At 38.3% G+C, this 261,323-nt stretch overlaps 1 protein-coding gene across 3 annotated transcripts; it reads right to left on the reverse strand.

Annotated features, from left to right (window-relative positions):
• Positions 1 to 9,043: 9,043 nt before the first annotated feature.
• On the reverse strand, positions 9,044 to 219,219 carry LOC306876402 (neural cell adhesion molecule 2-like). Of its 3 annotated transcripts, none has more exons than XM_079427528.1 (17): positions 218,979 to 219,200; positions 72,453 to 72,527; positions 66,013 to 66,219; positions 58,443 to 58,586; positions 57,894 to 58,028; positions 53,073 to 53,190; positions 50,484 to 50,644; positions 47,599 to 47,744; positions 42,397 to 42,547; positions 37,008 to 37,195; positions 35,378 to 35,474; positions 31,988 to 32,161; positions 31,216 to 31,335; positions 30,926 to 31,047; positions 25,436 to 25,610; positions 14,313 to 14,517; positions 9,044 to 10,803 (listed from the first exon to the last, which is right to left on the reverse strand). In XM_079427528.1, the coding sequence occupies exons 1-17, from the start codon at positions 219,028 to 219,030 to the stop codon at positions 10,692 to 10,694; spliced, it is 2,382 nt and encodes a 793-aa protein (XP_079283654.1). In that variant the 5' UTR covers positions 219,031 to 219,200; the 3' UTR covers positions 9,044 to 10,691. The 3 variants fall into 3 exon arrangements, with proteins under 3 accessions (XP_079283654.1, XP_079283653.1, XP_079283655.1); XM_079427527.1 differs by having other exon boundaries at positions 9,051 to 10,803; positions 14,313 to 14,520; positions 218,979 to 219,182; XM_079427529.1 differs by lacking the exons at positions 9,044 to 10,803; positions 14,313 to 14,517 and adding an exon at positions 20,990 to 22,772 and having other exon boundaries at positions 218,979 to 219,219.
• Between the last annotated feature and the right edge of the window lie 42,104 nt (positions 219,220 to 261,323).

Below are 261,323 nucleotides of genomic sequence, written 5' to 3' on the forward strand. Positions count from 1 at the left end.
CGCGGGGAATGCTAATGAAAGAACCCTCGCTGGAGAAGAGGGCCTTTTGGGAGAGAAGCACACGCAGAGGGAGGCTCTCGCATTGTGGGCAGTCAGCCCCCTCAAGAGGCCTCGCTCCCAAGCAAACCACACACAAGCTGTGTGTATCACCTGCACACAAAAAGCGTTTGCAGGGAGGAACACACTGCTTGTACTGCTTTGATTTGCTCTCGCTTTTTGGCATGTTTTTTTTTTGACAGACAGACAACACTAAATAAGACTCACAGAGACACAGAGCGCTAGCTGAATGACAGAAATCTGACCTCAAAAGACTACGGAGGGTAGTCCGGACTGCTGAGCGAATCATTGGTACAACCCTCCCCACTCTCCAAGAACTGTACTTATCCAGAGTGAGCAAAAGGGCTGGCAAAATCACTCTGGACCCCTCACATCCAGCACACTCCCTCTTTGAACTGTTACCGTCTGGTCGACGCTACAGAGCTCTGAGCACCAGAACGACCAGACACAGGAACAGTTTCTTCCCTCAGTCAATACATCTCATGAACACTCAATAAATAAACGTGGAACACACAACTATAATACATTATCCATTCACCACACTCACTTATTGTATTTTTATTTTTATCATTTCTAATTTGCACATACTTGACTTGTACATACACAGTCGCCTATATTATATATTATATATTGTGTATTTTTTTTTTTTTTTTTTATATTTTTTTTGCTGCTTTGTACATTGGTTATTGACTATTTCTTGTTATTCTGTTTTATTACCTGTGTCCTGTCCTGTTACTGTCTTTCTGTTGCACTGTGGAGCTTCTGTCACTACAACAAATTCCTTGTATGTGTAAACATACTTGGCCAATAAAGCTCATTCTGATTCTGATTCTGAAAGCTGACGCCAGTTTCACCGCACGTGCTTTTATACCAGCTGGCCATTACGTCACCTCACCTGTGACATCTTGCCCATCCTTTGGACAGATTTCACTTGTATTCAGAGCCGGTTACGTTGAAGGCATTCCCCCAAAGCGTCTCCAGACGCAGCTCGAGTTCCTGAAGAGGAATTTACTTTTCAAACTTTTAATAAAAGTAAATAGATACAAACAAACTAACAAATAAATAAAGTAGTAATAGAAGAACAACAAGAAGAAAATAAAAAATTTAAATAAATACTGATTGGTTTTAGTTACCTGAAAGGGCAGTCAACAGCATTGACCATGAAACATCTGACCACTGGATAGCATTATTGACCAACAAGAATAAAAAATAAATAAAAAAAAGTCTCTGCTGTTTAGATATTTTGTACTGAAAAGAACAAAAACACTCGATAATAATTAGGAAAATTATGTATTGCAATGCAGTCTGTTCTTGGTTCTCTTTGAATAAGTAATTTGCGATGCACACTTGACATTGTTCATAGAGCCCAGTGGGGTATTAAGCTGATGTATATATTTGTGTTCTTTCATTTGATCTAGCAGTCTGGTGGTGCTCTGTTCATGTACATGTACCCATGTATATTCATAAAGTCTGATATGCACCATAAGGTTATTATCCATAAATGTCAGCAGATAATTAATTAGTTCTTCTGGCTGCTCTCTGTGTCTCATTAGCAAAGCATGGACGACTAACTCCATTCATATTCATACCAAAAATATACAGACCTACTCTTTCTCTGTCAGAGTACAACCAGATTTCTGTGCTGACATTGATGCAAGGTCTAACATTTCTAGTGTGCTTGTTTTCCGTTTTTTAAAATTCAATTTCTACCTTTGCAACCCCTAAAGTGTGACTATTTGTGGGTCAAATGGTGTCTAGAGATTTGAATGTGTGAAGTGCTCTCAGAAATTCAACATTTACTCAACATTTCAGTAATCTTTGGTTCTGAAAAGAATCGAAGGGACCATTGGCAAATTCTCAGTGTTCAGCAAAGCCAAGTGCACACTACAACATGTATTGATGCTCTTCTAGCAATTGCACTTGTGAAACACACTCTAAGTGCTACAATAGATTCAGGCCAGTTGAAACCATTTTGAAATACGCCGGACCAATTAAAATGAAATAAAAACATACTTTTCGTATCTTTTACGTTTTCCTGTTGTGCAAATCAGTTCAAATGCAAGCTTTTTTACATATTGCTTAGTGACATGTTGTCAAAAATAATCTCTCCTGTTACTATAAGTGAGTGAAAATGTATGTCAAGATTGTCATTACAGTAGAGTGGGGGAAGAGAACAATCTTGTAATTGACAGCCTTCTTTTGTGATTAGTTTTGTATCATACACATCAACAGAAAAGAAAACAACAGTGATTAATTGATTGATTTAAGCTACCCTAGAGGCTTGCTCTATTAGGCCTACGTTAGGCCCTCTCATGTCTTCATTTCCTCAAACGCTGTTAAAAAATCCATTCATTAGTTTTGCATACTAGACCTTTTGATTTGAGCGAAGCAGTCCAGATGCAAGTAAATTTGTCTGACGGTTGCAAAATAGATAATTACATACATAAACAGGTGGACATGTGTTGACATAAATCTGATTGCTTATTCTGATTGAGAGGCAGAGGCTTTCATTATGGCTTCATTATTTCCTGCCCTTCATGTTGATGACATAACACTGAGCTTCTGAATGCATTAGCTCCTGCCGGACAGCTTACTTCAATCATACACTCCATTACTGATAACCCCAGGGCTTATGATTAACAGACACTTACTGACATTTAGAGAGTACCTACCAGGTCTCAATGAAGAGGATAACAGTGATTTAGGTGTTTTTCAAATGAAACACTTTTTCTTTGAGGCTTAACCCTTGGAATGAGAAGAAAATGTAACAGTGCTGCAAAGGTCTATGTCTCCCGTGCCTCTGGACTTCTTTAAATTATTAAAAAAAAATATATTTTTTTTTTTTACAAAGAAATTAATTATTTTATTCAGCAAGGATGCATTGAATTGATCAAGAGTGGCAGTAAAGACATTTGTAATGTTACAAATGATCTCTATTAAAAATTCTGTGCTTTTGAACGTCACAGAAGTATCACAAACAAAAGCAGCACAAATGTTTCTTGAGCACCAAATCATGATATTATAATGATTTCTGAAGGATCACATGACACTGAAGGAGTAATGACTGCTCAAAAATCAGCTTTGCCTTCACAGGAATAAATTACTTTTTATTTTCAAAGAGAAAACATTTATTTCAAATTAGAAATTATATTTCACAGTATTACTATTTTTAATTGAAGAGCATAAGAGGCTTCTTTTCTTACAAAAACATTAAAAAGTCATACCAATGCCAACTATTTTCAATGTTTTTTGAACAAGATCAAACACTAGCTGCAGACATTTAAAATAAGGTTCATCTACTTTTCTAGTCTGATATAAAACCAATTTTAAGAAAACAAATCTGGTTAGAGAATAGTCACTTTAATTTTACTTAAAGATACCATGCCAAATTATTGCATACACTGTATAAAAAAAGGAGTTGAGCAAACTTAAAAATTTAAGGCAACCAGCTTCAGCAGATTTCTGAGTTCTCTCAGCTTATTTGTTTTTTAGGAGATTTTTGAGTTCTCTCAACTCTTTGTTGTATAAACTTAAAACAACAAGTTGAAAATCTGCTAAAGCTGGTTGCCTTAAACATTTAAGTTCTCTCAACTTTTGATTTTTTACAGCATTGTAAAAAAAAAGAAAATAAAGTGGATAGATTAATAAAAAGTTTAAAGATTTTTGAGTTCTCAAAAATCTCCTAAAAAATAAGTTGAGAGTACTCAAAAATCTGCTGAAGCTGGAAGCCTAAATCAAATGTAATGCATGATTAGAAACAATAAACATGTTTACATATAGTTGAATTTTCTTATTTTGTATATACGATCTGATTTAATTCAAAATAAAGAGTATGTTACAAAAATGAAATGTAGCTCAATCAGTTTCTTGCAACAAACTTGCCTAAAAAAATCAGTACAACCAAGAAGCCATTTTTGTGTCCACACAGTATGTTTAGTTTGTTGAGCTAATGAATCAATTATTTTAATGATGATCAGAAGGTTAAAGAGTGAGAACTACAAAGACAGAGAGATGGATGAACACATAGAGAGAGAATGAGAGGAGCCTGTCCCATCTGTTTGAGAGAGCCGTGATCTGGCTCTGTCTGAGATGCTCATCCTCACAGCCTGTGAGGCATTAACCGCACGGAGCCCTTGACACGCCTCTCCATCTCTTTAATTATTAAGCATTTATCTCTGTATGTCCCTCAGGCATGCCTTATCGCAGGTGAGGAGGTGCACAGAGCAACCCATGGCATCATGGGAGATTCTGAGAACGGGCAGATTAGGAAGAAGGAGCACCTGCCAACAGGCTTACTGCAGGATTTGCTCAATGAAGTCTGCAAGGATTCCTGCAACGCTTCACATGTCCGCTGCTTTAAGAGTAAATTCAGGTGTGTGTGAATGCAAGTTTGCTTGAGTTCACGCACACATGCATGCTTTTATCGGAAAGGGCTCCTAAAGAATGACTCAAAATCTTTCAGGAAGTTGCACGCCCTTGCTTTATCTTAAGTGGGATACCTCAAATATGGTGGCTGACTTGTGTCATGCAGATTACACAAGGCCTTCTGTAGCCTTCACTTTTAGCCAGGGATTTGTTCGCAGAGCATGGCGCTCCAGTCTAGCATTCTGCATCAGAAGTTTCTATTAATATGAACATGCAAGCTTGTCTTTGTGAGTGTTTCTCAAAAAATGACTGTGAGGAAAATAAATCATGCATGCTTGTTTTTGTTTTTTTAGATACGTTACTCTTTCAATTCTGGGTGACAAATTAAGTTGAATATCCCCATAAATCTTTCCAAATGGATCAATTTCAAACCGAACAAACGCTGTGATCATAAACGGATTAAATCTGGCCATATAAACATGATTTATGTAGTCAGTAGGGGAGGAATACATTAAGTAAATGCTGGGTCAAGAAAGGTTATAGTTAAATCATATCATTCATATATTTGAATCACCTCTAATATGTAATAAAAATAGCAATATAGGTGATGTAGTAGCTTACACCCAGTAAAGCTCTCAAAGGTTTTATCATTATTGCTATCATCTGTCATTATGTTTAGTCATTCACACTGGGTCCCAATGATAGTAATAAGTCCTTTTGTCACAGTGCTGCAAAAACGAGACAAACAAATTGCTAGTTTTTTACATTGTGCTACATTTATGGCCTGCTTTGTCATTTAAATGCTAAAACGTTGCTTAAAATAACAATTGATTCAAAATGACAATTTTCTTAAATGCTTGTAAAAATCAATTATAAATGTAATTAGGCACAGGTATCCATTTGTTTCTTTTTAAGCTAATTACATTAGGCAAGAATGTAATTAGAGAAAAAGCAAACCCATTTAAAACAGCAGTAAAAGCAGAGCGAATGTTTGTAGCCGTATGGTATTTACTCAGCGCTATGTCCAGGCTGTTATCGAGAACTCCCTTAAGGCATGTCTGTGGTTGAAATACATTAACAACAGAAGCAATAACGACGGTTTCAGCTAAAGAGAAACACAATACAAATAAACATCGTAATCTAGCTCTAATTCCCTGGCTGCCACTGAGAGTGGAGGGAATAGGAGGGCAATATCTTGACAGTTGTCTTGAAATGAACCAAAACAATTGTAGGGAATGGTTGCTAATTCACTCTTTAAAAAGCTACAGGATCATTTGAGACCACAGAAGTTTTTAAAGCTCTCCAACTGATGCCATTTTGAGTCAATTGACTGCTGTCTGAAACGTTGAAAGATATTATATTTGGGCAATCAGTGTGAAGGTTTAAAGGGATAGTTCACCCAAAAATGAAAATTCTGTCATTAATTACTAATGTAACGACTTTTTTCAACAATTTCTTCTCTTTGCAAAAATATCTTAATTTGTGTTTTCCGAAGATGAACGAAGGTCTTGGAACGATATGAGAGTGAGTAATTATTGACAGAATTTTCATTTTTGGGTGAACCATCCCTTTGATAGTAAGTGAAAACAGATATATTCTATTATATCCTTTTAATAATTGTTATATCCTTGTGAAATTCATAACACTAAAATACAGGGCCCTACATTTTTTAATATGTGGTCAGGTTTGGATTGTAATAGTGTGGTTCTAAAATAGGGACAAAAGTTTGGTGCATTTCTCCATTTCTTTGTTATTCAAGATAAATTATGTAACCTTGAGGTGTATCTTATCAGAAATAAATCAGAATACCGAAAATCTGGGGGCAAATACTTTTTCACAGTACTGGGCGTACTACATACAAACTGCAACGGTTTTCTCTCATTGAAAATTTGCTAAAAAATTGCCATTAAAACTCTCCACGTGACATTAACACATTTCTACACACAAATGGCCTCCTTATTGGATTTTTGACTCCTTTGATGCCCATTGACTATTGTGTTAATAGTATAACAATTCATGAAGCACAGCTCACAAGACTGAATCTTTTTCAACACGGCAAATCATGACCAATTTGAACCTGTTGCAAAATCTACACGCACTCACATGAAACTCCCTATCACATGGATTCCTACTGAAATGATGTATTCTGCTCATTAAAATACACACAACAGCAATAAATACGATTCAATCTTAAGGCATGATTTCTTTATGGTATAAAATGTTAGTAACAAAGGTAAGCAACTGTCTCATTATCTACAGTGTTCACCCTGATTAGAGACCATGTGTGTTCAGTGGACAGCCAAGGCCAAGGACACTAATGCCCAGGTGAGTCTGTACTTGCTCTCCAGTACTTACATTTCAAGGTGCAGCACACAGCGGGAACCCCGAAGGAAACGTGGATGGTTTCTTTCAAATGTGGTCAGCCATTCTGGTTCTCCTTTTCCACAGGTCACCGGATCCAGGACAAGGACAGGAACCTTTAAGGACCATTGAATCTCAACTACATTCATTCCCCACACCACATATCCAGTGGCTGTGTTCCAAAACCTAGTGAGCATTCTTGCCGTCTAATACAGGCAATACTAACTGAAACAGACCCTCACAAATGACTTACTTAGGATGCTCTACACAACAGCAACTCATCAGTGCATCACAGCCCTTAAGACAAAATTTATAGGAGGTTCAACACTTGATTTCCATGTTGCTATGCATGCTAATTTGGTAATTTGTTAATTCAAATAAAGCTGAAATAAAATAAGATATAACTATTACACAAAAAACGGGGCCAATAAGTAAATATGTTTAAAGGAACACGCCACGTTTTTGAAAATAGGCTCATTTTCCAACTCCCCAAGAGTTAAACAGTTGAGTTTTACCGTTTTCGAATCCATTGAGCTGATCTCCGGGTCTGGCGGTAGCACTTTTAGCTGAGCTTAGCATAGATAATTGAATCTGATTAGACCGTTAGCATCTCGCTCAAAAATGACCAAAGAGTTTCGATATATTTCCTATTTAAAACTTGACTCTTCTGTAGTTACATCGTGTACTAAGACTGACGGAAAATGAAAAGTTGCGATTTTCTAGGCCGATATGGCTAGGAACTGTACTCTCATTCCAGTGTCATGAGAAATTAAGTCCCCCCCTCGAAATTGGGTCCGCTTAGGACCCCGAGTGATCCCATTGCATAAATAAATACATAAAAATATTAATGTAAAAATGTATGGCTTACTATATAGTGCATAATAGAACAAAATAAGTCATAATGAAACAAATTAAATGTAATTTCTTACACTTGATTAACCACTAATTAATAAATAAAGTAATATCCTATTAAGTGAAAAAAATTTAAATCATTAATTAGTTTTATTTATAAAATAAAACATTTGACATTTAACACCTAATTTATAACATAATTAAATAATTGTGAACACATGTAGGATAAGTGCAAATTCCTGTATAAAATAAGCTATGCAGCTAATCGGGTATCTGTATGATATGCTAGTACATAAGCTAACAAATACAGACATTAATTATAATTATAACGTAGTTTAAACAGCATTTATCATTACATGATTTTGTAGGAATTGTATTCAGGCACTAAAGAGAGTACCTATTAAAAGTAATTTGAGCCAATGGGATCGTTTGGGGTCCTAATCGGACCCGATTTCGAGGGGGGACTCGATTTCTCATGACAGTGGAGTAAAAATCAAGGAACTTTGCTGCCGTACCATGGGTGCAGCAGGCGCAATGATATGACGCAGTGCCCGAAAGTAGTCCCCAGCTAGGTAACTAGTCATAATATAGCTGGGGACTACTTTCAGGCACTGCGTCATATCATTGCGCCTGCTGCACCCACGGTACGGCAGCAAAGATCCTTGATTATTACGCCGGAATGAGAGTATAGTTCCTAGCCAGGCCTAGAAAATTGCAACTTTTAATTTTCATTATAAGTTGAAGTACTAAAATTAGATAGATACACAGACAGACAGACAGATAGACATATAGATAGATACATAGATAGATAGAATAGATAATAAAAATCAGTGTAAAAGCTAAACAGAAGCATTTAAAAAACAAAAACAAATAAAATTGACAAAAGCAAACAAAATGACTAAAATGATAATATGTTGTATTTTTTATTTTATAATAAATGAAAGTGTTATTTAGTAATATTTTTGATAATGAATGAATTAATATAAGTCATTCATTCATTCATTCATTCATTAATTGTAACTGTACAGCTACAATTATCATTTCCCTTCAGGTGTGTTTTTTTCCACTATTTATTATATTATTATATTTATTTATTATAATGCAATGAAGTGTAAATGCCCTGTAAAAAAAAAAAAACAGTATAGCAAATTCCTTCATATTAATACAGTACATTGTGCCTTTTTTATAAAGTCAAGGATGAATGCAATGCCTTAGAAGTTAGCCAAAAGATGTCCACCCTCTGCTGCCAATCTTTGTTTATAAGCAACTCACGAAGCCTGAAAATACTGGCTGTTGACAGCTTGCTAGGTTTTGGAATACAGCCTTTTCTTGTTACTATCATAGACTATGACAAGTGATCTGTAACACAAATACGTGCTATGCTTAAAAAAGCAGTCCAAATAACTTAAACTTTTATATTGGGACACTTTTATTTACAGAAGAAAAAGTACACTGGATTACAAGAATTCCACAAGTACAGTTGGGCTTATGGAGTGCTCCCTTTAGATTGCTGAAAAGAAATGGGCAACATTCCACAATGTTCTATTGCGCTGAATGTGGAGAGCCAGGTGGATATGAAATACAATGCTGAAATAATGCAAAAAAACTTTTTTTGAAGAAATTTGTTGGCCCAAACTAAAGTGAATGTGAACATGGATCTCAAGACTTATTACTCAAACTCTTACTGGTAAAATGAGCATGCTTCTAAGCAGTATGCCATTCCCATCCATATCATTGCAACACTAAGATCCTGATTACCTGCAGACCCCTCATATCTCATATAACCAAAGCTTTTTCTCTCAAATGATCCCAAAATGGCATAGATTTGATTTCCTAAAAAGCTAATTTTATAGCGATACCTCTGTAATGCATCTGAACCCAGCTTCCTGGGCATCTGCCCTTCTTTAGCTCTTGATATCTTTCTTTCAGTTGGACACAATATCTTTTTTGAAGCCAATTTTGATAAACATAATTCATAATCAGTTATGTGTGACATTAAGACCTGGAATGAATCATATTTTTTTTTTCGTTTTTGAAACATTCCAAAGAAATAACAAATATATTTACATTGGTGTACTTGAATAGGTATTTATAATGTTTTCCTTATATTCACGTAAAACCTGGCAACCTCTCTTTACATGTCACTCTCTTTCTACACTCCATGCTTGCTAGTACAAGCATCCAAACACCCCAAAGACAACACGTCCATGCTCAGATGCACCCACTTACAAACTTTCACACACTTCTAAAGGAAATGTACTCTTTTTTTGTTTTCCGAAATATCTTGACATGAAAGTATGACTCATACTATGCTCCTTTGACTCTGATGAAACAATAGCGTTTAAAACGAGGACATATTTTCATCCACAAAAACACTTGTAATCTATGAGAAATTCATCATTCAAGCCGAAGAGTTGGGCATGTGTCAGCACTCAATAACGGGACCACCCATGCACCATGTACTCAGTTTGAGGTCAAGTGTGGTTGATCCTCGCTTTACTACTGAGCATTCGGTAATTTCTTTGCATTTGGGTGAGACATATAGTGGCAAAAATGCTAGAAAATAAACATGTTACCCAAACAGTCACCCAAAACTACAACACGGACCGCAAAAAGAGGTGGGGGATTTCCACGCGTACTGCATTAAAAAGCGATGTTTGCGCAACCACACTGGAAAAGTGCAACAGCCGGATCCCAAAGAAAGAGGGAATGAGAGAGCAAGAGAAAACATGAAGCTTATGGTTTAAAAACCTCTTCAAGTAACAAAGAATCAGACTCAAAGCAACAGCAAAGCCTTGAAAAAAAATAAAAAAACGCCCAAAACAAGCAAGAACAAGCACAAATAAACAGGAGCCTGTTTGTTGAGCGGCAACCTCCGAAAAATGTTTCATAAAGCAGTTATCGCGTGGCCTCTTCTGATACCACGACGACGAGTCTCTAACAAAGGATCTTACAATTGGTTGGCGTGTTCTTGCTTGTATTCTCATTAGTTTGCTTGCTATTAGTCTCCAGGTGGCTCACTTTGCATGTTCTTTAAGAGGACAGCAGGGCCTCCATTACGCTTTACTGTCCTGTGTCATGTGTAGGCTGTTGTCACCGTGAACTTTGATTTCGATCGTGTCTGGTTTCAGCGTCTCCTTGCCGTTTTCCTCTTTTAGTGGCAATTTCCTGTGGAAAAAAGAGAAGAAAAGGCAGGTGCACAGTGGTCAGTTTGACAGGGCTGACAAAAACACATTTTCAATTAACACATGGATACTGTGGGTCCCCTGAGGCTAAAATTGAGACTTAGGGTGCTTTTTGCAGACCAGATTCCATTTGTCACCACAGGTCGGTTCATTTGGTTGGTTTTATGAACTTTTTGTACCACTGACATGCCTGAATAGGTGGCTTGGGCTCAGGTTTGAACTACACAAAACTACACAAAGACATTTTGAATGGTTTTAAAAATGCTCTCATATGCTCAAAAAGATTGTTTATTATATAAAAAAATTACAGTAAAACTAATATTCTGGAATATTATTACAACTTTGACTGTTTTCTATTTAAATATATATTTTAAAATGTAATTTATTCCCGTGATTGCAAATCAGAATTTTCAGCAGCCATTGCTTCAGTCTTCAAGGTCACATGATCCTTCAGAAATCATTCTAATTTGCTGATTTGCTGCTCAAAGAAGCATTTCTTCTTATCAATGTTGAAAATGGTTGCTCACCTGATACATTTTTTATATTTACATTTGAAATAGATTTTTTTGTAACAATGCAAACAATATCTACTGTTAATTTTGATCAATTTGATGCATCCTTGCTGAATAAAATTATAAATTTCTTTCAAGAAAAAAAATCTAACTGACCGAAATGCTAAAGTTTGAAAACAGTCTTATTTTACCCAGAAATTACAATTCTGTCATCATTTATCATGGACGAATGTTTCAACTGTTTACAGTTGAAGTCAGTGGGGTCCAGAACAATACTCAAACCCAACTAACTATTAATGTATAGTCTGACACACTGACACATTTTTCCAATATCTTGCTTTGTAATTCACAGAAAAAAACAATCAAAAACATACACGTTTGGAATGGCATGAAGTTGAGTAAATGTTGACAGAATTTTCATTATACGGTGACCTAAGCCTTTAATTGGGAATGACTGATCAGTACATGTTATTTCTAAGAAAAAAAGGCTTGTCTGCAATTTTTAACCAAAAAATTATAACTTTTATACATTCATACTCAGCTCACCTCACCAGCTATTTCAACTCCTACCCATCAAAGACTGGTTAACAACAATAACGTTTCTCACAATCCAACCAATTCTAAAAGAAAAAATAAAACCCTGTTTCTATCCCATTTTGATCAGGAATCACATTATTGAAGTAAAACGTATATTTTAAGTTAACTAATGTCACACTAGGTTTATAAATGTATGTTTTTCAGGGGTTATTTTTGTGATGTACAGTCGTGCATAATTATCATCACTCTAATAACATTATTAAAGTCTAGGCCGGTGCCTTTGGGTAAGTATAGAGTGCATATCAAATGAATAATAGTCTCTACAATAGTCTCTATGCTACAACATCAAAGCCATGCTGCTTGTTATCGGAGCTGAAGACAATCACAGCCCTTAAACTCTTTGAACTTTTAGCCAACTAAACTTGACAGGAGCGTTTCCAGCTGTGAAAGACCCAGACTGGCATTGCATAACTACAGATCAGTCAACCTGCAAACCAAAGGATAAAGTCTCCAGAGGAAATGTGTCAGGAGCCGTGAAGACACTAACCCCTGGAAAAAACACATAGTATACTCATCAAGCAATAAACCATAGATTGCATAAGTTAAATGAGTGATTCATAATCAACAAATTGATAAGACTTTGACGCACATGCTCCAGATATAAATGCTGATTAACTGCTACTGTACAACTGTTGCTCTGTCTGGCTAACTTGAGGACTTTGTATTGCAGGCTGTCTTGCTGGCAACTGTGGATGACAAACTGTTATAGCCAGTGTAAGGTTTACAGCTTATGACGTTAAAAATGTTACTTTTACGTTACTTAAAGGGGACCTATTATGCTCCTTTTTACAAGATGTAAAATAAGTCTCTGATATGAGTGTGTATGTGAAGTTTTAAATCAAAATACCCCACAGATTATTTTTTTATAACTTGTTAAAATTGCCACTTTTAGTGTATGAGCCAAACGCTTGTATTTGAGTATAGTGCTTTAATGCAAATGAGCTGGTGCTCCTGGAGAAGAGGGCGGAGCTTCAAGAGCTCAAGCTCACATTAGCAGTGCTAGCCTTTGCAAATAAACATTCCACGATTAGTACAAGCCTGTTATCATTACAGAAAACATACTCAATTTCAAAGTCAGTCATCTGATTATACTGTACATAATAAATTTGCGTTTATGAATTACACAGACGGGGAGGGGGATAAAAATAACAACATAGCTGGTCTCATGGTGCATGACATGCTATCACAAACTCTTTAAGACCCACTCGTGATTATGAGCTCAACAAACTCAAGCGATCGACTCACATTGCTTTCATTTGCAACTTTTAACCACCACATTCCTATTCATGATCATTCATGGGCAGCACCAGTGAAAACTGACAAGAGACAATGGTAGCTTTAGCATCATTAGCCTTACAGAGTGCGAAGAAGCTCTTTCAAAAGGGCAATTTAGAAAACAAACGCGTGGTACTTACTTTGTCTGGAGCTGACTTTCGCGCACAAAGTGTTGGTATTGAGCCGTACACGTATTGGGGACTTTACCGATTTTTTTCTGGGACATTTCCTTAGACAATGAAACTTGACCACAGTGTCCTCAGCGACTCAGATGGAGGGAGTTTATGTTTGTTAGTGCATCCCAAAACACAACACTTGAAAAGCCTCTTTGGCGCTGACATTGTATATCTCCAGCAGCTACAGCAAGTGATCAGTAATGCTGGAGGTGGATCACAGCTTCTCACTCAGGGCTGTGTCTATGCTTATAGGGCAGCGTCACAAATGGGCAGAACTTTTTCCTGAACAGAGGAAAAATCTGAAACAGCTCGTTCTGAGAGACTGTTTATGATTTTTTTATGTTATGAAAAAATGAGTGGGTGGATTTTTACCATTATAGTGTTACAACTGTGTTCAAACACATTATAAAAGTGGTTTTTGCATAATAGGTCCCCTTTAAGTAATGCATTACAATTATAAAAATGAATGAAGTTACACTATTACTTTCTATGGACACCTAAACGATATTCTAACCGATATCTGAGGCTATTACAAAAATGCTACTTCAGCTTTTCAACTCCAAAAAGTTAAAATTCATTTAATGTGTAACTTGCTGTTTCTTTGTAATTGTGTGTGGAATTGACAATAATGCAGTGAAAATGATTGCCAACTTTTTTTTTAACTTTAATTTTTTTTTATCTTAATATGCAATGACATATAGGCCATATACAGTATATTTAATTTCAATACTTGTATTCACATGGGAATTAAAGTCACAGGAAATCATGCACCTGTACATTTGAATTTTTTGTCATTTCTAAGGTAAAAAAAATCAACTTATTTAAAAATATAACAATTCAATAAATAATGCCTTGTTGCTTGTAAATGTATTTTGCTTTGGATAAAAGCGTATGTTAAATAAATGCATAACTGATGCAGAAGGGATACTCACAGGTAGGCAGCTTTGCCCTCCTCTAGCTCTTTGCTTTTGCCGCTTGTAGCTGTCTTTTTGCTGCAGAGCTTGCGGGTGATGCACATAAGCAGGCCGCACTGGCGAAGGAAGAAGCAGCTGATGTCCACTAGCACGAGCAGTAGCAGCAGGCCAGCTAACCCCAGCCCAACCACTGCGCCCAGGCCTAGGCCGCTGAACAGCGAATCTGCTGAGACAGGATGCACACATAACCATCAATCATGCACCTCAACAACACAACACTCTCTCTACAGTTATTTTTACATCTCAGAGATAAAAATTCAGAGTTCAATAGTGCAAAATAAAATAAAAATTAATTAAATTACATTAAATTAAATAGTCACTCGTGTAATTTATGTTTGCATTGAGTTTATCTTTTAGGTGATGCAACTTTGGTGACATTTTTAAACTCTAAAGATTTTGCATGAGGAAATGAGGCTGTCTGAGAAGCTATTCAGAAGAAAACATTCATTTTGAAGTAACATTCTGGGCAACGCTGCTGCTCGAAACACATCAATCACACATGCTGTTGAAAGTAGCATTGCCATTAGCAAAAGCATCCCAGAAGTCTGTGGTTTGATCTGGACACAGTGACAGGGTGAGAGTAAGAAAAGCGACATGTTAGATGGGAGGAAGACAATTACACTAAACAGAAGAGAAAACTGAGCAATTCAGAAGCTGTCTGGTTTTATTCACAGCAAAAATATTTTTAACATCACTGAATCCACCTAAAGACATTCATTTATATCAACAAAACTACTTTTATGGGTTAAATCAGGTAGAAATAGTTCTTTAAGGCATCAATTGCAGTGTAAAATAACTATAAAAACACTGAACTAAAACTAATAAATAAAAATATCAATGTATATAAAGACTAATTAAAATGACAACAATATGACTAAAACTTTAACAAAATTTACAGTGCAAATGGATTATATAAAAATAACATTTAATTGAAAATATTAACATAAATTAAAACTGTGTATACTGCTTAAATGACACCTCAACCAGGAATGTGCATTTCAAATTTTATGAACAACAATATCAACATTACAGAAGGAACTGTAACATTTATAACTGTCCTTATTTAAACCTACGATTATGACCTCAAAACTTCAGATTAGGAAGATCATTTGTCCATCATAATCTTTTGACCAATTTCAAATGTCTCCGCGCAATACCATATCAGTTCATACATGAACAAGCTGCTCTCAAAGACATCAGATTTATTGACCCTAGTATGGTTTCACTTTTGATGCATGACCACCTCCACAGTGACTTATCAGCCAACACATCTGTTTTTTCCCCATCTTGTGCCTTGCTCTCCCTGAGAAATGTATCCCCGCTCCTATAGCTGATTTGTTGTTGATTTATAACATCATTAGAAGCTCAATTTAGCATCTCGTTAATATCACTTATCCTGAAGTTCCACAAATGGGCGTGATCCATCCGCATCTGAGTTCAACACACTCAATTAATTAAGTACGAACGGTGATTGAGACTCAGCAATGAGAAGCAATAACTCAAGCTCGATTGATTGTGTCTGGACTGAAGGGAGGTCTGTGGGTGGGATCCCCAGCAGATGATTGACAGGGTAATGAAGCTTGTAATCATGTGTGGGGCTTAATGGCTGTGTCACACTGATACATGACTAAGTAGGGCTTAAACAGAACCACAGTTTTCTAGTTTGGAACGTTTTTACATGGAAAAACTTCCAGCTTGAAGTATAGGCAGCAGGAGCGTGTGAGACCCCGTTAATGCACTCTCTTCAAGGTTGAAGTACTGTATATCCCTCAGCCTTTGAGCTACACCACTTAATCATTCAAACATTTACGTCTGCATGTAATACTGAAAGCTGGAGACAGGAAGGAGTTTTAAAAATAGACTTCAGTCAAACCAGAGTAAATCTGTTATGAGGGGGTTTCAGATTACAGTAAAATACCATGGAAATTACACCCTTACATCGTGAACAGCCCAGAAAATGTTTGGCAAATGCATTTGATGTGCTATGACAAGAACAAGTAATGGCTCTTATTCAATGTGCTACAGTCATTACCGTAATAGTTTGATTATATTACATTTTCTCAAGTGTAATCAAAATGAAATGGTGTGCATACATACATACACACAAATCTATATATACTGTGTGGATGATGTGATTCCTGATGTATTCCTGATAACATACCTGCTGAAATATTTAAAAATGTGTATTGGGGTCTCTATGCCACTTTAAGTCAAAATGAAATCAAAATAGAACTTATTTCCTTCTATAATACCAGTTCTTGGTTTTATTGTGAATTATCGTTGTAGCTTATTCCAGCAAAAAATGCATGGTAATCTTTAATCACAATATAAAAACTTCAATTCTGAAATGACGTTCACCTCTGGGCTGACATTATCAGTCCCAACGTTTTGAACTCTTTGATATAGAAATCTTTTTTTCATGATTGAATCAACTTCTGATGGACAAAATAAATTCCCACCCTGCTTTTCTTTCATTTTAAATTTAGCTTGACTCAAAAATGCAATAATTTAAATAAGAAAATAGAGTTGCAAATGCACTTTCATGATAACTTAAATGTCACATTGGGACAGGGAGAAGTCCAGGGAATGCAAATCAGTCAAAGCAAATATCTTCTAAGGAAGCTTTAAGGCCAACAGACGCAGATCAATGCCGACAATCATTAGAGTACAGTACGTTCCTTCATAGACATTCCAAGACTCAACAGCTCATGCCGCAAAACCAAGCGCCAACCAATGGCAATAAACAGCGTCAGGGGTAACATACTCATCTGACCAAACCCGACAAATGTGTCTGTTGTCGTTAGCCAGTGCCGTGTGACTTTGCCTTAAGATAGTAAAATACTGTGGAAATGATGCCCTCGTGAAAAGCCAAGCAAATGTTTTGCCAAATGTATTAGATGTGCCATGAAAAAACATCAGTTTTTTGTTACAAGCTACTAAAACTCCCAAAGTACCCACTTAGCCCACCTAAAGTGGCACTTTTATAGCTTTCTGAGTTGTATTAAGTGAAAACATTGAGCTGACCAGTGACAGTTTGGACTTTTTTCTAATCAACCAATAAAGCCCAAAGAGCACTCCATAAAATGAGACAGTTTTCTTACCTTCAGGCTGAAAGGCTTCCTTCTAGAGTCCTGAGATAATTTAAAGCTTTGGCCATTATGGAAAAGGTCTCGAGTTTTAAGACTCCCCCTCCTCTTCTCCTCACCCTATGCTGGCCCCGGAACCCCTGCATTACCTACACTGAGGACACAAGCCAAGCATGACTCCATAATGATGGTTTAAAGACTCTGACGCTCATTAAGATGCTATGCTTGACGAGCAGAAGGGACCCTCTAGCCGTTAAACGATTAATAGACCGACTGCCATCAGGATAGCTATTATCAGCGGCAAAGATGTCTTTGCGCAGCATGAGGTTGGACCGATGGGTCAGAACGAATGAAATGGGTGTCAAGTGGCACCAATTAGACGTCACTTTTCCATACTTTTAATAGAATTCTCTATGACGCTTGTAGTGTATCAATGAAAATTAACATTATAGTAACCATTTCATTAGTTGGTTCCCTTTCAGTCGGTCACTTCAGTCGGTCACTCCATGTCACGTCGGGTGACCGACGAATTGGGATCTTGCTTAGAGAGACCAATCCACTACGAGTGTATCTAAAAGGCACATTGGCATGCGATTATTGCATCCAGCTGCCGCTGATCACAGCGTGAGTATAAGTAGGCAGCAGGTGCAGTGCATATTCAGCTTTTCGCTTCGGAGCAGAGCGGTTCATCGTTCTGCTCCTGACAAGCCTTTTGACTACGGTGTCTGCGAGTCAAGCACGCTCTCCGGAGGTCTCTCATGCTGGTATCACGGTGCTTCAGCGGCGGTGGTTCCTTCCTTTTCGAGTGGATTGCACACATCGGATTGCACTACCCTCTGATTGTGTTGCAAGCGACCATCTCCCCTGTGCGCTTCAGCACTTTAAAAGAGTAATTTCTCTGAAAGAGCATTCACGGGTGGAACGTCTTTTTAAAAATGCGTCTTTTTAAAGATGCCCTTCCACTTGTGCGTTTATGGATGTGGTCGTTACCTGGCGCCAGGTGATGGTCACGATCGCTGCCTCTCGTGTCTGGGCATTAAGCACACTGAGGCGGCCTTCGTGGACGAGTCATGCTCCCATTGCGGAGTTGCAGACCAGACTCCATTTCCTGCAAAGGGGTGGGGTGCCCGTGCCTTTGCCTAGATCTAGGGCTCTGGTGATGGTGAGGAATTCACCTCCGAGGAACACCCCTCCGAGGAACCAACCTCCGAGGGCTCCTCCTTCCGTCGGCACTTCGCAGTCTGTGGAGCTGCCGAGGGAGCAGGCTGGACCCTCTCGTGGGGTACCACTTGTATCCTTTAGTGCTCCCCCCGACGATCAGATGTCGATCGCTGCATCGTACGGTGAGACAGACCTTTCAGGAGATGATGATTCGGCACCGCTGCCGCCTTCCGGGTGGCGGGCGATGCCGGATTCGGATCCGGAAGTGGTGGCTATGCTTGCCCAGGCCGCCGAATGGGTAAGGCTCGAGTGGAAAACTCCACCGCGTCCCGAAGCCTCTAGGTTGGACGATTGGTTTCTCGGGGTGGCTCGCGCTGGTTCTCAGGGCCCCACCCTGATACCTTTCTTCCCGGAGGTGCATGATGAGCTCACTAGGTCGTGGACGGCACCTTTCACTGCCCGAAACAGCCCTGGTGGCTCGTCCTCCCACACCACCCTTGAAGGTGGGGCAGCGTGGGGGTATACGGAGATCCCGCCGGTGGAGCGGTCGTTTGCGATACAATTGTGTCCAAATACCGCTGCCACCTGGCATGGGAATCCATTGCTCCCCTCCCGGGCCTGTAGGTACTTGTCGGCCCAGACCGTAGGTACTTGTCGGCAGGTTCATCACGCCAAGGCACAGAAGGACCTGCACGAGGGTGGGCATGACCCAGAAGTTCTCAAAGAACGCTACGCTACAAGTGACGAAAGTCACTGCGCAGTCTCTGGGCCGTGCGATGTCCACTATGGTGGTCCAGGAATGCCATCTCTGGCTGTGTCTGGCTGACATGAGGGAGTCTGACAAGATGCGGTTCTTGAATGCCCCTGTGTCCCAGACCAGCCTTTTCAGCGATGCGGTGGAGAACTTTGCCCAGCAGTTCTCTGCTGCACAGAAGCAGACTGAGGCCATCAGGCACATCCTGCCCCGGCGTGCAGCTGCTGCCTCCACCCGGCCGCCGGCGGCGGCAGCGTCTCAGTCTACTCGTCGCCGAGGGCGGCCGCCTGCCCCTGCCTCCACTCCTGCGCAGCGGCAGCTGGATGCAATAATCGCATTCCAATGTGCATTGGCTCGTTTAGATACACTCGTAGTGGACTGGTCTCTCTAAGAGAGATCCCAATTCGTCGGTCACCCGATGTGACGTCTCCGTTCCCTCCTTCTGGGAACGACGGTTACATATGTAACCGAGACGTTATGTATAAAAACGACATAATTTCAAATGAATGTCATCATGAATTTCACATTCAAATGGAGGCTGCAAAAGAATTTTGCTGCTGATTGTTGTTCTGTTTGTTTCAATAAACACCTTTCTTTAATTTAAATTTTATTTTAACATAACAATTTTGATACAATAATGACATCACGTACTCACCCTCATGCAGTTTCAAACCTTTCTGCAAAATACAATTTTTTTTGAAGACATTTTTAAAAATTTCTGCAATGTTTTTCCTTTCTCTGTATTTGGAGACACATTGTTGCTTGTGTTATTTAAGGACATGTCTGATACCTTCTGATTTATAACTTCAAACACCTGGCTTTAGAATAAATGGCTGTACGCTGGCTAGCTGGATGGACTTCGCTTATTTCTCTTCTTGAAGCCAAAAAAGCTTATTTATGGTCAGTGTGATCAGCTGTAATCGACAGCAGTAAAACAACAGGTCCATTCTCATTTGCTGGAATCTTTTCCAGCTGGAACCGTCAACAAAGAGCCATTCTAAACTTACAAGAAGTCAAGCCACATTAGGACATATGGGCTTTAATGGACTTGGTTTTCAGACCTTTTCTTTTAACGAGAAGAATATTGAGGTTTTTGACATGCCCATAAATGAAACGCAATGTTCTATTGCTGTGTAATGAGAGAATAGAGAGGGCAGCACGTAGAGATGATCAAGATTAATAGTCTCCATTGACCTGACTTCCATTGATTTACGATTGTCTTAATTAGGTCAGGTATGCCTTGAGGGTATTAAAACCTCTCACCTTTTTAACAATGCACAATGATAAAAATGTATAATTCCCAACCGCAAAACATTATGGAATCCTAATTGTGATTCCATGCTGTGAACTTCAAAAATTATTGACTGACTGCAACTAAACACATTAAACCAAGGAATGTTTGTTACATTTTTTTCTACCTAGAAGCTCAATACCTTTTTTTACAAAAGGAGAACCCCCCCCAGCTGACAGAGATGATGAGGATCAGAGTCTGACATCTTACCTTATACAAACTTAAGACCAATCACTAATAACTGTTTTTACTGCTTCGGTTAAAAATAATGAACCTTTTCATTAGTAATTCTGCTAAATAGCGCTTCAGTATCGACAAAGACTTATTCAATATGTTTATCTTTCCTTTATTGCTTCACTAGTTGTGAAAGATAAGGATTCAGATAATTCAATACTTTTGCATTTTACCCTCTGTAAAAAAACAACAACTTTGAACACAAACTGCTTTATGTGTCAGTGTTCTACATTAAATGGTTCACTGATACAAGGATAAAGCATGATTAGTGTTTGGAATCTGAGTTAAGAGGCTGTAGTTATTGCATCAGAGTAAGCTGGTTTATTTGAGAAATACCAACAGATATCTATGCTTCTTTTGACATGAATTCAAATAGTTTCTTCAAACATGTTGTATGAGAAAAGCACAATTGTTATGCACTTCACATTTAATGGATCTTAAAATGTATACTTCTGATAACAGAAAATAGATTAACTCCATGTAACTGACTACAGCACACCACTCCATCAAATCAGGATTGCAATACTGCATCTGGAAAGTCAAGAAAAGTGATGCATGTCCATTCTACCATTTAAAGGTTTAAGGTCAGTATGAAATCAAATATAGGTGATCAAAAATACATTTATGTTGTTACAAAAAAATCTATTTAAAATGTATGCATTTTTTTTAAACATTCTACTCATTGAAGAATCTTAGAATATTAGAATGATTTCTGGAATAATGGCTGCTGAAATTTCAGCTTTGCCAAAACAGGAATAAATTACATTTTAAAATACATAAAACAGAAACAATTTTTTAAAATTGTAATAATATTTATCCATATAGCATAATTTTTTTTATTTTTGATCAAATAAACGCAGCCTTTTTAAATGTCTTACTGACCCAAAACTCTTGAACAGTAGTGTAGACCTCAGCTGATTTTAGTCCTGTACAATTACATGTAACATTGACCGTTAGCTTGATTCACTGTATACATATACTACATCCCCTTCATGGCAGCAACATTTCACACAAATGTTCATATTCACAGACTACGCACGATTCCAGTTACTCATGTTCTTCCTCATCAATACTGAGAATATACAATAAAGTAGCACGACAACATCTTTGCCAGAGGTGTAACCAGAGAATGAAAATTAATGTGCATTATATTTTGACTCACTGGGAGAGAGAAACCTTGTTTTATGTTTCTCATATTACGGGTAACAGAAAGTCGGCCTGTTTGATTTATGATACCAGTGTTTAAAAGTCATATCAATTTGAAATCCTACTTGACTCCATTTAATGAGTGCTGCGTTGTATTTCTCTGTGTGCGCATATCAGCAACATCATTAAATGCATTCTCTCAAGCGATGCAACTGCTGACATTTCCCATAGTCATAATAAACCAAAACAAAAGAGCCTGTGGATGCACAGAAGATGGAAAAGCCCCCACTCTGGTGGTTTATACTGTTCTTTGTAAACACCAGCAAAAAGGAACTCATTAAACATAAAACTTGGGGTCGGATTACTGTTACAGGTAGAGAACAAATTAGCCACTCAGTGTTTCCTTTTCCTTTGTTCTAAATAATGTGCAAGACCTTTATGGACAAAGAGGCCAGTTTTTGGCATGGAAGGTGGCCAGGATAGTGAGATCAGCTCACAAGCATGGACAATAACGCCACCAGAAGGGGCAATGAACATGGCTAACCATTGGCAAGCCATTGGTGGGGGCAAAAAAAAGTCCCTGGTTTAGTCTTTTGGGCTCATTCCAGGCAAGGTGAAGATGGAGCAATGTCAACACAGACACAAGCACAGCAACAGTGACAGAGAAGCTCCGAAGACGTTCACCGCATGGATGGGCTGCACAGGGGGGTGTCCATGTCCGGTTGGAGGGGGCTTGCAACACTGATCTGCAATGAGATGGAGGGGAGAGGGAATGGGAAGGAAGAGGGAAAGACATACAGTAGGTGTGTAGAGCCAGCACAGGATGGTTACGCACACAGAAGGTCACGCGAGAGAATGAAAAGCGGTTTATTCACAACACCATAGCGGTGGGTTAATAGAAAAGATGATTACAAGAGTGCAAATGAGATAAACAGATTATTTGGGTGCAGGTCAGGAAATAAACAGAGGTGAATGCGACAATAATGTTGACATATGAGCGAAGAGCAAGTGAGCAGTCCAAACCAGTGTCCGTTGTAAAGGTTTGTTTGATTGAAAAGATCGCAGGGTGTTTAAAGGCACACAGAAAGGGAAGTTTAGTGGCAGTTCATTGCAAAACAAAAAGCCCAGCGATTTGCGATGTGGACCAGAATGCGTTGCATAATTCATTAGGTGGGAATTGGAGAGCAGGATTGTTTAGAGTGAAACAACAAGACGAAGCACAACAGAATTATAAATAAGAGCGTGGGTCAGTGGGGATGAAGGGGTGCAGGTGGAGAAGGGAGAGAAAAAGGAAAGGATGAGGAGTTGGGAGAGAATATACAAATGACATCAAATTAACAAGGTAAGTCCAAGCTGCTGAGAAGCAGTGCTGTCAACACACACACACACACACACACAGATGTATACCTATGCATGCACTGACAATGCCTCTAAGAATATTTCATATATAATTGGACAAAGTTCAGACAAAATTTAAATATCATCTGTCAATATCATGGCATTTTTCAGGACAGGCATTTTGTCCCAATAGCACACTGCAAGGCACATTTTGTTTATCATATACTAAACAGATAAAATTAAATAAAATGACTGACTTGTTCTATCTATCTATCTATCTATCTATCTATCTATCTATCTATCTATCTATATCTATCTATCTATCTATCTATCTATCTATCTATCTATCTATCTATCTATCTATCTATCTATCTATCTATCTATCTATCTATCTATCTATCTATCTATCTATCTATCTATCTATCTATCTATCTATCTATCTATCTATCTATCTATCTATCGTGGCATTGTGAGGTAATTGTCCAAACCACTTTATGAAACAGCTTGCAGCTACACTTTTGTGTTTCTCAGTTGCATCCCCTAATATAAATCCACTCACGGACAGCTGCAATTTTGCTTGCTTCATTAAAACAAACATTGTTATTAGAGCAGATATGAACCTGGGACCCCATACACTCAAAGTGAAAAGCTTACTTACATCGACACCATTACGCATTTATCCTCTATTCAAAACATCTATCAAATACATTTACATTTATTCATTTAGCTGACGCTTTTATCCAAAGCGACTTACAATTGCTATATATGTCAGAGGTCGCACGCCTCTGGAGCAACAAGGGGTTAATTGTCTTGCTCAGGGACACATTGGTGTCTCACAGTGGATTCGAACCCGGGTCTCTCACACCAAAGGCATGTGTCTTATCCACTGTGCCATTACCACCCCATAAAAAAAAAAAAAAATCCAGGAATCAACAGTGACAGGAAGTTAGAAAATAGCAACGTACAAAAAAATAAAAAATAAAAAAATAAAAAAAATCCACAATTTACTGTAAAAGAAAACATTCATGACAAGTTTTTCCAGCATATTTGCACATTTAAGCCACCAGTACCATTAAACCACAATCACAATACCTTGACTCTTAAAATGGTCTTTTTCATGCATTTCCAAATCAATTTTCCCACCAGGTAGAAACATGTGCTCTTCTGATTACAGTAGATCATGTGGCGCCTATAATTTAGGTGTTATTTTAAGAGTACAACAAAAGAAAATTTCATGCTTTTAGCTGAAAAATTATCTTCTTCCTGAGTTCCTGCCCACAAAAGTACAGAGGTATTGAGAGTTGACAAGTAATTGACAGACTTCTTTAAAATGTTTTACCTTTATATTTGCATTAGAAAATAGTACCATTGTATTACTGATAGGGGAACTCGAATAACTTCTGTTGACCTGTTCTGCCTGTTTCTTTTGGTTGGTTGATCACCTTCATCAGCTATCAACCCTATTATGCCTCCAGCAAATTTCCCTTCATCCTTGGACCATTCAGAGACACCCATTGGCTACATAGTGCTTCTGATTGATTCTTGAATGTTTGTGATTTCATGGTGACCACAGGTCTGTTGGGACCAAGTAACCCAAATATTAAAAGCCTTCTCATGAAAGCATGACTTCAAAAGAGACCCAACTGCAAAATGCACATGGCCAATCAGCCAATCACAGTAACACAGAGGCACTAACTGTTAGACAGTTAAACATATAAAGATAATTGGTTTATTTTTGTAGTGGCAATTTTTTTCTCATCCATTTTTTCCTAAGGGAGATCCAGCTAATTTTTTCCATCCTCTGACAAATCGCTTCTGATTAGGACAGAGAAACAGTTACAGTGGGTTACCCTGCACGTTTGATTGTGAATGTGGAATACACAAGCTCTGTCAAGCATGAGTGGGTGGTAAGTGTGCTGAACTGTAGCAGGGCATATAATTATAATAGGAGACATATAATTTCAGCTATAGATATTGTGAGTGGGTGATGAAGTGCTGTAGGTAATCGGACTCAATATGTCATATGGAAAAGAGACAGAGTACTCTGCATGTTTTGTGGAAGTGCGTGTACCTGTGATATCAGGTTTCTGGGGCATGGAGAACTTCACAAAGGTGGGTTCAGACAGGCCTTTGACGTTGCGTGCGGTGATTTCCACCTCATACTGCGTATTCCACTGGAGTGGTTGCAGCAACACGAAATCATTCACACCTGGAACCAGTTTTGTCATCCACTGCTCTTCTTTATCCTGCAAAAGCCACAAGTGTTTTGTAAAATTTGCACAAGCATATGAGTATATGATATTAACATTTATATATTTGCTTTAGGGCACATTTGTGGTCACTGTACTTATAAATAAATAAGACATCTTGCTATTGTATGTCATTGCATATTGCAGGTCATTGAATAGTGGCTACATTCTACTCAGTGTAACAATCTTGAAGGATTTGGCAGAGAAAAGAGCAAATATTGGCTTTATACTTTGGGTATAACCATAATGTAATTATATATATATATATATATATATATAGCATATATCTCATATCTCATTCATATATATTCATATATATACTGTACATCCCTCACTCTCTCTCATTCTCATATATATATATATATATATATATATATATATATATATATATATATATATATATATATATATATGTATGTATATGGTTATACCCACAGAATAAAGCCAATACTTGCGCTCTCTCTCTCTCTCTTTCTCTCTCTAAAATATTAAATTATGGTTATACTCACAGTATAAAGCCAATACTTGCTCTTTTCTTAACCAAATTGTCAAATTGTCACACAAAGAGAGTGAATGACAGAATTGCAGATGAAAGTGGCCTGAGAGGCCATCTGCTTCTTTCTCCTTGGAGCAACAGATGAAAAAGAGATTATTTTCTCTGATCTTCAAACTTTTCCACACACTTAAACAGCTGAAACACTCTAACGCATCCATTATTCTCTTTGTGTCCCTGCCTGCAGAGCTTCTGAGCATGAGTGTGTGCGTAATATAAAATAATGTATGTTTGTGTGCGCCGTCTGTTCTGCCGGCTAAAATTTTGAAACTAAGCCCACACAAGCTGCCTTCAAAAAGTCATTGCTTTTATATTTTGACATTTTCAAAACGCCTCAGCTCTTTAAAGGCTAAATGGTTGAATGTGGCTTTCACATGTTGACAGTCCTTAGGCGAGCTGTCTCCCCAGGCTGTGACATCTCCATTTCCCCTGTTCTCACCTCCACATGCACAGGCGATCAGAGACAGAGCAAATGAGAGAGAGAGATATAAAAAGAGAAAAAAGGGAAGAGTACAAATAAGAGCAGGAAAAGATGCCAGCGGACCCTATTAAGGTTGAGGAGGAAGCGAGGTATCAGCAAACACAGTAAGACAGACAGAGATGAAGCAAATGAGGAGACGCTGTGGCCCAAAAGGGGAAAAACAAACAGAAGGATTGTGTGTGAGAGAGAGAATGCTGTGGTGAACGTGTAAACATGCTAGTGATAACCTCGATAACCTCATGACCTGTAAACAAACTTTTTGATTGTGAAATACAGTGTTACACAAGGCTTTTTAGAGTTCTGACACTTTATGGTCTCAACTCTTGCTCCTAGTTAGATCTACTCGAAGTCTTTTGTCTAATTTGATGCCATTAACAAATATTAGCTGAAAAAAGTTAAACTATATTCAAGGCTTTGGCAAATGGCATAAGGGTCTTTATCGGGATATTTTGCTGTTGTTTAAACGTCTGTAGTTAGACTCTATGTGACTGCCCAACCAGATAATAATATTACCAGTGTAATAATAAAAGTGTTCTTATGTGCACACAGATGAATTCTGAATGTTCTGAATGAAGTAAGAGTAATTGTAGCTATTAAATATAAAATAATAAATTAAATAATAAATTAAATGAAGAAAAAAAATAAAGAAAACAAAAAACTGCTTAATTTTTTTTTTTTTTTAAGATTTCCTTTTTGTAATTTTCGCCTTTATTACCAGTAGCCCCTCACTGCAGAACAAAGACCCAAGGGGCAGGGTTGGATCCACATCTAGGGGGTGGAGATGGTAGGTTTAGGGGTGGGAATGGGTGGGTTTAGGGATCAGGGGGTGGAGATGGGTAGGTTTAGGTATAAACACATTTTCCTGTTTATGAAACCTTTTGAGTCTCAAATACAAAAAAATGCTATTTTCTTGAAACTACATAAAAACCCTTGTCAGACCAACAAAATTACTGCAAACGTTGTCCCAACTAGTAAAACACAGTTGTCTGAACAAAGAATTTCGTACTGTTGAAATGTTAAGGCTTTGTGAGTTCCCAGCATGCATTGCAGCATAAATAAATTATGCAGTTACTGTTATAGTATTATTGTTTTACTGTTTGCGGATTTCATTTCATTCATTTCATTTTTTTGTTGTTTTATCATTATTGTTAGTTATTTGTTGTACTGTTGTAGAACTTGGTCAAAAACAAGAACACACACACAAGTCTATTAACAGGACTGCAACATTCCGGAGGAAGTTGCTCTTGGCACATATCTGTGGCCATAAAATTAATTAACGACCAGAACCGTGCTCAAGCATCCTGCTCTGCTCTCCTTAACGTCTCACGAGACCCCTAAAACAAAGGGGCATATGTGTGGAAAAATCTGGAATGTATTTAAAACAGGACTTCACAGTTGTTTCTTATCACTTAAGCATAATTCAACCAGAAACAGGACGAAGACCTTGGTGTCTGGAAAGGCTCCAGCACTGATCCCCCCTTGTCTCCTGACTATTAACGCATAAATTCAATGATTGTATCAACCAGGAGAGATGTTTTTATGTTGAAGTCTCACAGATACATGTCCAACGGGACACTCATGACCACCGGACAACTCTCCTCTCTCTGTTGCTGTGTGATTTTCAAGTCTTAAACTATTTGCCAAAGATTGCATGACCTATGCTCAAAATTGACCTAATCAATTCTGTATTACTGTGGCCATGGTAAATAAAACTGAATTGTTAAGAGATAACGTACTGATTTTAATGCTTGCTGGACAAGTCGTTAATGAGGTATCGTTAACAAGGTATAAGTTGGACGTTTTGATTAATATCGATTAATCATGTAAATATCAATATGGAATCTTAAGAATAGATTCCCCAAAAGCTAAATTAAAATAAGGGCTAATCCTTTACACTGTGATGTAAAGAGCTTATCTTTTTAACATTTGTTGATTGCCACCGTTCTTGAGGTTTGTGTGTCTAGTTTTGAGGCCTAGAGTATGTTCAATCGCTTATGTCTTTTTCCTGGATATCTTAGGCTTGTAAGTTGTTTTACAAACAAAGACAATGGTGTCTATTTATTAGACTACGCTATCCTTTAACGTTTGTCATTCATAAACAAACAAATTCAATAGTGTGGTGACTTTTTACACATTATTTTTTTCTTCCAGGAAACGGATAAAAATAAATGATCTTAACGACAGTAATTGTTGTTACACTTGCTGTGACAAGAATTTTTCTATTAGCAAAATAAGACAATCGGCATTCCATGAACAAACAAATTTACATCGGCTCAACAAAGTATCATTACTGAGCAGAACTAAAAAACTATTGTTGAGAGGACTCAAAAGTCTTACTGCATCAACTTGCCTTATTTTTTTTTTTTACATTTACTCAACTATTTATTTTTACAGTGTATGCATATGTACAGCTGACTCATGTAATCTGTTCCATGTTCATTAAAGGTGTCTGAATTGGTTTTGAGAGAGACACACTTGGCAGTGGATCTTGTTTCTCAGGATCTCTCAGACAAGAGCACAGCGTCTTTAGAGAACATCATATGTTTGAGAGTGATGAAAGGCTGTAAAGGAAAAGTTGTGCAGAAAGCCTCTATATGAGATGGTTTGGGCAGGTTTTATGGAAATGACTAACCTCGGCCATGTCGTCGTTCATTTAATTTAATAATCCAAATTCATTAACATTAGAACAAGGTTAAGAACAAATTCATGTGCGTACGCACATGCTGTGAATTAGGTGAATATTGTTTTATGAGAAGTTCTTCTGTGTGTACAAATATGAAATAATCCATGCAATTATTAGTAAATGAGATCCATAATTTGCCTTATTTCACAATTTAAGACACAAATTGTCCCAAGAGGGAGGTTTGTCAAGACCTGACCCCCCTCCCATAATCATTCCTCTCTCTTTCTCAAACAGCAGTTCCACAGAACACTTCAATGCCGTCATATACCTGACACACAACAGTTTAGACAATGAGCAAAAAGTCTCAAAACAGCAAAATATCTTGTGAAAGAATTAGTGAATCATGTTTTTACCCATGCTGCTGTGCGTGCTGGTGCATAAACAAGGGGCATGGGCTCAAACAAAGATGCTTTTTCACTGCTCATTACTGAAACCGTCGCCCACTCGCAATCTACATCTTTACTGGAATAACACCCTCTGCATTCCAGCTCAGTCTCACACCCTACACTCACAAACAAAAAAACCACAGGATCCCATTTAGTACTGCTTTTCTCCAGCTAGTTAATGACCAAGTACATTTCAATTTGTAAAATGCTGTTCTGTTAAACTCAACCAATCCCTCCAACAAGTGAAAGTCATGAATATATCAATGTGGTTGTAAAGGGATGATGTTCAGTAATCATATTCTCACAACAAACTTAGTTCATCCATGCACATCAAAAGAGTCACGCTGGGTATGTCTTGTTTTAGAGGATACTGTAATGCCTTTGTTATATATTTGGATCAATTTGACAGCTGGTTCATTGTAGAGCTGTGATGGCGTTTCCTTTTAAAAAAAATTACACTCAAATCCCATTAAACATATAGTACTGTTTAATTAATAAATATTTGATCTCATTTTATGTAAGGTCTCTAATTTATTTTGAATTTCCCGTAAAAAATGTTTTAAGGAATTTTACTAGCATCAGCTGATTTTGACGGATTCTTAATACTTTCTTTATATAAGATTTTTTTTAAGACTAAGATCTATAATATTCTTGGCATAAAAGTGTAATTCTGACCACATTCACTTCACATTTCTGATACTTTTCAATATTTTTCACAAAAATGTATAATTAATTAAATTATTAATTATTAAACTAAAAACAAGCACAATCAGTTTTGTTCAAAATGGGTCATTAAACATGAAAAAAATCTTATTTTTAAATCAATAATACAGTAAAAACAGTAATATTTTAATTATAAGTATTACAGTTTTAAATAACTTATATTTTGATAAATAAAAATGTATTTTTGTATTTATTACTCCAGTCTTCAGTGTTACATAACGCTTCAGAAATCATTCTAATATACTACATTCTATATATTCTAATATAATATTTGGCCCTCAAGTATAATTTCTTATTATCAGTGTTGAAAACAGTTGTGCTGCTTAATAATATTCTGGAAACTGTGATACGTTTTTTTTCAGGATTCTTTGATGAAAAGAACAGCATTCATTTGAAACAAAGTCTTGCTGAATAATAGTATTAATTTCTTATTAACTTCTTCTCGTACTTAGTCTTTTGAATGGTAGTTTAGCTCAGCTCACTTACTGTTTTGTATTTGACAATATACTCCAGGATGGGCATTCCTCCATCATCCTGCTTGACCAGACCCAGTCTGTATGCCTTTCCCACCCCTCGCTGACCCTGAACCGAAGGGGGACTCGGCTCTCCTGAATATCGAACAAAGTAAAAATAATGTATTAATGGTCCACATTCAAATTCATAACTGGTTACAAATGAACTCAATGGTCAGCAGCAACATACTACTGCAATAATGTAACAGCTAAAGGTTGTTTTTGGAAACCCATTATTTAAAGGTCAAAGCAGAGGGCACTCACGTATGGGCAGAGTTTGAAAGCTCTCTGTGCGGCTGAACTCCCCTTGACCTTTTCCGTTCACTGCGGCTACTCTCACCTCGTAGGTCGTGTTGGGTTCAAGGTTAGTGAGCAACACGATTGCTGACAAAAAAGAAGAGAGAATGATAAAGACAGAGAGAGATGGAAATGTTCGTAACAAACATACTAAGTCCCAACTGCTCTCTTAAATCATGTAATGTTTCAAATGATTGCTTTCTCCAGTCATACTCTTTTGAAATATTTCTTTACATTTTTTATGAAAATAAGAAATCAAGACTATACATTTAAAAAAAAGTAAGATATTTTTAAGTTATTAAATACATAATAAATATTTAGTAATCAACTGCTTTGAACACATCAGCAACATTGATTTTGAGTCATTCATTCATTTACTCCTCAAACGAGACTACCATTCAAAAGTTCGCGGTGGGTCTTTGATGTTTTTGAGGCTCTTATGCTCAACAAGGCTTCATTTATAAAAACAGTAAAATCATGAAATATTATCACAATTTAAAATAACTATTGTCTATTTTGATATATTTAAAATATAATTTATTTTGTGATGGTAAAGCTGAATTTTAAGCAGCCATTATGCCAGTCTCCAGTGTCACAAGATCGTTCAGAAAGCATTTTAATATGCTGATTTGGTGTTAAAGGAACATTTCTTATTATAACTACTGCTTCATCTATAACTTGTTTGGTGGTTTAACACAGGCATTGATAAAACCCAGCAGTGGACAACCTTTGTACTTACTCTGCGTCCCCTGTGATTTCACATCCTTCCAGTCCTGTGAGCTGATGTCTTTGTATTTGACCAGGTAGTGACTGATGGGTACACCGCCATGAGAGTCTGGCTTCGTGAAGGTAACTGTGGCCACGCGCTGCACCACAGAGTTCAGCCGAACAGAGTAAGGGTTTGAGGGAACATCTGTGACAGAGAAATTATGGGTCAGGGGAAGAGAGACTAACAAACAACTCCATTTATGTGCCGAGGCCACAGTTTCTGAGAGTATCAAAGGATCTGGTTGTGTGTCTTTCTGTGGGGTTGAAAACACAGTTATAGAGCTGCTTTCAGGGCCTTACAACCCAAGCTCTCTCAGCATGAGAGTTTTCAGTCCACAAACACAGTTAGCTAGAAATGACTGAATTATCTCACCATCTTATAAAAATAAATGTCAATGAAGGTTGAAAGATAAGTAAAGAGAATAAAAAATCAAATAAAGAGAATTAAGCCAAAACAGAACAAGTTACAGTGGTTTAAATATAACTAAAGGGTTTTACTTACAGCTTAAAATTCATGGTAAAATCATGGTAACACAGTGCCTCTTATGGCATTTTAATTTGTAAACCAATATGTTAAAATATAATAATCCCAATTAAATTAATATCACAGATGTACACATTATATACCAGTATATTTTCCAGTTAGAATTTAAACTAATTTGCTTCATATGAAAAAAAATCAAGCAAACACTATTGCCAAGAGCTAAATTCAGTTTAATTCAGAAATCAGAGCTGTCAATACAGAAGTATTTTGACTTAAATTTAAATTTAAGCTTGAAAACAAGCTTGAAAACAGCTTGAAACACCACAAAATGTGGAGAGCTCAAAGTTAACTCAATGTATAATCTTTTTTTTTTTTCATAATTTCTGCCGATTGTGTGAAACAAGCTTAAATCCATCCACATAATGGTTTTAAACAGGATAAAATGTGTAAAACGTAGAGCAATACACTATTACAGGGAGATGAAAACTTGACCAAACTAGCCAAAATCTGATAAACTAAAGCACTACATGCGTGGGATGCATACAGTTTTATGAATGACATCTGTTTGAATCGTTTCATCAGAAGTGGATTCAGTGCAGGCTTAATCATAACAGAAGCATCAAAATGATCTCACAGTCATCAGGTAACACAAATCATCACGTTGCCAATCTGATGGCAAAGCAAAAGTCAAAAGGGACTACGGATGAAATTTAGCCAGTGTTGGCTAAATCTGGTGCATTTTACATATTGTATGTGTTATTAATGTGCATTGTCCCTGAGTAAATAAATGAAAAGAAAAAAAAAGAAAAAAATGACACAAAAACACGTTGTACCCTGCTTGAACCTCTCATGCATGTCCTTTACAATAGGTGGCATGGATTTTCATCTTTCTTAGCCATTTTTCATGCTTGGTTCTCATGTGTTTTTGGTTTTTTTGCCTTGCCAAGCCAGAATACACAAACTGCTCTGAATAACAAGCATCTGAGAGTGGGAGAGCTGAGACCTCCGGTGGAGAGAGAAATAGTAAATGAAACAGGGAGAGGCAGCAGGAAGATAGAGAGAAACAAATTTGTGTGTGTAATAGAGGATCATGGATAATGGAGAGGAAGTGCCAGTGAGAAAGACAGTAGGACAGAGTGAGACATATGAAAGAAGACACGAGGATGGACAGAAAAGAGAAGTTGTGCCACAAAATCCACTTCCACTTTTGCCTGTCTGCTAGTATGAGATATAAAAGAGTATACAATAAGACAAGCACATTTACATGTGTTTTTATCGTGTTGTACACTTCAAGATGCAAACAATATAGTGGACACCAATCCATCAGAGTGATCTGCATTATATTTGAAGTCTACTGCCATAAGCTCTTCAAAGCTTGAGTAACTGAAAACACATTATTGCCAGCTGTTTGAAATCCAAGGCCCCGTTTACACTAGTGCATTTTCATTTTAAAACAGCGCTTTAGAATGAAAACGATCAACGTTTACACTGGCGTTTCCGCTGCGTTTCAGAAACGATCTCCGTTTACACTACACAACTGAAAACGCATGTCACATGACCATTCATGCAGGTACAACCATAGAAATGTATAGGTAGATTCCCTATTATTTAGATGGCGGATGCGTCTGCGTGCTTGGAGCGGTCAAATGGGGAATCTACCTATACATATCTATGGTACAACAATGAGCATGATGTTATTGTATGGTTGTCAAGGATACGCAGAGGGAATGTGGGCAGCAACGCCATCGTTTTCAAAAGTCTCCGTTTTGGTCCTTTTACACTGAAACGCAAGCCCAAAGTTTTCAATCTAAAACGGGGTCTGCAGCGTTTTCAAAAGTCTCTGTTTTCGACCTTAAAAACGCCGGAGTAGTGTAAATGATAGGCGTAACCGTAGCAAGAGTAATGCTTTTTAAAACGAAAACGCACTACTGTAAACGTGGGCCTAAGAGTGTTTACTTCCAGCACTGCCATGGTGTTCAGCCTGATACAAAAGTCATTATTATCTGCCAAAGAGCTCTGTGAGGAGATTGCATGTATGTGGACAGACTTTGACAAGAGCGAGACTGGTTGGGACTGTTAAAGTACCTAAAGTCCATTCAAGCCTTAAAGGTGAAGTGTGTAATTTCTGTGACACCAAGCGGAACTGAAATAATGATGGTTTCCTGAAAATTCCTTACACCCTATTTGCCAATACTCAGGCAAACAGATAGTCCCGTCCCAAAATCATGCCTTTGGTTGAGCTAGAAATTGACATTTTAGACCCCAGGGTCACAGTTTGGATTCTCAGCTGGTAAATAACACTACTTAGGCCTAAAAAGGCAGTTTTTTTTTCCATTGACGGCCATTTTTTCAAGCAACATTCAAATCATAGCTATTTTATTTATTTTATTAATCAAGGTGTTTTTCAAGTGATCGATTATTTGAGCTCTTAAAAGTGTTTGTCACTAGCTGCCATCTTCTACAGGTCAAGCAACTGCCATCGAGATGAATAGGAATACTAACGGATAACTTTCTCAATAGTAGGTTTGGAATGACCTCTATTTTCAAATGCTAAAAGCATGGTGAGCATTTGGGAATACTGCTTGAATCTGAAACTCTTTTTTTTTTTTCAATTTCGCTTAATTAAAGTCACAGAAATTGCACCCTTCACCTTAAAAGCTTGAAAGGATCATAGTGATATTAGAAATCTTAACTTGTGCCAAAGTGTTGACAGTCCTCCGGAGTTCCTATGAATGACCCATATTATTGTCTCTACATGTTAAACTGGAATAAAAGAAAGTATGTTAACAAACACCTTTAAAACCTTCACCTTTGTCACACAGCTACTGACAGATGCATTAATCATAAGGATAAGTTGAACCTGTGGTAAACACTCACCTGCCTGTGCTAGGATGAACTCCTGAAAGCGCATCCCGATGTTGTTTCTGGCTGTACAGTTGTAACGGCCAAAATCTCTGTCTGACATCGGGGTAACCTGAGGACCAAGGTTGTGTTAGCGTGAACATGCATACATTTTTCTTCCACATCTAATGTCAGTTATTGTTGTTATGTTGTTCATGTGTTCATTTGACACTAATCTTGGTTAGTAAACATAACTGCTGAGGACACATCTGTTTTCAGAGAAATCAAGTGTTGTTGAGTCTTGTCTAGCTCAGATGAGATCTAGGGCAAATCTGCTTGTACCACTATAAATAATCTTCTCTGCCCAGTGTGATCTGTATCACTGAAATACTATAATAGTTATTTTTAATATTTTGAAATAAAGTTTATTTTTTATATTTTAGTACTTTAAACAGTACTTTAAATGAAATGGAATACTTTAAAGAAAACTGGCTGAAATTGAACAAGCTCAAGTTTCTTTTATATATAGATTTTATTTCAGTTAATGTTTATATCAAGTAACTGTTTTTTTATGGTTTTAGTTTTATTTTTAGCTTTAGCAATCGATAAAAACCCTGCTCTGCTGACAATAATTAATTTCCACATCTGACTAGCTCACTACACCTGTATGTTTTAGCAAAAGATTTTCACAGATTTTGCATAAGAATCTAGTGCCAACCCAACACAGCACCACAACTGTTTATTGTACAAAAGTTAAAAAAGCAAGTGTAAAAAAATCAAGAGTTGCGAAAACATAAAAGTTTAAGGCAACCAGCTTTAGCAGATTTTTGAGTTTTCTCAACTTGTTTTTGTAGGAGATTTTTGAGTTCTCACAACTTTTTATTGTATAAACTGAAAACAACAAGTTGAGAAAACTCAAAAGTCTGCTGAAGCTGGTTGCCTTAAACTTTTTTGTTTTCTCAACTTTTGATTTTTTACAGTGTGTCCTTAAAAAAAAAAAAGATTAGAATTATCATGATCTGTCCAACTGCTGTACATACTGTACAAATTGGTTTTATAATACCGTAGATAGTTTTATTCATTTATATTTTTTATACAATAACATTTACTTATATTTAATTGTATCTTATTTAAATGGTATCTTTTTAGTACCTTTTATTCAGATTTTGTGGGCCTTTTAAACAAATCTGAAGGCAGCATTGACAGCAGATTAATAAAAACAAATCATTAAATTAAGATTAAAGTAAATTAAATAGATAAAAAAACAGAATACTGTAATTAAAATGTATATAAATATATTAATACATAATATTTTTCCTGAAAACAATGTGGTGAACATATTATGGTGTACTGAAGTTTTAGCAAAACTGTAATAAATTAATAAATTAAATTCATTACTATTAAGACATCAAATTTTTTAGAAAAATATATTTCCAATGATAAATAAATAATTTTACAATTTTAATAATTAAAATGTAACAAAGAGCAAGGTAATGTAATAAATACATTTTATTTTAAAATTACTCCTAACTACTTTAATTCAGTGGGCTAAGGTCTGGATATCATTAATGTCTATCGCTCCTGGCTCTCTTATCTAGATGAGCAAACACAAAAAAATCCAATAGAAACGAGAAAAATGTTAAAAACTGTGGGTGGATTACTGTACCTCAAGGAGTGATCTGCCAGGGGCACTGTGTACACGCATGTTTCCAGCACCCTCACTAGGGATGGTCAACTTTTCCCGTCTCCACAGCATTGTGGCCAGAGGGTTAGACATAACATCACAGCTAATGTTGACTGGGTTCCCTTCCCACGAGAAAAATATAGTATGGTTGGTCTGGAACTTTGGTGCATCTGTGAAAGAACAGTAAAGGAGTGCACAGTAATGGCACACCGAGCTCTTCTAACAGTCATCCATCAAAAACTCATTCAAGATTAGCTGCCCGAAGTTTAAATTAAATTCTAGCATGTACCAGGCAGGTAGGAGCTTCCACATACACGTTAACCAAACGCTTTATCATGGAGTTCTCTTTCACCTGTGTAAAATGGGCTCCTAATCAAACTCAATCTGAAGCATGGCCACTTCTCGCCGGTTGTCTGTAATTTTTCAAAACAACCTGCAAAAACTCAAACCCCCTCTTCCCCCACAATGCAGTGGGTGGTGGAAGATTTCATTTGGCAGCATGTTAGAGAGATGCAATGAGGCAGAGGGTGTGGGATAGAGAGTAGTGTGGTATTGGGAAATGCTGCATTATATGTGATTTCTCAGTCATACACACACACACAGTACATAGACACACAGCAACAGCACACTCACAATCACACCCATTTTTTCCATTAAAGAGATTGATGCAGCCCACAGTGTCACATCGGTGACGGATTGAGACTGAATGAATGGGTATATTAGCAACCCTGCTAGATGGTCCGTTCCACTGCACCCCATAATGAGATATATATCTACCCTGCTGCTGCTACTGATTCTAAGGATGCAGGATACAGAACTGTAATTTGAATTTGAATTTTGGGAAGAAGAATTAAAATTAAACAAAATTGTGTTTTTTTGTTATTATTATTATACATATAATTTTGAGTACAGATAATCAATAAATATTATAAATAAAAAAAATTAAATTGTATAAAATTAAAACATTAAATATATAGACAATAGTAATTCATTTAAGTTAAATCATATATATAGGAAAATTGTGATGGAAAAAAAACATTTTTAAAAGGAATATTTACCAGAAAAATAATTTACCAGAATTATTTATTTATTTATTTATTTATTATTTAGCATTATTATATATTTATATATATATATATATATATATATATATATATATATATATATATATATATATATATATATATATATATATATAAATAAAATTAATTAATTTATTTTGTTTTTCAGGAGTGTAAAGACAAAGGATGTCAGCCATGGCTGTTTCCGGTGGAAATAGGTTGAAGAGGCTTTCCTGCCAAATCAGTGTGGCAGCTGATGACAGCTCTAGCCATGGAAGAGAAGAGCAAGAAACATGCTGTTGGTAGGATGGATGGGAGAGGAGGCTGAGCGAGCTTCATGCTGGATATGGAGCAAGAGAGAGGAAGAAAGCTGGAAGCCATAAGCAGATGGGCAGTGACTTAGCCACCACTGCCAACCCACCAACTGGAGGGTGTTGTGGTAAGGGTCGAAACACTCAAGGAAGGTTGGAAACCACCTGATGACATCTGCTTATGGCTGAAAGCTATGGTTATATCCTTTACATAAAGGAGTAACCGAAGAAAGCGCCTAACGGGTGTATTTCACTATATATTATACATATACCTGAATTCAGGAAATGTTGGGACGTTTTTTAAATTTGAATGAAATGAAAACTAAAAGAATTTCAAATCACATGAGCCAATATTTTATTCACAATAGAACATAGATAACATAACAATTGTTTAAACTGAGACATTTTTCAATTTTATGCACAAAATGAGCTCATTTCAAATTTGATGCCTGCTACAGGTCTCAAAATAGTTGGGACGGGTGCATGTTTACCATGGTATAGCATCTCTTCTTCTTTTCTAAACAGTTTGAGGATGTCTGGTCATCGAGGTTATGAGTTTCTGGAGTTTTGGTGTTGGAATTTGGTCCCATTCTTGCCTGATATATGTTTCCAGCTGCTGAAGAGTTTGTTGTCGTCTTTGACATATTTTCTGTTTAATGATGCGCCAAATTTTCTTTATAGGTGAAAGATCTGGACTGCAGGCAGGCATTCAGCACCTGGACTCTTTTACTATGAAGCCATGCTGTTGTAATAGCTGTAGTATCTGGTTTTGCATTGTCCTGCTGAAATACCCAAGGCCTTCCCTGAAATAGATGTTTTCTGGAGGGGAGCATATGTTGCTCTAAAAACTTTATATACCTTTCAGCATTCATAGTGCCTTCCAAAACATGCAAGCTGCCCATACCGTATGCAATTATGCACCCCCATACCATCAGAGATGCTGGCTTTTGAACTGAACGCTGATAACACGCTGGAAGGTCTCCCTCCTCTTTAGCCCAGAGGACACGGCGTCTGTGATTTCCAACAAGAATGTCAAATTTGGTCTCGTCTGACCATAGAACACTTTTCCACTTTGAAACAGTCCATTTTAAATGAGCCTTGGCCCACAGGACATGACGGTGCTTCTGGACCATGTTCACATATGGCTTCCTTTTTGCATGAAAGAACTTTAGTTGGCATCTGCAGATGGCACGGCGGATTGTGTTTACTGACAGTGGTTTCTGGAAGTATTCCTGGGCCCATTTAGTAATGTCAATGACAGAATCATGCTGATGAGTGATGCAGTGTCATCTGAGGGCCCAAAGACCATGGGCATCCAACAAAGTTCTTTGGCCTTGTCTCTTATGCACAGAGATTTCTCCAGTTTCTCTGAATCTTTTGATGACGTTAAGCACTGTAGATGACAAGATTTGTACAGCATTTGCAATCTGACGTTGAGGGACGTTGTTTTTAAAGTACTCCACAATCTTTTTATGCACTCTTTCACAGATTGGAGAACCTCTAACCATCTTTATTTCTGAGAGACTCTGCACCTCTAAGACATTCCTTTTATAGCTAATTGTTACAGACCTGATGTTAGTTGCTAGATGTTCTCCCAGCTGAATCTTTTCAAAAGTTCTTGCTTTTTCAGCCCTTTGTTGCACCTGCGCCAACTTTAAGACCTGTAGCAGGCATTAAAATTGAAATGAGCTCATTTAGTGGATAAAAATGTAAAATTTCTCTGTTTAAACATTTGTTATGTTCTCTATGATTTATTATGAATAAAATATTGGCTCATGTGATTTGAAAGTCTTTTAGTTTTCATTTTATTCAAATTTAAAAAATGTCTCAACATTTCCGGAATTCGGGTTAATATATATATATATATATATATATATACAATTATCTGAAAAGAATGTGGTGGACAAATCATGGTAGTGTGTTAAAATCTTAGCAAAACTGAAAATCTTGATAAAAATAAAATCTTGACAGTATTGAACGATGTTTAGAAAAATAGTTTCAATTCTAAATAAATAACCAACCAACTTTTAGTGAATAAATATGGGACCCTGGACCACAAAAGCAGTCAAATTTTCATCCGAAAGCTGGATAAATAAGCTTTCCATTGATGTACCGTTTGTTAGGATAGGACATTATTTACCAGAGATACAACTATTTGGTGCAAAAAATCTAAATATTGAGAAAATCGCCTATAAAGTGGTCCAAATGAAGATCTTAGCATACTACTAATCAAATTAAGTTTTGATATGCAGGTGCATCTCAATAAATTAGAATGTCGTGGAAAAGTTCATTTATTTCAGTAATTCAACTCAAATTGTGAAACTCGTGTATTAAATAAATTCAATCTCAACTAATTAGAATACTTCATAAGACCAATAATAAAAAAAAAAACATTTTTGTGAATTGTTGGCCATCTGGGAAGTATGTTCATTTACTTTATATGTACTCAATACTTGGTAGGAGCTCCTTTTGCTTTAATTACTGCCTCAATTCGGCGTGGCATGGAGGTGATCAGTTTGTGGCACTGCTAGCAGCCCTCAGGTCATCTGCATTGTTGGGTCTGGTGTCTCTCATCTTCCTCTTGACAATACCCCATAGATTCTCTATGGGGTTCAGATCAGGCGAGTTTGCTGGTCAATCAAGCACAGTAACACTATGATCATTGAACCAGCTTTTGGTACCTTTGGCAATGTGGGCAGGTGCCAAGTCCTGCTGGAAAATGAAATCAGCATCTCCACAAAGCTTGTCAGCAGAAGGATGCATGAAGTGCTCTAAAATTTCCTGGTAGATGGCTGCATTGACTGTGGACTTCAGAAAAAAACAGTGGACCAAAACCAGCAGATGACATGGCAGCCCAAATCATCACTGACTGTGGAAACTTCACACTGGACTTCAAGCAACATGGATTTTGTGCCTCTCCACTCTTCCTACAGACTCTGGGACCTTGATTTCCAAATGAAATGCAAAATTGACTTTCATCTGAAAAGAGGACTTTGGGCCACTGAGCAACAGTCCAGTTCTTTTTCTCCTTAGCCCAGGTAAGATGCTTCTGACGTTGTCTCTGGTTCAGAAGTGGCTTGGTAGCCCTTTTCCTGAAGACATCTGAGCGTGGTGACTCTTGATGCACTGACTCCAGCTTCAGTCCACTGCTTGTGAAGCTCTCACGAGTGTTTGAATCAGCTTTGCTTGCCAGTATTCTCAAGCTTGCAGTCATCCCTGTTGCTTGTGCACCCTTTCCTACCCAAATTCTTCCTTCCAGTCAACTTTGCATTTAATATGCTTTGATACAGCACTCTGTAAACAGCCACACCTTTCAGGAATGACCCTCTGTGACTTACCCTCTTTGTGGAGGGCGTCAATGTTCATCTTCTGGATCATTGCCAAATCAGCAGTCTTCTCCATTATTGTGGTTTCAAATAACAAGAGATACCCGGAATTTATACTGTAGGGATGGTCATTAATTGAAACTCAAATGTAAATATTCTAATATTTTGAGATACTGATTTTTGACTTTCATGAGCTGTAAGCTCTAATCATCAAAATTAAACAAAACAAAAAAAACCTTTTCAAATGTTTTACTTTATATGCTATGAATCTAAAATATATGAAAGTTTCACTTTTTGAAATAACTTACAAGAAAAAAAAGAACTTTTTCACGACATTCTAATTTATTGAGATGCAACTATTTATGCTAGGAAATTTACAAAATATCAATACAATGAAATATCTTCATTGAACATTTACTTAATATCCTAACGATTTTTGGAATAAAAGAAAAATCAATAATTGTGACCCATACAATGTATTGTTGGCTATTGCTACAAATATACTCGTGCTACTTATGACTGGTTTTGTGGTCCAGGGTCACTATGCTTAACTAGTTCAACTTAATGATTATTTTTTTAATGAAATGCAATTCTTGAATTTTCCCTTTCCTGACACATAAATTCAAATCCCAATTCAGTTTACTGCAAAGTGTGACCAATTCAAACCACTCACACTCAATATCCAGGAACATGCTCTTCTGATGTCCACCGATCCTGCTGAGAGCCTCACAGTCAAAGCGTCCCCAGTCAGATAGCTTGACTCCAACAATAGTCAGCATGGATTCGCCATAACGGCCTCGCACCTCCACACGGCCATCTGGACTCTAAAAAACATCACACGCCTCACGTATTTGAAAAACAGATATACACGATAATCAGAGAGTCAAGGTTGTAGGATTAAGTATAAAATTGTGTAATAGCAAAATGTGGGGATTAAGGCATGACTCATGAGAACCGAGTTTTTAGAGGATTCATGGGAAGGAAGGGTGAAGATAGGCTTTTAACACACCTCAAGTGTTTCATCTGCTTTTCCCTCACATTTCTCACGGTAAATGAGTACAGAACCATTTCTAACTTCCCACACACTGTTGTCCGACTTGTAGCTTTGGGAGTTCAAATGTTCAACAGTGGTATTTCTTAACAGGTTAAACTCAAACGTAGTTCTTCCACAGGGTGCATATTCGTGTTAGTACTGCATCATGTCCTGATCCCATTACTCCTTCTAAATAAAGAACATAAAGCTATAAGACACAATTAAGGGATTTTATGAGAAAACCTGTGTTACATAAGAGATGTTATAGCCTATATGCTTGTATAAAACGCATATTGTGATACAATACAGTATTGTCATACAATGCTGCCAAAGAATATTAGATATAGTATAGTCTATTAGCATAACCGTAGGTGATATTGTGCATACAGGCTCTGTGCCAAAGCAAGCAGCCTATTCACACAGGATTTCAAGACATGATAAATATGCTACCAAGAATGTTTCAAAAGGTAGGAAGCGTAATTATACCGCCTTCAAAGATACCTTCTAGTCGACAAATTCTAAAGCAGCATGAAATTGCAATCCCAAGCTAAGTGCATAGAAAATCAATCCAAGATGGTTACTGTTAAAAAGTTTGGGGTTTGAAATGTTTTTTTTTTTTTTTTTTGGAAAGTATGAAAGAAACAAATGATTTTATTCCGCAAGGATGCATTGATCAAAGTGACAGTGAGGACATTTAAAGATTTCTGTTTCGAATAAATGCATTGTATTCATCAATCCTGAAAATAATGCTTTGTGATTTTCACAAAGATATTAAACAGCGCAACTACAGCTAATGTTTCCTGAGCACCAATTTGGCATATCAGAATGATTTCTGAAGATCATGTGACACTAAAGACTGGAGTAATGGATGTTGAAAAATCAGCTCTGCCATTACAGGAATAAATAACTGTTTTCTATTTTCTATACATTTAAAAATGTTATTTTTAAAAAGTAATATTTCACAATATTACTGTCTTTACTGTCAGTTTATTCAAATAAATGCAGCCTTGGTGAGCGTAAGAGACTTTTTCCATTAAAAGAAAAAAAAAATTATTCATTCCGACCCCAAATGTTTGAAAGATATATTTTAATGCTTAAAGTTTTACAATGTTAGCTAAGCATCATGCTAATGCCAACCTCATCTAAAATGACCAGAAATGTCCATTTGTGCGAAAACTGTATGCCTATGTAAAACACAAAAAAACCCCTCTATTTTACTACAGCTTCCAATACGTCAGGCTTTTTTGAATCACTGGCAAAACAAATGTAAATCCATGAAAGTATATGAAAGCCATAGATTTCAGCAAAATAGCTAGAAGCCAAAATAGATTATCATCACTGAGTACACTGTCGGTCCCTAAAGAACTACAAACAGTCCGAGACCCTTACAAACGTGGATCTCAGACTGTTTAACCATCTTAAAAGCAAACAAGTCGAGGAGCCATCACACAGACCTGTTTCGCAGACCACAACACTGCTCTGATGTAAATCGCTTCAGAGGGCAGTGGGAAAAACTGAAGAGTTGTTCACTGCATAATAAGCAGTAGAGGGATGGTGTCAGTTTTGATTAGTGAGAGTGAGCAGTAGTGTGGTTAATGAGAGGCAGTGCATGATGACAGTTTTGAGGCCTGTCTTCCTGTCTCAACACCCCGCTCATCATCCAAGCTGACCAAAATTGCCCTCAGTCAGTCACTAATCTCCATGCTCACGCTGACACATGTATCACAGCAGCTAGAGCCATTTCCTTGCTGCTCCCTGTTGAAAGAAACAGGTCACACCAGCTTAAAGGGATAATTCACCCCCAAAAATGAAAATTCTGTCGTTCCAAACCCGTATGACGTTCTTACTTCTATGGAACACAAAAGAAGAAATTCAGAACACTGACTTTATACGCAATTACAATGAAAGGCTTTCAAGGTTCAAAAAAGATGGAAAAGCATCATAAAAGCAACCCATATGATTTGTGCATCATATTTCAAGTCTTTTGAAGCCATGCAACAGCTCTGTGTGAGAAAAAGAGAAATTTAAGTCAGTATGGCAGATGGACTATTCTGACGATGCTTTTCATACTTTTATGGACCTTGACAGTGCAATTTACTATGCAGTCAATGGGACAGTCACAAGCCTCCCAGTTTTCATCCAAAATATCTTAAATTGTGTTCCGAGGACGAACAAAGCTTTAACGGCTTTGGAATGAAATGGGGGTAAGTGATTAATGTCAAAATTTTCATTTTAGGTTGGAGTATCCCGTGAGTTTGATTTGTGAACAAATCATTCAGACCAATTCATTCAAAAGACCTTATTCAAATGAACGATTATTTCAGGATCCAGACACTACTTTTTTCACAAATTTGCCAAACTCAACATTTCATTATGAAAACACCATGAAGAAATGGCTTTATGTTCCAGTGAATACATTAAATCTGGGTCTATTTGTCACAGTAATCTATCAAACTGCATCAGAAGACCAATCATTTGGACTACATTTGCGATAATTTTATGGTGCTTTTTGTCATCTGACAACCTCTCTTCTCATTCACTTTTATTACATTGAAAAGAGTGTCCCAGGATGATCTTTTGTGTTCCAGAAAAACAAAGAAAATCATTTTTAAGCGAACTATAAGACAGGAAAGCTGGTTTTTGGAACATGGTAGCTGTTTCTTGTTGGTTTAAAGGAGGAAAAACAAAAAAAAGACCCACCAGGGCTTTTTTTGGTGGCCCAGTCAATAAAAAAAAAAAAATGTATGTATTTATATAACATACTGTAGAATTCAAAAGTTTGGGTGTCAGATGTTTTTAAGAGGTGACTACTTTTACTTAGCAAGGATGCGTTAAAATATTCAAAAGTGACAGTAAAGACTTTTATATTGTTACAAAAATTAATTCAAATAAATGCTGTTCTTTTGAACTTTCCACAAAAATATGAAGCCGCATAACTGGTTTAAATATTGTAATAAGACATTGTAATAACATAAGACATTTTACACGCTGTAATAACATAATAATAAGAAATGTGTTTTGAGCACCAAATCAGCATATTAGAACAATTTCTGATGGATCATGTGACACTGAAGACTGTAGTAATGGCTGCTGCTAGAAAACTATATAAATATTTCAACCATATATTTTTTTAACGCACAAAACGTTTAATTTGTTTTTTCTGCATGTAGACATCAAGTGAGTCATATTACTCTAGGCTGTAAATTGCCCCCCATAGACTGTGCTAAAGTGCCAAGTGTCAAATCTCTCTCCGCACAGCTCTACCATTCAATTCGTTCCTAACAGTGAATAGTGTCCATTTTGAACTCTTACTTTAACCGTTCAGAGTAAAACGGAGGGGAGGGAAGAGGCTCCCAGATCAATTGTTTGCAACTTTTGAATTCAGAGCACAGGTTCGGTCCCGGCCCCTGTGTAATTGTAGTAGACTAACTCCCCTACCTTACCTCCACATCCCCACACCTCTGAAAGAGCAGCTTAAATCAAACTCATTTTGTTCATATTGAGTGGCGGCAAGCGTCGCTGCTCTACACCTCTTTGTATGAATCCTCTTTCATTTCCCAGCCATGCAGGCTATTCTAATCGCGATCCGAGCAGCTCTCGCTAGATTAACTGTGATGGGGAGTCTTTTTACAGTTCCTCCCTGGAGTCAGGCTCCGTTTGCCTCTATTGTTGACGCCAACAACCCACCTTTCACAGAATTCTAATGATCTTTGACAGTTTCTGTTCCCATCATCTTTCCCGCCTGGCCGCTGCAATCGCATTTGCCATTCTGCAAGCCACATTCGCATTCAGCACAGACACGAAGCATGCCGGTAGGAAATGCAGAGCATTATTGGAGCACAGAAAGCCTTCTTCAGCCTTCAACCGGTACACAGACTGAGCGTGCCACAGGACTGTGTCTCTGCGTGCTAGTCTATTATATCCTCTAATGTCCATGACTATTACAGTGGGTGTGAGCAAAGACCGAGCGTCACACATATCTGGCAGTTAATGTGCTGGTAAAATGCTGCACTGTTTAGTGACTGAGAGGAAATGGTGGTTGAAATAACCTGCAAATACCAGACATTGTGGAAAATATTTTTTTGAATTTGTAAATCTAACAAAGATATTTGGAGTACATTTGACAAGAAAGTACTATTTTAGTCTTTCTACTTCTAAATTTCATGTTTAATTCAGTGTGAATTTATTTTCATTGTGTAAGTGTTCTTGAAAGTAGTTGATGGTACACTATAAAAAAGTACAGATGTTTGTAACACTCAAAAAAGAAATATGTTGTTGCTGTCCCAAACTCATTACATCACATTAACGTTCATTATATGAAACAACAGACTACCATTCAAAAGTTCAGTGCCAGTAAAATGACAACAAAACAAAACAAAAAACAAATAAACAAACATTGAAAATGAAAAAAAAAAAAAATCAATTTTAAATAAATGCTATCCTTTTGAACTTTCTATTCATCAAATAATCCTGAAAACGGTGCATCATAGTTTTCATGATTTATAACATTAAGAAATCAGAATATTAGAATGATTTATGAAGGATCCAGACTGCTGAAAATTCAGCTTTGCCATCACATTACAATATATTAAGAAAGTTATTTTAAATAACTCTAATAATATTTAGCATTATAATATTATAATATTATATTATTTAATATAATATCCCACAATGTTATCAAGTAAATGCAGCCTTTGTGGGCAGAAAACATAAAAAAAAAAAAAAAAACTTAAAAAATTTAACTTAAAAAACAAACAAACATTAAAACATCTTACTGTGCCAAAAATTTTGGACAGATTATAAAAAACAACAACATTATTTACTGTAAGAATAATATTGTACCTTATCTCCATCTGAAAAGCTGTGTCCATCACTCGCTCTCCTCCAGGAGATTTCAGGCAAAGGTTCACCTTCAGCCTTGCAGGAGATCATAGCAGCGCTGCCTTCCACAGCTGTCACGTTCCTTAGCTTAGTAATGTGGGGCTGGACTGCAAGAGAGGGACAACAGAGGAATGTGACAAAGACAAAAGAGAAACATACAGAACTGGAAAAACATTCAAGCTTGCCTTTACACACAGCAAAAATCCAATAGCTGAGATGTAAGCATCTTTTCATTTTAGAATAAAGATGTAGAATGTGTCTCTATGAGCTTCTTATCATCTATAGAATATGCCTACCTACAAAAAAGATTTTTTTTTTTCCTCTGGACACTCTGAAACATAATCTACTACTCAATAAAGATTTCTCTTCCAGAGTACATATTGCACTTGGGTAACGATTCAGTAAATAGCAGACTGAACTTTGCATCAACAACATCATTCTGGTCTGACAATCAAAAATCCTTCATGGGCACGCAGCTGGAAGAGAAAACAACAGAATATTGGAGAAAGGTCAGCATTTTGCTGTCTGAGGTTCAGAAAAAGACACGGCACATTGACAAGCACAGCACATCTGTTGCTATCTGAATCTAACAGGCTCCCACTGGTAAATAAACATTAGTAAACTGCAGGGGTTGTGTGGCATAGGAATACTTAAGATTCTCATCATACATCTATGATAAGGCTTGTCTTGTGTAGCAACGCTCATTAGTAGGGTAACTGATGTACAACAGCGGCAGCCTTCAAGCAAAGAGGTGACACCATCGCAGCGTTTAACCTGATAAATATACATTAAAAAACGCTTTCCCGCAGAGTGCACAATAATAGCAGATAAATAAAAGAGAACAGCAGAACAGTGAGAGAAAAAATCTTATCAGCATAATCTCTTTCTCTTGCTATGTTGACATTAGGGATTAAGTCAACTAACAATTAATTTAAGAAATGAGCATAATCCTAACGATAAAGACTGATTTGCATTTAGATGTTCTTCAGGAACTACATGTTCATATCCATGCAAACAGATGCCTAAAATCCACATTTTAACATATTTGTCAACAGACAGCAAATGCAATGTCAAAGAGTTTCGTTTCACACTTTGAACAATAATCAGCATTTAAGAAGATTACTAAAATACTGCTGTGAAAAACCCACAAACATATCAGTAGACGGCAAAACGGTGCTGAGATAAAGCGTGATGAGGCAATATCCAGCTCTAGAACCTTGGGATGCCATTCATTAAAGCCAAAAACTAGTTTTATGAGCATGCAGGAAACGCAGAAGAAGCGTGCCTAGCTGAGTGGAAACCCAGCTTCCCTCTGTCTGTTAGCTGTCAGGGGTCATAAAGGAAAGTTACAACTCAGATTCCCACCACGCTTTGCAAAACAAAACTCTCATCCAATAACAGAGGCTCATTTAAATGAGTTGCTTTGATGAATACCCTTTGCTTGCACATGGGAAGGATTCTGATGACTACAGAATAAATCTCCATATATTTACATGAGCAGACAAGGTGCTATCTGAATAATCGGTGAAAATGATGGCAGCTTCATGAAAATCGAAATCGAAATTCCTTCCCATAAAGAATATGTCATCCATTCTCATGCAATTTAGGCCATCTGTTTATGGAAGAAAAGCATGTCGCATGGCCGGACTGGAAAAGTGAAGCACAGGGATGTACCTGTCAATCACCTCTCAAAAACATCAGGTGATCAGGTAAGATCAAGAGATACTAATATAAAATGTTTATATAGATGTATATAAATATACATCTATTTATTAAATGTAAATTCTATAATAATATACATTTAATTGATTTCAAATGTACACTACTATTCCAGTACAGGTGGTCAGTATTTTATTTTATTTATTTTAGAAATGAATACTATGACACATTAAATTGATAAAAAACGTTCTATTCATTTAAAAAAGTAACATAACGATTTTCAATATAATAAAAAGAAACTTTCTTGAACTTTCTTTTTTAAAGAATCATGTGACATTACAGGCTGCTGAAAAATTAGTTTTGGCTATAACAGGAATAAATTACATTTTAAACATCAAAATAGAAAACAATAACATAAAATAGTAATAACATTTGACAATATTACTGTTTTTACAATATTTTGATCAAATAAATCTGGCCTTGGTGAGCATAAGAGACTTCTTTTATAAACAGTAAAATAAAAAGTAAATAAATAGATCTTACAGGTGCCAAGCATATGAACGGTAGTGTATATTACAATTGTGTTTTATTTCTTATTGATTTTTTACTTTTAGAACTGTGCCTATGTGCTCTTAATGTATGTGCATATTTTAACACAAAAATATAAAATATAATGAGCTGATTTTTCATTCTTAGGGTTTTGCTGCACATGTAAACATACTCAATGACCCACAAACACAATTATCACCACATGACACAAAAAAAAAACTCAAAGGGAACAACAAACACAACATCACCAGTGCAAAATATGCAGTGAAATAGTAAACAATGCGGTTCTATTTAGCATGGATTATTCATGCTATTGTACATGTTGGTCACGTTACATCACAACAACAACAACTTCTGGGAGGTGTGCCACAGTGATGAAAAAAAAAAAAAAAAAGAATTAATAAATAAATAAAAGGACTTTTCTTTTGAAAAATTAGAACCTAATCCTGACAAATTCTGGCCTTTTCCTCTCATTATACACTAGTCTGTTGCTTGAGATGATTTTCAAATTATGTTAAGGTTTTAGATTCAAAATTTGAACAATAATTTGACAGGACAACAAGCGCGCTTAGTTTGACAGGTAACATCCTATTTAGTGGATGAAGAGTTACGTAACCCAATAAAAAAGGTGTTCTCACCAAAAACCTTGAGAAACAGTTCGTGCTCAACTTCTCCCGCCTTGTTAGAGGCTTTGCAGGTGTAGGAGCCCCCGTCGTCCTGCTGAATGTTTCGAACTGTGAGCGTCGTACCTCGAGCTCTCATTACATACCGCTCTGATTCCTGGAGCTGCACTCCCTTCCTGACAAAGCACACATATACAACACGTCAGCTGAACAAAGCCTAAATTTCCAACACTGTGGTATTATTCATATCGCAAGAAGAAAATCTCCCTGACCAGCCAATCAAAATTATTATACATAATGCAGACTTAGGAAGCAAAGAAATGCCAGGTGATGGGTTATTCATCATACATGGAGATATGACATTTCAAAATATTCTGTTACATTCAATATACATACAGTACCATATAGGTATGCCGTCGAGGTGGAGACAGAATAATGCAATATTTTTTGGAGAAGATTACAGCGCAGCTTCAGACTGTCATAATGTTAGGAAAGGAATGAACGGAAATGAAATCTATTTAAAGCAGAGAGACCTGTGTGGCTACAGGAAATGGGGAGAAGGGAATCAAATCATGGGCTCTCTGGCTATACAGACAGAGTCAACAGAGAGACACAAACAGAAGGATGATTCATTCCAGTCGCTGCTTACAACAAAATTGTTGAAATTGAGCAGATGTTTCTCAGCCAGAGGACTTTACAACACACTAATTGTAGTGACACTAATTGTACACAAGTCTGGTGCAAGCAAGTGCAGGGCTCAAGGGCACAATGCTCATAAAGCAGGCTTGTGACCGTAGCAACTTTCCAGTCTCCAGGTTGTCCCTTATTGGAATTAACTATATTATTAGGGGTGCACATACATTTTTCAGTCTGGTTCTCGTGAGGGCACCTGGAGATTAGGTTTGGTGCTCACACTGCAAAATGAACAAAATAAACAAAATAATAAACAGAGTGTGATAATACAATTACTGTATATTTTAAAATAAAAGTGAGCATTAAATAAAAATACAATTATTTTATATAGTACACTTAAAATACGTGTTTTCCTTTATTTGGATTTTATACGATTTTATTTTTATTTTATTTTATATTATATGAATTTTCATCGTTTTCAAACCTAAAACCAGCAAGCTTTTAATTTGGTGAGTTGCTGTGAGTAAAGTAATTAAATGTGCTGCATTTTTAGTGCTGTAATATTAACATCAATAAGGGTAAAATGTACATGTGACTGGTTAATTTTACCATTTTAAACACCCTTTTTACTACATTACATTTACATTATATTAATTCATTTAGCAGACACTTTTATCCAAAGCGACTTGAGGACAATAGAAGCAATCAAAACAAACAAAAGAGTAATAATATGGAAGTACTGTGACAAGTCTCAGTTAGCATAATGCAGTACACATAGCAAGGTTTTCTTTATACAATAAATAAAAAGAAAGCAAGCAGACAGAATATAGAAAGACCAGGGAACGCTAGTGTTAGAGGCACTTTTTTTAAAAATAACAAATTTTTCAATTTTTAGTGTGGTATATGATTTTCCAGGTAAATAAAAAAAAAGCTTTGTTTAAAGTAAATCCTTTTATGTCACTAGGCCATTTTGACTTTTGACAGGACACTTCTTCTTTTTTTTTTTTTTTTTTTTAGTGAACGCCTGCAACATTGCTCACCATTACAAAAAAACTTGGTTGGTTAGGCAGCATTAAGTATATTTAGATCTTTAACTCTTTACATGCATACGTTTATTTATAGCATTATTATTTATTTAATTTTGTTTTTACCAGAATACGCTTTACTTCCTTCACGGTCCTTTTTTTGGCACCAGCACATGCAAAATTAAATTAAACTATCAGGTTTTAGCAGACATAATGCAATTGGTGATGATTTTGTCATGTCCCAGTGTATCAGTGAGTGGTTTGGTTAGGCTCATTCATTAAAGGTCAACGTGTGAGAATGCTTGGCAGGGATCTCTTTCATCTCGCTCATTCCCATCCAAGCCGGAGGTAATTACAATGATTGAGAGCCTGTAATCAATGCATTGGGCTGCTGTCACTCAAAGCCCACGCATTAAAGATGGAATAAATGTGTCCATTCCCAGTCATCACAGCTCTTTCTTGGCTGTGTTACCTGGTTCCTGTTTCCCAGTTCCTGCTCCTCAGTTTTTGCATGACACCTCTTAACTCATCAAAACTCTTGATTTCCAAGGGGGAAAAAAAATCTGTTCTTGTATTTAATTTTTTTCATGAAAATCAGAAGGTGTGGTTAAATAATTAAATAAAGTTTTCAAAATGTTTTAGGGATACCAACCAACAATTTTTTATTTTAATATTATTTAATAATAATAAATACATATAAAATTAAATAATAAATATAAAATATAAATAACATTCAAATAATGTGATTTTCTGATTAATTTATATAATCAAACTTAAATACAAAAAGTAATTCAAAAACACTTTGTTATTTTAGCAACCCTTTAAGAATTAAATACACAAAAGTTGCCTTGTCTATACGGTATATAATTTGTTTTATTTCGATATAATTGAAAATAATCCATCCCTATGCTCTGATTTTGCGGTGATGGTGATAAATTTGTCATACCTGTGCCAGGTAACATCAGGTTCAGGTGAGCCGTAGGCCCGGCAGGTGAAGGTCACGGATTCTCCATAGTCCGCAGTGGCATTAAAGGACTGCTGCGGCACAGAGATGACTGGCGGAACTGTTGGAAAAATAAAAATATTATGTGGTGTTTCTGTCACCTCTGAATTATGCTATTACACAAACTTGTCATTTCTAATTTTTCAGTGTGAAATCTCTTGGACGTTTTCATGTTATTTCTCAAATGTTCTAGTCTCAGCAAATACTTATTCAAATGACATATTCATTCACAAGCATTTTCTCACTTCCTGGGAAATGCTGGTTGACAGCGTTTGGCACCCATTGAGCTAAATTAACGCTCAAATGCTGTTTTCATGAGATCCAAGATTCAAATTTCTCTGTACAAAGTCTGGTCACGCTGAAAAATTGCCAGTTTTAGAGTATATGACAACACAAATGCTGTATTATATTGTAATGTAGTGAGTTTTCATTTATATTCCAACACACACAGGCACAGCAGTAGATAGAGCTAACTCTTTATTCACTCACCTTCATCTCCAGTGCATACAGATCATCAACAACGTGATCGCACTCAAAATGCCTCCTCACAAGCCAGAAAAAGAATGAATAAATACTTCAGCCACCCTCTGTGTCTAAATCAATAAATCTTGAGCAGTCCACTTAATTATATAGTGAAAGGTCAATGGAGAAAGACCTCTGGGTCAAACAAGAAGTCAACCTGGATGCCCTCAAACAAATTTCCACTAAGAATCTCACAAAATAACTTGTTTTTTTCAGAGTTCATATTCACGAAAAAAGGTCGACTTATCTTTGTAAAGTGACTGTTTATAGCTGAAAGCATATGCGTGTGTCTATTAAAGCTTTATATGTGAACTCCAAGGTCAGGCAGATAGCGATTTTCATTGGCACAGTCTATTATGGGAATGTGCTACGATTTGAGTGAGAATTTTTATATTTCCATCTCTGCAGAGAACTGGAAGGTGATAAAGTAATTTCAGACTGAACCTAACCCAACTTTGACTCATTCAGAAATGATTCCGCCATGCCCTTCAGAATGAGGTAATTCACCTGAGAGGGAATGATGTTCAAATAGTTTTAATAATAGGCAGCAATGTTCTTCTGCAAACTTCCTACACCGATTTTTAAATACAGCATTTTTGTTCCGTTTTGCAATTTTCTGGTTTAGGGAATGGATGGAGTCATCCTGTCTGGAAAAAAAGCATCATTTTGAGTTGTGACTGGTTTAAAGACATAACACAATTTAATGGAGTGTGAGCCGGGGTAAAAAGATTAGATTAAATGGATGTTTTATTCATGGTCACTTTCAGCCTGACTTGGCAGTATATTAACACATCCCTCTCATCCTCTATTAGAAATCATAAACGCACACACTATTTGCTTTTCCCCCTGCACATTATGGGTCATTCATTAGGTACACCCAAACTGCTGAAAGCCAAGTTCAAATTAATGCCACGATTGTTTTGCCATTTGCCATTTGTCTTCAGTACATCAATGCCATGCATTACTCATGCAAGGGCACTTTAAAGCACAAATAAGTGTGTTTTGTTGATTAAATGACAGCCGAGGAGGTTCTGATGGGGATCATCATCATTACGGCTGGGGTTCAATCTCTCACCAGAGCAGCTCAGCAAGCGTTGTCCACTCTCCAGGGTTAAATAGTTCTAACCTTGGGGGCAGTCCTACAATTGAACTGCTGGTAATGAGGGTGTCTGTGTGAGTGGGCAGCTCAAAGATCACACCCAGGGCACTGCAGACTTGTCGGTTTTTATCTTTCCTCTGAATTTGATCTTACAAATGTACTATTTTTCATACTGTCATCATGCCGTTCCAAACCCGTATGACTATTTTCTTCTGTAAAACAAAAAGGAGAAATTCTGACTCTTTTCCATAAAATCAGAGTAAAAGTAGCATAAATCTGACCCATATGAATTGGAAACCATATCTGGCAACTATATAAATCTTCTGAAGTCAAGCAATAACTTTGTTTGAGAAAGAAATTGAAGTCAAAATTGAACATTGCTCATTCATTTCTAAATGTGCCAAAGAGAGCAAGTCATGATTGATTCATTCATGAATCAAGAATGATTTGCAGATAAATTATTCTTTTAAGTTATTTCCAAAGAATGCACAAAAACAATTCAGACTGATACGGTTCTTGAGTTTAACTCACTGACTATGAAGATGAAGCTCATCGGTGAATAACAACTTCTATTTGTTATTTTCACCCACAATTATATTGTATCACTTCATAAGACTTTGGATAAATGAGATGTGAAAAATGTGAAAAGTATGAACAACTTTTAAAATATTTTTTTGCAATCCTTCTGTCCTTAATGAAAAAACAGTGCATGAAAAAAATGTATTGCATGAAAAAGCAACCAACACAGTCTGCAGGATTACTCTTCTCTTTCTCAGTAGAAAGTCAGTCATTGGGTTGGAACAACATCAGAGTGATTAAATAATTACAGATTTTTAACTTCTCTATGAACTATCCCTGTGGAATTGTGGTAAGAGTCATGGAGGAAACACACACCACACACACACACACGCACACACACACACACACACACACACACACACACACACACACATGCACGCACGCACGCACACACACACGCGCGCGCACACACGCACGCACACGCACGCACACGCACACTGCACAGCACTGGGCTGTCATGCCCCGAAATGGTTCCAACAAGATTATCATTGACTTTCTTGCCAATCGATGCCTATTTTCCAAAGGCAGTAATCTAATTTAACCTATTCCCAGATACACATGCCCAACTGAAACAGCTCTGCTAATGTGAGACACAATTGGGCATTAAGACATCAAATCAGGACAGAAAACCATCTAACACAGACTGAACTGACCTTTATCATCAACAATTACACACTTTCAAAGGCTAGTAATTCAGCTACAAATAAAAAATGACAATAAAGCATTTATTCTGAAGTACAAAAATCTACCGGAGTAAAAACCACTCAGATCTCTTTAATATCTTAACTGTTCCTCTGAGGCAGAGATGCGATTGAATAGCATCTGTTGCTTACGTTTCCCGCTTCTCAATATTTTTTTCATGGGAATAAACAGTTATCTCACTGTCCTTTAGTGTTTCAGATGGGATCTCAACAACATCTCAGGAACATTAATATAACTTCAAACATGTCTGATAAATAGTCAATTACTGGACTTACACTTTTGTTCAAAAGTTTGGGTTCAGTAAGATGTTTTTTTTTTAATTAAAAATACTAATAATTTTATTCAGTAAGGGAGCAATACACTCTTATAAATAAAGGTGCTTAAAAGGTTCTTCACAGCGATGCCACAGAAGAACCATTTTTGGTTCCATAAAGAACCATTCAGTCAAAGGTTCTTTAAAGATCCATCTCTTTCTTACCTTTTTCTAATCTGAAGAACCTTCTTTTGAGAAACAGAAAGGTTCTTCAGATGTTAAAGGTTCTTTATGGAACCATTTAGACAAAAAAGGTTCTTCCATGGCATCGTGAAGCACCTTTCTTTTTAAAAGTGTAGATTGCTTGAAAGTGACAGTAAATAAATTAACATTTATTTATGTGATCTATATGGAATATATTTCAAATAAATGCTGTTCTTTGTTCTTTCACAGTTTCTACAAAAATATTAAGCAACACAACATTGATAATAATAATATAGCAAATTATGAATTCTGAACAATCATGTGACACTGAAGACTGGAGTAATGGCTGCTGAAATTAAGCTTTGCAATCAAAGGAATAAAGTAGATCGTAAAATATTTTCTTTTCTTTCATTTTACAATATTTTACAGTGTTTAACTGTATTTTCTCTCTCCAAGGCTGCATTTGTTTTTGTCTAATAAATGTATTACAGTATAATACACTTCTTTAAATATAAATGTTTTCCCCAAACTATTGTATGCCGTTCAAATGAATTTTACAAGAATGCCCTCATGTATTTATATTTTTACTTCTACTAAATAATTTTAAAAGAAATATTGGCAACAGTATTGACATGTCTATGCAACAATTGAGAATGAATCTAAGCTATGCAACAATTTCCAGTGCTGCTCATTTATGTAAACTAAATAAAACTCCTGCATAAGAAATAATGTCAGTTTTAATTTCATTTCTCTTCATATCTATATTCATATACACACATATCACGTAAGGGCCGGAGAAAACTAAGCTCTCTGCAGCCTAATGCACACATTAAAGCCATAAGATTACAGAGACACTCTTTAGTATGTATGGCCTAGGCATTTCAAAGTCATCTCAAAGTGTCCAGAGTTTTCAATCGACAACATGCATCCAGCAAAAGCGGCTAACTTTGAAAAGATCAAAACGTCTCCTAGAGGACAAAGACATATTAATTTTGTATTCCCTATCTAACACTTATCTGACCAGGGGTTTCAGAACAGCCCCGCAGAGTGGCATTTACTTTATGTCGGCCTCTGATATGTGTTGTCATGTCGGCTGGATTATCGGTCATGCCTCATTGAGCACCATGATTGGATCAGCAAGGAAAATATCAGAAGTAAACTAAACAGACACCCGTTCATGTTCGCTATCATTGCATTAGACAAGGACACGCAGACGGGGTGATGTCACTGTGCCGTTTCTTTCCCATCAGACGGCACAGGGCTAATGTCATTGAGATAACGCGATGCACGTGGGTTTCGTCTGAAAGATAGGGCTGGAACGACTTTATTTTTTAAAGGAACAGTTCACCAAAAAATGGAAATTACAAACATAATGTATTACTACTGGATCCATTCCCAAACTCACCATTAACCACCAGGATGATGTCCCGGAAGTCAATCTCTCCCCTAGCCTCGACTCTGGCCTCGCAGCGATACACTCCTTCATCTGCTTTAGTTACTCTCTGGACTTGCAAATTGTTGTTTTGTAGGAGCTGAAACTCTGGAGAACAAAATATTTGATGGCGTGTTAATGACAGGCAAATGTTGCCATCAAAGGAGCTATATTTATTGCTGGCTGAAATCACATTTACATAAAACACAGATATATTTAATATTTTTGTTTTTTACCAACTTGCTTGTTAACACTTGTCACCACTAAGTTGGGAAAGGAAATAATATTTTCAAATTCTTGCAGTGATCAAGGTCTTAAATCCTTTACAATAATTATACTTTAAGAATTCATTCATTTCTTTTTTTTTGATAATATTTTCTATTTCTCAAATCAGCTCCAGAGCAGCTTGAGCGCTACAATAATTTTCAACAATTAAAGTAACAATATGTATTTATCTCATTTATTTAGCTGCAAAGGTGTGCTTTACAATATAGTTGATAGGTGGTATGGCAGACTACTTACTCTCAGTGTCTTCAATGATCTCCACATTGTTGTAAAACCAGGAGACCACAGGAACGGGGGAGCTGGTGACATCACAGACCACTTCAGCCACGTCACCCTGTCGAAACTCCTGAGGAGACCTTACATCTCTGAACGTCAGCTTCTCTGTGGATCGAGGAGGAGAAAATGTTGTGAAATGCAACACTGAGAAAAATGATTTTGTGGTGAAGTAAATACTACATAAAACAAATGTAATTTCTACATTAAATAATTTAGTTCAGGCAATAATAAAAAAAAAAAAAAGTAAATTCTATAATATTACTCAATTTAAGCTTGCAGAAATTAAAGTTTGAACTTAGAAGTATAATTTACTTAGAATTGTTTGTTATGTTTACAGGGATTCTTTAAGTTATGGTCCCGTTTTTAATTAAATAATTAAAAAGGTAAACATTTTTGCTGTTTTAGAGTTGTATTTACACTATTTTATGGTTATTTTTGTTGTTAGGTTTAGTAACTTACTGCTTTCTGACATCTGGAGTTAATTTTCTATTCAAAAATGACCCATTCATACTCAAACACTATCCTCTGATTGTCACCGCCATTGTGTATGGTGTACCAAGTATTGAGGTCTCTGTGTTGATTTGGGTAATAATTATATTGAGTGGACATATTTGAAAAGGATGACAAGCTGTCTACTTGTTTACGTTCATGTTTGCAAGTGAACCACATGTTTTAATAGCATGTTATTTTCCAGTGCTACTTTAAGTAAATTTAATAGTGACTGAGTGAAATGTAGCAGTGCAGTAAGCAGACCAATAGTTGAAGATCTAAAATAAGTTAAAATGTTATTTTGGTTCAACTCAATTAATTATATTTTTAATATAAATGAGCTTAAATGTCAAGTTAACACAACTTGAAATTAATTAGTAGATTATATCATATTGCATGTTTTAAGTAAAGAATGTTGAGTGAACTCAAATATTTAAGTTCATATAACAAAGATTATCTTTGTTATTTTACTTAAAATAAACAAGTTGGGTTTACTTAAAAAGTATGATGCAAAAATGGTGCATATACATTTTAAGTAAATCGAACACATCAGTTTTACCAGTGTACTAATGTACACATTAGCATTCAAAAGTTTGGGATCAGTAAGACTTTTTAAAAAATAAATTAATACTTGTATTTAGCAAGGATGTATTAAATTGATCAAGTTACAGTAAATACACTTATAATGCAACAAAAGATTTCTATTTCAAATAAATGCTGTTCTTTAGAACTTTCTTTTCAGCAAAGAATCCTGAAAAAAATGCATCGCAGTTTCCACAAAAGCAGCACAACAGTTTTCAACATTGATAATAATAATAAATGTTTCTTGAGCCCCAAGTCTGCATTATTTCACAATAGTACAGTTTTTGAAATGGCATAAAAGCATAAGAGCAAAAAATATTACTAGATACTACACCGTAAAAAAAAAAAAAAAAAAGTTGAGCTAACTTCAAATTTTAAGGCAACCAGCTTCAGCAGATTCTTGAGTTCTCTCAACTTATTTTTGTAGGAGATTCTCAACTTTTTGTTGTATGAACTTAAAACAAGAAATTGAGAAAACTCAAAAATTACTGGAGATTACTGGATTACGTTTTACTAGAAAATACTAATTCAATTTTTTTTCTAAGTTTCAAGTTTAATTCATTGTTACTTGCCATTTTTTGTAATTGTCTGTAAAATTTACAAAAAATGTCTGATCGAAAATGGTTTCTACATCTTTATTTATTTTATTTTTTCTCTGTGAACATACTCTGACACTATGTCATGCTGCTTATGTAGGAGATTTCAGGTGGAGGTGACTTCAAATCTTCCTTGTGACCAGTGTTGGGAAGGTTACTTTGGAAATCTAACAGGTTACAAATTTTTATCTGTTAATCATTTCCAAAGATTTAAACCAGGCAGGGTTATCCTTACAGACTTACAGCAGTACTTAACATTTCTGTAACACAACATTACTAGACTTTCAAAATGCTTCATCACTTGAATCAATATTATAATAATTTAAATTTTAAAGCACAGCCACCACAAAATCAGACTTTAGCACTTCTTTTTACTTTGAGATTGTTCTGAGGTTAAATACAGATTTAATATAACAACAAGAAATAGTTTTTGAAATTAAATCTTTGCATAGCTATAACAGGAAATACTTTGGATTAGTTTTTTCTCAGTAACTATAATAGATTTGTTACATTTATTTTGTAAGTAAATTATGTAACACCATTACATACCATAAAATATCCAAAAATAAAATAAAACAAAACAAACAGATATGCCTGATTAAGTTGCATGCTGCTAAATTGTTCTGGATGGGGCTGTATGTTGGGTGGAAGTTGTACGGATTTAATTTGTAACACTTGAAATCCAAGCCGTATGAAGATGAAAAAAACAAACAAAAAAACATGAGGGCTTTGGAGAACTAGTTCAGACCCCCTCAGTGTGGAAACCAAAGAAAAATCAATGAAAAACAAGGGACATGTCAACATCTACGTCTGCTTGTCATAAATCAGGTGTGCTTTCACATCGTCTCTGATTATTCACAATTCACAGCCACATTCTGTCACACCAAAACCACATTTTGTTTGTGTGGGAAGCTGCTGTAAACATCTGCTACACCGCAGCATAAGAAAATGTGTCTTCAGAGGGCTGAATTAAAGATGCAGCACACCCTCATCAGCACAGCGGCTCTGCGTATTGATCTGTGAGTCATGTCTGTTTACACACGGCTCCCACTGCTCTAAGTACAACTTCTAATGGAACATAGGCAAATGCCAAGCTCGGAACAAAGTCAGCCACAGAGAAGCAAGACTGGGAAATATCTCCTGAAACTTTGCAATATCTACTAATTAAACACACTGAGGATTAAAATATCATTCTCATATATTAAAAAAAGAAAGAAAAGAAAGACAATCTGGTGAACATTTCATGTAGCCTTGTTTTACCTCTTTAAGCCTTTGAAGCCGGGCCCTTTAAAGAGAGAAATTTCCTCACCCTTGCACCTTTTCCTTACTTCTTCACTTTGTCTGTGCTTGGCATCTCTCATTTTCACACTCATTCTTTCTTAATTTTAGTCACATCTTCCCCATTAATTCAAGAGTTTAATAAAGGAATCAATTAAGGCATGTTTCCAAAAGGATTGGTTCACTCAAAGATTCAAATTCTGTCATTATTTTCTCACTCTCATGTTTTAAACTTTTATTTTCCTTAATACATTTATGAAAGATGTGGAAATGTCTGACTGAATTTGTGACCAAATTATTATTATTATTATTTTTAATAAGATCACAATTTTATTTAATTATTCAGTATTTTTGTATTTTTTCCCCAGTACAAACATTATTATATCAAGATGCATTCACTTGAGGAGCAAAATGATGTAAGATATTACATTTTGTTTTCAAAATTAAGTAAGTTTAAGCTAAAAAAAATGTACCTGTCAAAGGTGTAAGAAAAATAAACTTAATTCAAAAGGAAAACAATTTACTGTATATTTAATATAATATTATTTTATTAATATAATATTATTTCTAGAAATGTAATGTAGATATTTTTAGAAAAATAATTAATATAATGTGCCATTTTTGCAGAAAATCTAGTCAAAGCAGTTCTCAGGTATAAAGAGCTCGCTGGAAAATCACTGGATATTAGCATTCACTGAATTTCAGTCTCATATATACTAACTATAATATGGCTTCAAATGTCTTGGAATAGAGTGCACACTTATGGAGCAAATTATGATACTTTTATAGCACTTTTGCATGTTTTTTGCTCCTAATTCATTACATTTGCATAACCAAAACCACCACTTTCCTTAAAATTTCATTTCATTTCTTTTTTTTTTTTTTAAATTTGAAACTTTTTGTTCCACGCATTCATTTGACCACACCACAATACTCCCCCATCCAAGTCACCTTTTTTCTTCTCAATAATGTTGGTTCCCTCTCTGTCTTGTGGCGGCAACTGTCTAGCTGTTCGGGGAATTACATTTAGCTTTACATCAACAGATTTGTCAAACATCTTCAGATGGAACACGTCCATTTCCCCTGCATTGTGAAGCTCTCATTGAAAGCTTTTGGATGTCCTCTATTCACAGGGAAAATCAAAACAGCTATTTCAATGGCAGCATTTCCAATGGTGGAGGGGTTTTTGTGCTAACACACATAATGTCCTTAGCATTGTAATGGATTCCCACATAGTTGTGCCAAGATGTTGTTCCATTGTAATTTGCATCAATATACAGTAGTCTTGAATTGCTTTTATAGCCGGGACATGTAACAGCTTGCTTCCTTGTAATATGCTGAATAAATCTCAATGTAAATGTATGATCATTCGAGGTAAAAGGTTGCATCAAATATAATCTCCAAAGAGAACAAATGAGGACAGATGGAGGGTTACTGCATCGTTTTTTTTTTTTCTTCAGGTGCAATTTTATTTTTCTGATATCTTTGTATTGATTTCAGCCATGTCTGAAATTGGAATGATGTATGTTACCGGAGACAAACAAACTTTAGTGGAAATACATGAGTGTACCTTAGATGACAAGCTATTTCAAGACATTTCAAAACATACCAGTTTAAGAAAACAGGTGAACTGAAATGCGAACATCACTGTCAGAATTGTACTTCCACACATGAAAAGCCAGCTTGTTATTTTCTCTGTTTATTTGTAAAATAGAGCAAAAAAGACAATTATCTAGGTATCTCTGACTGGTCTCTCAGCACAGATGTGAGTCTGGGCTTTGACAGTGATTGGATGTTGAAAGGGACAACATCCCCACCGCTCAGAGACCGCAGGTGTGCCAGGAAGCCTGCTATCCCCTGGGTGGATTCTGTGTGCCGAGTGCCATGAGCAGCAGAGACAAAAGCTGCTTGCTTTTCATGCTGAAGAGCCCCACAGTGTGGAATCACAGGTGATTTAGGATCTACATTCTTAAAATTCTCTAAATGGTTCTGTCTCTAAGCACAATCAATTTATAGTAAACACTAACATGTAACAACAAAGTGAAAAGACTTGTTGTGTTCTAAAAAACAATTATTGATATTCTTTAAAATGAGAGAAATCACTGACATAATTTAGGCTACTTTCATCGACTGCAAAAAAAAGAAAAAAAAAGAAACCATTATAATTTGCAGTGTTAACTTATGAATTAAAAGAAAGACAAGAAATAAATCACATCAAGAACAATTATTTTTTTTCTTGTAATCAAGAAAAAAAATTACAAAATTACAAAATGAATGCTGAATGATGTTTGACAGTGAACACATCTCCACTGCATAAGCACATACAATCGCGGGTGTTTAAAGATTATAATCTTTAGACACCACACACTATGTGATTTTTCTGCCGACTGCAAACAGCAACTGAGCCCAACTGGAACAGACCCGGTCTGATTGGGCATGATCAGCTGCCAGTAATAAATTCCATTCATAATCGTCCTCACAATCGTGTAGTGTGTTCTCGTTATTATTATTAAAAGTAAAGTAAAGTAAAGTCGTGACGTATTGTCAAGTATGGTGACCCATACTCAAAATTGGTGCTCTGCGTTTAACCCATCCAAGTGCACACACACAGCAGTGAGTAGTGAACAAATGCGCACACACACACACACACACACACACACACACACACACACACACACACACACACGGAGCAGTGGGCAGCCATGCTGCGGCGCCCGGGGAGCAGTTGGGGGTTCGGTGCCTTGCTCAAGGGCACCTCAGTCGTGGTATTGAGGGTGGAGAGAGCGCTGTACATTCACTCCCCCCACCTACAATCCCTGCCGGCCGGGGACTCGAACCCGCAACCTTTCGATTACGAGTCCGACTCTCTAACCATTAGGCCACGACTTCCCCCAAATTATTATTAAATTATTATTATTATTATTATAGTTGTTGTTGTATTAAATTTAGTCCATTATGCTACATTAAGCATTTAGCTGTATGGGAGTGAAAGTTTGCATATTGTGTTCATGGCCGTCTGCTTGCCTTGTAGTACATTTAATAATAACTATACATCGAATTTTATCTTTTAATTGCACTTAGTGTATCTTAACACATTAAGCCATATTTTATGGTTTTCTGCGGGAATAAAACGCTTAACGAGAAACTTTGCGCATTGCGTTCATATTCTGCTGTTCTGTAACCACGGATTTGCGGGTCTTGTCTTTTTCTCCTATGATAACTTGCAGGACCCTGTTCGTTATTGTACTAAATTAGTTTTAATCGTTTAAGCACCACAGCGTCTTGTCTCCATTGGCAACACACACGATTCTTGTCGAATGCAAGTGACGTCGCCGGTAGCGGAGAGTGCAAGTGGCGATTGCAAGTGACAAGTGCAAGTGTAAAATGTTGAGCGATTCAAACAAAAAATAATCAATAAATAGAACAAAAGAAAAAAGACTGCAAGTGACGTCACTCGTGGAAGCACAAGTGTCTGAGAGTGCAAGTCTGAGGCTGTATCTGAAATCGCCCCCTATACCCTCAGATAGTGCACTATTTGAGGGGACAGCCATTTTAAGTGGTGTTCGAAAGGATAGTGGATGTTCTCGAGTGCACTCATTCAATCCCACAATGCACCGCAAAATCGAGTGTAATTGTAATTGTAAATTGACTACTAGGGTTTATATATAATTTCTGTGACAGAGTTCAAGATAAATCCTTCAATATTACTACTGGAGCTGCCTGTATCAAATGATTATTAAACAGCAAGCAAACTATGCAAAAGCGGCAGTCCTTCCGGTGCACTGTGTGTCCGAATTCACTCACTCGTTTTCATTCACTCCTTCAAGTGAACTGTATGAGTGGACTAATGTAGGGAATAGTGAATGAGGGTATAGGGGGCGATTTCGGATACAGCCTGAGTCTACAGCCAGACACTTCTCACCGGTTTACACTGAGAGGATTCACACCCCTTTGTTTGTAGTGTGGTCCTACAAAATATTCGTTTGAAGGGCAATATGGCCCTTAAATGTTGATTTAATTTAGTTAATAGAAGTTAATTGTTAAATAAAATTTATTTGTGAAATTATCTTTACAACATTTGCACACACAAGTGCCTCAAACTTTTCACAGTAGCTACTGTAGCTTTGTATGTAGTTTTCTTGAAGCGTCTTGGAGATGTTATACACAAATACTCAAAAATGGTTTTCTCCTGCTTGTTCATAGATAATTCAGATGATGCAACACAGTTCTTGATCTTGATTTTATTGCATTCAATTAGTTTTATTATTTTTGCACTTTACTTAATCCTAGTTATATTTTCGTTTTTAAAAGAGTCTAAACAAGGAAAGGCTCTGTAGAAAAAGCTTAATGTAATTCTGTGATTTAAATGTATATAAAATATTTTATGACTAAAAATAGATGAATTCATTAAAAGTCATTTTGTAAAAGTTCATTATGGGACATAATAATATTTTTGATATTTTATCCAAAGGCCCGTGTTAATTTCTGATCTCTTTTCATATGCATTTACACAAATTAAGTTATAAGGACCATGATGACAAAAAAAGGTGTTTGAGCAGATTTATTTGTTAGCGTTTGATACTCACGGTAGATTTCCAGCACCACGGTGGCCTCCTGTGTATGTCCCTGTGCGTCGTTGGCCTGGCACCGGTAGATGCCAGCATCTTCTATTTTGGCATTGTAGAGGGTGAGTCTGGAACGAACACCTTCATTGTGCAAGGCCACCCGCTGAGACGGGACCATCCGCTCCCCCTGCGGGTTATACCAGTCCAGACTCACAGGCTCCCCAATCACTAAACACACACAAAGAAAAAAATGTGGAGAACAACTTGACATAGTGTTATTATTTTTTTAGAAAGTATGTTCTAATCTAAAAGGAAACAAATGCTTTTATGGCCACGTTTCACTGCCATTCCATTTGGTGCTGCTAGTGGTGCAGAACTTCCCCTTTAAGGATATATCTTAGGCCTCTGGTAGCGGCATACACTCTCTCTTTGTCTCACAAACACACACACACTGCGATAAACAAAACCCGTCATGTGCTTTGCCCTGCAGAGAGTGGCTGGCCGAACCCACACTTGGTACCAAGGTGCTTGGCGCTGTAAATCCTGCTCTGCTGGAAGGTCATAAAAAGCATCAGCATGGTGCAGCACTTCTCTGCTCAAAGCATCAATCAACTGCACAACGGGGGCCTTCGGCTGCACTACGGGAGAGCGTGAAACTGCGGCTCTGGGCAGACGGGCAGGCCCGAGGATGCAGCCGGCCCCATGACGCAGCTCTGCCAAGGGAGAAACACTGAGAGCGGGCAGGGGGTTATCAGTGAAGGAGCAGAGCCTGATCCGAAGGACGTGAGGGGTTCAAGGAGAGGACGAGATGGCATAATCTCAGCCCGCTCGGCAGACGCTGGACCATGGAGGAGTTGCTGAAGGGGATAGGATGAGACGTTAGGGGTTGAAGGGCTCAGGGACAAAGCTTAGTGCACTTCACTGCTCACAAAAACAAACTTCACTGGATCTGCTGTTTCATATTCATTTGTCTTCACTTGTGAATGAAGTTTAGCTAAAGCTGCAGTCCGTAAGTTTTGCCTCTTTGTCGCAGTCTATGTTTGAAAACCTGGAATTGCAGTTACTTGCGAAATTATCTTGCTTGCGTGGGGTTGTACTCTGGCACAGCTCCAGCGTGGAGGAATCTAATGTTTTGAGGTGAATGTGTGGCTGTCAGTCACCGCACCGGTGTGGATATTTTCTGTACTTCGCAATCACAGATTAGTCTACATCTTGGAACATATAAGAATCTTCAGATATTGTCATCTGAACTAGCTGAGGAAAAAAGCATTACCAGAAATCGCGCTACCAATGGTGATTAAATCTAAAGATCGGTTAGCTCATTTTACAGCAAACCGTGCAAATTATTATTATTGTTATTCTTTATTCTCAAATGAACAACATCAGCATTGCGTGACTATGAGTATAGTGTGTATTAGCATGTAGATTTCAATTTCTGTACAGTTTAATCTAATTGTCATGCCATTCGAATTTCATAATAAGAAATTCTTTTAACCCAAAAAGCAAACTATGCTCCCTTCGAACTGGTTTTCTTTAAAATACAATTCTTGTGTAAACTCAGGCTATCTGTAATCAGAAGCACATTTAAAACGGGAATATAATTTAATTTCATTCACATGTGTTCCATAAACACATAATACTTTCTGGATTACAAACCACCATCAAAATGATACGTTTAATTATTCTAGCTGCTGTGAGAAAAGGCTATCACCTGCAAAATCCTCACATGCAATAGCCTAGTAGCCGGAAAAACGTCTTATGTTTACTGACGTGACGTAATGATGCAGTGCCATGCTCGAATTTCCTGTGAAAACCTAGCTGTACCACTCAAATTAGAAAACATTATTATAAGCAAACTGTTGTGAATCGAGCTAAAGTAAGGTGATAGTTTTGAACACTGGATGATTATGTACTTGCTCAAATATTGATTTCAGATCATTTTTAACCAAAAAAAGTTACGGACTGCAGCTTTAAGTTTGAGGAAGTGGTATGACATAGTGGTTAACGATCTGGGCTAACAGCCAAAAGATTGTAGGTTCAAGCTTTGCAAGGGGAGAGGGATCAATGAGCTATCAACACTGTGCCCTTGAGCGAGACCCTGCTTGTCCCAGTAATAAGAGTACTGTCAGTCACAGTTAGTGCTGCATGAAATTGTAAAAAAAATTACTTTGTTATATTTTGTTTTTTCTGCAACAATTTTCACTAGATGACTTGAAAAGCTATACTAATAATTATAGAATAATTAAGGTTATTTTGTTAGGGAGTGCATCTGAAAAAAGAAGACTTTTTACACTTTTGGAAAAAAAATATTCTAAAATGACTGCAGTGGTTTTATTACATCTGAATGAATAAATGAATAAAAAAAGAAAAAAGAAAAAAATACTTTTTGCACTTTTGGAAAGAATAAATCATTTTAGACTGATTAGGATGATTTTGTACAGAAGCCAATCTGCATTGAAAATAAAAATGAATTTTAAAAATTACTTATTGGATTTTTGGAAAGAATTAATAATTTTAGACTGATTAGGATGATTTCGTTGGTAACTGGAAAAAAGCTGAAAATGACTTTTTACTTTAATGCTTTAAAAAAAAAAAAACAACAACAACAACAAAAAATATGATTGTTATTATGATTATTACAATAATACAAATATAAAGAAAGTAAGAGATGTTTGGAATAATACTGTATTAGTACTGTAAAATAATAAAAAAAAAACAGGTAAAAAAAAAAAAACAACTATCATGAGCTACACGTGCAAATGAACAAAGTGCTGCATTTACTCTGAAATAGCAAGGTATATATTTAATAAAATCACAGTTTGCACAGTTTGACTAATGCTTTAAGCCATTTCTCAATATCAGTTTTATTTCGATAAGCCATGCAGCACTGTCATTATAGATAAAATAATCTGAAATAATGACCACTTACTAGCAAAGACGTGACTATATACTGTGACCCGGTTATATTTCGTAGTTCAGTTTACACTGAACATAGCTCTTTGCTCAAAATAGGCTGGCATTATATATAATAGGCTGGATTAAAGTGTAGGACAAGTCTTTTACAGTTATCCACCATTATGTGCTGTATTCACTCTTCTGGAGCAAACATGTAGCACCCAAATGAATCTGTCCTACTGAAGCCTAAAATAGAACTTCATAATTACATAAAACCAATACAGTTTCTCTTGCACTCCCCTGCATATCCCAAAGCTATTTTTGAAGGTGAGCATGCTAGTTTGCCCCAGCTAGTTGACCCGAAGGTCTGCGAAGCATGTGTGCACCTTCCATGTCACCAGATACATTCCAGGTGTGATAATCACCCGCAATCTGGCAGGCATCCAGCAGGGGTCAGCATGCATCACCCTGTTTAAAGCAAGCTGTCAGGTGGAGCCTGGAGCTCACACAGCAGAGCCCTGCAACCTGACTACAGCAGCTCAGCCATGTGGAAAAGAAAAACAACACCCAGTTTCACCATAAAACCTGCCCAACATAATCTACACCTGTGCACATGGATATCCATACATGTTTCCTCCAGCACACTATCCAAGCCATGTTTTACCAAATAAAAAGAACTGCACTTTTAGAGTTCATCCCACTCATTGATGTGAGCATAAGTATTGGGACAATTGAACATAAGGCAGACATAAAAGATTAAAAGCTATTATTTATTTGCAGATCCCTTGCGTACAATCACAGCAGTCTGTGACCCATAGACATCAACAGACTTTTGGTCTCATCCTTTGAAGTACTTTTCCCAGCCTTTAATGCAGCCAATTCCAATTGTTGTTTGTTTTGGGGAGTTTCTGCCTTTACTCTCCTCTTCAGCTGGTGAAATTCACGTTCAATCGGATTTGAATCTGGAGATTGACTTGGGCAATCTAAGACTTTCCATTTCTTTGCCCTTATAAATTCCTTGATTGAACTGGCAGGGTGTTTTGGGTCATTGTCCTGATAAAATATGAAGCACTTCCCAATGAATCTGGTGGCATTTTCTTGAATATTGGTAGGCAAGATGGTTTTGTTCCCTTCCAAATTCATTCTGCTACTGTCATCATACATTAAGTCATCAGTAAAGTTGAGCGGTCCTGTTCCAGAGACAGCCATGCATGCCCATGCCATGACACCACCTCCACCATGCTTTACAGATGAGGCTGTATGCTTAGGATAATTTGCAGTTCCCTTTTTTTCTCCACATTTTTCACTGCTTTCCCATTACTTAGATAAAGGTTCATCTTTGTCTCATCGGCCCATAAACACAGTTCCAAAACTCTTCTGGCTCACCTTTGTGCTCTTTTGCAAACTCTAATCTTGCCTTTCTATTTTTGGTGCTGGTCAGAGGTTTGCATCTTGCTGTGTAGCATCTGTAATTCTGTGTCAAAGTCTCCTGAGGACAGAAGATTGTCAGAGCATCACCCCAGCTTTCTGGAAGCTGTTGGTGATTTTACAGTCTTTTAGGGTTCATTTTCACAGCTTTTATTATTTGTCTGTCATCAACTACTGTTGTTTTCTCAGCCGATCTGGTAGTTGTTGGTTGCTGGTGTCGCTGGTGGTTTCCAAACTCTTGATTTCTCCATGCCCTTTGTTTTTGCTATACCTCTAATTGACTTCCTCTTTTCTTTTAGCATCCAAATTGCTTGCTTTTCTCTCAAAGTCAGCTCCCTCATCTTCATCCTGGTTTGTGTGCGTTATCATCGAATGCAAGATTCAGAATACAGAAGTAATGGATATAACTGATATGACACATTCCTTGCTTTTAATAACTGAAGAATGAATGCAACAGGACACAGCTGATCACTTAGAAAGACCTGTGAGGCAACTGTTCCAATACTTATGCTCACATCTGAACTTCTTAGCTGGTAAAACACCTATAAGTTGAATTACCTAATAATAAAATGTGACATTATGTAGTTTTGTCTCATATTCATCTTTTAATCATATTTGTAAATGTCTTGACTCCACAGCCAACAGAGCAATTTTGTCTTTACCGTTCCAATACTTTTGGATGGCACTGTATATACATTATTTATATATATATATACAGTGCCATTTTATTTTGATTACAAATAAAATAAAATACAATAAAAACAGAAATGAATGAATGAATGATGCATTTATATAGCGCCTTATTGTGTATTGCTGTACAACCAAAGCACTTTATAATCGGGGGGGGGGGGGGGGGGGGGGGGGGGGGGGGGGGGTCTCTCCTCAACTACCACCAGAAATATTGTGAAATATATGACCCTGGACCAAAAAACCAGTCATAAGGGTCAACTTTTTGAAATTGAGATTTATACATCATCTGAAAGCTGTCATCTATGGTTTGTTATGACAGGACAATATTTGGCCGAGATACAACTATTTGAAAATCTGGAATCTGAGGGTGCACAAACATCTAAATATTAAGAAAATGGCCTTTAAAGTTGTCCAAATGAAGCAATGCATATTACAAATCAAAAATGAAGTTTTGATTTGAAAATGAAGGGATTTTACAAAATATCTTCATTTGACATGATCTTTACTTAATATCCTAATGATTTTTGGCATTAAAGAAAAATAAGTTATCTATCCATCCATCCATGCTTGAGTTGTTTTGATGTACTAAAAGCAGTCGAATATGTCAAAGGTGCAAGATAAGTGTGAGACAAGAAATGCTATTTTATAGACCCAACATCATAGCTTCTAAGATGATGGTTTGCATCTAGTGGACATAGTTGGATACCTTAAATTGACACATATGTTGAATATGCATTATGATTGGTTGAGATAGAAGCATCCTGATTTGATTAGGATATAAATACTGAGTTAAGACATTTTTTCTTTGACGTACTCTGCACCCAGCATGAATGACTGTATGACTGTAGACCATTTTCTTGCAAAAAATAAATCTTCAAAAGACTTTTGTCTCATACCTTCATTGAAAAGGAAAATTGCCACAACACTATTACAAACTGTCAATATAATAAAATAATTAATGTGATTATTCTGACCAGTTCTTTAATTTCAGACCAGTCTGTAGAAAGCAGAATGAGACAACAAAAATATCAGATGTAATAACTGTGATAAACACAACATAATTGATAGCAGAGGTTAGCATGGTGATGTTGGCAGCTCTTAAAAATACATTTGGTAAAATTCCCTCAAAATAACCCATTACAGCCCCCTGCAGGTCCCTAGACTCCAGTTTGAAAATCCCTGATCTATTTTTTTTGTAAAACAATCAACATGAAAACAGCTGTCAGTCCAAGACAAAATATTCAAACATACTATACACATGCAATCCCACACTTTTCCCTGGTCATGAAGAAAGCCTTAGTCTTAGAATTCAATACTGTTTACAATGGGGGAAGTTATTTAAGCTGACCTAAATGAATGACTACTCAAGTCAGCACTACGTAAATTGTGTGCATTCATGCATCTATCTCATCAGAAACGTGACGAGGTGGTGCTGTCAAAAAACTGACCTGTGCATGTGAAAAACTTGGACTCTCCGACGCTCAGCTCCACCTTTTTTAGCGAGATTGACACCTGGAGGACACCTGGAAAACAAAGAAAAAGAGACAGAGAAAGATGAGAGAGAGGTAGCAATCAGGAATTCAGCACACGAACCGCAGGTACACCAAGAGTGCCTCACATGTTCCTGCCACAGAAATCACACCAAACCACAGGCAGCACAAAAAACTGTCTTTGCAAGCAGGAGAGATGAGAGGGTACAGGGAGACTTCTATAAGCCCCCTCCCAATCACTTCAATCATGCTAGCCAGCCTGGAACATCCAGCACCTACAAAAAAAGTGAGGAAAAGAAAAGGACACAAGACAGACAAAGCTTTGATCTGTCTTTCCTTTTTTTATATATATACGTGGACTGTTCTTGCATTGCATTTCAATCTCAGGGAGGAACCCACTAAGAATGAACTGCACCTACTTGTTGCATCATTTATTTGTATGCATTGTCCGTGTTATTTTAGCGTGCATTCGACTAATTTGAATACATGAACTCTAGCAGAATGTCCAAGCTCATCTTTTCCACTCAATGAAAGTGAATGGTTACCACCAGTGGTGTGCAGAAATGGCAATAACCGCATAATAATCTCTATCTTCTACAATAAAATAATATGTGAATTTGCATAGAACAAGATGTGGGTCAAAACTAAATGAAGTAACTTTATTCCATTTTTATTGTCTATAGCAAATATGGCTTGGATAATTCATAACCTAATTTGTAAAGTTATTTTATTTGTATTTTTTTACAATCTTTACATACATTTTTGACACATATATAATTTAAACACACATACACAAATTGGTTTTTATGACATTCTATAGACATAACGGTTTTGAATAAGTTAATACTTCATTGATACTGGCTTCAGAGACTCGCCGTTGCACTGCAGTTTTAAATATGTGGATTTTTACTTGTACTTTTTCTATTATTTGGTCAAAATTTGTATTCGTTCTGAAGTTATTATTAATCTCTTTCTGAATAAGTCATTCAACATTTGTCTTCCCTATAGTGACCTCGGGTGTCACACATCCACTTTTATTGTACTGTACTATAAGCAGCCTGAGCATGCTGAATAAGTCCTATTGTGTTGTGTGCATTAAAGAAATATGTTCATGCGAGTTTGGAACGACATGAGGTTGAGTTATTGGGGTGATTTGTTCCTTTAAAACTGCTCAGTACCAGATGAAATCACCATGTTCTTCTACCCACAGAGGCAATCATACGCAGAGGACAGTGGGAGGTCCAGGCTTCCTTGTTAAAAGTGGTCTGTGAATTTGTGGCTCAGGTAGAGGTGAGGGCAGCGGCTCGCATATGAATGAGAAAACGAATGCATGCCGGAGCTGGAGCATGAATGTGCCAGAAAGCATACAAACTCCATGAGCCTGAGGTCTTTCTCTTTACCCAAGAATGACCAACTCGAGTTCTTTTTATGATTTTCGCACATCGGCATGCAAGAGTCAAGAGCAAACTGGACACACGTACACACTCACGAATGCACAAAGAAACACACACTGATGGAGCTCATGGGGGAAGCACTGGCATCTGGCGTAATGATTAATTACAGCACAGTGGGGCTGGAGCTAGTCATCTGGATGGAGACAAGTCTGAGGGTATGTGAGCTGCTGCCCGTAGCAACCAGAATATAATTACTCCCCAAGACTACTTTAAAAAAAAAAAAGCCTTCTCATTACATTTTTTTTTTTCACTTATCGCACTGTTCAAACAATATTACATATTTGATGTCACGGGCTAATGAACGAAATGACACTCAATATAGTGTAGCACTGATTTGAAGATTTTATTACACTGTACAGTTTGAGTCGAATACTTTACTTTACCACCTGTAATCAAAGCTCCTATATCTCACATTCATAAAACATTAGTGAGGGAGGATGTTTCTTAAGCAGACTCGCACTCCTGGAACACATTTCCATGTGTTTGATTTCTCCTAAAGCAAAATTCACCTCCAGAAATTTTTGTCAAAGAAAATGTGTCACAGTGTGTCAAAGAAAATGCATAATTCATGAACATAAACATCGATATTGTAAATTTAGCAGACACATGTGTAACAGATAGACAAGTATACAAATGAGCCCCTAAAAAAAACAAACCAGCCAATAAATGGCAGAGGTAGATTATTTATATTTTCTTTTATTTTTGATTGAAGTTTTGAAGAAACATTTAATATATATACTGTATGCATACACTATATTATATATTATATATATTATTGTAAAAAATAAGTTCAGGATTATTTATTTATCAGGATCTTGATTAAAAAAATAAAACGTATTAATTTATTTTGGCAACTTAATTCAGCAAGTGCAAAAGAATTGATCAAAGGAATTTTGCTACTATAGCAACACTGTTATTTTAAATTAATGCTGTTTTGAGTAAATTTAAGTAAATGTTGGCATAACAAGAATAAATAAGTAAATAAATATAGATAAATATAGAATAAAAAAGAATAAATATAAATTAAAAAGAAAAGTTATTTAATCTGTAATAAAATTACAGCATTACTGTCACGGTGCACACACAAGGAGGATACAGGAACACGCAGACGAGGAGTAAACTCAAATAACAGTCTTTAATAAATCCAAACAAGGCAAGGCATGGTAGACACTGACAGGAACACTGGGGAGTAACGAGCAGACCAGACGACATGAAACTGAACAGGCAGGAACTTAAATACACAGGTTAATGACTAAAACACAGCTGAACAGAATAAACTAATAATCACATTAAACAAGGACAGGAAACAGACCAAATAAGGACACAAGAGGCGGGAACACATGACACACACAACAGAGAACTGACAATGACAGTATATATATATATATAATTTTTAACAATTGACACTAACAAATATATTCTCTCTCTGGTCATTCTGACATACTCTCACCTGCATGTTTTATCTCATGCTGAGATCTCCTAGTTTCAGTTCTGATAGTATGTGAGGTTATCTTTGACAACTTCCCTCGCAGCCAGAACTGGAACTAAATGTAATTAAAGCAATTAATTATTTCACACTCACACGAGAGTCGGGTCTCTGATTAAACCTAACTGCCTGTCAGCCAAATAATCTAATTAAACTGATATGAATCATCAGTCATTGGAGCAAAAATAGAGACCACCAGTTTTTTCACCAATTTACGAGTTGAGATAATGAAAAGAGAAACAAAAAGACACTATTGACAAATCAGACCACAAATAGAGAAGATCCAAACTTGTTTGGCATTAAGCATATCTATTCCAAGCTGTGGAACACAACAAGTGTGATGTGATGGTAGAGCGCAACTCTGTGAAACGGAAAACGGAAGAGCGCGGGAGTTGTAGAGATGAGGTGCCAAAGCAATTAGATGTGCAAATGGAGAGAGCCAGCCACAAATGTGCAGCCTGTGCCAAAATAAATAAGTAATGCCCCAAAATTTCAATATCTGCCAAAAAACAAAAATAAAAAATTAGTGAGACGCAGCATCAACAAACTTCTGTAATGATAACTAAAAGCCAGAATGCAAAGCGCATGGGTCCACCTAATAATATTTGTTCACGCGGGACCCCAGACCAATAAAAACAGTCTGAATTCAATGGATGCCTGAGGTGCATACATAACTCTCTGCTTTACTGTAATTCTGTGGTGTGTTTGTCATTCCGAACAAAACGCCTGTGTAGAAAAATGAGTTAGCACTAATTAAGCAGGCTGCAGTGCAGAGCCCCAAGGCTGAGCGGCTACACATCAGTCATTTAACAGTCCAGCGCTATTCTTCCTCACTGCTACTGCGACCATCAGATCTTTAGAATGAAATGGTCCAACTGAATCACAAGTAAGACTGACTGCACGTGATGCTGTTTAGCTAATGTACCGCAAGACAGACCCACACCCCTCTCAGTGATTATCATGAAAATGGTGGGGAGCTCACAAAATAATAATAATAATAATAATAATAAATTAATTTTATTTTATAATTAAAATAAAATATGAAAAAATATATAAAAATAACATATTTTTATATTTAAAGTAAGCTGGCAAAACATGGCTAATTTTGAACAGCTCTAAATAAAGAAAGGTGCTTTTTGACCCAAGAATTATGTAGTTTTGACAACTACCAGCAGGGGTAAAAATAAAGTACATTCACACTTGAAGAGTGCTTGAAAAAAAAGAAGTTACTTATGTGACACACACATACACACACACACACATTTGTTTTTGTGAAAAGTTGGTACATCCCATAGGCGTAATGGTTTTTATACTGTACAAACTGCTATTGCCCTACACCTAAACTTAGCCCTCACAGGAGACAGTGGATTTCAACTTTCCCCCCAAAAAACTCACTCTGTATGATTTATAAGTATTTTGAAAAGTGGGTACATGGGTCAATGTCCTGAAAAGTCACCGTCACCTTGTAATACCTGTGTCATACCTGTGTCATTATACAAATGTATGTCCTTATTTGTCACAAAAACACACACACACACACACACACACACACACACACACAAACAAACAACAAAAATAAAACCATACATTTACTTGTAAACTGACAGCAACACTGACTCACATGTGCAATCTTATTTTCACACCGTGTAGATAGAAATATATGTGGTTTGACATGTTGTCTTTCTTCAATGCAGGCCTCCCAATTTAAGGGGTTCCTCTTTAACCTCTCCTTCCACAGTCTGGACCTGTCCACCTTGCCTGAATGAACCGCTGGATGGTGTTGGGTATTTGCACAGCTCTTTCTCCCCTGAGATAAGACTGGATTCTACCTCAGAGCTAAATTAAGTGCTAGAGAGAGGATGGCTACATTGCTCCCTCTCTCCCCCCGTCTCTTTCTGTGCATTCCCGAAATGTCAGAGTAAATGACTACTGAGAGATCTCTTTCTGTCCCCTCTGCCTGCTTACATCTCTCTCAGAGGAAATAGAAATGACCAAGGTGTAAGATACTGATAACAGAAACACTATGCGCTACACATGGAAGCAAAGTTAGTGGTTTACAGAGACTAGATGTAGTTAGAACCTTTGGGATCAGTTCAAATCAAATCCTTCAGTGCAAACCGAACCCAAAAAATCACCTGGGGACGAGCGTTTTCCCAAAAGCGCTATCAAATTTGTTTCAAACCAGCTCTGAAAGTCGCCAAAATAGATTCGAGCTGCAAAGGAAAGGGTCAAGCTTTTGTGAAACTCTCATAAATAGAGGCAAAAGAGAATTGAACTTCTCTTCGAGGAACCTACTGGGGTTTGTAGGTTAAGATTTCATTGTGCAGAAATTGAATCAGACTCGCCGTCTAGTCCACGAGAATTTATTATCATGGCGGAATTGACTTGACACTGGCTGACCTGCTTAAATAAGGAAGATGAGAATGAGTTGAATTCAACTCTTCAGGCTGACAATGCAGTCAGCGCGCTTGCCGTACGGAGAGGGACAAGTCTTATCTGCAAGCCTTAACTTAGTGGCTGTGCTTGAATGCAGGACAGACACTCATACTGAAGCCAATCAAGTTCTGAATGCATGTAAAATCCTTCTCTTATGCGGAATGACCTGAACCCACGAAGAAGATGCTAACCATCCACAATGCAGATAGCTGTGACCAAATGTGCTTATTCAGACTAGATGACCTACCATTAACTTTAAATCCATGATTTTTTCTTTTTTTAAACTCGTCACAATTTTTTTTGCCACGCATCCTTTTACAAATGTTCTGCATTTAATGTGTTTACGATCCTGAGAGATTGCAGAAAGATGTCAGGCTATATTTACTTTCCTTCTGTATTGAATTCAGATTCAAATTAGATTATATGTGAAATACAGAGAGAGACATGTTGGAAATGTTAATTGTTTTCTTTCTACCCGCTGTCTGGGTCCTGCTGTGTTAATTAAATGCAGACATCACTTCTTTATGTGTCACGAGAGTTGCCTTTCTTCTTCGTGTGACATTAATCTGACAGAAGGGCAAACATGAGCAGAGCAAAGGGAGAAAACAAAATAACTCAGAATGATTTAAAGAGACCATTCAAAGCCAGTCCCAAAGGATCCCTTCAGACTGGACTGAAGCCTTTTATCAAGGTCCCAGTTAACTGGAGCCTGACCCTAAAGTTTGTGTGGCACATTTCAGCGTGAACTATTTTGTGAACTTGTCACAATGTAATGCTGGCTTTGCAAAAAGGTTATTTATTTAATTTTTTTTAAAGATAGGGAAGTTAACTATATTTCAACACGTAAACAAGAATTGTTAGTCATTTCACTTGTGAAGAGGCTAGTCAATCGTAAAAAGGTAATTTTGGCTCATTTTGGTTGGTAATTTACACAGAATTCCTAAAGGTACAAGCAGCAAAATCAAAGAAAGAGTGAAAAATAATCATATAAGATTTCAATAAGAGGGGAAAAAATTATGTACTACAAATGTTGTGTAGGTAAGAATATATATATATATATATATATATATATATATATACTAAAATGACTAAAACTACAACTGAAATAAAGTTAAATGGAAACAATTAAATGAACAAATAAAATGAGTAAAATTAATAAAACAAACTAAACTTAAAAAGAAAATATAAATATAAAAATTAAAAGCAAATTCTAAATATTTGGTATCACTTTACAATAAGGTTCCATTGGTTAACACTATACTGACACAGAAAAAAATAATTCTGAAATTAATCATGTTAATTTCAACCTTTACTAATACATTATTAGAAAACAAAGGTGCAACTGATAACATTATTGAATGGTCCTGAGCTGATATGAACAGAACAGTTGTTAATTCATTAACTAATGTTACTAAAATAATAAAAAACACTACATAGTATATAAATAATACTAAAAAAACACTGTATGGGTTTGGAAAGAATATAAAGGTATGTAAATGATGACAGTATTTTCATTGTTGGGTGTACTGTTCCTTTAACGTACACACAACATAATTCTGTGCCCCGTTTCCTTATTCTAGAGTTGAAGACAGATTGACTTAAGCTGTCTCCTCTGTAGTTGATGTCTCACACAGTCTTCAATACTGTCAATCAGTCTGTGCCAGGAGGACTGTGCTATTTGTCAGCCTCAAACAAACAGTGAGGAATGCTCACCACGCTTGTGTAGCACTGACACAAATAAATACATTTCTCTCTTCACTCTTCAATCTTCTTTCTCACACCCCACTGGCGGTCTATCACTTCAGCCCTCCTCAAAAATGAAACCTGTCACGCCGATACATTCCTTTATCCCCTTCAACTCGCTTACATGCCCGTACAGCAAAAGACCCCTCAAAGTCGTCCTCCTGCGATCTGCCTAGTGGCTAAATGATAAATATCCAAATGTGCCAGTGTTTTCCTTTTTGTAACGGTAATTGAACAGTTTGTAGAACATCAGAAAGGAAGGGATGTAAACACAGTGTGGCAGTGTGTCGGCACTCCCAAAAGATCCAGTGCTATGTCACACACTCCCCCTTGCTGGGACGCTGTCAGTAAATATTAATAAGCCACTACATCAACCGAGGGTGGTCCCCTGTCACCAGATTAGCATAATCAGTGCAGTTAAAATGGCCGCCCTCCTCCGAGCAGGGGAGGATAATGACGCTGATTGAGCACGCCCTCGCACGGGCTGTGATATATGGCAAAGTCACCGGATTCCGTGCCGTCGCCGTGTGATTTGTGGAGCGGGGACTCGCAGGGGATGAAGGAGGCCTCTCTGGGATTGAGCGGCGTGCCAATCATCTTGGACACTGATTAGATGGAACACAGACTGGTCCTGTGGCACAGGCTCAGGTTACGTGAAATGTTTGTTTTTGTCTACACTGATTGCCAGTTTGATTTCGGTACGAGCGGTCGGCCAATCAGAGGGGTGAACAACTTAGAACCCTGGGAAAGGCTAAGGAAGGGTCATCAAAAGAGACGAGATCATCATCATCCTCATGGAGAGGACTGACACAGTTTAATATGGAAAACCTGATTAGTGTGTTTATTCCTGTATTAATTAAGACTTGATATTTGAGAGTTCAACAGCTGATTTTTCCACTTATAAAATGCTTTAAGCATGCAAAGTCTGTTCTGTGATAAATTATAAATAATAAATATACTGCAAAAAGTTTATGGTAAGAAATTAACACTTCACATCAGCCAGGATGCATTAAACGCTGTTCTTTAGAACGATCTATTCATCAAAAAAAAAAAAAAAATCATTATTAAAGTAAATTAATAAATCATGGTTTCAGAAAAAAAATATCAAGCAGTACAACCGTTTTTAAAACTGATAATGATAAAATAAAATGAGCAGAAAAATCAGCATATTAGAATGATTTCTAAATGATCTTGTGACGCTGAAGACTGAAGTAACAGCTGCTGAAAATTTAGCTTTGCATCACAGGAATAAAATACATTTTAATATACTAATTTAAATAGTCATTTATTTATTATAATCTGCTTGACACAGCAACACTGGCTCAACCAATGGTGTGTATTTGTGGCAGGATAATCTGTACAACTAAAAAGTGGTAGATGGAGGGAGTTTTCTAAAATCCTGAATGCTATTATTTTTATGTCTGGTATTTCAGATATGACATATTTCACTTTTAAAAGAGCATTCAGAGAGAAAGCTATACACAACGAAAAAACAATTGGATGTTTCCTGTGACATGAACTGAGAAAAAGTTAAGCAGAACTGTACTTGAAGCGAAAATATGCAGCAACTTCCAACCGAAGTGCTGATACAGTTAATGACTGTAAGGAGTAATAAAAATTAAACAAGAAATCTGTGTTTCATTTTCTAACCAGTACTGGCAGAAGTTCCACTACTTTGCACACAGCGCTGCTTAGGCCCATTTAGATGCAGCGTATAACAGAAGAAACCCTCGTACTGTATTACTAGTCTGAAGCAGCAGGGGGGTGTTAAGATTTGATTACAGCATTCACACGCAGGGCCTCTTACTGGAAAACAGGTCAAATGGTGAGAGAAGGATTTTCTGTTTGCTGTTCTTGTATTTGCAGCAGTATTAGGCAACATAATGTGACTAGTCTCAAAACAACATCAACCAAATTGCTCATTCCCATTAATCACCATTACATTTTAATGAGTTATCTAGCATAAAAATGCCTTAAATATTATTCTTGACCCAAAGCACAAGAACAGCAAACTGTGAATAATGTGGTGAGGTGCAATTATGTTTGCAAGCTAAGGCTGTTATTAGATATTTTGACTTGATCTTCAACCCTAAAATAATTGGGATGCAACAACACAGGCACAAAACATGTCATGGGTTATTCAAATTTTTCCAGTAGGATAATGCGATTTTTAGTAAATGTGAAATAAAGGGTCTTACTAAGAAAATTTACTCATCTACTCGGATAGATTGATGAAGAAATATAACAACAGATAGAGACAATAATAAATGAATAGATTAATAGATATGGATAGATAGATAACAGGTAGCTTGATTAGATAGCTGTATGGATGAATGGATGGAGAGATAGAAACAGATTTCTTTAAGGACATCCTTAAGATTTTTAGAGGACATCCCAGACCCCATCTCAAGAGAACTGTATCAACATCTGAGTGTGATATGAAATAGAATATACACTGTTATCTTAGAGGCATAATTACCCTCTGCGAGCAGCTCACTACAGGAGTGACCCGGGCCATATGGAAAACACAAACTCATCTTCGACACTTTATTGACTCTGTGCTGCGGGGGCTGCATCCCTTTCCATAAAGGAAGGTGTTTGCTTGAGCGCAATATCTCCATCTGAAAACACCTGCCCAGCAACAGCAGCAGAGACCATGGAAACACTCGGCAGATATGTCTTCATCTTATTATAGAGCAGTGAGATATTGTGGTATTTATAGATGATGGAACTTCCTTAGTTATTCCTCGCTCTCTCCCTCCCTTTTTTTTATAACGGGACCAACCAGTGAGACTGTTGAAGTAGATGTTGCTCACTCTTTCCTCATAATCTTGAGGATTTAATATAATCCTCAACATCACCACCGACAGCTGAGTGGCTGTGTGCATAAAATTCTGTCTCTTCCCTGATTCTGCTTTTACTGGTTCCATCAGCGCTCTTTTCCGAGCTGTGAGTTAACTAAGCAGAAAATAGGAAAGACCAAACAAACAAAGCACAGTATGCTGCCAATCAAACCGCATGATCAAACAGGATCCGTGTAAGACTGCATCTTTGCGAGAAATGCAGGGATTTGGTGTCCCAGAAAATCGTAATGAAGTGGCGAGGTTGTCAAGAGACTACACTCAACAGCTGCCGCTTTTGTTATGATCCAACAAATCTGAGAAACATATGAATATTCAATTATATCATTCTTAATACAAGACACAATTAAGTGGAGTTCAATTTGCACGATGTGCTGAAATGGCTGAGAAAACAAGCAGTTATAAGTATAAAATCAAGGAGAGGAATAAAATTAAAAGCATGTACAGGTATTTCAAGGACAACATAACTATGATGAAACCTCACCAAATAAGGTAGAGTTTCACTGAAATACAGTGACAAAAAGACAAGCCAAAATTTAAGAGATGCTTACATTTGATGTGTATTAGTAACAGAGGTACTTTTTGGAGTTGTGACCAAGTGTAACCTGGCTAATTGAGATTTATACATCATCTGAAAGCTGAATAAATAAGCTTTCTATTGATGTATGCTTTGTTAGGATAGGATAATATTTGAAAATCTGGAATCTGAGGGTGCAAAAAAATCCAAATATTGAGAAAATAGCCTTTAAAGTAGTCCAAATGAAGTTCTTACCAATGCATATTACTAATCAAAAATTAAGTTTTAATATATTTACAGTAGGAAATTTACAAAATATCTTCATGGAACATGATCTTTACTTAATATCCTAATGATTTTTGGCATAAAAGAAAAATCGATAATTTTGACCCATGCAATGTATTGTTGGCTATTGCTACAAAAATAGCCATGCTATTTATGACTGGTTTGTGGTCCAGGGTCACATATTTCTTACACAAATACAACATCCATTTGCATTTTGTCAGCAGAGATGTAAAGTTCTAAACCCAAACTTGATTTTGTGCATCAAATTCACACAAATTCACTGTTTGTACACCGCAGGTTTATCAATAAACACTACGGCACACAACATGTTCACAAAATTAGGCCCAAAAAGGAAGTATAAAACTTCCTTAAAGGATAAAAATGTAACAAATTAATCACTGAAAACCATTCAAAAATAATGTTTAACATGGGCCCATAACAATCCCAGTAGGATTATAGCGGGATCAAATCTAAAATAATTAAATGTAAAGAATCCGATGAAAACTACAATACAATGTGCTTAACATCAAAATGAACAAAACATCAATGGAGCTTAGATTTGATGTACATCACTGCACTCTGTATTACTCTAGTACATTTAATATTCTTCTAGAACAAAGTTCAAAGAGAAATGATAAGCCATAAGAAATTAGATCAAATATAAGAGAAGAGAAGCAAACAATATAAAGATAGTAACACTGAAGAGCAGGACTAATCAAAGTGCAAAGAATGAAAAATGATAAGTGAAAGGAGATAAGAAAATGCTATTTTTTTATATATATTTGAGGGAACCAATTTAACGTGAATGTCCATGAGGTTATATACTGCATCTGATGGCTAAACTCTGTGTTTACCATGGGACTTGTTTAAACCACACAGGAAAACACTCTATGAGGCCAAATGTAGCATAATGGAGCAATGGGAAAGATAAATGTTCTTATGTTATTGCATCAATACACCCATCATGGCAATAAAATAAATGGTCTCTCAAATGACACTCTGTTGAAGTCTTGCTAGGCTCTGTTATTGTCAGACCTGCCTAAGTGTCACTTATCGTGCTAAAGAACTACTTGACAAAGTAATACGCCATACTGTTCCTCTCCTCCATGTAGGACTTGTGACGTTAAGCCATCAGTGTAACAGAATGTCTATTTAACCCCATATGTAACCCAGTGTGGCTCTGAATAACTGAAGAGTCTCACCACCTTAAATAGACTTTGAAGCTGTAAATGGATGCTTGGCTTGCAAGTAGCGTGTGCAGTTTTGGGCCAGTGTTCAGGACAAATGGTCAATCCATCAGGCTAATAGAGAGAGAGGAGACTGAAGGAGAGCTGGCTGCGGGTTTCTGACGGTGCTCCGGAACGCTGATGCACAGCAGCGTGTGACGCGTGAGGCTACATTCATCCATCTTCCCTCCATGCAGGGCCAGAAAATAGGAGCTTTCTAAATAATTTTCTGTCATGAGGATTCAGAGTAGCAGTATGCAGGCACTAAATTAAAGTGATGTATACAGTAACAAAACCGAAATCACAAGTGCTGAGAGCAAAGCGTTAACAAGTACAGTATATAATCAAGTGACATAAGTCCTATAGCTAAAACTGGAGTGCAATCTAAGGCCTCTACATTGGCCTCTACATTGTTATCAATCAACATCATCAATCAGTTTTCCGCCCGCTGGAGGATTATCAATGCCCTGTCCACCATTGTGTCATTATCTTTTTGCTTGGAAATCTTTGCCAATTATGAGTGACTTTTAGATATTTTAAAAAGAATAGAATACTTAGTGGATTTAAGGAACGTATGCTTATTTCAAACATTGTTAATTTGCAGATGTTCAGGGTATATTTATTTTCAATTATCAACGTAATGCATTTCATGATGTAATTTGCCTACTGCAATAATTAAATCATTAAATCAGTTACAGTGTGTAGTGTTGTAAAAGTAACTAAGAAAACAGATACTTATATATATATATATATATATATATATATATATATATATATATATATAAAACAATGATGCAAAAATAAATTAATAACAACAACAATTATTATTACTGATATTATGTTTGCATAATTGTTTTTGCTTTTAGTTGCTCTTTACGTGACTTCAGGCTTGTATTGTTATTTTTATTAGCATTCAAAAGTCTTTTCACATTTAATTATAAACAAAAATGCAATGCAACTTTGCAAAAATGCATATTATTATTGTTATTATTATTATTTTTGGATGGATGGATAACAACAACAACAAAAAACAACAACAACAACAACAACAACAACAACAACAATAATAATAATAATAAACACTTTATTTTAGGGTGGCATGGATATGTTACATGTATTTAGTATGGTAATAACAGTAACTGTATAATTACAGTAAATTATCTATAATTATGTATAATTAACTAACCCTAAACCAAACCATAACCCTAACCTTAACCCTACAGTAGATACATGTATTTAATTAATATTACTCATAATATTACTTACGGTAGTACTTATTTGAGTAATTACACTGTAACAACAACACAGTATAATAAAGTCTAATCATCATCATCATCATCATCATTACTATCCCTCCATCCCTCCAAAAATAATAAAAACAAATAATGATATTTATAATATTATTTAATTATAATGATTAAAATCTATCCATCCATCCATCTTGGTATTATATCCTGCATTAATTGATAACGTTATCCTCAATGCATATGGAGCTAATGCACACAGAAAAAATGTCCTGTGGATCACGAATAACAAATGAGTATCAAAACTGGAAGAGAGACAGCATCAGCCCCACCAAGAGCACTAAGATACCGTGACAGTTTCATTTCTCTGTTTTATTAACCGTTCCAGCCGCCCTCCCTGAGACGGATATTAGCAGTAAAACCTACGTTATCTCCTATACGACGCCTCCTCTTTTATTTACCATCTCTCAGTCCACAGTGTCTCAGGGGACGAGGCTGAGGCTGCACTGAATCATGAAGCAGACAGGCAGATCTTACTTCTGACACTTGTATCAACCCATCAGTCGGCCCAGAAGCATGGGAAGGCATGCACTGAAACAAAGCAGGAGTGAGTCACGGAGAGCTTCTTTAGCTCCTCACACCATCAGGTACAGCGTTCTGAAAGAAAAACTATTTATAAAACGGCCCATGGGAAATCGAATCGCACTCCGAACCTCTCTGGAACAGGTGTGGTGGTTTAATAAAGTGAGCGGGCACAAGAGAAAACGGAAGTCATGGATCAAATAGAACCAGTATTCCAGATGCATGAAAGACTAGGGTAATGCAGTGGCAACAGACCATATGTCAGTGGAAGTGAGGAGAGCGGGAAAAACCTATTCAACAACGTCCAAAATGCCAAGAGTGCCAAATGCCAAAAACTTGAATAGAGGTCGATAGATATGTTGGTTTTACAGATTAAATGCCAATGATAACAGCCAGAGAAAAGAGAAAAAGTAAATACATGGCACAATAAATAAATTCCTTTAAATACGCCATCATTTCTTACAGGACTGCTAAAGTTTCACCTATTCAATTCTTACACGTTCAAATTATGTTGTGTTCAGTTAGATAATTTAGTATGTTACAGTTTTTATGTTATTTTAATTGTGTGCTTTTAGAAGTACAGTTACATTTTTGGTTCAGTTAAATTATTACAATTTAAAGTAACTGTTTTCTGTTGATTCTGTTATGTAATTTTTTGTATACCTCTGTTGGCAAAGCTGAATTTTTAGCAGTCTTTAGAAATAATTCTAACATGCAGATTTAGGGCTCGGGACACATTTCTTATTATGCTGAAAACTTTGTCTTTTTCTGTTTTCTTCTTTTTTTTTTTTTTTTTTTTCAGGATTCTTTAATGAATAGAAAATTCCTAAGAACGGCAAAATAGAAATCTGATGTATCAATACATTTAATGCATCTTTGCATCCTTTAAAAAAAATAAAAATAAATAAATTTAATAAGAAAACATTTTCATGGTTAAAATCATTGTTGTTAAAAAAAAAAATCAACACTACTCAACACTGAGTTAAATTCAAAATTCTAAAATTTTCATTCAAAAATAAATCAAATGCTGGCCATTCCTCAACTTTGAGAAACAGCTCAACTGTTTCCCACAGTCCTGTGCAAGCTGGCCACTAACTAATCTTTATGCCACTGGACATGAACAGTTCGAGTATGACAGTATATTTCCTGCAATGATGTTTGGCTCATGCAAATATAATGCGTACACAGACCCAGTGACACTAGTGTAAACCCGCACACCCCTGTGGTTCTGCTGCAACATTCCCTAAACATTACACAAACATGTAGGTAAGCTACACAAATAAGCCAGCTGTGACAGAACATTAATACAATGCCTGGCAGGGGAATATAAAGCACCGTGAAAGAGTAATGTTGATAAGACGCCATGTTTATGGCATAATTACACCCCATAGTGTCCCTGGTTAATAATTATGAGCTGTAAAACCAACTATTCTCACCAATGTGTAATTAATAATGACAACAGACTCATTCCCTGTGGCAACCTATGTCCCTCTTCATCACTCTGAATTATGTGTCACGGCTTGTGGATGATTGTTTATGGAAAGCAAAAGTCTAAAACATACATGAATCAAACAGAGGGGACAGCGAGGGAAAAGTAAGCAAACTATGAAAGCCTGAAAAGGGAGGACGAAAGAATGAGGCATTGTTTTTAAAAAGCCAAAAAAAAAAAACAGATATTACTTCATGAGGAGATGAAAAGCTTCTTTTCTCTGTGGATCAGAGGATCTCTAAAATGCCAAGTTCATGCTCAACAATTGATAAAGTTTCAGGCGTTCACCTATACACAAATTGTATCCACTCTGCAAAAGTGCATGTATTTAAAAAAAACAAAACAAACACAAGCCTCTTGTGATAGCCCACAACACATCATGTTTAATTATTCATTCTAAACCGCCTACTTGGAGTTCTCCATGTGCATTTCTGAGCATCTCTGAATCTATGACATTCTCTGCGAGTCGTTTAGACTTCTGAACAGAAACCACCTTATTACAACCCAGACACTTACAACGAATAGGCAACTGGCAACTCAAACTACAGTGACTTTAAATGCCAGCATTTACTTGCTGAATTTCAAGCCGTTAACCTGTGCTGGCCTTCTGAGACTATACACTCTACCCAAAACGCATTGATCTCAGCTGGGATGGGATGTGCACTGCCAGTATTGAGAAATGGAAGAGAATAAATGAAAAGAGGTTTAATAATAACTGAATCGATTCTGAATTTAATGAAAATGTGCCTTATCAGCAGTGCCGTGCCAAGTCTGGGCTGCTACAATAAGCCCAGAGTTCTCTGTGGCTGTAATGTAGAGCATGCTAAAGAATGGCTGGTCATCTTAAAGGTGCATTCAGTCATTTTTGGCTAATTAAAAAGTTTTACACATAAAGAAATGAATAGAACTTAGGTGCTGAATAGCAATCAAGAATATGATTAAAATGAAATCACATGAGATGAAGACTCAAGTTGTACCAGTCTTCTTGAAAAAGCTATTTTATTCTTATGGGTGCCACTGAGTTAATGTACCATTTAGCCCACCGTGTCATGTAATAGACAGTTAAGCTCCGTTCACACCAAGAACGATAACTATAAAGATAAATATTAAGATAAATATATTAGCGTCCACATCAGCAGATGATATTGTCTGTTTATTCTAAGCACACACTCCTCTGCTGCTTTAACTTCTTGAGCTTGTTACAGCAGGATGGATTCTGATTGGGTGTCAATGTTTGTATCGTTCATCAGCTGGAAATAAAATCGTTCTGAAAGTGATTCCAACGATTTTTAATGATTTTTAGACGTATATCTTTATCGTTATCGTCCTTGGTGTGAACGGGTCTTTACAACTTAAAAAAAAAATAGCACAGCTACTACACTGCAAAATACTTCCAGGGAAAGAGCTCCTGGCTGATTGTTCATGTAATGCGCTAGCTAGACACACTAGCACTAATAAGCTAGCACACAAAAATATGTTAGAACTAAAGGTAAGAATGTATTTTGTATCAGTGTGGATGAAGAAAAAAATGAAAGCAAAACAAGCAGCTGTGGTGTGAAATAGTAAACATCCAGGCCAATAGGTGTCAGTATAAAAAGCAAACAACCTGTAGCCTAAAATTACAATTTGAGTCCAAAAACTCAACTAAAAGTTGCATGTGAGCTAAAGTTGCAGGTGAGCTCAAGTGTGACTGTACTGATTTTGTATGTGAGTCGCAAGGACATGATTTATGGTTTTGAGCTAAGCAACAAACAGTGATGGTTCTGGTATGAGTCACAGTTGCCGTGAGGCACAGGAGTCAAACTTCCTCTGAAATACACTGCAGTTGAACAGCTGCTGCAACAGGGTCCAAAACAAGTGAGAGTAAACTGTGGGGGAAAAAAACGGAAGTGTAAACTTTCACCGAAGACACTTGTCAAAAGGGCTGTCAGTTTAAAAAAACAGTGAAACTGTGTTTGTGGTGTTGTATTTTTACTGCTTTGTGCAAGTGGCAGTGAAATGCAATTCTACTGAGGTAAAAATGTTTTACATATGGCCTGGCCATTACCTACATTAAAAATTCACTGACGATTTTTGACAGTTTTCCACTCACACCAAGAACAATAACTTAATTAAATATACAAATATAAAAGGTAGATATGACACATCATTTCCACTAGCATCAGTCTTCCAGAAATTTGGTTGTCTTACTAATTGATGGTCAAGTTAACAAACTAAGACTGAAGGCACTGGAGATTCAGAGGCTAGGAAGTCATTAGCAAGGCCAGCTGAAAGTGGTTTAAATTACACATGCTCACATTACTGACTGGAATGATGTTTCTCTTTATCTACAAAGCATCTACACAGCATTTCCTCACAATCTCCTGGAGATCTTTACACCCCGAAGGGGTTTATGCAAACGAAGGGTGTTGATTACAATACACAAAAGCATTGAAAATTAACCCCCCGCTTTTTCTGTGGATTAAAGGAGCCATTTCACCAAAGGAATATAAATTTCTGAGAAAAAAGAAAGGAATTTCTTTGAGCCCTCTACAGAAATTCTTGCCACTGAGATCTGGTCAGATGAAAATATCAAGTGCTTATGAAGGCAACAGTGTCAGATCCATGGGCTGTAATTCCTCTGCTATTCTAACATGACTTTGAATGCTTATTTTGGTAATCTTAGTTTCTTGCCTTCCCTTGCTCGCTTTCTCCATTAGGGCTTGGATTATTGGCTGAATAATAGATCTCACTGCATAGTTAAGGCCAGCAAAAGGGTAAGAAGGTGAACGCAACCCTTGCGCTGACCCAGACACATCTTAATCTGGCCAGTTGCACTCTTTTAACCTCATCACACCGCTCAGCCTTCCCACACTCTCAGAATTGCAGGTTTACTTGCACTGTTATCTAGTAGTAATTGAAGGGTTTGACCCTGTGGTGAAGGAGACTGTGTAACTTTGTAGTGACAGTTTCTGGGCACTCGTTTATCATGGCTCCATTTAAACAAGAGTTTCCAGGCACTGAACTCTGAATGGCCAAGAAATTAACATTTACGGCATTAATAAATATGGTGTATGAGTTGTAGGGTGTGTTTACTTAAATGAATGTACCGGGTTCAATACAAGTTAAGCTCTATCGACAACATTTGTGGCACAATGTCGATAAGCACAGAAAAAAACATTTACACAGGATAGATTGGGAATGTTTACAAGGGTTACGTTCCACTCAAAGTAATTACACTGGAAACACACAACCAGAGGTTCATCCACCTAGAAAAGTAGTCCCGCTTCAGAAAAATATATACAGTATATACAGATATTCAAATATATACAGTATGTGTTTACGGAATAATTTAGGTTAATGTTAATTCATTAAATGGTTTAGTCAGTTCACCTTTATTTCTATAGTACTTTATACAATACATTGATTGCATTAAATACGAAAATGACCAAATCAATGATGCAAACTTCATCAAATATGAGACAAATCCAAATTCTGCTGTAAAGCAGCTCTAAAAAGACAACAGTGTCATTATTCAGCTTTAGTCAGTTCAATGTTGATTTAATTCAGTTCAATAACAGCGTTGATGTGTTGCAAAGTCCATGAATTATAAAATCAAATCAAATTAAGCTAAAACAGCTCTATGGAAGACAATAATATAATCATTCAGGTTAATTTGGTTGAAGTTTTGCTCTAATCTAAAAAAAAAAAAAAAATGGAAGCATCACATTTCTACTCCTAAACCCAGATCTGGAACAAGATATCTTCTATGGTAACAGACAAAATGCCAGTAGAGTTTAACTAAATAGAACCAGAACATTCCTTTAACCTCTACTAATGGAAAAATAAATAAATAAATAAATAAATGTTTTTGTTTAAATAAATTTTTATTTTTTAAATTCATATTCGATGAGAATTTCCAAACAGTGATGGCAGACTTGGTGTGTGACATGTCTTGAATTTTTTTAAAACGCAAAGCCTGGCTTATTCTGTTGGCTGCTAACTCTTTATACATGATGTTCAAGTCAAGGCACAACAAGACTTTAAGACATCTGGGGTCGTCATAAATAATGCAATTCTAAAATCCTAGAATGTTTCCACAAATGAGTTCTCTTTAATATTTCACGAGTTCACACTTACATATAATAAATAGAATAAAGTTTATGCGTATTTGACGTGCTGTCTGAGGGGAGGGCTCCTCAGTCTGCTGTGTATATATATATACACACACACTCCTCTTATCTTGTTAACTGGGTTGATTACTGATTGTTCTCCTCTCGTGTTAATTAGGTTAATTATCTGAATGTACTTCTCCCGAACTTTGTTAATAAACTTCATATCAGTTTGTTTTTCCTAAACTGCTATTGCATTTAACTGAAAATATAACAATCTTGAGTTTGTCTAATAAAAAAGTGTATTTACACTTATAAAATAATAAAACAATCTGTTCCTATTTACTAAATATAAGACATTTTAAGAAAAATTGTGAATACTTCACTATAAAATAAATGAGAGGTCCACTGAAGTCTGAGCTACACAGGAGCAATAAAACTACTTTACTCTGCAGAAAATGTCAGTGAAATCAATGTGAAAGTTATTTGATCCAGACTAAGACAGAGCTACAGGAAACCAAGTAACTTCCTCCTTCCCTCATGATACAAACACAAAGCTTTCCACAGTCTATAACAATTCAACTTGGGCACATGCTTTGGGAACTGTGTAGCAACCCATTCAACTTCTGAAAGATGCAGCTTTGAAGGACAGATGGACTTCCAATGAGCTTTACTAATCAGAGGCCAAGAGAAAGTGAGGCAGAGAGAGAGAGAGAGAGAGAGAGAGAGAGAGAGAGAGAGAGACTGGAGAGCGAGGCCTAGCAACAGATGGGTAATCTGCATACTCATCATCATGGCAGCCAGAGCTGGAGGAACATGCTCTCTTTGCTAATAGACAGGTTAATAAGTGTGTGTTTACTTGAATATGTCGATGACTGTGAGAAATGGACAGGCATGAAAGAAGTAGTGATGTCAATCGATTAAAATTTTTTATTTTGTTTATCACAGTCCTGGACTGTGATTAATCACGTTTAATCGCAAATTTAAAATACTAGGATTTACCTGTAAATGTGTTGAAATAAAGGAATGCATGACAAACTAGTTTAAGGAAACATAAAAGTAGCCCAAAAATATCTCTCGCGCACTGTTGCTCTCTCTCTCTCTCTCTCTCTCTTTCTCTCTCTCTCGGACACACTCGCTCTCTCTTGCACACTCTCTCGCACACTCTCTCGCTCTCTCTCTTCGTGTTCGCTTCACTTTCGTCTAGCCCGCCGCCTTATAATCACACAATCCCTGCGTCCCAATGTGCATACTATCCACCCTATCTGCCCTAAATAGTATTGAAAATTACTAATATCACATAGAATTTATATATATTTGGATAGCGTGCACATTGGGATGGAGGCAATGATTTCCTTCCGCGCTGCGATGACGGCAAGAAGTTGGGGTCAAACCTTATCAAACGATTAATTTGTGTAAAAAAAATATTAACGCGTTAAAATTTTTAGATTAATCACATGCGTTAACGCATTAACGTTGACAGCCCTAGAAAGAAGTACTGAAAAAGACACACTGAGAGAGAAGGGTGAGTATTTGCTCAAAAGAGAGGCTAAGAACCTCTGACATGGATCTATAAATGACTGCGCTTCTGTGTGGTAAGCGTGACTGTAATGAATGTGCAGTTGTATTGCACTCAACTGCCTGCATTTGTTATTCAGACAGCTACTGTAGTTATAGAACAATAAGCAGGATAAACAGAGGCATGCATTACTTTCTCATTCTATTAAAGGTAATTTGAAGGCGTGTGCCCGCACACACACAAAGGGCCACTGCTTAACCTTCCTAGAAGCACACACACACACACACATTTGTACTAAAGTACAGGGAAAGACCTTGAGTGTACGAGGAAAGAGAAGCTTCTGGTTCAGTTCTATACAGCTGTAGAGCGTCACCTGACGGCCATGATGAATAGAAGATTGAATATAACCAGGTCATGTGTTCATTGCGGGTTTGAATCCATCCTACTTCATGCCCTGATGTCTGTACTACATATTTTCCTCAACATGTATTGACGTCTCTCTGCTTTGTCAGTCAATAAAAAGCAAAAATCAAACGTTTTATGCCGGCTGAGCAGTGTAAAGACTCTGGAGGAGCTGCTACAGCAAGGCAGCTGATATGGCCAAGGAAAGATATTTGAACAGAACTCGATTCTAGGAAAATCACACCCAGTGCTATCCTGTAGACCTTTATAGCTCACCCAATTTACACATTTTCAAGTTGACAGAAATCTGTAAAAAATATCTTTTGGAATACTTGATTCAAATCGGTCAATTACAGTATTCAGTGCTATTCAGTACAGAACAATGACAACTTATACAGGTAATTCTGTATAGCTGACCTAGGAAACCTATCTCCCAAATGACTCCTTTCATGTTTCTCTGTGTTGTCACAAAAATGCAAGTCAGAATAGTTAATTGGCACCATTTTACATCTAAAAATGATCACAGTAGCAATCTTGCCCTGTGAGACTTTGGCATTACTTTTACGTAGAAGATACACTTTTTGAAAGATGGCTAGAGGCGAAGAGTCTCCAGTTACAGCAAGAAAATGAAAACATCACTCAGAAGAACAAAAAACCACAAGAGTCAAAGAGATGGATGAAAGAGAACTTTAAAATATATATTTTTTCACATAATGACTGGCTAACAGTCTATTATATTTCACATATTTTCCCTAGACTTATTTTAAGTTTTATCAGGCCAGTCCTCCATGTTTATTCAGTCACCAAACAACCCCAGTGACATAAACAAGCTAGTTAATGGGCTAATGCTAGGTCTCACAGAAAAGGCGGGACAGCTATCATTTCATTAACTCGTGCAATTGTTTTCCTCACACTGAGATTGGGTTATTATGGGCTTCCTTTTAGAATGCTGGCTATTCAATGTCAAGAACAGATTCAGATGCAAATATCAATATGGGATATTCTACCTCCGCCTCGCCTCCATTATCTCCCTTCACATTCATTTCTGTCCAAAAAGAGGGATTATTAATATACAGCTAATCTGAGTCTCCCAGTGTGAAATAAGCCTGGTCGTGCCTTTGCCAAGTTTACATGCCGATTGTGCTCCCCCGCCCCCGTGTCAAGATGCATTTGCATAAAATCCCATTTTTACTGATGCGCCCTAAACACGCCAAATCCATTCATTGCTGCTATTGCGATACCACAGCCTGTCAGAAGAACGGAGGGAGGGGAAAGGAGGAGAATGGAATCAGCTCGTTTTTTTTTTACCCCCATTTCACACCTCTACCACATCAGCATGTTCTGTAAACACAAACAATACTCTAAGGGGAAAAATACATTGCATGCAACTTAGAATAAGGTATGTGGGATGAGACAGAGCTTGTTTCTGTAATTTAAACAGTGTAGCATGGTGCCAACAATGCTAAAGTCATGGGTTTGATTCCCAGGGAATGGATGAAGTGATAAAACAAAGTATATCTTGATATGAAATCCTTTTTCATAAAATAATCTGTCAAATGCATAAATGGACAGAAAAAAATTCTCCTTTGTGTGGCACTGAAAATTAATAGCATATGGCACTGGAACAAAATAAGAGTGAATAAATAATGACAGAATTCTAATTTCTGAGTGAATTATTCCAGTGTGAGTGTGTTTGTGTGCAATCTGTGAGTCTCAAACTCGTCTGTGTGTCAGGTCTGGATGCTTCGATCATGGACTCTGGCGTATCTCTGATCACCAATCAGAAATCTCTGCTGCCAGTCTCACTAAGCAAAAGCCTGAGAAGAATACGCAATCATTCTCCTCACTGCATTTGATATTCCACTCCATGCAAGGGTGCCTTGTCTCTTGGCGTCTTTCTCGCCATGTCTATCTCTATCTTGCTCTCATTCTCTGCTTCATAAATAACACAACTAGTAAACTAGTAACTGATCCTGTGTAAATCTGTCATTACACCAAACGGATGTAAGCCATTTCTCTGGTTCTTGTGTGACCTTTATTTGTTACAAAGACCCAAACAACCTAGTTATTGTCACTAGTGTTACTTGCAAGTAGCTAGTTGTGCAAATTGGATTGTGCTTTGCACAAGGTTGCAATTAAGATATATGTTTTTGATTTCCTTAAAATGTTGGATTAAATAATACACTCTAAATATATACAGTATATGTCTTAATTTTCTCTGAACACAATATCACCACTTAAAAATGAGTGAAGTCAATTTTTTTTGCCACTCCACTTCTTCTAAATGTAATTAAATTTAAAACGATCAATTTATTGATACATTTTATCCCCATTTCTCTATTCATAATTTTTCAAACTAAATATTTTCTTGGGATTGTTATTTGAAATATTAAGTTATATAGTTTTTTTTTCTTCAAAATCACTTTCCATCTTGTTCATCTTTCAAATATCCCTTTAACAAACAAAATCCAGTTTATCATACTTTTAGCAAGTTCCATCATTTCTAGCATGAAAATAATGTTTAGCAATGGATTTGATGAATTCTGTCATGTCTCCTTTAAAACCTGTTCCACCCTGTTTGAAAAAAAAGTTTGGTATAATTTCATAATTTCAAAAGTTTATTAAAATAAATATAAAATTTATTTCAAGTTGACGTCCTTATGTTGATTAACTCTCAGTCTCTCTTCAAGTACAGGAAAACTTTAAATATTTTGTTCAGTCCTGCAGGGAATTCTGTTAATTTCCTTTCTATTGTGTAAAAAATAAAGCTATAATTAACAAAGTGCTTGAATTTGAGGAGACAATTTTTCCCCCTAAAAGTCTGCAAACCTTTTTATCGAAGATTTACTTATTTTGTGTTGGCAGGGACTATCCACAAGCCGACATACGTACGACATAAATATGGCCTTACGCTGCATGACGAAGTGTTTGAAATAAACATTGTGATAAACAGACTCACCTCATAGTGACAAAAATGAGATCAATGTTTCCATATTTCGTCATGTGTGGCTAGTTTCTACTTTTATAACTGCCCTATTTCTCGGCTGATGGAGATTTGTTGAGTGTGCATGCAGATTAATCACATTGAAGGAAAGCTCTCATTTGTCCTTCTGGCAGTGGCCTCATTGCATTTCTCTCTCTGGAGCACTTCTCTAAGCCTATTCGTCAGATAAATCACTGTAAATGTGCTGAGATGTGCCGTTACAGCTGTTTTGTTATCTCTCTTAACAACAATTATTGCTTAAATCCCTGAACAAAACCTGTCCAGAGGAAACAGCTTAATAAAGTTTGCTCCATTCTTTAGGAAATCATTGTCTGTTCCTGCTGTAAATCCACTTGATATATTGAATACAATTTCAGGTAATCTATCAGCGAGAGATGTGTGTCAGCATTCTTCAGCGCTACTTTTGTCTCCATAATAGCACTATTGTTTTGTTAACAGTGTTTACAGTCCTAAGGGAAGCCTTTATATGTTTATGTGCTTCACCTGCTCTCAGTTAAAGATGTACAGATACACGTACTTTACAATTAAAACAATACATAATTATTATTCTTATTACAGTACAGTTGGGGGTCTTAGAAATTAGTTTATTTTTCCTTCAGTTTAATCTCTGCTTGAGTTTAAAGATTTTAATTAAATAGCCTGCATGGATTTAAATAAAATACTACTCATAAATACAATTTCTTATATTTTTAGTTCATGTGACAAATATTTCTAGTTTATATAAATTGTCAACCCTTTTAAAATACATATTGACTTTTCACAAAACAATTAAATTAAAAAGTACAAACCCAACTGTGATAATACTGAACTATTACACCTAGACATAAAGAATAATGGATGGATGGATAGATGACAAGAGAGTTTCAGAGAGATGTCAAACTATGGCCAGAAAGAAGGGAACATTTTTTCGTACACCCTGAATTTCTTTACTTTCACATTGCTAATGGCCTCTCGAGAGAAAGTAGTAACCCTTTCTCCAGAATGTAACTTAAAGAAGAAGACAAAAATGTGCACTTGTTAGCCACCCTCTTAACCCATATCTCAGCGGCAGAGAGCAGATAAGATGCAGGGTCACGGCACAATCTCTCCCCAGCTTTATCAATGTTCTGCAGTGCTACTAATACAGTGCTTAACAAGAACATGTACCAAGGTTCACAAATAATAAATGATGGTTGTCACACTTTATGCATTATATATCACTGAAACAAATCACTTTGTGTTTTCATTAAAAGCTGTGAAGTCTATGATGTGCTCTGAATGCAGTTTGCCATTATGGAGTGACAGTGTGCCTCTTAACTAACTATAAGCATTGCTTTCTTGGATGACCAGCTTCACCAGTCACATTTTGGTGGCCTTGCTGGTCTACCACCTAGACCAGCATTAAAAACTAAACTTAAAAACCTACGAAAAAAACCCCTTGACAACAGGTATCCAGAGTTTTTGTGGAATCTAGTATGGTTTACAATTTGTATGAAAGTAATTTGGCTACATTTTTTAAAGTGAGCTATCTTGTTGATGTAGGACTTTAATTTGCCTGTAGCATTTCTTATTGTTGCTTGTCTCTTCTGAAATTACTTTCTGCAGGAAGCACAGCTCACATTCTTTGTCCATTAGTGACGTAAATGTCATGGTGTTACATTCTGGTAGTTCAACCAAAGGAACAGAAATTGTAAAAAAAAAGTAAAGTTTCCTGATTTGCTGTCTTTTTCTTCTTGTTACTTAGATACAGTATAGGAAAAATTCTGCTGCTAATGCTCAGTGTTATATATTGGTGATGCAAACGTACTACGCCAAATAATAATGTGAAATGAGACCTGCGGGGGCAGAGGGAGGGCGTTGGAATCTAACTCGGGTTTCAACCGAGCAATTGAGCCAAGAGCAAAAACACCAACGAGATTTCACATCCTCTGAAGATCCTGCAGCCCATCTGGATTGCATTCACTCACTCTGGCTCTTCCATATCACCTGCAAAGCACTCCGGCTCATTCTGGATAGGGTTAAGAGTTCAACACTCAAAGGATTTTGAGAAAACGGAGCACACTGGGAGTTTTGACCAGAGAATCCACTCCAAAAATCTCCCTGATTAGACAGCAGCTCAGTGACCCTGCCGCTCCTCTCCGAAATATGATTATTAGCGCACACTGCTCTTGCTTCATGACCTCTCCGCAATCCCTTTCAATCCCGGGGTCATGGAGACATCGAGCACAGGGAGCGTCCTGATGGGAAACATGACCTCTGTGATGCAGCAGCCCGGTCGAATCGACTCAACATGTGTATGATGAGAGCTCCCATTGTTCATGAAGTGTAAAATGGCCCAGGCCTTCTCAGGGCTCGAGGAAATGGTACTCATGCTGGCATTTAGATGGAACTGTTCAAATGGTAAGTGGGACAAGGCAGTTACTGCAGAGTCCAAATACCTCATAAACACTATCTCACTCACTCAGACGTATGTTTTAGAAAGTGAACTGTAGTATTCACATGAGTGATTTCAGACAGTGATTTTGGTAGATTTTAAAGTTTTTAAACCAAACATTTGTTGAAAGAAGCGAAAGCTCTTTGTTGTCTTTCAGAATAATACGTTGTACAAATTCAGAATCAAAGAATGGCCTTCCACACAAAGTTTAATCGGAATTTGAATGGGAGTGTCAGGAAGAGGCATTTAAAGAACTGGAATTAAACATATGCCATTCAAATGTTTGTGGTTGGTAAGATTTTGTTAAATGTTTTTGAAAGAAGTCTGCATTTATTTGTTAAATACAGTAAAAACAGTAATATAAACTGATTTGGTGCTCAATAAACACTTTTTATTACTATCAATTGAAACTGTGCTGCATTATATTTTTGTGAAAAATTGTATATATTTTTCAGGATTTTTCTGTAAATAGAAAGTAAAAAAAACAGCATTCATTCATTGTTTCATTCATTTATTCATATATTTTTATGCACTGTAGAATTAGAAGTTTTTTTTTGGTAACGGTGTAAATGTCTTTACTGAGCTAAATGGTTTAATGCGTTTGTCAAGTGGGCATTCAAAGCTTTCTTAACAAACTGCCAAGGATATTATAGTTTTGAATTTTTAAATAAGTTTTTATTTTAATATCGTTTTCAAATTTCCTATAATTTCAGTTTAGTTTTAATTCGTTTCATTAATGGCTTGGTCAGTTTTAGTTTAGTTTTTATTTTGTGAACACATTTCTATTTAGTTTTTATATATTTTAGTTTCAGTTTTAGTTTTAGTAATTATAGTTAATGGAACACTTCCAGTGTAGACCAAACCAAGACATTTAATTTCAGCAAAGTTGAATGTTTGCAGTTTACAGTTCACTCGTTCAAACCTCTTAATAATGAAAATAAAATAATTATTTATAATTCAACAAAAAACAAAAATATGCAACATATGTATGCAATTTATTAATTCATATTCATATTCATTCATATTAAAGACGTAATCTTGTTTAATATGCCAATAGTTTACAAACAACAAGCTAATTGTAATGGAACGGGTCTGACACAGATGGTAAGTGGAGTAACAAGGTGTTTATTTACAGCGTGCAATTGTGAATAGCAAACGTGAGGAGTCTTCGGATGTGGTGAGTGTCTCTTCGTGAGGTTTCAGGTGAGCGGGATGTCAATAGTAATCAGTCTTTCTGATCTTACAGATCCTGGGGGTTCGCCGCGGCTGAGCGGCTGAGAGATGCGGGGATCCGATCGAGCCAACGGAACAGACGAGGAAGAGGACTGGAATGGAGAAGACAGAAGGTAAGTAGGGACAGGTAAGTAATCGCAGGTAGTAATACTCAGCTTCGTAAGGTAGCAGAGATGGTCCATGTGGTAATCCGGAGATCGGACAACTGGTGACTTTGGTGACTGTGGTTATATGTGGTTGGTGATAATGAGGTGCAGGTGCCGGTGATTAAAATTCAGGTGAGGTGGATCGGGGTAACTGGCTCTGGGAGGAGCCTGGTCCTTCTGTTACACTAATCAAGGTTTCCAGAGTTAGACAGTATCAGGCAGTTGAGTTTTTATCAGAGTTGGAGCTAAATTCTGCTGGATTTGAGGAAACATATCCTGCATCCCAATGTGCATACTATCCACCCTCTCTGCCCTAAATAGTAGGCCTATTAAAAATGACTAATATCACATAGAATTTAGCATGGACAGTGTGCACACTGGGATGCAGGCATGTTCTTTGCAATCGTCATTGAAACTCTGTAAACTTAATTTTTTTGTCCATCTGTGTTTTCAATGCATGAATTTGTTGGATCTTTTGCACAGAATAGCCAGTTCATTTTCAGTTTCAGTTCATTTTTATTATACTTGCTTGCCTTCAAATTGCAATTCTGCATCCTGTCTACTGTATCTCAATTCAAATTTCAGGAATTAAATTAACTGGCTACAACCTTGGTGTTAAATAACAACTAATCTGTCTATGTACACTGCACAATGAAAGCAAAAATGACTCAAAATTCATGTGCATACGAACATCAAAAAGCAATCAAGAAAATCTGTGAATACCACAGTGTACCACAGTTCAGGTTTGATAAACTCTGACCTAAGACAATACAGTACAACCAACTTGCTGCTTACAAACAACCTGCATGGCTTGCAGTACTCCATGAACGTGGAGTAGACTAGTGGCTCCCAACCACATTCCTGGAGCCCCACCAATACTTCACATTTTGCTTGTCTCTTTGTCTGCCATACCTATTTCAGATCTTCCAGTTCCAGTGAGCTGATGACCTGATTCAGGTGAGTTTAATTAAGGAGACATGCAAAATGTTCAGAGTTGGCAATATATCATACTCCGACATCATATCCTGTTGCTTATATTCATAGCCTGATCCAAAGTAATTTTGTGACTCCAGCTTAACTCTCTTACAAGTGAAGTGTAGCCGCCTGGCAATACAATGAATATTAACCAATGAATGTCTTACCATGTGATACAGCATTTGGCTCAGACTGTGACGGGTCATTAAACACATGATTGGTTATAGCTTGAAGTTTATTTAATTTGCTGGCTTTAGTGAGATTAATATAAATATCAGGCTAGATTCAGCGAAGCAATAGGCGAGATAAATCTTAGCACCTTTGAATTAAAAAAAAGAAACAGAGAGAATTCAATTAGCGCATAGTCAGTTAGCCAATTTAGTTACAAATAAAAAACTATACTGTGACACTGTACAAGATGTACTGTGCTCTTTAGACAAGTTGGAACACTTCCATAAAATGTCCTAAATTTCTTAAAAAAAAACCACTATGAATTTCTCCTGAACTACAAGATGTTGAGCATTTAGGATATGCTTAAGTAAAAAGCTGTTAACGTGTACAGCAGGATGCATAATTATGGTACGATTGTCATGTTGGCTTGCTATTCTTGCCCTCCAGGGAGGTTATTTATTGTTCCAGAATGCAGTCTATTTATCACAGAAGAAAAGAGCGATAAGGCCGCATGCATGCACGGTATCCACGTACACGAAAGCATGACAAAATGTGACTGTAAAATGAGAGTTTGTTTGTAATTTTGCAGGTGGTTATGCTGATATAAACCCTTTGTCCAACCTGAAAGCCATAATTTGAACCATAAACATCTGCAATTTTGAACTACCTCTTTGTCGCCAGGGGACAAATGAAATGTTTTGGAAAAATCGCTTTTCACACCCACTAGAAGCTTGAGAAAAAGACAGGTGGTTTAATGTGCTTCCTAAAAAACATTAATACTCAGAGTTATCACGTCGATAACGCCGAGGACCAAAATACAAAACAACAATTTTCTCATTAAAGGTACCCTGTCTTTGGCTAGCTTTTCCTAAGATTTTATGTACTTAGACAAATTAGAGCCCCTAGATATGAATTAAAGCATTTCATTTCCCCCTCGTTGAAGCCACTGCCTTAATGGAGAAAATAAATTGAAAAAGCGATAAATTGAAACATATCCTAAATGGCATAAAGTAGCCCACCATGCAGTGTGCAAATGTATTATGCATAAACAGAGGTTTTTTTTATCATCACAATGAGAATCGTTGATCAAATTATGAATATTTCCTCTTCAACTATAGTTCATATTCTACAAAAATCATGTTTATCTGTCAGTAAAGCATGGAGTACAGTGGGTATACACACAACAAAATTGTTTGCAAATCAATATTTAATTTCAGTGGTAGACCGAATGCTTTGTCTTGATAGGGGGAATCGGGACTAAAATATCCTATTCCAACATATCCCAAGTGTTATTTGTTTATTTGGGCTCGAGACTGAAAGAAAGTGTACATCAGCAGTTTTTCGAAAACTCAAACTTATTATTAGGTAGGCACTATAAAAAAGTATACAAAAAAAAAGGCCATAAGCAACAAAACGAAAAATTGTGGGCAAAAGGCAGATCAGCAGTAAGAAAGGTGGGAAAGAAGAGTGTGAGAGAAAGAGAGAGAGCTCCAGTGGAGGTGTGACAGCAGACAGACAGGTTGATGGAGATTAGGCTGTCAGAGAGGCAGTCCGTCAGTGTAGCGTCACACACACCTCGCTGCTTCCTGACAGCTACACGTCTGTCCGTATGGGCCGCAGAACAGAACACTGTAATTTCCCTCTGCTTTCCCTTTTCCTCAAGGCTATTAAGCACCAAGGGCTTCCCATTTATGCTGGGTTTCCTATTGCTTTCTCTCTGTGCCTGCATCAAGACCATTTCCATTCAGACTGGTCTGCTTTGATGACATTAGCATTAGCATAGAAAATGAAATGTTTACCTGTAGGGGTAAACTCAGCTTTTTTTTTTTTCTTCTGGTGACAAACAAGATCCAATTTGTTTACTGCCACTTTGAAATGGGTGTTCTAGTATTTGCTCAAATTATGGCATTCAGTATTTGCCATTCTAGAATTGTGGTATGAATTACCCATGAGGTGGCAAGTCTAATTCTTCTAATTCTTTATTTGGCACATTTGATTGCTAGCACATTTCTTTTAAGAACAAAGCTTGCATCTCCAATCTAAAAGTCAAATTAAGATGACATCACTGGCATTACATAGCTTATACTCTATGTAACAATTATGGTTACAAAATTACAAAAATATTTAAACGTTGTAAAATAAATAATATATATGTACGAGACTAATACATCCACAGCATGCTGCTGTGAGCATGTAATAAATACTGCTGCTGCACATATAACATTTATGAAATAACCCCCACGTGAATTGCCCCGTAGCAGATCTGTAGGTGGAGCTGGGGAAGGTGGAGGGTTTCTGAAGCGCACTACAACTGCTACAGCAAACACTAGCCAAGTATTTGAATGTTGAGCAGCATGCTAAAGGCAACTCACATGCCGCAGTTTTCCATCTTGCAGGCTGTTTAGGAAAGCTTTAGTATAGGCACCTCAACTGACTTATTAAAATGTTAAGAAGCACATGGCTACACTGCCCATTTATAACATCCTTCCCTGTCATGTCATGAATCCCTGCAGCCATGATCCCTATAAAATGTACACAAACACTACTTTGAAATAAACTTCTGTTTACCGCCTGCTTTCCGTGGGCAGTAATAGTGCAACTTTAATTGCACCAGGCACATAGTAAATAAGACTATATTGTCTGAGTGGGTGTTCTTGGCCAGAATAATGTGGAATTTGAACCAGACCATATGCCAGTAGTTTAAAGTTTGCTTCTGTAAGAGTACACATTTCTAAACTAACAATCTAACTTGTTATGGACCAAAGCAGGATGGGTTTTCCCTTGAGCATTAATTCCTTCAAAGTTTTCTTTCTTACCCTTAATCGTGTTTTTCCATGCCAATGGCATATTGTATTTGTTCACTGGAGGTTTAGGCCTAACATCCTATAAAATCTCAATTTACTTCTTTAAGGCTAGGATAGACAGTTCTGCGCTACTCGTGTCACCTACCTGCTAAAAAAAAACAATAGAAGCCCAATGAAAACCATCACAGAAATTCCAATGGTTTCCATTAAAATACCATTATAAACCATTAGCTTTTTCCAGTAAAACCATTACAAAATTCCTTTTTGTAGTGTGTTTTGGGCAATTTTTCCAATAGGATTTTACATCCCACCAATAGAATCCATCACATACCAGTAGACACCATTATAGTTTCCATTAAAACCAATACAATTCCCATTATAACCATTAAATCCATTACATTTTCTATTGTGTTTTGGGCAGGGTTCTATTGTTTTTTTCAGCAGGTTAAGTACCAAAAAAAACAAAAAAACATTGCTTTCACACATTATGCCTCCCTCAACTCAACAATCGTGAACACAGCTCCAACAGGTCTACAAAAACATGAAGGCATGTCTCAATAGGTAAAAGCTACATTCAATAAAAGGTTCAACACCTTAAGAATACATTATCTCTGAGTTTAGCCTATCTGGCCTGATCCAGAGGCAGCCATGCATGCCCATGCCATGACACCACCTCCACCATGCTTTACAGATGAGGCTGTATGCTTGGGATCATATTGCAGTTCCCTTTTTTCCCTCCACATTTTTGCTTTCCCATCACTTAGATAAAGGTTCATCTTTGTCTCATCGGTCCATAAACACAGTTCCAAAACTCTTCTGACTCACCTTTGTGCTTTTTTGCAAACTCTAATCTTGCCTCTCTATTTTTGGTGCTGGTCAGAGGTTTGCATCTTGCTGTGTAGCATCTGTAATTCTGTGTCAAAGTCTCCTGAGGACAGTAGATTATCAGAGCATCACCCCAGCTTTCTGGAAGTTGTTGGTGATTTTACAGACACATCTTTTAGGGTTCATTTTCACAGCTTTTATGATTTGTCTGTCATCAACTACTGTTGTTTTCTCAGCCGATCAGGTAGTTGTTGGTTGCTGGTGTCGCTGGTGGTTTCCAAACTCTTGATTTCTCCATGCCCTTTGTTTTTGCTATAGCTCTAACTGACTTCCTCTTTTCTTTTAGCATCCAAATTGCTTGCTTTTCTCTCAAAGTCAGCTCCCTCATCTTCATCCTGGTTTGTGTGTCATCATTGAATGCAGGATTCAGAATGCAGAAGTAATGGATATAACTGATTCACATTCCCTGCTTTTAATATCTGAAGAATTAATGCAACAGGACACAGCTGATCACTTAGAAAGACCTGTGAGGCAACTGTTCCAATACTTATGCTCACATCAGATAGAGGGATGAAACTCTAAAAGTGCTTCTCAGCTGGTAAAACATCTGTGTTGAATCACCCAATAATAAAATGTGACTTTCTGTAATTATATCTCATATTCATCTTTTAATCATATTTGTAAATGTCTTCACTCCACAGCCAACAGAGACATTTTCTTTACTGTTCCAATACTTTTGTTTCTGTGAAAAAATGCCTACCCTACCTTTAGTTAAAACTAAAATATATGTAACTGTTACAAAAATGTCCATTAAAATACACTATGTATGTTTGACTAACCAACCTATTGGATTATGGACTTGAAAAATGGCTATTTCAATTCAAAATGTAGAGTAGATTGTTTTAGGGTATTGGGTGATACTGATCCCTCACATCATGGACAAACATGAGATTGATAACTCGCCGGAGTTAGCATTGTTCAGTGTTTTATGGTGTATATGTGGCCACGCCGGGTGTCTAGTAGTGGTTGATATACGGTAGTTATCACATCCTATCAGAACACAAGCTCTCCTCTCATCCCTCAGGCCCACAGAATCCTGCCTGCCGGACAGTTTACATCCCTCACCACACGCAGAGTTATGCCCAACCTGTCCTCCGACATTCTTCCTCCACTCATTCTCCCTCACCACAGATTTTCCTCTCTGTCATTCTGTCTCCTAATCTTCCTATTTCTTCTGCCCTTCTGGCCCGTCAGACTCTGGGCACTAGATCTTCTAAAGTCCAGGAACCCTTCTAAAGTCCAGAAAGTCATTTCACACATGGCCGGTGTGACGGAGGAACTTCACACCCTCCAGTCATCGCATTAATCTCAATTTGCATGCACTAAAAGTACTTTGCTAGCAACAGTACATACTTTTTAGTGTGTAGTAATAGAAAAATGTAAATGTCATATGACCGCATCTACCACAGACCCCTTTATTGCAAACAATTTGCATTTGTAATTGCTAGTATCTTGCTAAATAGGAAATATGCATGTTTTTAGCCATTTTAGGAGCCCTCCAAACAGAATAAGGTACTGGTAAAACATCTATAAATGTTAGTATAAATGAATTATTAGCAGTACTACATCACAGCCAGCAACGTAGACACTTTTCAAAAAATTGGAATGTACTTATCCAACTCTTTTATACTATATAGAAGGGATTATATGCAAATTGGGATTTAACCACCCTGGTTCTTCTTCCACTGGCCCACGTTCAGCTTCACAACAGCAATGTGTGCCTGAGAGGATGGAAGCGGAAATGCAATAACACTGGCACTAGTGGTGATGAGCTGCACCTGGTGCTTACTGCGCCACTGTTGCCATGAATCCATTACTGTGTCACTCGTTCAGGCCACCTGGTCCTGCATCCTTGGACCTTCTCCACCTATGAGAACCAGAGCCAGGTGCATACTTGATGATAATACAGTACACCTGAAACATTCTTCTCTCCTTCATTGAATATTTTAAGAACAACATTTACATGTCTGATTCAGAAAACGAACAACGGTGAACAAAATCTAGGATTTTATAGCAGACTTTACTACACTTTTTAGTAACCGAAAGGTGGTTTTGGGGAAAGTTACTTTTAAAAATGTAATTCATTTATACATTTCTACAAATTTTGCTAAGGAACTGGGCACCTCATAATCTATTCTTCATTTTATTCTTATCATTATTTTGGCCAAATGCACATCATACTAATGGTATAAAAAAGTTTTGCTGAAAAGTAAATAAGGATAAGACTAAAGAAAATTAAACAAAATGAGACCGTCAACACTGTTGGAAAAATATACAAACATTTTAGCAATAAAAATACCAATGACTTTCAAAAATCCAAAAATAAACATAAAATAAACAGTGGTAATGCTTTGTTCAAACACTACTGAAGTGATAGTTCTCCCAAAAATGATTATTTCATCACTTCAAATAAACCCTCATAAACAAAAAAAGTTCATTCAAAATAGTTTTCACAGACGTATAATTACGATTATGCAATGCAGTGGAAGTAGTGACCATTTTTTTTCTGCCGTATTGTAAAAAAAAAAAAAAAAAAATTAGGGTGGGGACGGGTTCTATCTATCAGTAATTGGTTGTATGGAGATGGAGTTTTTAAGTCAACTGTAAGAATTAGATGGGATTTATGCAGACTACATGGCTGAAGAAATCTAGCATACGTCACCACAAAGAGGCTAGTTGTTTCAACGGAAAATTGAGTAAAGACATTTTTGAATCGAAAAAATAAAGAAAGAAATAAACTTCTGTACGGATGAATTGTTCAATAAAATGCATTTAGAGAATAAAAAGCACGAGTCGGCATGAAATGTAAATTCACCCTGAGCTAGGCTGGCCTCCCTTGGCCTTCTTATAATACCTCAACCTCACACTTTGTGAACCACAGCAGTAGGCGCATTAAAAACCTGTATAAATTCTACCAAAATTCACTTTTTTTCTAAAATCCTTAATTATTTTTACAGCTTCATCTCAGCTGCAAATTATTTTCATGAGAATCATTAACGGACTGTGAGTCGGTTCAGCAGGGTGTAATCCTATTGTCTTGCGTGGTTGATAAATTAGACGAATTGAGCTGGTGTGATGCGTGCGGAGATCAGGCCTGGTTTAAAAGGGCATAGCCACAGGTGTAATTGTATTTCAGAGAACAGGAAATGAGCGCGATTATGGACCCCCAATTAAGCTACTGGGTCAGCAAGGGAGGGGATTCGAGTCTACGTGAAGGTTTAATTGCCTTGCAAGCTGATTTGGCAGCGCAGTCATTTAGCGGTAAATAATACAGGAGGTAAGTCAGCTATTAGACACTTTCATGTGGGAAGGTCAAAGAGCTGAATACCGCAGGGCACCTGTCTGCAAAACGAATCTCCAGGCTCACACACCCACCGACTTGCAACCACAACCCACCCGACCACCATCACCTGATCCATTATTTACTTTCTTCTCCACACGAGCCGACGAAAGCTGTAAATCCCGCTTGTGTCCTGTAACGTAACTAATGAGCTTGAACGAAAGGACCCTGTTGTCCTTTAAATGGAACTCGAACAGCTTCGAGTGTTTAATCATTCATTTGCACAGTAGCAGGATTTTAATCTGCATCACTTTGACTAATGATACACAAAACTAAATGAGATTGGCTGTGTGGTACACAGAGGCATCTCTATAATATGCAGATACATCTCTATAATGTGCATTCATCTAAACATGTAGATGGCGACGATGCCACTGGCCCACCTGCTATAATCAGTCAGCTCGAAAACACAACAGGGAGAATTGTGGGAATTTTGCATATAGTCAGTATCAAGCTAAGAGAGATAAAATTGCCGGGTCAGCAATTGCGCAGAGAGAGGGAGAAATGGATAGAAAAAAAGACAGAAGAGCATTCGAGAAATAGTAAGAGCTTTGGAGACTTTCTGTAAATTGCTTTTGCAAGAAATGTTCTCATTTGAATGGAAATTCAACATGAAATGGCATTCATGAGCCATTTTACATTGGAAATATGACATTTCTAAATGAAAATATAATTTAAATATTTATGTACAATATTGGTTTTTGATTATTTCCAATATAGAAAACTTTTTTGTTTAATTGGTGCATAAAATTTTTTATGCACCAATGAATCGAACAACAAACAAAAATGTGTTTACAGCAGAAATAAAACAGCTCACGTTGATTTTAAATGTAAACGTAGTTGCAGAAATACTCAGTGGCCTTTGTGATTTTAAGGTCATCAAAGGTCATGAAACAACAGTACAACTGAAACATGCTTACACTGGTACAAGTTTGATTTCACCGTCTGTGGCTAATGGAAGATAAATATGTTCTTTCTTTTATATATTATCTCAACAAGCCCTCTAGAGACAGAATTTTCCCCTCGGTTCAAACAAAGCTTTTATATTGAGGGAATAAAATGCAAATAATCTCACAATCACTGCATCAAGGTCTTTCTTTAATAACTTAGCACTTAAATCCAAAGTCCATTTGAAAGTTTACTCATTCTACATCTAGAGAACTTCCTCTCTCACCACTGTCAGAGCTGTAGAATCAATATGAAGACAATGTTGAGCTCAAATATCGACCGCACGTATTATTAGTTGTATACTACGAGACTAAATCAATTAATTGGTGAATTCATAACTGAAAATATCCACAAATAAGAACACAAGCATAAACTGTGTTGCAGAAAACAAATTCCATACATTTTAAAATGTATTAATTACAGGATTCTTCTTTTTTGTTCATTAGGCCATATGTATCTATGAAAAAATACTTATAGATATACTTAATAGAATCAAAAAATACCATGCATCCTAAATAGTTTATCATATAAAATATTAGATTCTTTCTAGCAATGTCTGTAAATGTCACTCAATAGAAATTATCGACAAATAGGGTTTGTTTTATGATTTGTTATCATAAAATGTATTATCTCAGTACCTGCTTGTGAGCCACAAACGATCATATAATCTTTCCAGCATCATTGAGTGCAAGAGAAATCCTCTTGTATCTGAACAGTGTTGCAATATCCACAGGAAATATTTCATTTTGGAGTCCAAGTCGAACCTCAAGTCAATTTATTTGCCATGTAAGTGCAAACTCGAGTTTGTGTTGTGCAGCTCAGTCTTAAGTTTCCATTTTTGCCCTGGACAAACAACACAGCTTGGTGTCACATCCTAATAGCAGCAGTGTGGGGTTTCTGTATCTTTAGATGGCTCCAAATAATTTATAAAACCACAAGCCAAATAGATCAATATTGTTGCTTTCAGTTTCTGCTCAGATCAGTTCTCTTCAGAGCCAGAACGAGTGAACATCGTCATCCGCAACTCTGAACGTCAGTCTCTCTCGGTCGGACTTCAGAGAATACAACGGAACAGTGCACCAAACAGATTAAAGGAGAAAAGAAGAAAAGAGAAATGCACTAAAAATGAGACCAACCAACAAGAGTTACTACACAGAGATGGACAAGACTAAAAATGTGGAAAATTTTAAAAAGTAGGACACACAGGATGAGTTTTCTTTCTCAGTAATCTCACAACCCAAATGGAAATGTAATATATGACATATATGTCCCTATATCAGTAGTGATGTTTTCATATATGTTACATATAAGGCAATATATTATTATCACATATAACCATATTCTGGATATATGTATGTATATGTTTATAACGTATGAAATTCCCATAGTAACATTTGTATATAAACCTATATTTAAAGTATGTATATGGTTAATGTTTATATGGTATTGCATGTTATGACCATATATGTTAACAATATAAAAATGGTATATTGTATTATATGATATGACCATATATGTTAACAATATATATCAACATTTTATATGGTACTATATGTTTTGACCATTTGTTAACAATATATATTGAATTTATATATGCAAGTTTATTAGCCATATATGCCTAAAATATACTGCTCACTGTAAATTATATAACAACATTACTTTTTGCCTAAATTATTCGTTGTTTCAATTCAGTTTTCTGGGGGAAAAGTAGAGATGAATGCGTAACGTTCAAAAAATTGCCAATAAGCCTCAATGATTGGATGAGGTACTTGTTGTAGAAAAAGGAATGTATAGAGTTATGTTTTTATTATAAAAACCTAAATTTTACTAATTTCGTACAGATGCAGTGATCCAGAAATTTCTTCACCGGGTGCCTCTTGGGGATGGCAATAAACCAAAAACTACCCAAGCTGTGGGAATACAAAACTGTAGACCTTTAGCTGAACCACTACAATTGGTTGATGTTCTGTTTCTTATGCCTGTTCGGTGTTTTGATCAGTTATATATGTGTCACAGAAGCAGCCGGACACAAGGGTAAGTGAAAACACAGTGACTTTTATTCAAAGGTAGTGCTGATATCGTGAGTCAGGTAACTGTTCTGATAATGTCCTTTTGCTTCACAGGTTAGAGGAGTGAGACTGATGAAGAGAACCGGAGCCCAGGAATGTCGACCACAACACAGGCGAGTCTGAGGACAGAGGAGACAGCGGGACGGAGAACAAGAGGTGAGTACAAGAGGTAGGTAAGCAGAGGGTATACTCATCAACTTGATGATCACTGGCGTAGAGTCCATGTAGTAGCAACGAGATCGGACAGTTTCTGTGACTGGGGTGAGTGCTTATGTAGTGTCCATGATTAGGGTGATGACGAGGTGCAGGTGCACGTGATTAATGACTGAAGGAGACCAGGTGAGGGCGTGTATCCGGATTGGAGAGAGGGAAGGACAGGCAGACTCGTGACATTACCTCCCCCTCCCGGAAGGTGCGTCCCGCACCGTAACAGTGACATCGGGGAGGGGGGGGGGCGGGCGTCCTGGAGGCCGGAACAAGGAGGAGAATAGGGAAGCCTCCAGGGCGGATCAGGGGCCTTGGGAGGCCATGGCAGGACTGGAGACTCGGGAGGCCATGGCGGAACTGGGGATTCGGGACGCCATGGCAGGGCTGGGAGTTCGGACGGCCATGGCGGATCGGGGTCCTTGGGCGGTCTTGGCGGATCGGGGTCCTTGGGCGGACTTGGCGGATCGGGGTCCTTGGGCGGCCTGGGCGGATCGGGGTCCTTGGGCGGCCTGGGCGGATCGGGGTCCTTGGGCGGCCTGGGCGGATCGGGGTCCTTGGGCGGCCTGGGCGGATCGGGGTCCTTCGTGGCCTTGGCCCTTGGCCTGGCCACACAGGCTGAGACTATATGGCCCCCCCCCAAAATTTCTTTGGGAAAGTTCCCCTCTGGCGGCCATATTGGAGGAGCGGGCGCATGAGGGCGCTCTGGAGGACCGGGCTCTTGGGGGCGCACGGGAGGAGCGGGCGCTTGAGGGCGCACGGGAGGAGCGGGCGCTTGAGGGCGCACGGGAGGAGCGGGCGCTTGAGGGCGCACGGGAGGAGCGGGCGCTTGAGGGCGCACGGGAGGAGCGGGCGCTTGAGGGCGCATGGGAGGCGCGGAGCTGGACGGAACCAGCGGAGACAAAGGAGAGCTGGACGGGACCAGCGTAGATGCAGGAGGGCGCTCTTGCAGCGCGGACTCTTGAGGGCGCTCTTGCAGCGCGGACACTTGAGGGCGCACGGGAGGCGCGAAGCTGGATAGAACCAGCGGAGACGAAGGAGAGCTGGACGGGACCAGCGGAGACGCAGGGGGGCGCTCTTGCAGCGCAGACACTTGAGGGCGCACTTGTAGCGCGGACATTTGAGGGCGCTCTTGCAGCGCGGACACTTGAGGGCGCTCTGGCAGTGTGGATTCAAAGGGGCGCTCTGGTAGCGCGGACATTAGAGGGCGCTCTTGCAGCGCAGACATTAACATTAGAGGGCGCACGGGAGGCGCGGGGATGGACGGGACCAGCGGGAACTCAGGTGGGCTGGACGGGACCAGCGGGAACTCAGGTGGGCTGGACGGGACCAGCGGGAACTCAGGTGGGCTGGACGGGACCAGCGGGAACTCAGGTGGGCTGGACGGGACCAGCGGGAACTCAGGTGGGCTGGACGGGACCAGCGGGAACTCAGGTGGGCTGGACGGGACCAGCGGGAACTCAGGTGGGCTGGACGGGACCAGCGGGAACTCAGGTGGGCTGGACGGGACCAGCGGGAACTCAGGTGGGCTGGACGGGACCAGCGGGAACTCAGGTGGGCTGGACGGGACCAGCGGGAACTCAGGTGGGCTGGACGGGACCAGCGGGAACTCAGGTGGGCTGGACGGGACCAGCGGGAACTCAGGTGGGCTGGACGGGACCAGCGGGAACTCAGGAGGGCTGGACGGGACCAGCGGGAACTCAGGAGGGCTGGACGGGACCAGCGGGAACTCAGGAGGGCTGGACGGGACCAGCGGGAACTCAGGAGGGCTGGACGGGACCAGCGGGAACTCAGGAGGGCTGGACGGGACCAGCGGGAACTCAGGAGGGCTGGACGGGACCAGCGGGAACTCAGGAGGGCTGGACGGGACCAGCGGGAACTCAGGAGGGCTGGCTCCGGATCAAATGTGGCATTCATCCTTTTAACTGTGTAAAGGTCCGATCTTCTGTCACAGAAGCAGCCGGACACAAGGGTAAGTGAAAACACAGTGACTTTTATTCAAAGGTAGTGCTGATATCGTGAGTCAGGTAACTGTTCTGATAATGTCCTTTTGCTTCACAGGTTAGAGGAGTGAGACTGATGAAGAGAACCGGAGCCCAGGAATGTCGACCACAACACAGGCGAGTCTGAGGACAGAGGAGACAGCGGGACGGAGAACAAGAGGTGAGTACAAGAGGTAGGTAAGCAGAGGGTATACTCATCAACTTGATGATCACTGGCGTAGAGTCCATGTAGTAGCAACGAGATCGGACAGTTTCTGTGACTGGGGTGAGTGCTTATGTAGTGTCCATGATTAGGGTGATGACGAGGTGCAGGTGCACGTGATTAATGACTGAAGGAGACCAGGTGAGGGCGTGTATCCGGATTGGAGAGAGGGAAGGACAGGCAGACTCGTGACAATATGTAATTGTTTCTTTTTTCTTTCTTTTTGATTGTGCAGCTCGATACGTTTTTTTTTCTTGTATTTAAATAAAGACTGTTTAAATAAATGTGTTACGTTTTGTAGCTTATTGCACCATTTTACATTTTAGGCTTAAGGCATGAAATGTGCAATGCACTGCAACTTTGTAGATATATACAACCTGTATAAAAAGATCATTTTAAAGATTAAAGATCACATATTAAAATATCAAATATATGAAACCACATATTTCAGAATTAAAAGATTGTCATATATAAGTGACACGTCACATATGTAAATAATTTGCTATGCATATATGTCTAATTTGTATATAACACATAATTTAAAAAGACATATCTCACATATATGAATAATTATATACATTCCATATATGGCAATAAATGTATTATACATACATAAACATATATTTTTGTATGGGTTAGACTTATATGTCAATATATGAAGTCCCATTTTCTAATAGGATTCATATATGAATAGGGCATATATAAAACATGTATTGCATATATGGGTATTTCGTATATATGCACATATATTACATTTCTGTTTGGGAATATAGCTAACAAACATATTTTACAGGATGTCCTGTTCGTGTAAATTACAGTTAAGTTTACACTCCCTTATTAAAAAGTCTGACAACCGCTTTCTAAGTTTCTATACCCTGAAATTTTCACAAGATTAAATTTTAAGAGCAGTTTCGGTGTTGCATGTTTCTAAAAACTGCAGTGGACAACAAGCACGTCAACAACTGTCACATCACTGACATACGTATGACACAAGTGTGCACTTCAGTGGGTTTTCTGTGCAGTCAGTGGCTAATGTTAGGGCTGCCAGTCTTTCTCGAGCTATGAAAAATGGCAGAATATTGTGCAATTTGACACAACTCCTGTCAAAATCTTGGTCTTTGTAATCCTTTATCAAAATATAATAACATTCCTTACATCTGTAATGACTTTTCTTTACAGCTGACATCACCAAAACCCTCTTATTTTTCAAGACCACCCCACCTGCCATAGAACCGGTTCCATTCAAAAGTGACCATCATCAAGAGCACTTGAAGGGTACTCTGTACTCTGAACGGCCCTTAAGACTTATGACACTGACAGTTTTATTTTCAATCAAAATATTACCTTGATAATGTGGCAGCAAAATTTATATTTATAGCTGTTAAGATACAGCCACAGTAAAAAAAAGAAAAGTACTGTTTTTAATTAAAATGTATTTTATATATACACATGTACATGCACATACACACACATTTTCTTTATGTAGTCATACACAAATGTGTATACATACACAAGTATATATGCATATATACAGCATTTATTTTAAAATATGTATATACTGTGGATAGACAGACAGACAGATAGATAGCCAGATATACAGATAGATAGACAGGTGTAATGTCTTTGAAAATCTCCGCAGAATAGAGCACTGCGCCATAATTTATAAAAACCTTCACTTTGTTGCAGAATAAGCTGCAATATGCCGATATTGTAATAATGATATTGTAATTTATGCCGATAGTCAAAAGTCTGGCCTGTTTTAATTATAGAACATAATTGAAGCTCTAAATCGATTTAATAGTGACACTAAATTACCATGCATGAAAATGTAGTAGTAAAGTCAGGATGATGGCTTTACAGAAGACCACCCCTAATGCTGCCTGCTTTAAAATTATGTGTACTTAATAGATTTTTTTAAAGTGTTATATCGCCTGCTATGCCCCTAGCATTGACTTCAGTTATTGTACAGGTGATATTCGAAAGTCAATTTAAGAGTCACATCTGTATACTGTACTGAATAAATATAATGACCTACACAGCGTTAAAGCTCTATGGTGTATTCATTAGGATGAAAAAGCCCTTGGACAGTCTCATAAGAAAGATGCCTAAGAAAAGGATGCTTTCTAAGTGTGTGTGTGGGTGTACGGGTTTGCATTTAAGCGATGAAATCTCTTTTTTCAGCTCAGGGTCATTTGAAGGCCAAAACTCTTCTTTTGATTCAGTCTCACTGATAATGCAACATCTCTCCATCTAAGCCCCTTTAAAAGAAATAGTTCAGCCAAAAAAAAAAATTAGCTGAAAATGATCCTCAGGCCATCCAATATGTAGATGAGTTTGTTTCATCATCGGAAGAGAAATTTAGCATTACATCACTTGTTCAACAACGGATCCTCTGCAGCGAATGGATGATGTTTTTATCAGATGTTTGAACTCGCATTCTGACGGCACCCATTCACTGCAGAGGATCCACTGGTGAGCAAGTGATGTAATGTAAATTTTTTTTCAAATCTGTTCTGGTGAAGAAAATCATCTACATCTTGGATGGCCTGAGGGTGAGTACAATTTTAGCAAATTTTCATTTTTAGGTGATGAGTCATGAATTAAGTCATGAATAGAGCACATTAAAAACACTAAAGTATCAACAAATACAAATATAAACAAAAAATTACGGCCAGTTCCTTTTGTAGGAAATGTGTTTACATTACACACATGTGCATAGTATTCTAACACAATGAATATACTAAAAAAAAATATATATATAAAAAGAAGCATGATGAATTGAATGAAAATAGTCTGCAATATACCCTTAAGAATATCCGCTTTGAGGTAACACATTGTCTGAATATACATTTCTGCTGCTCTAAGGATCCTCTGTGGTTTCTTTACCCAGTGGTACCATAGCTATGTGGTTTCACACCTCAGTAATGCTATGCTAATCCTCATACTGGCCTCCTAAAGCACTGCAGTGTTTGGGTGCATGGGAAATGGAACAGAAGAAATGGAGAGGAATAAAACTTGTAATCCAGTAACAGGATTAGGGACTGCGGAGAATCCAAACACACAGGAAGATGGAAGAGTGGGAGGCCTGACATTTGGCGCTATTAATGTTTAAAGAGCATTGCAGAAAATCCAGCGAGAAGCATGAAGCAGGCATAACCGATAGCATTTTTAGTGTGTTCCCAGCAAATATCCAAGGTCTATTTAAAACGTTCAGGCCAACGATGCATTCAGGGATGTTTAAAAATATGCTTTCAATTGTCCTTTGTGGTGTACATAGCTGGGTTATCATCTGTTTCAACAAAGGGCTGTTTGAAGTTCGAACCTCAGCACACTGGAGTATGACGAGTAATCAATAAAGGGATCTATGATTTGTGAATGGATTTGTTCTGCTATCCTCCTTTCCTCTGTTCTACTTGAGGTCAAAAATTAACACCTGCATAACATCAAATGAGAGTAAAAACTGGTTTTGGAAAGTAAATAAAATGTTACTTTACAAGCCTCAAATCCCATTGTAAATTGTCAATTTCGCAGCCTACTTGCACTCTTCTCATTTCTGACAGAAAATATCCATCAAAAAACAAATTTAGGTCAGAATCAATACTTGAATTCAATCATCACAGTTCTCACTCTGGCTTTAAGAGGGATCCAAACACCCTCTGAATACACACACCAAAGAGAACGCCTCTGAATAACTACTGTATGCCAAAGTAGATCGAAACTAGGCTTCCAACAACAAAAGCATGTTTCTGATTGTCCAAAGACAGAGAGCCAGCAGAATTAATCGTCACAAAAGCCAAAAGAATGTTATTACAGCAATATCACAAAGACGTGTCAACGAGCAGAAGTGCTGATATTATAGCTGTCACGCAAGGTATACTTGAACAGATCAGTTTGTCAAATTGTTACAGCATGTCAATAAAGATTGTCTGGAGAATTGCACATCAATATGACGTGCCAGAATATCACAGCTTAAAGCAGGTAAAGATGACACTCGAAATAACATGAAATACCAGGCAAAAAGAGGGCAGAATATATATTTGGCTTGCACATTGATTGCTTGACACAGTCTTGTGTGTTAAAGACTTTCAAATGCTTGTTGAGCTTTATTTGACATTTGCTGCTTCTCATATACCCATAAGTGATTTGCAACCTTCAACGGTGAGGAAATTCAATGGCTGTTGCCTTGTCTTAGTGCTTACGTGTCTAGAATGCATTCTGCACGGCAGATTGGCAAATGATGAAGTGGATGGATATATGATCACACCCACCTACCCACACACACACACACACACACACTCCTAACAACAGTGCTGGCATTTCAGTTGCACACAGCCTTGAGGATCTATTGATTTATACGAGTATATCTGCTTCCTTTGCTCTTTAGGATTAAACTGTGCTCACAACATTGGCTTTTGAGAGCCGTGTCGACCAGCAAGTGTGCATCGAAGTGTTAGACCGAACAAGACAACCATCACACACACCCACCCCGCATATGGCATTTGAAACTTGTGTGCCCGCTGAGTTGAGGGTAGGGAGGATAACAGAACCAGAGATGGATCTAGTGACAAGGACAAAAAAGTATATCCATTTACCACTTCTATTTATCATCCAGTGAGCCATGGAAACCCGCTGAGATTACAGACAGAGAAATCAGCGCACAGCTCAAAACAACACACATACACATACAGCACAGCAGGAGCACCGCGGGTCCTTCTGGTGAGGTGGAGCGAGCAACAGGCAGAGTTAAACAGGATGTAGAGGTGCGTCAATGTCAGCCACGTTGGCATCTGCATGCGAACGGATGGATGGGTGGTTATATGCGCTTGTTAACAAATGAAGAGGTTCTTGGTAGAAACAGTGGGGGTTAATTAGCCATCTCAGCCGATTGCTGATAAATTGATTTAGAGCATGAGTGAGTTTTAATCTGTTTCTCATGAAAAGCTTGAATTGTTTCATGGAGTGTTTAAAGGGTCATTTAGATAAAGGGTACAACTCAGTCAGGCAGTGCTTGGCTGAGAATACACTCACAGAAGAGAATAAATAACATAAGCCAGATTCTGACAGATGCAGAGGCAGGCAGGGAATGAAGAGAGCCACACACAGGTATGTTCATTCACACTGGTTGTTCTTTTCAGTATGAGTCTTTGATGAACTATGTACACAACTGGTTTGTGCCAAGGAGTTCTAATACTGTATGTCTAAAGAAAGCTGTCTGTTTACATTCTATTCATCTCACTGCAGCAAAGTAAATGAGCTAAATGCTGACTTTTTACAAATTGGGCATTTTTTAAACACATATTGCTTTACACACACAAGAATACATGTTTATGTGGCGCCACCAGCAGTTAAAATCTTCCCTAAAAATTTGAGATTCACTTGATTCATATTATTGTCATTGTTGCAAACAGTTTTGCTGCTTAATGTATACAGAAAAAAATATATATGCTGTTCTTTTGAATCCTGGAGGATTATATATATATATATATATATATATATATATATATAATTTATTTTTTTATTTTATTTTTTTATTTTTTTTGGAAACCTTCCTCCAGGATTCAAAAGAACATCATTTAGTCGACATGGGTTAACAACTTTTGATAAATTTAATGCCATTTATATTGTGCTTGTATAAATTTGTTAAAGATTTGCCGCTGTGCTCCACTATACCCTCATACACCTTATGTATTATGGAAGTTTACAATTCGCTGCAGCATCTCTATGTCCAACAGCTTCATATACTTAAAACCATGCTCCCCAGTACAATTCCAGCTGTTGATTTACAGTACATTTACTGTTCCCGCTCTGTTTCTTAACGCTCTGAGTCACTTCCCCACCGTCGGTCTTCCAGCCACTTCCTGGCCCACATCTAGTCCCCTAAGCCAGACACCTTATTTTTAAATCCCGCTCTCATCCCCTTCCCTACACTGCATCCTTGTTTATTCTGATATTCCAAAGAGAGTCACAAATGAGCTCCTGCATCGACAGGCCTCACCGGCCTTCAAAAGGCGCAGATAGAGATGAAGTCAATGATGCATCCCTCTTCACTAGCCGCATGCTGCGCCAGCAGTTCCCCCCCTCTGCAATATCTGTGGATTGAGAGACTCACACACTGAGCTCATGCCTCCCTCCAGCTTTAAGCATCTTAACAGCACATGAGCGGAGAGGATTAGATGTACAGAGCCTGATGGATGAACGGCTTCGCACGAGGCTCTGTGCGACGGGCTGTGGCCCACGGTGGTCCATCTGCTCAGAGAGGACAGGAATACACACACCAACACGTACACCTGTCAAGTACTCTGCAGAGTCCTAGGGAGTTATCATCGGTGGCGGTGTAGCGGCAAACATGACCTTGACGTAATGGCTTCGGGGAATTGATACATTAGAGCAGAGGAAAGTGATGTGCGTTCTTCTATTTTCTAATCTGCAGTAATGCAGCCTTGCGGCGGAAGAGAAGAAGAGTATACTGGAAAACTGAATGCATAAAGTCATAAATCAAAGAGATCAGGTCTCAAATACAAATGAGGGAGTGGCCATGTGTGAAAAAGAGGAGAGGTAGACGGCTAGTGATAAATGAGAAAAGGGTGGCGGGGAGATACAATGAGCTCACTGTAAAATGTATGAATGATGGAGTTAACAGAGTGAAACAGTTCAATGGGTTGTGAAAAAGAGAAGGTAGCCAAGAAGAACAGAAACAGAGGTCAGAGATTCAGGGAAAAAAAATCTGGACAAAGTCGGGCTAGACATTGTCAGTGTGACAATTCCAATTGTAACTGGTTGGGCTTCAGTTTATAGCAAAAAAAAAAAAAAAAAAAAAAAAAAACCTGAAACGGCAAGTTATTCAGATAATTTTTGTGATCAAATGATTCATTGAAAATGAATTGAAAATACAAATTGGATACCGATATATGAGAACGTATGTATTTCCTCAATTACAAGACCTTTTAAAAAAATAATAAAATTAATTAATATAATAATTTAATTAACATATTTTAACTTTTTTGTGGTAAGCAGATCACATTAAAACTGCCACATTAAAAGTAATAAAAATATATGAATTATTTTGAAAAGTTTAAAAAAAATATATCTTTCAAATATATGAAAACTATTTTATTGTGCATCGTTACCAATCAAGAATATGCCAAATTATGCAACAAACTATTCTTGAAACTACTCTTCAAATGTGTGCATTTAGGATTCATAAAATGCTAATTGCAATATTTGCTAAAGCTGTCAGCCATTTTTTTACACTGTCATTCCCATGAAAAAATGCCATTAAATACAATAAATCACTGGAGGTACAAATAACATTACGGGGGGAATTTTCTATACTTTCAGAATAAAAATGAAGTGGGTCTGGAATTGAGTAAATAAATACAGATTATCATTTTTGAGTGTGCTAATGCTTTAAATATTAACATAAACAGTTTAAAAATCCAAACCAGACTGAAATGATCTACAAAACAATGTTTGAATGCAGTCTGTACACCATGTTAAGTGGCCTGGCGTGAATTCATTCCAGAGGGTTAAGCCCTAATCTGAATGTTTGAAGAAATCAATCCACTCCTGCCTTGTAAGCACCATAAAAACCTCACAATTACAGCAAAAATCATTAAATATGCTATGAATTCATTCATTTGCATTAAGACCGTGAAATGTTCAGTGTACCAAACATATTTCACCATCACACTTCGTTCCTCATTTCCTCACTCCTCCCTCTAACCCTCGAGGGCACACTTAGCAGCTGGGGCTTGGCAGCCCTTCACTCACCCACACATGGACCCCACATCACCGCGGCCCATGCCAAGCTCACCCCCACCCGAGAGTGTCAAAAGCCAGCGCTCATCTCTCTCAACCTCTCTTGTCCAGGTCAGTGGTGCCACAGATGCACTTAAAAATCATAATCTGCTCTCTAACACAGTTAGATGCTCTCCGGACCACTTTCGGCACCAGCTGCACCAACACAGCGCTCTGCTATAAACAGTTCAGAGCTTCAAATATATTGTCTGTTTTCCCAAATAAGGCTGTCTCATTGCATTGGCTCAACCACCCACTTTGAGGGCAGTGGGTTGACTGAACGATTTTTGGATGACTTTGGCCTTTCATAACAACTTAACCACCCACACTACGCTATAGACTAAACACCTGCACAGGCTGGATGGTGAAAGCAAGGCTATTGCTAAGCATTTCTGCTCCCCTTAGAGGGCCACTCAAAAGGCAGCACTTTATAAAACAAAAATCGCTGATGGTTCGACGTGCGCAAAAAACTCTGCTCTGCTGATATGTCCTCAAAACAGTGGCTGAGGGCCTGCCTCTTCTAAGCAGGCACTACAAACTTGAACAAGGTCCAAAAGCAGTCGGCCCACTTCACACCAACGTGCTGACCCTGTTACCAGCCCTCACACAGGCATTCAGAAACTGGCAGAGTCAGAGCGGAACAGGCCTTTCCCCATCACTCACCTACACAGTAACCTGTCGCAGGGGTCGTTCCTCATAGCCAGACTTTCACTTAATCGTTTCCAATCTTCGCATGAGGATCAAGTTCTCCCTCAGGGCAATTATGCTGAAGCTGAAACGGTCTGGCATGAAAGTCCTTAGTGGAAAAGAAATCGGCCAAGGGATGGTGAAGAGCAGGGCGACTCGACTTTGGAAAGCTCTGGGGCCACAAAGAAGGACCACTTTAGCCTCAAGGGCCGCACAGCCAATTTATAGAGTCATTTTTTATATATTAAAGGCATAGTCAACCTAAAAATAAAAATTTGTCATTATTTACGATCATGTCATTCAAAACATGTGTGACTTGCTTTCTTCTGTGGAACACAATATAAAATGTCCAGAAAGGTTTTTCTAAAAAACTGTTCAATGAAAGGTTCTTTTGGGGAAGCCAAAAAACGGTTCTTCTATGGCCTTACTGTAAAAACTCCTTTTTTGGTGTCCAATATTGTTTTGGACCCCAATGACTTCCATTCTTTCAGTTTCACTCTTCATTGGTGTTCTGCAGAATAAAGTCAGTTGCACACATGTTTGGAATGAAACTAGGTAAATGATGACAAAATCTTCTCAGTAATTTTATATTATGGTAACAGTATAGTCAATTTAGAAAGAAATTCAACCCAGAAATGTATAGTGCATACTACATACACATGTAGTAATACTTATTTTTGAATAAACCAGCAAAATATGTGGTTCTTAGATAAAAGATACTGATTTCATTATTTTCTGTTTTATTTGGATAGGCTCATTCATACAAATGGTTCCATATCTGTCGGTCACTATGAGTTATGTCTTGATGACATTAGGGGATTCACTTGGGAGCCCCAATCACCTCCAGAGGTGGAAAGAGTACAAAAATATTCTACTCAAGTAAAAGTACCATTACATTAATGAAATTTTACTTAAGTACAAGTAAAAGTACCAGTCTAAAAATCTACTCAAGTAAAAGTAAAAAGTAGCTCATTTAAAATGTAATCAGAGTAAAAATGACTAAGTTACTTTTTAACAGTGGGAGGGAAGGCAAAACTGGGATAGGCCAAGGGTGTCAAACTCAGTTCCTGGAGGGCCATAGCCCCGCACAGTTTAGATATAACCCTAATTAAACACATCTGATTCAGCTAATCTAATCATTTAGGCTTATTTGAAAACTACATGGCATGTGTGTTGGAGCAGGGTTGGACCTAAACTCGGCAGGGCCGCGGCCCTCCAGGAACTGAGTTTGACACCCATTTGATAGGCCTATAAATCTCATACTAGTAGTTTTTAATTAAAGGAATCAGTGATTTAGAATAAGACATTTGGGCTGTTTCCAGGCAAATTAAATCAGTATCAACAAAATCCATCTTTGTAATGCAAAAGAAACACAGAAGCTTCATCTGAAGTGGCATTTGGATGTATTTACACACTGTTTAATGCAGGACATGAATGCATTTAACCTGCAGTGACAAATAATGTTTTGATATATAAGACATAAAATGTTGAAATTAAATGTGAAATTAAAACCACCTTGGAATTATTTTTGTTGACGAAATGGAGCAAAAGCAGGCAATATGGTGTCTAAAATGCAAGTCTCTTAATTAACTTATTGTTTTTTGAACTGTTGTAAAAAAAATATATGTATATATATATATATATATATATATATGTAATCATGCTGATTTTTGGAGAAAAAACAGCATTCTTTGTGTGATATTGATTTACTATATAAAATGACATAAATAGGGTGACCAGACGTCCCGAAAAATTCGGGACAGTCCCGAAATCTAAGCTGCTGTCCCGAATCCCGAATCCCGCTCTAATTGTCCCGAAAATTATACTGAAGCAAAATCTTAAATAGCTATTGTCTGATAAAAGGTTGAGTTATCCTGCAGCCTGGCAACCAGCCCCCGCCGGCTGCTCATTGGCTGTATATGTAGGCTACTTATATTAATAAAAACATGATTGGTTCAGTCACTTTCGTTTGAAATTCATTATCTTTATTATTCATTATTCATTACCCCCCCCCCCCCCCCCCCGTCCCGAATTTCAACCAATCTCATCTGGTCACCCTAGACATAAATATATACATTTTCTGTCCCTAAATCTTCAATTTTGAGATCATTCTAAATGCATTTTAACAGACTGAATCACGCAGTGAAAGAATGCACTCAAGCGCACGCACACTGGTCTAATCTAGACTTCACTGCACTCTGTAGGAGAGTTTTTGGCAAAATACTGTTCTATCAAATCGCACATAGTTAAAACAACAATTATGATATTATCGCAGACTATATATATCGCACACCCTGCACCACTGTCTTTTTGACTAATTTGTACAGAACCTCTTGCTAAACTGTCAAAGCTTCATTTTAACCACCAATGCAATGATGCAAGTATTTACCTCTAACTTACATACTTACGAAGGGTTGATGTCGAGATTTTACAAACTGCTAGTTTAGTCTCCCTAGGCAAACACTTACACTGCATAATAGAGCATAAATAGGGGTTCACTTCATTTCCTTCGAGTTCAACTTCATCTGAATACGACAGGGTTTGGTTTTCAGCTGGGTCTGCACCACTAACGCCTGTCTTGTCCGTCTGCGTCTTTCTTGTGATTTTAGAGCCAGTTTGTTCTCCTACCCATTATTTACTGCACCAGTTTCCAGGGAGCACTTTTTTTTTTTTACTCAGTAATTAATGTGTTTTAAAATGTAGCGAAGTACAATACTTCAAACAAAATATACTTAAGTAAAAGTAAAATTACAGATTTTACAAATTACTTTAAAAAGTAGAAGTACATAAAAAAGCTACTCAATTACAGTAACGCGAGTAAATGTAATTCATTACTTTCCACCTCTGATCACCTCTGATATTAAAAGAAAATGCCAATGAATATTGGGCAGTGGATTTTGCATACCTGAGCCACCCCCTGTGCATACAGGTATAAATAGGCGACCGGTGCATCCACTCATCCACTCAGCAACTTTCACAATTGTTTACAGAACAAGCAGGAACCCATTGTGCCTGTAGCTTTCTCTATCTGTTTTATCACGTGATAGAAAGTCTAAGGCCTTCTCAAGCCGTACGGCTGACCCATCTAATCTGCGGGCTATAATGCTTCAAACTAAGATTGCTGAGACACAAAATAATGCCATCAAGTTAGCATTTTTAAACATTCGCTCACTAAAAAATAAAGCATTTCTGATCAATGACTTAATAACCACAAACAACCGGGATTTTATGTTTCTAACCAAAACATGGCTAGAAGACAGCTGCAGTGCAACAGTCCTTAATGAAACAGCCCCTCCTAACTTTAATTTTATAAGTGTCTGCAGGACTGTTAGGAGAGGTGGAGGTGTAGCTACTCTTTTTAAAGATGTCTATCAATGCAAGCAAGTGTCATTTGGTCAGTACTTGTCTTTTGAATATCTAGGTATTGTGCTGAAAGGTGCTCCGCATATTCTGTTTATCATTATTTACAGGCCTCCAAAATACTCTCCAGCCTTTGTTGAAGATTTCACAGAACTGTTATCAATGATTTCCTCAGAGCTTGACTGTTTCGCTATTGCAGGGGATTTCAATATTCACATAAATAATGCAGAAATCAAAACTACTATTGAAATTATAACTGCTTTAAACACTTTTGACCTGATTCAGCATGTGCATGGACCCACACACAATCGTGGACACACTCTAGATTTACTCATCAGTAGAGGTCTAAACATTTCATCCATTGTTGTTAATAGAGCCCTGCACGGGCCTCAAATTTAGGCCCTAGCCCGGCCCTGGCCCGAGACACTCAGGCCCTAGCCCGGCCCAAGTCCGACATCTTATCAGAATTACCGGCCTGAGTCCGACTCGAGCCCGTCTTTTTTTTTTTCCTGAAAAAACTGTTTATACTACTGTTTCGGCTATTAAAATAGTTCAGTTTTGTGTGTAATGGCAAAATTATTATATTTCGTTTTGTTTTTTTATTAAGTTAATTTAGAAAAACGTTTGGAGCATTTTTGTTTGTTAAATAGCCTATAAGTTTTTGTTTTTATAAAGTAACGACCAAGCGGCCAGCTGCAGATAGTGAGCTGATCATAGCTTATGTTTGATCAATTTAGCCTTCTCATATCATCACGACTTGCCTAAAATAAAATCTATAGGTATACTAAAACAGTTCAAGTATATAACAATGTTTAAACGTTAAACCTGCCCTATAATAATAATGTGCGCTGGCCTATATCTAAGTTGTGCGGAGAGTGGAAGCTAAAGCGCTCTCTGCAGGACATGGAGGCACCAGCACAAACACTTGGATTTTTTTTCAGTGGAAACAAATTAAAATAACCTACGCTGTCATTATTATTATTATTTTTTTTTTTTTGATAAAGGTAAGAGTAATACATCATTCGGAACTGTAAAGGGTCTACTTGTATTTGTGTGCACTCACAATACCAACAAAAGGTAGTTCTTTTATAAAACAAAGAAAACAAACATGATGCGCTTTCTGCCGTCTTGAACAGGAGTGCTTCACAAAAATGAACCAAAGTTGAGCGAATACATGCCTCCCAGACATGATAAATATATCTATAGAAAGCTTTAAATTATTACTTAACGAAATAAAAAAATACGAAAACAAAAACTCTTTTTATTATAATTTTGATCATAATCAATAAAGATGCATTTCTCTCTAAAGGCGCGTCTAATGAGGAGACGGCGAGTCAGGATCAGCAACTTCATCCTTGCGACACAGATTCAGAAAACATTAATTTATTAGTAAATGATTAAAATATCTCCTTACCATTTCCCGCAGACACATTCATGGTTATGTTTGCTGGGGTTTTGCAGCAAGCTTTAGCCTATTGTGTGCATTTGAACACAGAACTACTCAGCTGCGCTGAAGTCACTTGCGTACCTGCTGCTGCGGGACACTAAACATATAGTCGCAGAACAGTCTCGTCTTGTTTCCACCAGCGCTGCAATCTTTTTCATCACTAATCGATAGATGTCTACAATATAAAAATAAGGAGAAACCCAAAACAGGCCCGAGGCCCGGCCCGCGTCTGAACTATGACGTGAAAATTGGCCCGAAGCACAGCCATAGAGGCGTAAAAAAGTCGGGGCCCGTCGGGTCCGGGCCGAAATGCAGGGCTCTAGTTATTAATGATGTAGCACTATCTGATGACTTCTGTATTTTCTTTGATATATTGATCTCTGTTACCACTGAATCTAGATTTGTCTCTATCAGAAAGATATGCATTAACGAGAACACTAATGTGCTATTTATGGAGGCTATATCTTCAACACCAAGCATTTCTGCAGACTCCGTTGATCTTCTCCTTGATTCCTTTAACTCAAAAGTTAACAATGTTATTGATGATATTGCCCCCGTGAAAATCTGCAGAAAGAATGGCAGACAAAAATCAACATGGAGAAAATCAACAGCAGTTCAGAGCATGAAAAGACAATGAAGAAAAGCTGAGCGGATGTGGTGGAAGACGAAACTTGAAATTCACTATAGCATCTATAAAAACAGCATTCATGCTTTCAATGCGGAACTAGCCACAGCTAGACAGACCTTCTTCTCAAACCTTATAAAAAGTAACTTAAACAACACTCACACTCTTTTTGCTACAGTTGAGAGACTAACAAACCCCCCAAATCAGATTCCCAGTGAAATGCTTTCCGACAGCAAATGCAATGAGTTTGCTTCCTTCTTTTCTGAGAAGATCAATAATATCAGAAAGGCGATTGGCACATCTTCTAGTTATGCAGAGGTCACACAGATTCGACCGCAATTTCAAAAATACATTTTAGCTACTTTGCCGCACGCAGTTGGAACCAGCTTCCAGAAGAGATCAGATGTGCTAAAACATTAGTCACATTTAAATCCAGACTCAAAACTCATCTGTTTAGCTGTGCATTTGTTGAATGAGCACTGTGCTACGTCCGAACTGCTTGCACTGTACTTTCATTTTATATAATTGTCCTTGTTTTTATTGTTGTGATTATTATTCCTTGTTTTTATTGCTGTGATAATAATTTTCTATTCTTAACTGTTTTAAATTCATTTTAAATCAATTTTATATCATTTTAAAAGTTTAAACCGAAGGCTAAATTAAGTGCTGTGATGGTAAAGAGAATGTGGGCAAAGAAAGACAAGTGTGTTGGTTAATCAGTTTAAAGTAGGACCTCTGAGTTCTATTAGTTTGGTTTCTGGTTGGGGACTGTCTGTAAGGGAGTGCGGGAGGGGGAGAGCGATGGACTCACTCAGATATGACAACCCTAACCCTAACCCTAACCCAGCAGAAGAAAACTGGTGTCATAATTTAGGTACACCTGTAAGTGTACGAGTGACCTTGCTTTGCAGCAGCCTAGACACCTAGATACTGGACATGACTGGAGAGTCATGAGTATAAACCTGGTTTCTGGTTAAATTGAGTGTGCAATGACAAAAAATACAGCTTAGCACATTCAGAATTGAATGTTTGTTTGGTTAGCAATGCTCTAACGACTGGATCTAATGCATTCACCTCTGAGAGTGTGATCTGAAAGTGATAAAGACACTGACTAAAATGTTGTAATCTAAGTAAAATTATCTCACAGATTTAAAATTGTCCCCCTGAGCCATAACCCATCTTTATCAGCCGCATTCCCTCCTGCTAGCAGGGTGTCAGCCAGATGCAATGAGCTGTGCGTAGATTTTCAACCTGGTAATAGAACAGCGGTAGCTGAAATGTTGGGCTGATGGCAACAAAAGGAACATAAATTATATATGTTCTATTTGGTGCCATCAGCCCAATATAGCATTTCAAGTAAAAATTAATTTTTGATATATGTTGTATGCAATTTGTCACCATATGCAGCTACTTCTGAATAGACTTTTTGCAGCAAAATAGTGTAGTTACAACATCTACCAGCAGGGGCAAACTGGACTAAGCTAACCAGAAAAAAACATTAACCTCTTAAACATGGTAACATGCAGTGATTCTTTAAGTGTTCTTCTTTATACCAACATCCATTGCTCACACAGTCTGTAATGTAATGTAATGAATTCATAGCGTAATATCTTTCATAATGTTTCACCAACCCCAGAAAAATCACCATTCACCAATGTTTTAGTCTGCCTTTACATGGACCCACATGGAGAGTTTTATACCAAAATACTCAAATGGATCTCTAATGCAGTCAGAGCTTTGCTCAAGTCGCCCAAGTAATTCATCCAACACTCCAGTTTTTCCCTCCGGAGTCTGTAATACGACTTTAATCACTTTAACTGCCATTTTATCGTAGGAAATCAAATTCGCTCGCCTTGTAGAAGAATCCCTCCTCTGTCTCTGTGAAATTAGGGAACAATCAAATCAAGCTCAAATGAATACTCAAGTAAGCCTTTTCCTCCTCCTCTAATGTCTTCATTAATTTACCATGAATGGCTCACTCACTTCCAAAAGACAATGAAGACAAACTAGGGAAAGACTTCAGTGAAGTGAGGATTGAAACGAGGACATAATGAGAGACAGAGCGATATGTATCAAATCGTGAAATGTCTTTCTTTCAAAGCCTCGGCAAAGAAATGTTGCAATGTCTCCCACAAAATCTTATGTTGTTTTAACACTGCTTAGTCTGAGCCAGAGTCTGGGTCTGAACCGCAGTCCTTTGCGTCATCAATGAGAGCACTATGAGTACTACCGCCAGCTGCTTACTTCTGTAACTAAGTAACAACTCTAGAGGAGAATATGCCAGTTTTCCAGATTCTCAGGTGTTTCTCCAAGGAAAAAGATCATTGACCTCATGTGTATTCTCTAAACTTTCAGAAGAGATCTTAACAATCACAAACTGCGCTTAGATTTGGCAAGATAGCAAAAGTTGATGTGAATGTTCAATATGAAACGCTTCTATCAACTTCTTCCAAGACCAAATGATTCATGCATTCATTTTCCTGAGTTACAAAAGAGTAAGAGTTAGAGTAACTAACTTTAGAAATAAAGTTTTCCTCTAGGCTGGGAGCAGCTTAGGTTAGGTTTGCGAGATGATTTTAAGGGGAGATAAGATGTTCTGTTCTTTTTAATAGAACGGAAAGCAATGTAATGAAAGCAGAGGGCTCACATTTGTCATGGATTTTCATCACATTAATCCTGAAAGCGAGTGTGCTTGTGCTGTATCAACAAGACATCCATCAGCATGTTTAAAAAGTGAAAAGAATCACCGTATAATGTCTATCACTGGAATGCAGTCCTTTGGTTTTCCGTCTGACTGAGTCTGCCTCTCTGTTGCCAGGCAGGTGACATGTTTGATTTGACCATAAACTGTGAAATGACTGCAAAGAAAGCCATATTCAAGATTCAAGAGAGTCAAGATTTTTTATTTGTCACATACACAATTATACAGAGTATAACCAGCAGTGAAATGTAGGTGTACCATATTCATGAGTCTGGAAACTTTAGGAAAATAAATATCATGTGCATATACTGGCTAGTAGCAGGATTTGATTCTTATTATCCACTAGCAAAAAAAAGTAATATGCAAGAAAAGTTTATACATTATAGAAATCAAAAATTTTAGCCAATTAAATTAAAAGAATAACATCTAAAGTATTTCCCAATTATACTCTGCTTGAAATTGAGGTACTTCAACAACATAAGAAATCAATTTATACAAATGTCACAAAAGTAACACATTTTCTGTGTTACTTGAATTGTGTTACTTGTAATTTTTAGTATTAGCTGTAAAGACCTTTACATTGTCACACACACAAAATCATATATATTATTAATAGTGCGGTCATACGATTAATCACATCCAAAACAAAAGTTTTTATTAATATATATAAAAAATTTGAGGATTTTAAATATATACATTTAAATTTACTGTATGTGTGTGTATTTATATATACATAATATATCTACACAGCACACATCATTAAATTACATTTTACAATATATTAAAAGATTAATTATTAATAGCAATAATATTTCACAGTATTACTGTTTAATGTATTTTTATTTAAATAAATGCAGCTTGGTGAGCATATAGACATATTTACAAAAAACAAACAAAAAGGAAAGGAATTACTTTTTTTTTTGGTTAACTATCCCTGTAGGAGCATGCATGTTACATGTTAATGTGAGCCAAATTGAAACCAATACATTTTTTGTTCAGTGCATTTTTTTAGCCTGGTATCAAAGCACCATCACTTTTGATATTTCTGCTTTGTATTAAGCAGAACACGCTGATTCCAGAGCATTCATTCACAAATGCAGGCAGCTGGGAGACATTTCCAACTCAGTTAGTGAAGCTCTAACAGGCCAAGCAGCCAGAGCATGTCAATGCCCAGCCAAAAGCCTCCACAACTTCCACGTAAAAGATTTTCCAACAAAATAGACCCCATTTCCTCAAAACAACTGCAGAATGAACTCTAAAATCGGCTCTAAAATTGTAAATCTTCAATTTATTTCAGTCTTCTCCATCCTAGCCTCTCTAATCAAACGCAAAGAATGCTTCACCCACTACAAATACCCCTTGCACCCGTTCTGCCGTATCTCTCTTTTCTGCTCCCTCTCTTCAACGAATTTACAGGCTGCACTCTGAAACTATTCATTGGCGGCTGAGGTCCTTGGATGTGTGGCGTCTAGTGTGGTCGGCGCTCTGTGTGCCTGATACGGGAGCACATAAGGGTGTGTGACTGTAGCAGGTCAGGCTGGAATGGTAATGACTGCATTATTCCCAGAGCTCTTCACACATGGAGGCCAAGTTTCCCATTTCAGCAGCCTGATGGGTAGTCAAAGGAGATGGCCACTTGGGCAGGGAGCATCTGTTCTGTGCCTGATCATCAACTCAACCACTGATGGGGGGGGGTGCGGAGGGAGGAAGGGGAGAGAGATACAGAAAAATACGGAGACAAACAACAAGGAACAAGCCCAGGGGAGAAGAAAAGGACCAGATCAAATCCGCCAAGCGGCGGGGGACGGCAGACACCCGTTGCATTCGTAGATCTGGCAGAAGTTCAACGTTCAGTCAGGTAGAGCAGAGGATGAACAATGGCGCGAGATTGCTATCACACTGAGACACAGTTTAAGATAAATGGTCTGTCAGATTAAGGCAAATCTCAATTGTGTCCCTGACAAAATTGTACATCCCTTGCCAGGTCTCAATGAGTGTGAACGTGCATAGGCATAGAAATCCTAGCCATGAGCTTCATTTGAATCACTTTCAAATTCACTTTCTGCTGTTGTGTGACCTCGGAAGTTTTCTTTCTTCTAACATGTTTGTGATGTTTTCTAAGGCAAGTATAGTGATATGAAGTACACTGCTGTTAAAAAGTTTGGGTTTGGTAGGAATTATTATTTAAATTTTTTAAAAACTAAGTTGTTTCTTATGCTCACCATGCATTTATTTAATTAAAATACAGTTAAATGTGTAATATTGTGAAATACTATTGCAATTAAATTTTTTTTTTTTTGTATTTTAATATATGAAGAGTTTATTTGCAAAAACAGATAACGACCTAGGTTACGTATGTAACCCAGGTTCCCTAAGGGAACGAGAGCTGCGTCGGAAGACGCTATGGGAACGCTCTCAGCGTCATTCCGCTCTGAATATCGTATGCAATCAGTCCAATAGAAAGGGCGAAGCGTCACGGGCGGGGTGACGTCACGACCAGGAAGTATATAAGCACGTGAGGCGGCGCCCGCGTTAGCTCCATGTCATGAAGCAAGCGCTGGCAGGGATGCCGGAAGTATGGCTGCGAGACGCAGCTCTCGTTCCCTTAGGGAACCTGGGTTACATACGTAACCTAGGTCGTTCCCTTTCAGGAACGTCGAGCTGCGTCGGAAGACGCTATGGGAACGCTATACCAACGCCTCCATACTGACAAGTCCCTGTCTGTGTCAGGACAAAAGGACAGAGGAGCCTGGAGTGGCTCGGAGATCAAGGTTGTAAAACCTCGCAAAGGTCAGGGGCGTGGACCATCCAACAGCGTCACAGATGTCCCGTATTAGGACACCTGCCCAAAGGGCCTTTGAGGCCGCCATACCTCTAGTTGAGTGCGCTCTGGCTCCCAACGGATGGGCAAGCCCAGAGGCCTCGTAAGCAAGATTAACAGCATCCACAATCCACCTACTAAGAGTGGGCTTCGTAGCAGGGAGACCCCCCTTAGGCGGACCATAGCATACCAGCAACTGGTCCGACTTTCTCCACAGGGCAGCTCTGTGGATGTACGTGCCCAGTGCTCACACTGGACACATACGGTTGTGCTTCTCCTGGCCGAAGGGAGGAGGACAGAGGCCTGGAGTACGACCGGCTGTGGTACGACCGTTAGAACCTTCGGTACGTACCCCATTTTTCAGGGGTAGAGAAAGACTTTCGCCGAACCGGGCACACAGTCAACATCGAAGGGGCCGCAGACAGGGCCTGAAGGTGATCACCCTCCTCAGAGAATGATGGCTAACCAGAAGACGGTCTTGGAGGTGAGGAGTCTATCTGTTATCTCCTCGACATGCTCAAAGGTGCTCACACCGAGCCTCGGAACCGCAGCCAGGTCCCACGTGGGGACGTGATCGTACAGGAGGCCTCAGCCTCCGCGCACCGGAGGAAACATGTAACTAGGGGGTATCTGCCCACTGCCACCGATAAGGGCGTGGTATGACAAATAGCTGCCACGTAGACCTTAGTAGTGGAGTGGGTTAACCCTGCGGAGAACCGGGCCTGCAGGGACTCCAGCACTGTACCAACTGGGCAGTTAACTGGGTCAAATTGGCGGTCTCCGCACCAGGAAGTGAAGAGTTTCCACTTCAGGCATACAGTTTCCTCGTAGAGGGAGCTCTGGATTGAAGGAGGGTCTCAACAACCTCAGTTGACAGACCGGAAGCTACGAGTTGCGCCCCCTCAGAGGCCATACCCACAGCTTCCATAGCTCCGGGCGGGGGTGCACCCCCCTGCCTGTGAGAGGAGATCTCTTCTGACAGGCACCGGCCACGGGGTGCCGTCGAGAAGAGCAATCAGGTCCGAGAACCATACTCGGCCCGGCCAGAACGGCGCTACTAGCAGTAGACTGACCGCGTCCCGGCGCACTCTCTCCAGAACTCCCGGGAGCAGAGCGATCGGGGGGAAGGCGTACAGACGCAGCCTCGGCCACGTCTGCACCATAGCATCCAGACCCAGCGGGGCTGGCGGAGCTAGAGAGAACCAGAGGGGACATTGCGCTGACTCTCGAGTGGCGAAGAGGTCCACCTGTGCCTGGCCAAAGACCTTCCAGATCTGCTTCACCACCTCTGGGTGAAGCATCCATTCCCCGGGCCTCAGCCCCTGCCTCGACAGAACGTCTGCTCCCACATTGAGATGCCCAGGGATGTGAATAGCTCTCAAGGATAGGAACTTGCCCTGGGCCCACACCAGGATCTGGTGCGCCAGCTTGTACAAGGGGCGCGACCTCAGACCTCCTTGGTGGTTGATATACGAGACTACTGCCGTGCTGTCGGTGCGCACCAGCACATGGCGGTCTCTTAGGTCCGGGAGGAAGTGCTTGATCGCACGGAACACAGCTAGGATCTCTAGCTGGTTGATATGCCACGATAGGTGGCGTCGACTCCACAGACCACGGGCAGGGTGGCCACTCATGACCGCACCCCAACCGGTGAGGGATGCGTCCGTCGCTAGCGAGACGCGGCGACACGGAGCTCCCAGCACCGGGCCCTGAACCAAGAACTGAGGATCTCTCCACATGTCTAAGGCACGGACACCACGGCGTGACACTTTGACAGCGCGGAGCGAGTCTCCCCTCAAGGAGACCCCTCTGTTCTTGAGCCACCACTGTAGGGGCCTCATGTACAGCAGGCCAGAAGGAATCACGCTGGACGCTGCTGCCATAAGCCCTAGCAGCCTCTGAAATTGCTTGACAGTGAATGGCTGGCCTTGACGCACTCTCCTGACTGCCGTGAGAATCGACTCGATCCGAGCAGGGGTCAAACATGCCTGCATCGTGGTCGAATCCCACACCACGCCTAGATAAGTGGTTCTCTGAACTGGAGACAGCACACTTTTCTTGGCGTTGAGTCTCAACCCCAACTCTCTCATGTGGGCGAGAACGACATCTCGATGCCGAACCGCCAACTGCTCTGTCTGAGCGAGAATCAACCAATCGTCAATGTAATTGAGTATGCGGATGCCCTGCAGTCGCAACGGGACCAGTGCCGCATCCACACACTTGGTGAAAGTGCGGGGTGAGAGTGCTAGGCCGAAAGGAAGAACCCGATACTGATACGCTTTGCCCCCGAAAGCGAACCTCAGGAACTTCCTGTGAGAGGGAAGGATGGATATATGGAAATAGGCATCTTTGAGATCTATCGAGACAAACCAGTCCTCGGACCTGATCTGAGATATAATCTGCCTGACTGTAAGCATCTTGAACTTCAGCTTTCTGACTGAGCGGTTCAGAGCTCGCAGATCCAATATGGGCCTCAGCCCCCCATCCTTCTTTGGAACAATGAAGTATCAGCTGTAGAAGCCGGCGCGAGTCTCGTGAGGAGGAACCAACTCGATGGCTTCCTTCCTTACTAAATTCTCGACTTCTTGTCCCAGAACCAGAGCCTGCTCGGGGCGGACCGTAGTCACGCAAACCCCGTTGAACGGCGGAGGTGGCCCATCGAACTGGATGGAATAACCATGCTCTACCGTCCGCAGGACCCAAAGAGACACATCTGGTAGCCGCTGCCTGGCCACTAGATGGTCTACTAAGGGAATCAGTCTCTCGAGACTGACCTCTGATGTTAAAGATATGGCCAGACCACTGTCTTGCTGCGGAAGTCCGGAGGAAGACGCGGTCTCTGGCGCTTGAGGCGAGGTTCTCAGGCCCGCAGTCACTACCGGCGGGGAATTCTGAGAAAAGCACTCGCTGGGACCTGCTGTGCCCTGGAGCTGCAGGGTTGACAGACAGATCCCCGGAGGACACCGAGGGGAGACGGTCACCGTGTGCCGCGGTGTAAGCTGCTCCACCCAGTGTAGGGGTCGTCCTCCGCAGTCCTGGGGCTCGCCCGTCAGGACCTCTGAACGAACCAGACCCTGCCAGGCAGGTCCCAAAGAGACGCATTCGGCAGCTCACTGCCCAATGGTCTACTAAGGGAATCAGGCTCTCGAAACTGACCTCTGGTGTCAGAGAAATGGCCAGACCGCTGTCTCGCTGCGGAGCTTCGGAGGGAGACGCGGTCTCTGGCAACTGAGGCGAGTTTCTCAGGCCCGCAGTCACTACCGGCGGGGAATTCTGAGAAAAAAACACTCGCTGGGACCTGCCGTGCCCTGGAACTGCAGGGTTGACAGACAAATCCCCGGAGAGCACCGAGGGGAGACGGTCACCGTGTGCCGCGGTGCAAGCCGCTCCACCCCAGTAGGGGTCGCTCTCCGCGGTCCTGGGGCTCGCCCGTCAGGACCTGCTGCGCGAGGAGCTGGTATGCGGAGGAGGCTGCGCCCGCCCAGCAGCCGCCTGAATTTCGAGAGCGCGCATACCATCTGCCCTCAAAGATTCCACCCGCGATCTCAACACCTCGGTGGAGATCGGGGGAAACTGAAGGCTCTTGTGGCTCCTCACACTGGGGCGAGAGAGGCGGCGAAACCTCGTCAACGCTCGTCACATCCCTTTTCCTCGGAGGACGCAGCGTCAAGCCCTCGTCTCGGGGGGAAGAGTACCGCTTCCGAACCGCGAGACGGGGCGCCAGATCTGGTGGATACGGGAGAAGATAGTTTCTTTTCTCTTCTCTTCTAAATGCCCGCCAGCCAGATCAGCCTTTTTTTCTACGAGCCCAACGAGCGCAGCCGCCGCTCTGCCTCGGCAGAGTGGGGCTGGCTTTATTTGTGCTTGTGCAACACTAGAGTTTACAACGCTCATCACCGTCTTTCTCTTCCACCTCCTCGGTAGGAAGACAAGCGGGGCGTCGAGCCCTCTCTCTGGGGAAGAGAACCGCTTCCGAGCACAGAGAGCGGGCGCTGGATTTGTTTTGATCCATTTGCGAGCCGCGCGAGCGCAGCCACCGCTCTATCTTTCTTTTGCACAAAAGCGGGGCCGACAGCGCGTGGAGAGCTCGCTTTCCTTCTATATAAATTGGGGCGACAGAGGCGGCGAAACCTCATCAACGCTCGTCACGTCAACCTCCTCGGAGGAAGACAGACGAAGCATTGAGCCCTCGTCTCGGGGGGAAGAGACCGCTTCCGAACCGCGAGACGGGGCGCCAGATCTGACGGATACGGGAGGAGATAGGGACATTCCCGTCTCACTCTCGTTCGCCAAATCAGCCTGTGAGTCCCACGAGCGCAGCCGCCGCTCTGCCTAGGCAAAAGCGGGGCCAGCACCACGCGGGGAGCTCACAAAGACTCTCTTCTCGAAGAGAGCCCTCCGAGTGCGGAGTGTGCGCAGCGAGAGCCGCTCACAATGCGGGCAGTCAGCTCCCTCGAGAGCCGCTGCCTCGCGCTCCGCACTCAGGTAGACCACGCACAGATCATGTGTGTCCCCGCTCATAATGCTTTTTTTTTTTTCATAACGCAGGCAGTGGACTAGCACACAATCTGAAACGCGATCTAGGATCGCCCCCTGTTTTGGTCTTGGCTTTAGGGATGTCTAATTTCTTTTCAGGACATACAACACTAAATAAGACTCACAAAACAGATATGGACTGACAACACACAGAGCGCTTGCTGAATGACAGAAAGCTAACGCGGGCGCCGCCTCACGTGCTTATATACTTCCTGGTCGTGACGTCACCCCGCCCGTGACGCTTCGCCCTTTCTATTGGACTGATTGCATACGATATTCAGAGCGGAATGACGCTGAGAGCGTTCCCATAGCGTCTTCCGACGCAGCTCGACGTTCCTGAAAGGGAACTCTGCTTTTTTAATTTTCAAAAATCATGATTTCACTCTTCGTATTTTAAAATATAATATATTCTTTTTTCTTTTTTTTGGCAAAACTGGATATTAAGTGATTTAAAAATATATATATATATATTTATATAAATACAGATTTTTCAGGATTCTTTAATGAATAGAAAGTTCAAAAGAACAGCATTTATTTTAAAATATATTTTCTGCAATAACTATCTATACTGTAATATTACTTAAAATATAAAAAAGTAAAACATAAATAAATAAATCTGACCTTACAATTTTGAACTGAAGCATATTTACAAGAACAGTAATTTGAAAATTATACAGCTGTAATATCACTCAATAAATTCATAAACAATGGCATATGATGCAAAACATGATCAATGTTTAATCACTGATTTCAACACATTCTTAATAATGCTTTCAACACTAATCACATTCATTTTTGCTAATTCACCAAAACCTAGTCTATGTTAGCCAGTTAGATAACGTTATCTTGGTGACAAATCAGAAACTTAGAATAAGTCACAGAAAACCAAACGTTTAAGTATGCAAAGAATAAAAACGGATGCCTAAGATCAATTAATGTAAAATGTTCACTGGCTCATTAATTGGCCTTGATAACTAGGTATATAAATGAAAAGAAAAGAAGTGGCATCATCCATCATTCCATACGTTTATCACAGCAGAAAACATTGGATTTAGCGTTCAGCTATAGCTTCCCTAGAACTTCTTCCTGCTGCTACACAAAAATCACCTCATCTTTGATTTCTTCCAGTGACTGTTCCCAACACCTGCCTTCTCTCTACTTGTTAGCCGTCTTTACTAATTTCATTTAGTTTTTCTCAGCTTTATACAGTGAGGCAAGCATAGACATGCATAAGCCTTTCAATATGCAAAGTTTAAAAAGCGATGGATTCAAAGCAGTGCAGCAGGGGCTTTCCTTCCCCAGCTCTGCAAACAGCAGCCATCACAAGTCAAGAGAGAATGTTAAAGTATGGATTAAGAAAGTGGGAGTGAAGTATGGAAATACAAATATCTTCCTTCACTCAAAAGCTTCCCAGTCTTAAGGCTAACGGTCAGGAGGCGTGTAGAAAATGTCAACATTGATTTGTTTTGAGAAAAGAAATGTCAGGAAGCCGTGCTGTCAGTGAAATAGAAATTTCCAAATGAGTTTGCCTAGTGAGGAAAGACTGTACACATCACTCTCACTCCACCGTTCAATTTCAGTCGGGCATCATGGGGAAGGATACATTTTTATTACGTTTAACTGACTGATTTCTCTGTACAATAAAAGACGCTTATCAATAAAAAAAGTTCAAAAAATAACATTTGAGAAAAACTAAAGTACTCAAATTCAATATGAAATATTGATTCTCGTCACTCTAGAATGGAGACCTTAATAGTCTCATCCGCTTGATATATTTCATGAAGACAGTGTATCTGCACAGAAGTGATTGCTTGTATCAATAGTGCCAACGCATCTGGCTCTCTACAGGATAATTCCAGAAACAGACTCGTTTTACTCAGATTCAACTTTGGTCCTAGGGAGATCATCATACTGTGATTATATTCCAGGAAATCCATGCAAAGACAGATTGTGTAGCCAAGGGGAAAAACTATGCCTCCATGATATTGACTCTTCTTTGAAATTCACTGACATGCAAGAAACCAGAACCCAAGAGCATCAAAGGCCAGCATCAAGCACCATTACAAGAGACAGTAAGACAACTTAAAAAAAAAAAGTCCTGAATTCATTGATGGGCTGCTTTCTTCGAACACCGTTTACTGGACATATTAGACCGGTTTTAACTGCAGTGACAGTTTTTTAATGAAGAGGATAGTGAGTGTGACCAGGTGCTGCTGATGTTGGCTACGCTCAGCACAAGGTTTAATTGGATCAGATCAAATGACGGGCTAAAATAAAAGCCTGGTTTAATTAGCCGCATGAGCCAGAGCAGTGCAGACTCTCTCATGTTTCATTAAAGTGAACCGAGCCCAGTAAACGACACATCAGTGCCAACCTGACCATTAGATTACACCTGGAAGAGAGAACACTAGAGGGTAACATCACACCATTACAAGGCTTTCACATATATAACTGTAGTATCAGGTTAACTACTGAGGTAGGAACCCTTTGCTGTTGTTTGTTTGAGGGGGGATATATAAAGCCGTGGGTTCAATGGACGTGCTGTGTGATCCTTGTGTTGAGCCTCCTATAGAGGTTATGGGGTACCTATAAACCACATAACATGGTGTCAGAAGCAAAAAATTGCATCTTAACGGACGTCTACAAATAGGAGATATCACAGGACGCCGGCAAGTTTTTTTTTTCTCTCTCTTCGACGATTACCGAAAGAGGGGGACAACGCTAATGCTAGCGAGCTCACAGACGGCAAAATGAATCAGTTTCAAGTTTCTCCACCAGACAAGTTCACATTCAAAGCCGAAGACTGGACGAAGTGGATTAAACGCTTCGACAGATTCCGCATCGCATCGGGATTGGAGACACAAGCGGACGAAAATCAAGTGAATGCACTGATTTACACAATGGGGGAGGAGGCGGAGGATATACTAGTTTCCCTGCACCTCAGCCCAGAGGAAGCGAGTGAGTACGACACAGTTAAGAGGAAGCTGGATGCTCACTTTGTAACACGCAGAAATGTGATCTTCGAGAGGGCAAAGTTTAACCAGAGGCAGCAAGAAATGGGCGAGTCGGCTGACAGCTTTCACACAGCGCTGCACTGCCTAGCGGAGCACTGCGGATACGGGGCTCTGCATGACGAAATGGTGAGAGATAGACTTGTTGTGGGTCTGAGAGATAAACGCTTGTCAGAACAGCTACAACTCGATCCTGAACTGACTCTAGAGAAAGCAATTAACAGAGCTCGACAAAGCGAGCAGGTAAAGAAGCAACAAGAAATGTTAAAAATGAACTTTAAAGCAGATATCGCCAACGCTCAACTTGACAGCATGCACGCGCGGCAGCGCAATAGCGCACGTTCAAAGCAACCCAAGCCGCAAAACAAACAAATAGATAAAACAAAGAAGGAAAGACAGGCACAATGTGGAAGATGTGGTGATTTAAGATGGCATAGCCTACAACAATGTCCAGCTAGGGGGGTAATATGCAATAACTGCAGAAAAAAAGGACATTACGCCAGAGTGTGCAAAACCAAAAGAATGTGTGAAATGCATGTAGCTACAGTGGTTGAGGACACGGGTGAAGAAGTTGCATTTCTGGGTTCACTGTCAACGGACGCAAATGGCAGCCCATGGATGACAGACATACATGTGGAGAATCTCAATGCACGCTTTAAAATTGACACTGGCGCAGACGTCACCGCTATACCCGAAATGCTGTATAACCAGGGCCAGTTCAGCAGGCTGGAGAGGCCAACGAGGGTTCTGCTGGGGCCAGGAGGGACTCGTCTGAATGTGAAGGGCAAGTTCACAGCCACTCTCAGTAAGAACAGTAAAAGTACTAAAGAGGAAATATACGTTGTGGAGGGGCTGTGCACACCACTGCTAGGTGGGCTTGCTGCAGTGGCACTGCAGTTGGTCGCCAGAATAAATAACATTAGCCTGGACTCCAAAGAGACAGTAAAAAGGGAGTTCCCAAAGCTTTTCTGTGGATTAGGAAAAATGGAGGGCGAGTACAACATAGTACTGAAACCAGGCGCTCAGCCTTTCTCCCTCTCAACTCCCAGGCGCATCTCCCTCCCACTCCTGCCAAAGGTTAGAGAGGAACTGGACCGTATGGAGCAGCAGGGAGTTATCTCAAAGGTGGAGGGGCCCACTGAATGGTGTGCGCCTATGGTGGTGGTGCCGAAACGCACGGGCAAGGTGAGAATATGCACCGATCTCACAGAGCTGAACAAATCAGTTATGAGAGAGAAGCACCCCCTCCCCTCAGTTGAACACACTTTAGGACAGCTTGCTGGGGCAAAAGTGTTTTCAAAGCTAGACGCCAACGCAGGCTTTTGGCAGATTCCACTGTCCAAGGAGTCAACTCTGCTAACCACTTTCATAACTCCGTTCGGGCGGTATTGTTACAATCGCCTGTGCTTTGGGATCTCATCAGCACCAGAACACTTCCAGAAACGCATGTCACGCATTCTGGAGGGCCTGGTGGGTGTTCTGTGTCAGATGGATGATGTGCTCATTTGGGGAGCCACACAGACGGAGCACGATGAGAGACTGTGGAGAGTACTGTCACGACTGCAAGAGGAGGGAGTGACGCTCAATGACAAGTGTGAGTTTTCTAAGAACAGGATAAAGTTCCTGGGGCAGGTTATTGAGGCATCAGGCGTCAGCGCTGATCCTGATAAAGTGAGTGCGGTAAAAGCCATGCCAGCACCCAGTAACGTCAGTGAGGTGAGACGCTTCCTGGGGATGACAAACCACCTGGGGAAGTTCCTGCCTCACTTGGCTGAGAGAACGCAACCACTCAGAGACCTGCTGAGAAAGTCCAGTATGTGGGCCTGGGGGCCGCAACAACAGCAGGCCTTTGATAACATCAAAGAAGAACTGACGACGCCCCCAGGGCTTGCATTGTATGACCCTAACGCTGAAACACTTGTCTCCGCTGACTCTTCCTCATATGGGATGGGCGCTGTTCTTCTCCAGCGTCAAACAGACACAGAGTGGAAACCTGTGGCGTATGCCTCGAGAGCCCTCAGCAGCACTGAGCAGCGATATGCCCAGATCGAGAAGGAGGCGCTAGCATCAACATGGGCCTGCGAGAGGTTCGCAGAGTTCCTCATTGGAAAGAGTTTTCACATCGAAACCGACCACAAGCCTCTGATTCCTCTACTAGGCTCAAAGAGCTTAGATGAACTTCCTCCACGCATACAGCGTCTGCGCATGAGACTAATGCGGTTTGCCTACACCATATCACATGTGGCTGGCAAAGACATCGCAACTGCGGATGTGCTGTCCCGAGCTCCTGTCAGTCACACTGCAGAAGGATTGCAGGAGGAGGAAATCAACCTCTATGTTGACTCTGTTGTTGCGAATCTCCCAGCTACAGAAAAGAGGTTAAGGGAAATTCAGAGACACCAGGACGACGACCCCACACTCCAGCACTTGAAGAAATTCTGTGTCGAAGGATGGCCAGATAAATTTTCCATTAACAGAGTGTTCCAGCCATATCTGCCATTTTCAGGTGAGCTCACTATCCAAGATGGTCTACTATTGTATGGCAGCAGGATAATCATCCCCACGTCACTCAGGGCAGACATCCTGTCCAAGCTGCACGAGGGCCATCTGGGAATAACAAAATGCAGAGAGCGAGCTAAGCAATCAGTGTGGTGGCCTGGGCTCAGCAGAGAGCTGACAAACATGATAGAGAAATGTGATGTGTGTAGCCGAGAGAGAGTAAATTTCAAAGAAACGATGATGCCTACTGAGTTCCCGACAAGACCATGGTCCACTGTAGGAGCAGATCTGTTCCAGATAGACAACAAACAATACCTAGTCATTGTGGACTATTTCTCCAGGTATTTTGAAGTAGCCAAACTGACATCCACAACATCTGGAGCTGTGATTGATCACTTCAAGTCTATTTTTGCACGTCATGGTATACCTGAAGTGGTCCGCTCAGACAACGGGCCACAGTTTGCATCCGAGATCTTCAGACAGTTAAGTAAAAAAAAAAGTAAAAGTCGTGACGTATTGTCAAGTATGGTGACCCATACTCGAAATTGGTGCTCTGCGTTTAACCCATCCAAGTGCACACACACAGCAGTGAGTAGTGAACAAATCCACACACACACACACACACACACCGTGAACACACACCCGGAGCAGTGGGCAGCCATGCTGCAGCGCCCGGGGAGCAATTGGGGGTTCGGTGCCTTGCTCAAGGGCACCTCAGTCGTGGTATTGAGGGTGGAGAGAGCGCTGGACATTCCCTCCCCCCACCTACAATTCCTGCCGGCCGGGGGCTCGAACTCGCAACCTTTCGATTACGAGTCCGACTCTCTAACCATTAGGCCACGACTTCCCCCAAAACCAATGTGGGGCAGTTCGCACAGGATTGGGGCTTTAGTCATGTGACATCCAGTCCCCATTTCCCTCAGAGCAATGGGGAGGCGGAGCGTGCTGTGAGGACAATCAAAAGTCTCCTCAAGAAATCCAGCGACCCTTATCTCGCCCTGATGGCCTACCGGGCTGCTCCCCTGGCGAATGGATACAGTCCCACTGAGCTTCTGATGGGAAGGAAAATAAGAACGCCAGTTCCTGTCATTCCATCCAAGCTCAACCCAGGGTGCGCAGACATGGACAACCTGAGAAGGACAGAACAAAGGTACAAACAAAAACTGCGACAGAATTATGACCGAAGACACAGAGCACGCGACATGCCATACCTTCACCCCGGTGATCACGTGTGGGTTAAGGATACAGTGGAAAGAGGCACTGTGGTGTCTGCTGCCGGCACGCCAAGGTCATACATCATTGAGACGCCCGGGGGCACTCTGCGAAGAAACAGATACCATCTTTCGCCAACCCCTGTGGCTCCTGGAAAACCTGCCAGCTCAACTGAGCCAGCACCAGAGAGCACGGTTCCTGACGCCATACACACTCCTGTCACACCAGGAGCACAGTGTGTAGCCAGTCAGCAGACTCCTGCGTGTGAGAGTCGTTTCCCAGCCCGAATAAGGAATCCTCCATCTTACTTGAAAGACTTTGTTTGTTCTTAGAAATGGCAGTTATGGGAGGGGGCAGGGAGAAGTTGATTGCTGCAAATTTATGTTGTTGATTAAGTGTTTACAGACGCACATGTTCAAAGTGCTTCATAGCTGAACAGTATAGCAAAAGTTGAGAACCATAATTGTGTGTTTCTACTGTTACTGATCTTGATCGCATCTTAATGATGGAATGGGTTATATTTTGCAGTATAAGAAGTAATCGGAAGAGCCTCTGTTACAGTTTAGAAATGCTCTTAATGTTTATTCCTGCATCTGCACAAAGATTATCCTTTGTCTAGAAAGGGGGATGTAGTATCAGGTTAACTACTGAGGTAGGAACCCTTTGCTGTTGTTTGTTTGAGGGGGGATATATAAAGCCGTGGGTTCAATGGACGTGCTGTGTGATCCTTGTGTTGAGCCTCCTATAGAGGTTATGGGGTACCTATAAACCACATAACAATAACATGCTGTAGTTGTTGCTGCCTGTAATGATCAGAACTCTAAGCGTGAAGCATCTGGTTCTTTTGATGTTCTGAATTTTGACATATCTAAAATATCTTTATTTGCAACATAATATTGCAATCCAAATAGTATCCCTGAGGAAAAAGTTGTTGCTTAGAAGTTGTACTTTCATAGATCAGGAAACTAAAAAGCAAATCAAAATGTGGAGTTTTGTGGTTTGTAGTCCATGTGTGTTAGCTCTGGGGTCATTTATATGCTAGTGTACTCCTAAAAGTTAGCAAAAGTTTACTTTTAGCGATAAACTCAGTAAAAATGCTTCACGCCTTGGAAAGTAGACAAGAGTAGGCCTAGACAGCTGCAGTGAAGAGAGGAGTGAAGTAACTGCAGAAAACATGGACAGTTCAGTCAGACACCAGTGAGATCAAAGACGAATATTGCATGACTCATACTTGTCTACTTGTGCTAATAGATCAAATGTAACATTACATTATGTTGCATTTATATAAAAATAGTAGTTATTACATTTCTCCCAACGATGTGTTTTGCTCATCTCAAACAAGTCTACTGATGACTCTTGTCCAAGCACATACTCTCTAAAATGAAAACGCCCCTCCCCCAAATGTCACCCGCCACCAACTAGCTAATAGCAAAGCATGGCTCATATGTACTGTACAGTAAACTAGAAAATAATTTCCTTAAGTATTTCTGAGTCATGTGTTTGTTATGTCACATATGTTAAGTTGGACTTGCTTTCCACTTAATGACCTCTATAAATAGATTAAATGTATTATGGATAATCTACATTACAGCTCATTGTTTCCACAATGTTTTAACACACCATTTCCAATGTAACAACTCAGCAAGTCATTTCTACGCTCGTAAACATGACTTCTCTAAGTGATTCATGTGTCAAGTGTACTTGAAGGGCACAAGAGTCAAGCTCTTTGATATTTCCAGCCCTAACTTTCTGATTCCACATCAACACAGGAAACAAACTGCACTAGTCAAGTGACTTCAAGAGGTTTTAATGGAGTTATGTTTCAGTTTGAAATGTTGATAATTCAGTTTAAGTGTTCTTAAATAAAAACAGACTCAATTAGCAGAGGAAGGAACATAGAGCTTTAACCTTCTGATAATTTGTTTTGGAAAAATCTCATGAGAAATGTTCAGGATCATGTGAATATAATGTGACTTTTGTTACGTTGGCTTATCAAAGCAGATATTTTAATACTATTGAGATCTCTTCTGAAGCTCATGAGGAGAAATGTTAGGTTACCTGAGAGAAATGGAGACACTGTTAAGCAAACATTCAACTAATTGGCACCCATGAGAATAATTTGAGATACTAAAGAAATCTCATTTGTCGTTTTTCTCTCCTATGGGGACATTTGTCAAACTTGATTACCTGGATTAGCGAAATGGCATGATTAGCAGGTATAATGATTCTGAAGTCCTTGCAGTAAGAGAGATAACGAGGAAGATGTTTTCTGGTTCCTTGGTTTACTGGACGTAGCAGGTGGTGAGGATGCCTGACTTCTCCTACTGAGCTAAATGAACAAACTCACACCAGGGAAAATGGCCCGAGGACCCTTATCAAACCCAGCAAAGCTTCCTCATAAACCTGGCCGAGAGTTACGCAGATAACAGCACTGCAAAATTCCTCTGGATTGTGAAAATGTAGCCAATGATAAAAAAAGTAGGAAAAGTCTTCTCTCGCCCTCAGTACAATATACTCTTAAAAGCATTCTTTGAACATTTTTAGAGGAAAACACATTCAGTATGGGTGAACTACACACCGAGACGAGACGATGAACTGTGTTTATCATTTTCAAAACACCTGTGAGTACTTCTGAGACACCTAAAGCCAACATAAACTGAGAAATATCAAGTCACACAAGGCTGTGCAAAGCACACACACACACACACTGCATATGGAATTAGTCCATAACAGCCTGGAATGCGTGACAGGCATCAATGTAAATACATACTGCTATGAAATTGCATTAAATGTCGTTGTGAAATATGCTGATGACACTATCACAATACCATCTGTTCTTTTAAATGCATATTGAATTCATAAAGATCAAAACAACAACACAGAGCTATTTTTTTACCACTGACACAATGTTTTTTTTTTTTTAAACTAAGGTGATGGAGGCTTCTGAAAATGGCAGTTATTTGCAGGTCTTTTAAGCAGCGTCTACCGTGCACATCAAAGACAATTACTCTATGGGCTTTTGTCATTCGTTCAGCTTTCACACATCAAGATATAGTTAAAATGAGACGAGAAAGCAGCAGGGATCCATTTATAGAAGCAATTTCTCATTGCGTTATGCTATAAGTGGGAAATGATTGTTCAAGAGCGGTGTTGAAAGAAGTGTCTTATACTGTAGGCCTTGAGTGCTCTTGTTATCCAGGTGGCTTTATATTTTAACAATACTCCATTCACACAACAACTCTTAAATGACTGATTGTATGGGCTTTTTATTTACTGTTTTTGAGTCATATTGGATTTTAAACAAATAGATAGAGCACTATAGATCCTAGTCAGGCTAGATGCCATATTTATTTTGACACAAATGAAAACTAAGAGGCTTTGAAGCATAGGAAAAAAAGTCTGTTCATTCAGTTGTACTGTCTTGAGGTACTAGGTCAAATGTAATTGACAGCTGGAGTAATGACTGTTGAAGATTTAGCTTTGCCACCATTTCAAATTATATTAAAAAAGTTATTTTGAATTGTAATAATATTTCACAATATAACTGTTTCACTGTATTTTTAATCTGTTTGCAGCCTTGGTGAGCATAAGAGATTTCTTTCAAAAACATAAAACATCTTTTAAACAATAATGTACTTTTAGGATTTTAATTGACAAAGACATCTGTGTACTTCTCCCACACAACCTTTAATAAAAAAATAAATAAAAAAAAAATTACAAAATAAATTACCTACAGTTTTTTGACTACCCCAGGTGTTCTTTGAGAAATCTAATTCTGTCAGGATAGGAATTTGTGCAATTATGGTATATCATTTTCACAAGACTTCTCACTGAGCTTTGTTAAATACTGTATCTACTGTATCTACTAAATACTGTAAAACTAAAGCTAAATTTGGACCTTCATTATGGATTTGGACATTTTTGCCTTACTTTTCTGGGTGAAATAAGAGCAAGCAAACCATTTGATGTACAATGTTCCTCATAATGGCTACTGAAATAGCATCATTCAATCGGAATTATTAATTGCTCCCTTAATTATCACAAAAATCTTGATTTTTTTTTTTTTTTCCAGCCACACGCACCCAGAACATGGAATCATAATGCCCACATCCAAACAACAAATGCTTTAGTTTCAGTGAAAACTACTTATAACCAAATCTTGTTCAAATCAGTACAGAAAATCACAAGCTAATCACTAATATTGTCTGAATAGTACTAGTGACCAATTTTTTGAAGAATGTTTTTGTCAATATAACGAAAGTCAATGTAGTCCAAAACAACATTTAAAAGCTTGTTAAATTATAAATATCCAAGTATATTCTTTTGTCTTTGTACAGGTTTGAAAATACATACAGTACACAGTAAACTTTCATTTTTGGGTGAACTATCCTTTTATCAATCACCATCAAGGCAAAAGGCTATTTCAAGGCTAATTTAGGTTCATTTTCATTCCAAAGACACCAGTGTTTTGAACACATAAATGTGATCTTAAAGCTAAAGCTTAAAAGGTAAATTCTGCGAGACGGCTAAGGTCCTGGAACATCCCTTCATGTACTTCCACCTCTCCTTCCCTTCATTCCTTTCTGTTCTCTCTCTTTCATTACAGCTCCAGAGCTGTCTTTCTGCCTGCATGGCTGTCATCCAGCCAAACTTATCTGTGCCCTCCTGCCTTGCCTGTCTCAGTGTATTCCCATTAGAGAGCCGCTTGAAGGGAGCATGGCAGGTATGAGTGCATCCAGCCTGCATGTCTCCTTTCTTCCTGTCTGTCTGTCTGTATGTCTGTCAGTCTGTCTGGGGACAACTCTAACCCCTCTTACAGCAACACATCAACGCAGACCTGCTTATCCGAAGGAGATTAATGCCACCATGGAGGCAGAGGAAAAGTAAACAGCATAACAGTGAGTGAGCCAATTATTTTCTGACATGGGGTGAAACTTTATTAAAGAAAAGCCAATTGGGAGTGGAAGTGCTAATTATGTGCTGCTCCCTCAGACCAAACCGTACCCCTGTTTGTGTGTTTGTTTACTAAAATACTCCACCTGAGAATATCACACAGATTTGTGCCTCCGTGAGGGACAGGGCAATGGGAAGGTAATGACATTTTCAGAATTTCTGTGTCAGTCAAAGAAGCTACAAGCAGAGAGGTGACATTTTTATACTTTCATCACAAAGGAACTACTCAAAGCTGGGTATCTCTCACCAGTGAACCTGGAGAAAGCAGAAAGCAGGAAGTGGAAAACCTGGACATTTTCACAACAATTGACTCTTACGTACCAAACCCTTGTAGTGTATCAAAAAACACGCAACTCAACCAGCGTAGTCCATTTGTAACTTGAAGTATACTGCATTTGCAAATGATTTACCAGTATGAATGTAAAAATATTACTCATACCAATAAAGCACGCTTAAGTTAAGAAATGAAATTGAGAGACTTGAGAGTCATTCAACCAAATTTATTTTCATCATAAGAAGTAAATTGACAATTAATAATAAAAACAAGATAGATAGCAACATTTTTCATTTTAAAAACACAAGTGCATCATAAGCCCAATTTAAATTCATGACACACATTTTCATAATGAACATATTTATCTGAACTGGGCACAGTAAACTGAGTAAAATAAATCTGAATTCATAATTCAATTTCATGTAACTTATTCTTTGAGGTTATATTGAAGCACTTACAATGGAAGTAAATGGGGTCTTTAAAGGATTTAAAAGCAGAAATGTAAAGTTTCCATTTTTTAAAAGCACATAAATTAATTCTTCTTTTACAACTTTAAGTGTTATTTGAGCTGTATATCTTTAAATCGTTTTTGTCGTCATTTTAGTGTATTAGTTATATTGTCATGGAAACAAAGTTGTAAAATAGGATATAACATTTACACAGAAAAGTTTGCAAAGTTATATTTTTTACACTAAAAACACATTCTGCATTCACCTCCACTTTAAGTGCCCCACTATAAACTCCATTTTATTTATTTATTTATGAAATGGAAGGACACTTTTTTTATTATTATTATTTTTTTATTATTTTTTACATTATGCCACAAATTAACCTGGAATATTTCTTCCACATTCACATTCCCAAACTAGTCCCATGCAAAGCATCCTGGGAACTAGAAATCCATTGAAAGTTACTTGATTTTGCCCTTTTTTAGAGAGCTCTTCTTCAAAAGAAATGTTGCATTCATGCTGTCATACTGGATATCTGGTATTCAGTACAACAAGACCATCCTATCTACAGGAAGTGCCCTTCAGCACATGGTCATATTTGTCTACACAACTCAAATCAACCAAAGCTCCTTGTCTCATTTTGATCTGTGTTGCAAGGACCTGAAAGTGCATGAGAATAAGAACTAGTCTTGCTGTAACACTGCCTCAACTTTCAGAGTGACTTCAACATCATATCCCGTTACAGTAAAAAGGCACGCACAGGTGCCGTGCTGTGATATTCATTCCCTTCCGATCTGAGACAGAGCTTGTTTTGAATGCCGCACACTTCCCTGCCTGTGTTGTGGGTACAGATATTGCGTGCGTGTTTCTCAGAGATGGCGAAGGGCAAAGCTAACAGCCTGTTCTGCTTGAGTCGCAGCAACAAACAGAGCTCCAATGACATGTGCACTGCGGGACCTGACACCCCCTGTGACCCGAGTCTGCACTCTGCATTACAGCTCACATCCACCACACCAACAACAACAAACATATGCGCTAAGATGTGCTAACCGAGATAGCCACTACTTCACAGGTTTGCTAATATAGCTTTCATGAATGTTACATGCACATACACATGCATGCACTTGCACAGAAACAAACAAGCATTTCCATATACTCTTAAAAATAAAGGTTGGAAAGGCTCCATGGAAGTCAAAAGTTCTTCTTGGAACCATCAATGCCAATAAAGAACCTATATTTTGAAGAGGGCACAGTGGGGTCCAAAAGTCTGAGATAACATAGAATTTTTCCCCCCTATGTAAACCTATTTAAGCATGTCAAGTTCTTAATTTTTTTAACTTTGTAACGATGTTGGTTTCATATTGTTTCTGTAAAATAGATGAATACACGTGAACACATCTTTACAATCATTATTTCCCAAAATGTAAACAAAACATTCAGAATTGTTTTACTGATAATATGTCTGTTAAAAAAAATGCAAAATAGAAGCATATTCAATAGAAGCATATGTTCTCAGTTTTTTAGACCCCACAGCTTCGGCACTGTTAGTAATAAACACAGAGTTAGTATTAACATGTGCTGCAATGTTCATTGGCATGCTAACAGAGCAGCGGTCATCATTTGTACGAGGCTGTTTAACGCGGAGAACTGATTAATGATTAACTGTGTGTGTGCGCGTTCCTCTGATCACATTCTGTAATGCACACATTTAATGCTTTGCTCCGAATCCTTATTAAATGTGTACAATTACAAAGGCATTAAATGGAATGAAATAAAGCAAGGAAGAGCTCATTAGTTTAAGAGCGTGTGATTGAAGAGAGCATAAAATAGAAATTATTCCTGAGTTTAAATCAGAAAGCTAATTAAAAACTCTAATGAGTGTTTTTGTAATTATGGAAGAATCTCTCTTTCTCACGCTCGCTCATTTTCTACCACTCAGACCCCACACCTCTCTTTCTCTCCCACCATCATTAGACAGAATTATTTAAAACTACAAGGTCGAGAATTCATCCTCATCTTTATCACAATCGTATCGTTTCATATGAAAACCAATTGTTAGAGAAAGTGAGTGCAATGGTGGAGAGAGGATTTCTATGAGACTCCATCTCCAGATAAATGAAACATGGCATAATGTAATAATATTTTCATTTAAATAAGAAACAGAGCAGCCAGATCATTCTCTCTTGTTCTGTGGGCAGGGAGAGAACGAGGGAAAGTGAGAGGAGATTGGAGCTGTCAGGGCCGAACGCCATGATTTGGAAGAACTATCAGCATGGTTGTGGCTGTCATATTTCTGCTTGACTGGTGAAGGACATGCACACACACACAGACGCACACAACACTAAAAAAGAGAGAGGTTGTCTATCTAGACATACAAGTAGTACAGTATTACCACTGGACAAAAATGATGAAAAGGAAAAGTGTAGCAGAATATGGAAAGAGAAATGTTCTTATAGACTAAGGGCTAAAGCAGCTCTACAATAACAACATACCATTGTAAACACAATTTCAGCCAACATATTATTATTGTTACTTCTGTGTAATTGTCCAATACATTTTTAAGATAATACTGGTTATCAACAGTCTTTCTAGAGAAATAGCAACTAAAGCAACTATGAAATTAAACAAGAAACTGTGGTTACCAAGGCACTCCACACTCCACTATTTTTAAAAATGGGCCCATTTTCCAACTCCCCAAGAGTTAAACAGTTGCGTTTTACAGTTTTTGAATCCATTCAGCCAATCTCCGGGTCTGGCGGTAGCACTTTTAGCGCAGCATAGCATAGATCATTGAATCGGTTAGACGGTTAGCATCTTGCTGAAAAATGACTAAAGAGTTTCAATATTTTTCCTATTTAAAACTTGACTCTTCTGTAGCTACATTGTGTACTAAGACTGACGGAAAATGAAAAGTTGCGATTTTCTAGGCCGATATGGCTAGGAACTATAGTCTCATTCCGGCGTAATAACCAAGGAACTTTGCTGCCGTACCGTGGGTGCAGCAGGCGCAATGATATTACGCAGCACCTGAAATGGATTCAAAAACGGTAAAACTCAACTGTATAACTCTTGGGGAGTTGGAAAATGAGCCTATTTTAAAAAATAGTGGCATGTTCCTTTAATAGGTGAAGTAATTCTTTAAATGTTATAATAATTTAATTTCCCCCTTCAACACTGTAAAAAAATGATTGCTGCGATTAGTTATCAACAACAACAAAATGTAACATTACAGTAAGTAATCATGTGTTTAATCATAAGTAATCAATTTAAAAAAACTGTTCATGCTTGACTGTAAAAAAAAGTTTAGTTAAATTTAGTTTAGTTACGTTGGATATTATATAAATTATCCCAACAAGTTTTGTGTTGTGAAACTAGAAAAACTTTTCTACATTGCCAAAACAGAATTATCACATAATATTCAGTAATACTAATATTAATATAATAATTCTACTTCCATAATGCCAATTATTATTGGGGAAAAGGCAGAAAATAAAGTGGATTAATGAATGAACATTTAAATAATGTACTTTTATTCATTTAGCAGACACCTTTTCCCCAAGACACTATAGGAAATGATGAAAAACACAAGAAATGCAACATTGTGGTACCAACAATATAAGCAGTGCAGTTATGTTAAAATTGTTACTGAAAATTCAGCTGAAATGACACGTCTTCTTTTTGAACAGCATAAATAAAGCTGCAGAGGGGAAATCTGCATATCGTATTTCTGTTTTATTGAATAATGCATAATGAATAATGAATAAAGCTAAACTCTGCATTGGAAAAAGAAAATCTGTAAATGTTCCATGTGCCAAAAATAAAAAACACACTGAAAAACATTGCAGAACAGTTTGAATATTGTGGTGCTTGGAAAACATTGTGACACAGCATCATTAGCTCAACCATTGGCATGAGTTTGTGGCAGGACTACCACGAGTAGTAGACAGGGGGAGTGTTTGGGAAACTTCTTTGAAAACAGACATTATTTTGCAATATCATTTGGTGATGATAGAGGATCAGAAATTACACACTTTACCTTTAAGACAACATGAGTGAAAGCACTATTTGACACTGAACAGACTTGACAGGTCCCTTAAGCAGTGGACCACAAGCATTCAGACAACGACCTCCCGTTCACCTCCGACAACAGCAGGCACTGCATACCAACCCAGCGCTGAACCGCACACACATAACAGTCACTTTGTATAAACCGGTTAGTGCAGATGACAGAGCACGTTTTTCGTGGCTTTCATCTCAATGCCAGGCATGGCTGAACAATAAAAAAGACTGATGTGTGCGGCTGATGGAAGATAATGTGCCGTAATGACAGCGCACGGACAACACCTGCCACCACAGTCGCATGTTTCTGACTATATGCATGGAATCTTCTAGAAATATAAAGGACACTGTTCTGGACTGATTGATGTGATGGTTGGCATTGACATGGGCTGTCACGGAAGAGTGGAGGCCTGTTTTCACCCTCTCAAAAAAAGGTTATTGTGAGATTAAATCAAAAGGTTTGAAAATAATAATTTGTTAATTCTTTATGTCCTTAAAGGAGGCTCGAACCCGAGGCTTGGATTGAGCGCAGAGTTCAACCCCCCCACTGTGGTACTACCTAGAGGGAGAAAACAGAAATATAGGAGGAGATAGGGAGGTGGAGGGATGCCGGAAGAATTGATGCTGGGAAGGTGCAATGAGAGCTGCTTTTATAGGCTCGTAATGATGATTTGACAGCACCGAATGGTCAGGCTCCTCCCGAACTAAGTTTGGAACTTCATTTAAGTCAATTAATTGTAAGATATGAAGTTGCAAATGTGAGAAAGCAGGTCACAAATACAAGACAGATGCAATTGTGAGGTTTAAAATTGAAATTAAGTCAATTAATTGTAAGATATGAAGTTGCAGTTGTGAGAAATAGTCGCAAATACAGGTCAAAGTTGCAGCTGTGAGTTTTTAAATTGCAGTGACGTCAAATAAAGTAGCAGTTATAAGATATAAAGTATCAATTATGAGAATTAATATTACAATTGTGAACTACAAAGTTGCAATTGTAAGATATAAGTTCATAATTATAAGAAATAAAACTGCAATTTTGAGCTATAAAGTTGCAATTGTAAGATATATAGTTGCAATTGTGAGGTTTAAAATTGCAATAAAGTCAAATAAAGCAGCAACTGGGAAATATAGAGACAGTTATAGAGACATAATATTGCAATTGTCAGCTATGAAGTGGCTATTGTGGAATATGAAGATGCAACTGTAAAAAAAATTTATTCATAATTATTATTTTTTAATACTCTGAGGCAGATACAAATATATAACCACTCCAGAAATAAAAATCTCAATTTGACATTTAGATGTGGATCAGACAGAGCACGGTTTAATCACAATGCACTTAATCTATTTTAAATTTGCATTAAAAACCCTGGCAACAGTACAATATAAGGACCAATTTTCACTGTTAACTAGTTGCTTAACATGCATATTATTAACATATTGGCTGTTTATTAGTACTTGAAAGAAGATATTCTGCATGACCATATTCTACATACCTAATCCTACCCAATACCTACACTTAACAACTACCTTACTAACTATTAATAAGCAGCAAATTAGTTGTTTATTGAGGCAAATATCGTAGTTAATGGTTTGTTAATAGCAAGAATTGGACCTAAAATTAAAGTGTGACCAAAACCCTTGCTATTAAACCTCACTATGTCAGTAAACTATATACTGCAAATGTTACTGTATATTAACAATATTTGGGATTATGCTCTTCCATGTGGGTGTGAAGTAGGCTGGAAATCAAGCACCAACACCACGAAGATCAAGTCCTCAATTAGTTAAAGTGGGAGTTTGTTTGAAGTACAAATCCGTCAAAACATCCAAGCCAATTTCATCAGGGATATCAAACACAAACTGCATTCTTGGGAAAAGACAAAAAGTGTCACGTTCGTTTTAGCATTTCTGATGTTTTGACAGACATTTGCTTTCTCATCTAGGGGCAAAGTACGTTTATCAAAAAGTCTGTGATGTTAAAGCCAGGTGTTGAACAGCGGCTCTGGGGAGGTCTCACACCACAGGAAACAAATAGATGTTATAATTCATCAGCACACACTTGAAAAGCGGTCTGGTTCTCTGGCGAATATGGATTGACAGCAGTCTAACACCAGAGATAATTACAGCTCACCGCCTGCTACAACGCATGCAAAACACCAAGACACGACAATCGCATATAAGGAAGTGAATTCTATTACCGTGCAGGGGATTTTTGATTGATTATTTGATATAAGGATTATCTTGTGTTTGCCTCACGATAATCAGACAGAACTGGAGAGCAAAACATGGAGGCCATTAGTTTGTGATCTTTGTTAACACATGGGAAAGGACTAACAAGCAGGCTAATGAATATAAATTTGTGCCAGCACAAAAGGATAGCACATTAAATTACATTATATTGCTTAGCTGCCATTGCTGAACATACAGTATATAAAAAATCCAATAAAAATGCACAAAATATTAAGTAAAGCATGTAATACATGCATTGTGTCTCCCAAACCTGACATATTAAGGGAAGTTTAATGATGGTGCCCTGCTGTGGATATGGAACAGGCTCTCTACAGCTGGTTTCACCAAGGTCAAGTCCATAATTATAGCTGAATGGACTGCACTTTTGAATTATAAAAGAATACATAATTGCACTTGCATAACGCATATTATAGGCAATTAGGCACAGTAGCACATTTCCGCACCCCTTTCACATTTTAACCCTTTCTGAGCAAAGACACCTATCCAAGTACACAATGAGAAGTCAGTGAAGAGAACTACCCAAACTGAGCAACATCCATGAACTGAAGGTGATCCATCACATGCAGCTTTCTCACAACTGCAAACTCTAATGTGATTGGCTAGCTTTACAGAAAGTCTATGAGTACAGGTTTTTAATGAATGTGCTGAGTAATGTCTCGTTTACACATCCACATATTTTCTGATCGGGATACTGAATACACATGCAAATCGCATTTTCAAAATTATTTTCAGCCTTGATAAATCATTTTGCAGGTGCTCCTCTTTTCATCAAGCTTGGAAATTAATATTTATTACAGGAAACATGCAAAAATTTAAAAGATTTTGCAGAAACGTTTATTATTTTGTGCATCTGAAAGACATGCACGTGTTATGCATAAATTGACATTTTTATACACATAAACCTTTAAAAAGAAGAATACACCCACATGAAATCCTCTTTATTTTATTTTCCACTATATTTATATATAATAAACTTAAAAAGCTAAACACACACACAAATCGAGGTGTAAACTGAAATAATTTCCCCACCCTCAAGTCAAAAAGGCTGAGGACCACTGCTCCTAATATCACACAAACTCTGATTAGCCATTTTTTATGTCACTCAGAAAGTGACATTTTTATGTCACCCCTTCCTTTTAAAATTTCCACTGTGAGATATGAAGTCGCAATTAAAAGGAAAACAGGAATTCGGAGACATACAGTTATACTAAAAAATAAATAAATAAATAAAGTGGAAATTGAGGGATGTAAAATTCACTTTGCAAGATATAAAGTTGTAATCAATGCCTCTGATATTCTGTCAATAAAAAAAGGTTTTGAAAGCAAGCAGTGCTATCATAATTCCAGCAAATTACCAGAGGAAATATCATTGTCAATATGGAGCAGCTTTCGATTAACTGTGTTGGACATTAGGGGGCCTTTGGGTCAAAAGGTTGAGGACCACCGCTCTAAATGTCACTCACACTTTGATTGGTAATTTTTCGTGTCACTCAGACAGTCCCTTCCTTTCTAAAGAGGCATTTGTAGATATAAAATCGCAGTTACAAGAAAAAAGGCAAAAAATTACAAAAAAATAAAAATAGTTCTGGGATGTAAAAGTCACATTGCAAGATACAATCATAGAAAGATGCAATCACAAGAAATAAAGTCTAAATTCTGAGATTTAGAGTTGCAATTATGTATTTAGTTTTTGTTCTGAGGTGGAAACAGGCTTTCATTGGATTAGTAACACAAGAAATCTGTGGACAAAGCCAACTGATGCCAGATGACATTGTGCTTTGTTAACAATGATGAACGAGACAGCAGTGGCCAAGCTCACTAAACAGACCGAGACACCACTACCACCCACAGAGAGTCAGAGCTCCGTCTGGGTCCTCAGGTTTATTCTCCACATCATCCTCCCATCAACACACAGCTTATTGTAAATGAAGTCACACTGTTGCCTGCCTCAGTTCCTCATAACAACAGATCTTGATTTATGCTGCCGCCCTAGTTTCCTTATGAAGAAATATGAGAGGCAGTTTAAGCCTCTCATGTCATTATCATATCAGTCTGTTGTCGGAAAATAATTTGTTACTTCACGTACTTTACGTGACTGGGAAAACACAGACTCATGCTGCAACACACCTCGGGCTGAGCTATGTACTTTGTCTTTATTGGCTAAGAGCGGGATACTTGTCCGGGCAATTTAAAAAAGCAATTTGTTCTTTTTCTCCCTGCTTGCATTTACACGGTTCTGGAGTGTGCTGAGGCACAAGACTAACCGTACATAAATTGTAGGCGACACAGATGAAAATGTCAACAAGGCTCTGGTGTGCAGAGAAAGGCAAGTAGGAGGGTGACCCAGAAGAGGATGGATGTCGACACGACACGCTCTCGCACGATATTTCAGCACATCGTAGAGCATCTCCCCGCACACCCTCTTGTTTGCGTTTGTAGCTCCGCTTTTTTATTGAATCTTTACCTTACTTTCACTCTCTGTTGTTTAAAGTGATAATATATAACTTAATTCCCACCATATTTCTGGTATTATCTATCAAACTAATCTAACTAATTTGACCGTTCGCTTTTTAAAACCACGAGTGCAGCGCATCAGCTGGTTAGCTTGTTACTCGCGGTTCCATTCGCGTTTCTATTCGAGCCTATTATTGTTTTCTTTTTTCTCGCTCCGTTTTCATTTCTCTCTTGCTCCGTTTTTCATCAAGTTCATCTAACAACAGTGGTAAGTGGTAAGTTAAGTTGGTATCATTCATCAGGACTGCAAAGCACTACAGAGAGTTGTGCGCTTAGCTGAGCGCATCTCAGGGTCTGCTCTCCCCTCTCTGCAGGACATCTACCTCAAACGCTGCAAAAGTAGAGCTGTTAAAATCTTCAAGGACTCTAATCACCCTGGTAACTGTCTATTCACTTTGCTTCCATCTGGTAAGCGCTTCCGTAGCCTGATGGCAAAAACTGAGAGACTTAGGAGGAGCTTCTTCCCCCAGGCCATCAGGCTCCTAAACTCTAAACTCTAACTCTGTGTCATAATATCACTTGACTCCATGTAATATCACCATATCAACAAGTTATTCATAATTTTTTCTCCATGTAAATATCATATATCAATAAGCTATTCATAATTTTTCTCTACCTCATATTGCTGCTATTCAAATACCCTGTACAACTTTTTGCACATTATTTTTTGCACATTCCTCTCATTACTATTTGTCAACAACATACTGACCTGCACATTTATATTTATATTTTTTATCCTATCTTATCTTATTTTATCTTATCTTTTATTTTATGTTTGTACTTCTTCTTAATATTTGTATACTTTATAATTGCACTGTCCTTGGAGCGGACCTGACCTACATTTCACTGCTGGTTATACTCTGTATAATTGTGTATGTGACAAATAAAACTCTTGAATCTTGAATCATCAGTCACGGTGAGTAATGGCTTCTTCTCCTGCTATTGTTGTTTGCACTTCATGTTACATGTATAGTTTATCTCTCTCTGTCGACGATGAGGAATTCACATGTGATAAATGCAGGGAAATAGTTAGGCTGACAGAAAAGGTTTCAGAATTAGAGACACGCATCCAAACTTTAGTTGAGGATAGTAAGAATGTGAGGGCTGTAGATACTGCTTTGTATGCGACTAGCTCAGGGAGTCCTGTACAGGTTCGGTTCCGGTTGAGCCCGTGCAGCAGGGCAGCTGGGTGACCGTAAGGCGGCCTAGTCGCGGGTCAAAACACCGCTCTTCTGTTCCGATCAGAACATCAAACAGGTTCTCCCCACTCAGTGAAGCACCCACTGAGAAACCTGATGAAAGTGCTCTGGTTATTGGCGATTCTATTGTACGGAACGTGAAAATAGAGAGACCAGCCACCATAGTCCATTGTTTACCAGGAGCCAGAGCGCCTGACATCTTGGCAAATTTAAAAGTGCTGGCTAATGATAAACGTAAATTCAGTAAGATTGTTATTCACGTCGGTGCTAATGATGTTCGACTTCGCCAGTCGGAGATCACTAAAAATAATGTTAAAGAGGTGTGTGAACTTGCAAGTACGATGTCAGACACTGTAATATGCTCTGGCCCGCTCCCTGCTTACCATGGCGATGAGATTCATAGCAGACTGTCGTCACTCAATGGCTGGATGTCTAAGTGGTGCCCACAGAATAGCATGGACTTTATAGACAATTGGACGAGTTTTTGGGGCAGACCTGACCTGTTAAAAAGAGATGTGTTCATCCCTCCTGGGGTGGTGCTGCTCTTCTCTCTAGAAATATTACATTTACATTACATTTACATTTATTCATTTAGCTGACGCTTTTAACCAAAGCGACTTACAATTGCTATATATGTCAGAGGTCGCACGCCTCTGGAGCAACTAGGGGTTAAGTGTCTTGCTCAGGGACACATTGGTGTCTCACAGTGGATTCGAACCCGGGTCTCTCACACCAAGGGCATGTGTCTTATCCACTGCGCCATCGCCAAATATGGCACATAGTCTTAGAGTTCGTACTTGACTAACTGGGGCCCAGGTCAGGAAGCAGACAGACTGGCTAAACCGACCGTCTGCTAGCCGCCTCACGTCACAGAAGTCAGTTAATTCTCAGCACATAGAGACTCCTTCACCCAGATATCACACTATAGAGACTGTGTCTGTTCCCCGAACTAGAAAATACAGAAAACGTCCAAACCAAATTAAGAGTAACAATTTAATTGATGTTCAACAAATAAGAAATGTTTACAATACAGAGAAACAATTGATAAAGCTTGGCTTACTGAATATCAGGTCCCTTTCTAAAAAAGCACTTTTTGTAAATGATTTGATCAATGATAATAATCTAGATTTGCTCTGTTTGACAGAAACATGGCTAAAACCAGATGAAAACATTACTTTAAATGAGTCCACCCCCCAAGATTACTGCTATAAAAATGAGCCACGTCCGAAAGGTAAAGGGGGAGCTGGATGATGACATCACTGAATTCAGTAATGAAATACCTTTAACTGAAAATCTTTTTTTTAATCTTTTAATTTTACATTATTGATACACTATTTTCCTTTTTTGATATTGTGCAGTTGCTTTGACACAATTTACATTGTTTAAAGCACTATATAAATAAAGGTGACTTGACTTGACTTGTACCTTGTCTCTAAGGGCGGGCTTGGCCTAGTTCAAGAGCCATTTTCACGATGCAGTGAGGAGCTGATGGTGTATTGCAGTGTGGTACAACATTCAACACTGAAGAATTGGCTTCCTGCCAATTCATAAGCATGAATCTAAATTGAATTGTCAACTCCTGAAGGTTGTAGTTGTATTGGAATTTGAATTGGAGTGACAGGAAGAGGACTTTACTTTATTGCAATTTTAAAAAATGCAACACATGAATTCTGCAAAGGAAGTGATCTTCCACTATGATCCACAAATGTTCATTTATTAAATAAGATGAAAGGTATAAAATAAATAGAATTTTGTATAAATGTCAAAATCTCAACTTTCAAATAAAATTCAAAGTTTGTGTTGACATATGTTGCTTTTCTAAGCAGGGTTCTAGGATTTAATCTTTAGGGGGGCTTAGCACTCAGTGATACAAATTACCTAAATAAACTATTTTACTGTGCTTATGAAAACTATATTACTGTATTTACTGTAATTAGATGCAATTTCCTATTAAAGTTGTATCAGTTACTTAGTTAAGAGCAGTGAGTGATGCTCTGTTTTTCTTTTGTTGTTTGATTAACATTATTAGCCTAATATAAGAAATGCATGGATCCATTATACTGACACACATCCAATATTTTCTTAACTGTTTATGTTTATTTAAGAGGTAATCGACTGTGTTTACTTGGATCCTCGTCAAGACAGCCATTGTGACATAATATTGTGTGTATTTGCTTATTTGCTCGAGAAGATGCAAAAGTGAATGACTCGATCTCATGAAAGAGTGTTTCAATGGCACGCTTTTCTGTTTCTATTTGGTCTGCTATTTCTATGCAGAAACTGGCTTTGGCGTGCATATAGCTGCAATGGTTAGGTTTAGTGGTATGGGGAAGGTGCGTATATAAGCACATCAAATAGAAACAGATAATTGTGCCATTGAAACACACTTTCATGAGACCAGGCTGTGATTTGTTACTGGCGTGCTGCTGTCCTTGCAGTGCCTCTCAGTGCTCGCTTCATTCAAATGTATGAGCGCAGAGTAACGATATCAGCGTGTGAGTACCACATTGATTAAACGAGCGAGAATGATAAACTTTCTTGAGGAAGCAGCACTGGACTGATCATCCAGATAGCTGATTATAGTTTTTTAGAGGGGCTGAGAAGACAAATAGGGGGGCTGAAGCCCACCTAAAAAGGGTCTAGAACCACCCCTGTTTCTAGGTAAAGTACCCATATTGTGCTCTTTTTAAGTTTAAAACATTGAAATCATTTAAAATTCATACGCTATTAAATTTTTGCATATGATACATTGCTGTAGCACCTCACTCTATGCCTGAAATTGTTACTGCATCGGAAATTGCATACTTCCATTTGTATGTCTAAATATACAGTATCCAAATTCAATAGTAGGCAAAAAGTCCCTGGATGACATACTATTTCCACTGAGATTCTAAAGTGTGCATCTGATGGATATTTTACTATCCAATAAGGCCATGGGAGACAATATATGAATGGCAGTGAACTGTCACAACTGACACTGGTAGGCCTACATGTAGATCGCATGACAATGACAACGACAACATGACAATGTAGTATGTCTGGATTACATTCATACTACACACATTCATACTATATAGAAAGTACTTTTTTGTAACGGTCGCTAAGTAATTACTCTCTATTCAGAGAGTATGCAATTTCGGATGCAGCCTCTGTTTTGGTCCCTGTTCTCTGCTCTGATTGGTCAGTTGGCCCAGTCTGTTGTGATCAACCACTTCGAGCGTACGTTGGAAATGCGTGTCTGAGCTTTTTCTCCTCTACATAGCAAAATCAACCATTACCCAACCATTTTAATCGTACTTGCTTACATTCAAATAATTTTTTATTCTGTTTGCTACCCAGTTCAAATTCAATTCAAATTCAGCAGTTAATTGGACGAGACATTCTCAATTAAATTCTGAATGGAGCACATCCCTAGTGTGTAGCATGACTGGCAATTCTGGAATCTTCGGCACTGACAGATGCTTTATAGGCCCTTGTTGACATTGAGGGCCTTATTCAGGGAGTTTAGACTGAGGATACGTTTCCTCATCAAAAAAGTTGAGGTTAGCGAGGTGGCCTCGCACATTTTAAACCATCTGCTCAGTTGGCTTCAACAGAGACTATCACTACAAATTCTTTTCTGCTTCCCCAGCACATCTTTTTATTAATAGTGACCCTACACACAGAAGTGTGTGGCTGGCTACAGAGAGTGAAGCACTCCCTTAGGAGACCTAAGAAGCCTATAAGCAGACAGGCAGGAGAGAGCGAGCCCGTATTAGACTATTGCGATTCCAGATAAGGTAATCTGGGGGAGGTGATCAACTACTAAACTTGTGACAGGCAGCCAACAAAGAGAAGGAAATGACAAGCTTGTCTTCCTGCCCTTGAGCTAACTGGAAATAGCAATTACCCACACCGTGATATGATTACAATCCAGCAAAGAGTAGAGACACAAACTTTGTTCTCAAGCAGAGAGGGAGATTGCCTGGATTGTTTCCTGTCTGCAGTGCACAGTTAGACCAGACTAAGGGGATTCAAGGAGGTTATGAATGGCAGCAAAGTAGCTGGTGGAAATGGATTACCAAAACTGTTGATGAGAAAATGTGCCCCAGTTTATATAGTTGCACTCTTTCTCAAATCAATGCGATTTTTGCAGTATTTTTTGGACATGCCCTGTGTGAGCATGGCACATTAAGATTTAAATTTAGCCTCTTTCTACTTTTATGTAAAATGTTCCAATTCTGTGGAAAGCATCACTATACAGCAATTTTCAGCCAACCCAATTTTCAGTTTGTTTTCACTGTTTTTCTCCAATATATGTTGGCCAGAATTAGTGGCCCCCTTTTATTCAATACTTTTTGCAACCTATAAATACCAGGATAACAGATTTGAGTCTTCTTCTATAATGCTTGATTTTTGTATATGACATATAGCATGCAGCATTCAAACGTTTGGGGTCAGTAAGATTATTTTTATTAATTTTATTTATGTATTTATTTATTTTTAAAGGACACATTTAATTGACCAGAAGTAATAGTAAACATATTCATGTTCTAAAAGATTTCCATTCATCAAAAAATCATGGGAAAAAATATTAATCAGCATGTTTTCAACATAATAAGAAATGCTTCTAGAGCAGGTGATTGTGTGACGCTAAAGACTGGAGTATTGCCTACAGGTAAAATATATGTGACACATAATTCACAGTTATTTTAAATTGTAATAATATTTTACAACATTACTGCTTTAGAATTTTTGATCAAACAAATTGAGCTTGGTGAGCATAAGAGCTTTTATTTTATTGTTCCGACCTCAAATGTTTGACCAGTACTGTATTTATCTAATACTTTCTAATAGTAAAGTATAACTATCTTATACTTAATTTCTAAATAACCATAATGCGCCAAAAGATTAGTATTGCAAAGACAAACCTTTCAAACATATCTAAAACACACTTTGAAGCAAATAAACAGGCCCGATTCCCAATGAAGTGGGCTAGCCAAACCAACATTGAGTACCACTCATACCCTGCTTTAATTAATACCCATACTCACTCAAGCACAAAATACACACACACAAATGCATCTCATATGTTTACGCATGTTTGGAAATAGCAGGGAAAGTGCCAAAAAATATCCCTAATGCACTTGGTTGAGATTAATTAATATCTAGGCTGAAATCCAATCACAACAAACTCATGTAGATGGATACACACTTGAGTACTGCTCACACAGATATTCTGTACATACACACACAAATATGTTAAGTTGGGGGTACGGTAAAACAGATGGAAGATTTTTTAAATAGGCGCAGTGTGATTCCACCTGCAACTGGAAGTGGACTCTCACACATACCCATACATGCAGAGAAGAGATTACGCGTGCACACACAGGAAAAGCTGATCTGTGACTGTGCATATCTTTACAGTATTAGCATACTGACAGCAGGCGTTTACACATTGCCTGTTAATTCACAACCAGATTGTAGCTGGTTTTAGAAGTCAAAGAGGTGCGGATAGGCTCTGTCTTTGCTAGAGTCAGCGAGTCCACAGCAGCTTAACTAAACGGCACTGAATAAACAACACACGGCTTAAAAGAAGAGTCACAGCTTATCAAACGCTAAATTCTTACAGTACACACTTCAATCTATCATTTACATACAGTATGTTCATCAACAACTGACAAATAACTACAACTACTATGGACAAAAACAACAACAAAATCAAATGAAATCGACAGCCTGATTTATATATAGTATAAGGCAACATTGTGATCCCAACCCCAAAGAAGGGGTTATTTTATATGTATTATATGGTTTAGCAATAAGTACATAAAAAGGCAGTCGTGGCCTAATGGATAGAGAGTTGGACTTGTAACCCAAAGGTCGTGGGTTCAAGTCTCAGGTCTGGCAGGGATTGTAGGTGGGGGGAGTGAATAACCAACAATCTCTACACCCTCAATACCATGACTGAGGTGAGACCCTTGTGCAGGCACCGAACCCCCAACTGCTCCCCGGGCGCCGCAGCATTGGCTGCCTACTGCTCTGGGTGTATGTTCACTACTGTGTGTACACTTGGATGGGTTAAATGCAGAGCACAAATTCCGAGTATGCGTCACCATGCTTGGCCACACACCACTTCCCTTTCCCTTTAAAAAGATTGCAAAATATTGTTTGAATTTACATTAACTAAGAAACAGGCAGCACTACTTACAAATGACCAATCAGAATCAGGTACTCCAGAGCACTGTGTAATAAGAAAACAATCAATAATTTTCAAAATGCTAAATTTCTTCTCCAGTCCAGAAATGATACCGCATAAATTATTCTGTCTGTCAGCATTGTTACTGATTTCACATGGGAAGAAGACATTTCCTTTGAAATCTTGAAGTAAAACTGGTATAAATAGCAATTTTAATTCTGAAGGTAAGAGATAGGGAGGAAAAAACAACATGTTTTTGATGCATAAGTATATAAAATTTTAATTTATGACCCCTCAAATTTTGAAATGAAAAAGTTAAAATAAACATGATATTTCTTAACAAAATAAATAAATGTCTATATATATATATATATATATATATGCATTAAACACAATTGATAAGCTTTACTATAATCAGTAACCTAACAGCTCATGCTTAAGTTATAAATTAAGGTAGCAGGTCTCCACAAAAAAAAGTTATTTTCTTTCTGTCCTAATGTCAGACAGGATAATGCATTTTCACAACTGAGTGTGTAGTCTCCCAGCATAGAAGGCGCATGCTTATGGGGAGATCATCCTGCAGAGTCTAATTTAGCAGAGGCTGGAGGAAATAGCAATTTGTCTCGCCAATGTAAGAAGCACTGCCGACTGGCAGAGGTTCTCTATGAAATTCAGTTGAGTGCCTGGCTGAAATGTCTGCCAACAGAGACATTTTTACAGTAACTTGTCTGTTTGTCTGGCTGCTGCAGTGGCTGGCATTGGCATAATGCTCCACCATAAGTAGCATAAGGAAGCTCTTACTGGCAGCAAGAGAGGACTGGTATGAAAATACTGCTGGCAGTCTGGAGTAGCTGAGAAAAAAAAAAAAGTTTGTTCCACTGCATTTGTGCTTTACCTTCTAAACTCTGGGTTTCTCACACTCTCATGCAGTGTTTTTGGGAATTAAATAAGGGAGACCAGGGGCAATTTTAACATTTCTTTAATTTTTCTACATTAATCACACACTACTAATTGAGCTGCCTGCCAACTTTTGGTGTAAGGAAAATTTATGGTAACACTTTAGAATAGGGAACACTTATTCACTATTAACTACGACTTTTCCCTCAATAAATTCCTAATTTGCTTCTTATTAATAGTTAGTAAGGTAGTTGTTAGGTTTAGGTATTGGGTAGGATTAGGGATGTAGAATAAGGTCACATAGAATAAGGCATTAATATGTGCTTTATTACTACTAATAAATGGATAATATTCTAGTATTATGCATGCTAATAAGAAACTAGCTAAGATACCCTAAAATAAAGTGTTACCAAATTTATATGTACCAAATACAACTGTCACATTAATAGATGGAAAATGAGAAAGATTAAATCCCTTCTAATGAATTTAAGACCAGTTTTGGAGATCATGTAGGTGGCTGGGGCGACTGTAAAACGTAAATTATATTAAACCACTGTATCTCAAATAAGAGCAAACTTTTAAGTAATGCTATAATTCCTTTAATATGTATTAATAAATCTGAAAAACTTTCATCTTTATATAATACTTATTATTTTATCTCTCAAGAATAACATGCTTAAGAAAAAGTCTACAGTGAGCCCAATATTTGAATGATCTGAAATAAGATTAATCCTTAAGATATATTAATCAGCTAATAAATAAAAACTTCAATTAGACACTTCATGTGAAAAAGATACAATCTTTCAATTCAACTTAACAATGCTTATTTTACTAGCATCACAAATGCCACCCACCTTTACAGCCAACATAAAATCGAATAGCTAGTTGTGACAGTGTTAGTTTCTGCCATTCAAGTTAACCTAGAGATGAAATGAGTTAACCTAGACAACCATTTGTGTTCAGCTGCACTGCACTTGCTGACCAAACATTTTGGGAACTGGGGGTAAAACCAACACATTACCTATTCTCTGCATTATTATTATTAACCTAACAAACTTGTACAGATAGTTCAGTACTCAAAAGTTTATGCGTTAAGTCACTGGTTCTTGCTTTATTCAGTGAAGTCCTTAATGAAGGTTATAGCGGACGCCATATCATCCAAACAACCTGAGGATAAAAATGTAAAAAATTGAGTCCATCCAATCTCCACACAGACAAAGAGTGCAAGCTTGCCAGGAAGACTTTAATGTCTTCTTTCTCCCCCTAATGTGGACATCACAGATCCAATCGTGCCTCCTCTTACGGTAGAACCAGTGTTTTATCTCTACACAAAGCCGGGATAAAGAGACGCTAAAAGGTGAGCGACTCATAAGATATGGGGGGCTGATAACATTGACGGAGTGCAGCAAGAGAGCCATCATTCCCTTGATCCTCTTTAAACAACACCCCCAGACCATAAGAAGTCCTTTAAGTCCTCCATCCAGTTTAGACCTGGGCAACAGTGGAGAGGAGGCCATAAAAAAGCCACTTAGCCCCTGTAATGGGCAATCTTTGGGGATAAAAGGTAACCTCTCTGACTCCCATCATGCAGACTACTGCTCAGAGCCAGTAAATTCTGCCCCACCAATACACCACGGCCAATTCAATTATGGGTGCTAGCTGTTCAAATAAAGTATTAAAGTGTCGAGTTGGATGAGGATGTTTTGTTTTATGGGGTGATTAGTCATTGTCCTTTATGTCTGAGGATGTCCCTGTTTTCCGCTAATCTATGTTGGCTGAGTTAGGTGTCCACAATCCCACCGTAAGGCCATTGCACTCGCTTTTATATCTCAGGATGCATGAGGCTATTGGCCTTCAAATGGAAATCTGTTGCATGTGTAGGTTATTTGGAACATCATATCCAAACCAAGTGTAAATAAAAAGCCTGTGAAGTATAAAAGCTGCGCATTACAAGTCTTATAAGGCCCATGAAATACGTAACCACATTTTCTAAGATTTTACGACAGATTTTGAGGCATTTCTGTTGGACTTCAAAGAGCACAATGTTAGCATCCTTTAATTTTAATTCCAGGAGAAAAGTGGTTAATTTAGAGCTTTTTGGCGCTATTTTTGTTTTAAGGTCTAACAGTATGTGCAACAGTTATTCAAAATGCTGAAAACAGCACATTGATACAGTATGACAAGAACATAATCAAAAAAGATTACAAATGCAAAATGACTGTGGATTTATTTGCGCATTATATTATAGCCATCACAGGTTATGTGGGTATTTGTGTAATGCACGGTGAGCTTACAAAACCATGTACAGTATGATATATTCGTTCATTTTAATGCATGCAGTGGCAGGCATTTAGGGGAATCTTTGATGCTTTTAACTCAATGAGAGCACAATAAAGTTGATTGGATCAGAAGGTGTTATTGTATTGTCCACTTTTCAGCATTTTTCAAATCTCTGCTGAGAAGTGGTGTTGTAATAGTGGGTTTCATAACTCTTTAAATTGTATGCAACTGTCAAATTGCTGCCAGAATGATAGCAATAAAATAAATTACAGTACCTTGTGAAAAGCTTCATAGGGTGCTAAAATGCAAACTACAATGTACAGTCTGAATAATGTTCTAGAGACTATGACAGGACCACATAAAAGGAAAAACGTCTCATTATTAATATTAATTACAATGACCCAGTTAACCCCTGTTGGTTAGATCTTGTAACTATATGGTAACTAGAATAACATGACTAAACACATTCAAAAGTACCTGTGCATTCTGGTGAAATAAAGTTTTTTTTTTTTTTTTTTACAAGCAACATATAAATCATAAATATTTGATTATAGCACAGTGATGTTTTACCAGTGACAGATTATTTTTAGAGGGCTCTTAAAAACATGATATGGACTTTCATTTTTCAGATCTCACAACTCATAGTGGATAGTCACTACTGATGGTGCTATCAGTCAGTTAGCATTGTCACACATGTCATTTTATTGAAGCTACAGATTGATTAGTTACATGGCATTTACAGCTCAGGTGACTCGCTTAAAAAAAAAAAAAGCCTGGGGGCAGCCGCAGAACTGAGCAAAGACGTTAGCATGCAGGTCACATACTAACGGCGGGTTCTGGACTAGCAGAGCAACTGCAATTGAGATGAATGGGAATGCAAACGGATAGCTTTCTCCAGGTATTTCAGACCTTCTTGATTAATATCTTCTACTATTATTGCTACTGCTAATTAGATGTCAAAACACCCCAAGGAGGTCTGGAGAAAAACTGCAATTGATAATCACTGCACACCACCAGTGTCTCGAGGGGCTGGTAACAGCTTGTGGTCCATTCAAGCTTATCTCAGTGAATAAGAATAAACATACACCAGAAAAAAACTGTTAGGAATAATTAAGGAAGCACTGGAGGAAGACTTTTATCTCAGATTGTGCAAAATTAGAATAGTTTATCACCCAGGACTAGTATAATTAACCACATCCATAACACTAGTGAGCTCTTCTTCTGTGAAAAGGTTTACTGCAGGCAACTATGGACATCTGAGTTCCTTAAATCTTGCATTGTGGGATTACGTTTGAAAATGCATGTTTTTTTGTTTTTCCTTTTTCTTTTTTTTCTATAGGGAAAGGTGTTAAAGCGAAAATGAAAAACATTTTTTTTCACCCTCAAGTCATTCCAAACCCGTATCACTTTCTTTTTTCTGCAGAACACAAAATAAGATATTTTGAAGAATGTCTTAGTGCTGTTTGTCCATACAGTGAAGGCCAATGGGGTGTAATGTTGTTTTGGACCCAATTGACTTGCATTATATGAACAGAAACAGTTTTCCAAAATACTGTATAGAATAAGGAAAGTAATACAAGTTTGGAACAACATGAGGATGAGTAATAGTGACAGAAATTTCTTTCTTGAATGAACTATCCTCTGAAGTAACCTTTAACAACTATGCCACATCAAACAGAACACTTGCATGACAATTAAGACAGTTGAAACGCTGACAAAAACATTTCCAAATGACATTTCAATATCGATGTGTAAAGAGAACTGTGAGAGACTTCTGGGGTGCTGGAGAATCATAAAATATATTTTAATCTCACTAAATATTACCATCATATACCATAATTCCATTATGGCTTCATATAATGATATTGCATTCAATATTATAATAAAAACACATTTAGGCACATTTAGTCACAGCTGCAGAGAACTGAACAAAGAATATTCTTTAAAACAGGAAGCCTATTAGCTCCACCGACATTTTCTGCTCCGTTTCCTAATGCAAGTTTGATAATAACATTTTCTCTTTATGTTTCCTGGTTAAGCACTCCAGCCAGGCTCTTCAGCCTTGCATTGTGGGTTAGCTCATAAATTAGCAGCATGGGGTTGCACACTTGATTAGTTACAAGCTAATCAAGAGGGAACCGCTGCACTAATATTTAAGTCCTAAAATGAAAATGGAAAAATGAAAATGAAAATGGAGGTTTCTTTGCCCACTTGGGCAAGAGTCCAGGAAGCAGTTAGAGGCCATTATCAGTGTTTCACCTGAGTGGGAGCCTTTCTAAGTGGCACTCATTTAGCTGAAACGGTCTTTCAATTACTGAATTAAAGGGGCCATAAAACATTTGAATATGTCCATTTCCACTGTGATCAATGGTGAGTTTGTGTGTTACATCTGGATACATGGACTGGATTTATATGTTTTTGAAGTCAATGCAGATGAGGAAAAAATACTTAGTTTGTTAAAAAAAACTCTGGGAGGAAACTCTTGCTCTAAAACTTTTAATCAAATGTACTTCACGGTAGGACAGATGTCATGCAAAGATAAAGTGAGACAAAGGGGACTATAATGTTTCTACTATGTTAAACCACAACCTCAGAAATAAAACTTTAATATATTCTTGAAGATACCTTTAACCTTATTTCACACAACCTTATTCACACTCATTAGGTATCAACACAACAGTTCCACAAATATTTTAAATTTGCAACATCTGCACTGCTAGGTCCCATAGTACAGCTACAGCTGTGATACTCGTCCCATGCCACTTTAGTGTTAGAAAGTCTCACTTTTCATTGTTCATCACATTTTTGTTTGATACTTGACACCTGAAAAAGTGTTCCAGAACATATTAGCTTATAATATTATAAAATGTTCCCAAACCTTAAACACAGCCTTGACATACCACTAAACTTAGAGGAAAATAAGAATAAGAATTTTGTTCAAACTTTAACTCTGCCCTAAATCTAATCATAAGTCTTAAATCTGATTACTGGTTGTAGATAATGTTTGATGTTTTTTTTTTTTCCCCCCCGAAAGATGTCTAATAATTTAAAATAATGGTTTTCTATTTTAATTTATTTATTCCCGTGATGGCAAAGCTAAATTTTCAGCAGCTATTACTCCAAAATTCAGTGTCACATGATTCTTCAGAAATCAAATATGATGATTTGATGTTCAAAAAAGTATTATAAAAATAATATTGGAGCATTGTTTCTTAATACGTTTGTTTAAAAACTGACTTTTTTTTAATGTTTGACAAATTAATGCATCATTGCAGGATTAACCTATTAGCTCCTTTCCAAAACAGTCGAAAAAGTAAAATCTCAGAGAAAATAAAACACAATAGAAGTGCATGTAATAATAATAATAATAATAATAATAAACATGAAACACTGATATTGCATGACATCAAAGAAAAATCTACATTCACAGTTCCTCAATGTAACTAAATTCTCAAACGGATTCATTAAAAATATATTTTTAAACTTAAACACTTGGGATATGAAACATCCATATTCCTTAAGGCTCAAACTAACCTGCTCTAAACAGCTGCAGTATGTGAAGCAACACATTGATGCTTTCAGCTATAAACGTATGGTCACATGGCAGAGAGCAGAACCATGTCGGTAAAACAGCTAATTACAGTAATGAGCTCTTTTCCTCCTGAACGCCACGGAAAGAGTAACAATTTAAACTCTGACGCATCTCTAATTACATAGCTGTAATGCAGATTCCCTGTGCTCTCCAATGACCTTGAACAAGCTCTTTCCACTGAATATGGATAACTCTCTCATTAGCATTTTAAATAAAACCCTCTAATTTAAATATTCGTTTCAGCATTATCAATCCTGATGGGTGCTTTTACCACTCAATTTTGTTTGCTTCTCATTGACTGAGCTGTGATAGAAATACTTCTTCTAATGTGCTCACCTCTAACTCTGCCCCTGCTTTGTACCTGGGCCGCATTATTGATTTATTCTATTGGATGATTAATCTTTATTACTGCTCATGCTTCTCTGATCCAGTCTCTTGTGCCAGGATTAAAGCGAGGATGATAAGTGTCCCGCTAAGCTCGTCTAGATCCTCAACAGCATCCTTACAGGCCAAGATAAGTTCCAGCCAGATTGGATTCTGTATCTGGAGCTTTGTGATCAAACATGGGTCCCTGTCAGAATTATTTTTTTGTTTGCTTCACAAACAGTTGGTGAGGTTCACATGAAGTTCATCCCCATCGATGAAGCAACCAAACTTCACACTCTGCTTGACCTGTCAAAACTTGCCTCTCGAGTAAGATGGACAAGAAAAGAGGATCCCATACAGCAGATATCATTGAGCAACAGCACCCTTAAAGCCCTCACACCTGTCATGTCAGAATGGGAACGGCAGGGTGAAACCGTCACAAAAAGGGCAAATATTCAATTTTGAGACTTTCACAAAACCATCTTGAAAACCTCAACACTGAAACATGGTGAGAAAGTGATTGGCAAGAACTGAGTAGTACTTTGGGATTTGCAGCAGTGGAGCACACAAATCATGTATCTGAGTAAAGTACATGGGGATAGTTCACCCTAAAATCTAACATCAGTGTTAGTTCTGTCAGGTCTCTCAGCTGATCCACATCTACCTATAGGGATGCAACACTTATCACAGCACTTATATATAAGGTTAGGCGCGTTGCTCAATAGCTAATTAATGGCAAATTCGCCATCATCTCAGTACTAGGAATTGTGCAAATCTCGAATTTAGCGAGAGGATTCATTCCCCTTATGGATTTTACCTCGATTCATTCAAGTTTAACTTGAACACATGCTTTCGCAGCGGGGTTAAATTTGTGTTCGATTTTCCTCACACATTCAGGGATAAAGGGCAATAACTCCAATATGACTTGCCCTAAAAATTCTAAAAAAATGTTACCGCTAAAAGGGCAAAGCTGATAATGTTTCTCATCATTATTTCACTTGATATAATAGGCACTGCCCCGCACAAGCTGTTGTAACGCGCATTAAGCTGGGAGATTTCGCTCTCGGCGAACCGTAAGTAAGGGACCGTGGAAAGTGCAAGTTTTTGCGTATTGATGTCCAATTCGGACATTAGCATTATATTATTGATATAAACTCTATGAGTTAAGTGACTGACAAAGAACAAGTTCAGATGGGATCTTCATTCCCCACATGAAGAAGTATTAAAAGTTCAAGCATCCACTTCCCAGATGGCTATGTTTAATTAATCTCTGAAGGTCTTCAGGAGGTCTCTGAAGGTCTTCAGATAAAATAAATTCCTCAGGAATAATCTCTCAGATTATTGGCAACATGCTTGCTAAGGCTATCTGCATTGCTTAGACTTATTTCGTTTTTTTCAGTGAAGTGTTCGTGCTAAGCTTATGTGATCATACGGACAATGTGCCTTATTTTCTGGTTGTTGGGAGCATGCTTGTTCCTAAGCTATCTTGTTGTTATTGGGAACACGCTTGTTCCTAAACTGTCTGGTTTTTATTGGGAGCATGCTTATTCCTAAACTGTCTGTTTTTTATTGGGAGCACGCTTGTTCCCAAGCTGTCTGGTTTTATTGGGAGCACGCTTGTTCCTAAGCTGTCTGGTCATTATTGGAAGCAGCTTGTTCTTAAGGCTGATTCTTGTTCTTAAATCTGATTGTAAGCGAGAACATGTTGCTTAAGCTTTTCAGGTATTGACAACATACTTGTTAGGCCATCTGGTTAAGGGCAACATGCTTGTGGCTATGACATATGCGGGTTTTTGGCAACATTCTTATTCAGTCATTGGGTATGGGCTACATGCTTGTTGCTTAAGGCTTGAGATTTTCGTCATTTTGTTTTGGGGGGTCATTGCTGCTCTTATCCATGTTAGGCTGCATGGATGCGCAGGGAGTTCTTGCCCAGAACAGAACCATGCCACCAGTCCAAACTGTATGCTAATTGTCAGTCATCTTTGTCCTGACAGAAATCTAGTGTCAGTGTTAGTTCTGGCAGGTCACATTAGTTAAGCTTGCATCAGCTGACTCTCAGCTGATCCATATCTACCTATAGGGATGCAACACCTATCACAGCATTCATATATAAGGTCCATCAGTATTATCACCAGCTTCACGTTGCTCAATAGCTAATTACCCTTCTCCATCCCCAACTCCTCCTCTGTCAGTCAGTCAGGATTCAGCCTTCTGATTCTCCTTTGAATCAGACTAATCTCTAAAATGGTACATTAAATTACTGAACTTTAATGATATCTGCAATACATTGTATGTTGGTTCTGTTCTGTTTACCCTGGGTTATTGCTGCTCTCCCTGCTCTTATCCATGTTAGGCTGCATGGATGCGCAAGGAGTTCTTGCCCAGAACAGAACCATACCGCCAATCCAAACTGTATGCTAATTGTCAGTCATCTTTGACAATAGTGGTCCTGGCAGAAATGAGAATTCTGTCATTAATTACTCACCTTCATGTCGTTCCAAACCTGTAAGACCTTTGTTCATCTTCAGAACACAAATTAAGTTATTTTTGATGACATCCGAGAGCTTTCTTTTTTAAGGACATCCTTTAAAATGTCCATGCGACATCAGTGGTTCAACTATAATGTCACAAAGCTACGAGAATACTTTTTGTGCACAAAGAAAACAAAAATAAGGATTTTATTCAACAATTTCTTCTCTTCCATGTCAGTCTTTGCCGCGTGTTCACGAGAGTACCACAACACTATTTTAACAATGTCCTTACTACCTTTCTGGGCCTTGAACGTGTCAGTTGCGTTGCTGTCTATGCGAAGTCAAGAAGCTCTTGAAATTCATCAAAAATATCTTAATTTTTGGTCAACTTCCGGATGGCAGATGGTGTTGATGGGTCTAACTGTTTCTTTTGAGCCACTCCATATGTTAATTCCACGTTTAAATGGATCATAAGGACAAAATTTATACTCTTTCGTTAAAATGCCCTCAAAAGCGAGTAAACAAAATTATCTTAAGTTTTACGGATGTGGAATGACATGAGGGTGAGTAATTATTGACAGAATTTTCCTTTTTAGGTGAACTATCCCTTTAAGGTCCCAATATACAAAATCGAAGAATGAACTTGTGTGATGTAACTTTGAACAAAATCAAGCCAAACCAAAGTTTGTTTCAGCATTTTGAAACTGTTTGCCAAAGTGAGCTTTCCAGAAGAGGTTATTCCAGCTGGTAAACACGTTTGAAATGGCGAATATATGGGTGTGGCTCTGAGTTTTTTAATCCCGTGGCAGAAACAGAGAAACAAATAGAGACATAATTAGCATAGCTGCTGTTCCATCTAAGCAAAAATTATTTGTTCAACCCAAGCTAAAGAATAATAATAATGTAGATCTGATCAGATATAACTGCAGTACAAGATTATAAGATGCATTATGTGAATGCTTGGCTAAAGAGATGTGTCTTTAATCTAGATTTAAACAGATAGAGTGTGTCTAAACCCCGAACGTTATCAGGAAGGCTATTCCAGAGTTTGGGAGCCAAATGTGAAAAAGCTCTACCTCCTTTAGTGGACTTTGCTATCCTAGGTATTACCAAAAGTCCAGAGTTTTGCGACCTTAGAGAGCGGGTTGGATTATAGCGTGGTAGAAGACAAGTTAGGTACGCAGGAGCTAAACCATTTAGGGCCTTATAGGCAAGTAATAATATTTTGTAAATGATACAGAACTTAATAGGTAGCCAGTGCAGAGACTGGGTAATTAAATATTGGAGTAATATGATCATATTTTCTTGACCTGGTAAGAACTCTAGCCGCTGTATTTTGTACTATCTGTAGCTTGTTTATTGAAGATGCAGGACAACCAGCTAGCAGTGCATTACAATAGTCCAGTCTAGAGGTCATGAATGCATGAACTAGCTTTTCTGCATCCGAAACAGGTAGCATGTTTCGACGCTTGGCAATGTTTCTAAGATGGAAGAATGCTGTTTTTGTAACATGGGAAATATGATTTTCAAAGGAAAATGATTCACAGCCATGTCTGTTTTACTTATAACTCATCCTGGCCTTTATCCTCTTCTGCTGGTGATTATGATGAAGGGCTTCAGCGGGAATTGTCGATTTGGTCTTTCATCAGGGTCAGCTCAACCATCCGTCACACCCACCATTCTCCGCACATAGAGGGTCTGGCAGCGGTCGAGTTTAGCGCAGAAAGGCACAAGGGCTGGAATGCTGTAAATCTGCTGCAGATGGGAATGGGGGGGCTTGAGCAGAGTTCATATGCCCCATAATGCTCCTGAGGGCGCAAGGGAGCATGAACAATTCTATGAGCGACAATAGCTCTTCCCCTCTACAGCATTACACCAGTGCTAGAAAGTAACTAACTAAAAGTGCTTACGCTGTTTTCAAATGCAGTTTTAATTACAAATATATAATATATTATAATATAATATAATTACAAACACATACAACCATTAAAAAGTTTGGGTTAGTTTTTTTTTTAATGTTTTTGTCCACAATACAGTAAAATCAGTAATAATGTGAAATATTATAATTTAAAATACCTATTTTTTTCAGCATCCATTACTCCAGTCTTCAGTTTCACGTGATCCCTCAGAAAAATTATAATATGCTAATTTGCTGCGAAAAAATTTAAATCTAGTTTTTGTGAAAACAACGATACATTTATATTTATATACATGCTCTGTCTCTAATATATACCACTGGAAAGACTGTCTCATTTTTGTAAACCAGTTCATTCACATGGCAATTTAAATAAATGACTCTGATCAGATAGATAATTCACTGATTCATTATAAACCAGCATTTTCTTTTCTGAAGCAAAATGTGTATTTAAATGCTGCTGTTCATCACTATGTTTTCAACTCAATTATATAAATTAGCGTTTAATAATTTTTTTGAAACATCAAGTTCGATTTAATGCTGTCATTCTAATTTAGGTGTTTTTTGTCAGACAATTGTTCTAATTGAAGAATTAAACAGTATGACCAGATAATTATACACTTAAACCCCTAAATAACATCAATGTAGTTGGACACTTTTTTGTAAGCAGCTTGTAGCATAACTATGTCTAAAAAAGTTAATTAAGAATAATCAAAATAAGAGTAGCTTAGCAAGCTACAGTTTCAAAGAAGCTTCTTCAACACAGCTTTACATTCACACTCACTATTTCACCATCATCTCAGTTAATCTATCAGAGGAAAGATCTGTGTGTTTCACACTTTCCGTGCACAGGACATGATACCTGCATGATTTCCTGCAGTAAATTCCAGTCTCTCTCAAGCTGTGGACAACAGGGCAGTGCTTTAAATAAAGGGACAGAGCAAGGAGCCGTCTTACAGAGAAGCCTGAGTTTTACAAACGGACTGTAGAAAGCTCTCTGGATCAAGATGCAGAATTGATCCGATGATTGAGTTGAGTTGAATGTCTCAAACATCTGAAATTGCGTTACATTTCTGAAGTGTGTCACAAAGCATTGTTGGTATACTGTGACTTTTTCCTGTCATTTACTTCATACAGTCAACACAAAGCTGAAAACCAGGTACAGGCAACCTATGCTGACAATAATCAAGATAATCACAAAAGTGTTTACTTTAATCCACATCTGTATTCCCTAAACGGCTAAATTATATATTAATATTTTCATTAGTAAAGCTTATAAACCTAAAAAGGTCCATCATATTTACATCATGTCCTGTCCTCTGTCTCTATCAATAAAAAGGACAAAAATAAAATTTAGAAATACATCCTAGTAGGAATAATATCATCCTAATATAAATTAGAGTTAAGTACAGTATCTGGAGTAGTAGTAAAATTTTTTTTTCTTTCAGAAATGTCCTATGATTCATATTTAGAACTTCCATTTAGAAATTTAATTTTTTTTTTGAGACTTATAATATTGTGAATATTACAATCCACACAAAGTTCCACAAAGAAAATGTCAGATGGAAAATAAGGACCTAGCTCTTACAGAAAAAAGCAGTCCTGCACAAAGCCTGCACTAGCAAGCACATCACTTCAGAGGCTAACATATAGCACGAAGGTGTCTGCAACCCTCCTGGGGCATTTTTTTCTCATTTCCCGACACCGTGTAATAGAGAGCAAAGGAAAAAAAAAACAAAAAAAACAACAACACACAGTTGCTATGTTAGCTTTCACATTTCTCAAGTGTAACGCACATATATTCCCAGAGGGCACATAGTTTGATTTATTTTTTTTATTATTTCTTTCAGCATGGCTTCCACTCTTCAGTTCACCCTCATTCATTCTACCCACTAAAATCCAGCTAATCAATATGTAAGCCCACCACTGGTGAACAGCAGAACAGCAGCCAATTCTAACTGTTAATGGCTTATCACAAAACAAATCAAAAGTACATAACCTGCAAAAATCTGTTTTATTACAGAACAAGCACTGCACCTTTTTATCTTTCAGTAAACAGACACCACAACAAATGAAAAAAAGCATAAATAGTTTAAATTGCTAGGCAATAACCCATAACCAATATATACAACCCGAATTCTGTAAATGTTGGGAGGTTTTTTAAATTTAAATAAAATGAAAACTAAAATAATTTCAAATCAAGGCCGAAGGCCTTTGTTGGATGTCCGTAGTCTTCAGGCCCTCAGATGACACTGCATCACTCATCGGCATGATTCTTTCATTGACATTACTAAATGGGCCCAGGAATACTTCCAGAAACCACTGTCGGTAAACAAAATTTGCAGATGTCAACTAAAGCTCTATCATGCAAAAAGGAAGCCACATGTGAACATGGTCCAGAAGCGCCATCGTGTCCTGTGGGCCAAGGCTCATTTAAAATGGACTGCTTCAAAGTGGAAAAGTGTTCTATAGTCAGGCGAGTCCAAATTTGACATTCTTGTTGGAAATCATGGACACCATGTCCTATGAGCTAAAGAGGAGGGAGACCTTCCAGCGTGTGATCAGCGTTCAGTTCAAAAGCCAGCATCTCTGATGGTATGGGGGTGCATAAGTGCATACGGTATGGGCAGCTTGCATGTTTTGGAAGGCACTATGAATGCTGAAAGGTCTATAAATGTTTTAGACCAACATATGCCAACCAAGAATGGGACGAAATTCCAACACCAAAACTCCAGAAACTCATAACCTCGATGCCCGGACGTCTTCAAACTGTTTGAAAAGGAGAGGAGATGCTACACCACAGTAAACATGCCCCTGTCCCAACTATTTTGAGACATCAAAAGCAGGCATCAAATTTGAAATGAAAATGAAATTTTGTGTATAGAGTTGTAAAATTTCTCAGTTTAAACTGTGGTAATGTGGAAAATCTGTGCCACAGAAATCATTTTACTTTCACTTTGCATGACTGGGGTGGAGTGTTTCAATTAACGGCGGAAGGAATGAGGATATAAGGAAGTGTGTCGTACCTGAGAGGAATTGCGTCATCATTAAGGTTTGCAGTAGTGAGAGTGAGGGGATTAACGTGCAAAGTGGAAAGACTGCCGCTTGTTGAACTGTTGCTTCCTGTAAGCGATGTGTGGTGCGTCGCAGATTTTCACTTGACTTTCAAGCGTTGCACATCACGATCGTCTGCTTTTAGTAAAACTGTTCTGAAGACAAGTGAAGGCTGCTCATCTACCTGTCCTGGTGTCTGACAAAACTCGCAACACTCTTCAGTTTCCTTTATGACTGCAAACTTGGTCAGTACCTCTAAGCCGCCAATACACACACTCATTCACTACTTCACTACTTATTACACACGCACGTACTCGCACAACATTCACTTTCGCGCATTCGATATACTTTTTGTATTTAAATACTGTTTAATGGCTATTTTTGCTTTAAGATTATTGTTTGATGTTTTTCCTTAACTATAAAATGAACAATGTTTTATGTTTCTTTTTTCTCTCTTTCTATGGACAATTTATGATTGTAGACACGAATCTGCCTGTGCTGGGAACTTGAATTAGCGTGATGCAATTTCTGCACGGATTTCGTAGTTGAACCGATTTGTTATGTTATCTATGTTGTATTGTGAATAACATATTGGCTCATGTGATTTGAAAGTCTTTTAGTTTTCATTTTATTCAAATTTAAAAAAACATCCCAACATTTCCGGAATTTGGGTTGTATCTAGGCTATACAAAATTTCCCATTTCATATATTAGTTTGTAGTTTATTTCTCTTTTTTGATGATGATGATGGATACAAACTACCTTTTAAATGTTTGCGATCAGTAATACTTTTATCAATTATAAATTTAACTGATCAAAAGTAACAATACATTTCTGACACTGAACACTGGAGTAATCACTGCTGTTTTAAAAATACATCTTTACTATCATAAGAGACTTCTTTTGAAAACATGGAAAAAAAACTTACTGACCCCAAAATTAATATACGCATAAAGCCAAATAATACAATTTATTCAATATACATCAACTCCATCTGCACCTGCACTTTTGCCTGCATCCCTATTGAACCACACCAGCTCCCTTTCAAAAAGATCTCTCTTATAGAAAATGTTGGAACAGTTGTTTTGTCCTTCATGTACATCATAAATCAATGCCATCAATTTCTGTGTCGAAGTCAATGTCACACAGCTCCTTTTGAACAGGGCCCAGTCAGCCATGAGCTTCGTTTAGGAAGCCTCCATCAGTAAACGAGTAAAACCTCAAGGGCAAAGCCATTATTAAAGTGTGCCGGCCTCATAGCTGTGCGAGTCAACTGCCCCCTGGCCCACGTCATCGGTTAAACTTAGCAGTATCTTTCGAGCCCTGTGGACATATGTTACAATATTTCCTTTCTGTCAGGTTACAAGCGATCAAGACAGGGTCGTAATCCCTTTGCTGCTCGCGAATGGGGCAACGCGACACAAAAGGAACATGAAGAGAGGGAGGAAAAAATGAAACGACAAAGACAGATGAATATAGAGGCAGAAGCACAGAACAAAAGCGAGAAGGCACTTCAAATGCCAAGAAGGAAGTTATCGGTACAAAGCAGACAGAGAGAAAAAAAGTGGCGTTTGACATCGCTCATCACTCTACCAGTGATTGGGCATAATTATGGCTGGCAGAGTGAGCTTCCACTGCAAAGGCTGTCAACCGCTAGACAAATGATGGCAGAAGTTAAAAAACAATGAAAGCAATTCACGGCCATTACCAGCCAAGAGATGGCTCCTCAATAGCTCCATGTATTGCTCTATCAAACGCAGCGCTGGACTTCAGTCGAAAACACATCAGTTAGGGCAGAAAAATAAGGCAATTGGATTGAGAAATATATTCATATGCAGCCTCGCAATAAATACTTTGCTGTTGTATTTTAATGAGCCTGATATATTGAGATGTGTGCATTGGGCAAGGAGTAAAACATTCTGGGATTGTCTGATCTTGTCTTGCTTCCCAAACACTTTGAGGGAGTGAGCTGAATACAGATCCCTTTCGCCTGTGGTCTCCATTATTCCCTAGAGTATGTGAGGGGAAGCAGAGTTGTGTGATTTTGCCTGGAACGATTGGCGGTTTTGTGAAAGTCGGATTGTTGTGTTTATTCTCACTTCAAGATCACTCCGATCCCACTCCATCATGAGCATAACAGGTTAACAGCCCAATTAAGCGAGAATTTAGCTTGTGTTAAATACACAGACTCTTTTGTTGACAGAATGAAAGAAATTATTAAACTGTGAAATATTACTGGCAAGACAGCCATAAAAATACAAAATGTTTCTTTAAAATAAATGATGGAGAGGATGAATGTGAGTTTGGGGATGACTAAAGATTCACTATGGCATTATGGTAAAACATTACCATAACATAAGGCTGTAATATTTGGATTATCGTTTTCTTTTACATTGTTACAAAATATTTCTTTTTTAAATAAATACTGCTCTTTTGACCACTGTTTCCAAAATATATTAATCAGGACAACTGTTTTCAACAGTCATAGTAATACAAAATGTTTCTTCAGCACCAAATCAGAATATTAGAATGGTTTCTGAAGGATCATTAAAATCCATTAAAATATAGATCATTAAAATAGGAAACAGTTATTTTAAATAATAATAATTTCACATTTTACTGTAGTTTCGATCAAATAAGTACATCCTTGGCGAGCATAAAAGTCTTTTTTTTTTTTTTTTTAACTAATCTTATTGACCGCAGACGGTAGTTTAGCTCCAGTAATAGTGCAAATTTCATAAACGATAAGCAGAAAAAGAAAAACGACGAGTGGAGCCACTGCATGCATCCCTTTGGTTTACATTATAGGCTATATTCAATCCAACACATTCTTGTTTTCAAAAAGAGCATTTTATTAGTAGTCCTGAATTAACAAAGAAACACTTGTACAGCTAAAGGGTGAAACACTTGTGCATATAAAAATAATACTGTATGGTTCATCTAATTTCTAACATGAGATGAAATTTCTGCAAATATAAATATTAAATGAGTATGAATTGTAATGTGCACATTTACAGACGTTGAATCGCTGTATGGTTGGACAGGGAGGAAAGCAGTGCAAGTGGATGTAAAAATGAATTCAAAAACAAACTAAATTCGTAACATAAATCTAAGCATCCGACACAAATGAGACTTTGCAATAGGGTGATGTTCTACGATGGCAAGAGCCTGAGAGAAATTCAATGCTGATGACTCCTAAGATGGAGCATGCTGAACCACACACAGCCATTGGTTAGCCACAGGCTGCCCTGGAGATTGTCTCATCAGACTCCCAGCACCACATGATGAGCTGACCCAGACAGTAAAACATCACTGGCCTGGTGTACAACTGCTGTATTAAGATCCATCTCTGGTGATCCGATCGCAAGTGGTCAGCTGAGACAAATTGCTGTTTACACTTGGTAGTAACAAGCATATCTAATGTGTCTCTCCTGGCCGCTTGTGAACCGATACCAAAGGAAAAGTCTCTAATTTTGAGACTCGATGTCACATGAAAGACAGAGCAACAGCACCGCATCGTGATCTTTTCTTGCGTTTCATTCACTCTGCATCTGCTATCCTCAGTTTGAACCTTCTACTGTGCTAAAATACATAAATAATATCCAATCATCCCTGGCATGTTTTCTTCCATTCACTAACATGTTTTGATTACTCATCTGTTTAGAGAGGCTTTTTTTCTGTGTGTTGAGTACTTAATTTGCCACATCCATAGTTTTATAACTGCTTGTAATCTCACTCTAACCAGATAAACAGGTAAAGGGCAGGAAACAATTATCTCTCCATACAAGAGATAACCATAATGGTGAATCACAGGCTGAACTGAAGGTAATAAGAATTGCGCTTGCAATACTCATCACGAACGGAACAACACACAAGAGCTCGCATCTGCCTCTGTAAGCGAGGTCAGTTTTCTCATTAGTGCTAAATGAAGTCCAACTAATCTGCCGGTCGTCTCTCTAATGGAAATCTCACTGCTGCAACAAAATAGTTAGCTTGTTATTTAAAGGTGCACTATGTAACTTGTTTTATTCAAAATTTAAATAATGAGTAATGGTACTCTTGCCAATGCGCAGCAGAAATGACACAGAAGAGAAGAAATTGTTGGATAAAGTTTTTTTTGTTTCCTTTGGGTACAAAAAGTATTCTCGTAGCTTTATAACCACTGATGTCACATGGACTATTTTAATTATGTCCTTACTACTTTTCTGGGCCTTGAATGTGTCAGTTGCATTGCTGTCTATGAAGGGTCAGAAATCGAACCAGGCTACGTATGTAACCCAGGTTCCCTGAAGGGAACGAGAGCTGCGTCGGAAGACGCTATGGGAACGCCATCTGCTCTGAATATCGTCTACACCTAGTCCGATAGAAGGGCGAGGCGTCACGGGCGGAGTGACGTCACGACCAGGAAGTATATAAGCACGTGAGGCAGAGCCCGCGTCAGCTTCATGTCATGAAGCAAGCGCTGGCAGGGATGCCGGAAGTATGGCTGCGAGACGCAGCTCTCGTTCCCTTCAGGGAACCTGGGTTACATACGTAACCTGGTTCGTTCCCTTCCAGGAACGTCGAGCTGCGTCGGAAGACGCTATGGGAACGCTATACCAACGCCGCCAGACTGCCAAGTCCCTGCCTGATGTCAGGCCAAGAGGACAGAAGAGCCTGTAGTGGCTTGGATGTCGAGGTCGTAACCTGGCGAGGTCAGGGGCGTGGACTACCCAGCAGCGTCGCAGATGCCCTGATCGGTACATCTGTCCAAAAAAGGCCCTGCAGGCCGCCATACCTCTGGTTGAGTGCTCTCTGACTCCCAACCGATGGGCAAGCCCAGAGGCCTCGTAGGCAAGATAGACAGCATCCATCATCCACCTACCACAGGGCAGCTCTGTGGATGTACGTGCCCAGTGCTCACACTGGACACATACAGTTGTGCCTCTCCTGGCCGGGCTCCCCGAAGGGAGGAGGACAGAGGCCTGGCGTACGACTGGCTGTGATATGACCGCCGGAACCTTCGGTACGTACCCTGCACAGGGGTAGAGAAAGACTTTAGCCGAACCGGGCGCATAGTCACCATCGAAGGGGCCGCAGACAGGGACTGCAGGTCACACACCCTCCTCAGAGAAGTGATGGCCAACAAGAAGACGGTCTTGATGGTGAGGAGTCCATCTGTTATCTCCTCGATAGGCTCAAGGTGCTCGCACCGAACCTCAGAACCACAGCCAGGTCCCGAGTCGGGACGCATGATCGTACCGGAGGCCTCAGCCTCAGTTTCGCACCGGAGGAAACGTGTAACTAGGGGGTGTCTGCCCACTGACTGGCCACCGCTAAGGGCGTGGTACAAAGAGATAACTGCCACGTAGACCTTAACAGTGGAGTGGGTTAACCCTGCGGAGAAGCGGGCCTGCAGAAACTCCAGGACTGCACGAATCGGGCAGTAGACTGGGTCGAGCTGGCGGTCTCCGCACCAAGAAGTGAAAGCTTCCACTTCCGGGCGTACAGTTTCCTCATGGAGGGAGCTCTGGCTTGGAGGAGGGTCTCGACAACCTCGGTTGACAGACCGGAAACTATGAGTTGTGCCCCCTCAAAGGGCATACCCACAGCTTCCATAGCACCAGGCGGGGGTGCACAATGGTGCCCCCGGCCTGTGAGAGGAGATCTCTCCTGATCGGCACCGGCCACGGGGTGCCGTCGAGAAGAGAAATCAGGTCCGAGAACCATACTCGGCCCGGCCAGAACGGTGCTACCAGCAGCAGACTGACCTCGTCCTGGCGCACTCTCTCCAGAACTCCCGGGAGCAGAGCGATCGGGGGGGGGGTTGGGGGGGGGGGGGGGGGGGGGGGGATGGGGGCGTACGGACGGAGCCTCGGTCTCCACGTCTGTACCATAGCGTCCAGTCCCGGAGGAGCTGGAGGGGCTAGAGAGAACCAGAGGGGAAGCATCCATTCCCCGGGCCTCAGCCCCTGTCTGGACGTCTGCTCCCATATTCGCACCAGCACGTGGTGATCTCTTGGGTTTGGGAGGAAGTGCCTGAGCACACGGAACACGGCTAGGATCTCTAGCTGGTTGATATGCCACGTAGGTGGCGACCACTCCACAGACCGCGGGCAGGGTGGCCACTCATGACCGCACCCCAACCGGTGAGGGAAGCGTCCGTCGCTAGCGAAACGCGGCAACAAGGAGCTCCCAACACCGGGCCCTGAGACAAGACTCAAGGATTCCTCCACATGTCTAAGGCACGGACAGCGGCGTGACACTTAGACAGCGCGGAGCGAGTCTCCCCTCAGGGAGACCCCTTGGTCTTCAGCCACCACTGTAGGGACGTCATGTACAGCAGGCCAGAAGGAATCACGCTGGACGCAGCTGCCATGAGCCCAAGCAGTCTCTGAAACTGCTTGACAGTGAATGGCTGGCCTTCTCACACTCTCTTGACTGCCGTGAGGATCGACTCGATCCGAGCAGGGGTCAAACGAGCCTGCATCGTGGTCGAATCCCTCACTACGCCTGGGTAAGTGGTTCTCTAGCTGGAGAAAGCACACTTTCCTCGGCGTTTAGTCTTAACCCCCAAATCTTTCACGTGGGCGAAAACGACACCTCGATGCCGAATCGCCACCCGCTCTGATAGAGCGAGGATCGACCAATCGTCGATGCAACTGAGTATGCAGATGCTCTGCAGTCGCAACGGGACCAGTGCCGCATCCACACACTTAGTGAAAGTGCGGGGTGAGAGTGTAAGGCCGAGAGGAGGAACCCGATACTGATACGCTTTGCCCCCAAAAGCGAACCTCAGGAACTCCCTGTGAAAGGGAAGGATGGGTACCTGGAGAGGTCTGTCGTGACAAATCAGTCCTCGGACCTGATTTGAGACACGATCTGCCTGCCAGGGAGTATCTTGAACTTCAGCTTTCTGGCTGAGTGGTTCAGAACCCCAAATCCAGTATGGGCCTCAGCCCCTCATCCTTCTCTGGAACAATGAAGTGCCGGCTGAGCCGCCGGCGTGGACTTCGTGAGGAGGAACCACTCGATGGCTTCCTTCCTCACTAAATTCTCGACTTCTTGTCCCAGAACCAGAGCCTGCTCGGGGCGGACCGTAGTCACGCAAAACCCTGTTGAACGGCGGAGGTGGCCCATCGAACTGGATGGAATAACCATGCTCTACCGTCCGCAGGACCCAAAGAGACACATCTGGTAGCCGCTGCCTGGCCGCTAGATGATCTACTAAGGGAATCAGTCTCTCGAGACTGACCTCTGGTGTTAGAGATATGGCCAGACCACTGTCTTGCTGTGGAAGTCCGGAGGAAGACGCGGTCTCTGGCGCTTGAGGCGAGGTTCTCAGGCCCGCAGTCACTACCGGCGGGGAATTCTGAGAAAAGCACTCGCTGGGACCTGCTGTGTCCTGGAGCTGCAGGGTTGACAGACAGATCCCCGGAGGACACCGAGGGGAGACGGTCACCGTGTGCCGCGGTGTAAGCCGCTCCACCCCAGTAGGGGTCGTCCTCCGCAGTCCTGGGGCTCGCCCGTCAGGACCTCTGAACGAACCAGACCCTGCTAGGCAGGGCCCAAAGAGACGCATTCGGCAGCTCACTGCCCAATGGTCTACTAAGGGAATCAGGCTCTCGAAACTGACCTCTGGTGTCAGAGAAATGGCCAGACCGCTGTCTCGCTGCGGAGCTTCGGAGGGAGACGCGGTCTCTGGCAACTGAGGCGAGTTTCTCAGGCCCGCAGTCACTACCGGCGGGGAATTCTGAGAAAAACACTCGCTGGGACCTGCCGTGCCCTGGAACTGCAGGGTTGACAGACAAATCCCCGGAGAGCACCGAGGGGAGACGGTTACCGTGTGCCGCGGTGCAAGCCGCTCCACCCCAGTAGGGGTCGCTCTCCGCGGTCCTGGGGCTCGCCCGTCAGGACCTGCTGCGCGAGGAGCTGGTATGCGGAGGAGGCTGCGCCCGCCCAGCAACCGCCTGAATTTCGAGAGCGCGCATACCATCTGCCCTCAAAGATTCCACCCGCGATCTCAACACCTCGGTGGAGATCGGGGGAAACTGAAGGCTCTTGTGGCTCCTCACACTGGGGCGAGAGAGGCGGCGAAACCTCGTCAACGCTCGTCACATCACCTTTTCCTCGGAGGACGCAGCGTCAAGCCCTCGTCTCGGGGGGAAGAGTACCGCTTCCGAACCGCAAGACGGGGCGCCAGATCTGACGGATACGGGAGGAGATAGGGACATTCCCGTCTCACTCTCGTTCGCCAAATCAGCCTGTGAGTCCCACGAGCGCAGCCGCCGCTCTGCCTAGGCAAAAGCGGGGCCAGCACCACGCGGGGAGCTCACAAAGACTCCCTTCTCGAAGAGAGCCCTCCGAGTGCGGAGTGTGCGCAGCGAGAGCCGCTCACAATGCGGGCAGTCAGCTCCCTCGAGAGCCGCTGCCTCGCGCTCCGCACTCAGGTAGACCACGCACAGATCATGTGTGTCCCCGCTCATAATGCTTTTTTATTCATAACGCAGGCAGTGGACTAGCACACAATCTGAAACGCGATCTAGGATCACCCCCTGTTTTGGTCTTGGCTTTAGGGATGTCTAATTTATTTTCAGGACATACAACACTAAATAAGACTCACAAAACAGATATGGACTGACAACACACAGAGCGCTTGCTGAATGACAAAAAGCTGACGCGGGCTCTGCCTCACGTGCTTATATACTTCCTGGTCGTGACGTCACTCCGCCCGTGACGCCTCGCCCTTCTATCGGACTAGGTGTAGACGATATTCAGAGCGTCGGTTACGCTGATGGCGTTCCCATAGCGTCTTCCGACGCAGCTCGACGTTCCTGGAAGGGAACTCTTGAATTTCAACAAAAATATCTTAATTTTAAAGGGTAATTTGACTGGATATCCCAAAAAATAGCCTTTACCACATCAAATATAAACTATATCGGAATATACATATGGTCATTGTAACAAAAAAATTACACATTCTGTGATAAGATTTTAGTCATACCACCCACACCTAATACAAACTAGAATAATAGCATATCTTTTTCTGTGTAGTTCTGCAAATAAGTATCATTATTTTGTAAAACGCATGTGGTAAAGTTCATCTGTCTGAGGTGAAAAAGTCTGCTTAGACTGGAGAAGTTGTTTTCAAAAGTTACAGTATGCTTTATAGTACATGAAACTTTTATTTTTAAAAGTTTTCATGATATCATCCCTTTAAAAACAGCTTTAATTTATTCATTTGATCTTGTTTAATATCAAAACAGCCATCTGTAAAAGCAGTTTTGGTAAGTGACATAAATTATTGGTTAATGTAGGATAAGCAATGACATTTTTGTACGGCACACTTTGCTTTAATGCCTGCTAAGTGCAACATTAACAATTCAGGCTAGATCTTCCTCTGGAGTGACATCCAAGCATATGCTTCCTGACAACATTCACAGAAACATTCTTTCATGCCGGGAGATATGATCATAGCCTTTCATCCTTCATTTTCACCAGTTCCAGAAAACAGAGCGGCATTTAATTCCTCCACAGTGAAATAGGAACCTGGCTCCTATTAACTGAGTCCAAGAAGCATTATGGTTTTTACTGCATGCTGCCTTAGAGATGAAAAAGAAGAGGCTGGGTCTGTTGGGTTTAAAATATGAATTGGAGATCTGGGTGGCATTTATTGCACTTTATAATTCTCTGATGGCAGTAAAACTCATCTTTTGCTGGGTGCAGTGTGGTTTAGAGGAGCAGGGCTTTAAATTAACAGGCACAGGCTGGTTCTAAGAATCACTGAGCCCAGTAATTAAATAGACCGCTGCATCCCTCTGTCCTAATGAGAATGGCAGGATTGGAGATGCTTTGGACGACTCTGCATCCAAAGGCAATCCCAAACCCAATACCATACACATTATTTGCTGGCAAGCTATGTTATTTGAAAGATTTCAAGCTAATCTTAACATCACTAAACAATTCTCATGACACTGAATTTGTGTTCAACAACACTGATATATGGAATTCTGGCCCAATCTCTACACAATGAACATCTCCAGGCTCTTTTCCCCGATAATTGTTTGGGGCTTTTTGCCCCTTTTATTAGCTAGGGCAGCATAGCGTGACTGGGAAGAGAGAGAGAGAATGAGATCAGGATATGTTGTAATCCGAATACGGGAAATATCACTTATTTTCTTTAAAAATCCACAATACACAAAGCACTATAAAAATACTGAAATCAAGGGTAACACCAATACTTACAGGGCATAACGTGAAATTACAGCCATTTAATAATAATCTGAAAGTCGTCATACATCGAGTGTAGCGTTAGTTCTGACAGGTCACTAACTTTAGTCAAGCTCGCATCAGCTGACTCTCAGCTGATCCACGTCTATGGATGTGATCTATTACAGAACCCATATATATAAGGTCCTTCAGTTTTATCAGCAGCTTTCGCGTTGCTCAATAGCTAATTGCCCACCTCCATCCTCAACTCCTCCTCTGGTCCAGTCAGGATTCGGACTTCTGATACCCCTTTGAATCAGACTAATTTCTAAAATGTTTACATTAAATTATTGAACCTAAGTGATATCTGCAATACATTTATGTTGGTTCTGTTCCATTTACTGTGGGGAGTTATTGCTGCTCTCCCTGCTCTTATCCATGTTAGGCTGCATGGATTACCAGGGAGTTCTTGCCCAGAATAGAACCATACCGCCAATCCAAACTGTGTTCTAATTGTCAGTCATCTTTAACTATAGTGGTCCTTACAGAATTATAGGATCAAGCCTGTACTTTTGTGTATTATTAAAACATTAAAGCTACTCTTTTAAATACAGCAAAGATGCATTATCACTGATTTTGTCGTAATAAATCATTCCATCATGCTGATTTGAGTCTTAAGAAAGATTTTCTATTATTATGGCTGCCCTTGACTAAAGATTTTCTGGTCGACTAGTAGTCGTTCATTTTAAGCAATTAGTCAATTAATCACATTTTTATTAATAAACCATTTGAATCATAATAATGAGGCTTTAATTGCTTACATAGCCTAATAAGCACTCAATGGAATATATTAAGAGCAAGTGATGGCATCGGCGCCTCCATCTGTCATGCAGAAAGCATGCTACTCTTCAGCTTCCACACTCCACCCAAACACTTTTATGGCCCTATCCAAAATCAATGCCTAAACCAGCGCTTCTCAATGTCCGGACTCCGGTCTGGATCCGGACTCGCCTCCCCTTTGTATTTCAAGTGCATTCGTATCACTCAGACATCTGTGACACACACACACGCAGGGTGCACGAATGTTGCAGTGTTTACCGACTTTTTAGTAAGACAAAGCACATAGCAACTATATTTTGGAAAAACTTTCATTCCGTAGAATAATGTCACCGGTTTCGTCCCGCAAACACGAGGGACATCATATGACTTGACATTATATTCAATGGACCAAACAGCAGCAGGCTTGTGAAGGAATGAGTTCAAAACAGTGTTTCCATAAACCTCTCACTGTTTACTGTCTGGGCATATGAACATGAATGTATTTTGTCTGTAAATATGCACATAGTTTGTTACACAGACAGATGTTTGTGCTGCATGATATATAAAATAAAGTAATATAATTCACCGCTGTATAACAGAGTATTGCAGTTATAATTCAAGATTTTAACAATTCAGTTGAAGTGACTGCAGGTTACATTGAAGTACTATTTCAGAAAGAGAAAATATGCAAATGAGAACTGCTTTACTGGGCATTTAGTTGTATAAAAATGCAATACTGTTACTGCTCAGAGTAACCCTTAAGAAAAATAACCATGGTTGTATTATAGCTAGTAAAGTGTAGTAACCATGTTTTTTTTTTTTTTTTGGCATATTGATTACAATACCATGGTTAAACTATGGTTATTGTAGCAAGATCATGGTTAATTTGTGGTTACCATGGTTTAACTATATAGTAACCATATATTTTTTTTTTCTGGTTTTATTTGTAGTGAACCATGGTCAATTTTCGTAAACGCAAGTATGACCTGATGACGTTATGAATATGATAAGTAAGCATATATAAAGTTGAATTGTTATATAAAGTTATAAGCATGTTTATTAAAAAGTTTTGTAATAATTATTTCTGACCTTTTGATGTTGATCATAATTCAGATTCGGACCTTTGAATGTAAACTTCGAGAACCCCTGCCCTAAACCCTCATGGTCTTTCTCTGGGTCCATGCTTTTGTGACATAATGCCTCTTTGACTGTCAGGAACAAGTATGCTGCGGAGCTCGTCTCAGTCCGGGCTCAACAGAAGTGCTCATCGAGGATGTATAAAGGCCGCAAAGGGGGCACTCACGAGACCCTATGGTCTCATGGACTTAAGGGACACATTCACGTGGTGGCCATTGTAAGTCCGCAAGACCGCAAGTGCACGTGAAGTGTGCCATTTGGGACAGGGCCAATAGCGCACATTTTTCTAGGTTAACATTAGATTGAGCAGCCATGTAAAGTTGCTACTACTTACATATTTCAGGTGATAAGCCATACTTAAGGTCAATGAATGATAGCCGAGAGTTTGGATGTACTGTATTAAGACCAGCCATTAACGATCAGTCCGTCACAGACTGAATGACTTCGCCACTTCCTGTGGATTTTTAAGATTTTTTTTCAGCGACTAATAATATTATGGTCGACCAAGCCTCTTTTTTTCGACTAACAATTTGTCGACTATTAGGGGCAACCCTAATTATTATTATTAAGCAATTGTGCTGTTTTCCAGGATTAATTCTTTCTTTTCATTTATTCATACTTTAATGAATAGAAAGTTCAAAAGAACAACATTTATTTGAAATAAAAACATTTCACTGTCACTTCTGAGCAATTTAATACATGTAAAGTATTCATTTCAAATAAATAAATAAAATCTACCAATTGTGCCCCCCCCCCCCCCCCCCAAAAAAAAAGGGAGGGAGGGATGGATGGATGGATGCAAGACAGCCTTGGTTCTTGTATTTCATGTGACCAATACAACAAGCTTGAAAAATTATTTTAGGTATAAACTACTCTTATGGTGTTTTTTAAGTGGTATAAACCACCATCCATTTTCACTGCATTACCTATGAGAAATCCTTGTGTTTCACCGCAGACAGAAAATAATACAGCAATGCATACAGTGCACGAGGGAAAGTAAATGACAACAAAATGCTCATTTTGGGGTGAAGTATTAAACAACATCTTGTGAATCATTCTCTCCACTCTTCTCTAATGATTTTTAGCTGCCAGCTCACCTTGTTTCACGCCTGCTCTTAACTTGCAACCATGAAATGGTCCTCTCTCTCTCTCTCCTCCGGTGCTGCCCTCTAAATCAGATTAGTAAAGGTTGTTAGCAGGCCTGCTGTGGTAGACAGACAGAGGAAAAGAACCCATGCTACCCTACATTATTAATCCTGTTTGTTCATGTAGCTTCTCCTCTCACTATGTAGCTCTCTGAAATGAGTGAAACAGGCGAGGGGGAAGCCTCCAGCCGCTGTGTTTTCGTTCCCTCATCCCTCCATCTCGTTCGCTGTCTAATTAGGCAGCAGTACGGACAGCACCTGTCTGAGCGGTGCAGATGAGGGCACGAGTTTACGAGCTCAGGTAATGGACATATGGAGGGTGGGAGAATGGATAAGTTGAACACAGGGAGAACATCTGTGCAAGAAAGACCAGTCAGAAAATGTATGTAAGTGTATGCGAGTGAGTGAGAACAAGTACCTTTACAATTACAATTGATGAATCTATTAACTGAACTGATAAATTAATTACCAAAAACCATCTATCAAACATCTCTGAATAAAACTGCTGTCTATTAACATTAAAAACAATGCAGTCTATTAACAGACATGATGGTGGTTCTTCACCATTCGATAAATAACCATGTGTAGACCTTATTGTAAAGTGCTGCCAAAAATCTCACAGTTCCCAAACATTTGAATGGAAGTGTACATCTGCAAACAATGACAATACATATGGATGTTTATATGATGCCTGACAGTTCTTTGTTCACACAATGAATTCTGGGAGATTAATAATTCTGTGACAAACAAGGTATCGGACAAGCTTCTTACTCAACTGATGTGATTATTTAGGGTGCATTTGCACAACAAAAACATTGAAAATATTTTTATATTACAGTTACATAACTGTGCTGCTTTAACACATTATTTCTCCCATACAGCAACGGGTGGATACAAAGAACTTTCTTCTAGTTTTTCATCTTTTGTTTGGGTGCAGAACATAAAAGATTTCCGACACTGCATTATAACTTCCCGTAAGTATTCTCTTTGTTACCTTTGGAATCCTCCGTGACCCACAGATTTGTCTTAGTGAAGCTGATTTAATCATTTGATCAGATTGTCATGGTAACATGGTGAGATGCCATGTTGACGGTAATCGCGCTGACATGTGTGCTGATCATGGGTGTTAACAGAACAGAACAATTTCACACTAATCAGCCACATCAATCACACACTAAATTTCTGCCTTTGATGTCCCATAAGAAAACCTTTTACATGGGACTTTTATGGAGCGAAACAAAGATCTAGGTGCAAACCTCTATTGCTTTTCCTTAAAGAGATCTCAATATATCACATACAGTCAAGGACTGAACTGTCACAAGGCCTTACTGTCATTTAGGCCAGCACACTCAAAGAAACTCATTGCTAAAGGGCACTGTGATTCAACACGCTCAGCTTAGTGTCAGTCTCAGAAGTTCATATTCATATTCAGTGCACCTTTCTCTTCACTGCTCCTTATATCTCCGTAGTCTCAAAGACTCTCAGCTGTCCTTTTCAAGGAGTCTCTTCTGAGAATATTCTCAAAATTTGCCTTCTGTTGTACACCACAGAAACTATGTAATTCAGATGAGGTTCAAAAGGCCATGCAAATTCTGGTATAATTAATAATAATATAACTAAGGATTATCAATAACAATAATTAATTATTAGCCTTCCTGGTCAAGGGAAAAAGCAAGAAATGATATATCTTGAATCCAATGCAAGTCGCTTTGGATAAAAGTGCCTGACAAATGCATAAATACAAATGTATTTTTAAAATGTCAAAACGTAACATATTCAATAAATTCTATAAAACGGTACACATAAAAACACTAAAAAGGGAATAAACCATTTAAATGCTACGAGTCAATTAAGTTATTCAGCTATATTTATTATATTATAATATAATTATAATTATTATAAAAACACTAATAATTTATATACACATTAAACTATTGGTGGTTTGCAAAAATAGGTGCAAAGGAGTATGGACAATTACACCTCTACTATTGGCCAATAACCATTATGGTACCAATGCACTATGAAATATACACATAAAATGTTTTAAGATATGAATCTGAAATCTGCATCTGTAATGCACTGCCTCACACTTGCTTTTATAAAACTGCAACAGCAGCAATATGATAAAATACACCAAGGTTCAATAAAAAAAATTAAGTGCATAAACAATAATAATATTAACCGAGAAACACAATTCTTCCAACAACAATACAGTCCGGTATCCCAACAGTTTATTAATCTAACTGACTGTTTGTGGTTGCCAAGCAATTTGGCACACTTATTTCAATGATTTAGCATCAGAAATCTATTTTATGTTTTTTTTAATATAACTGTTTCAGTAAAAATTATGTCTAGGACTCTAATCTCATGGATTTGTTGTACCCTCCCTCCCTCCCAATTTCTCTGCAAATTATCACTTCCCATCACCCTCACACATCTACCCTCACCTTTACTCAAAGTGATATATATATATCCCACCATATTATGCAAACTCACAACTATTTAAAATCAATTAACAAGTATGACTGAAGTTATCAGCATTGCTGGATGAAAGGGGAATATTTATGTTAAGAGTTTAAATGTCATTCATCTGAATGCAGTTGAGCTCTAGTATTCATGTGAGGGAGAAAAACTGATGAGAGTGTTAAAAAAGTGGGGGAGAGATACATTTTCTGTGTACAAGCAACAAGCAAAAAATACGGCTGTACTGTAACCAAATCAGTTTCTGATAATGACCCACTATGTGTAGTGAACTTTAACAGAGAAAATCAACTAGCAAGAAAGAGACGAGATTGTGCACACAAACCCGATAGATGGAGCACCTCATTTATAGCCGTCTCCCCTGCAGCGAAAGCTTGAGAAGCCCCCCTACAGCGAGAACATGACGACGAGCACTTGGAGAATAGCTGTGTTTGAAAATGTGCTCTCATTTGTAGGCCTTTAGCATTAATACACACACCTGGGAGCTAAAGCCTGGCTGGGCGCAGTGTGTATAATTCATTACAAATCAGAAGAATGCCTAATAACCTTTTTATTTCAGCTACCGGAGTGCAATCATATCCTCCCGCAGCCGACGGGCTCTTATCTCAGTATCCCATGGTCATTCTGAAGACCAGCCAGTTAATCCAATACATTACAAATGCGGAACTCACTCGAGATGAGGCTGTTTACACCTGGATTCACCGGAAACAAGTACGAGCAGAGTAGTTTTTTGCTGAAATATACACTGTGTTTAATATAATCTCCATTTAATATTCTAGGATAGCGTCAGAGGTATTCTTTCCATCTAAAAGTGAGCAAATAATGGAGGAAATAGTGTGCATGGCTTTCTGCTCTCTTCTGGAGCTCAGAACTAAAGGCACAAATCATCATGCATGCAAAAAAAAATCGAGATTAAAATTTTATTATTTTTCAATAATATTGTAATCGAATATTTGAGTTAATCAAAACGAATACTCATATTTGTTAATTAATAAAACAACTGAGTTTGTTTGTTGTTTTGGAATATTAGATTTTGTCACTATTTCACTGACGAAAAAAAAAATTAGCACAATTCAAGCAATATTTTTTATTTTTTGGATAATTATTGCAGATCAAATACACAAATATTCAACTGTTCATGCACAGGCCTATAGTTAAAATATGACTATACGATTTTAAGTGAAATTCATTTTAATTTGAGTTCAAAACTGTAAGTCTTCAGAAAACCTGAAATAAAGCCAATTGGAAAAAGCTGCTTAAATTCATTTTGTGACATTTTCATAGTGTGGTCTTTTGGAGATCCCATTAACTTTCATGATATTAAAAATGGCCAGGTTATTCATTTATTTGTGTGTGTGTGTGTGTGTGTTGCACAATATAATTAATGTTATACAGCTTTGGAATAACATTAGGTTGAGTAAATAATAGCAGAATTGCCATTTTAGTTAAACTATTCATTCATCAGGAATGTAACTAAAACAAGATACAGATTTCAAAACAAAATCAAGCTTTTATTTAAATGACCATAAAGTACAAATGAATAGATTAATGGACTTTTAGGCACTGCTTGTCTTGTGTCCTTACCTCTTCACCCCCAAGAGGCTTAGATTACCAGTTTGCAAGATGTTTGCTTTAACCTGGGCAAACTGTCAAGCAGTCCAACCATCAATAATCTCAGTTTACCATTTTCCTGCCACAGTTCGACCTGACATTATGCATAAAATAAAAATACCTCTCTGACTCACACAAAAATGTGCTTTTGATTGACAGGAAGCCGCCTACATTTAACCCACTTCCAGAGATTGTGAAACCTCAACCTTAAAAAATAACACAGGATGATAAGCACATCAATAAATAAACAAATAAATACAGAGCGTAATGTGTCGACAGGGAGGTAAAGTCTCAGTCATAACAAATCCAGTTTGCATTCAAAAACTATTCTTTTGTTTGCAATGATCACCCGCCCTTCCGCGGTAGACCCATGTGATCAGGAGCTTACAGGCCACGTTTTCCACACAATGTTATCGCCTCCGGTGAACATTCATACTACATCTCTGATCTGCAGGTCTTAAAGAGAGTCTTGTGTTGTTCGCCTTTGATGTATAGATTGATTATGTCATCAAAGTAGAAGCACATATAGAGCCTAGATTAGAAAATAATTACCAGTGAGGAAAAAACAGACTCAGGAGATCCAATCTAAGAAGCATCAATCCACACTGATGTAGATATTCATAAACCACAAAGAGATAAAAAGCTCTAGCATAGGAGTGTGAAGTAAGTAGATCAGGAGCTAATAATAATCACTCTTGTGGTCAATACTCTTGCACAGTTTGTTATCAAAAGTCGTTATTGTTATCAAGATTATGAACAAATCATTAACTATGACCTTTGCCTCAATAAACTCCTAATATGCTGCTAAGGCAGTTGTTAAATTTAGGCATTTGGTCAGATTAGGGATGCAGAATATGGTGGTCATGCAGAATATTCGCTTTATAAGTACTAATTAAACAGCTAATATGTTAATAATAGGCATGCTAATAAGCAACTAGTTCATAGTGAGAATATACTAAATTGTTACCCTTATTTCAATATTTAATATTGATAAGATCTTTAACTACGTTATAACATGAACAAGTCAGTAACTACACTGGTTTAATTCTCACAGTTGTGAAATCTGTATGATGGAAATCTTTTGGAAATCCCAATCACGCAGATTACTATTGAAATGACTGGATTTTAGTACAAATTTGAGCAAATTCGAACATTTGCAGAACAACAGTTTGCATCTTTTATGTATTTGATTCACTTAGCCTCATTATAGTCAGTTATTTGAGAATCAAATGCGCGTGGCTAACACACTGGTCAATGTCAAAATAATTGAGATGGCCAATCAAATCAAAGTAGGTGGGGTTTACTGTTCACAGAAGCAGAGTGCGAATGCCAGCGTGAAGCATCAATTTAATGTTGAAAGAAAGCAAGGTAAGATGTCAATTTGCAAAAATCCAAATAATTAATTATTAGTCAACTGTTCTAAAATAGAAATGTTAAATGTCTGACAGCTATATCCAGTTATGCAAACTACATTTTGAAAGATAATTACCTGCGTCTCTTTCTGCAAGCATAAGCTACAGTTACTTAAAAAACAGCTAGTCTATTTTACCTTATAATGTAGCGATTCAGTATCAAAGCTGTTTTATTAATAAAAGTCATGGGGCAGCGTTGACAATGTTTCCATGTGTGCAGCACTCTATCTGTTATCTGTGTGCAAGTGGTGTGTGTGTCTATGTGTGTACACGCGCATCAGTTAAAGCAGCGCATTAATATATAATTTGATTAAATTGAACGTTTAAGTTTTAATGCTCATTCGGCCTTGTCACAAACATACAGTGGGGTAGGGTCACACTAAATCTGTTATTCAAAGTCTAATTTAAAAATTAAAATAAAGAAACCTTTAGGATTTTGACAAGTTTAAAAAAACAACAGCTTCAGAAATATTTAAGATTCTGCGCAATTTGTATGATAATAATTACAGATTTTTATCTGAACATTTAAAAATTATTATGTGATTATGTACCGCAAGCATTTAAAGTGCTTATTGGCACAGTGGTTAACCAGAAAAAATAAAAATGCCACTTCATGTCCAAAAGGTTCCCAACCCCTGCACTAAAATTTGTGTGTCCTAATATTGATATTGTATATCTGTTACCGCATTGAGACTAAATGTCATGAGAAATGAATATGGATACCTTTGCACTTATCATCCAGTGAGATATTTATTGACAGTTGTGAACATCTCTGATGTGCAGATGCAATCCCACTTGTCTTTGCTGTTTCACCCTCCGCAGCAGCACAAACCTATTTGCACACGCAGTGCCGAATAACGACCCAATAGAGCAGCGATGGCAGCCGGTGACATTATCACACAGACCGAATGGAAAGAACTCTGAAGAAATCAGAGGAGCATCACATTTGTTTTCATGCTGGCAATTATGAAAGGAACCTCAACAACCTTCCTCTCACACACATTTCTCTCTAATCCCACCACGCAAAGCCTGGACAAACTTTTATTTAAAAACAAATAGGACTGAGTCATCTGAACCCCTGGTCCTTTATTATTTAAACCTCTTGCCATCACCATTAAGTGTTCCAGTACTGGTGTTTAAATTATATGACACAACAAATAAGATGGATAATTCACAGCTTGCCAACAAATAAAAAAACAATATTTACATAATAGTATGAATATACAATTGAAAAGTATTACAATTGGACCAAGCAAGCAGGGAATGCTGTTTTGTTGTAGGTACTCTAAACAGCCTCTTCATCGGCTTCCAACTGGAGCGCTTTTAAACAACCAGAAATCTTTCCGCATTTCGGTTTTAACAAACAAGACTTGAATTCTCATTTGGGTGGTAATTAATTACATTAAGGCTTTAATTAATGAACAGAAATCTCAGTTGGAGGCCAGAGCCCTGAGATTTTGAGTGAATGCTTTAATCAGAGGCAACGTGGATCATAGGGAGAGAGAGAGCAGTGTTTACTAATGGGGACTGGAAAACAGCTCTCACTTCACAAGCATTCTGTACCAACTCCATCCTGAATACTTTCATATAAACCATCACGGACTAGAACAATACTGACATGACTATGTTTCCAAAACGAAAACAATTTCAACTAACTAGTGGATATTCATTTTAGGTAATGTATTTGAACTATTTTTTAGTTAAACTTACTATAAAATGTACCATATTGATATAAAAAGGGAAAGAAAATATATTACAAAATCATGAAGTGTATTAAACATTAGAGTACACCAGGGTTTCCCTAACTGAGGTTGATGTAAGAGAACTGCAGTGGGTTTGTGAGATGATAAAAATCTAATTCAGTCATAAAAATGGAAAATAAAAATAAATTATTTTAAATAAAAAAACTGAGAGAAATGAACTGAAATTTTAATTCTTGCTATTCACAGAAAAACTTTTCCCTCAAAATCTAATTTGCATATACATGAGTCAATGTAGCATACAGTATACACCTCTTATAATGCTTTTTTTGTATAATTTCTTTGTTTGACACAGTTATTCACTTTCATTGTACGAAAAAAGCAATACCATTCTTTTTCCATGGAATGTTACTGCTTTTTATACTTCATGGAAGAAAGCCATACAGATTCAAAATTGCGGAGAGACAATGACAATAGAACTGGTTGAACTATTCTTTTAATTTGAAATTAAATTTGATTAGAATTGCAATATGGGCATAACCTGACAACCACAAACCCACACACAAATCCATGCTCAAATGCAACTCTACACAGTCGGATTCTAATGTGTGAATGTAAGATGTCATTACAGTCTCATCACGTTTGATACAAATGAGAAAGCCATGAAGAATGCACAGATAAAATAAATTAGCAGGAGTGGTGCTTGAGATTCACAGGTGTGTTCAGCATTGTTTCCAACACAAAAGTATGAGTAAGGTACGCACTTCTGATGATAAATAACTATGGCTAAGCCAGTCTTAAAACTCCCCTCACATTGCTGTAAGAAACTACTCACTCATCTGTTTCAGGAGTGGAGAGACTGCACCTCTGAAAACAAGCAAACAAGGGGAAGCAGAGGAAAGCAAGAAAAATCCATCAGCTATTCCAACAGCAGGGGAGATTCATCTCCGTTGTGCAGTAAAGAAACACACGTGCGTACGCAAACACACACTCACAGAGGAATAGCATATGGGAGCATGATCAGAGAGTCATGCTGAGCAGATGTGGATTTGATGGCGTTCGGTTGCTCAGTCTGGTGAAACCCAGAGGCTGTGCGGTGGCATTGTGTCGGTGTCAGCAAGATGAGCTGCTGCAATATGTCCCAAGTCAAACGTGAACTCTGGACATATTGAGTGAAAATACGCTCAAGGCCCCTGTTCAATTTGATTACAACAATGTGCATACCTAGATCTTATTAGTGCTAATTTTGAACTTTAAGCATTCTGTTGGAGTATCTATCTATCTATCTATCTATCTATCTATCTATCTATCTATCTATCTATCTATCTATCTATCTATCTATCTATCTATCTATCTGAGTACAACCCTCACATTTTTGTAAATATTTTATTATATCTTTTCATGTGACAACACTGAAGAAATGGCACTTTGCTACAATGTAAAGTAGTGAGTGTACAGCTTGTATAACAGTATAAATCTGCTGTCCCCTCAAAATAACTCAAAATAACACACAGTCATTAATGTCTAAACCGCTGGCCACAAAAGTGAGTACACCCCTAAGTGAAAATGTCCAAATTAGGCCCAATTAGCCATTTTCTCTCCCCGATGTCATGTGACTCGTTAGTGTTACAAGGTCTCAGGTGTGAATGGGGAGCAGGTGTGTTAAATTTGGTGTTATCACTCTCACTCTCTCATACTGGTCACTGGAAGTTCAACATGGCACCTCATGGCAAAGAACTCTCTGAGGATCTGAAAAAAAGAATTGTTGCTCTACATAAAGATGGCATAGGTTATAAGAAGATTGCCAAGTCCCTGAAACTGAGCTGCAGCACGGTGGCCAAGACCATACAGCGGTTTAACAGGACAGGTTCCACTTAGAACAGGCCTCGCCACGGTCGACCAAAGAAGTTGAGTGCACATGGTTGTGTTTGGGAAATTGACGTATGATTACTGCCAGCGTTGCTGCAGAGGTTGAAGGGGTGGGGGGTCAGCCTGTCAGTGCTCAGACCATACGCCGCATACGCGTCCCAGAAGGAAGCCTCTTCTAAAGATGATGCACAAGAAAGCCCACAAACAGTTTGCTGAAGACAAGCAGACTAAGGACATGGATTACTTGAACCATGTCCTGTGGTCTGATGAGACCAAGATAAACGTATTTGGTTCAGATGGTGTCAAGCGTGTGTGGCAGCAACCAGGTGAGGAGTACAAAGACAAGTTTGTCTTGCCTACAGTCAAGCATGGTGGTGGGAGTGTCATGATCTGGGGCTGCATGAGTGCTGCCAGCACTGGGGAGCTACAGTTCACTGAGGGAACCATGAATGCCAACATGTACTGTGACATACTGAAGCAGAGCATGATCCCCTCCCTTCAGAGACTGGGCCGCAGGGCAGTATTCCAACAAGATAACGACCCCAAACACACCTCCAAGACGACCACTGCCTTGCTAAAGAAGCTGAGGATAAAGGTGATGGACTGGCCAAGCATGTCTCCAGACCTAAACCCCATTGCGCATCTGTGGGGCATCTTCAAACAGAAAGTGGAGGAGCGCAAGGTCTCTAACATCCACCAGCTCCGTGATGTCGTCATGGAGGAGTGGAAGAGGACTCCAGTGGCAACCTTTGAAGCTCTGGTGAACTCCATGCCCAAGAGGGTTAAGGCAGTGCTGGAAAATAATGGTGGCCACACAAAATATTGACACTTTGGTCCCAATTTGGACATGTTCACTTAGGGGTGTACTCACTTTTGTGGCCAGCGGTTTAGACATTAATGGCTGTATGTTGTTTAGGCTGTATGTTGTTATTTTGAGGGGACAGCAAATTTACACTGTTATACAAGCTGTACACTCACTACTTTACATTGTAGCAAAGTGTAGCAAAGTGTCATTTCTTCAGTGTTGTCACATGAAAAGATATAAAAAAATATTTACAAAAATGTGAGGGGTGTACTCACTTCTTCTGTATCTGTATACTGTATCTGTCTGTCATCAGTGGTGTGAAGTGCTGTTCTGAAAGGAGGCAAAGTCCTCCTTACAGTTTCTTTTTTAATAAATCAAAGTAAATTTATGCACTAGTTATACTGTCACATTTTTCTGAAGAAAGAAAGAATACAAATCTATTTTAATGATATTACATTTTAAATACATTGCAAGTTAGTGCTTTTACATGCATTTTAGAAGATTTATTTAAACATACATTAAATAATTAATGTATCTAGCAATTAACCAGCTCTGGACAGTGATAACTTGCCTGAGGTAAATGAAATGCTACGTGACATTTTGTTAACAAGCTGTTTTATTGACGTCTTTCTGCAATTGAAACACTGATTGAGCAATTATATGAGATGTTCATATAATTTCACCTCATATTTATTTCACGTTAAAACGCACTCACTCGCGCTCCAAGCTGAAGTTTGAAATGAGGTGTTTATAGTGATCTGTCAACACCACATCAAAGAGCGCGAAAATGGAATGTATGATCTGAAAAAAAATGGATAGATAGATCTATCTATCTATCTATCTATCTATCTATCTATCAAAGATAAGAAGTTTAACTGTAATTTGAATTGAGAATATATAAATACATTCATACGTGTGTGTGTGTGTGTGTGTGTATGTGTGTGTGTGCGCGTGTGTGTGTGTGTGTGTGTGATCAACAAATAGACATTTCTATAGGTGGCATTTCAAGAATCTGTCTAGATCACTGTCAACCCAAATTGTGACCTCAGTGTTCAAGTCAGCTCATTAGTGCACTCCCATTAGTACCTCCTGAATATTTAATATCAGACCCACTTTAACTAGAGGCAGAAGAAACTAACGAAGTGGGTTCTTCTCTGAGCTGAGTCCTATATCATGCAACCAAGTCCTATAACACGCAACTAAATCAGTAGTGGTCTAACCCTTTCATCGATCTGACAAACATAACCACCTGTGGCTTGCTCTGGTATTTTTGGTATTTCTATTTCTATGAGGGAATGATAGTTTAAAAGCATGAGATTATCAGTGTGGAAAAAAAATATGCTCTGTTACATACGCTGGTAATTGACAGTCTGAATAGACAGAGCTTACAAAGGAAAATATGCCTGAACTCACAAGGCAAAAAGAGAGCTAGAGCATTCTCCTCTCTTTAATGTATTTATTGAATTATAAGGAAGAATAACACAGGAACGTAGGCTGAGTTTAACACGTGATCAGCAAAGAAAGCACACACAAAAACTGTGTCCACAATTGATCGGTTATATCAGAGGCAAAGACAATAGGGTAACATAATGTAGTAATATGGTTGTGCATATAGTTAGGATAACAAAATAAATATGCTTATCAACTTCATTTAAACAGGCAAAGACGAGACAATGCATCCCATATCTTTTGGCATTGGCTCAAAAGCAACCCATCAAATCATATTCTATTGTATTTTCATCTGGCACTTGGTTGAGGCTAGCTAAATAAGGGCAGATCAGCATGAACATATAACATTCTAGGGTAAATATAGCCTCGTGACAACAACATGTTTTGAATTGTAAATTATAGGTTTAATAAATATAAGAAAAAAATTATTAAAGCTGCAAGCAGCGATGAAAGGGCCCTCGCACCTGGGTTCACTGCCATCACGTGGCCATAGGAAAACAGCAAACAGCGGGCAATATGCTTTTAAAGTGGTAAATATAGGAGGAATATTTCAAAGTCATTTATATATGCCAAATTTCCTGCTGCCAACAGGTGGTGCTATGATTATAAGTGAATACGGACATGTAGATGTCTTCAGGCCAGGACTCTTATCAAACATGTGAAGTTTGGGGCAGATTGACCATTGCATGTTTAAGTTAGTGTAAAACAAGTTATTTCCTGTTGCCAGCAGGTGACACTATAATTATAAGTGAATACGGGCACGTAGATGTGTTTAGGACAGGACTCTTATCAAACTTGTTAAATTTGGGGCAGATTGAACACTGCATGCCTGAGTTACAGCAACTTCCTGTTTCACTGCATTAATAGCATGCTTTAGCACTTAGCTAAGTGTAGTATGTTGCCAGCCTATTTAACACTTGTTTACACTTTTTAATATGCACCTGGTAGTCCATTACAGTGTTAAACATTTTGCTTCCTGTTGTCTGTAGGTGGTGCTATAACTATAACTGAATATGCGCATGTGGAAGTGTTCAGGACAGGACTCTCATCAAATATGTTAAGTTTCGGGCAGATTGGACACTGCATGTCTGAGTTACATCAACTTCCTGTTTCTCTGCATTAATAGCATGCTTTAGCACTTAGCGAAGTGTTTCTAGCATGCTTTAGTATGTTTGTAGCATGTTGCCAGCCTATGTAACACTTCTTGACACTTTTTTAATATGCTTCTAGGAGTCCATAACAGTGTTAAATGTCACTTCCTGTTGCCAGCATGTGGCGCTATGACTATAACTGAATATGAGCATGGACATGTGTTCAGGACTGAACTCCTATGAAACGTGTGTAGTTTGGGGCAGATCGGGCATTGCTTGCCTGAGTTACAGCAACTTCCTGTTTCATAGCGAAACATCAAACTTTTGCAGCCCGCCAGGGACACGCCCCTTGATGAAAATTTAACATCACAAAGGTCTTATGATTAAACTCAGCAAATTTGAAGACGATCCGATTAAAACTGTAGGAGGAGTTTGTCAAAGTACGAGGCATGGAAATTGCAAAAACAGCACAAAAATCATACAGGAAATTCAAAATACCGTACTTCCTGTTGGGTTTTGGATTTTGTACCAAGAGACTTTTTTGTAGGTAATTGTGTGTTACACGTGTGTACTGTAATTTTCGTGCATGTATGTAAAACGTAGCTCGAGGCGCACACTTTTGAAAGTGTATAGGTGGCGCTATCGAGCCATTTTGCCACACCCACTTCTGAAAACCATATCAGATGTAAATTTTCGCCAGTTCTCACCCGTGTGCAAAGTTTCATGAGTTTTGGAGCATGTTTAGGCCCTCAAAAATGCGATTCACTTTGGAGAAGAAGAATAATAATAAACGGAGCAATTCCAATAGGGTCCTCACACCATAGGTGCTCGGGCCCTAATAAATTGCAATGTTTGATGTTAAGACAGATCTGGTACAGACAATGCTTGGATGCCACTTAATATTAGAGATGAACTCTCAGGTTTCATTTAAAATATCTATTTATGTTTTGAAGATCTCAAAAATGAATCTTGAAATTAATATCCATTTATTCACACTGCACGTTATACTGTAATTCAAAATGTAGCATACAAAACAATTTACTTTTTCACATTTATTTAGACAAAGAAAGTTGATCTCTATTTGATGTCCAAACTAAATTGTAGCTCCTAAAGTAAAACCAACTGATACATTGCCTTACTTTACCTTGGTAACCACACATTTCCTGGCTTTGACTGACACCATGCACATCTCATTCACACTTCCTCCTCCTAACTAACTCTATTCACCTTACCATTGGCAACCTTCCAATTTCCACCAGACTTTCTCTCTCACATTTGACACCTGCTAATCTCGCCATATCACCGCTTCCGCCCTTTCTGTGCTGTTTTGATCCGTTCTAACAGCAAAGCCTCCTGTGGCTCACTAACAAGCACCCTCCTGCTCTTAAAGATCACGAGTGCTCCAATTTATTTCTGCCATTGCACATCTTCCATCAATGATATCTCAAGCAACGATCCTTCCAGTGGCCTTTCTCTCCGCATCCACCACTTTATTCCAGAGCTGTCGTCTTCTTCCTCGGTCCAGCCTAGTTCACTAACAAGTGCCTTACCCTTGCCACACTTTCGCACCCTCGGGTAACCACTTCCCTCATTCCCTGTGGCTGCGTGACCCTTCTCTTCTTCTCTGCGCTGGCCAGCACAGAGCGCTAACAGGTGCCCTACCCGGCTAATTAACAGCGTGCGTCCTCGAGTGGCTTTGGGACGGCTCATTTGCACACGGTGGGAACCCTTTCTAATTGCATTTTCAGCAGGCTGATTAAAACCAAGCCATAAATCACTTACTGCGTCTGACTTTGAATTGAGCCATCAGGCTTGGCAATGTGAAAACAATGCTTGTTTTCCACCCAGTATGGCGTCTTTCACAGACACACAGACACAAAGCCAGTGCTCAGGCTCTGTTGTGGAGTTTTGTAGAGCTGGGTCTTTGAGATTCTGCTACATTTTAGAAAGCAAATATCATCTTGTTGCTCATTTTGTAGATTTAATTAAAGAAGGATCTCCCGGCATTGATTCAGTTGAGGCATTTGCACTTGAGGAGATAAAGAGAAGGAAAAAGCGAGAGAGCGGACAGGAGGGAGAAATAATGCCATCAGATACCTCTTACTCTTTACACAGCCTGTGTAATGAACCAGGTCTGTCCAGATCCATTGTTAATGAGGAGAAATCCCTGGTGCCAAACTTTCAGTCTGTATGGACACACACACACATACACACACTGCACAAGCATATAAAGGCTGTCCACACTTATTAATTTAATCATCCTATGAAAAGTAATTTACTGGCATGCCATTAAAATATCAGAGTGATCAGCTCTGAATTTGCAAATATGCTCTAATATGATTTTTTTTTTTACTTTGCCAAACAGCTAAAACTGGAATATCGACAGTTAATCAATACGGATACAATTAAGATAAAAGTGAAAATGTTCCCAATCATATAGCTTCTATAATATATATAAGTTCTCTTTCATAAGTTCTGGCCACAACTGGAGCTGGGTAAAAATTATTTATTGTCCAAATAATTGTCATTACAACTATCAGGATAGAGATAAGGATAAGGAAAGCTAAAATCCAAAAAAAAACATGTTAATATCAAACAACGCAACCAGAGTAGCCTGATTCTCAAAGCAAATGACTCTTAATAGGTAGAGTTATCGTTCTGAATCAGTCTGAAACACTCCTCTGGCCTTGTATGAATTAAAGCACTGGTAAAGAGATAATTTCTTTCATATTTTAGAAAAACGGCAATAAAAATTTGAAATATACCCAAATCAAATCAGAATCAAATCAAGAGCTTCTGACTCAAAAACAATTCAATAAGTATCAATAACCAGCCCTACATGCACAATCATTCTTCCCAATTAAATAAAGTCAGTGGTTGAAACTCTGTTATGGCTTGGTGGTCATGCTGGACACTGTTCGATTTCAGTGCAAAGGCTCCAGATTTCAAATTCTGCCACACTGCAAGAATCGTCAAGGAGTGGTTCGAGGAAGATGATGGTGAATTTCTGTTAATGCCTTGGCTTACAAATTCACCTGACATGAGCCCAATCAAAAAGCGGGTTTGCGCTACATCACCACCACCCCACAATGTACAGGAACTGGAGGACCTTCTGTTGACATTATGGTACCAGATACCCCAGGAGAATCAATGATTCGACGTGTGGCCACTGTTTCGTGGGCTAAAGGAGGTCCCACAGGTTATTAGATAGGTGGTCATAATGTAATGGCTCATCTGTGTATTTTAAAAGGATAGTTCACCCAGAAATGAAAATTCTGTCATTAATTACTCACCCTCATGTCGTTCCAAACCAATAAGACCTTTGTTAATCCTCGGAAGATATTTCTGATGAAATCTGAGATCTTTTTATTAATGCTGGGAACTTTAAAGCACTTTTATCATATATGTTGTTTAATGTCTGGGGTGTCTGTAAAATGTGAAAGATGTGAGAACTCCTAACACTGCAAACCTAGTCTACCTATGGGTACAAATAAAGTGAACCTGAACCTCTCTGACCCTCCATAGACAGCAAGGGTCCTACCACGTTCAAGGCAAAGAAAGGTACCAAGGACATCGACAAAATAGTCCACATGACATCAGTGGGTCAACCGTAATTTTGTGAAGCTATGAGAGTACTTTTTGTGCGCAAAAAAAAAATAAAATGACAATGTAATTCAACAATTCTTCTCCACCGAGTCACATTCTGCCTCCATTATGGAGAGTACCATGACGGATGCGCGTGTTTTAATCTGCACCTAAAACGCATGCGTGTAGTACCAGATACCTGTAGGGTCTTACGGGTGGAACGACATGAGGGTGAGTAATTAATGACAGAATTTTTGGGTAAACTAACCCTTTAACATGTATTTGAAAAACAATGCATTACAGGCATAGAGTTAACAGTAAAGCTGCTGTGAAACAATGTGTTTTGTGAAAAGTGCTAAACAAATAAATTTGAATTGACTCTATCAACTTCAACAATTTCTCTGCCTTGGCATCCATCAAATGATGAAAACAAAATGGAGTTTAGCAAATGACACCTACTCTTACAGCCAACAGCACTGTGTACCAAACCTGCCAAGAAATAGCGGGTATCATGAAAAAAGACTTATATTTTATAATCAATATAATGATTCCATATCTCAAGTTTAGCATTTCCACACATCACACTGCAAATAGTAGTGTGAAAACGATTACTACAACCTCTTAAGTATCACCGTAGTGAGAAGTGAGAAGCCAGTGAGAATCAAAGCCACTGCCAAAAAAACACCCATCAGATAAACAGCGTCAAGCTCAACATAGCGCACTCAGAAACACATTTAACATTACGAAAAACAGCCCTATTCCCACAGACACACTTATCTGTGGCTACATTAATCATTAAAGCAACAACTGTCACATGATACAACTTATCTGTGCTTTAAATAATGATCCTCCGTGTGGGGCGCTGCATAGACAGTGGCTGGCCATGAAAGCTTTCATCACAGTGATGAAATGTTCTTCGGTGGTACTGTGGCAGCAGGGCCAAACAGAGCTTTAATCATTCATAAATACATATCATATTTACTGCTGAAAAGCATATATCGATGTTCGTCTCGCATGACGCTGCAGCAGTTCTTAAATTCAGGGCCACGCAAATATGTTTAGAGGTCACTTTCCAATGTCAAACTGCATTATCACTGAAGGCTCACACAGACCTGACGCTGGTTATAATTACACGGAGAGTTTGAGAGCGCATAGGGATAAAATAGCCCTGATAATGTCCTCGCCATATCTCTGTTTGAAGCTAAACATATTCCATTTCACAATGACTTCAGGGGAGAATATATTTTTATATGAAATAACCTATAGAGTGTGACTGAATCTGAGTCAAGATTTTCCAACAATACATAGGCATCATTTACAGCAACCCAAGCTGTTTTATGCTTAGTAGTAATGGTCGGTTGCTGGTTGATATGAGAGCAGTTAAAAATCATCCCAACGGTCCTCATTTTTGCCATTGTTTGGAGCCATAAGCCATAGCAGCCCAGAACATTGTCCCAAGCTAGCTGGAGCTCATTGTACAACATTTCAGGAGATGTATTTTCATAACTCACACACTCTTTTCATTCAATTCTGCTGGTCTTTCTCCCTCTATCACTCACTCGCTGTTCCAGGAGATAGACTGGCACCTCTTAAAAAGGTTAAGCAGTGCTTTTGAGTTTCAGGGGGATAATGCAAGCTGATGGCTGAACACACTTACCACAAAGCCATTCTATTGCAGAAAATGAATCCTAACACTACAGGTTCAAAGCAGACATGTGGTTGCAGGCCAGATTTATTTAATACATTAATAATTTTTTTTTCAAAATGTGCTTAAATGTCTGCACAAAATGCCACAGAAGAAAAATACAGCACACTGACTCACTATTTCTTTAGAATTTTTACCATTTAACATATTTTGCCTTTACTAGTTAATTTTAAATGGTCCTGCGGTTTGACAAATTGCTTATTAAAAGTACAAAATGTTCCATGTATTTTATTTTTTTCAAATAATATGAACCCATACACTTTTTGAATTAACATTAAAATAATTAACATAGCACTTCACATGTCACATCTCAGGTTATCTCAACTTCCCAAAACGTATTTCAATTTTGACCCATTTGTATAGTCTTTTTTTTTTTGTCATTCATCACAGAAACTGTAGAAAAAATAGGTCAGATGAAGTGCCCTATCCCCCAAGGAGAATGCAGCCAGTAATAATATTTGTTGCCTTATTTAAAGTCACGATGTAAAAGAAATAGTGGCAAATCTTTTCTTCTGTATTGACCTGTATATCTGAGTAAAACTGATTATTGAAGAAAACAAACAAAAAAAAAGGCCAGGGAATCCAATCCATCAGTTGTGATTGGATGGAGGCAGATCTGAATGCGAGCTTGCAGTCAATTAAGAAAGAGGTGGAGTTTAAGCAGACAAAATGATTGGATAGTGGACAAAATGTTGAATTATGACATTTCGATTGAAAATTACAATCTAAAAAAGTACATGCATGGATAAATTCTTCACAATAAAACCAATAAGATGTTTTTAGAAGAAAATGTATTTCATGTCAACTTTAAGGAGCACTTCACATCAAAAAGAAAGATCACATCAACCAAAATTTCTCAATTTAACCTTAATACAATATTTCAAAACAAAAAAATGCTTGTCTTTAGTCATAATCCTTCTAAACATATGATGCAGCCTGCTGGTTGTTTGAATTGGTATAACTGTCACATAGTGTAACACTCTTGTAGTAGTTAAGGATATGGATATATGAGACTTAAGCCATACAGCCTTGCACGGCCTATGCTCATTTTTTATTCTCTAACTTTTTATGGTCTCAATTCATCACTGTCCTCTAATCTAAATGTGGTGTACACTTGCGAAGAGGGTGTTTGCTGCCAGCACTGCGCTTCTGGGAAAAAAACGGCAGACGGCTCTCCCCAGAGTCTCTTTACTCTCGTATCTGACCACTAGAGCCAATTATCTCCAAAATGTCCAAGTCTGAGAACCAAGCCATTTCTTAAATGCACTGGTGGTCTTAGATTCAGACTCACTTAATGTTACAGATGCAGAAAACATTGAGCAAAGCACAACAGTGGACTATTTTACCACATGTCCATAAAGCTAGATCATCAAACGATCACTGGCTTACCAGATCAATACAACTCCAATCTCGCACCTGCAAAAATTGACTAAAATGCCATATTTCATAAGCTCACTACATCTGAATATTTAAACAGAAGCACACTACTTTGTAAGAGGTGTGAGTTTGAGTTTGGGCATTTCAAATAAAATAGCATTCATACAGTAAACAATAACACTGGTATAAATAATCAAGAGAGCAAAAGCTGAACCATGCTGTATGTTTAAACCATCATAATCAAAATAGTTGAAAGTGGCATAAGATGAAAGCACAACTAGTTTTAATAGGATGGAGTACTGGTGGGTATCTATAGAACAATCGAGAGAGAACAACCATTAAAATGAACAATTTCACTAACAGTGAAATTGCACTCTATTCTATGGAGCGGCATGCTGACTCTTAATACTTTTTAAATTGATTTTCATATAGAACTCCCGTGGGGGGCAATTCCATTTTCATACAGGCTTGTGTGGCACTCTATTCACTCAATTAATCGCATAATACGATCAATTTCTGTACTAAGAGAAGTCACACATCAGCGTGTTCTTATAAGAACAGCTTAGTGTTTTAGCCTTTTATAGCATGCTCCAAGCTCTGTTACATAGTATAAAAACACAGACAACATGGCTGGAAGAATGTAAAGAGAAATGACAGCATTTTAGATATGTCATCCCCTGAACCAAAGGAGGGCTAAGAGCAACCCTGTAATTTACAAGTTTGCCAGAATTGGTGACATACAATACTGCAAAACCCTGTAATTGTCTTTGAGAGTGCATGCAAAGAAAAGAGGATTCTTATCATTTAAATTATCAGCTGGAATATCTTAAGAATCCCCAATAGTCATTCTGCTATTGACAGTGCAAAAATATCACAAGATCTATTAAAATATATACAGGCCTTCCTATAAGTTGTTTAGGTGTCTAAATGCACTAAATGTTTCAATGTGTTCTAAATGGACAACAATTATTGTTCAAATAAAATAAAATAAACAGCTGGTAGGTTTTCTAAAGCAGGATAAAGTTAGGGTTAAACTGTCAAAGTTAACTGTAAATGTGCTTTGGAACTATATTTATTGTACAAAGTAAAATAAAAAAAAATTCAAATGAAAAATAAAAAAAATAAACATTACTTTAGTGGACAGGAAAAAGATGCACCCAATACACCTTTAATATATAATTTCCAGATAATGTCTTTAAAACAAAGTAAATATACATGAAATTATAGTGCTACAATTTTTTTATTTATTTATTATTTTTTTATACATTTAAATACAGTATATACTACTTGTCAAAAATTTGCAGTCATTAAGAATTTTTATGTTTTGGATTTTAATGTGTTGGGAGAAATCTCTCTTGGATAAATGTAAAAACAATAATAATGTATCATTTGAAAATAACTGTTTTCTATTTTTAATGTAATGTATTTTATTCCTGTGATGGCAAAGCTAAAATGATTTTCAGTAGCCTTTACTCATGCTCCTTCAGAAATCATTTTAATATGCTGATTTGGTGCTTGAGAAACATTTCTTCTTCTTATCACCATTGCAATAATTGAAATTCTATTTTGGGGCAAACTAATTTTTCAGGATTCTTTGGTGAAATAAAATCAATAACAAAACAATAACCTTCATAGTATGATTTGAGACATTAGCCATGAGACCCAGAACAGCTGTTAATATTTTGAAGCAGTGAGCACTGTCACACTTACTTGAGAAAACGTAACATTAACTGGCTGACAACTCAAATGCACAATGATTCAGTACAGCTAAATAACTGAAAGGCTCCTTTTTACTTCCATTGACTTTGACTGTGTTTGTATTTATCTAATGTTATCTTCTATCCCTTATATTACCCTTCACTGAATGCTATCTGCATTTTTAAACATTCATTATTTAGTATGTTGTTTTAGTATGTATGAATTTAGTATGCATTCTGTTTTCCTAATGGAGGACGTGGAGGCGGAGGCGGAGGCCATGCTGTATTCAGGTTTTACTGCCAGCGAGTACATTTGGTCCCCACAGTGTAGGCAAATCCAGACCCACAAGCACACACGCTTTCATTTCACTCATTTACAACCACATACCACAGAAATATCCTGAGAGGATGTTACAGCGTTCTAATCAAACCACTACACATTCACACACATATATGGCATACAATTCCAGGGCATAAATCTATTAATGCTCCACTGTTAGCATTGATTGGAAGATTTGGAGGAATCCCTTCATTATAGCAGTGAACACAGCAAAGGACTATGTCCACTGAGACCAACACTGCACACAATTTATCACCGGGAGCTTCAATGAAGCTAGACACACACACACACACAGACACACACAAATACTGCTATAAGCCAACCTACAATAACACAGACCTGAGAGCCAAGAGCTAGCGTACTAATGGATATCAGCACAGCAAATTATCTCCCTCTCTGAAGACAATCCAACAAATAGTCAAAAGACAGTACAGCCTTTTTTGAGACTATCAGCTATAAAAAAATAAAAAAATTCTCAGGCCACGCAGACTTTAGCAACAGCCCTGGAGGTGCACCATCCAAGCGGCAGGTGTTGCGCCATGATGAAATTCATAAGAGAACACCAGGCTAAATTACAGTTTAACTGACATCACACGCTCACTCTAACAAGCCTATATCATCAAGAGATTTCACTGATGATAAACTGATGAACAAGCCAAGGTTCACTGCAACTGTCAGTCACAAAAAAACTTCCTAAGACAACAAGAGAGGCACTAATTAACAAAGGCTTCTCAGTGGGGTGTGGTTATGCTAGAAGTGTGACATCATAATGTGACTGCTTGTGAGGTACTTGGCTCAAATTAAAAGCAGTTGGCGTGCAGATTCTTAATGTATTCTTAATAAAGTTCTTAATAAATAAAGTATATGCATCCGACACAACCTTGCTCGGGGTAAAAAATGCTCATTACATTAAAACTAGCAGTGGAGATTTTAATTAACATTGGTAATTTGAATCTTTTGACCAAACAAAAGATTCATTCAGTGGCGCTTTCTGCAGGTTGGTGGAGACAAGATAGATGTCTTTAGGGTTATGAATGAGTCATTGAATCATTCAAGGGTTGTTCACAATGACAAGCGATTGGCAGTGACACAGCAACCGGAGGTTATTAATTTTCAAAAAGAGTGCATGAGTCAGTTTATGCAAAAGAGAAGCAACAGATCCGGCGACTAATGCTGGGGGCCCAGCAAGTGATCCAGCACCTGATAATGGGAAAAATGGGAACAACTACTACCAATACACTGTGAAAATCTGATTTAATCACTGCCAGTGTAAAAGGGACGTAGTTGTTCTTGAGTGAAGTCTTATTATCCTTGTATCAATCTACATAAAAAGACAACATAATAATAGCCCAGAGTTCCAATTATATATTGTCATAAGCCATTTTTACAGCGTTCTTAATTATATAACACATAACAAACTGAAGGAACAATAGGCCTTGAATCTGTCAGCAAATATTCAACTGAGATGATCGGTTCATTCACTGCACTCAAGAACAATGCAGTCCCAGTTCATTCATGAGCAAGATATTCCTTCACCAAGTCCAACCGCTAGCTGGAGGACATGCTAGTTCACAGGATGCACTAAAAGCTATTTGTTTGTTTTGTAGAGAGTTTAAGGAAGATAAGCAGTCAAACTCTTCAAATGGGATTTGGGAAGGATTTGTTAACAAACCACCACTTTTAACAAAATACAAATTAATTTCAGTTTTGTATAAAAGATTCATATTTAACTTTAAATTGCATTTGTTCAAGTCCTTCACACATGGCGCTTTGGTATTATCAAAATTCACCATTGTTATATAAAAAACCTTTTTATTTACTATTATTATTATTTTATTTTTTACTTTGTTTTCCTGCTTGTAAACTGTTGTTCACATGTGCTGAAAACCCCCTTTGAAGGCCGCAAGTGTGTTCATTTTAGGCTATGTTGGACCTGCATTCCAATTTGCCCCCAAAATATGAATAAATAAATACAAAATAATAATAAAATAAATAAAGAAAATAAAATCAATCAATTGAACACACTTCAGTCATACTGGGATGACTCCTCCAAACAATTCAAGACACTTTATTGCTATTTCAGCACTTATTGTGAAAACTGTAGTGGCTAATACCATATGAAAATGTAGGCTAACTCATAAATTGTAATTTTGTAGGTATAGTGAAATGTACAGTAGTTTCATTGTTTATCGGTTTACTCGCATGTCAGCTAGCCTCGCTCTGACTCAAACCTGCATTGTGTAAACAAAAGGGAGGTCTCTGAAGTTGGATGAAGACTATCCGTCATTCAGATCCGAGGAACGCTCTGCCATCCAACGATTTCCCACTTGGTTCATTCCATTTCTGTCTTGGCTTGTTGATGGTGGTCGCGCTTTCTAAATGGGTTAACATGTAGCGCTCTACCTCCACCTGCCGTCGCGTGGGAAGTACCAGCCTCTAAAATACACACACGCTTCACAAGAGTTTGGCAGCTGATGCTCGAGTTCAAAGACAGACTTGAGTCACCGACGCCGTGTTTTAAACTACATACATCCACTGATGTGTCTTTATGATTGACATCTGCACAAATGCCCCATAAACGCAACCTTTATTTTAGTTAGCTTAAGAAAATAACTCTGATTCACGTGCTATATTTTTTTCAATGAAATGATTCATATTTTTTAAAAATAAATAAATTAAATTAAATTTTTCTCTGTGCATGTGTATATACTTCATGTAGGCTACTTCTATCATTCATGTAGGCTACTTATAGCCTATCTATATTATGGAAATAGCTACAAAACCAGCCATTTTTGATTTCTTCCCCACGTAAATTGCTATACAAAGCGTTCCGTATATGTAAATACAAAAAAGTTGCTTTTTTTTTGTCATAGATTACGATCAAATGCAGTCCATATCTTAATATAGCAAACACTACATCTCCTCCAGACCACCTCGAGAACCGTCTGCAAGAATTCTCACGAGTCTACGATAACAAACACAGAGAGGCTTTGCGCTGTTAATAAAAGGTAAGCTTAATCTATCAAAAGAAATGTTTTCTCCAAAGGGACGTGCCCAAACTGCAAAGCAGCACACAACAAATCCGCCCCACTCCTCGTACGTCCCCCTCATTCAGATAGACCCCTTCAGTGCAATGCTGGCTTAGAGCATGTCTATTTTCTCACACTTCTCACAATCACGCGTCCATACCTTGACTGCCACCGACGAGCAATCCGAGGAAACACAGGACGGTCCGGATCATTTTGAGCAGGTCCTGATGGACAGCGGCCAGTGCTCGAAGTGAGTTGAACGGACGCTGGACGCTGGTTCTCCCTCTCCGCGCGTGTCAGTCGCTGGCGCGCACGAGCTCGCTCACTACTCAGTCGCTCACTGTCTGCCACAGACGGGATCTGTTGAGTAGCTGGAAGCAGCTGCCTCAATGCAGCACTCTTTCAAATGCACCCAATCAGCCCAACCTACCAGCAACAGTGCATCGCGGCAGGTAGCAACCAATGCCCATCATCAGTTCAGTCATAGGTAGCCTATTGATTCTTGAGCAGCCGCACGTAAAAAGTGGGGTGCTGAAGTATATGGAAACCACATTAAAAATCAGTATTTTTTTCTTCCCATTTCAACTTGATATGAATTATTTTTTTGTGATTTTGACAAATGTACAACAAGGAAAAGTGATGATTTAAAATGTTTAAGAAAATATCGGTTACACTTTATTTTAAGATGTCCTTGTTATATTTAAGTAGGCTACTGAGTAATATTAATTAACATGACAAAAAGTCATTTGTGTTTGCTTCTAATAAAGCTCAAGGTGATATTTAGATTATTCCCGAATCATTTAGCATTTTTATTCAAATTGTAGAATAAAAATGGCAAATAAATCAGCTAATAAATCAAAATGAGTCAGATATACTCTGTCTGTCTGTCTGTCTGTCTGTCTATCTATCTTTTTTTTTCTCACTGTTTTGGTCACTGAGCCATTTCCCTTTTCAGGTTGTTTATCTAATTCCAGAAACGTAATGTAACCTAAAACTCTCCAAAGACCTACATAGTTGAGCCACTGCATACATTCATTAAATTGCTCCCTTAAGGTCCACCTGGTGTTCGGGAAAATACAACACCTCTTTCATAATGATACATTAGGGTGTAGAACTTTAAGTGAATAAAACCACATTTTTTGTGGTCCCTGTTGACAGATGTGACTCATAACTCTGCATGGGTCAGAACATGATACTGGAATCATTAGCTTAAACCACAAACCCCTGCCAATTTAACATACTGCATTGCATTCCTATAAATACTTTTTTATTTACTCATTCCGTCAAGTGCATAAATTCACACCAAAAAAATGGTGGCAAGAAAAATATATGCATCTTTAAAAATACCTCTATATCACCTTGACACTCCCTGCAGAGAGGATGAGATTCTGGAGGAGAGGCTTAGTGTATGTTTAGGTAAAGCATGGCTATGGTTCTGTTTACCGGCAGCTTAGTGATGTTTGTTTATCTAAGGAGATGTTGCAGGCACTGTCATGGAAAAAAAGCTGTTGCATTAATGCAGAGACGAGCAGAGCCATGGCAATGAGCCACATATCTAGAACGAACAGCATTAATTTGAGCAAATTCTGTCAAATACCAATTTCAAAACTGATGAATCCAAATTTATTTTTGTAGATTCATATAATGTTAGTAGAACCCAGCAAAAATGTCAAGATCAAAGTACAAGGTCTCAACTACATCAAGTCCTGGTGGATGAAATGCTTGGTCATTTATGCCATAAAAACTGAGAAGCAGGAGTTTCTCTCCACAATTCCCATACAAACTTCTCTGACAAGTGCACTTAATATTTTATTCTCTCTTTTTTTTCTGAATACTCATTTTATGATTTTTATGCCAAACTCCTGATCGCACTTCAATTGTGCTTAAAGGAATTTAGCAAAAAGAAAAGTCGTTGAGTGCAAACAATCACCTTTTACTTTGATAACAAAGACTTATTCATAGAGTTCCCAGACTGCAAGGTTTGCAGCTGAGTCTGAACTGTTAACACTCAGCTTTGACTGCGTAATAATGTCTGAAAAATGTCCTCAAGGCTGACGTCCCGCTAGTTCAGTCAGCTGAATAGCCATGCTCCTTTTAGGATCTAAACTTTTGATGTATCTCAAGGCTCCTTGTCATTCTGTTTCATGGATGTCTTGTGATCTGTTTAGAACATAAATAAGAGGGGAAAAGAAAATATTTAAAACAGGAACGATTTCAAGTAACAATTTCAAATGGCGACTTAAAAGACTGATTGTGTTTTTTATACATGGCATGGTCCACTTCTATTGGGACACACTAATGTTGGCTCTTTTTGATTTTTGCAATCCTTCTGAATAACAATATACACCATGACAACCATTCCAATTATCTATGAACATATTTTGAATGACTTCTTTCATTTCCTGAAGGACTGATTGAAACGGACAGAGCCAAATGCATATTTGGCATAATAGATTCAATAGTTGTTTTCCAAATGAAGTTATTATGCTTATTATGCTTAAAAGCTCCATGATGAAGAGGAAAACCTCTCAATTTCAAGCTCGTCTGCCCCTGACAGACACAGCACTTTGTAACTCTCCAGATAACATCATTAATGATTATAAGTGGAATTAATACTTTGTCACAGTCAAATGCTCAGCATACAAGTCACATAAAAGGGGCTTTAAACAGGACGTTGAGACACACAGACAGTGTAAGATATGAGATTAATGACTCAGGGAGAATGAGACGCTGTGATTGAGGGTTCCTGCGTATCACAGACCAGTTCAGAGCATTTTCTATGCCTATGCCTGCCTGAAGCATACAATCATGAAACAGAATACAGGCCATAGAATCTTCCTACATGCTGAACTATATGGCCCAAAATGCAGGCGTGGACGAAAGTCATTGATTTAAGATCAAATGTACTTTAAGAAGTTGAACAGAGAGTTGCCAAGTCACTACATACTGTAAATCATCAAAGTATTTGTACATAAATTTCACAATTTAAAACAGTAGTTTAGTGGTTTTGACAGGGTCACAAACAGCAGACAAAAACAATGGTAAATGCAATTTACAGGTTAAATTTTAGTAAGAAGCAGGTTTTTTTTTTTTTTGTGAATTATTGGTTGCTAAGAGGATTAAAACCATTGGGATACAGGGCACGTAGAAAAAGAGTTTTCCATATTGTTTGATTTAAACAATTCATAATAGTTCATAACTGGAAAATGCGTAAAGAAACGATATACTATGAGAAAATGCATACTTCATGACCAAACTCTGAGTCCTAAGGCAAAACCAATTAAGAACCACTTAATCACACAACATAAAAGAGTAAAACAAATAAAATAAAGGAAAAATACCTCATACACTTGTAAGTACAATTCTTCTAACCAGTATTTCCAAATTAAGCTTCTTTGGCTTGTAACAATAGCAGAACCCTTTTTGGTGCTAAATAGAACCATGTTTATGAAGAGAAAGAGCAAAGAGCTATGTAAGACCTTAATTTATAAATATCCTTTTAAATAATCTAATTTGTATTAGTATATATTATTAATTTTATTTTTAGATACCCTTTTTTACCCTTCTATCTGCCTGATCTTATCTTGTAACCTCTATGAGGGTCTCACATAAAAAATAAAAAAAAAAAATAAAAAAATAACATTGTGTCAATTAGATACAATTTCAAAATTACATGTAAAATTGTAAATACACAACAGACACAGAAAATAAATGTAATAAAGACCAAGTTCCAGTGGAATATCAAAGCAAATGATTACTTTTAACAAATTGGTGTCAAGTTCACATTGGTGTGATTTCCACTACCAGAAAGTTCTGTTGCTGTCGGTGCCAATAGCCTTGTGATTAGTGCGTCGACATATTGCGCAACTGCACTCACTCTCTCTACCTAATACTTTCCTGTCATCTCTCCACTGTCCTCTCAAAATAAAAGGCACAAAAAGAACAGAAATATAATTAAAAAAAAATTGTTTCTCAACATTTGAGTGTTACTACATCATGGTTTTGCAAGCTTCCCTCTTAACTCATGTTGCATTGTTTCACACCACATTGCTTGTCAAATGCTGAACTCATTCTCGGCATGTCAGGCGTCAGTGGCCCCGTGTGCTAACAGCCTATATGCTCAGAGACAGAGCCAGAGAGCTGAGACTGAAGAGGAGACAAATTCATCAATAAGCCATTAGCAAGCCTGCAGTGAGCGTCTGCAGCTGAAAGCTCCTCCTTACAGCCTCATTCACTGTCTATCCATTGATCCTAGCATGTGTTAACTGAACAGAAACATGGGCGCGACAGTCACTGAGCTGGTGATTGGCTTTAAGGGGGGGCCAGAAAACTAGGAGGAATAATGATAATGATCTGATCCTTCGTGAGACATAAATCATTTGTGAATGAAAGTATTGCTATAGTAAAATACAAAATTTAAAATTAGAAAATGTGCAGATAAGAATATTAATGCCACTGAACATCAGTTTACAGTTTTTATTTTTCAAAATATGATATATTCTAAATCTATTTATATGTAATATTTTATATTTTATCATATTTTTTTGTCTGTGGTTCTGTTTTGTTTTTATTATTCATGTTTATTTTTCTCTGTATGAATCGCTCGAATAAATATATTTATAAAACATAAATATTAAAATAATAATATGGTCTAAAATCTTTTTGTGACATACGGTATGACAAATCAAGTGTGACCATGAGCGACACAAGGATGGCTATATATATTTTAAAGAACATCGTCACAGAGGCGATAACTACCATTCGCAAACTTGAAAGACATATGGCCATCCATAAATGTGTTCGCACACCACACACAAATAGGCGAAGCAGCCTGAACACACATAATCCTTCTAAGAATTTCTTTTGACACTTTAGATGTTTTATTCTGTGGAAGGATGACGTTTCAGGCTTAAAAGTATAATTTAAAAGTTAAATTTTACCACATATAATTAGACCTAATTAACTATGACAGCCAAATAAAAAGATGTTGGCAGTCTAACACACCAATTATGATGACATTTTTCCTCTCGCAGAGATTGCATTTAATTATCATGCTCTTTCCTCTACCTCTCAGAAACCACACCACCGCAGCACAAGGTGATTTTTTTTATCAGTCACATTTTATATATATATATATATATATATATATATATATATATATATATATATATATATAATGTGTGTGTGTGTATGTTTTTTTTTATATTGAATGTTTCTGCAGTCTCTTATCATTCTTGTCACTCACCATGTCTTTCCTCAAATGACACTTGGGTGTTTGTGCAGTCAGAATACAAGTTCTTAAAGATCTGTCAATCTCAGTGGCACAATCACTCTCACATCTCAATTCAGTTTATAATAACAGATTAATTCATTTTAACACCAATTCCTAAGATGGTAATAAATCCATGTTTGAATAGACCTCTCCGACTGTTTGTTTCATGTCACTCGTATAATAACCTGATTATTATAATAAACTGATTATTAATAACTTGAACAAATAAAGTTTCGTAAATAATCAAATTAGCATTTTGTTCAGTTTGAGTTAGTTTAAATAATGTATAAAAATTCTGTCTTCATTTACTCACCTTCATGCCATTCCAAATTTGAGATCTTTCTCCTATGGAATACAAAAGGATCATTTTAGACATGAATATAAATTTCCACACTGCACTAGTTCTGTTTGATGGAAATTTCTTCCTATTGTAACTCCTATTAATTCCTTTTAGCCCCACACATTGGGTCACACATCTCAGGGGTTTCTAGTTGTGATGCCCAGATTCTCCCTCAGCCTGCCATCAACCCCACAACTGTGCCCTGTCTGCAATCTCAGGTTTTAACTAATTCTAGCCATAAACTGTATCTGTCATACATATCCGTATACCTATTACTGCAGATTGCATGCATTCCTATATTCAAAATTTTAGTTATTGTATTTAATTGAACAACAAATTAGTGTCACGGTGCACACAGCAGGGAGGAACAAGGAACACGCATACGAGGATGTAACTCAAAACAAAAGACTTTACTTAGGACATCACGGCAAGACAGGGCAGGACAAGGCAAGGCAGACATCAAACACCGGGGAGTAACGAGTAGACCAGACGAAATGGCACTACACAGACAGGACTATACGGACACGGCTAGACACGAATAAACTAATGATTACATCAGACAAGGACAGGAAACAAACCAAATAAGGGCACAAGAGGCAGGAACACATGACACACAGGACAGAGGACTGACAATACTAGCCACAATATTAAGGTCGCTACAGCAATGAATTGCATAATAACACTGCTTTGAAATTTCAAGCACTGGCCACTTGTGTGTGTGTGTGTGTGTGTGTGTGTGGGGGGGGGGACAGCCCTTTTCCCCTTTACCCTAGCCTCTTCAAAAAAAAAAGAAAAAAGATTTAGACATGTTTATTTTAGCACAAACCATACAGATTGCATTTCCTCAAAGGTTGATTTTGGATCCTTGTGAAGTCCAACTCTTTTTTCATGTTTTTTTTGAAGCCAGAGTTGCAAGTAGTGCTCTTTGTTTTGATGTTGAGCTGCAGACTGACATTTAAAAAAAAAAAAAAAAAAAGAGAAAGAGAGAGAGAGATTGCAAGAGATAGAAATAAGGATGTTAGATGGTAGATAAACAACTATAGTCCTTTTACACTGTGATTAAAAAAGACTAAGAGCACAGTCAGCATGATGGACATTTTGCGTTTTCTCAAAGGCTAAATGAAGATGGATGAATGACCTGCAATTTTATGCTCACAGAATTAGACTTGAGATTCAGGCATATCTACAGTCATTATCAATGAAGCATTTATAATAGAGAAGGTGTTGTCAGCTGGACAGGCTAGATTTGCTGAGATTTGCTGTATTTCCTCCCGCTGCACAAAAGCATACACTCCTGCATTAACAAAAAGTTAATTCTATTCGGATTCACCATTTTGTTGTATCCTATAATGGAAGATGCTGTAGGCAATAGTATTGGAAGAGTATGCCAAGTCAATCATAATTAGAAATCATTACACTCCACCATTCGTCCCAAGGGACAAAGCATCACATGCGCATGCTTTAATATCGCCTGAAAGAGAAATCCGGCTTTAATTCTTTGTACTGAAATACAAGGGTCTGTGTCTCTAAAATGCCATAGAATTAACCCACATGTGTTGAAATGCCAGATAAATCCAGCATTGTCTGTTAAATAACACAGAAATCCAATGTTCACCCTGACGTACCAAAGAACAAGCCGTTTATCTCTCTTAAGGTCATTTTCAATACATGCACGGCAAGAATGCTCCATTGTGCAGGCACAGCTAAATGACTTTTATTGTTGTAAACATTTCTAAACTGTCAAAAGCATTTGTTGTGTTTATTTATATTCAAAATGTGAGGTCAAGATTTATTTCTTATTTTTAAAATAATTTGTTTACTATTCAGCAATGATGCATTAAATTGGTAACAGTAGAGTGACAGTAAGTAATAGCTCTACATTGTTACAACACTGATAATAAAAATACACTTTTTTTTTTTTTTTTTTTGCACCAAATCAGCATATTAGAGTGATTTCTGAAGGATCATGTGACCTTTAAGACTGGAAAAAAAGTTGCTGAAAGTTTACTTGACAGCTTTGTCATCACAAGAATAAATTACGTTTTAAGACATAGAAAACTTAAATTATAATAATATTTCACAATATTACTGTTTTTACTGTATTTTTCATCAGCATAAGAGACATAACATTAAAAAAATCTAACCATCCCCAAACTTTTGAAGGGTATTGTAGGCCTATATATATATACCTTATCCTGATGCTGTATATTAGAAATAATCCCTTATATTAGTAGAGCTAGTGCAGAGATTAATTTCATGAGTTTTAAGGTTATGTAGAGGACAGATACTCTGCCATTTATTCCACTGTAGGAGCGTACAGTGGATATCCACAGATTTTCTTCTTTTGGTTAGTGTTCATTATAAAAACAAGCCACACTTATCAAAACCTCGAGTAGTTACTCTCACAGACTGCAACAAAAAGAATCTAACTAGAGGAAAACTTCACAGTTAGACATTTTATAAGCAAAAAGTGGACACAGAGAACTTTTTCTTATCTACAATAGCTATTACTTCATAAATATTGTCTATGAATTTGTATTTATCTTCTTTTCACTTGTTTTTCAGAGAAGTTTGAGCCTGCAGCATGTGCTGTTTTGAAGATAACATGGCACACAGCTATCGACACAAGCATGGTAGGCGTTTATTCTGAAAATGGTTTTGTTCTTTTTTCATGCCTACATAATGACGATTTGCTTTAATAGGGCATATGCACGGTTGTCCAGTGATCTCCTTAAGTTTGTATCTCCACATGTTCCTGGATAACGTGATCCTGTCCTACTCAACCGCCACGTCCATCAACCATAGGATATTTTGATCCCTGTGATGTGTAATTAACGCAGAACCAGATGTTGCCATCTTTAATACATGGAATTAATGTACTTAAGACGGATTTACTAAATTGGGTGTGTCAGCAAGATGCTTCCAGAGACCCAAACTAATTTCTTTGCATAGACTGATGAAGCTAAAAATGTCTCCCTCTGTCCATCTGTTGTTGAGGGTCACGGCCTAGTCTTCTCTTCCATTGCTAATGCTCTTAATTTTCGCCCAGCGATGTCTTTTCACTACATTCACAGAAAGTTTAAAGGGCCAGAGGTCCCATAAGCCTGCAGCAGGAGGCAAATCAGCCTGAAACCTCCTCAATTAGAGATGCATAGGAATGGAAAAAACAGCCCCTGAAGATCCCGTGGGAGGGCTGTAAGCATATCTGTGGTCAAATTGGTTTTATAAGATTTGGACGGTGGAAATACTTATTTGCTACTCACTGTCAAGCAACTTCATCTGAGATTTAGACATCCGCTCCTAGTGTGTGGAAAGATAAGGAATAGTCAATCCAAAATATTAAAACAATGCTGTGATCATTTACTCACTTTCATGTCAATACCATGACTGAGGTGAGACCCTTGAGCAAGGCACCGAACCCCCAACTGCTCCCCGGGCGCTGCAGCAATGGCTGCCCACTGCTCCGGGTGTATGTTCACTATTGTGTGTACATTTGGATGGGTTAAATGCAGAGCACAAATTCCAAGTATCGGTCACCATACTTGGCCACACACCACTTCCTCTTTTCTTTTTTTATTGTTACTATTTTTATTGAACACAGTTTTCAAGTATCTTCATGAAGCTATTTTCCACATGAGAGCCATGTCTGTTCATCTCCTAAAAAGACCGAAACACCATTAAAGTATCATAAAAGTAGTCAACATGTGTTGCATTTATTTATTGTGCAATATGAGTCATAGTCATGTAAAGAACAGACTGAGGGTGCGATTTTATGTAAGCTACAAATATTTGAAATATTGTTTACACAAATTGGAAACTTCACAAAAAAGTGTGCATATACCAGTGCTGACATATCAGACAACATATTTCAAACATAGATATTGTTTTTTTAGATACAACATTCTATCAAAACAAAGCTTTATAAAATGATCCAATCCCAGTTGCTCCCATGTCATTACAAACCCTTAAAAGCTAAGTTCGACTTCGGAACACAAATGAAGATATTTTTTATGCATTCTGACAGCTCTCTGACAGCAATGCAATTAACACGATCAACGTCCAGAAACGTAGCAAGGAGGTTGGTAAAATACTCCACGTGACATCAGGGGTTCAACCGTAACTTTACGAAGCTACGAGAATACTTTTTGTATGCAAAGAAAACAAAAATAACGACTTTATTCAACAGTTAGTCTCACCCGCGTCACCATAGCGCCATTTTGGACAGTATTCACTGAACGCAAACAGTGTACACGGTTCTGTGTCAGCTGCGTCAACGGCAGCGTAAACAGCGTATCCGTGTGACGTTTGCTGACACAGAACGATGTACTCAGTTTGCATCCAGCGGATATTCTCCAAAATGGCTTCATAGTCCAGTACAAAACTGCACTGGAAATAGAAGGTCATCTAGACTTACATACTGTTTTTCGCCTACTATATAGAAGGGAAGTATGTGATTTCAGATGCAGCCTCTGTATACGCTTGGAAGCAAGCTAGTGCAGTTAAGACATGAATAGCTTTCTCTAGGTATTATAGACCTCTTGGTTCTCAAGTATATCATGAACAAACGCAATTGACATTTACCCAGATGCCCTGAAGGGAATATGGGGTTGGAACAAAATGAGAGTGAGTAAATAATGGCATAATTTTCATTGTTCAATTGAAACTATTTGTTTAAAAGTTGGGGTTTCTAGTGACAACAGAATTAAACAACTTTTATACATTAAACTGCAAAAGCCTAAAAGAGTCTTTTTCAATACACCAGCTTCGAGAGTTATATAAGCAGAGGGCAATCTGTAATAGAGGTCAGACTGTCTGGTTTATGGCCAGTTTGTGCTAAAGATTGCAGTGACATGCCAGGGGCAGTGCTACAAGCCCATCAGCACCTTTCCTGTTCTCCTCTGAAACCCTGCTGTGTTCAACCTTTCACAGGTCATCGACTGCTGCTGTTAATTGTTTATTATCCTTGATGTTTTGAAGTCCTGATTGATGGCTGTCTCATCTACAGACTCATAAAAAGATGCAGAAAATGGGAGAATGGAGGAGAGGTTGTGGAACTGTTTGAGCAAGAGTAAAAAGAAAAGTGATGCTTTTGGATTTGAAGGAACTGGGTTTGATGTATTTTGTGAAAAGCCCTTTTAAAGGTCTGTAAATGTCAAAATAGCAGAGCTAAAGCCAATGTGACCAGTTTTTAATGTTAAAATATTCTGTAAACACATCAGCACTGAAATCCAAAGGCACTGAATTATTTTGCCTGTAGGAGCCACAAAACATCAAACTTTGTATTTTATTATTTTTTCAGCCTTTTAAATTTGGTTCTGTTCTTAGTTGCACTGATAATGAATGGATGCTGACTGAATTCAGCAAATTACGTGAGTTCAGATGACAACCTGTGAAAGGAATCACTATTTCGATCTGGGTGACCTTCATCTTTGTGGGTTCTGTTCTTGGGCTCTGGCACAGGTGACCTTTCATTCTTCTGGCTGTATTCACGTACTGTAGTTATCTTATCTCATGCATACAGACCAATAGTGTAGGGCTTCTCCACTACCCCTAGTTGAAAAAAGATTGACAATTTGCATGTAATCATTGAAAAGGAAAGAGAAACAGTGTGGCAGAGGAGTGATGGAAAAATACGAGAATCTCTCTGCCATCCCTCTGAAATAAATACAATAAATAAATTTATCTGACTGAGAACAGGTATGTCCACTTATTCTTATGATCCAGTTCTTTTTAAAGAATGTGTGTTTAGAGAACAGTGTGACCTGTGCAGTCTGATTCCCAAACAGTTCTTTTTAATGAACACACAGTACACCAGTAATCTATATATTATCGATCAGAGTGGTGCACCAGTGTCTGATTTTTGAATAAAAGACTCTTAAGAGCCTGTTCATTTAGTGACCAAAGGAGCCAATCTAACCACGATTCTTATGAACTGGTTCATTTTAGTGAATTAAATTGAACAACACATAGATAACCAATAAGAGCGTTTAATGAATCAATAAGCAAATTATTATTTTCAGTGATGTCCATAGCAAAATGAAGCAAGGTTTGTGCCATTCATTACTGATGAATCGTCCATCTGATAGACAGGTTTTAGTGTTTTTCTTTTAAAAAATAATGAACTGAAGCAATGCATGTCTAATAAAGTGTGATTAGGGGCACCTCTGTGGTAAACACAAAGTTTTGTATAAATACTGCCATTTTTTTTCAAGCAGGGAAAACTGTAGAACCTCACCCGTGGCTGTCTGAAACAGTTTGTATTCAAATGGCTTTTAAGAGTTACAAGGAAGAGCAGAGTTTGATTAATTTAAACTGTGGACCGAAAACTTCAGACTAGAGATTTTCCACAAAGATTGCATCTATCTTTAGGGCATCAGTCATTCTTAAAGAGGCAGTGCAATGTGTGTATGAGTTAGCGTATTTATTCTCCCTACAATCTGGCACGTACGCTTCCAGACATTGATTTATGACAGTCATCAATCTCTTCCCGACACACTTTCATGTTTTGACATGACAGAAATAAGGTGTTATTATTGATGCTATATGCTGGCCGTAGAGGGCAAAACAGTGAGTGTGGAGAATCAAGATTTCCAAATCTGGCTTTACACTCCTCCTGCCCAGGCACAAACACTAGTTACCCCAAGGTGAGATATACCAATCTTCCCCTTCCTGCAATCAGCAGCCTAAATTCAACCAAGTATCAGACAACTTTAAGTTTTCCTCAATCCAACCAGAAACACTCCAGTTATTGACAGCAAAACCTGCTTTCAGCATTTGCCCATCCCTTATAATTTTTACCTGGCCATTTTAGCAGGACCATGCCTAAAAGAAAAAAAATTATAATGTGCCTTTTTTTTAAATTAAAAAGTAATAATGAAAATGGACTTCTACACGGCAAATGTACAACTTTCGAAAATAGAGTCATATGATACCTTCAAATCATGATTATATTTACAAGTTGAGCTCGACAGTAAAGCCAGTGAGAAATGCACCTGCATTTTTACATTTATGCAACCTGAGTGATTTATGTAGGCATGGTATCTAACAAATAATCCAGCTGTAATAGATGTCAAAGGGGCCATCGGATGCAAAATTCACTTTACATGTTGTTTGAACATAAATGTGTGTTGGAAGTGTATGTACACATCCACCGTATAATGATAAAAATCTTGAAATCTGAGTTATTGCACTTACCTGTTGAGGTTGCCTTCAGTTTGTTTAATAAAGAAGCTCTTACCTTACTCATTCTTGTATGCCTCTCCATCAAGTGTGTGACATCACTATTTGAAATAATATAGAATTAGAAAGTTTAAAACACTATATATATATATTTTTTGTCACAAAAGATCTGTCTAATTCAAAGTTATATAATGAAAAGGCAATGATAAATATAACATCTCATTCTTTGTTTGGCAGTTTATTCATTTTATTTACCAGTAGGCATACTGTACCTAAATTGTCAGAAATGGTCCTGGTTATGACATCCATCAGTAGGGGATAACTGTTGTTGCTAACCTTCTAAACCTTTTATTTCTGTCAGCTTCTGAGTGAAATAATGGAGAGTTTGAGGTTGGGACTACTTTTTTGTCTGAACAATGACAGGAGAGTAGCAGGATAGTAGTAGTGTTCCGGAAACTTTCTTTTTAAAGACATTTTTGAGAATTATATTTGCAATTCCATTGGGTGCCACTAGTGTCACAGAAATTATACTTTAGAGGCAATGTTTTCACCAGAAAACATTAGGTTATATGCACTATTATTATTATTATTATTATTTTAAATGGCCTTAATATTCCTTGCTCGCTGCTCCTTGTGAGATGTGCTTAGCTAAGTTACTCTGACTGCTTTACAGCAACTCAAGAGATATGTACTCATTCTCATTAATGTTCTGGCTCTGCTAAGAACAACAGTGTTCTTGTCAGCAGAGCTCATCCATGCTGTGTGCTGCTCTCTGATTTATGTCAACCAGAAACACTCTTTATGCAAATGGATTATTGAGGAAGTGGTAAGACAAATCAATAAAACACTCACATGGTCATGGTTTAACAAAGTGCTGTTGGTTCTTGGCCACTTCCGGATAGAGGATGATTTACTGTGGCTTAAGGTCAAATTTCATTTACTTTTCTGCTGGGCAAAATGTTAGAACCATAAAAAGGCTGAACAGACGATCATCGTTTCACCACAGCTTAATTTAATACAGCACTTGGAAGGCTATCTATCTATCATCTATCTATCTATCTATCTATCTATCTATCTCTGTATGCATTTATGTTTTGGTTCTGTGTAAATATATGCAAGTCATTGGCACTCAAAATAAACCTAAAGCCTAAGACACCTTGCAGTATTTGCATACTAAATTATGATTGGTCTTTTCTTTCTTGTACTGTATTTTTACACAGAACTACTACCTACAAGCTGTACATACATCATATTCATCATAATTTTAAAGTCAAAGGCAATGTTTGCAATGTAAATGACCAAAGAGAATACAGGTCCTTTTCAAAAAATTAGCATATTGTGATAAAGTTCATTATTTTCTGTAATGTACTGATAAACATTAGACTTTCATATATTTTAGATTCATTACAACACAACTGAAGTAGTTCAAGCCTTTTATTGTTTTAATATTGATGATTTTGGCATACAGCTCATGAAAACCCAAAATTCCTATCTCAAAAAATTAGCATATTTCAGCCGACCAATAAAAGAAAAGTGTTTTTAATACAAAAAAAGTCAACCTTCAAATAATTATGTTCAGTTATGCACTCAATACTTGGTCGGGAATCCTTTTGCAGAAATGACTGCTTCAATGCGGCGTGGCATGGAGGCAATCAGCCTGTGGCACTGCTGAGGTGTTATGGAGGCCCAGGATGCTTCGACAGCGGCCTTAAGCTCATCCAGAGTGTTGGGTCTTGCGTCTCTCAACTTTCTCTTCACAATATCCCACAGATTCTCTATGGGGTTCAGGTCAGGAGAGTTGGCAGGCCAATTGAGCACAGTAATACCATGGTCAGTAAACCATTTACCAGTGGTTTTGGCACTGTGAGCAGGTGCCAGGTCGTGCTGAAAAATGAAATCTTCATCTCCATAAAGCTTTTCAGCAGATGGAAGCATGAAGTGCTCCAAAATCTCCTGATAGCTAGCTGCATTGACCCTGCCCTTGATAAAACACAGTGGACCAACACCAGCATCACTGACTGTGGGTACTTGACACTGGACTTCAGGCATTTTGGCATTTCCCTCTCCCCAGTCTTCCTCCAGACTCTGGCACCTTGATTTCCGAATGACATGCAAAATTTGCTTTCATCCGAAAAAAGTACTTTGGACCACTGAGCAACAGTCCAGTGCTGCTTCTCTGTAGCCCAGGTCAGGCGCTTCTGCCGCTGTTTCTGGTTCAAACGTGGCTTGACCTGGGGAATGCGGCACCTGTAGCCCATTTCCTGCACACGCCTGTACATGGTGGCTCTGGATGTTTCTACTCCAGACTCAGTCCACTGCTTCCGCAGGTCCCCCAAGGTCTGGAATCGGTCCTTCTCCACAATCTTCCTCAGGGTCCGGTCACCTCTTCTTGTTGTGCTGCGTTTTCTGCCACACTTTTTCCTTCCCACAGACTTCCCACTGAGGTGCCTTGATACAGCACTCTGGGAACAGCCTATTCGTTCAGAAATTTCTTTCTGTGTCTTACCCTCTTGCTTGAGGGTGTCAATGATGGCCTTCTGGACAGCAGTCAGGTCGGCAGTCTTACCCATGATTGCGGTTTTGAGTAATGAACCAGGCTGGGAGTTTTTAAAAGCCTCAGGAATCTTTTGCAGGTGTTTAGAGTTAATTAGTTGATTCAGATGATTAGGTTAATAGCTCGTTTAGAGAACCTTTTCATGATATGCTAATTTTTTGAGATAGGAATTTTGGGTTTTCATGAGCTGTATGCCAAAATCATCAATATTAAAACAATAAAAGGCTTGAACTACTTCAGTTGTGTTGTAATGAATCTAAAATATATGAAAGTCTAATGTTTATCAGTACATTACAGAAAATAATGAACTTTATCACAATATGCTAATTTTTTGAAAAGGACCTGTATATGTTTGTTAAGGGATTATGAAAGCATAAATCAAAAATAAATGAAAATAAAAATAAGTCTTAGGGTATACGTGATGAGCACTGTCACCTTTGAGATTCCCATGAATGCAGTTTTCACACATACCATCGCAATCAGACTACAAGATGCGCAGAGGGAAAACATCACTCCTTTTCTTTTAATTAGCCGTAGCATTTCACAATTAAAGCTCTTCATTGACTTCTTGCAATCATGTACTTATCTCTGAATCCACCATCACGATGATGGCTCTTCACCACATCTTGCCTGCCGCTTAATGACTTTTCACTTATCAGGGAGAAGTGTGTAAGTCGACAGAAAATAAAAGTAAATGTCTGTTCGTGCTTCCCAAAGGGGCCACATAAAATGATGTGTGATTTAAATTACGACTTCTTGGGCAGAGTCACAAGTAAGTACTATTAATAAAATGAAATATGATGAAAATCGGAATCACACTGATTCAAATCTGCTGTAGTGGTGGGAAAAAAAAAAAAAAAAAACATTATTTTTCCTCTTTAGTTGGCCTTTCTTTATTGGAAGTGGGTTACTATCAAGCCTTTAATAGCTTCTTTTCTTGTATTATTCTCATTTGTAAGTCATTTTGGATGAAAACATTTAATAAATAAATGAATAAAAGTGAATATAAATAGTTAAATGCCTCTGTAGTATTGTTCCTGGGATTCTTTACAGGCATTAAATTAATTAAAAATTTAATGATGTTGCAATAGGTTTCATAGCAGACAGCTGTTCTTTGTATGTGTGTGAGAGTGTGTTGGTGTAAATGCCTGTTTGCGCCATGAACTATAACGATAACTATATTAGTGTAAAACCCTACAGATGAAAACATTATGTTTATTAAATGTTTGCTGAATTCATGTAATCTTTTACTATAAATGTGCAAAGTCTTTATGATGGATTGGCTTTCAATGTTTTTGTCTTTAATAAGCCGGAAAAAAGTTTTTGAAGGTGATTCCAACAATATTGTTCCTCTCTTTCATTATTGTTATAGTTTTCATCCTTGATGTATACACCTCTTACGTTTTTGTATTTAACCCATCTCTTATTCCATCTGTCTATCATGCAAAGAAAATGTTGAAAATATCCTAAACATTCGACATGCATTGTTTCTCATTATTTTTTCGGAGTGTCTATTTACACTAAGTGCAAATAGCCCATCTTGTTGGCAAAGGCTATTTACACTAACTGCGCAGACTATCGTGTGATTGCATTAGTCAACAATAAAAAAAGCAGCTAGTTCAATGTCAGTTTCAGTGGCGTAGATGGTAAGGCACATGCTTTTTGACGTGATCGACTCGAGTTCGAGCCCACCTTTTGCCAAACATTTTTTCCCCTTTTCAAATCTCATATCGCATCAGAAAGGCATTTATTTTCAATAAAAATGAAGGAAATAATCAAAAAGTTGAAAATAAAGTATCGGGTAGGGTTAGGGTAGGTGTAGGGAGGGCTTTATTGTCCCAATAAGGTGGCATCCATTTAATAAATTTGAATTAAAATTATAATTTACACTCAGTATGTTATTATTGCGTACTGTTTTATAATGTACTACAATACTGAGGTGCAGATAATTGCCACTATTTGCAATAAGTAGTATAAATAGCGGAAAATCTTGCTATTTTAACAGTGTAAATAGAATCTATAGCTATTTGCACTTAGTGTAAATAGCATATCGTTAAAAAATACTGCTATTTACACTGAGTGTAAATAGCATCTATTGCTATTTGCACTTAGTGTAAATAGAATCCATCGCTGTTTGCACTTAGTGTAAATAGCATCTGTCACTAAAAAAATATGCTATTTGCACTTGGTGTAAATAGCATCTAATTGCTATTTACACCGAGTGTAAATAGCATCTATTGCTATTTGCACTTAGTGTAAATAGCGTCTATCGCTATTTACACTTAGTGCAAATAGCCGCTGCCTTATTTTTTTAGTCATATACCATCAAAAGGCCTGTTAGACATTCACAGAGCTCTTTATTGACATACAGGCCAGATGAATTGTGGTTGCTCAGTGTTTGTAGGCAACGGATGCTTAAAGAGATCGATCATCCCTTTCAGCGACGGCCGCCACTAGGCTGGAGATGTTCCCTTAGCATGCAGCTCTCGCTGCGTCTGAAACAATGCTAATGGCACTAACAGCACGCTTCCATTGTACTGCTCTGAATGCTGCTGACATTTTTTACTCCCTTGCCTCAGAACCGCATTCCTGTCTAACTGTCACACGTCTAACTCATTAAGACGAAGGATTGGGGATTTGCAGGGAGGGAGCAGCAGGAGATGAGCGGCCAATTAATGGAAACAAATTGTGTTCAAAACAAAGCTGCCTTTACTCTCATTGTTTCTGAGGTCTCTGTTGGGGATTAGAGGACATTTTGTGAGTTTGCTAGTGTGTATCTGTAACCATTCTGAAGTGGCCACTCGCCCCCTAGACTAAGGCTAAAATTAATCGCATGGATGAGGTTAAAATCCAAATTTTAATTTTATTTTTGGCTTTCTGCCACGTCTTATTCAGGAAAGTAAATGATGGGAAGAGAGAGAGGAGCAGGATCAGGAAATAAGCCAGGAATTGAACTTGAGTTGCCCTCATGAGCACCACTGCACAATGTGTCAATGCCTGTGTGCTAAATGCTAGACCCAGACAAATCCACATTATTTCTACATGACAAATGCAAACCTTAATTACTAGCGAAAAAGGAAAAGCTGACTCTAGATCAGAAACGGCGAGCAAATTTATTTGCTGTCTTCAATTCTGAAATTATTATTATTATTACATTATTGCGTTTGAAGTAAAAAAAAAAAACTTTGAAAGAAATTAATACTTTTATTTTGCAAGGAGGCATTAACTTGATCACATGTAACATGACAGGAAGGAAAAATGCATTTGAGTTCTCTCACAAAAGTATTGCATTCACCTGTAAAACCAAATGAAATATAGATTTTCCTCCCACCTTGTATTTTTCCATCATAAAAGCGAATGCAAGTTTCTTGGGGGAACACAAAAGCATTGAAATATTATTATTTTTTCTCCAATTACCACGTCCCTTTAAGGGTTATTTTGAATTATAATAACATTTCACAGTATTACTGTTTTTAATGTAGTTTTGATTAAATAAATCCAGCTTCGGTAATCATAAGCGACTTCTTTCAAAAACATTATTAAATCTTACAGACCCCAAACTTTTGAATGAAAGTGTGCATATAAAAAACAGTTTTCATACTGAAGAATAAAAAATGTGCTACAAATATACAATACATCCAGTGGTTGTGGGGATTTGTTGGATGAACGTGTTAACCCTGTTGACGTCGGTTGGTGTTTGTTTTCACAGAATGCCACGTGCAATCAGCGTTTGTCTTTTCTTGGAATGTTTGTTCAGTCTGGTATGATTTTCTATCAAACTCTGACCTAATCTGTCTTCATCGCAAACTGTTGCCAAGATGATGAGGTATAAGCATCCCTGCCAAATGCATAGAAACCAATGTGCCTGCCTTGATAAACATGGAAAAAAGGCATGATTGATCAGAACTATCAATAGTGAACATGTTTAACTTTGATTATGAGCAGAAATGGCATCATAATTGTTTTTGTTTTGTTTTTTTAAACACAGTTAACATGTATTCAGTTTAACATTCTAAGAGTCATTATGATGACAAATATGTCATTGCTAAATATAATTTTAAAAACAGGCCACAAAAGAATAATCTATTTATTTATTTATTGCAATATATTTTTTATATTTACTATACTTTTCTAAACATCTAAACTTTTTTTTTTTCATCAGCTGGCCGAAACTTTCCCACACTGGCCAGCAGTCTATCTTTATTGTTGAGCCTTGGCATACAGTATATATGAACTCCTTTTCTCTCACAGCAAGATTCAGGGCAAGATTCAGGGCAAGATTCAAGACTACAGTTGCAACCCTGTCCTTTTGATTTCCCTTCTGTGGAGAGGAACAGTGACATACAAAAATACAAGTTTAAATATGAGACTTTTGTGTTCCAGCATTCAGAACACAGCAGTCAGCTTTAGAATGGTTGAATGTTGCCATTTGTTTGAATCTGTGTGAACCTTTAGAATTAAATTAATTAAAATCCCTTTGCCATTTTCGATCATAATGATTTAACTGCCCTCTGACCAAGCCGTTGTATTAGCACAAAGGCTTTACAACGGCTAATGGACAGATCAACCTGATTTCAACCATTTTATTGGAGAAACTCATCTCACCACTATCTCCCTTGCTCTCGGCACTGTGGGATTCGGTTTTCCAGACACAATGAGAGACTTGTGACATCATACACAATGGATCACTTATATCTGTGTGAAACAGCTTGGTGCAAAGCATTGTTATATTGCCTTTTTATAATACTTATTTCTGTCATCTCTGTCTGTGAAGAATGACTATTGAGCGATGGAAGGAAGAAACAAGGGGCTTAGGACAGCTGGAGGCTGGGATTGATCTCCCTTAGTTACAAAAAAGTAAACAAGAGAGAGAAACAGGAACAGTTGCAGTGCAGACTCCAGTATTTATCCACTGCCCCACAGAAAGAAATGTCATATAACGCTACTGAGCTGTGTGTTATCTGCAAAATATCTTGAGTTGCCAGTGTGAAGACTTATACAATTAACACCACAACAATTGAGAATCAGGGTGAATAATTAATAAAAATAGCAACCGCTTGAAAACATTCCAGTAAGCTTCGAGGCAGTGTTGGGAAAGCTACTTTAAAACTGTAGCTTGTATACAAGCTATTAATAATTTAAATTTAGATAAACTACAGTCAAGCTACTCTTCGTAAAAAAAAGTAGTTATCTACATTACATGCTACAAACAAAAAGTAGCTGTAACTACATTGAAGCCAAGGGGCCACATATTTTAAAATATGCTATATAGTTTATAATTTAATCAGAGTAGTATTTTAAGTCTAGAGCTGATTTGAGAGCATACATCTATAAGCAGCGTTTATGTATTATAAAAAGATGCTAAATGCAGCCAGAATTTCCTGTTTGTTGGAAAAGCAGTTTGTTACATGAAAAGCTACAGTGTTTTCAATATTGTTGTGCTGCTGAATATGTAGTTAATAGCATCGCTATTTTTAGTTTGTTCCTTTCTAACGCTGCCAATCTTAGAGGTGCATGTCTGTGGAATGATGTTTTTACATGAAACCTCTGTCATGGTGAATGACAAACATATTCTTCTACAGGTGGATTTTGTCAAGCTGCAGTATGCATTTCTACAGCTTTGCTGTGCTGTGATTTACAATAGTGGTGACAGAAGCCATGACTGCCCATCACATTCAAAGAAGTAACTTAGAATTGGCTTGCTGACATTCAGCTGGCTCCCAGCACATTAAAAATGTATGACATATCTTTTGCCTGAGAGACTAGCTGCTCAACTGTAATTTGGCTTGGGAGCATGAGATGATGGCTTTTGCCCATCTTTGCTATTTTCGCCTCCAAATGTACTAATACATTTAAAAAAATAAATAAACAGTATTTCATTTTGCCTTACTGGTTGCATACAAACAAGATATGAGAAGCATGCTAGAACACACATATTGCTTTAATATTCTTTCTGTCACACTGAGATCTTTTAACCAAAGGCCCACAATGGCATAAATGTGGCTTTCATAAGATACAATGTTCTTGTTCTTTTTGATTGTTCTTGTCTTTTCTCTATCAAACTGTATGTATACACTAGAAGTTCTTGCAATATACAGCGTACAAAGTGTTACTGCAAAGCGCTCAACAGAAAAGCCCATGGAGGCTATAGAGATAACAGCAGAATGAAAGAAAGCCTCATTTAATGAGGTCTTCAATTGGGTTGAGACAAGGACTGCTACTATTGTCAGTTGTCAGTGTTATATGTGGTCAGGTTTTCATTGGAGTGGAGGTTTTGTATGTATATATATATATATATATATATATATATATATATATATTAGTGCTGACAAATAATTAATCACGATTAATCACATCCAAAATAAACGTTTTTGTTTACATGATATATATGTGTGTGTACTGAGCACATTTATTATATATATAAATACACACACACACACACACACACATACACACACAGCATATACTGTATATCAAAAATATTTACATGTATTTACATATATATATATCTGGACAGAAATTTGGCAAACTGGACAGAAATTAATAGCATTTAGTCAAATATATGAGATGTTTTTATATATTTAAAATATATAATCTTAACCGCCATTAAGATGAATGGAATGCTATTGTATATGAATGGTATTATACACCTCCTTGGTTTTGGAGGAGAAAGCTTTGTGGAGGTGGACTATGGTGGATGAGTCTGCTTTAACTTCTAGACTGAATTGAACAGTTATTTGAAGATTGAAATGCTTTGCAGGTGATTAGTATTGGTGCTGGCGTATTGATTGGGGTCTGATTAATCATACTGAATGTACAGGCTGGACTTTATTGTGTATTTATGGTCTTTTTAGAGTTTTAACATTTTTTTTGACTGGTTTATTGAATTATTGCTATGAAAAAGAAATGCCTTGGAACTAGGACTTGAAACTTGTGTGATTGCGGTGTTCAGCAGGATTCTGAGAGAAGGGAAATCATAAGTACACTCATTCACTGCAAGAACCTGGCCGATTACTGTTGTGACACTTTGACCTGAAATTTTGTCCACATGATGCATGTACTTTCCTCCTGAAAAGATCAGGTTCATTTTCCAGTGGATGCCTGCAGCATTGAGATCAGGCCCATAGATTATTCCAGATTTCATGAATCTCAAACCATAGCTATCATGGGTTTCTGTTGTGCATAAAATGAATGTTTTCAGGCTAGCCGTCTCAATAAAAGGACACAATTGTGATTTAAAAATAGTTTTACAGCATGCATTGTGTGTGATTCCACAGCTAACCTGCAATATTTCACTTTCAACATGCACATATGACAGCAATGTGTATATCAATTGCCATGCTAATCCGAAAAAGAAACAAGGTTCTGGCTAATTATGAAGCAAGATGGAACAGCCCTTTATTCCTAAGCCCCTTGAAAGATGCATCAGAACATCATTTTCCAGAGTGCCTGTTAACTTTTTAATTTCTCCCAGAGGGTAGCCAATCTGCTCAAACCTGGATAAATAATTAAAGACTGGCTAATAGGATTGTCAGGCTTGGTTTACCATTATTATTCCCTGGTTTGTTCATGTCCACTGTTTTGGGGGAATTGCGCTGTAGGGAATTGCTGTTTGAGGTAACAGCCGACATAACCAAAATAATCTTACTGTTAGTAACAATGCACTAAATCACATCTAAAACATGGAAAATGTGTAATACAGTGCTGAATTCATTAGAATGTTATTTCAGGAGCTCAGGTTTTGATAATTTTCTTGTTGTTTTTGTTAAAGGAATAGTTCACCCTAAACATTTAAATGTTTACTTTCCCCCAGGCCATCCAAGATATAGTTTAGTTTCTTAATCTGAACAAATTTGGAAAAATATACGTAGCATTACACCACTTGTTCACTAATGGATCCTCTGCAGTGAATGGGTGCCGTCAGAATGACAGTTCAAACAGCTGACAAAAACATCACAATAATGCACATGTACATTTACATTTATTAATTTAGTAGATTTCACTTTTATCCAAAGCGACTTACAAGTGAGGAATACAACAAGCAACATGCCACAAGTAATGCACACAACTCCAGTCCATCAATTAACATTTTGTCAAGTGAAAATCTACATGTTTGTATCTACATAAAGACGTATTTTTAACTTTAAACCCATGCTTCTGGGTGAAATACAAGTAGTAAGCGATAGTGAAAAAATTGTCTCATCTGAATCAGGAGAGAATTATGCACAGATCAAGCATCGTATACAAGTAAAAATAATCCAAAACAGTTTTTGGAATTTTAGAGCAGCGATGATTTAAAGTAAAAATGGTTGAATGATGGTTTGTTTTTTGCTTCACAAGATATTAATTCATGGACTGGAGTCATGTGGATTTCTTGTGGATTATTGTGATATTTGAACTCTCATTCTGACGGCACACATTCACTGCAGAAGATCCATTGGTGAGCAAGTGTAATGCAAAAGTTTTCCAAATCTTGTTCAAATGAAGTAATTTTTTCAGCACATTTCCCCCATTTCTTTAAATCTTGATGTATGGTTAAATTATACATAACATAACTTTTGCACTTTTCGTATGAACTAAAATAACTGTTATTTTCATTAACTTAAATTAGATGCCATTTTAGTCAGTGAATTAATTAAACAAGTAAAATTGACTAAAATGAAAGAATGACACAAATAAATATTGACTCAATTTAAAGTATATTTTTGTGTAAAATACCAAATACAATTAATAAACTGTACAAATAGACAGAAAAAAATAAACTAAAGGCAGTGTTTTTACCTTTGTGATGCATCTTGCACCAAAATAAAATTGTCTCGAGTTGCTTGCACTCGATCCCATTCCACTTCGAGTTCCATCTCACTGTTTCAGAATGTAAAAACACATTCTCTGAGCGACATCTTAGAGTGCAACAAGCCTGATAGTTTCTCTGTATGTTTTTGTGAACATACTGAACATCTGTCTGTGTGTGTGTGTGTGTGTGTGTGTGTGTGTGTGAACATAAGTGAGTGAATGAATAAAGGCTGAGCATTGATTTAAACCCCAGCCGGCTCCTGAGGGACTACATATCGAGACAAGAGGATAGAGTGACTCTTAATCATCTCTTCTGATCTTTCTCCTTCCACCCCCTCCCTTTCTCTCCATTTCACGAGTTTCAAAATTATGTTCTGACAACTAAATAATGGCTGTTTGTTCTACCCAGCTTAATTATATGCATTTTAGCAAGGACCCCCTGCCAAGCAGCAGAAAGGTAGTGATTTATTTCGTCTCTAGGTGCTTCACTCTGTGTCTGCTAGCACAGGGCGAGAAGGAACTGGCCTGCCTATGATGAAAATATCGACTCCTATTTGTTAGTGACTTATGGAAGTGAACCCTGCTCAGGCACATGATCAGAAACTAAAAAAGTACCTAGGTTTGTTTCAATAATACTGCTGTGCATCCATTAATGTAAAAATGTAGTTATCAACACTGATCCCTAATCCATGATTAATGTTTACTCCATCTAGAAAGCAAAGAAAAACTTATGTGCATTACATTTCAAAGGTCATGCTTTGGGATTACTCAGTCTGCATAAATTACTTAAGGGAATGACAATTATTCCATACCCTCTATCCAAATGTCTGCAATACTAAATGTTGACTGGTCAGTCACAACTATGAATGGTCAGATATTGACCATCTATCTGAAAATATGACCACTATTCAAGGCATTATACTTCCATATCTCTCATATCACACCACTGACTCATTCTCTCATTTCATACGCTGGCGCCATCTTGCATCTCAATTATTGATTGATGGGAAATGATCTCAAAGGTATTCAGTAACTGAAATATTATTGACTTATTGCTGGGCTGTTTTGTAAGCTTTGGGAAATTTCAGATAATATACGGGTACATATATATTTAAAAAATGTCAACTCATCAATATTTTCATATTTTATATGTAATAATTTACTGTGTAATGTACAGTCATCCAGTAAAAAAAAATCAGTCAGTAAACACCGACAGAGTGATCAAAACCCTGATTTGGAGCCTGACACATTTTTCTTTCTTTTTTTTTAAACCACTAAACATGAACTTTTCCCTCACACTTTAAAATTAAATGATGAAATACCATTATAAAACTGACACAACTATTGAAAAACTAAGTTTATAAATCAAAAAGTAGTGTTTCACAAGAATCAGAGTTTCAGAAAAGACCCAGCAGGCAGCATTGTTATGCTGACCTTGCTGTAGTTCTTACTGACCTGGGGATATTAGTTGAATAAATCACACTTTAATGTCCAGACCGCTCCACTCCAGCAGAGGAACGCAGTGCACTGATAAGACTGAAGCCTCTCAGATGTGAGCCTGCAGGATGTGTGAGGACTGGGGGGCCAAGGATAGGAGGTGACAGATATCTGACCTTCTCTTCCATTTGACAGCTTTTAATAAAGTCTAACTGATTCAGGTCTGTAAATACTTCCATGACATACTGCCTTTAGAATACAATCACACAGGAAAAATGCCGATTCCAGCCATGAAGCCTGTATATTTTTACACTGCAAGCGTAACAACCTTCAACCCTCACAAAGAGAGAGAGACTTTTAACCCACTTTATTAAAACAAATAAAACCACCACTACATTATACCCCACACATCACATTGCAAAGTGTTCAGGAGGCAGAGATATATATTATATTATACACACATATATACATCCACACATACACATACATATATGTACACCCCCCCCCCCCCCCCCCCAAAAAAAAAAAAAAAACAACAACTAATAATAATAAACAGTCATTGCTCAAAAAGACAACCATAAATCACCAATTAAACATTATTTCCCTATCCTCACAAATTGACAGTAAAGCACCATTTGCACACCATTTAAACTCAAACTCAAGCAAGTTATTTGTCATTTGAAAGAAGCTGTGCTCCACTCTTATTCGGGATTCCACCAAAGCAGTAAAAAGCTGAATAATATTTATATTTCGTCCTTCAGCAGCCAGTCTACATGACTTCCAAATGGCTAATTTAGCTTGTCCGATTACAAAGTTTGCTACAGTGCACTGCTGTCTGTACACTCTTGAATACTTACATCCATAGATAAAAAGTGTCTTGTTAAAAACAAAACCCAAGTTCCCAAGTAAACCTTCTATTAATGTAAATAACAGAGCCAATCTAAAGCACTCATGAAAAACAGATTCCGGTAAAGAACAGAAGATACAAGATGGCCAAACATTCAAATTAAATTTAGAAATGTGAGAATTAGTGGGCAGTGCAGTGTAGTAGCCTCCAATACAAATCCCCACATCGTTTAGATAGAGGACTCTTATAAAAAATCCTCCAAGAAGGAGAGAGGTCAGCAGGTACTGTTAAAAATCCTCTCCATTTTGTATCACTTCTGTCTTTAATATGCTGAAAATAATCGATTTTGATACACATCTGATAGAGATCTCTCTTTCCAGCAGCCTGGAAATCAAGCTCTTGTAATCTACTAAATTTCAACAGTTTTCCTTCCTGACCACGTTCAACACAAACCTTAGGAGACACAAATAACTTAGGAAAAGACACTCTAGAAGGGCCTCCGGACAGAAAACAATTAACAAACAGGAGGAGTGTGGAGGGAAGAGCTGCCTTCAATCCACCTATGAGCTGCTCAACCATCCTGACTGATCTAAAACCAGCCTGATTGCAAATGTCCACCACTGACCTCCATGTTTTAGACGAAGTATTAACCAAGTCTGAAACTTAAGTCAATCTTTTTTCCATAATTTTAACAATTGTCTTAGATGTACAAATGTTATCTCCTAGAAGAGAGTTGTAAAACAGTGGTTCTTCAAGGCCAAAATGCTTGTTTTCATGTCTAATCAGTTTAAAACCTTTCCAAACATTTAGCACAGAACCATAAAATTTTACACTAGTTGAAAAATTCCCATCATAAGAAGACATTAAAAACAATTGCCTATCAAGGCAGAACCCACCAAAGGTTCTGAGCAAAGCCAGACCAAATGACACCCATGGCCTAAAAACAACAGGGTAGAGTAGATTTTGGACAGTCTTTAACCTCATAGCTTTAACCTTGGCTGCCAATTCAATCAACCCTTGGCCTCCTTCATTCACTGGCAAGTAAAGGACTGCAGGGGGAAGCCTAGCCATCCTAGAAAAAATCAACAAAAGTCTTCTGCAAACGTTGAAAAAAATCTTTTGGTGGGTCAAGCACATTTAAGCGATGCCACAACATGGAAGCTACCAAGTTGTTAATAATGAGCACTCTTCCCCTATATGATAATTTAGACAGAATCCATTTCCATCTTTGTAAACGTCCAGAAACTTTTTCAAAATTACCATCCCAGTTCTTCTGGATATATTGGTCAGTCCCAAGGAAAATTCCCAGCACTTTAAACCCTTCCAGGCTCCAAGAACAGTTCTGCGGAAGTACTGGAGGGCCTGCATTCTCCCATTCACCCATTAAAAAGGATGCACACTTTTGCCAATTGATTCGAGAAGAAGAGGCTCCCTGATAAACCTCCAGAGATTCTCGCAAATTCATAACATCTTGAGCAAATTAAATTGGATGGAATTAATTCAGCATTAATTCCATCCAATCCTGGAGCTTTACCAGAAGACATCTCTTGAACAGCTACAGATAGTTCATCAAAGGTCAATGGTTTATCAAGCATAGATTTCTCCCCTTCTGAAAATTGAGGTAAATCCTGAAGGAGAAGGTCAGCCATCTCCTCGTCACAAGGTTCAGCTCTGTAAAGATCCTCATAAAAGGACAGTGCATAAGAAATAATCCCATAACCATCAGTGATCCTCCTCCCCTCTGCAAGTTTCAAGCAGCCCAAAATCTTCTTATCCACAGTCTTCTTCTCTAAGTCAAAGAAAAAAGATGTAGGAGCATCCATGCTATTAAAAAACGTGCATTTCACTGCTGGTTATACTCTGTATAATTGTGTATGTGACGAATACAAATCTTGAATCTTGAAAAGTTAAAAATCTTGCACGAATAAGCGTCTCCTGGGCTCTTTCCTCCCAAAGATTCCGCAAAAGAAATTTGTTACGTTCCAAAGACTCAGTGGTGTTAACAATGTCCCCTTCAATATTAAGTTGAAGTATCTCTTGCTCAAGCTGCTGTGCCATCTTATTGTCCAAAGAACTTTTAATATACGCAGAATAACTCTGGCAAAACAATTTGATTTGAATTTTGCCAATGTCCCACCACTGGCTCAGGGACTTATACTGCATTTTTCTCTCTCTCCAGATCTCCAAGAAATGAGTGAAAGAGTGCACAAAGTTGTGATATAATAATAATCTGCTATTAAATTTCCAATAGGAATACTTGAAAGTGCTCTGTACAGTGATGACATCAATAGATATAGTAAATGATGATCAGACAAATCAGTAGGAAATATACAGCTGTTATAGAATTGACCTCTTTTGCTTTTTTGTACATTTATCCTATCCAGCCTAGTCTGGATATATGCGCATATATATATATATATATATATATATATATATATATATATATATATATATACACTGTAAAAAGTGATAAGTTGACTTGGGAAACCTGTTGCCTTAAAATCATTAAGTAAATAATAATAAAAAAAAAATAAGTTAAGTGAATTGTCAAGTTCACTTAACTTTTTTCTTTTATTATTTTATTTACTTAATTTTAAGGCAACAGGATTCCTCAATTTTTTTAAGTTAAGTTAACTTGTCACTTTTTACAGTGTATATATACACTATATTGCCAAAAGTATTGGGTCACCCCCTTCTAATGATCATGTTTGACTACTTTAGTAATTTCTATGAGTACAAATCTTAATGTTTAAGCATATAATGATATTCTAGGGAATTGTGTGCTTCTAATTTTATAGCAACAGTTTGGACAGGACCCTTTTCTATTCTAACATGACAGTGCCTCTGTGTATAAGGCACGGTTCAAAAAGACATGATTGATTGAATCAGTGTGGAAGAACTTGACTGGTCTGCAGAAAGCCAAGTCCTAATCCCAGCTGAACACCTCTGGTGTGACTTTAAATGCAGACCTTGAGCCGAAAATTCATCACCAAATGATTTGTACATACACGATATGGACAAAAGTATTGGGACACCCCCTTCTTTAGAACAGAAGAAGGCACTTCCAAAACTGTGGCAACAAAGATGGAAGCGTAATTCACGTATTTTTAAAACTGTATTTCCATCTCTGTTGAAACAGTTTTGAAAGTTTCTAAATTGACAGTACCCTTATGTAGAAGTCATTAGTGTTTGGCGATGAGTTTTTGGCTCAAGTCACACCAGAGGTCCGTGTATATAATTATTATTATATATATATATATATATATATATATATATATATATATATATAATTATTTATTTAAATGTATATATTTGTTACTTGAAATAAAATAAACGTTAACTGAAACAAAATATAAAAAAACTTAATTTTATCTAGTTGCCAAAGCAACCTTTTCTCAATTTCTTTTAGTTGTATTTAGTAGATATACTAAAATAACTAAAACTAAAATAAAAGTTAATAAAAACTATATCAATAAAAAACTAAAACTACTAAAAACACAACAAAATACTACAACTTAAAACACAACACAAACAACAAAATACTAAAATTTAAAACATTTTATATATTTACTATATAAACTTATTGGTATCTCAGAAAAAAAAATTACACCGTAAAGTAGAGATGCACCGATACTGAATTTCTCTGCTGATACCGATAGCCGATTATTCAGAATGATATCGGCCGATTCCAATGCCGATACGGATAGTTATGTGCTAGTTAAAATTTTTGACTTGGTCGCATTTGTGCCAGTGCATGGTCTGCGCTGCTCCAAAAGCTGGCTCTGCAGCGCCAACAGAGCAGCAGGAGTAAGATTTCTGATCATGTGAAGAGAGTGAGAGAGGCGCTTTCAATGAGTGCTCTTTGGGAGCAGAGCCTGGTTTATACTCACCGCGTCAGCACCAGCAGCAAAAATGACGCAAATACTGAGGAAAGGATGGCAGACGGGATAGAGGATTTTGTTTTCAAATGAAAGTAAAATACAAGACTGCTTCTTAAACCAGAGAAGGTGAACATGTTGGTTTTGTCTTTGCTGTTTAGCTCACGGTAGGCTATGGAGTTTGGAAGTTAGTTTGTAGCATATTGTTTTATAATTGTTGTACTTTTTAGGCTTGCTGTGATAGACAGTGTTGGCGATGTAACCAGTGTTAAGCCACAACACCGGTTACATCATTTGCCCACCGCGGCACCGTCCCCCATCGTCGTTTTGATTTTTTTATAGTAATAACATTTATTTAGTTCAGTTAGAGGACACTACAATTAAAACTGAACGCGGCTGCTCAATGCAACGCACCGAACAAACAACAGTCGCGCATCACAGATCAGATTTCATTTAAATCACCTGAGGAGAGTGAGTTGAGCTGACTGACAAGAAGAGTGAGGTGAAAAAGACAAGACAATGGCGGAAGAGTTTCAAAACGAAATGTAAAAGTGCCTGTTTTAAAAATATTTAGAATTTTGAAAAGCCTGTTGACTTCTGCCATTAATCTACGTGATAATTGCAGAAGTCAACATTAGTTTCTCATTTATTTGGTTCCACAGTATTTGCTGATTTTTATTTTATTTAGACTGTGTATTTTATATATTTTTTTCATTATTTTGCATCAAGGTGTATGTCGTCCTTGCCTCCAAACATTCTTATTCGTTTTGCTAATAAACATTCTACGTTTCATAATTATTTGTTCTTGCAGGCTATTTAAAACCAAAGGAAAGCTGAGAGTTTGTCTTATCAGAAGTAAGAAAGCACAGAACTCTTTGTGATTATTGGATGCGAGGCGTGGTACAAATGTTTAGCATATAGAGAAAAACTGCGGATCTGGCAATACTGACTTGAACTATGGGTGATTCATCTGGTCAAATAGAGCCTGCTTTAATGTAGCTTTTTTAACTGTTAATGCCTTATTGTCACATTAATTTTGACAGCCCTAAATTCAGCGCCTTTTGATTGACAGGATAAAATAGTGCCGAAATAAATAAATAATAAATAAATTGCTTTTATCGGCCGATACCGATTGTTGGCCGATACATCGGTGCATCTCTACTGTAAAGCAACATTACAATATCAAATTAAAATATCTTAATCAGCCCAACATATTTTTTTTTTCTATGCTGAAAGCATTATATATATATATATTAGATTAGATTAGATTCAACTTTATTGTCATTGCACATGTAAGGTACAGGGCAACGAAATGCAGTTAGCATCTAACCAGAAGTGCAATAAGCAGAGGTACAGGATATACAGTGCCTACAATATGTTACATATGTACAGAATATACAGATAAGGCAGTAGTACTATGGACATAATTTACAAATTTTTAAATACTATCAGTATGATATACAGATGGGTGATATGAACATACTATACAGATGGATTGTACAGTAAATATATGTACACTATGAGCAAAAACTATGAATATAATTACAAATGGATATGAATAAGCTATACATTAAGATATATAAATACTAGTGCAGTGAATATTGAAAGTGCATAGAAATAAAAATTTCCAGTGCATAGTACTCAGTGTGTGGATGTTTTTTTGTTTTTGTTTTTTAACCGATTTAATGATGGGGAGGGGTGAAGAGTTTGTGGTGGTGTGTGAGGGGGGTATCATTGGGCAGAGTTTAGTAGGGAAACAGCTGTAGGGAAAAAGCTGTTCCTGAGTCTGCTTGTCCTTGATCGGAGGCTCCTGAAGCGCCTCCCAGAGGGCAGTAAGTTAAACAGTCTATGGTCAGGGTGAGAGGAGTCCTTAAGAATGCCGCAAGCTCGACGTAAACAGCGTTTTCTCTGGATGTCCTCAATGGCAGGAAGTGGTGTCCCTGTGATGCGTTGGGCGGTTTTCACCACCCTCTGCAGTGCCTTGCGGTCAGCAACTGTGCAGTTCCCATACCAGACTGTGATGCAGTTGGTCAGGATGCTTTCAATCGCACACCGGTAGAAGTTCACCAGGATGGTTGGAGACAGGTGGTTCTTCTTCAGTGTCCTAAGGAAGAAGAGGCGTTGGTGAGCCTTCTTGACTAGGCTGGATGTGTTGGTGGTCCAGGTCAGGTCCTCCGAGATGTGGGTTCCCAGGAACTTGAAGCTGGAGACACGTTCAACAACCATCCCGTTAATGTGGATGGGGTCATGCTTTCCACTTTTCTTCTTCCTGAAGTCCACAATAAGTTCCTTTGTCTTGCTGGTGTTGAGGAGCAGGTTATTGTCAGTGCACCATGCAGCCAGGTGCTGTACCTCCTCCCTGTAGGCAGTCTCATCGTTGTCTCTGATGAGGCCAATCACTGTGGTGTCGTCAGCAAACTTGATGATGGAGTTGGATCCATGCACAGGCCTGCAGTCATGGGTGTAGAGGGAGTAGAGGAATGGGCTCAGCACACAGCCCTGTGGTACGCCGGTGTTGAGTGTGATGGTGGTGGAGCAGGTGTGGCCTGACCTAACATGCTGAGGTCTGTTGGTCAGAAAGTCCATAATCCAGCTGCAGAGGGAGGTGTTAACACCCAAGTCACCAAGTTTAGTGATCAGCTTGGAGGGAATGACGGTGTTGAATGCTGAGCTGAAATCAACAAACAACATCCGTGCATATGTGTTGTTATTATCCAGGTGTGTGAGTACCGAGTGCAGTACTGTGCATACTGCATCCTCAGTGCTCCTATTGCTACGGTAGGCAAATTGGTGTGGGTCCAGTGTGGGTGGGAGGCAGTTCTTGAGGTGTGCCAGGACCAGTCGCTCAAAGCACTTCATTACAATGGGTGTGAGTGCTACGGGGCGGTCGTCATTCAGGCACGTCGGGGAGGAGTGTTTCGGCACTGGCACAATGGATGTGGACTTAAAGCATGTTGGCACAGTTGCTTGGGTGAGGGACAGGTTGAAAATGTCTGTGAAGACTCCTGCGAGCTGCTCTGCACATATCCTGAGCACACGTCCAGGAATGCCGTCAGGGCCAGCGGCCTTGCATGCATTGATCCGGCTCAATGCTGTGCAGACATCTGTGGAGGTGAGTTTGAGGGTCTGATGGTCTCCTGAGAGTGTGATCTTGGTGGCTGTCTCCTTGTTGTTATTCTCAAAGCGAGCATAAAAGTAATTTAGCTCATCAAGGAAGGAGACGTCTGTGACCGTTGGAGTGGAGTTGCATGGCTTGTAGTCACTGATGACCTGGATGCCCTGCCACATGCGCCGGGGGTCAGAGTTGGAAAAATGCTCCTCTACCTTTAGCTTGTAGCAGTGCTTGGCCTTCTTGATGCCCCTCTTCAGGTTAGCCCTGGATATGCTGTAGGCCTGAGCGTCATCTGATCTGAAAGCAGTGTTGCGGGCTTTCAGCAGGAGCCGCACTTCCTTGTTCATCCATGGCTTCTGATTAGGGTACGTTGTGATCTGTTTCTCTGTTGTAACACTGTCAATGGAGGTATTGATGTAATCCAGTACAGAGGTGGTATATATGTCAATGTCCGTGTGAGAGCCACTGGCAGCCTGAGCAGCAAACATACTCCAGTCCGTGTGTTGAAACTTGTCCTGAAGTACAGACTCTGCTCCCATTGGCCACACTTTGATGGTCTTCACTGATGGCTTCACACGGTTGATGAGGGGTGAATACTTGGGGGTGAGAAACAAAGAAAGGTGATCAGACTGTCCCAGGTGGGGGAGGGGAGTCACGATGTAAGCTCCTGCGATGTTTGTGTAAACATGATCCAAAGTTTTTTCTCCTCTAGTGTGGCAGGAGACATGCTGATGGAATTTGGGGAGCACTGTCTTTAAGTTGGAGTGATTAAAATCACCCACAACAATAAATGCAGCTTCCGGGTGTACAGTCTGTTGTTTACTAATGGCCGCATGCAGTTCGTTCATAGCAAGCTTGGCATTAGCATCCGGGGGAATATAGGCTGCAGTTATGATGGTGGAAGTGAACTCCCGCGGCAGATAGAAAGGTCTACATTTAACCATGAGAAACTCTAGGTTAGGTGAGCAGTGTTTTCCAACAATGTCAGAGTTCGTACACCAAGCTTTGTTTACATAAATGCACAATCCTCCACCTCTGGTCTTGCCGGAGTCATCTGCCGTTCTATCTGCTCGGAGCGTGTAGCGTCCGGTTAGATCAATAGCATTATTTGGTATGTCGCTATGTAGCCATGTTTCAGTGAAAACCATGACATTGCAGTCCAAAAGTTTCTTACTATGGGTGATGCGAAGTCGTATTTCATCCATTTTGTTCACCAATGACCGCACATTAGCGAGGAAAATGCTGGGTAAAGAGAGCCGGTGCGGTGTTAGCTTTAGCTTAGCTCTTAGTCCTCCGCGCTTCCCCCGCCTTTGTTTACGATCTCGGCGCCGTCTGTGAGCACTTCCGCCCGGCCGAGCAGAGTGAGTAGCCTCGGGTGTTCTGGAGATCTCTGGGATGAGTCGATGATTGGTTATAAAACTGTTGGAAAAGTGCAGACCGATATCCAAAAGCTCCTGTCGGGTGTATGATGTTAAGGCAAAGCTGTTCAGTGAGAACAGACCCGAGATGAGCAGGAAAAATACTGCAAAATTGCAAATACTGGAGAGACGCTGAGCCTCGCGATGTGTTCGCGCCGCCATCTTGTCACACATATATATATATATATATATATATATATATATATATATATAACTGAAGTAAAATTTATTTCATTTTACACTAATCAGAATCTTAAAATTATCAGAGCTTAAAATATGGATAGATCTGTACTGTACTTTCCATGCGTTGGCTCTTGTCATTTAAGGTGCAAATGTGTTCTTTAATTGATGCCATTACGAATATGTTAATAGCCAAGCTAATTCCATCCTTACTTTTGCACATTCTTGACAGTCTAAAGAACGAATTACTGCTCACAACTCCTCGTGATGTGAAAGAAAAAGAAGAGAGGTTATTTTCTTTCTTGAGGGCTGGCCATGACTGACTAAAAGCCTTTCTATAGCGTGAAGTGGATTTTAATCAGCAATGTATGCCTGCATTGTGTAGCATTACTTAAGTGCAAGATAGAAGTTAGCTTGATAGAGGCAACATTCTGAGGCACATCTCGACATGTCAGACCTTTCAAACTAACATTATCAGGCACCATTAAACATCTCACGGATATGACAGTTTAATCAAATCTCACACAGACGGAGGATAAAAATTTGCTCCGCCTCTTAAAATCTTATCATGTCGTGGAGAAAAGAGTCACAGGAAATACACAAACATTTGTGAATGTGAATGAAATGAATGGTAAAAACAGAGACAAAAGTGCATGGAACAAATTAAGTTTTTATATTTAATATATCTTGCTTTTTCCTCTGTATCGAGTAATGGTGATCTCAAAGAATTTACGATAGTATTGAATGCTTGAGCCATTTGCCATGATATTTTAAAACAACTCTAATGACAAATTCTAAGAAAATTCAGTCTGATCAGCGAGCTGTATGCTAGTATAAACTCCTTTTCTCAACAGTGTTTCAAATAAGAGATGTATGTGAATAATTTTTTTCCCCCAGCAGGAGCTAAAATGAGTGTATTTATGAGCAGGTGCAAGGTAAGATTGAACAGAACTGGTTTAATTCAGCTATGTTATCACAACCATAAAGACACTTTTGGCCTCGAAAGTTTGAATAAAAAGCAAGATTTGCAAATTGAAATGTTACACTAACCCTCATTTGTGTCTAAATTGCAAAAAAAGGCAAATCATTTAATATTCTGGAATAAAAATCTTGTCAACTTGATTGAAGGTCTGGCTGCAAACACAAGAAGTTAACTAGTAATAATAATAATAATCACATACAAACAACTGATTTTAAAATGTTTAAATGTTTTTTTAAGTTTGAGTAAAAAATTCTTGATTTTAACTTTTTGTTGATCAATGTACATTATAACACTTAAACATGGGGGGGGGGGGGGGGGGGGGACATACAACACATTAAACATTATGCTTATGTGAAGCTATTAACTGTCATAAAAGTTAAAGCTATAGTCAAACAAGCCCTCACAATAATTTTATGCTGCTTCCTATTTAGAAGATTACTGAGTCTAGAATGCTATAAAGTTTCCACGGAACACAGAGTATGGGTGGAAATAAGAGGTTTTCTTTAACTGCTACATTATGGAACCCCATAATAAAAGAAATAAAATATGGAGTCCAGTCTCCTCTTTGCTAATATATTATGTATGGTAATATCTCCCACAAGTATCCTCTACATCTCTATGAATTACTCACTTACAGGCATACAAGTGAAGAAGGGAAAAGAGATGAAGTAAGGAGGGGAGAACATGTCAAGTGTGATTACTGATTGTGTCTATTATGACTTGATTGATCATGTCCATCCTCATAAATTATTGAAAACCAGGTCAAAATAAAGGTGACACAGTAACTTTATTATTATTAATTTTTATTATTATTATTATTAAACTTTGCATGACTTTTCCATGCAAATAACAACAACAGCAACAAAAAACAGTATACTTTTAAAAGAATAGTTCACCAAAAATGAAATTTTGTTGAAACTTCAAATTAAAATTAGCTGAAACTACTCACTCTCAGGGAATCCAAGGAGTAGATGCATGTGTTTCTTCATTGGATCAACAGATTTGGAGAAACTGAGCATTACATCACTTGCTCACCAATGGATAGTCTGCAGTGAATGGGTGCCGTCAGAATGGTGCCGTCCAAACAGCTAATAAAAACATCACAATAATCCACAAGTAAGTCACACAACTCCAATCTATTGATTAACATCTTGTGAAGCAAAAATCAGCATGTTTGTAAGAAACAAGTCCATAGGGCAATTTAACTTAAAACCGTCGCTTCTGGCCATGAGCGAATAATCCATAATAACGCTTCCTCCAGTGGAAAAGACCATCCAATGTTGACCTCTCACATTAAAATCTACAGACATTTTGGACTGGTTTCACCTGTAAATGGATAAATGCTTGATCTGTGCATATCTCACCTGATACAGACAACATGACTTTTTCCACTATAGAAAGCAATATTATGGATAGAGGAAATTTAGGGTGAGTAAACTTTCATCAAATGTACCCTTTTTTGGGGTGATCTATTCCTTTAAGAAACAGAAAAGAAGGCAGACAAATATTTTAATTTTAAAAGTTTATGCAAAAAATAGCATTTCATTCATAATATTAAACGACTGTCACTTTTTATTTTTATTTAAAAGGTTGGTCAGAAATAACTCTCTCTATTAACCTATGTGCTGTAAATGACAAGAGTAGGAGGAAGACTCACACATGCATACAAATGTATACACTTGCACACAGCCCAAAGGGTAATGAAAGTTTTTTAGAGAGTGTAACCCTTTTGCACTCCTGCTGAAAACAAAATAACTTCCAATTTCCTGTGATGGTTTAGAAACTAAACACAGCGCCATATTTGTCAGAAGAAAAGGCCTTTTGATCAAAGTTTTTCGCTGAAGACAAAAGAAGAAGAGGCGAAACAATAAGGAGTTTATCAGGAGTGCTTGCTTGCTGTCGTGACTTCAAAGAGTGCTAAATTCATGGGCCTTTTAGTCCAACCTTCAGACCTGTTCTGATTACTTCTTGTTACATGAAAATAGACAGAGAGATTAAAACAGAGTGCACAAAATGTAACATGTCTCCATGACAACATCTGGATAAAGTGCACATTTAAAATTGTAAAGGGAAAGCATAAGCTGCCAGTAGAAAGTCATAATATCTTTATTAGTAGCATTGCACTCATGCATTAGTCCAGGCAGGGCGATTCCACTGTGTTTATTTGATATGTATGAGGGCAAACTTTAAAAGGTTGGAGTGGCAATTCCTAAAAAAAGGCAAAACACGGAACTAAATGCACTGTGGAATTTACATCTAAATGTTCTGAATTTTAAACAGCATTAAGGGGTGAAGGTTTCAGCTAAAAAACCGGCATCATAACCAGGTGCCAAATAGCCCTGAACTGTTGAGTCATTAAGTCACTGTAATTCTTTTCTCTGGACAAATGCCTTTTTTACAATGTCCGATTTGCTTATTTCACCTTATTCACGAAATTCGGCGTTCTTTGCCTGCACTGTAAAATGGTAAATAGACTGCAAGAATGCTACAGTAAAAAAAAAGGAAAAAAAGAGAAGCTGTTACCTGTTGAACCGTAAGTGCCCTATATAATTAAAAACTAAAATTAATTTTATGACATTTTATGTAATTTTACAGTAAAATACTTTTATCATTTTTGGAAATGAAAAATTACAAGCTATCTTATAATTTACAGCTGAAACTTCATAAATTGACATTCCCATATTATATGCTTATAAATGTCATATGGTTTTCCATTAAAATAAATACCTTTTTATTTATTATATCTTATATTGTTAAAGGAATAGTTAATCCAAAATTTACCCTCAGGCCATTCAAGATACAGATGAGTTTGTTTATTCATCAGAACAGATTTGGAGAAATTTAGCATTACATCACTTCACCAATGGACCCTCTGCAGTGAATGGGTGCCGTCGGAATGATAGTCCAAACAGCTGATAAAACCATCACAATAGCATCACAATAATAACTCCAATAAATCAATTTATGCGATGTGAAAAGCTGTGTGCTTGCAAGAAACAAATTCATCATTTAATTTCAAATGGTTTCTTCCAGCTAAAAGACAAGTCCTCTGTTTGGACTTTCATTCTGATGGCACCCATTAACTTAAGAGGTTCCATTTTTTAGCCCTGTGTGGTGCTCGAGTCCAACGAATTACACATATACGACGTCCCAGAAATCTTATATACTGTATATAGGTTAAGGTTAGAGTAGGGAGATGGTTGACGTACTTGCATGTTTACTTATAATTAGTTTGTCTATGGGGGAACCATCAAAATATTGTCAGCATATATTTATCAGACATACTACTAATACTCCAATGACTGCTAGTTGACATAGTTGCAGAGTTACTTATTAACAGCTGACTATAGGGTACCATCAAAATAATCAAACTGATATTACAATAAAAATAGTTCAAAGCAAATGTGTCATATTACACATTAATTTGATTGATCTTATGGCTGTTTGAGAAAAAAAAAATATATATATTTTTGCTATACTTATAAGTGTCACGGTGCACACAGCAGGGAGGAACAAGGAGACGAGGATGTAACTCAAATAGTGTCTTTAATGAAGACAGGGCAGGACAAGGCAAGGCAGACATCAAACACCGGGAAGTAACGAGTAGACCAGACGAAATAACACTGCACAGACATGACTATAAATACACAGGTAAATTAATGAACACGGCTAGACACGAATAAACTAATGAAAACGAGGACAGGAAACAAACCAAATATGGGCATGAAAACACAGGGAGCAGGTGGAAACACAAGACACACACAACAGAGGTCGACATAACCCGAAAGGGTTAAACAGCGCGAAACAGACAGCCGAAGGCCGAGGAGGAGCAGGGAGCTCAGGAGGCCATGGCAGGTGGTCTTCATCGCCGTGGCCTCGTTCCTCGGCCCGGCACTCCAGCCGGAACCCTTCTACCCCCCAAAATTTCGCTGGGGCAGCTCGGGGGTATCAGGGTGTCCGGGACCAAAAGAACTGGCACAAGTGTTAAAAAGACCTTGGTCACTGGTCAATACGGCGGCAGCCGTCTGACACTACAACAACGGCGGCCGCCATCTCAATGGCGGGGACCGGTGGGCTGGAGGAAGCCATAACCGCCGACGGGCCGAGTGGCCGCAGACGGCAGGTTGGCCTTCCCCGCGAAACAGCGAACTAGAGGGGCCGCGGACGGTGGCGTGATACCCCGCGAACGGCGGGGTCTGTGAGCCGCGGATGGCGGCGTGACTTCAGGGAGCCGCGGACGGTGGGTGGGCTTTCCCCACAGACCGTGGCAAAACACAGGAACAAAAAAACAAAAACACTAGAAAACTGCACAAAACAAAACGAGGTAAAGGGACGACGCTTACTGTAAGGTCTGGTCTTCTGTCACGGTGCACACAGCAGGGAGGAAATCAAACACCGGGAAGTAAGTAGACCAGACGAAATAACACTGCACAGACAGGACTATAAATACACAGGTAAATTAACGAACACCGCTGGACAAGGATAAACTACTAATGACATAAAACTAGGACAGGAAACAAACCAAATATGGGCATGAAAACACAGGGAGCACGTGGAAACACAAGACACACACAACAGAGGTCTGACAATAAGTGGATATTGATTGCTTTAAGTAAAGTAGCATAAGAAAGATGGCAAGATATGAGACTTATAATACATTATAACTATGATAAATATAATCCATTGTAACTTAAGTGGATGCAACATGTTCACTGTGTGTTATAAATCATCATACTCTTAAAAGCTATAACCACAAATAATTAAATATTATAATACATCAAAACTGTTCTTATGATTATTCATAAGCTGATATAACTAGTATAAGTTTTTTTTATTTAGATAATGCATTATGCAGTCATTATAATTAAGAATACCCTTATAATGTATTATAAATATGGGCTTCATAGAAAGTGTTACCGAATGGTTTACTGGTGAAATACTATCGTAGTCTGTTACCTTCAAAATGATAATGAAGCACCAGCAAACGAGTGTGTGCTCTAGTATTCTAAGTAGGCACTGCAGTGAGCTCTGCGGTATGCATGTTGTCAGTATGCTGTCAACCCTTGACAGCTGCACAGAGTAAATCTCAAGAGACAAAGCATGGAGCTGGGCAACAGATAGAGCTCAGGTTGATCCATAGACAAACCCCAGCTAAACTCTAGTGTAATAAGATGTGTGAAGCCCGAGGCAGAAGGGACTGATCCCGGCTTCCTCCTGATCCAGGCTCCCCTGAGCTCATCAGCAGTAAACTGTGACAGAGTTGTCAAGGCTGGAGGTCATTCTAAGACAGTGTGAGTGTGGAAGACAGTCTTCTGCATAACATGCTGCTGCTTTCCCTGCTGTTGGGTCAGCGACGTGACACTCATTTCTTTTACCAGATCTATTTTAAAACATTAAATAATTATATTCAATGTTTGATTAAAGTTTTATATGTGTGGGGCTTCAAGTAAAAAACAAAAAAAGTCTAGTTGAAGTAGAAAAGAAAGAAGTCTCATTAAAAGGCAGGAAGTAGTTTAACATTATTGTTTAATAGTCATTCAATCATTCGATCATTCAAAAAAAAAACTTTGATATTTTCAAATTAAAAGTATCAAACAGGTTCAAATTAAAGAAAAATGTGACCCTGGGCCACAAAACCAGTCTTAAGTCACTGGGGTATATTTGTAGAAATAGCCAAAAATACATTGTATGGGTCAAAATTATTTATTTTTCTTTTATGCCAAAAATCATTAGGATATTAAGTAAAGATCATGTTCCATGAAGATATTTTGTACATTTCCTACTGTAAATATATCAAAACGTAAATTTTGATAAGTAATATGCATTGCCAAGAACTTCATTTAGACAACTTTATAGGTGATTTTCTCAATATTTTGATTTTTTTGCACCTTCGGATTTCAGAAATTCAAATAGTTGTATCTCGGCCAAATATTGTCCTATCCTAACAAACCACACATCAATGGAAAGATTATTTATTCAACTTATTCAAACAAATCAATCAATCAATTTTCAATTTATATAGTGATGGTCCTCAAGAATAAGTGATGGTTCTCAAGTATTTTTGCCCATTCATTTTCTCTATAAGGATTTGAAAAAGAAAAGAAAAGAAAAGAAAATACTTCTATGGCACTTCTATGGGGAAGTCGTGGCCTAATGGTTAGAGAGTCGGACTTGTAATCCAAAGGTTGCGGGTTCGAGTCTCCGGCCGACAGGAATTGTAGGTGGGGGGAGTGAATGTCCAGCGCTCTCTCCACCCTCAAAACCACGACTGAGGTGCCCTTGAGCAAGGCACCGAACCCCCAACTGCTCCCCGGGCGCCGCAGCATGGCTGCCCACTGCTCCGGGTGTGTGTTCACTGCTGTGTGTGTGCACGTTGGATGGGTTAAATGCAGAGCACGAATTCCGAGTATGGGTCACCATACTTGGCTGAATGTCACTTCACTTCACACTTCACTTCAACCAAACAAACCAGCTCCAAGATGAATCATAGACAAATGTCATAGAAAAAATGTA

This window comes from Barbus barbus, assembly GCF_936440315.1.
Source record: "Barbus barbus genome assembly, chromosome: 10".
Taxonomy (NCBI): Eukaryota; Metazoa; Chordata; class Actinopteri; order Cypriniformes; family Cyprinidae; genus Barbus; species Barbus barbus.

Bases quoted from the DNA above. Each gene is read 5' to 3' on its own strand.
- LOC306876402 (XM_079427527.1), bottom strand. From the start codon at position 219,030: ATGATCCGGACCGTCCTGTGTTTCCTCGGATTGCTCGTCGGTGGCAGT. The intron at 31,336-31,987 runs GTAAGTACAAAG...CTTTTTTGTCAG, and splicing joins GAAATCACAGGGGACGCAGA to CAATCGTGTTGCTCACTAAC. The intron at 25,611-30,925 runs GTAAGTGAGCTG...TGGCTTTTGCAG, and splicing joins ATATTGTCAAATACAAAACA to GATAAAGAAGAGCAGTGGAT.